Source organism: Sander vitreus, chromosome 2 (genome assembly GCF_031162955.1).
Source record: "Sander vitreus isolate 19-12246 chromosome 2, sanVit1, whole genome shotgun sequence".
Lineage (NCBI taxonomy): Eukaryota > Metazoa > Chordata > Actinopteri > Perciformes > Percidae > Sander > Sander vitreus.
Window position 1 is genome coordinate 8255300 of NC_135856.1, and position 262500 is coordinate 8517799.

The 262500-nt window shown below is 40.2% G+C and overlaps 15 protein-coding genes across 26 annotated transcripts in view; 5 read left to right on the forward strand and 10 right to left on the reverse strand.

Moving 5' to 3' along the window:
* Window positions 1–9957, forward strand: part of txndc11 (thioredoxin domain containing 11) — a 12366-nt gene extending 2409 nt beyond the window's left edge. Inside the window, exons 4-14 of one of the 2 annotated variants that reach the window (XM_078275654.1) lie at window positions 211–308; window positions 1274–1403; window positions 1644–1737; window positions 2526–2638; window positions 2769–2972; window positions 3566–4247; window positions 5712–5899; window positions 6040–6152; window positions 6543–6623; window positions 8277–8337; window positions 8861–8985. In XM_078275654.1, the coding sequence (XP_078131780.1) occupies window positions 211–308; window positions 1274–1403; window positions 1644–1737; window positions 2526–2638; window positions 2769–2972; window positions 3566–4247; window positions 5712–5899; window positions 6040–6152; window positions 6543–6623; window positions 8277–8337; window positions 8861–8887 (1791 nt within the window). In that variant the 3' untranslated portion in view covers window positions 8888–8985. Of the gene's footprint in view, window positions 1–210; window positions 309–1273; window positions 1404–1643; window positions 1738–2525; window positions 2639–2768; window positions 2973–3565; window positions 4248–5711; window positions 5900–6039; window positions 6153–6542; window positions 6624–8276; window positions 8338–8860 lie in introns of both variants that reach the window. The other variant, XM_078275646.1, reaches the window with a different exon arrangement.
* A 2451-nt stretch (window positions 9958–12408) lies between these two features.
* On the forward strand, window positions 12409–14930 carry LOC144534061 (lipopolysaccharide-induced tumor necrosis factor-alpha factor homolog). The gene is made up of 4 exons (XM_078275732.1): window positions 12409–12885; window positions 13569–13598; window positions 13748–13880; window positions 14364–14930. The coding sequence occupies exons 2-4, from the start codon at window positions 13574–13576 to the stop codon at window positions 14470–14472; spliced, it is 267 nt and encodes an 88-aa protein (XP_078131858.1). The 5' UTR covers window positions 12409–12885; window positions 13569–13573; the 3' UTR covers window positions 14473–14930.
* Window positions 14931–16178: 1248 nt separating this feature from the next.
* Window positions 16179–55290, reverse strand: LOC144534036 (uncharacterized). Of its 4 annotated transcripts, none has more exons than XM_078275666.1 (65): window positions 55217–55290; window positions 48845–48942; window positions 48129–48141; window positions 47928–47964; window positions 46264–46386; window positions 45762–45961; window positions 45238–45341; window positions 44484–44596; window positions 44033–44338; window positions 42520–42594; window positions 42167–42408; window positions 41524–41617; window positions 41212–41355; window positions 40637–40839; window positions 40347–40444; window positions 39755–39867; window positions 39491–39667; window positions 39374–39399; window positions 38583–38683; window positions 38333–38355; window positions 38184–38205; window positions 38044–38071; window positions 37862–37940; window positions 37593–37739; window positions 37214–37425; window positions 36521–36621; window positions 36286–36404; window positions 35996–36169; window positions 35883–35914; window positions 35675–35772; window positions 34855–34877; window positions 34734–34755; window positions 34612–34639; window positions 34349–34430; window positions 33563–33709; window positions 33268–33479; window positions 33080–33180; window positions 31562–31680; window positions 31306–31461; window positions 30856–31070; window positions 30567–30652; window positions 29979–30115; window positions 29750–29875; window positions 29481–29671; window positions 29282–29370; window positions 28837–28964; window positions 28627–28754; window positions 28394–28511; window positions 28058–28276; window positions 27753–27923; window positions 26809–26958; window positions 26654–26718; window positions 26390–26519; window positions 26103–26188; window positions 25887–26016; window positions 25021–25211; window positions 24708–24798; window positions 24473–24608; window positions 24201–24391; window positions 20418–20579; window positions 20166–20302; window positions 18625–18764; window positions 18436–18530; window positions 17743–18094; window positions 16179–16694 (listed from the first exon to the last, which is right to left on the reverse strand). In XM_078275666.1, the coding sequence occupies exons 2-65, from the start codon at window positions 48894–48896 to the stop codon at window positions 16615–16617; spliced, it is 7890 nt and encodes a 2629-aa protein (XP_078131792.1). In that variant the 5' UTR covers window positions 48897–48942; window positions 55217–55290; the 3' UTR covers window positions 16179–16614. The 4 variants fall into 4 exon arrangements, with proteins under 4 accessions (XP_078131792.1, XP_078131801.1, XP_078131812.1 ...); XM_078275675.1 differs by lacking the exon at window positions 55217–55290 and adding an exon at window positions 50988–51122; XM_078275686.1 differs by lacking the exon at window positions 48129–48141.
* A 1055-nt stretch (window positions 55291–56345) lies between these two features.
* On the forward strand, window positions 56346–64216 carry ears2 (glutamyl-tRNA synthetase 2, mitochondrial). 2 transcript variants are annotated; one of them, XM_078275708.1, is made up of 10 exons: window positions 56346–56744; window positions 58330–58485; window positions 58638–58827; window positions 58968–59118; window positions 59383–59704; window positions 59884–59992; window positions 61098–61269; window positions 61766–61896; window positions 61983–62118; window positions 63913–64216. In XM_078275708.1, exons 1-10 carry the CDS (start codon window positions 56600–56602, stop codon window positions 64006–64008), a joined length of 1608 nt encoding a protein of 535 aa, XP_078131834.1. In that variant the 5' UTR covers window positions 56346–56599; the 3' UTR covers window positions 64009–64216. The 2 variants fall into 2 exon arrangements, with proteins under 2 accessions (XP_078131834.1, XP_078131843.1); XM_078275717.1 differs by having other exon boundaries at window positions 56347–56744; window positions 61119–61269.
* A 615-nt stretch (window positions 64217–64831) lies between these two features.
* On the forward strand, window positions 64832–77925 carry LOC144534069 (ADP-ribosylation factor-binding protein GGA2-like). Its single transcript, XM_078275743.1, has 16 exons — window positions 64832–64996; window positions 66217–66301; window positions 66818–66893; window positions 67649–67747; window positions 67938–68061; window positions 68754–68854; window positions 69469–69549; window positions 69647–69784; window positions 70423–70627; window positions 70737–70919; window positions 71008–71075; window positions 71157–71272; window positions 72170–72330; window positions 72462–72631; window positions 73519–73629; window positions 76089–77925. Exons 1-16 carry the CDS (start codon window positions 64954–64956, stop codon window positions 76197–76199), a joined length of 1872 nt encoding a protein of 623 aa, XP_078131869.1. The 5' UTR covers window positions 64832–64953; the 3' UTR covers window positions 76200–77925.
* A 4597-nt stretch (window positions 77926–82522) lies between these two features.
* On the reverse strand, window positions 82523–100172 carry LOC144531023 (3',5'-cyclic-AMP phosphodiesterase 4C-like). Its single transcript, XM_078270901.1, has 19 exons — window positions 100131–100172; window positions 99039–99140; window positions 97652–97779; window positions 97357–97539; window positions 97193–97232; window positions 96928–96998; window positions 95562–95724; window positions 94908–95001; window positions 94349–94506; window positions 91555–91653; window positions 91268–91432; window positions 90483–90582; window positions 90214–90368; window positions 89445–89567; window positions 88403–88585; window positions 83819–84040; window positions 83573–83677; window positions 82794–83407; window positions 82523–82526 (listed from the first exon to the last, which is right to left on the reverse strand). The coding sequence occupies exons 1-19, from the start codon at window positions 100170–100172 to the stop codon at window positions 82523–82525; spliced, it is 2751 nt and encodes a 916-aa protein (XP_078127027.1).
* A 4667-nt stretch (window positions 100173–104839) lies between these two features.
* LOC144534076 (hsp90 co-chaperone Cdc37-like) lies at window positions 104840–115662 on the reverse strand. Of its 3 annotated transcripts, none has more exons than XM_078275755.1 (8): window positions 115346–115662; window positions 112102–112398; window positions 110735–110840; window positions 109807–109922; window positions 109585–109707; window positions 109289–109471; window positions 105657–105728; window positions 104840–105140 (listed from the first exon to the last, which is right to left on the reverse strand). In XM_078275755.1, the coding sequence occupies exons 1-8, from the start codon at window positions 115460–115462 to the stop codon at window positions 105039–105041; spliced, it is 1116 nt and encodes a 371-aa protein (XP_078131881.1). In that variant the 5' UTR covers window positions 115463–115662; the 3' UTR covers window positions 104840–105038. The 3 variants fall into 3 exon arrangements, with proteins under 3 accessions (XP_078131881.1, XP_078131901.1, XP_078131891.1); XM_078275775.1 differs by having other exon boundaries at window positions 115297–115439; XM_078275765.1 differs by having other exon boundaries at window positions 115062–115439.
* A 1162-nt stretch (window positions 115663–116824) lies between these two features.
* Window positions 116825–122610, reverse strand: LOC144534088 (cell adhesion molecule 4-like). Its single transcript, XM_078275787.1, has 5 exons — window positions 122300–122610; window positions 121204–121476; window positions 120779–121108; window positions 118198–118446; window positions 116825–118007 (listed from the first exon to the last, which is right to left on the reverse strand). Exons 1-5 carry the CDS (start codon window positions 122370–122372, stop codon window positions 117835–117837), a joined length of 1098 nt encoding a protein of 365 aa, XP_078131913.1. The 5' UTR covers window positions 122373–122610; the 3' UTR covers window positions 116825–117834.
* Window positions 122611–124840: 2230 nt separating this feature from the next.
* LOC144534095 (cell adhesion molecule 4-like) lies at window positions 124841–131617 on the reverse strand. 3 transcript variants are annotated; one of them, XM_078275800.1, is made up of 5 exons: window positions 131261–131612; window positions 130127–130399; window positions 129662–129991; window positions 129132–129380; window positions 124841–127165 (listed from the first exon to the last, which is right to left on the reverse strand). In XM_078275800.1, exons 1-5 carry the CDS (start codon window positions 131331–131333, stop codon window positions 127014–127016), a joined length of 1077 nt encoding a protein of 358 aa, XP_078131926.1. In that variant the 5' UTR covers window positions 131334–131612; the 3' UTR covers window positions 124841–127013. The 3 variants fall into 3 exon arrangements, with proteins under 3 accessions (XP_078131926.1, XP_078131944.1, XP_078131936.1); XM_078275810.1 differs by lacking the exon at window positions 124841–127165 and adding an exon at window positions 127799–128369 and having other exon boundaries at window positions 131261–131617; XM_078275818.1 differs by lacking the exon at window positions 130127–130399.
* A 5808-nt stretch (window positions 131618–137425) lies between these two features.
* gtf3c1 (general transcription factor IIIC subunit 1) lies at window positions 137426–161529 on the reverse strand. Its single transcript, XM_078275831.1, has 41 exons — window positions 161085–161529; window positions 160419–160622; window positions 160036–160212; window positions 159763–159918; window positions 158841–158937; window positions 158641–158764; window positions 158298–158477; window positions 158052–158167; window positions 156867–156919; window positions 156393–156772; window positions 156176–156247; window positions 153990–154123; window positions 152775–152893; window positions 152522–152675; window positions 151887–151990; window positions 151298–151419; window positions 150672–150992; window positions 150336–150481; window positions 149399–149496; window positions 149210–149306; window positions 148523–148706; window positions 148306–148402; window positions 147583–147715; window positions 147408–147495; window positions 147211–147287; window positions 146769–146877; window positions 146533–146675; window positions 145277–145419; window positions 144956–145040; window positions 144730–144845; window positions 144570–144629; window positions 144385–144478; window positions 143955–144127; window positions 142342–143004; window positions 141647–141789; window positions 140651–140755; window positions 140269–140558; window positions 139296–139710; window positions 139070–139214; window positions 138765–138951; window positions 137426–137952 (listed from the first exon to the last, which is right to left on the reverse strand). Exons 1-41 carry the CDS (start codon window positions 161303–161305, stop codon window positions 137740–137742), a joined length of 6738 nt encoding a protein of 2245 aa, XP_078131957.1. The 5' UTR covers window positions 161306–161529; the 3' UTR covers window positions 137426–137739.
* Window positions 161530–163190: 1661 nt separating this feature from the next.
* Window positions 163191–181777, reverse strand: LOC144534117 (axin-1-like). 2 transcript variants are annotated; one of them, XM_078275854.1, is made up of 13 exons: window positions 181591–181777; window positions 180049–180739; window positions 176607–176800; window positions 172191–172343; window positions 171420–171554; window positions 171207–171303; window positions 170719–170856; window positions 169222–169612; window positions 167935–168112; window positions 167647–167820; window positions 166848–167147; window positions 166566–166715; window positions 163191–166442 (listed from the first exon to the last, which is right to left on the reverse strand). In XM_078275854.1, exons 2-13 carry the CDS (start codon window positions 180667–180669, stop codon window positions 166316–166318), a joined length of 2658 nt encoding a protein of 885 aa, XP_078131980.1. In that variant the 5' UTR covers window positions 180670–180739; window positions 181591–181777; the 3' UTR covers window positions 163191–166315. The 2 variants fall into 2 exon arrangements, with proteins under 2 accessions (XP_078131980.1, XP_078131970.1); XM_078275844.1 differs by having other exon boundaries at window positions 167647–167823; window positions 181591–181776.
* Window positions 181778–199592: 17815 nt separating this feature from the next.
* On the reverse strand, window positions 199593–202148 carry thumpd1 (THUMP domain containing 1). Its single transcript, XM_078275867.1, has 5 exons — window positions 201743–202148; window positions 201080–201254; window positions 200894–200979; window positions 200502–200664; window positions 199593–200377 (listed from the first exon to the last, which is right to left on the reverse strand). The coding sequence occupies exons 1-5, from the start codon at window positions 201947–201949 to the stop codon at window positions 200043–200045; spliced, it is 966 nt and encodes a 321-aa protein (XP_078131993.1). The 5' UTR covers window positions 201950–202148; the 3' UTR covers window positions 199593–200042.
* Window positions 202149–202965: 817 nt separating this feature from the next.
* eri2 (ERI1 exoribonuclease family member 2) lies at window positions 202966–207582 on the reverse strand. The gene is made up of 9 exons (XM_078268254.1): window positions 207460–207582; window positions 207098–207162; window positions 206859–206939; window positions 206632–206759; window positions 206362–206524; window positions 205979–206079; window positions 205508–205589; window positions 205321–205409; window positions 202966–204921 (listed from the first exon to the last, which is right to left on the reverse strand). The coding sequence occupies exons 1-9, from the start codon at window positions 207480–207482 to the stop codon at window positions 203461–203463; spliced, it is 2193 nt and encodes a 730-aa protein (XP_078124380.1). The 5' UTR covers window positions 207483–207582; the 3' UTR covers window positions 202966–203460.
* Window positions 207583–207894: 312 nt separating this feature from the next.
* On the forward strand, window positions 207895–220196 carry rexo5 (RNA exonuclease 5). 2 transcript variants are annotated; one of them, XM_078275876.1, is made up of 19 exons: window positions 207895–208030; window positions 210326–210598; window positions 211641–211767; window positions 211863–211983; window positions 212442–212549; window positions 213304–213392; window positions 213499–213614; window positions 213705–213843; window positions 214835–214929; window positions 215017–215119; window positions 215285–215376; window positions 215942–216050; window positions 217420–217536; window positions 217615–217752; window positions 217952–218044; window positions 218172–218526; window positions 218922–219121; window positions 219381–219490; window positions 219571–220196. In XM_078275876.1, the coding sequence occupies exons 2-19, from the start codon at window positions 210345–210347 to the stop codon at window positions 219623–219625; spliced, it is 2421 nt and encodes an 806-aa protein (XP_078132002.1). In that variant the 5' UTR covers window positions 207895–208030; window positions 210326–210344; the 3' UTR covers window positions 219626–220196. The 2 variants fall into 2 exon arrangements, with proteins under 2 accessions (XP_078132002.1, XP_078132011.1); XM_078275885.1 differs by having other exon boundaries at window positions 210329–210598.
* Window positions 220197–220887: 691 nt separating this feature from the next.
* On the reverse strand, window positions 220888–230600 carry parn (poly(A)-specific ribonuclease (deadenylation nuclease)). The gene is made up of 26 exons (XM_078275898.1): window positions 230515–230600; window positions 230174–230251; window positions 229987–230066; window positions 229820–229887; window positions 229106–229187; window positions 228875–228935; window positions 227582–227747; window positions 227300–227362; window positions 227155–227193; window positions 227039–227081; window positions 226872–226952; window positions 226656–226712; window positions 226360–226437; window positions 226210–226253; window positions 226076–226118; window positions 225697–225772; window positions 225496–225606; window positions 225329–225398; window positions 225179–225234; window positions 224572–224658; window positions 224406–224480; window positions 224141–224315; window positions 223897–224024; window positions 222442–222496; window positions 222209–222357; window positions 220888–221816 (listed from the first exon to the last, which is right to left on the reverse strand). Exons 1-26 carry the CDS (start codon window positions 230531–230533, stop codon window positions 221770–221772), a joined length of 2031 nt encoding a protein of 676 aa, XP_078132024.1. The 5' UTR covers window positions 230534–230600; the 3' UTR covers window positions 220888–221769.
* Between the last annotated feature and the right edge of the window lie 31900 nt (window positions 230601–262500).

Sequence of the window (262500 nt, forward strand, 5' to 3'; positions counted from 1 at the left end):
AGACTAATACTTAAAATGGAACCAAACAGCTACACAGTTAATCTGGAGTTTAAAGAAATGTGTTGGGGCTCACTTGTAATGCAAATGAGACAGAATAAAGTCTGATCTCTTCGTATGACTGACAATGATTACTCACCATACCGTGTCTGTGGTCTGGAAATAGATTTGCTTGTTCAACTGTTTCTTTCTCTCTTATACACACAAACACAGGTGCAGTTTGTGGCTGTTAACTGCTGGTGGAGTCATGGGAAATGCAGGAAGCAACACCGCTTCTATCAGTACCCCATCATCCATCTGTTTTATAGAAGGTAAGACGTTCACCCTTTCAAAGTCATTTGTATTGAACTGACATCACAGAACAGAACAAATGTGACTTTTACATTGTTGCTTCAGATGTTAGAATTGCTGTGGTTCAACGAACTGTAGTTGGCTGCAAAGTGTTGTAACGTAAGTCATTCACTTCTTTAAAATAAGCCAGCTGGACCGTAGAAGTGTTTGTATAAATGCTGCAGGGTTGCAACTAACTATTATTTTCATTATTAATTCGTCTTCTGATTGATTTCTTGATTAATCATTTGATTCTTCTATATCACTTCTATCCATTTCCCAGAGCCTTACCCAACATCTTCATATTACTTGTTGTGTCCGACCACCAGTCCAAAACCCAAAGATGTTAAATGTACAATGATAGAAAAGATAGAAAAGCAGAACATGCTCACATTGATGAAGCTGGAACCAGTAAATGTTTAGCATTTCTTTCTTGAGAAGAAACGTAAGCAATTAACCCTTGTGTTGACTTTAGGTCACATTGACCCGTTTTAAATTTTTGTTTTATATCAGAAAATATGGGACATAAAAATAAGCACTGAAAATGTGTAGAAGAAATATTTAAAAACTGTGAAAAAAAGGCGTCAAAAACGTCGACATTTTTTTTCTTCTTTTTTTTATTATTTTATTTTTATTTTATGTTGTTGTGACTGTGGTTTGTAGTATTTCAGTTTATGATGTCTCCATGGTTTTCCCAGGACATTGTTTAGTAGAGATTGTAAGGCATTCAAATTCTGATGCACCTCGTTGTCTCGTGATCAGATTACCTAGTAGTAAATGGCCTAAACATGGCAACACTCGTACCTCTCCTCCCTTCACCTGAGTGTTCATGTTTTATTTCATGCGTATATTTATTTTATGATTTAACTTACAACCACTGTTAGTGGGAGATCATCTACAGTAATTGATCCATTATATTGTTTGTCTTTGTGTTTCTGTGCTGCAGGTTTGGGCCTATAGAGTACAAGGGTCCATTTGTGGCTCCATATATGGAAAGTTTTATCCTCAGAGTCATCACACCGCTCACTTACCTCCCATCAAGAGCCACACTCGAAGAGTTCCTCTCTTATCATGAGGTATTGTTCTGCTTCAGGTCATCTGATGGAGAGTTGGCAGAAAAGCAGTTTATTCCTTACTGTATGTGCTGGTCGAAAGAGTTACAGTTATGCAAGTTGCTAATGTTAGCTCTCTTTAAGGAACGACCTGAAAGTTTAACAGTTGTCGAAAGATCTGTGTCTGTACATAGATCTCTTCTTGAAATAAGGCTATATTTCCATATGATGGATTCTAATTAGCTGTCTCTTGTGTATTTGCAGCCTCGAGTGGTGGGCTTCTTCCAGTTTAACTCCTCTCCTCAGCCGCCGGGGTACATAACATATTTGTCCTCTGCTCTGCAGGCCCTGAAAAGGGGTAAGAAGTGATTCAGCAGCCATACAGTAGTGAAACCTGTTCTTTTGACTTTGTCAAAGTTTTTAATCATGTCAATTATGTAAAATGAGATTAGAAATGGCCAAGTTTTTGGGAAACGTGGTCATGGTAAAGATAGCATTGAGTCGGCTAAAATTTAAGAAATGTTACAATGATGGGTGAAATATTCAATTTCAATTCTATTTATAGTATCAAATCATAACAAGAGTTATCTCAAGACACTTTACAGATAGAGTAGGTCTAGACCACACTCAATTCAACATAATTTACAAAGACCCAACAATTCCAGTGATTCCCCAAGAGCATGCATAAGTGCGTAAATGCGACAGTGGCAAGGAAAAACTCCCTTTTAGGAAGAAACCTCGGACAGACCCAGGCTCTTGGTAGGCTGTGTCTGACGATGCCGGTTGGGGGTGTGATGTACAATGGCAATAATAGTCACAATAAAGATAATGACTAGAGGGGCGGCCTCTAGCTCACCTAGTAAGGTGTTCGCCCCATGTTGGCTGAGTCCTGCAGCAGCACGGGTTCGAGTCCGACCTGCTGCCCTGTCAACCCCCATCTCTCTCCCCCTTTCACGTCTATCCACTGTCACTTGTAATAAAGGGAAAAAGCCCCCAAAAAAAAAATCTTTTAAAAAAAGATAATGATTATAAATAGTAGTTGTAGTAGTTCATGGTGTTGCAGGGCACTGCAGGGTGCTACAGGGCGTAGAAACATGTGGTTAATGTCTATGTCTCCAGCCCTAAGTCTCTGTTTTTCTGGTGCAGATTTCCGTGGTGTTGTACGTTTCGGGGTTGTGACCAACAAACAGGTGGCAGAGGCCATCTCACTAAAAGAAGATGAAACAGTTTACCTTTACAGAAGATTTAACTCCTCTTTGGTAAGCAGTGTCACTGGGCCATGATAGATAAAACACTGGTTTAAAAAATGTAATTAAATGCTGAATACATCATCTTGGATGTATACTAAGGCATTGCACCGGCATTGTGCTGTATGTTTTCTTCTGTCAGATTTTCCCTCGAAGGGAACACAACTTTACATCAGAGGCCATCTGTAGCTGGGTGTTTGAACACCACGAGACCATCCTCCATTGGCTGCAGCCTCCAGGAACAAAGTCCCGTCTCCTGGAACATGAGCTGACTAAAGGTCCAGCACTACTGCTGTTCCTGCCGCACAATCCACTCGGGTCCAAACTCAGCCCCATACTACAGCAGGTGAGCAGGGATGGAAAACCTCACATAGGGGGTGAAGTTGAACTTAGTGCTGTATTTTATACAATGGAATATCTTTCTTAATTGTGTCGAGATAGGTAGGCCTCTCTGATACTGATCTATTCCGGTTCCAATCAGTTATATTGCTTTTAATAGTGCTTCATCCTCTACTGCCTATCCCACTTGTGGTGTGCCACAGGGCTCCGTTTTAGGTCATTTAATGTTTTCTGTGTACATACGTTTTCCTTGGGATATTATTCACAAATATAATATTCATTTTATATCCTACTAATTTGAGTTTTTATGCACTACATATCTGGAAAAAACTCCCAGAACAGTTTAATCTTCTCCAGCTCTTAGTTCTTTTAAAACAGGGCTTAAACTTTTCTTTTTGCCACTGACTTTTATTAAGTTAAATTTGGGACTATTTATTCATTTCTTGCACTGCACTGTAAGGTGCACTACACTGTTTATAGAACAAACGCAACTATGTCACGTTCTGCATCACATGTGTATCCAGAAGTAAAGTAATGTGTATTTTTTTATTATTATTATTATTATTATTATTATTATAACTTCCTTCTTTTGTCTCTCAGGTTGCAGACATTGCTGTGCGTTATCATTCTTGTGACAACAACCACTCCAGCTTGGACAAAAGTTTCACCTCCCACTCGCTGTGCTGCCAGTCAGTTCTTCTCCCAGAGTCTGAAAGTGTGTGTGAGGTGTGCCTCAGTTTGTCACAATCGGGCCTAACCAGCTCCTCTGTACGCTGTTCGTTCCCGTCCACGGCTCAAGGAGGAGACGAGTTGCAGTCTTATCTCAGATACTGCTGCCTACACCAACTACCTGCCGTGTCCTTAAAAACAGCAACCTCAGTGGGCTGTAGCAACTTTCTGAACAGCTACAGCCCATTCAGTCAATACAGTGCCTGCTGCAGAAAAGAATCTCAACTCAATGAATCACAAGCGAAAGAGGAGCTAGACATGCAAATATCTCCTCCTTCTTTCATCCCTCCATCCTCTGCCCCTCAGCAGGGAGGAGACAGCATCACAGGGCTCCGGTGTCGGACTAACAGGACACTCAGGTTTTATCTGCTTGATGTCGCTCTGAACTGGCCTCTGGCGGTGAGGCTCGGGGCAAATAGCAACAGAAATGCTTCTCTTCACCAAGAGGCTGGTGCACAAGACGATGGATCGTTTGCAACTATTGTGAACCTGAAGGATGAGGTTCATTATGTTCTCCACCGCAGTCCAGCAGCCACGCTGACGGAGTCTCTGGGTAAGACTAGGACAGTATCTTATTCATATTTCATGGTTTTATTTGGTTTGTAAATCTTAAGGCCGAGATAGGCTTGAAACAAACTAGTTTGTATAAAGTGTCGTCAGATCACGTCTAAAAGCAAAAGACTTTACAGCTGTTCCAAATTGCCACACTTCGGGTGAAAAGCCTGCCTTCATTGAGAGGGGTAGAGACGCAATAATAATTTTAATGGGGTCTGTTCGCTCACGCTTTCATAATCTCTCTCCTTTAAGTTAGTCATAGTGTTACACTCAGCTGTACTCAAGAAAAAGTGACGAAAAAAAGAATGAAAAAGAAAGCTTCAAAGAAAGGCTAACATCTTGCCTACTTTCTCACCTCCACACACCTGTGGGGAGGGGCACTCAGATGCTGTTTGATGATCCAAAAAGCACTTTGTTTGAAGCACACTGCCCCCGCCCCTCCCCCAAATACTCCTCTTGAGTCAATGATATTTGGCAATAACCATTTACTCGTCACAATTTCTGATTAAGGTTTAGTTTTGCTGATCCATCAAATTTAGATTCAGGCGTATAGGATAAGGGCCTGTCTGTACTATATGTATAGTTTGATGCAGGCATAGTTTAGAAACGCATAGCTTAGCTGTCCTGTTGATGGAGGAGTCAGATTAGTGTGTAGTTAACATGTCTGTGTAGATTCACCTGTTCTGTGTACAAACTGGTTAGAATTCAACACATCATCAAACAAAAAACGCAAACAACAGGTTTGCATATTAGCTCATGTCTCAGTTTCATGGTCTTTTGCATACTGTACATGTACAGATGTTTCCAGGGAATAGTCACCACAAAGAAGTTTGCAGTTGAACATAGGGTGTTCTTTTACATTTCTATGTGATGACTTTTCCACAGTAAAAATGTAAGCGTTTAACAATGTCATATTGGGCTCTTACTGGACGTGTAATGATGATGATACATTTGGAATTTTAACCATTCTGCATGTGCTTCTTGATCCACTATCAGTTGGTTAAAATTCGTTTTGAATATGATCCTAATAGTAATTATTAGGGGTGCCCGATTTGACGGAAATGTGCGATTTGCGATAATGTTGAATATCGCGACAACGATATTACTTGTGATAAATAAACAGATATTAAAGTGTACTCAGTTCTGCTGCTTTCCGTATTTGGCTAAAATACAACAAACTGCTGGTTGAATTTAAAACGAATGAAGGGAAATCATTTCCAACATTCTTTTATTGAACAAATGAAACATTGAATTGGATTTCAAAGGCACTACTAAATAAAATGAGTTACATTTTAAAGTGCAATTATCTACAGATTTTCTTTCAACTAACATACAAAATCTTGCGTCTGTCGCGATGTGTTTATTGCGCAAGTTGATATCGCGATGACAATAAAAAAATGGTTATATTGTGCAGCACTGGTAATTCTCTGTTTTCATTGTGTGTCTCTGTATCTTCTTAAAGAGGCCTTCATCAGGAACTTCAGTGCTCCATACAGCCTTTTGCAGAGGCACTTGGTGGGAGAAGAAGACAGGAAAGGAGGGGAGGAGGAAACCAGGCATCCAGACAAACACCAGCGCTCGCCTCCACGCCTCCTCATCACAGAACTGACCACTTCCTCCTACCTGCCGTCCGTCATGGACCTTCAAAAGGTGAGAAAAGACTCTGGTTCAATACCTTTTCACTCTCCCCTTATCAACTCTACATCCATTTGTGTGAAGGATTCAGCATCAAGTATTCAAATCATGGACTTGAGCTGTGGAGAAAAAATCATAATTGTGTGTCTGTGTAGGATGTGCTGGTCATCTACTACACTCAGTGGTGTGGATTTTGCTCTGTTCTCAACCACATCATCATCCAGCTGGCCAGATTATTACAGGGGAACAGCACCATCACTGTGGCCAGGTACAGTTTGTGTATGTTTTTATTGTTGACTGTTGACACAGTTATTGTGGCAGTACTGTGTGTTGGAATATGATTTCTTTTTGTTCAGAGTTTCAGTTTAAGTTCATTTATATAACACTTTAAAAAACAAACGTTTTGCACCAAAGACAGAAACATATGTATACAAGCATAAAACATGAATAGAAACATGTTGAAACACAAATTAAAACCCATGAAATCAGATAAAAACAGAAACAAAGAAAAGAAAAGCAGGTAAACACATTTAAAAGCCAGGGAATAAAAGTGGAAAAGAAACTTTCATAAACAGTTCAACATAAGTTTTCTGATGTGTGTGTGTGTGTGTGTGTATGTATATATATATATATAAAAAACCACTTTTTCTCTGTGTAGGGTGAATGTTGCACGTAATGATCTTCCATGGGAGTTCATGGTGGATCATGTTCCCTCTATTCTTCTCTTTCCCAAATACAGGTAAGAAACACACACACACACACACACACACACACACACGTATGTGTGTGTGTATCTATATATATCTATCTATCTATCTATCTATCTATCTATCTATATATATATATATATATATATATATATATATATATATATATATATATATATATATATATATATATATATATATATATATACACATACACAGTGGGGAGAACAAGTATTTGATACACTGCCGATTTTGCAGGTTTTCCTACTTACAAAGCATGTAGAGGTCTGTAATTTTTATCATAGGTACACGTCAACTGTGAGAGACGGAATCTAAAACAAAAATCCAGAAAATCACATTGTATGATTTTTTAATAATTATTTTGCATTTTATTGCATGACATAAGTTTTTGATCACCTACCAACTAGTAAGAATTCTGGCTCTCACAGACCTGTTAGGTTTTCTTTAAGAAGCCCTCCTGTTCTCCACTCATTACCTGTATTAACTGCACCTGTTTGAACTCGTTACCTGTATAAAAGACACCTGTCCACACACTCAATCAAACAAACTCCAACCTCTCCACAATGGCCAAGACCAGAGAGCTGTGTAAGGACATCAGGGATAAAATTGTAGACCTGCACAAGGCTGGGATGGGCTACAGGACAATAGGCATGCAGCTTGGTGAGAAGGCAACAACTGTTCAATTATTAGAAAATGGAAGAAGTTCAAGATGACGGTCAAGCTCCCTCGGTCTGGGGCTCCATGCAAGATCTCACCTGGTGGGGCATCAATGATCATGAGGAAGGTGAGGGATCAGCCCAGAACTACATGGCAGGACCTGGTCAATGACCTGAAGAGAGCTGGGACCACAGTCTCAAAGAAAACCATTAGTAACACACTACGCCTTCATGGATTAAAATCCTGCAGCGCATGCAAGGTCCCCCTGCTCAAGCCAGCGCATGTCCAGGCCCGTCTGAAGTTTGCCAATGACCATCTGGATAATCCAGAGGAGGAATGGGAGAAGGTCATGTGGTGTGATGAGACAAAAAATAGAGCTTTTTGGTCTAAACTCCACTCGCTGTCTTTGGAGGAAGAAGAAGGATGAGTACAACCCCAAGAACACCATCCCAACCGTGAAGCATGGAGGTGGAAACATCATTCTTTGGGGGTGCTTTTCTGCAAAGGGGACAGGACGACTGCACCGTATTAGGATGGATGGGGCCATGTATCGCAAGATCTTGGCCGACAACCTCCTTCCCTCAGTAAGAGCATTGAAGATGGGTCGTGGCTGGGTCTTCCAGCATGACAACGACCCGAAACACACAGCCAGGGCAACTAAGGAGTGACTCCGTAAGAAGCATCTCAAGGTCCTGGAGTGGCCTAGCCAGTCTCCAGACCTGAACCCAATAGAAAATCTTTGGAGGGAGCTGAAAGTCCGTATTGCCCAGCGACAGCCCCGAAACCTGAAGGATGGAAGGAGGAGTGGGCCAAAATCCCTGCTGCAGTGTGTGCAAACCTGGTCAAGAACTACAGGAAACGTATGATCTCTGTAAATGCTAACAAAGGTTTCTGTACCAAATATTAAGTTCTGCTTTTCTGATGTATCAAATACTTATGTCATGCAATAAAATGCAAATGAATTACTTAAAAATCATACAATGTGATTTTCTGGATTTTTGTTTTAGATTCCATCACTCACAGTTGAAGAGTACCTATGATAAAAAATTACAGACTTCTACATGCTTTGTAAGTGGGAAAACCTGCAAAATCTGCAGTGTATCAAATACTTGTTCTCCCCACTGTATATGGAGATTGTATTTTCCAGTAATACCTCGATTAGTAGATGAATCAAACAGAAAAATTGTTAACTATTTTGATAACCGATTTGTATCTATAGCTTTCCACACATTAGGATTTGCAGATTTTCTTCGTATGTGAAAATAAACGCAATATCTTCAGGTTTTCGGAATATCAGACAAAACATTTTATAGACCAAACAAGTAATCAGTTAATCAAGAAAATAATTGGCAGATTAATTGATAATAAAAGAATCATTAGTTGCAGTAGTACACTTTGCAACAGAACACAACTCACAGTAGCCTCCAAAATGGGTACGGTAATAATCTCAATGCTGTGTACTTAATGAATTTATTATTATCCCCGAACTGTTTTGTCACACAAAAACAAAATATACACATTTAAAAAAAAGAAGTATTTCACCACTATTTTATTTGCACTCTTCTTTTCCCTGTTTCTGCTTCTCCTGAAGAAAACATTTCAGTGTGAAGTTTCCTGACGACCTGCCCATCACGTTACCCAACCTCCTTCACTTCATCCTGCAGCACTCCGGCTCTATACAATATGCAGTGCCAGCTTTGAGCGAGGCGGAGGCTGCGGGGCCCAGTACCTTCCTCCGCGCAGAGTTTCTAGCACTCCAGCAAGAGGTCCAAGCGCTGCGTCACGCCCGCGAACGTCTCTCCCAACAGCTGGCGCAGCTGTGGCGCGACAACCGGCGGCTGACATTCAACGCTCTCAGCTTAGAAGCCCAGAATGAAGAGTTGCAGAGAGAGAGGCAAAGCTTGGAGGAACAGCACCGGGAGAAGAGCCGGCAGCTCGGGGAGGCGGTGAGGCGGCTGCAGGAGCTGGCAGACGCCTCTGAAAACCTGCTGAATGAGAACACACTGCTCTGGGTTCTGCTGAAGGCGCTGAAGGACAGGACAGAGGCTACAGAGCAGGCAGAGGCCTCATGGCCTCCTGACCACAAGTCTGCAGGGAATCCTGAGAGCGACGCAGAGAAGAGGAGGAGAGAGGAAAGAGGGCCAGGAAACGGAGGTAGGACAGAAATGGATGAGAAAAAAAAGAAGAAGATGTGATTAGACCTGAGATGTGGTGAAACAGGAGGGATTTCTAAGCAAAATGAAGCCTGAATGAGGTCATGGAAAAACCCTAGGGGCAACATGACCTGATAATTTCTGTCATGGAAACAGAGCGAATGAGGGTGAAATGACAGCTATGATCTGTCAGAGGAAAATCTAAGATAACTGCTACGTCAAGAAAGAAATAAGGAAACACTTAAAGAAAAAGAAAAAAGATGGATAGGTGGTAATGGGGAAATAGCAGTGTTTGTTTGAGACGGAATACTCCAAGCTGCTGTCATGATAGTGGGCTCATCCACTCTTAGGAACACACACTAGTAAGGGAATTCAGTGCCAACTGTGCTTGCAAAAAATGTCATTTCTGTTGAGGAGTGAAGACGTAACCCTGAGTTATGTTCAATGTACTACACAGACCCTGCAGCCAAATTCTATACCTTCCCTGTATTACTGTTGAATTCTCATACAAAAGCGGTTATTCAAAAAATAATAATATTCCCACCAAAAAAAACAACATGTAGCTTACTACAACAGCTCACATGGTAAAGTATAACGTACATTTACACAGAACTACAAGAACCTGATGTGATGCTAAAACACTTCCTGATGTTTTTTCACAATAAAAGCCTACATATGAAAGGAAGGATGCTGAGGGAAGTTTCATTCATGCTAGCTTTTAGGGCTGCACGATATGAGGAAGAAATCTAATTGCGATTATTTTTGACTGATATTGCGATCGCGATATGATTCACGATATTAGAGGGAATGATCCTTTTTGTATCGTTATTCTTATTTTCATTGAAAAATGTTAAAATAAAAAAAAATTCAGTGATTATAGTGTGATTTTTGCGAGGATCTGTACCAAACAAAGATGTTTTCTTTAGTTTGTAGGATAGGATTTGTAGGCCGGGACGTCTCTGCACCACCACAATACTTAGTTCAGAATGGTTTAACACACATTTTGCCTTTAACAAAGAACAGCGCCCCCCTGCAATTTGGATATTGCACTAGTCCATGTTGCGATTCTGCTTAAATTACGATTAATTGTGCAGCCCTAGTAGCTTTGCATCGTTCAGGGGTGAAAAGGGCAAACTGGAACGCCTGATATGACTCTAGCTGTACTGAGGGAATTAAAACTGTGTAGGGCTGGGTGATATGGCCAAAATCTTCTATCCCGACATACTGTAGGTTATTTCATATTTTGAAAGCGATTTATATATCACGATATAGCAGGTTTTCTGATAATTCAATAAATAAATAGGAAATATAAAATAACCATGTGGTAAAGCCTATTTTTGCATACTCGTGTGAATAAAATACTTGACAAATAAAATAAAAAAATACTGAGTATTTTTTTTCATTTTATCAAGAAGTTTAGTGTAGAATGAACATAACGTGCAAGGATCAGAACGTAAAGCGTCGTCCAAGTGACGTAAATATTGCCCTATTGATGCAGTTCGGCTGCTGGTTTTTCGAACATCCCGATAGAAACGATTTAGATCAGAGAACAGTTTATCAGGACAAAAAGGTAAACGTGGAGGAAGTTAACTGGAGAACAGGGAATATTAGAAATAAAGGCCTTGTTCTCTGAGGTCAATATGAATGCCACTATCATGCTGCTACAAGCCGAGAGACGATGTTTTCCCAACAGCCCTTTGCTTATAAATCGATGACGACTCCGGGTTAGTGATGTAGAATTTGGCTGCAGGGAGAGAGGGCTACTAATGAAGCTGAGACTTATTTAATACTGGAGAAGTGACACCTGCTCACCGACCTAAAGGAGAGCCGGAGAGCACTTGAAATAATTAGCTAAAACTTTTTTTTGAAGGTGATATTGTTCTTTTGTTAAACTGATCTATTTTTACAGGAATCCTAGAGTCTCAATTATTTCTATGTAACTATTCAGGTATTAAGAATGAGATGCTGCAATTGTTTACATGTGAGATATTGCACCTGTTTTTACTGATTAAAAACCTTTCATTTTATTTGTCCTCCTGTGTTTTACTATGGTTGGTATCTAAGATAGTGAATTGGAGCCAACCATTTGTTTCACGTAAATAAAAAGTACAAAATTAGTGCAATTAATACAAATTTGACCTCTGATCACATCACTGGTGTTCAATTCCTGCTGTTTTTCTTTTGGACAAGTACTTCTTAGTGAATACATAGCAGCTAAGAGGCACTCTCAAGTGAAGATTGCGAATCACATGCTAGCCTTGGCGTGTGTGTGTGTGTGTGTGTGTGTGTGTGTGTGTTAGAAGTACTCATAGTGGGATTCATTTTATATTTTACACTTTTGCTATACCGTTCCTTTACTATTGTGTCCCATTCCAAAACACACGTTTCTTATTGTTAACCAATCGAGAACAAAACCAACCATGGATGTATTCTATTAACAAGTACTGCTGGCATAGTAGTTTCTTATGTGTTGAAATCACATAAATAAGCCACACTGTTATACTGGGTCACATGTTGCTCCGTTAACATGAACATACTGTAGTAGTTTATTTTGAATTCCACAGAAACTGTCCAGCAGTCGTTCAAAGTCACCAGCACATATTAATCCATATCGGAAAATAATCTCCCAATAAATGCACTATTTATTCCTGTTTGATAAAAACTACAATGCCTAACTGTTTCAGGAAATCACAAGCCTTTTTATAACGAAGCTTTATATTTGTGGCCTATTTTAAAAGATTACTTTTTTTTTTTGTAGGAACCGGTGCTTGGTACTGAAGAGAAATACTGTAGCGCTATGTTCAGCAAAGAGCTAAATGCCAGATTTAATTTGGAGCAGTAGGAGTCTTGTGCTGTTAATTTCAGTCTGAATAGAAGGTCATTTGTGTTAAGTTAGTTTCATTCACTGCAATACTCTCAGCCACAGACATTTTTTGTTTTCCAATATACCAGATGTTTTTACATCTTTGCTGCACTTCTTTAAAACTGCATACACTTCCTTCGGTTTTCAGTTATATTCAAATTGATTTTTATGTTTTTTTTTTTGTGGAAGCATGTTCTGTCATTTCATTTATGTAAATGTCTGTGTGTTCATTGAAAACCAAAATACAGTCAGACAATAGAGCATTTTTCCTACAGGCCATGTTGCACACAGAGACGAAATATAGTTATGATAAAAACATTTTAAAGCTGACGTTTGATGTATTTAGGAGACAATCCCGCTGAGACTTCCTCTCATGCATACCTGGGAAATAAGAAATCTATGATTGTAAAAGGTTGTTGTTATAAAGTATTTTCCTCACTCATTGGGTTTTTTTTTTTAACATGGGTTGGGTCAGGGAAGTTTGCACAGACAATATTAGCAACCTTATGACTTCTGGGGGAGTAAACAAGTTTGACGGGAGGGTTAGCCTGCACTGGGAAAACTGTCTTCTATGCAGTCAGACTTTCCTCTACATATACTGTAAGTACTTTACTCAAAGTTCATTGTTAATAATGTAATCTTGTGTTGTCTTCCCGTCGTTTAAATTAAAAAAAAGTTTTTTTTGTCGATTTTCTACCTCCAATTGTCACTTTTTCTGACATTTTTGTCACTTTTTTCATTGTTCTTTTGTCTTCTTTTTTTCAAATGCTATAAAATAGAATAAAACACCCAAATTCAATGAAGAGTGTACTTACATGTGAAGAGCGTTGTAGAGGGTTAACCTGATCACGTGTGCTAATATTCACAGGATCTAAGTGGGTATCTGTTAAATAGTTGTCCTTGTTGCGTTGTGAACTTGATTGCACTAGCCATACAGATACATGCATGTTTAATAATGCACACAAGATAAACAAGATTTACATATGTGGATTACATATTTTCCTGTACACAAAAAAAACTAATTTAAAATACGGATAACCGAATTAATATGATTTATTCCTCATGTTTAGATTTTTTTTTTTTTTTAGTTCAAATGACATGTAAGATAATTCCTTTATGTTTTGAATAGTGGCTGAGAAGATACATTTGCGATCATCATTTATAAACAAAGCATCATACACATTTAAATCTTGATTTTACTTGCATATCATGACTTTGTCTCTGTTATGCACATGTTGCAGCCTGTAGTATTTACAGACATCTTTGATATGAATTGTTTTCAGGAACTATGGCAAATACACAAGTGTCAGTCGGTGAGTGTATACTGTCTGTACAACACAACGCTTGGGTTGCTTCTCATAATAACCTAGTTCTAATTTCCTGTAACTTTATTGAGATTGTCCTTATTTTTATCACTCTATCCTCACTTTTCTTTGGCCTTCTCCATCCTCATTTGGTCCAGTGACAGTCGCCCCGTTGGGAGACAGTCCAGTTCAGGTTGTCTGTCCCGAGTGTCATCAGACAGTACTCTCCAAGGTGGACTACTCCTCTGGTTTGCTCACTTACCTTTTCTGTGGAGGACTCTTCTTCTGTGGGTAAGGAGTGAAGCGCCATTTGCACTATTATAATATTCATGGGGGCAAAAAGTCTACAGCCATGCTGGCGGCCCAGTGAGGCTATAAAACCACAAAATGTTTGTGTGGCTGAAAAAAAAGAGACAAAACTTGCAGTTCTTAGAGTGTTACCATGAGGTGGCACATGCAGGTTATACAGGATGTGCTAGAGGTACATAAGAAAGTCCCTTGTGAAATGCATGAAAACATCCTGTATTTAACAAAAAAATGACGAGATACTGATAAATGATAAAATACTTTGTTTAAAAAAACTCTGCAAAGGCCCATATGAGTACTATTTGCAATGCCTTTTTTATGTTTTTTATTTTTTTTATTTATTGCTGCTGCACTGATTGCCACCAACGTTATTCCGTTGTTCATACAATGACAATAAAGTATCTTGAATCTTGAAAACCATATATTGTATGGATAGATGATCCTGACATCAGCTGCTGTCCTCTCCAGCTTTGTTTTAGGTTGCTGTCTCATTCCGTTCTGTGTGGACCGGCTGAAAGATGCAAAGCACACCTGTCCTACCTGCAAGACTGCACTTGGCGTGTATAAACGCCTATAACCGATATTAGTGCTACACCATATAGTCGATTCATTGGCAACTATTTTGATCACCAAATATTTGTTTTAGTAAACTTTTTCTAAGCAAAAAAACTCATACATTTGCTGACTACATGCTTCTTAAATGTGAATTTGATGCTTTTCTTAGCCATACACGATAGTACACTGAATTTGAAGATGTCACCCTGCGTTGTGGGAAATTACACAGGGCTTTATTTGGACTATTTCCTGACATTTTATAGACAAAATGAATCGATCAATCGAGGAAATAATGGGCAGATTATGTGATACTGAAAATAATTGTTTGTTACAGCCTCAACTGACGTGGTGTCCTTCTTAGGGTTAAACTTCCAACACATCCATCCGTACATCAGACTGCAGTTTCCTCCTGAATGAACCACTGTTGCATTCAGAAAATGTAATTATACTGAATCTTCCAGTAATAAAGCTTGCCACTAACACTGTTGTATGCCTTGTTATTTGCTGCCTTTAGAGTGTTAGACTGGAGAAACACACGGTGTTCACTTACTTGTAGCTAAGACGTACTTTTATTGGCTGTTCATGATAATTTAGTAACTAAATTTGTTGTTGGTGTTAGTTTTACTGCACAGATAAAATGATGCCTGTGACCCTAAAAGTGGTGCGTTTCACAGTTTTTCTCAATTGCTAAAACACAATTTCTGAAACCTTGCTCCGTTTTCTGAAAACATTAAACACAAAACCTCATCTTCATGCACTATTTACAAAACCTCGGACTCCTCTCGCAAAATGAAACTTTCGCCTCAAAACTGTTTTACCTGCGTTCAAAATCAAGAGAAGTACATTTTTTATCTAAAAACTAATTCCATATTTTTCTGTTATTGTCTTTAGATGAACGAAAACATGTTCTATCATAGTAGCTTTTTACAGTACTGTACCCTGCATCTCACAAACGTGTCCTTTGTCTCTGTGATCCTGTAATTCTTGTTCTTTGTTGATATGAACCTGCAACCAGTCAAAATCTATTGAGCAGTCAGTACTGTTACAGTAACAAATGGAAAGCACAATGTTCAGGGCCATACGATTTGATCATTGTACAGTATACAGCCTACAATGCACTGTACTACAGTACACAATACTAAAAATGACAAAAATCAAAGGAGTAAACATGTGATCAATGTGCTTCTTCTTGTCTTTGGGCTGGGTCAGGCCAGAGCACTTCGTCGATATCACAAGCAATATTGTCCCTCCTGAGGCAACGGGGTGTGCCGTATCCAGCCCTGACACCTCGCATACGCACTCGTCCTCGTCCTCTCACATTGTTTCTTCTATCCATTCTCAGATTTTCTCCTTCCCACCTTCAACAACCTGTTTACTCTCTGAACTGGCTTATATTGGTTGTGTCACATCATTTGAAACAAGTGAAATCAATTTTGAGTGGTTGTGTTCAATCAATGACATGTGTTCTCTAGTTGTATTTGATTGTTGCCACTTGTGTTTACCAGTATGGATGACATGTGCATTAGAGTGCAGAATGTGTTTTGAGAATGTGAATGTGTTTAGAGTTTTGCCGAAAAGTCTAAGTGAGATCTGCAAATTGTGTTTTACCACGTGAAATGGTTTAAGGTATTAACAGACTGCACAATTAGCTAAATGAGTTCAGGCAACTGAGAACTTTGTTCAGCCAATGGGTTTTAGTGTTTTAGCAATTGAGAAAAACTTTAATGATTGTGCAATGATATAAAATATGCATTTATTGATAATCTCATAAAGCTCCAGGCACGATGTTCATTTTCAAGGTAAGCCTGAAGAAAGTGCTATCTAAAAGTTACACAGGATTACACAGCAACACAAACTGTCACCTTCATTTTCTGTTAAACCTTCATTTTAATAATTAAAACAACTGAACCACAAGGGGAGAAAAAAAAACACAAAATAAAGTAAAAATATGAGCCTAAAAGTAAAGTGTGAAAAGGTTTCAGAGCATACTTGCTGCTGAAGGATCCACTAATCAATAATACATTATTTACATCTAATATATTGTTATTACACATTTCATATTTTCTTTATAGTAAGCAATGCAGCACGAGACCACACCATGTCCTTCTGTTAGCAGATATATATGCCTATATGTATCAACTACAATAATCAGCCATGTGTTTCTTCATACAAGAGAAGCGATGAGGAACGCGAGAACAAGGAAGGAGAAGCCGCCATCTGCTCGGATGCGGGCACCATTGTTACCTGAAACACATACACACACAAACTCACTTTAGCGATAACACTGTAATAATATATCCAATTTCTGATATATTAATCAAATGTTTGACTAAGATCACAAATTACTGTCATTGTCGTTTCATGATGATATAAAAAGGTGTTCTTCTGAAGCTTCTGCATAAAAGAAATTTCCCATTTTATCAAGAAAACTTTTAAAAGCGCCTCCCCTGAATCAGCCATGGTTGCATAAAGAGAGCAATTAACGCCTGTTAAACATAGAAAAATTTGTTGTGTGGTACAGATCCTTGCAAAAATCCCACCATGATCATTGAAATATATTTTTCAGTGAAAATAATGATGCAAAAATGATCATTCTCTCCAACATCGTTAATGATATCCAGTGGTGGAAGAAGTATTCAGGTCCTTTACTTAAGTATAAGTACTAATATCACACCGTAAAAATCCTTACTATGTTACAAGTAAAAGTACTGCATTCAAATTGTTACTTAAGTAAAAGTATGTAAGTATTGTCAGGGAAATGAACTGAAACTATTAAAAGTAAAAGTAGTCAATACAGAAACATCCTCACATTTTAGGATCTAGAAACAATCAAAACAGTTCTTTCAATCAACTACAGTAAGTGATTAATCGGCTGTGATTTCAGCTGTACTTGTAGGCCGGTATATTGTTGGGGAATTTAATTTATAATAAAACCATTGTATTTAATAAACGTGTGTTTTGTGCGCAAAAATCTTAATTTGTATAGTAACTAGTAACTAAAGCTGTCAGAATAATGTAGTGGAGTAGAAAGTACAACATTATGGCATGAAAAGAAAAGACTAAAGTAAAGTACAAGTACCTTAAAATTTGTACTTAAGTACAGTACTTGAGTAAATGTTGCCTACTTAGTTACATTCCACCATTGATCATATCGCAATTGATATATCTGTCAGAATAATCGCAATTAGATATTTAAAGCTAACTGGTCCCAGGCAATGAGTCAGCATTTCTTTCAGCTGATGATCCATGTAGAAGACATGAAAATAAATCAAACTACTTTTTCAATGCTCACCTGTGGTGGTGCTGCTACTAGTGGTTTTAGTAGTGGAGCTGATGGTTGGGGAGCCAGTGGTCGGAGAGTTGGTGATGGTTGGGGAGCCGGTGGTGGTTGTCTGAGAGTTAGTGGCGGTTGGGGAGCCGGTGGTGGTTGTCTGAGAGTTGGTGATGGTTGGGGAACCGGTGGTTGAAGAGTTGGTGGTGGCTGTAGAGTCAACTCTGCCTCCCACAAGCCCCACTCCCAGTGTGTTGAGCTCTGTTTGGGACTGCCTGGTGATCCAGTTCTGTACCAGCGTTTGGTTTTCATAGGACTTTAAATCGGCTACGTTGGAGCCAAGCAGACCTTGGACGTCACTAACAGTCAGGTTCTAGGTACAACAGAGCAGAGAAATTATTTGTTTGTTTTTGGAATCCAGCGGAACATAAAAACAAATAAATACCAGCTATATTGGACACAGCCACAACTAAGAGTCCAGGTAACAGCATTTGTCCAAGTGCAGTCAACCTTCTACGATAACTTTGAAAGGTGAGTAATAAACACATGAATAAATGCAAAGAACTCACAACACTGCTAAAATGGAAAAAAGTACAATTATGGATGCCAAACACACACACACATACACACACACACACACACACACACACACACACACACACACACACACACACACACACACACACACACACAAAAACACTCAAAGTAACTGACCAGTACAATGTTGGGATCCAGACTGGTGAAGGTAGCCATGTCCATGTTGATGTTGGAGGGCACCAAACTTCGGACGTAGTCTAGAGATGCACCCCCTGCAGGCCAGGAAAGAAATAAACAGTGTCAACTGTGTTCAAATGTAGTTTTTCTGCATGCAGTATAGATGTGTGTGTGGGTCTGTTTGCCTACCAATGAAAGGTTGTGTGAGCTGGTAGGAGGAAACGGGGACAGTTGAGCGGGTCATTGTGGCAAATGCTTGTGTGGCGATGGTGAACAGTACTTCCTTTTTCTCCGTGGTGCAGTTGGACACTGTCAGGGCGTCGGCCTCTCTGCAACGAGACACAAACACAGAGTAAAAAATGAGTAGGCATTCATCATAATTTGATATTTGCTGGATTGATATAAAGGCAGGATTTAGCATTAACAAAGTTGCGATTACCGTAACCTCCACTATCAAACCAAAACTTTTTATCAATGCTCAAAATCAAACTGGGAATTCATGGTAAACACTGTCATGTCACACACACACACACACACACACACACACACACACACACACACCCAGGGCTCTCAAGTGTCACGCATTGAGCATGACAGTCACTCATTTTGGTCTTTTGTCACGCACTCCCGCCACACATTCTATTTCTCACGCAGAAAAAATATTTATAATATATTTAATATGCCGCAGCGCCCAACATTTCTCTGGAGCGCCGCTCTCACTATGGAACTGGCACAGCAGGGATCAAGCGCGTCTCCCCTGGAGTTCTTAGTTGAACCTGCCACTTATCAGCCAATCAAAAAAAGGAAAGGGGCTACACAATAGCCAATCAGAAAATAGCACTACTGTATCTGGGTAAGATTTAACGCAACAACCAATGAAAAAAAAAAGCATAGAGCAGCGTACAGACACTTCCCTAAACGTTCGCTCATTCAGAGACCCAAACGGGGCTCTGTGTCTGTCAGACGGTCAGAGATCTACCGCATCAGCAGAGCGATCACGTAACGCACAGCAGACTATGGTGCAGGTAGATTATTTTCTGAAATATAGTGACTATTATAACTTTATTTTTCTCAAAATATCACGACTCCTCAAAATCTCAGAGAACACAGATATATTTTGAATGTGCACAACGTTTTGAACATGAGCAGAAATCTTGCTCAAACTTAACAATATTACAGTCCAGGGGTTTATTAATACATTAAAATGAATTAATGTATCATTGAGGTGAATAATTGTCATATGCACATTTAAGGAGGTTACTTCCTCAACAAAAGATGCAAAAGAGAAGGGAAGAGTAAATTATGCTAGGCTACATGTGTGCTGACTCAGATATAATTAGAAAAGTTGATCTACAGGAGAATACATAGTTGAAAGCAATACAGAATGCCTGACAACCTTGTTGCAATATATTCCATTATGTTTTTATATTTGGATTGTAATCTATGTTTCCCTTTACATAAATATATTTCCAGCATAAATTGATTCAGAAAAAGGTAGAAATAGGTGCATACAAATTCACCAGAATGCAGGAAATGAAGTGTTTAATGCAGTGTTAATGGGAGGGGGGGGAGAATGTCACTATTGCCTGTCTTCAAAACTTGAGAGCCCTGCACACACACACACACACACACACACACACACACACACACACACACACACACACACACACACACACACACCCACACCCACCCACACCCACACCCACACACACACACCCCTGATTTCTTACTTAAGGCTTTGTTGGGAAATGTTCTTCAAAACTTCGACGTCCAGGGAGCAAAGGTTGGCTCCTCCGATGGCGTTGAGCTCAGCACTGCCCAGTGTGTTCCCTTTGTTACTCAGATACTTGGAGATGATGGCCTGAGCCTGGACGATGAGAAGAAACATTCATTCATGAAAACACACAAGCACATTGGCGTACACACACACACACACACACACACACACACACACAACACACTTGTTTACTTGGTTTGCTCACCAGGCTCGGGTCCCACTGCCCGTTGGACGGGTCCATCAAAGCAGAGAGTGTGTCGATCTGAGTGATAGTCCACAGGTTGATGTCACTAATGGTGGCCACACGGGACGCTGGGCCTAAGACCTGAACCTGATCTTCTGGGATAGTGGAGTTGGCAGCGTAAGCCTAAAAATATGTGAGAATCATTATCATGCAGCAGAGAATCAGTCAGTTATTTGTTTAAAGTTCTCTGTGGAGTTTATCTGTAAATAGACCCAATGACTTGCTGAGTTTAATGTATATTCTTTTTGGGGGGAACTACTCCTTTAATAAAATTGACTTAACCATCAACACTTCTCCGGGAACCATCACCTTATCGTGGTGGAGAGGTTTGTGTGTCCCTATGAACCTGAGGGCTGTGTTGTCTGGAGCTTTGTGCTCCTGGTAGGGTCTCCCAAGGCAAAGTGGTCTCAGGTGAGGGGCCAGACAAAGAATGGTTCAAAAATCCTATGAAAAATCGAGGAAGGGATGAAGTGACCCTGCCCGGAGGAAGCCCGGGGCCCCCGTCTGGAGCCAGGCCCAGATGGAGGGCTCGTCAGTGAGCGTCTGGTGGCCGGGTTTGCCACGGAGCCCGGTCGGGCACAGCCCGAAAAAGCTACGTGGCGGACATCCCTCCATCCCATGGGCCCACCACCTGTGGGAGGAACCGCTGGGGTCGGGTGCGCTGCCACATGGGTGGCAGTGAAGGTCAGGGGCCTCGACGGACCAGACCCGGGCAGCAGAGGCTGGCTCTGGGGACGTGGAATGTCACCTCTCTGTGGGGGAAGGAGCCGGAACTTGTGCGGGAGGTGGAGCGCTACCGGTTAGATCTGGTGGGGCTTACCTCTACGCACAGTCTTGGTTCTGGAACCATACTCCTGGATAGGGGTTGGACTCTTTTCTTCTCCGGAGTTGCCCAGGGTGTGAGGCGCCGGGCGGGTGTGGGGATACTCACAAGCCCCCGGCTGAGCGCCGCTACGTTGGAGTTTAACCCGGTGGACGAGAGGGTCGCCTCCCTACGCCTGCGGGTTGTGGGGGGAAAACTCTGACTGTTGTTTGTGCATATGCACCAAACAAGAGTTCAGAGTATTCGGCCTTCTTGGAGACCTTGAGTGGAGTCCTGCATGGGGCTCCAGTCGGGGACTCCATAGTTCTGCTGGGGGGACTTCAACGCGCACGTGGGTAATGATGGAGACACATGGAGAGGCGTGATTGGGAGGAACGGCCTCCCTGATCTAAACCAGAGTGGTTGTTTGTTGTTGGACTTCTGTGCTAGTCATGGATTGTCTATAATCGAACACCATGTTCGAACATAGGGATGCTCATAAGTGTACTTGGTACCAGAGCACCCTAGGCCAAAGGTCAATGATCGATTTTATAATCGTTTCATCTGATCTGAGGCCATATGTTTTGGACACTCGGGTGAAGAGAGGGGCGGAGCTGTCAACCGATCACCATCTGGTGGTGAGTTGGGTCAGGGGGTGGGGGAAGACTCTGGACAGACCTGGTAAGCCCAAACGGGTAGTGCGGGTAAATTGGGAACGTCTGGAGGAGGCCCCTGTCCGACAGACTTTCAACTCACACCTCCGGCGGAGCTTTTCGTGCATCCCTGTGGAGGCTGGGGGGCATTGAACCTGAGTGGACAATGTTCAAAGTTTCCATTGCTGAAGCTGCGGTGAGGAGCTGTGGTCTTAGGGTCTTAGGTGCCTCAAGGGGCGGTAACCCACGAACACCGTGGTGGACACCGGTGGTCAGGGAAGCCGTCCGATTGAAGAAGGAGTCTTTCCGGGATATGTTATCCCAGACGACTCCGGAGGCAGTTGCAAGGTACCGAAGGGGCCCGAAGGGCTGCAGCCTCTGCCGTGAAAGAGGCAAAGCAGCGTGTGTGGGAGAAGTTCGGAGAAGACATGGAGAAGGACTTTCGGTCGGCACCAAGGTACTTCTGGAAAACCGTTCGCCACCTCAGGAGGGGGGAGCGGGGAACCATCCAAGCTGTGTACAGTAAGGATGGGGACGCTGTTGACCTCAACTGAGGAGGTAATAGGGCGGTGGAAGGAGCACTTTGAGGAACTCCTAAATCCGACTAATACGCCCTCTATGGTAGAGGCAGAGCTGGAGGATGAGGGGGGATTGGCATCAATTTCCCTGGTGGAGGTTGCTGAGGTAGTTAAACAACTCCACAGTGGCAAAGCCCCAGGAATTGATGAGATCCGTCCAGAAATGCTTAAAGCTCTGGGTGTGGAGGGGTTGTCTTGGTTGACACGCCTCTTCAACATTGCGTGGAAGTCTGGGGACGGTGCCTAAGGAGTGGCAGACCGGGGTGGTGGTTCCCCTTTTTAAAAAGGGGGACCAGAGGGTGTGTGCCAATTACAGGGGTATCACACTTCTCAGCCTCCCGGTAAAGTCTACTCCAAGGTGCTGGAAAGGAGGGTTCGGTCGATAGTCGAATCTCAGGTTGAAGAGGAACAATGCGGATTCCGTCCTGGTCGTGGAACAACGGACCAGATCTTTACTCTGCAAGGATCCTGGAGGGAGCCTGGGAGTATGCCCAACCAGTCTACATGTGTTTTGTGGATCTGGAGAAGGCGTATGACCGGGTGCCCCGGGAGATACTGTGGGAGGTGCTGCGGGAGTACAGGGTGAGGGGGTCCCTTCTCAGGGCCATCCAATCTCTGTACGACCAAAGCGAGAGCTGTGTCGGGTTCTCGGCAGTAAGTCGGACTCGTTTCAGGTGAGAGTTGGCCTCCGCCAGGGCTGCGCTTTGTCACCAATCCTGTTTGTAGTATTTATGGACAGGATATCGAGGCGTAGTCGGGGTGGAGAGGGGTTGCAGTTCGGTGGGCTGGGGGATCTCATCGCTGCTTTTTGCAGATGATGTGGTCCTGATGGCATCATCGGCCTGTGACCTTCAGCACTCACTGGATCGGTTCGCAGCCGAGTGTGAAGCGGCTGGGATGAGGATCAGCACCTCTAAATCGGAGGCCATGGTTCTCAGCAGGAAACCGATGGAGTGCCTTCTCCAGGTAGGGAATGAGTCCTTACCCCCAAGTGAAGGAGTTCAAGTACCTTGGGGTCTTGTTCGCGAGTGAGGGGACAATGGAGCGGGAGATTGGTCGGAGAATCGGCACAGCAGGTGCGGTATTACATTCAATTTATCGCACCGTTATGACGTAAAAGAGAGCTGAGCCAGAAGGCAAAGCTCTCAATCTACCGGTCAGTTTTTGTTCCTACCCTCACCTATGGTCATGAAGGCTGGGTCATGACCGAAAGAACAAGATCCAGGGTACAAGCGGCCGAAATGGGTTTCCTCAGGAGGGTAGCTGGCGTCTCCCTTAGAGATAGGGTGAGAAGCTCAGTTATCCGTGAGGAGCTCGGAGTAGAGCCGCTGCTCCTTTGCGTCGAAAGGAGCCAGTTGAGGTGGTTCGGGCATCTGGTAAGGATGCCCCCTGGGCGCCTCCCTAGGGAGGTGTTCCAGGCACGTCCAGCTGGGAGGAGGCCTCGGGGGAGACCCAGGACTAGGTGGAGGGATTATATCTCTAACCTGGCCTGGGAACGCCTCGGGATCCCCCAGTCGGAGCTGGTTAATGTGGCCCGGGAAAGGGAAGTTTGGGGTCCCCTGCTGGAGCTGCTACCCCCGCGACCCGACCCCGGATAAGCGGATGAAGATGGATGGATGGATGGATGGATAACCATCAACAACAAGCCTCAACTTGTTTTGCTCTGTTTAAAAAGCCATTTACAAACCAATCACAACTTCCCATCACCTACCTCTCGCAACTTGCTGAGAACAATCTGGAGGTATTCCACCTGGTCCACCTTCATAGTGATGGCTGCCAAGTTGTCCTTAACGGTCGAGGCGCTGAGGCAGCAGTTGAACTGAGTGATGTCGTCATAGTTGAAGGGGAACGTCTCATCGCTGATGGTCACCTGGGTGATCGTTCCAACAGTGCACCCATTTACTAAAAACATGGGAGGAAAAAAAGTTGTTAAAATAATCAATTCATGAAGACAAAAATAGCAGCTCATGGAAGGAGACTCACCGATAGATCGCTTTGACTTGACTTGGTTTCTATTGGACTTTCTTATTTCTTTCATCATTCTCCTCTTCTTCTGTTTGTCCACTCTGTTGCTCGCGATAACTTTGAGGAAGTACTCCAAGAACCTCTGCTTTGTTTTCTGCTCGCGGAACACAAAAACAAACATCACTGACCTCATTCCAACACCAAACAGGTGACGTAATGCTGCTAAATGCATTTATTCATGTTTGTTACTCACTTTGTCAAAGTTACTGTAGAAGGTTGAGGTCAAATACAGCGGTAACATCCCGAGGTCCTTCAGAGTCTGGTAGTCCCATGTTGATGGAGCTCTGGTTATTGAAAAATAAAGACGGTCAAAAGAGTGAATCAAACTGAAATTCACATTTATTTATTTTAGTTTGAATTGTTTTCTGTTTTGATCGATTTTGGATAGAAACAAAGGAAATAGGGTGATATTTGAAGAAATCTGCTGATACTACAAGGAAATACAATAAAGAGGTTTTATGATGATAAGAAAACTGATAACAGACGTATTGCTGCTGTTGACGTACCCGTACTGTGTTTTCCCGCTCTGCAGTAGAGCTTCAACAGCAGCCGCCTGAGCACCGGTGAGGTCCGGGCAGTTCTTGAGTTTTTCCAAGATGGACGGGTCAGACTTCTCGATGTAGGTACCATCCAGAGTGCAGCACATGTTTCCCAACACTGATATATTATCCGCAGTCAATGTCGTGTTTGTTATACCCTTAGAGAATGAAACGAGTAAGAACAGAAATTAAGTACTGCACATCTGGATTTGGTTACCTGTAGATTGACATTTAGACTTTTGCTTTTACACTGTGATGTACACTCTGACATTAATTTTTAAGAATTTATAATGCTCAGGGTACAATTTAAATCAGGAGTTTAGTCAAGCATATTGATAGAATAATAATGTCTTCAAAAGTGGCTTTCTGAAGCACATCTTGAATTCTGATTCTTAACTAGTCCTAGACTGATTTAAGAGTAATGGTAGTCCCCGTACGTTGAATTAAAGATCCGATTGGAGCACAAAAAGAAAAAGAAAAAGTTGAGATGGTAAAAGTCATTGGAAAAATGTCCTTGCCATTTTATCAAAAATGATTAGTTGCTCTTTGGTGGCGCTCTTGTTGCTGCTCTTTAGTCTTCATTCTCATTCTTCAAATAATTCATGTGTTTCCACGGACAGACAGCAACAATCCAAAGTAAATCAGCCTCCCAGGAGATTTAATTTAAACCTTTATTTAGTCCCAAGCTTCCTTCCTTCAGAAAATTGGTTCAGTTTATTCAACACTAGGCGATTTCTGATAAAGCCAGCTTAAATTGAGCTCAATGGGCTCTTTTAGTACAGAACTTGGGAACATTTGAGATGTATGTGTTCTTCTGTTGTTTGGGGACTCACCAGGCAGCTCCTGGCATTAGCAAACAGAGCGGTCAGTTTGTATCTGAGGGCGGAGGAGAAGACGGAGAAGTCTGCTTCTGCCAGCTGTTGAAAATAGAACCTGCAGCTGGCCTGTGGCACCAGGGAGTACCTGTAGAGAGACAGAGAGACATTAAAACTGTTCTGACAGCCATGCTTTTATAACAAACCTGTTTTTAACTTTGAGTCTAAACTCACTCATAGTACAGCAGCACGTCAGGAGGATAGAGGTCGAAGCTGGTGGCATCAGAGTCATTTTTAATGTAGTTATACATGCAGGTCAACTGTTGGTGAGACAAGCAGAAACTCTGAATCGTTTAGTATATATCTCCTTTATTTTTACACTAAGCTGTGATTTGTAGGTGAAAGGATGCTGAGGTGAAAAACCAGTATATTTGGTTAAAAAGTGAAAAAAACATCATGTCTACACCACATACAGTATAGTGATATAAACGTGTTTTTAACACACTGTCCCACCCTCTCACCTGAGTCTCGACCATTGGGACCTTGTTCCTGCCTTTCCTCCGGCAGGCTTTAATCAGCTTCTTGATCTGCACCTTGTCAACATTCCTCACTCCGGTGCACGTGAACCCTTGCAGCACAGAGGATGACAAACTACACACACACACACACACACACACACACACACACACACACACACACACACACACACACACACACAGTATGTTAGTTCCATACTGACATTTTGTGTAAACTCTTGCTTTATTGAAAGCATCTGAAGCGCTCACTTGTTTGGACTTCCCAGCACTGCGGTCGCAGATTCCACAGCGATTATTTCAAAGAACAACTCAACCTAAAAAAAAATAAAAATACATAGTTTGTAACAATAGCAGGAGTGCTCAGTACAAACGTGTGTTTCAGTGTTGCGTCCCCCCCCCCCTACCTGCTGCCGTTTCCATGTCTTCTGGTTGAGTGTGGTGATAACGCTGCCGTTATTTGAGAAGCCCAGCAGCTGAGCACGAGGGATCTGAGTGGCCATTTCATCTGGAACGTTCTGTATGATCGTGTCACTGTTGCTGTTCACTGATATGATCTGGGTGAGGATGTGGGATGTAAGTTAAATGTTTTTTTGTTTTTTTTTATCTCAACCAGTTGTAATCTTTACCCACTGACATTGATTTGTAACCGATTCACGATGCATTCTTACACCCCTGCTTAATAAGGTACGTTAGCATGTGTCTTTGTCTTCGTTTATCTACAGCTAGCCTTTTCCTTATTTTACTGTATTGTTTTTTAGGCTACATGGGAAAGGTGAACACAATTTCAAAAAATTGTAATGCTCCTTACATATTAACTTAGTTCATTTGATATTTGAATATTTTATTTTTGCCCTAATGTAACAAAAGTGGGGGACTGAAGTGATCCAAGTGCCCTGATAGTGAGTCTTTTGGACTTAAATTAACCATAACTCTTTTTCATTTTACAGAGTCTGTGAGTCTTTAATCCATATTCTTTGTTTATGTTTGCAGTTGTATTACCACATATTGTCATTCTGTTTATCCATGTTGTATTTTTGCAATTGTTAGTTTAGTCTACTCAGTATCTATGACATATACTGCATGTCTGTCTGTTTTGGAAGAGGGATTCCTCCTCTGTTGCTTTCTTTCTCCCTGTTATTCTCAATTGACATTTGTTTTTATTTTTATTTTGTTTTTCCCTTATCTGAATCAACGGTCTAAGGATAGAGGATGTCATATGTTGTACAAATTGGAATATAATATGGGGCAAATTTGTGATCTTGGACTATATCAATAAAATTGACTTGACTTGAAAGGCATTTAATTACTTAATCATACAAATCCTGTCACAGAAGTGAAGCCGTCCTACCTTAGTAACAAAGATCTGCTGGACGATCTGTGGAGCGGACAGCATGTATCCCAGGAATGAAGGATTTTTGGATGAAGTAAGCAGCTGGGAGCCGCTGATGCTGCCGAAAGTTTCCGCAGGAACACCGACCACAAGAGAGCCCAGCATGAACAACGTCGACGAGCTGTTGATCTGGTGGGATGAAAAAAGGAAGAAAGACACAGATGAGACAGACTTATTCTGACTGGTGTTCCCACAGACACAACCTAACTCTAATCTGGAATCAATATAACATACAGTGACAGACAGAGACAGACAGCAGCTACCTTCATAAGCCCTGAAGACATCAGAGACAGGATGATGGCCCTGGCCTGGCCTTCATTCCAGCCTGTAACACTGCTGAGAGTGAAGAGGGCGGCATATAGATCCTCAGGCTTTATCATCTTGATCTGACTGGTGGACAGGCCGCTGCTTTGGCTGCCGAGGGCAGTAATGGCCGCAGCATTGATGTTGTCACCGAAGTTACCTGCCAAAGCTGCAGCAACCTACAGAGAAAAAAAATCAAAAACGTTGTCAGTGGCAATCTGTGAAAAATGTATGTCTCGGCAGAAAACTAAACTGCTAATGTACTGTATGTGTGTTTTTGTGTGTGTGTTTATCACCTGTGGGTTCAGGGCTGTACAGAGAGTGGTCAGGTTATGTAGAACTATTACACTTTCTTCTGATGTTAGCTGGCTGAATGCTGGACCAGGAGCGACACACCGCCACAACAGAGGAAGTCTGGATGGGGGGGGAGAGAGAGAGAGAGAGAGAAAATGTTTGGTTTACACACAGATAGTATAGTTTATCACATATGTATTTGATGTGTGAGGGGTTTGTGGCTGTGTAGGCTCACAGTAAGGGGTTGAAGTTGCTGTCCTGTTGATAAATGAGCTGGGTGTAGTAGTTGGTAAGGTTGAGAGGTAAACCGGAGTAGTTGAGGAGAGCGATGTTCAGAGGGTTCACTGTGAACACCTGGATAACCTGCAGAGGAGAAAGAGGGGGTATAAACACTAAAAACAAAAGCTGAGCTGTAGTTTAAGATTTAACAAATTAGGTTCAGTACCTGTGCAGATCCAAACGTCTGAAGATCCTCCAGAGTGAGGAAAGGCATGAAAGGGCCGATGTACTCAGCAAACCAGGCTGTGGAGTTCAGTTCCGGGTCGCTGGGGTCGTAACACCTTGGCACCGTCGCTACAAGGACAAATTACAAATAATTACTTGTTGGATTTTACTGAGGGAAGACAGGGAGATAAATAAAGAATAAAGAAAAATGAAGAAATAAAATGAGGCTAATTGAGACTCCTTTTCAGCGTGAAACATTTTGTTCTCCTTCTGAAACTAGCAACTTGGCATCAATAAAACATTACCACATTCATTTTGAGATACAGATCTTGGCGCTTTTTTGTAAAACAAGTCCCTAAGGGGGTCTTTTAAGTCGCCAAATCTAGCAAGAAAGATGAGTTGGCAACACTGTCGAAGACAAGCTCTGTTTTATTCTGGAGACTAACCTGAGGTGAGGTATGCTCTGATGGTGTTGAACACATCTTGCCTCGTAAAGTCTGCAACAGTGTAGTTGTATTCCCCAAGGACTGAAACGCTGAAACCAAAACACAAGGTTTTAAAACATCCGAATTGAAAAGATATTAAAAAAAAAATAAAAAAAACATTTGCAAAATGAGCATAAAGTCTTGTGAAAACCACACATACAGCTTTTGGAAGGCCAGGCAGGAGGAGTTGTGTGTGATATTGGGGCTGATCAGACTCTTTGTGAGGAAGCCCAAATAGCTGGGGAGGCGTCGGTCAAACCAGGCGTTGACCTCTGACCACCCGGAGCTGCTGAGTGCCATGGGCCAGACGCAAGGCAGGGTGGGCCGCCGCACCACCTCCGGGAGAGACTCCTGTAGCAAATGTATACAGTAATGTTATATCATCAATCTGTGTTTTCATTTCTTTGTGTTTGTGTGTGTGGTACATACGGTCTCTAGGAACATCGGTGTCTGGACGTAGTTGCTGTAGATCACACAGAGCTCTGCATCGTTGTCGACAACGTCAGGGCGACTGAGAAAATCTGCAAGAGCTGACGGAGGTATGGAGTTCACCAGCTAGAGGAGCAGCAGACAATAAATAAGTCCTCCTCACATCGTTCAACGCAACCACTGAAACTATCCTTCTTTTAATCCTCTGTATTATTGTTCGGACACATACCTGATGCACCCTGTCGTAGGGCATGAGGGACAGGAAGGTGGTGACGTTGGGAAACTGGAATCCCATGAATGAGCTCTCCAGATAACTGTAGAAACTGCGGTTGTAGTTGTCACCGTAGCACTGCAGAGGTATCGGTTCTAGAATGAGGGAGAGTGAAAGAGTTTGGCTGTCAAACTATTTGAAAGAACGTGTTGAAAATAAAATAATACAAAGCACTATTGTATCTCAGAGGGCTAAAACTGTTAATGTTAAGATGAGTTACACCCTTCTCTGACATAACAGAGGAGATTGTAATCAAATAAGTAATAAAACTATGGACATAACCAGTCACCACTAGTATGTATAGAGAAATAATCGTTACAATGATTAACAGGTACATTATTCTCACATTATTCAGTCTACAAAGTAATAAACTCCTTAATAGTTCATGAGTGAAATGATTAGCTGTACTGCGACCTAAAACGATTGCACTACTTGGAACTTCAAATCTTAGAAGAGCTGCAATTTAAATTACATTTTACAATTGTAAATTGTAGTAAGTGATTACAGTAGGCCTATTGCGTGTTACTTTCAGTGTGCTTTCTTCACCTGTGAGAATCTGAACGATGTTGTTGTAGATTTCTTTCTGTGTAACATCACTGAGAAAGGAGATTGTTGAATTCAGGTCTTCAACTCTGAAATAAAAGAAATAAAATAAAAAATAATGCAATGAATAACTTTTATTTAAGCTGTTAGGCTACAATCATTGACATTGTATGGAATCCCATAGAGATGAGGTCTTAAAATGTTTTTCTAAACCAAGAAGGAGCCGATTTAAAAATAAACTTGATTCCAGTCATATAAATAATCAGTTCGGTCCTCGTTGCTCTAGACTTACCCCTGCTGCTCGATACTGCAGTTTCTTCCCGCCAGTATTCGGAAGAACGGCGCGACATTATCCGGTGACAGGTCGACCAGCAGGGGGGGCAGTCGTTTTTGGAGCCACAGCGACACAACTGAATCACCCACCGCGGGATCTGAGAGGTTTGCCCGATCAAACACAACTTGTAACATGGCTGACCTCACCACAATGGGCAACATGTCTTCATGACCCTGCAGGAAAAAAGAAACGATAAAATATGTCAACCCCAGAGAGAAAGTTTTAAGAGTAAAAATCTGTTTTTTGAATTTATTTTCACTGTAAGAAGTGTAATTTTGCTGAAGGTGTGGAGCTTCTCCCATGTCAAGTCAACATTCAAACGTATGAGTTGTGATATCTTCTACCTAAGATAGGTAGATATTAACAATAGTAACATTAGCATATTTCACTTCATTTATGCACGCTCACCAGGATAGCAGGTGAGAAGTCATCAAAGAAGTCAGCGAGGAATTGGCTGGGTATATATTGCATCACCATGGCAACCTGGTCAGGAGAGGTGAGCTGGTTGGGTGTGGCGGACACGTCAGCCAGCTGTCTGATGGTCAGCTGCGGTAAGGCTTCCATCTGTTACACACACACACACACACACAGATAAAAAACTAATATATAATCACATATAATGACATAATGACAGCAAGACACAATGTAACCATAAGTAGCCTACCGCTCTAAAGTTGGGATAAATCATCTGCAGGTCCTGGAAGGACGGGAAGACAGAGAAACCTCCGAAGTTCTTCTGCAGCCACTCTCCACTGTTGCTAGTGTTTGAGCTGCAGCTGGAGTCTGAACAACAAAAAAACACACACACACACACACACACACACACACACACACACACACACACAACAAATTCAGCTTCACTGTATGCTTTGGATTATGGGTCATCCATAGCATCAGGTATTTATTTTTGTCTTGCCAAATATTTTATAGATTGCCATGAAATTTGGTACATTGAGGGTGCACACGCACACACACACACACACACACACACACACACACACACACACACACACACACACACACACACACACACACACACACACACACACACACACACACACACACACACACACACACGAATCCTGCTGACTTTGAAGACACCCTGAGCTTTCCTCTGGTGCCACCTACAGATCAAATCAACCTTTCCACTTTGTCAACACTTGAGCGCATGATAGAGACCTAGATGCCCAGACATAATTATGCCAACATGATAAAAAAAAATTTAGCTAGATGTTAGTATGCTACATTTAGCATGGTAATGTTACATTTTTGTTTATTTATTTGCATTTTGCCTTTATTTTTAAAGCAGAGGCGGTCTGCAACAAAGGTTTCCAGCATGTATCAAACTGTGGATATTGTGATAACATGATAGGCGTCTTAGACCACTAGGCCACCGGGGTGCCTGTATTAATGCCATGCATTACACAGAAAAAGTCGTTCAAGTAAGAGTCCTAGTAGTAATTACGAGTGGGAGATACATTTCTGACAGCTACAATGTCTCCCACTTGATGGAAGGAATTGTGGTGTCAACAAACCAAAATGCAATTACAGTAAATGTTCCTAAATATTAACAAATACTTATGGTTCAGCTAATTATAAAGAAACTATACAGCCTACACAGTTTGTTTGCTTCTTCATTCTTAACAGCCAATTTATTTTAGGCAACAACAGGGCTTTTAATGCAGTGTCACTCTCAGGTTAAACATACTACATTTTTTGTGTCACTCAATAATAATCTAAAATTTTATGAAAAGAATAAAGCCTTCACATTGGCCCAAAACACCACCTTTATTGAAATACACAGTGTTTTGCTCCAATGAAGAATGAAAAAGTGTTTTATTAGAAATCTTTTCCTGCTAATACATTTATGGTGTGGTTCCTTTTTCATCAATACTGACACATGTGCTGTGGCTATTATGCTCCTTCTGTGAGGATCTAATAATGGCAAAGTTGTCTCTCCATTTCTTCCTCCAGCAGTATTTGTTTACAGGTGTACAATGAGTTTTACAACCTGACTATCCACTGTTAACTTTTAATGTTCAACTTCTACTGTAACAGAAAACACTTGAAAAGAAAAGTGTACTATACACTTTTACACTACATACACTACGTATTTTTACAATCATAATAAACGTATATACTGACTTTGACACTACATCTTTATGGAAATGTGAGAACATACTTGTGTTATTTGAGGTCAGGTAAGCCTTGATGAAGTGTGTATAGACATAAATCTGCCTGGTGAGTGTCATGCGCGGCTGGACACTGCTCAAAATCTGAACTCTGAAATTAAATGAGGGTTCATTTGGTTAATGACAATATCTTAAAAAACGACACTGATTCATGTTTTAGAGGCTTTCTGCTGCTCACATGTGCTGATAGGTGCTGCAGTCCAACCCCTTCATGCTGAGACATGAGAGGAAATCGGGGGAAACGGCGGGCAGGAATGGCCCAAGCCGCTGATTGAACCACAGCTGGATGAGGGCGGGATCGTTGAGGCTGGCCGTGCTGAATGTGTCCAATCGGATTTCTCGAATAGAGTCTAAAATCACTGAAACTGCAGGATTACTGGGGTCCAGAGTCTAAAAGACAAAACAAACCAACATCCAGTGTCTCGATCTTATGAGGAAAAAGATAAAAAGTGAGGAGTACTGCTGATTCATACCGTGTTGGTTAGAAGATCCAGAGCTGCATCCAGCACATTTGAGTTTTTGGAGAGGAGAAGCTTCCAGGCGGGCCTTGAGCCGCTGGAGTTGGAGGAGCGATTACACGCCAACACCGCCGCTAGATCTGCTGCTTGCAGCGTTGACAGCTGTGTGATGTTGAAGCAGAATGACAACAGGTGAACAGAAGTTTCAGGAAAGTTGTCGTCTGAGATCTTTTACTTGAGTACAAGTAGAAATACCACAATCTAAAAATACTCCAAAAGTAAAAGTCCTCAATTCTAAATGTTACTAAAGTAAAAGTACAGAAGTAATACTGAAAAAATGTACTATAAGTACATGTAAGTATAAAAGTGTAAAAATGTAAGTATTAAAAGTACTTATTATGCAGAACATCTCCATTAAAAGTGTAATATTATTATAGAATATTATATTATTCTGTTTTATCATTAACAAATACATATAAGGGCATTTAAATTAAATAAAAATGTTTGTCAACATGGAGCAAATTTTAGATATGTTGTATACTACTGGTTAGATTAGGAGTATGTTACTACATATCGTATGAACATATATGTTTTCAACTAGTAATATTAAGTTTTAAATAAATGTAGTGGGGTAAAAAGTATATTTCCTTCTGAAATGTAGTGGAGTTGAAGTATGAAGTATCATAAAATGTAAATACTCAAGTAAAGTACGAGTACCTTTCAAACTAGTGTACTTAAGTACAGTACTTGAATAAATGTACTTAGTTACATTACACCCCTGGAGATGTTTAGGTGACTTACTGAGGCACAGGCAAATTCCTCAACAGCAAAGTCACAGACATGTTTGGTCATCCCTCCGCTGAGGTCGAGCTGCAGCATTGTGCTATAGTTTCAAAATAACAGGACATTAGAGAGAGAGAGAGAGAGAGAGAGAGAGAGAGAGAGAGAGAGAGAGAGAGAGAGAGAGAGAGAGAGCGAGAGCGAGAGTGTTTGGTTTACACAAAGATAGTATAGTATATCACATATGTATTTGAGAGAGAGAGAGAGGGGTTTATAAATCACACCTGTTCACTCCAACACAAATGTCTGCTTCTGTGAAAAATAGCAATAAATGGTTTCATGGTGATTATTAACATTAAAATATTGAATCATGTTGTAGATTTTTTAAAGCTGTGAGACAACTTACTGTTTGTCATGGTAACATTGCACTTGAAGAAGAAACAGATTAAGATGGTTATGAGTCTTTTTAATATTAAACAAATAGGAGACTAACAATGTAAAAAAAAGAGAAAATCCCATTTAATTACCTGTGAAGTGTATATGAGGCAACCTATAAAAGCAAATGCAAATTAGTTTACGATATAGTTTGGAATTTGCATATTGAAATGCTCATTTCAATGATAAGAATACATATTGACGTAATAACATGGAAATAAAGACAGATCATGTTGAGGTACCGTATGATAATAAACCTGGATACAAAAATATTGATTGTAGCTGCTTCAAGGAATTGCTGCCTCTTCTATGTGTCTCGAGTCATTTTACCACTACCACTTTTCATGTAGTTATTTTCAATCTCCATATGGGATTCCTGATCCTCACTACTTGTTAGGAATCCAGAGGAATCAGCTGGCTTTTCACCTGGTGATTTTAATTTGCAGTGCTTTTCCAAAAAATAAAAATAAAATAGGTGCTCGTTATGCAGCTGCAGACAGGTGATCTATAGAAAATCATAATGTATACTGTACAGTAAGTTACTTTTAATGTACCGACTGTCACAGACAGCTCCAACATTTAATAAAACCAACATGGAGATTATTTTTTTTTTCCAACATCAACATAATGTTTTCATTTTACTCTGTCAGTAAAGCCACTAGGATACTTTTTTTTCCAACCCTCGCCAGTGAGGGACTGCAAAGAACCAAGTAAACAATGCTAAATATATCAAGGTGAAATGTCTCTAAAATGATCCTGAATGTTTTCATTTGATTGAATAGTGTAGCCACATCAAATCTTGGGTATTTATTTTCAGATGATTTTTCCAGCCTTAAAGCTAGTCAATGTAAATTTCTCAAATTATTGTTATAATATCACATCATAAATATTTCTACAGACACTGCTTCTCACTTGGTGGTTTGAGCAAGGATAACTGCATCTTGGTGAGCGCGATGGCTGAAGCTGTAGCAAGAGAAACTGTAGGAATGGCCAAGTCCATTCTGGCAAACCTAAAACAGAAACATGTGGAAATAACATCACAATTTTAATGTTTTGCTATAATTATGTATAAATAATCAATATACAATTTATAAAACAACATAAATAAATATGAACTCACAGTAGTTTGTATGATGAACAGGTTAGTTTTCCCTTCAAATACAGAAAACAAAGATTATTACCTTCATAAAGCAGTGGAAAGTTTACATTTTCAATAAAGGGATATCTTTTTACCTGGTAATGGTAATAGACAAGGTAGCCAAGGAACAAGCGAAAGTTTGTCTCATCAGGAGACTTAGTCAGGTAATCAAAAACCATATTTATGATGACGCCTTTCTCTACAGAAGTAGGAAAAGTCAACACCAGCTCTGCATCCTGTACCGGAGTAAGCAGTTGTAGGGCCTCTAGCTAGAAGGGAGGAGACAAAAAAAAGTTCACCTGACACTGAAAATAACAAGGTAATAACGACAATGCTGGCCATCTTTTTTTATAAATCCTTGATCTTTTCAGAAACTAAATCTTACAGGGTTGAAGTATGGGTTGAGATCAAGCAGCTGTTTAAGGGACAAAAACTCAGAAAATGGACCCAGATTCTTCATTAGCCACTCTGCACTGCTGTTGGAAACAGACCCACAGCCTGAACCTGGAGAAAGGTCATGAGGATAAAGGGATATCTGTAAATGCGAACATATTTTTCAACTTATTACTTTTGAAAATAGTCACAGTGTTATGTTCAAGTTTAGATCATGCAGCAAGTACCTGAGTTTGGCTGCGACAGGAAACGGAGGACGAAATCTTTGAAGACCCCAAGCCGTTGATTTCCGGTGAAGGTATTAAAATTGCGGATCAGTTCCTGCAGTCTGACAGAACAAATCAGGGACATAATGAGAACTATTTCTATCTCTCTGAGGGCAATTTAATAATAATAAATGTTCTAACAATCATGAGGTTGTAACTCTGACTAAAAAATAAATAATTGTTTGATGGATGAAAATTAGAAAAAACATCTTTGCTCCTTTTCCCCAATTGGGCAAAAATAAAAATAACTGTTGGCCTGAAAGTGACACCGGAAGAGAGGCAATGTTGCAAATCTCAGACTCAGCTTGTCATGCTCAGATTTACATGACTTAATATTCTGTTTCACTTTAATCAGCCTAAACTGAACACCGGTTACTGTAATGCTAACATTAGCCTGTTAGCATATGAACTTTAAAAGTCCCATGAAATTATATCATTACTCCCTTAAACATGCAATAATTTGTTTTTGCCACTTTGGGACAGCAGCTCAAGCTGTAAACAACACCATTTTTAAGTTGATATGACGAACATGTTAGCAAACAGTTGCACACATTTAGACATCCAGCAGATACAAAGCAGGTATGGAGATAAAGATGGTTTCAAATGCAGTAACATGCATGTTGTGGATCTGTAAGTCTGTGGAAAATCTCGTACATTTGCTGGTATGAAGCACAGCTGAGGTTTCTGCTGCTCATACAGTGCAGGAAGCTTCCTGATTCAGGTGGCAGGAACTTGCTCAGACGGCCAGAGAACCACTTTGCGATGACACTGCTGTTCATCAGCTGCTCATCAGTCAGCACTGACACTCTCATCTCCCCAATCACATCCAAAATCTGAGACGCCGATGGACCAACCGTGGCCATGGGCTGTAGGAGAGATCAATTGATTGAATCAATATAGATAATATTATATATGAAAATATATCCATCTTCTTTAAACTGATTTACACTTTTTAGTCTATTACATTTCACTTTAACAATCCTAAAAAGGAGGATGTTCTTTAAAGATTTAAAAAGTTAAAAAAGATACTGACCATGTTAGCCAGCATGTCCAGAGCTGGGTCCAAGACAAATGATAGCTTTGTCAGCAGCATCTTCCACAGCACTTCGGAGTACTTGCTGTTTCCAGGCAGGTTACACTCTATAAGAGACACCAACTGATTGGCTGTGAAGTTCTTCAGCTGTATGTGTGAAAGAAAGTGGTAATTCAGCAATTAAGCCTGCATAATGCATAGAAGTTATTATCAGAAATAAAACTTTGTATTTCCAATCTGACTTTGACTCTTTTAAATTAGACAGTCACCTGTGCACATGCATATGTCTCCAAGGCAAAATTGCAGGGAACTTCCATATATGTGTTTAGGTAAGAGTTCAGGTCAGAGCTGTGAATACATGTCAAAAGGTAAATACATGTCAGCGCAGAGACTATTAACACTATTAGCACTTAACTGCAATTTTGGTTACAAATCATAGCAAATAGGATACCTGTTAACTCCTCTGCAGACTTTAGAACCTGTCACACAGCAAAGAAAAGATCATCTCCAATGATTTCAGCTCTAACAGCACTAACAGTAATGTAATGAGTAATAAAATGAAACTTTCAAGTGAGGTATCAAAGCTCTTACCATTGTACTGGGTTATTGGGCACTGTGAATGACAGATTTAATACATTGAAAATGACCGGTAAAATCATGTTTCAGTAAAATTGAGCTACAAAATCAAATCAAATAGATTAATTGGAAATATAAGTTGAGCAAATTTAAAGAAATCTCACCATGACGTTCTCTGGCACACACGCTGTCCAAATCAAAAACGTAAAAAAAACAATTAAATTCAGTCAACTATTGTCTGCACATAATAACGCTTGTAATACACATAAAATACAATCTAATAAATAAGAACTCCTAGGCAGGAGGTAAAAGGGAAGTAATAGTTACGTTGTGTTTAGGGTCATGCTTTATCTTTTTCTGTGTGTGTGTGTGTGTGTGTGTGTGTGTGTGTGTGTGTGTGTGTGTGTAACTGACCTGGATCTGGTGCCTTGTTTATCAGCATATTTATATTATCCCAGATGACTGGTTCCAAATCTGTTGGCAGAAGTGGTATGGCTCCGTACAATCTCTCAAAGCTGACAAATGGAAAAAAAAACATTAAACATTAACTACCTCAAATGTGTACTTAAATGGATAGTTTGGATATTTTGAAGTGGGGTTGTATGAGGTACTAATCCATAGTGAGTGTGTTAGCTACAGTAGATGCCTAAAACCGATACCTAAAAAAGGTTTCGGTTTAAGTGTACGCTATATTTCGAATATTTTCATCACTGGCATCAGACAGCCATTTCCGACAAGGAACTGGAGCCGTTACATCCATCTATGCTCGCTTCAAAGCCACCAGACTTCTTTGACAAAAACAGTAATTTTACATCGCAGAACCTGGAAGTTGCTGGTCTACCACTGCCTCGATCGTTTAGTTCGTTTGCGGTTTTGTGTGACTTTGGGGTTTTAAAACGGTTAGTTACACAATTAAGTTACACTAAGTCACACAACAAAAATAAATCATCGCTGACTATGAATAAGTACCTCATACAACCCCACTTTAAAATGTATCTACCAGCCCTTTAGGTACATTACTTGAGTAAATGTACTAAGTGTAGTTACGTTCCCCCTCTGGTTATAACTGTGTTTGACATATCAAAATGTCTGCTGTTAAAAAGGTCTTCTGGGCTAATGTAAAGAAAATAAAAAACAAAATAACATTTGGCTGGAATTAATCCCCAACGCAGTGGTTAGTTATAAATGCATCTGAAAGTACTCACATGTGTTTGAAGACATCACAGGGTATCTGACAAATTGAATATTTTACAATTAATGATCCAGGACAGTTAAAAATTTACCAAAAGCATTAAACTTACGTATGATTAAAAAGCTGGTACCTTATAGGCGTATTGGCGGAGGCTGCTCAGGACCTCTGGAAGTTTCATGTATTCAGAAGACCCCAATAGGAAGTCAAATACTCGGTCAATAACAACGTCTTTCTCAGGCGGAGTAGGAAAAGGCAAAATCAGCAAGTCTGCTATCTGACTTGGAGACAAGAGTGGAAGAACCTCCAACTGGACAGGAGACAAAAGCAAAGAAACAATTAACCATTATCAAAGTGAGTTACAGCATTTCAGCCTGTCAGTGTTATCCAGACTTACTCCAGAGAAGTTAGAGTTGAGCTTGTAGAAGTCAGCGATGGAGATGATACTTGAGTAGACACCAAAGTTGTTTAGCAGCCATTCACTTTGATTGGAGGAGATACACCGGGGTACTGAAACATACATCAATTAATGAACTAATGTAAATTTATTCAAATTAACCGCATGTATTATAACATTATCTAGACACTATTTTTTATTCAAGCAAAAACTCAGAAACAGTGGTGGAAAGTAACAAAGTATTGTACCGAGGTACTTTACATGAGTATTTCCATTTCATGCTACTGTACTTTGACTTTTACTCCACTACATTTTTTCACAGTTAGTTACTTTTAAAAAAAATGTATACATAATGTATATATTATCAGCTTTTAAAATACAATGCGTTGTTACAGAAAATATCACATAAAATAGTTAAAATTGGCTTTAGCTCGAACTAAAACAGTAAAATGTTGCTTATCCATCACTGATAATCTAATAATATAAAAGACTTACCCAAAGGAGCCATTTTCCAAAATTCAAAACTTTTTACATTTGTTTCTTTAAGTACATTTTGCGGCTAATATTTCCTTTCTGCTAAGGGTTTACTTACCCGGGGTTCGGTCATGCAGCAGGAAGGGATAGATGAACAGCTGATAGATTTGATAATTAGGATACACTGAAGGCTCATGTTTGCCGAATTCTGCCACACTGCGCATATTGAAAAAGAACAGAAAGAAATGACAATTAATACAGTCATTAATACTCCATACAGCTCTGTGTGTGTGTGTGTGTGTGTGTGTGTGTGTGTGTGTGTGTGTGTGTGTGTGTGTGTGTGTGTGTGTGTGTGTGTGTGTGCGTGCCTGTGCGCATGTGTGTGTGCGCATGTGTGTCTGAACTCACAGGGTGTGGAAAACTGGGCAGGAGAAGTTCTTGGTGCTGAGGCAGGACATAAGGCTTAAGGGGACGTTAGGCAGAAGAGGCACCAGTTTGATCTGAAACCAGAGCTTGATGAAGTCTGGGTCATCCAGATGTTCTTGGGTCAGAGACGGAGACTCCGCCTCGCCAAAGATCTGCTGAAAGTCGGACACCACCTCTTTGAAGTTCTACAGGAGGAAAAGGAAGCACTAATTTTAGTTTTTCTTTTCAAAAGCATAGAAGAATGAGAAGGTAAGAATTCATGAAAGGTTTTGTATACAATGATCTATGAATGCTAATTGTGTGTGTGTGTGTGTGTGTGTGTGTGTGTGTGTGTGTGGTTTGGCTTGGTTTGTAACATCTCTCTCATCAACATTCATATTTTGATTGACAGGTTATTTTCACGTTACTAGCCTGTTTAAAAGATAGATCATGATATACATTTAAAAAAAGAATTACCCCACCACCAAAATATCTTGAGCACCAGATTGGAATTTGGCATCATGCCCAATTTACAGTAATACAGCCACTTAACAAACTTTCAAGGTTGATATACTCACTGCTGTTGACAACTCTTTGATCAGTGAGTTCAGACGTTCTGTCAGCTCTTCCATCAATCTCATGACCGTCTCCTCGGATATTGTCAGGTTGCTACGAGCAGCGCAGTGCAAAACATGGGCCACATTTTCCACCGCATCAGTCAGCTGGTAGGATGAAAAGAAAAAATGGGAAGACAAGTAGCTATTTAAGATAACCTTTTAGGCAAAGTTTTGACAGCAAGGAACTGTTAATCAAAGTTTAAATAAAGAGTTGAAGACAAACTTGGTTAACTATTTAAAAAAAATAATTAAAAAAATAGAATGAAGCCTCACCCCGCAAGGCTTCTTATCCAGAGTGATGCTACAGACATCCTGGACTTCACTGACAGTTTCAGAGGTGTCATTGTCCATACTATTATTCAGATGGCTGCACACAAACAAGACATAAACGTACATTTAAAAGTCGTTATAACAAACCATCTTAAAACACAGAAAGATATCGACTAACCTGGGGTGGATTGGGATAGGTTTTGGAAACTAGTGGGCAGAGGAACTTTACATAACACGTTATTTTCAACAACTTCCAATAAGTGCATTTGTCCATGAAGTTACCACCCAAACATTCACCCATCAAAACAAGCTGATTCACCTGGATTGGATTTCTTCACTAGCTAGTCGCTAACTTGCTTGCCAAGTAGCATATAGTGGGTTTATCGGAGCTTTTTTGCTCCTTGCTGCTGCTAAAAGAGCTAAATGAGCTAAAAGAGGCTAAAGAAAACTACATAAAGCTACAGTTAGATGATAGGCAAATTTTGCTGCATTACTGCGTTACTCCTGGGACTGAGCATTATTTAGATTATAGGAGCTTTGACTCATCTAATGCTGCAGTTTCCTACTTAGTCCATTCTTTACTGACGCACATGAAAAAAATAAACTCAGGGAATGAATACTAATTTAAAATGTTAGTTTGACATACAACACTTGGTGGAAGGCGAGTATGATGTTTTGATGCATGAGGGCTCCGTCATTCGGCAGGAATCTTCGTAACACCGGCATCACGACATACTGGTACCAATCCTCCACATTTGTCACGTCAAACGTTGGCGTTTCTGGAACTACAGATGGTTCTTGTTGCTTGTACGTGTCTGCCAGCTCAGCCAGAGTCCAGTTAAGCAGGAACTGGGTCAGAGTGGTGCTTCTTATTTCTGACACGTTCCTCTGGACAAACAAAAACCAGCTAGTCAGGAGTCATTTCACTTGGCAGGTGTACCGTGTGTGCATTTTTCTGCATGTCGATTTATGTTTGTGTGCATGTGTGAGAGCTTGTACCTCTTGTGTGAAGGACACAAAGTTATGAACGAAGCTCCCAATGGGTTTAAAAGCCATCATGAACCCATTCACAACCTGTTAGCGTGACAAAAGAGCAGAGGTGTTCTAAAATGAGATGCAAGACTGGGAATTATAACATCTGTAATGTTTCTGTCCATCTGGTGAATATAATTCCAATATTCAGTCTCCTTTAAGCTTGTCTTTGTTTTCCACCAACTAAATGCTCCACTATGTTCACAATATAGTCACCAACTTTGTCAGCTGTTTGGTGCTGAGCAGTTAGAGTGCATTCATCAGAGGTATCAATGTTTTTGTCTAACGCTCAGCAAGGCAGCCAATACGCGTATTTCTCAAAATGTCAAACTATTCCTTTAAGGAGAACTGTGCGAGTGAACCAAACAGTAATGTTGCCAGGCAGAAACCCATGAATAAAAACACGTTAAAACGCTCGGTAGAGCTGAGAAGAACTGCCGACTTGGCATTAGCGATTTTAGACCCTTTTTAGGGGGGCTCAATTTCATCTCAGCCCCCCTAAAAATTATAATAATAATAATAAAAAAATAAAAAATAAAAATGTAGTGCTTCAAGTTAGAGATTGCGAACATGTCTGTTAGTGACAGAGGACAAACAATTACAGGTTCAAAGGGCTTGAAACAGGTTTAATATCCTGTGTCGCTGTAGCAGATGTTATGCACCTGTAGCCCAGTCACGGAAAGGGTTAACAGAAACGTAGTTTTGGCCGTTCGGAGGTTATGGTGCCAGACTTTGGCTGAGTCTCCATCTAATCTGTCAGAGGAAGAGCAGGTTGTTAGTCCCCAGAGAAGGAGTTGGTAATTTCATAGTGCAGATTAGAACCCAAATTGAAACGTAAGCAACTAAAATTGCTGAATGTTGGAACATTGTGTCAAATTGGTCATTATTACTGTGACTTATAAAGTGTCAGCTTTAGTTCCATCATAGTGTTAATAGTGTCAAAAAACATTAGCTGACGTTGTTTAGTAGCTAGCTCAGAGATTATCGGCTAATGAAATTACTGATTTAGCAGGGAGGGGTTAACTCTTTTGCAAGGTGCTGTATCCATTCTCATTAGGGGCTGAGCCCCCCATAAGGTCTGATCCTAGAATCACCCCTGGGACTTGGTGATAATACTCTGTGGGTTCATCACTATGAGCACCCACTTTGGCATTACACACAGAAGTTTGATGCATTGTGATATATAAAAATATTGGTTAAAGCAGATTTATATAAAAAAAATTGTTCTAAAAATGTATTAAAGCTGCAATGGTTTAGAATACAATAATTTGAAATTTTCAAACCCCAAATATTATGTTTTTTATGGCTGTACCATTACCTGTACATTATATGCTAATTTGATATATCCCAAAATGCCTGACATATCTGGAAACTTTTGGAAGTTTGAAAAAATTGGTTTGCAGCTATATTATTCTGAATATCGAGTACAGCCCTGTTAAAGACCTGCCAGGATCCATACATCCATGCTACATTACAGTACCTGTCTGAGGCTGTTCTTTGGGGACGGTGGTGGGTATGGGTCATATGTGGGATATGGAGGATAGGTAGAAGGGTATCCAGGGCTTGTCAAGTTTTGGTCACCACCAGGAAAGGTCCAGTTTTGGTCAGCTCCAGGGCTCGTCCAGTAGGAGGCACCTCCAGGGCTGGCGGTGGGTGGAGGGCCAGAGCCCCCTGTCAACAAACTGTGGAAGACCAGACTTAGGGTGCCGTTGTCTAAACCTGCAACCTCAGGCATCAGCAGCAGCTCGGCTTTCTGCGCTGGAGAGAGCAGGTTCAGAACCTCCAACTGTAGGGGAGAAAAAAATAAAGGGAGGAGAGAGGCAGAGGATAAGATGTAGAAGTAGAACTTAATGAAAACTTTGTCTCTATGAGGGTTAAGTGCTGCTGTTGTAAATCCGATTAAATCTTGAAGAAAACACAAATGGACTCACTCCGCTGAAGACCATGTTAAGTGTTGAAAAATCCTTCATTCGGGCCATGGCTCTGAAGGCACCAAAATTCTTCAGCAACCACTCCTCACTGCTCTCTTGTAGACTCACACAACCTATACAGAGATTACACACACTGGGTCAACACATACAGTGTATGTACTGTACACAAATACAGAAGAGGTAAGAAATATTGTATGTTAACAAATCTAAAAATATGATTGTGTCAGTTAAAGATTGTGTATATTGTACTGAACATAGGCTTCTGGCAGTCAACTAAGGAGGTTTTTGGTTTTTATGGAAACCAAATATTAGGGGTGTCATGATTTCAATTTGTAATCTAAAATCGACAGAAATTACCTGTCAATTTCCTTATCAAATTCAAAAGCAGTATCGGGATTCTCCTAGTAGTTATTTTCTCTCCATCTCTGCCTATTTTCGTGTGTGTGAAGAAAACAACAACACACTGACCTGACCAGAGCTAGCATGCAGCTAAAGACACAGGGTAACATTAGCTTACTTGTAGCCTGCAGCTGCACTTTTTGAGACAGCATAGCCACTGCCAGAGTCAGAGATGATAGAGAAACAACAGAACTGGAAAATCCTCCTCCTCACAACAAAGTTGTTTATACTACAAGTGTTGCTGGAACTATTGCAAAATAAATTAAGTGAAATGTGCAGCTTTAGTGGCAATATGTGCTATAGTAAGTCATTTCTAATTAATCATAAAGTAAAAGTTAACACACAAAAGCTTTACCAGCTACTCTGTCTCCAGACAGAAAGGGGTACATAAAGAATGTGTAGATCCACTTTTGTCTGACTGGATTCATCTCAGAATAATGGTGGCTGAGCTCCCTCACCCTGCAAGAAGAGATTGGAAGGTGAGATAAGCTGTTGTAACAAAGCAGTGGTGTAGTCTAATGTATTGTAGTGGGTATACTGTACTGTATATTGGCCACAATCTGCCTTTGGGGGGGGGGGGGTGGGATATCATAGTGGGGGGGTCTGGGTGTCGACTTCATTTCCTGTATTCTTTTACACTTTTATGCACCAATTTACAGTGGAAATACCTTTATTTAGCCTATGTGAAGAAGATAAACACAGAAGGCAATTCAAAATATAATGGAAGTTGTTGTGGGTCATTGGGCATTTCTAAGTGGGTATATGGAAATCCTGGAGCTTTTTTTAGTGGGTATACTGCATATACCTGCGTATCACATAGACTACACCAGTGTAACAAAGGTAACAGAAACGTGCATTCAGACAGAGACTCAGACGTACACAGTCTGGTAGGTGGAGCAGCTGAAGGTCTTCGTGCTGAGGCAGGACAGGAAGTGTTTGTTGATAGATTTCAGCAGCGGTTTTATCGTGACCTCCATCCACATCTGGACCAGGGCTTCGTTCTGAAGGGGGTCTGCTCCGGGGTTTAATTCCAGGGCCCCCTGCAGGCTGAGAAGTGGCACTCCTGTCATGCTGGACCTCTGTGGTTGTGGGTTAGGGTTAGGGGGAAAAAGGGGTGCGATAAAGGAAGGGGTAGGAAGATAGGCAGTTGAAATGGGCTTATGTTGTGTTTTACCGCAAAAGCTAGCTACTAATGTGTAAGTACACATACACGTGATATTAAACATTCAGCAACAGTCACCACACTGCTAATCTGTCACAGTCTGCAAAGTATGAATGCTGTCCATGAGAGAAAGACAAAGCACCAGATTGGTGGTAATTGGACGGCATTCCTTCCATTGCACAACTAAGAAACATTCCTGTCCAGGTTTGAACTCCATACCATGAAGGTGTACACATCCATCGTCGCTTCAAGCATTCCTTTCAGCCTCCGCATGTGATCTCTCCCTGTGTCATTCGAAGGCAATCCCACACACTGGAGGAAGTGAGAGGTTGGATCTGGCACCTTGGAATGAAGGACAAAAAAGCTAAACTTGAGCAATGAGGAAACAATTTGATATAATATCAAATAGTGGAAAAAGTATTCACATCTTCTACTTACTGTAAGGTAATGTCACAATACCACAGTGTAGAAATACTCTGTTACAAGTACAAATCCTGCATTCGAAGTCTAACTACTGTTTAACATTCAGATTCACTGGCATGACTTAGACTTAAATGGAACAGAGCCGTCATTTGTGGTATTACTTACAAGCTTGCTCTGACAAGTAAAAGTATCTGCTGTGAAAATTACCTATATATAATTTCAGTGTCTAGCCTCTTTGTTCCTCTATACTGTAAGTCCACCCATAGTGTTCAGAATGTTGGCTTGAAGACATTTCTTTATAATAATAATAATAATAATACATTTTATATATATATATAGCGCTTTACATGGTATTCAAAGACACTTTACAGATAAGCAATAAAACCAACACATAAAACAAGCATATTATAAGCAATTGATAACAATAAAACCAGTAACTATCAGGTGAGAATTGTAAGACTATTGTATGTGGAAAGCTTACTCTCAAGAGGTGTGTTTTGATTAGTGTTTTGAATGTGTCCAAGTTAGTACAGTCACGGATGTGTATGGAGTTCCAGAGGGAGGGGGCTGTAATGGTGAAAGCTCTGTCACCCCAGGTATGGGGTGTGTATGCTAACACACCTCTAATTGCCTGATTGCATTGCATGATAATGGTATTTACTGCAGGCCAATCTATTGTTTGGTGTTTCTGTTATGCAGTCCATGACAAGATGTTCTGATAGACTTTGTTCAGAAGTACGTTTATCAAGCTCAGTCAGACAATTGTGGATGTTTTGATCCTGTTGGAATGTGATTTGGGTGGTTTTTCATGTCATTCCAAGAATCCTGTGACAGTAAAGTCACAAGCAAACCGTGAGTTTAAAGGTGTCATCGGAGCTTAGTAGTTATACAGCTGACTCACAGTGAGAAGGTCCTGTGGCCAAATATCCTTCCTAGTCCTCTCTGTCTTGATTTTGAAATTTTTCCTCACATGACTTGGTCTAATATTGCTAATCATTTCCCTCGACCACAGACTTTATAGTTGCTGCCTAATATTTTTGTGAATTTCCCCACGAGAACAATATATTATAACTTTAAATATTCTGCTGTGAAATAATAACACGTCCTGAAGCTGGTCTGCCGACACTGAAAGAGAACTTTAATAGCTCATACCATATCCACATTGAATCACCCCGCTACTTTTAACTTGTTCAGTTTTCTTATCATTTGTTGTTTAGAAAACAATCTGAGAAATAGATTTCAAAGAACATAAAAATCAAAACATAACGATTGTACCTGCAGCTTTGAGAGGGATTTGGTTATGATCATAATCCAAATGTATCAATATAATCAGAAAAAATAAATGCAGAACTTTTGATTTTGAGCAGTTTTTGGGTTGAATTTATATGTAGCCTTTAGGTTTTGTGTACAATTAGGTAAAAATGTTTTGTATAAGTACAGCATGAGACAGCTTCACTCACCTGGCCACACGTTTCGACAGTAGTGCAGGTTGCATTGCTGTAGATTTCCACGAGTGAAGAACACAATGCCAGAGTTTAGAGACAAGAGATGACATAGTTCATTACAACTAGAACAATGAGAACTCTTTACAAGTGAAAAAGAACATGTTATGCTCCACTGGCTTTGTAGTAAAAATGCTGTTTGTCTTTTTCTGATCTTACCTTTGTGCACTTGCTTGCCCCTGTTGGGAGAAGACAAAGTTCATTGTTAGAGCAGACACTAGAATTTAAAGGACTGAAGCTAGATTTGGACACATTTAGGACATTTTAATGTATAAATCTAAATATATACCGTAGTTTTACTTTAAAAAGAAATAATAATTTCACAGCTGGACACTGTAGTTTTTTAGCAAACTGGAAAAGTGCATTTGTTGGACTAATCTCAGACACAGATTAGTACACATTTGGTGCTTTAGTGAGTATTTATGGTAGAAGGATGCTGTATGTGAGATCATCAATTCATCTTGTTGTATAAACTCTTTCAAATGTAACTAAAGCATTTACAACTAAAATGCAGTTGCAGTTATTAAAAAGCTATAAAATATATGCTTTATTTGCCACATACGCCCAGGGTCAATCCTTGTGCCAAGGTAATTTAGTTTATGTCAGTTAATTCGAAAGTAAAGATTTCAGAGAAAGATGAGTTATGGGCCTTTTTTTTCATTCATTTTATCTGATAAATATTTTAATGTTTGTTTATTAACTGCCCCCCTGTTCTGTCATTTTGCAAAAGTGGCCACCGGGCAAAGCAAGTTAAGTTTCCCTGCATTAGTAGCATCAATGCATTGTTGGTGTATAATATCACCAGCTTTGTTGTTGATCTGTCCTTTGTTGGTAACCTGACACTTTCTTGATTAGAGAAAAGAGAAATCTCTTACCAAAGCAGCTCCCCAGTAGGTAAACCAGTAGGAATCGGCTGCATGATCTCATGATGTGACAAGTCTCATGGGATGAGACGGCTTTGTGGTGAAATTCCCTGGGGAGGGAATCAGACAAAGCAGGTAACATAGTGGGCCACTACACCAACAAGCAGAAAAAGACCAAACGCTGGATCTTCTGGAAGTCTGAATTATAAATGTTTATTGCAAATTAGAAATCACAGAGTTCTATTTCTTTTAAAGTAAACTCAAAGATATAGCAAAAACAAAAAACATATCATCTTAGTATGAGAACAGCATTCAAGCGTTAAATAATGTTATGTAATCAGTATCAAAGAGGCAGCCCACTTTTTGCTACTTTGAAATTGTCAAAGCTTAATATATCACATATAAATAGGCCTATATTTGACATATTTTTAGCCAGAACATTGTTGTCCAATTGCTGTCATCGCTTTATGTGTTTAACAGAAATGGAATTTGTGGAAATTCAGCTTGGTGGGTTTGGTTGCAGACAGGAATCAGGGAGTGGCTGTCAGATAGTTTGTGCTGAATAGCATAGTAATCTTTAACTTTGCAGTACAAAGTGGAAAGAATTCTGAAACTCTACACCATTCACACCCATCATTGAAAGTAAAAACAACAAGGGCATGATCCTTCTCTAAAAATATATTCTGTAAAATGTTACAAGAACAAACAATATACCTTGTTACAGTACTCATTGCCACACTATTACCCTTATGGTATTATAATATGGCGGATTTTCTATTGATCGGTCAATAGTATCTAAAAGCAGTGTGTGTTTTTTTGACAAATTATGTCAGACGAAAAAGTTTTTGGTTCAAAAGTAAGGAACATATTTCATGTAGGTAGACTGCACGGCAACGGACCGTAATGGAAGTAACACAGGTAAAGCCTGATACATTTTCCTACAATCCTGGTTAAAATAGCAGCAAGCCTAAATTGTGTTTTTTACACTGGCTGCAGAATGGGACAGCAACGTGACTTCTCTTTTCCCTTTTGCTGCATCTTTTCACTCCACAACCAGCTGGAAGGAAGCGGCCACAGAAGATCAGAGTGGGAGAGGCAACAGATCATTTTTGGTGAAATTTCACAAGATTTGTCCAGACAATATAATTAAATTTCAAATATTGTGTTCCACGCTGTATTTTTTTAAACTAATGGCTCATATGGAGACGTTTTTATTTGTTTGTCAGTCTTGCCACAGCCTTGAAGATCACCTCTTGACCACTGAAGGAAACCCCCAGCCATATCTGCTGGCCACAGGGACTTCACTTCGTTTTCAGTGTGAAATATGACCATGCTCTGTCCATCTTGTACACATTTTTAGCACACTACTCTGTACAATATTGATATAGGCACAGGTGTGATTTACATTTTTATGTTTGTTTACATGCGTCAGAGAGTTGTATTGTTTAATTTGTAACATTGTTGGCTTAATATAATCCATTTAAATTCATCGGTTATTTAGCTTCCCTTGCAGCAGTATGTTGATATTAGAGTAACAATGACATTTTTTGCAGAGGTTACCATGTTTAATATTTTCACACACACACACACACACACACAGTGCGTGGCACTATCTTTTTGGGGACCTGTCATTGACATAATGCATTCCCTAGCCCCTTACCCTAACCATCACAACTAAATGCCTAACCTTAACCCTTACTCTCACCCAAACCATAACCTAATTCTAATCCTAACCCTCAAACAGCCCTTTAAAGTTGTGGGGCCCAAAGCTGTCCGGACCCCACAAGTATACTGTATTCCCGTGACCCCACAAATATAGTTAAACAAGAACACACACACACACACACACACACACACAAATATAGCCTAATGTAAATAAATTAATGAAAAAAGTAATTCTGTTGAAAGACTTTTGAATATCAACCTTTTTCTTGTGTTAATAGTTAAGTACATTATAAAAGTCATCCTAGTGACCACAGTGATCAGTTGCCCAGAAATTTAGTTTTGAACAGTTACCTTAGAAATCTTTAGAGATTAGAGAAATCTCCATAAAGATTATGTCACAAGTTACAGGGAATGGAGGACCCAAATGCAGAGAGCAGGCGGAAGTTTGTTGCTTGAGGATTTATTTCACAAACAAAAATAAAGTGCGTACCAAAAGAGTCGAGAATGCAACAGGCAAAAACTAATTCCAGAACAACAGAACAGGATCTCAAAAACTGGAACTCAGAGACAAAAGGTAGACTCCATGCATGAACACACAAACAGAAATGCAACGATCTGACAAAAGACAAGGGGAACACAGAGACTAAATACACAGGGTAAATGAGAAAACAAGGAACAGGTACCAACAGGCTGGGGAACAGGTGAAACACATTAGGGCTGGGCTGGCAGAATGATCAAAAAAGGAGGGAAAACACAAGGCAGGAAGTAAAACAAAACCAGACAAGAAAAACCAGACTACCAAAACAAAACAGGAAACAAACATACAACAGAAACATACAACCATGACAGATTAAGGTTATCTAGAGGTAAAGGACTATGTTGACATTATGATGTTGCTACTTTTACTTTGTAAAAAGGTCTGAATGTTACTCCACTTTTTTTTCCTCACTGAGAACTTCATTTATTTCATCAATTGCAGTTACAAGCCAAGTCATCAGAATTGATTATTCTTAGGTTATTAAGAAAGTCACATTTTTATGAGACGCATGTGAGAAATAAATATTTTAGATTATAGATTGTAGTTTATGACATTAGTCTGAGGGATTTCAGCTGAGACAGAAGATCAAACTGCCCTATCTTGAGTCACTCATCAGAGTCATGCTTTCCATACAAATGGACAGGAGACAGCGTCAGGGGGGGCAGTTTCAGTTGGCTCAAAGGTTTCAAGACTGTATATGAGACAGATACTCCAGAGGGACGGGAGAGAAACTGGCGTTCCTCCCATGCGCACATAATAAAGTACACTACACTTTTTAAGAGACCAAGAAGGAGAATTACTACTACACGCATACAGGTTTTAGCACACCCTAACCCAGTTTAATGAGGCAGAACTTATTATTCCCTCTGCTCAAATCCCCAAACGGTATGTTATTGTTGCCAGCACACACGTACACAACAAAAAGGACCAGATTCTGGTACTTTAAGTGATTAGGTCACTGATTTTAAACCCTGTCTGCATTTTTCTATCATTGTATGACATGCTAGTATACACAATGACTATAGCAAGGACCTATGGATCTCTAGTTTCTCTTAGAAAACAAATTAGTCAATAGGAACAGATCCATTTACACTGTAAAAAGGAAAACATGGCTATTGTTCATTTGATTTTGATTTTCTCATTACAGTAGCCTGAAAATATTAGATTGTTTACTTGAATTAAACTTTCTAATTTATGTGTATAATGAACCTATTTAGGCTAAACAGCACCATATGTACACACTCAAGGTGTTTTATTGCCCTTCCCACTTGTATAATAAAATCACATTCGCAGCATTTAGAGGCATGACCAATGCAGTGATTTTTTTGGGTCAGACCTAATTTGACTGAGTCGGTCAGGTTATGTTTACGGTAAACAAAAATATGGCCTAATGTTTCAATTTGTGAATGAGGAAATTGGTTTGTGTTGTGATGACAATTTCATATTGGACTGGGAAGAACTAGGCCTAATTGATTATGTGCTGGTGAATTGGGCCATTTACTACCACATCCTAACAGATTTGAAATTTGAGTTGTGCTCTAATCCGCAAACTAAAGATACCTCTCATTTCTGTATCATGTTTCCTCATTTATCCATTTATGTGGAAATGCAAAGACTGTGCGGACTGTTTTTAAGAGAGAAATGAAGTACTGAAGCACATCAGCACATGGTACATCAGCTGAGCTCTCCCTGAATTCTATTTTCCACTCTTACCAAGTGATGAGACTCCACTGCCACTGCTGAAGTGTTATGGATGCCCAGGTTGCTTTAATAGCAGTTTTTAGCTCATCTGCATTGTTGTATCTCATGCCTCTCATCTTCCTCTTGACAATACCACATAGATTCCCTCTGGGTTTCAGTTCAGGCAAGTCTGCTAGCCAGTCAAGCACAGTAATTCCATGGTCATGAAACCAGCTATTGGTACTTTTGGGAGTATGGGCAGGTGCCAAGCCCTGCTGGATGAATGATGTCAGTATCGCCATAAAGTTTGTTATTAGAGGGAAGCATGCAGATTGCCTTCATGCCACGCCACACTGATGCAGCAATTCATGCAAAAGGAAGCCCAACCATGTAGTTAGTGTATATACCTTTTCTTAAGGCATACATTTCTGTATTACAAATCCTTGTTTTTTATTGGTTCTATGTGATATTCTAATTTTCTGAGATACTGAATTTTTTACACTTTACGTGTAATGAATCTATGTAATATACAAGTTTTCACTTTTTACCTTGAATTATTGAAATTAACTTTTTGACGATATTCAAATTTTTTAGCCCATACACACACACAAACACACACACACACACACACACACACACACGCATCAGCATGTCAAAGTTGATTCATGACAATTAAGTCTGAGGTTTTAGGGAGGACATTGGTATTCGGTTACATGCTTGGTTCAGGACAAGTTTCTCACACACAAGCAGGCACGCACACAGCTGGGGTCTCACACATACACATGCAATGAGCAGGGGTGTCATATACAGTTGAAACCAGATATTTACATACACTTCAGAAAAAGACAAAAACTTATTTTCTTTACTGCTTTGACTAACTCTTCTTCGTCTAGTCTGAAATTATAGCTGGCTAGCATCAGAACTTGTTGAAGCTCAATCCTGCTTTTCAATTACGTATACATACCCCCCTCCCCCCTCCTCTCTCTCTCTCTCGCTCTCTCTCAAGCAGGGAGGTTATAAACACCCAAACACACACATAACAGGGTCTCTCTCATACACATGCAGCTTACAAAATGCAAAACAAGCAGTGGTGTACTCATGTATGCTCACACAACAGGGGTTACACACTCACTCAGTTCAGGAAATGCAGAATAAGCAGGGGTGTCTCTCACACACTCAACTGAGTCTGGTCAGCACTCGTATTCATTACTATGTATTGTCTCACCAGGATATGCCAGGTGATGGACTGGAGCAGCCAATGGCTATCTTAATCAGTGAGACAGACACCAGGGCTCTCAATGAGGGCACAGAGGTCCTCAATAACATGCCTTAAACTGCAGCTACTGTAGTGATGCTATTTGGACTGACATATGTGCTGATCCTCAAATATCCTAAAGAACTGAAATTCACCTTTGAGTTTTTTCAGAAAGTCTTAATGGAACTTCATACAAGAACGATGACCCCCAAAGTAAGTCGCCTCTGCACTCTGCTGCACAGTCAATGACTGACTGACAGAGCCTCCATTAATTGTTTCAGTGCTTTGCAGAACACACACACTCAGGATGGCAGAAAGAGGGCCCAGCACTCCCATTTCATCTCACATGAGAAATTCCTTCACCCCAGTCTCCACTACATCTTATTATGTAATAGTTCAGTAGTTGTTTGTTGTTCACTGGATGTGGCGATGTTGCAACGGATGTTTCAGTCAGCCTATTGGTTTTAATTGTCATTGCAAACAATATATGTACTTAAACTGTCTGAACAGATTTTACTCGAGACCTATTTAAATACTTGTTGGTAGGTCCTTTTTGAAGAGGACTGAACATGTTTTAAATTTCATGTTGAACTCATGTTTCAATGAGCTTATCGGTTTTTATGGTCATTGTGCAAACAATACATGTACTTGAACTGTCTTAACAGAATTTACAGTGTCTTATTTTACACTAAAATGTATTTGTCTTGCCAAAAAAAAGTTAATGTCTGTAATCTTTAAAACAGTGCTTTTCATACAGCTTTAAAAAAAATTTAAAAAACATTTGGTCTGACTCATTAAAAAAAACATTATATATATATATATATATATATATATATGTATTGAGAGAATTTAAAATTGTTAGATTATGCCAATTGTGAAGCCTTTAATATTACTTGCAAAGAATACATTGATTACAGATTGAAGAAAACTGTTAATTTAGATAAAGTCAGTTAAAAAGCATTTTTTTTATTTTAGCCAGTTTAAAATATTGATTTACACCAAATTAAGAAAAGATTTTGCATGAAATAGAGAAAATTCATTTGAACTGAATGGTTTCTGAACAATAGCTGGTCAATGTAAAATTGTGAATGATTACTTCAATTTTGATTAATCCAATGTTTCACTTATTACAGTGTTAAGTACACATAGAGATAAGATTGATAATGGGATCCTTTAGGTTGCAGCGACAGACTTGGCAAGGGAAAAAAATAACATAATGACATGAAATCAAAGCCAAAGCTCTTACCAAATCTTTTCTGTAGCTGGAGTCCTTCAGGTGCTGTAAAGTGCCTGTGTTTAACTCTCAGGTGCACCGGTAAACTGTGTGGTAAAATGTGGACTGTAAACATCAGATTCTAGACACAAGCTACTCTGAGAACTGTTTTGTATATACAGTACACACACACACACACACACACACACACGTCAAAGTTAATTCATGACAATTAACACGCAATATCATGCACACACAAAAAGATCAAGTGGTGCACTTAAGTGTCAAATGGTGTGTTTACAGATTGAAGCTAGAAAAAAAATTAACAGCAGTATCTAGTTGTATACCAAAAATCTTTGTTTTTTGTGTCGAAAGAGCAGTGATGATACTACCATTTGACAGTAAATCGACCATTTCAATAAATGAAGCCTAAAAATAAAATCTCACTAGAATGGTAATGTTTAGGCTATAGAATAATAACTATTTAGGTTGAACATGACTTGGTTAAGCATGTTCATGCATAAGCATGTTTTTTGCAGTTGCAGTGTTTTCCTCAGTGGCTCCTCAGGTCTCTGCATCATATGACAGTTCCCTCTGCCTCCACTCTGTATCCCCATGATTATTCCCTGGCTGCTTGTCATTGCTCCAGAGTCAAAAAACTAACTGTAAGTATTAAACTACTTAAAGTGGTGTCTCCTACCACCTATTGTCAGATTATGTTTTACTTACCCTGTGGTCAGCCAGTTTTGCTCTTTAATTGCCAGTCCTTTCAGCATGTATATATGCTCCTTTAGGTTTCCTCTTCATCCTTTACTCACTGCCAAACGTGACCTGCTTCACTTCTTCAATTAAATCTCCAAAAAAACATAACCATTCGTCCCCTTGATTTGTTGTACTACTACTACTCTGGTTGCTCGTTTCATTTCGTCATCGGCTAACACTCTGCAGGATCGGTCATTATTGATTCTCCTTTTTCCAAAGACATACCCTAATGGTTGCAGAATGAGTATTTGTTATTGTACCCTGAGATGTAGTGGAGTAGAAGTATAAAGTAGCATTCAATGGGAATACTAAAGTAAAGTACAAGTAGCCTACCTAAATTGTACCAAGTAGTGGAACAAAACCTCGCCTCCGCTGGGTGGCAGTATGCGCTTTGAAGATGCCCAAGTCGTCTTCCGGTACTGTTTCGAGGAAGAACAAAATTGACTATAGTATGAATTGACCCAAATAAACGCTTTCTAACCATAGACTGTAAAGTAATGTGAGGGACACCTTTTAACGTTTTTTGTAATTGTCTTACTTGTCTGTTTTTCGAAAATGGACTTTCAGTAACTGTCGTAGACATTTATGAAGCTAGACTGCTAACGTTAAGTTACCCAGCTAACTAACGTTAGCTAAGCGAATGTAAAACTTAATATGATGCCGTTGACTCAGAGATGTTTTCAGTGTCTGACAGCGGTCAGAAACAGACGGGTTAAACTCCTGCTGAACCCCGCCGTTACAAGATGCTGCTCCACAGTTCAGGGTGACGTGAGGGTCAGGTTTGCACCCAGTCCGACAGGTAAGGTCCTCAACCTAAATGCCTATAGTGTTAAAATGTCCTGTAAGGTTATCTAGAGGTAAAGCTAGCAACTGTGGACTCTAACGTTCTATATCCCCCTTGCAGTGTCCTCTGTTTACACTGCAACAGCACCATTTTCCATCAGACATCAATAAAACACACACACACACACACACACACACACACACACACACACACACACACGATGATTAGATAGATAGATAGATAGATAGATAGATAGATACTTACTTACTTACTTCTTTCTTTCTTTCTTTCTTTCTTTCTTTCTTTCTTTCTTTATCCATCCATCCATCCATCCCGAAGGAAATTTTAGATTATGTCTAAGTCTAGCCACTGTAACGTTACACAGGATTTAGGAACAGTCTATTTCAGCATTCAGACGAAAATCTATGTACAATAACTGTAACTGCATTTACTATGTTTATTATCAACGTAACGTTAGATGTAATAAACGTCTGTGTTTGTCCACTTGGTGGCGCTGTGTGTTTATTTTCAGTTCAGAGCTAAAAGGAAACATGGGAGGATTTTTAGGCTGATATATTACTTCTGTTATATATCCCCTGCAGTGTCCTTTATTAACACGGCACCATTTTTCCATCCGAGATCAACAAATCAAACACACTTTATTTTAATTTTTTTGTTATTTTCTGACGAATAATTATAGGTTTATGTTTGAAAATATAGGTTTGGGAGCTTCTCTGATACAGTGCAGCATACAGTGATCCAGTTTATATTTTACTAAGTCATATTTCAAGCAAGATTAGACCAATTGACCATTACCTACATGCTGAATTTATTTGTTGCCAACTTTCTTTTGAAGCGCAGTCCGCTGTCTAAAGTCTGTCTTTGGTTATAAAGCTTGAGTTTGCTCAGCCAACTTCCAGTCAAATTGCTGTGTCCCTCCCTGATTGCTCAAGTTTGTCCTCAATAGCACACACCAGTCCATGTCCATTTAAAAAAAAAAAAAAACTTTTATTGCAGCAGTTTTCTTCAGATTTAATTTAATTTCACACCTTTGTTTCAAACGCCTTGTGTACAACATGGACTTTATATATTGCCACTATGAATGTACAGGAGGATTAAAAAAAGTTTAGTCCACACAATTCAGAGACCCTCCTTCAACATGCAGCCTTAAAGTCAGTGCCTGGATTGTAAAGCACATTGAGTGGATGTGGCTGCAGGATTTATAAAACATAGCTTTTTCATGAAAGGCATTTTGACTCGTCACAGGAGGAAAAGCACAGGTATAAACAATTAAGTACAGGATGGCTGAATTCCATTTAGCTGCTTCAGTTTCAGAGTCCTGGTATTGTTCATGCTGGCTCACTGTCACACAGTCATGAATTACTGTGGTACTTAAATACTACAGAGCCATCATTAATGATATTAGTAACACCTGTTGCTTTTCCTAAGGTGACAAGTCAATATGTCTGTTGTGAAAAGGGGCCTTTTCAGTTCATGTTAAAGTGTTTTTCTATATTGATATGCTCTGTCCTGCATCTCAACTGTCTTTAGATTTTTTCGTCAGTCTGATGTTCAAACGATATATTATTCTGTGCTGCAGGATTCTTACACCTCGGAGGCCTCCGAACCGCTCTCTACAATTACATCTTTGCCAAGAAGTATGGAGGCTCGTTCGTCCTGCGACTGGAGGACACTGATCAGAGCAGGCTGGTACCAGGAGCTGCAGAGTCCATAGAAGACATGCTGGAGTGGGCCGGTAGGATACACTGTTAATGTTAAACTCATGTCATCCATCACGGTTATTTGGTTCATGGATCAATCTTGTCAGCACAAAGTTGCTGAATAAAATCTTATGTCACCATTTACATACATTATTGGCATTGTACCTGTGCGCACTTTCACCCCCAGGTGTACCCCCAGATGAGAGTCCTCGTCGAGGGGGCTTGATGGGTCCATACTTGCAGTCTCAGAGACTGGACCTCTACAATCAGACAGCCCAGCAGCTTCTCGAAAGTAATCATGCCTACTACTGTTTCTGCAGCTCTCAGAGACTCGGCCTGCTCAAAAAAGAGGCCTTAAGGACCGGACAGACACCAAGGTGACAAGATAACATGAATGCACACACAATTTACGGTTTCCCCTAATCACGTTCTCGCAGACTTAGCTGGCATACAACCAGACTTCAGGATGTTTTTGGTGGATTCAAGACATAGGCTGTCCTTCTCTCTCTTCGCCCAGGTATGATAACAGGTGTCGTCACCTTCGGGCTGAGCAGGTCCAGGAGAAACTGGCTCAGGGAGTGCCACATGTGATCAGGTTTCGTCTGGAAGCAGGTGTCGAGCCTTTTCAGGATCTGATCTTTGGACGGAATTATCACGAGGTGGCCCAGGTCAGATTTGTGGCGCTTCAGTGGGGTTTACACTAAGTGATGTAGATGATGATGATGATGATAGAGTCACACATAGTTTTAGTTGTGAGGACCATCAATTCTCCCGTTTCTCAGCGAGCCAAAGGTTGTTCTTATGCATTTCTGCTTTAAATGTACTCATTTGATTTGAATTTGATTCAGTCAGATATCTGTGGGAATTGACAGAGTAACTTTTGCATTTTAATTTCATACCCTCTGTCCTCCTTTTTTTTTTTTTTTTTTTAGGTGGAGGGGGACCCTGTAGTGATAAAAGCGGATGGTTTTCCCACCTATCACCTTGCTAACATAGTAGATGATCATTACATGAGGATCAGCCATGTGCTGCGCGGGTCTGAGTGGCTCATCTCCACCTCCAAACATCTCCTCATGTACCGTGCTCTCGGATGGCAGCCGCCCACCTTCGGACATCTGCCGCTCCTGATGAACAAAGATGGCAGTAAACTGTCCAAGAGGCAGGGGGATATATTCATTCAGAGCTACAAGAGAGACGGAGTTCTACCGGAGGCTCTGCTGGATATCACAACCCACTGTGGGTCTGGATTCAACAGTAAGTAATGGAGGCGTTATGAGAGAGGGAAGAAAGGGGGGAAAAAATGAGGAACTGCATTTAATTGCACGCATTAGTTAGGAAACTTTTTTTTTTAAAACATTAAAATCATGTGCTGCTGTTCAGAAAGGATTCATGTAATGATTACCTGCTTCTAGTTTACTTGTGTTGCTTTACAGCCAATCGAATTGGGCGGAGGATAGATGAACTGATCTCTGAGTTTAATCCCTCAAAGATCACAACACATTCTGCTCTGTTAGACCTGGACAAACTACCAGAGTTCAACAGGTAAGTCAGAGCTGTCCGTGTCTTTGTCTATCTTGTTCTATATTGCCATGCTTCTCATAATAACAGGACACACTGCTCCCCTATTTCTGAGCATTTCAGTGGCTTTGAAAGGATAAATTGGACTTTTTCGGCCACCCTAGCTGTGTTGCTCTGGGGGTATGGTGGTGTCTGTCAGTCTGTTGGGCCAGCAGTGAAATATCCTGACAGTTATGTTCAATGAATCCCCATTAAATATAGACATTCTTCTCATAGGATGAGTTGTAATGATTATTGATCCCCCCCCCCCCCGGACGTTTCCCATAAATCTCAGCTCTACATTGAACTCAAAGGAGCAGTTTGACATTGTGGGAAATAGGCTTATTCACTTTCTTGCTGAAAGTTAGATATAAGGTAAATATGATGCTACAGTCTAGCTTGGCTCTGTCCAAAAGGGACAACATCTGCCTACCAGCAGCTTTTAGAGCTCTCTAACTAACATTTTACGTGTTGTTTGTTTAATCAGTAAAACTTGTAAAAACAACACATTTTGGATGTACAGGGTGAACCTTTTTGGCCAGCAGAGAGACTTCCTGGAGTCTTGTAATCCTCTTGAGGTTGTCTCCAACAGACTTCAGGAAGTTATTGCGCCAGCCAAGAAATACTCCAGACCAGCACAAAACCCCCCAAAACCACAAATTGTATTTCTTCTCCTTTTTGCTATGGACCCTTTTGTGAATCTGAAATAAAGTTGAATTAATTGGCTGCTGGCTGTAGCTTTATATTTGCCAAACAAATAGAAGAGTGGTATCAATTTTCTTATCTAACTCTGCAAAAAAGCAAATAAGTGAATTTCCCAAGATGTTTCCTTTTAAATAATATATCCTTAAATTATCCTTTTGTACAGACGATAAACCCTTCAGTATCATTATGGCCTTCCTCTGCTTCCACTCTTGGGCCAAACTTTACATTTCTTACTTGATTGTGGCAACAAACTAAAACAGCAATGTTGTCTCTTCTTTTTTTCATCCTTCTTACAGTGGTTTATTCTGGTATGGAATGTACAGCCTTCATAGGGCTGCTACCATGGCTATTATTTTTTGACTTTTCTTCATAGTTGATATATCAGTAATCTCTCTGGTTGTGGCAGAATTCACCTGCAACACCGTATTGAAGATGAGGAGCAGTGTCATTTGCTTATAAAAGATCTTCAGGCCCAGATCCAGCAGGCCTGTACAGCAGAGATCCAGGAAGAAGTACTACATGAGGATTATATCAGGCGGGTGCTACATCTTCGTAAGGTAACCATACCAGCATACTTACGAACGTGTATTATGTTACCCATGTTACCATGCGTTTGTTCATATTTTCAACATGCTAAATGTTTAGATGCTTAAAGTTTGTTGGCATGCATTATCTGTGTTTATATACTGTCTGTTTATGTAAGGGTGTTTATTGTGTAAATATTTGTATTATTATTATTATTTTAACTAATTCTATTTTTTCTATTTCTTATACTTTATGTATATTTTTTCTGCTATGTCTACTTAATGTGTATTTGTGTTATTCTGATGTGTGTACCTTTTTTTCTTTTGAACTGCTGTAGCACAGGAATTTCCCCAGTGTGGGATTAATAAAGTCTATCTTATCTTATTTGGTAACTGTAAGCATTGTGAGCCTAAACTGAAAAGTTGAGCAAAGTCTGTTGCAGAGCCTGTGGCTTCTAGTCTTTATTTGTCAATACTGCTCCTGTGTCTCTCCAGCAATACTGACACTATTCTCTTCCCCTCTCTACAGGGTCACATATCCTCCCTTACGGAGCTTGTGAGTCCTGCTTACTCCTATCTGTGGGTTCGTCCTTCCGTCTCCAGCCAGCAGGTGGCAGCACTCACTGCAGAGGCCCAGCACATTGCTTCATTGATGCTCAAGTATGTCGTTTTGATGACTCCCCAACTGCATGTTTCACTATTCCTTACAATACAGGAATATGAACATTTTTATCTGTGCATTGCAGATTAATAGCTGAGCGAGGTGAGGAGCTGGCTGTGGATCGACTCAGTAAAGATCTGAAGACTCTTGCTAAGCAAACTAAAGCCACCAAACACAGAGAAGTGATGAAGCTGCTACGTCTGGCTCTCAGTGGTCTGCAGGTACCTGAAGACATACTGGTTCATTGTATTTACTGATAGTAATACATATCATTTAGCGTGTTCTGTCTGTAATTGGTTTAGCAGAGGTAGTAACTGTTGAACTTAACTTCAAACTAACTTTAACCCAGTGCACATCACCAGCTATGTGCGACCGACTGAGCCATTTGCCTTCAACATTTCCTGGTAAAAACACTCCAAAGGCTTTTTTCTACATGCTTCGATAACTTTCAAAATAAACAAATGTATGATGTGTAAACCTGCTAAGCTACGTCTGACAAATGTTGTTGGCATCTGAGCTTTTGTGAATATTTTAGATGGTCCTAGCAATGGCCTCACTCAAACATAAAATAGCACTTTTGCCTTTTTTCTTTTCCAGGTTTTTATTTTAAGGGGAACTCCAGCATATGTGGAGAAAACAAAAGTTGTGCAGAACTTTTTGTGGCTTCAGAGGGAGCTGCACCAAATCTAATAATTGACCAAGTGATGTCACTTGAGTCATGTCTGTTGCTGAAGACTACAAGCAAGCTTGAGTGCGGATTCTGTGCCGGAATAGGGAATTATGCCTAAAAAATGTGTTTGGTACAGACATTTCATATAAAAAGTCATGTAATCGGCTCTGCAATGAAAAGCTGCAAGAAACTCTACCTCAACTGTATTTCTATAAAATGCATCCAGTCCCATTAATCACAAGAGCTGAAAGTTATGTCCGCATTATCTTCATATGAATGTCAGGATTAAAGAACGCATATGAAATAAGTCACTCATACTTTTCCAGCATCAGATAGATGGACACTTCAATCCAGAACTACTGTAAGGACCCAAATCAAATCACACTATAAAAAAATCCAAGACATGTTTGTTTTTCTGAGCCTTATGTTTGCATATACACTAACCTGCCACTTTATTAGGTACACATCTACAGGTGATGCAATCCAGTACAACAGCTCTGCCATGAATTCTACTTTTACAAAGCTTATCATTTTTCAGTTTTTGTCGACTGTCAGAAAGGTAATTCTACTTTATTTGTATTATTGAGGTCGTAGTGGGCGGTGGTGTTGAACTGGAGTGTCTAGTGTAATATTCTGCCCCTCTCATGTATGTAAATGGAGTCGCCAAAACATAAGAACCACCTCTCAATGTAGGGCAGCCTAGCTCAACACTGTTGCAAACTACAACCTCAATAACAAACGTTTAGTTTGATTAATACCTCTCTGACAGCCTCAATCAAAACTGAACTTTATAAAGGCAGAATTTATAGCAGAGCTGTTGTTTTGGATCCCAATAGATTGTACAAGTGTACTTAATGAATTGGCCAGTGAGTGTATATTGTTTTGTCTACCATCAAGAACACCACCTGCATTGTAATATTTTAAGATCATTTTAAATCTCAGAGGAACTGATAACACCCTTAAATCATTTTTTATAGCTTATTTACCATTTTCATTTCTGCAATTGTTTTTTCAAACTCAACCTCAGCAAATCCAATCATTTTGGCTGTAATAATAATAAGACTCAGTAATCATTTGCTGGACTGTAACAGTTGCATGAGTCCCTTTTTTCTGTCCATGGCATGACTAAGCAAAGCTTTAAAATGGCACATTTAAGATGATCGTAATGACTTAAGCTTCAGCTATCCTACAGTGACTCACTGACCACAGTAGCCCTGCAGATATTTAGAGGGAATATGGAAAGAGGAAGTAGATTCTGATTGCGTTCCCCAGAGGTTACAGTCTGTCTTCATACTGTGTGATGTGATTGCATTACTTCACTGACCCCTGATCTGTTGTTCTGCAGCAAGGGCCCAGTGTAGCTGAGATGATGGTGTCTTTGGGGCCCGCAGAGATCAGCCATCGATTCCAGAAACTTCTGCTGCTTTCAGAGACTAGTTAAAGACTGGACAGCCTGTAACCTCACAGACACCTGATGATGTGCTGCTGTTAAAGACATGGCCTGTATGTTAAGAGTTACGTGCAACCACCCAGTGATTCTGCCAAAGCTAACTGGGACACATTTAAAATGAACTGCAACTCACTGATATAAGTTATCTTGAATACTACTTGAATTATTATAAATATTTTATAAAATAATGAAAACTGAATTTTCTCATGTGGTCTGTTTTATTTAGTTTTGTTAGACTTTCATAACCAGGTGATGCACTCAGCCAAGGATGGGAAGTACCGTGGTATTTTTTTATGCAAATGTTGTGCTTTCTCCTGAAAATCGTTTTTATAATGAACTACAACAGACAGATGTGTTGCACATTCAGAAGAAGTAGTTATTACTGGTTGAGAGAAGAAATTCACTGTAGTTAGATTTGTATCTTTTAAGATTGTTTCTTGTCAAAGACAGCATGTAAACAAATTACCAAAATGTATTATTATTTATATATGTCTGCTATTTTTTACTTTGTTTGATTTCTTACCCATTCCACAAAATCACCCCACAAATTGATTATAAATTAATCTCGTTTTTTTTGTAAAATCTTAATCTGTAAACTATATCCAGCTGTCAGATAAATGTAGTAGAGTAAAAGTAGAAAGTAGCATAAAATTGAAATACTTAAGGAAAGTAAAAGTACCTACAACATTGCACATACATTACTTGAGTAAATGCACTTAGTTACTTTCCACCACTGTTACCTAGTGTAGTGCTGATATATGGAGTGAGGGGAGGGGGTGTGTAGTATAATTTGGCTGGTGTGTCAGGAGTGTGACTGACTGGGCGTGAGTGTCACATGCCGCCACAGACAGCAGTTTGACAACTCCGCGCTTCCCCAGGAAAGACACACAAAAATCAGCTATTAAACATCTCTGGACCTGCAGGAGACGGACGGCAATGGCGACCAGTGACAGGCAGGCAACTCTAGACTCGTGGCTTAGTAAGTAAACGGAGATAGAAACGTGCGTTGTGTTGTTTTAGCTGCATACTTTTAGATCCGACATAACGCTAACGGAGCTAGGTAGGTATCTCATCACATGAACCGTAGATCTGAGCTATAACTGGCGCTGCGTTGTTTGCTAACGTCGCATTAACGGTCGGCTCGTACCGTCAGTTGGACTTCATTACAGTAATAAAACGTTATATTTGCGTTTAATTTCTGAATGTGTCAATTTATTTTAACTTTAATGAAACATGTTTGGTATTGTGCAGAAAGTATCACTTGGTTGGAACAGGAAGTTAATCAGGCCGTGCGCGTGCCTGGCGAACGGTGTGTTGTGTCTGCGCTCCTGCTGTGCACGCGCACCGTGGCAGAACATTTTGTATATTTTCTTTAGTTGCTGGATAAAGTTTTCAGATGTTAAAGTGGCAATATTACGATGGAAATGCACTGCTAAGTTGAAGACCTGCATTTGAACATATACTGAAAAGTAAACAAGCAGCAAAATGTACCTAAATATGAAAAGTATTATGAATATTGGTCTGTTTAGTTTAAACTACCAGTGCTACAGTTATTGACTTCCTTGTGAAAGCCTCATATCCAAATGTCCCTTCAGAAAATTCAAGTTTCATAGTTGTTGGAAGGATGAAAAATCGTCAGGCTCTTGGCCTCGGTAAATTATGTCAAAATGCTTGTTTTCAAAGTGGCACACCGTTGGAAATGCATGTATTTGTTTATCCTAAACAGCAATATTAAATGAGTTTATCATGTTCAATGCAACATCTAAATCTTCAGTAATTAACATAGTAGTAAAAGTATACTGCTTCACTGCTAAAGTGATTGGTTGATTAATCAATTAGGAGATTGACAGAACATGAATCAACAACAATTTTCATAATCGACTATCATTTAAGTCGTTAATTAAGCAAAAATGCAAACATTTCTGGTGTTTGGACCATTGGCTGAACAAAACAAGTTAGGATAGGCATTTCCCACATTTTCTTGATTAATCAATTACTCAAAATACTCCACATATTCCACATCTTACAAGTATACTCAGTACAACATAGGAAGTGTTTACCTGTTTTTCTGTGTGGGTCTATCTTTTATTTCCACTTCAATAAGTTGTTTAGTTTCTTGCATGTATTTTATCTAATTGTGGCACATTATGAAAATATTTTTCGGATGTTTAACGCGTTTCTCTGGTGAACTTGTTTCAGACCAGGCCACAGACCCAAACAATCAGGAGGACAGATGGGACTGCATCCAGAGCTTCTACCAGCTTGTCAACCAAGAGACTGATGGGTAAACTAAACAGAGCACCTCATCAAAATGTTTCCTTTTTTTTCAATCTACTTTATGTGCCTGCACACAACCCTGCATGGGGTCTCAGTCAGATCATACTCATGCTTTAAACCTGAGCTGAAGTTTTTAGGGGAGGCTGCATGCTTCTAGAAGTTATTTTAACACAGTTGTGGTGTTTCAGAGAGAGAGTTGCTTCACATCCATGTTGTGGTCAGAGCTTCTCAGTTATACTATCATGCAAGACGGAAGAAGAACTCTGCAGCCCCCTTTCCCTTTTGACCCTTTTTTTCTTTTCAATATTAACAAGTGTTTTAATGTCTAAATGTAATGTAAATTCAAAGCGAGTATGGATGGGAACGTAAAAGTGTTACGTTTTCATCCATTTCTGTCAGCTTTACTCGAGCATGGCAATGTGTGTGTGAATAGTACTTCTTTAAATGTTGGCATAACATGTCCTTTGCTCACGGTCTACTCAGGCATTTTAATGTGAGTTAAATCTTAATTTTCTGCTTTCAGCCCACAGGTAGCCATTCGCCTTCTTGCCCATAAAATCCAGTCGCCACAGGAGAAACAGGCTCTGCAGGCTCTCACTGTAAGTCTTGTTAGGGTTTTTCATCTCTACATATAATACAAAGATGATGCACAGTTTATTTTTTATCTGCTGTGAAATCATATTCATCTGTGAAGTTCCCAGAAGCAACAAGCAACTTATTTTTTAATTTTAGATGTTATTTTTTTCTTCCTTTTTAACAAGTCAGTTGTGAGAAGAAGCAATATCTCCCTATCTCGGTGTGTGTGCATGTGTGTGCCTGTTTATGTTTTATATTTAATGCCTTTTCTCATGCGTTATACTCCGCATTTATCATAGCATGATAACGGTACAGACCATTCATTAAAAAAACGAAAGTCTCAATTCTTTAACCCCAGGGGGAGGGCGGCCCTGTGAAAAATATCTGGGACTAACTTTCATCACATGGCACAAGTTACATGAGGAGTTTCATCTACATTTGACTTACTGTCTGCTGTGACAGCACACGGTTTGTCATCCATACATTAAGGGTTAAGTTTGGGTTAAAACGCAACGCCCGGGATGGGTGCTGTGAGGGCCACAGGCACAAGGGGACCACTGGTGTGAATAAAACACTTAAAAAGGTGATAGGGTATTTAAAGGGATCTTCTAGAAGGGTCACGTGCCTCATGGCGTGACATTTAAAGGTGGTTAACCACGAAACATGCAGTGACAAATCTGTTCTCTCTCTCTTTTGTGTTGTGAAAGAACAAAATACTTTTTTCTTGTTGAACATTTTTTTTGTTGATAATCATTTATACTGATTTGGTGCTTTCCAGGTTCTCGAGGCATGTATGAACAACTGTGGAAAGAGTTTCCACAGCGAGGTGGCCAAGTTTCGCTTTCTCAATGAGCTCATCAAACTTTTAACACCAAAGGTAATCATAGAGACCGGTGTCCTTAGTTCCCTATTTTTGCATGTACCAATCCCGTTTTATTGCTGTCATTATAAAATCTTAACTCGAATGTAACGAATTGTGTCTTTTCTGAGTAAATTGGCAAATCAAATCTAGGAGTGTCTGAGGATTGACACTGATATGACTGACCTGATTGATCTTTTCTGAACAGTACTTTGGCGCGTGGACTCCACAGAAAGTTAAGGACCGAGTGACGGAGGTCCTCTACGGCTGGACTCTTTGGCTTAAAGAAGAACCTAAGATTCAGGAAGCTTACTGCATGCTCAAGAAACAAGGTCTGGATGCAGCATACACTCTTAGTCTTGAGACACGCCTGAGCAACACTGTAATTATTCACGATATATTAGGAGTTTACAGATATATAAAATAGGGGTGTCACGATTCAGTTACTAAACTTTTTTTTTCCAATAGTAATAGCAATGCCACAATAAGAGCCACTAAATGAAAGAAGGGTACTTTGCAACAAGTGCAGTTGAATGCACCATGTTTAACGAGGTGCACATGAATGCACCATGTAGTCCCGTGGGAGCCCACATGCTTTCCCTTGGTTGTTTGTTTACATAACTCACTCTGGGAAGGGAACATGTTGCCACACCAGTGTTTTCAGGGAAGCAGGAGGGTTTTCCAGTGCTGTTGTTTCTCCATCATCTCCGACTCCGGCAGTGGTCATGGTGTCGGGGAAAGTCAATCTGCAGGTTTCCGCTAATCTAATGTTACCCTGTGTCTTTAGCTCCATTCTACCACCCGGTGAACTAAGCTGTATCTGTTGTTATTTTTGTCTGACGTGCGCAGGTAGGCGTGGATGGAGAGAGAAAAAAACACTGGTGGATTCACTGATCCTGCATTTGTTTTAAAAATCAACTGCTCATTACGATACATTTTTCAATTTAAAATAGTGACACCCCTAATATAAAAGTGTGATTATATATTGTAATTTGTCCCCTTCCCTTTCTTTTTGTTAATTTAGGTATTGTGAAAAAGGATCCCATACTACCAGACACTGTTATAATGGCACCTCCAACGCAAAGAACCACAGAATCTGTTTTTGACCAGGAGGACAAGGCCAAGGTGTGTGTGTGTGTGTGTGTGTGTGTGTGTGTGTGTGTGTGTGTGTGTGTGTGTAATTAATATCTGCTAACATTTAAACAATACTGCTTGAGGCAATAGTTTCATGGGGTTTTACTGGGGGTGTGTGGGAAATATGTGTTACTACAATATGTTTTTACCACAGCATGTGTGCAATAGGCCTACTTGCAATTTCTTGTTGTAAATGCTACTGGTGCTGTATTGTTTTGTGTATAACAGTTAAAGGTGCACAATGCGTTCCTGCATGGTCACTTCTGTTGACGTTCCAAGTAAATGTCAAACAGAGCAAGCTCGCCCCTCCCCCCATGTTTCGGTAACTGTCATGACTAACTGACTAACTGTCACTAACCCCCACCCCCTCCCCCAACCATCTTGTCTGTGATTGGCTGGAGTGGTTTGTTTTATTTTGGTGCACAGCCTGTGCCTCTAATGTTTGTTTGACGTTTACGACCCCTGTGTTGTCTCCTGAGACTGTGTACCTTTTTAAGGCATTATTTATGTGTGCAGTTGGAGTCTAAAGCAAATTTCCCTAAGGAGACAATAATGTATAATGTGACATATTTCATCCCGCTAAAGATGCATTTCTGTATCATCAGCTTTTAGCCAGATTATTAAAAAGTGCTCTCCCTGAAGACCTGGAAGCTGCCAACAGACTCATTAAAAGCACCATCAAAGAGGTGAGCAGTGCTGCTGGTGGTGGTGGTGGTCATGTTTTCGATGCATGCATTTGTAATTGAGTTTAATATTCATTTGTTTATGTTTTTTTGGTTTTAGGAGCAGGAGAAGGCAGAGAAAGTTTCAAAGCGTGAATCTACTCTGGAGGAAGTAGAGAGCAGCACCAAACGGCTCAGAGAGCTACTGCGCCAGCACACCATCACTGGAAACTCGTTACAGCCCAGTGATGACGTAAAAGTACGTTTGACATTATAAAAACAATCAAGGACCTTTTCTGGGCTAGTCTATATCAACAATGTTTCATACATGGGGTTGTTCCGGTGCCGCGGAGGTTCCGCCGGATGTCATTCAAAACTCCGTTCGATTCGGGAAACATCCTCCAAGCTAGAACCAACAATCAAATTATATTTATCTTCCTTTTTTTGAGTAAAATTCTCATCACACACACACAACAGCCATTTTAATTCCAGAGCTCGCCTCCCTATGTGAAAATGTTCCCCCAAAACAAGTTACTTCCCGAAGCTATTTTGCAGAGACACCGTTGCTGCGTTTGGCGCTTAGCGCCGCCCGAGACGATTGTGATTGGTTTAAAGAAATGTCTTCCTCCGCAGCGCTGTGGAGATAGGTCTGGCAATGCGAGACTAGTTCAGGGCTGATGAAGGCCAGGCCAGTGGAAGTCCTGGGATTGTTGTCCCTCTATTGCCTCTACTGGCTAATTTGTCAGCAAACACCAATTTGTTGACTTTCAGGTCAAAAAGTGCAGTTAGGACCTGCTTCACATTTAAATATTGTAAATGCAGTCATATGTAACCTACATGTTTAATAAAAAATATAGTGTAACTCAACATTTGGTCTTTCTCTCTTCCCTGCTGCAGGCCCTGTATGAGCGCTGTGATCGGCTGAGGCCCAGCTTGTTCCGCCTGGCCAGCGACACGATGGACGACGACGTAGCTCTGACACAGATCCTGGCAGCTAACGACGAGCTTACGCTTGTAGTAAATGCCTACAAAGACCAAGTGGGGAAGAGAGAGTGTAACGGGGAAAGGGAAAGAAGTAGAAGCGAGGAGAATAAAAATAATGGTAGGCCTAATTTTTCCTTAAAGTAGCCCCTGTGGAAAACACCTTGACTTTGTGTTTGGCTCTACTCTGTTCTGCTTGTATTTGATCCTGTTTCTTCTTGTTCCTCCAGCTCCAGAGAGTCCCAGAGAGATTAAAAGCTACCACCTCATCGACCTGTCGGCACTGGACTCTCCACAGACGTGCAGAAAAAATGCTGATTCTCCACCATCCTTTGAATCCTTTTCACCCATGTTCTCCTCTCTTCTGGAAAGTACCTTCCACTCAGTGGCTGAACAGGACTTAAATGAACTAGGTAGGCCCTGCATTTGTGCCTATTTCTAGTTTGTTCTTTCAGAGAGTGATGAGTCATAATGTGATGATGTTGTTTCCTGTGATTGCAGAGTTAGATAATCTGGTCTCAAAACAGACTCAAGAGACTTCAAGGTCCTATTATGAAGAACTGCTGCAGGTGGGGCTCGGATGTAATGGTAAAGATTTGAATGGGATTTTTTTTAATCAATAATTTAACACAGTTTATCCTTTCCGTCAGCTTAATGGAGAGGTTCAGACGAAGAAGAATGCTGAGCAGAATGGAGGGAGAGGTGTTGTGTTGAGAGCCCGTGGATGTGGAGGGAGCAGTACCACATCAAATGGGACGAACATCTGGTAAGGACGGAGAAAAGAAAGAAACCACTGTAGACAATGTTTTGGATGTGGTGCATGTATATATTTAGTAATAACAGAAACCACTGGTTTAAAAAGGGTTTTTATATCGGTTATAATATGCCAGGGAATAATCACTATTTTTAATATTTCTAATGATTTTGTTAGAAGGAAGATAGATAGTGATCATCCTCTGGGTGTAAATGCTTACACATACAACATTTAACATAACATAAATCCTTGACATAAATAAATATGAAAGGAGAAGAACTCACACCAATATTATCGGCCCGCTGATGTGTGTTAGCAGATGTACAATTTAGTTTTTTGCAGAGCCGTGAACTGTAACAAAACAAAATCGCTACCTTTTTATTCATAAATCATACCCACAATTCACTTTTCATTTAGTTTTGTTTTGTGTTTATATTGATAGTTATTTTTTACTGTTCAAAAAGTACTTGTATTGACATGGACTGTTATCTTAGATAGTAACGTTTATTGTAGATACTCAGATATGTGTGTGCCTCTAGTGTTTGTTTGACGTTTTCGACCCCTGTGTTTGACTCTGTGTCTCCAGAGACCGGGCTTTTTCACAGTGTGTTCAGGGGGCCGGCAGCTAGCAGATCAAGGAGAGATGCCTACGATTTGAGACAAAAATGAAATTGCGCTGAAACCATGCAGCAACTCATAGTGCAGCTTTAATGTTAAAAAAATATACTGTATATATATATTTTTTTTTTATCAAGTTAGTGAAGCTCTAGTCCAGGATGTGTTGTGGCATTCTGGGTACATGCAAAATCATTTTTAAGTAGATTATCACTGTGTGGAGATGTTCGTTGGCTTCATTTACTGTCCTCATTACTTCTAGAAATGACTGTTTGATTGATTTCTTTCTATCAGGTCGCTTCCTTACCATCAACAGTTTACAGAGTCAGAATCAACGTCCCAGTCGCAGAAACAACTCACTGAAGTGTCGGGATCGCCAGTGAAATTAGAGGAGAGCTCGTTTACCCCACAACTCCTGAAAAACATCTTTGTTCCAATGGAGACCATCAAACCCGGTATGTTTGTATGCTGGGTTATCTTTGGTTTTCCTAGTACTGTTTTGCTACAGTCATTCCTCTGTTATGTGTTTATAATCCATCCACTCGATATCCTGTCTAAATGTCTGTTGTTTGCGTGTTCTTGGTAGGTAATCTTGATCCGATCACTTTGTACGATCAGGGCGGCGTCCGCGTAGCCCTCCATTTTGCCAAAGACTCCCCGCCGGGTTATCCAGGTGTCGCTGTGGTCGTCATCTCCACAGTGAACACATCTGCCCTCGATGTGAAAGACTTCCTGTTTCAAACTGCTGTTCCAAAGGTAAAAAAAAGATGTATTCAAAAAGCTCGTATCAAAATAAAAAAGAAATGTTTTAAGTGTGAATGAGTGTAGATTTAAACACACACAAGTGTGAACTTGTACACTGATGTTCCCAATTCAAAGCCTTGTCAAAATAAGAGACATGGATGGAAACCTAAACTCGTACTGCACTTTGTGATGTGTGATTAACATGTTTGAAATGTTGGTGATTTATCAGAAACAGGTTTATTATTTATCTATATAATATACAAGGAATTTGCATAATGAAAAAAAATACTGCAGAAGTCAAGAATGATAAATAGAAAATAGAAATGTACTAAAACGTGAAATACTACAGAAAAACACTAATTGCACCAACTGACCAAGGCAGCCATCAGCAGCACCATCTTGGGCCACTGATTAATGTTTAAGTTGAACAACCAAAAATGTCAAACATCTTCTGGTTCCTGCTTCTTAAATGTGATAATGTGCTGCTTTTCTGCGTTTTATATCCTTATGAATTCAATACATTTTGGGTTTTAAGCTGTTGGTCGGACAAAACAAGCAATTTAACATGTATCAGAATCACAATATCAGTTTTCACATGCAAGTACAATGTTTGGCTCTAAACAGCAGAAGTGTCTCTGTGTTAAAGCTTATCACGTAGACATCAGTGTTTCAAGCAGCTGCTCAGATGGGTCGACGTTCCTTTTATACAGAGTATGTGAATGAGTTCATTGTGTTACTGGCGCCCCCTCCTGGAGCCACTTCAGATTTGTCAGACAATATATTACAATAAAACATACACACTATGTTTTGACATTTTATGCTCATTCCTTTTCATCATTCAGCAATTTGACCTGTGCCGACCTACTTTCCATTAATGTGTTTTTTTACCTCTCCTGCAGACCATGTTGGTCAAACTTCAGCCTGCCTCAGTGACACACCTACCTCCTTACAACCCTCTCCTGCCTCCGCCCGCCGTCTCCCAGGTCCTCCTATTGGTTAATCCTCACAAGGTGAGTTTGAGGAGCGCTGTTGATTTACATTGATCAGTCACGAACACATTCCCAACCACCCATTACATATAGTACATCAAACTGAAGAACTTTAGTAGTTCTATATATAATGATTAGTGCTGTCAGTTAAACACGTTAGTAATGGCGTTAACGCAAACCCATTTTAATGGCGTCAATTTTTTTATCGCAAGATTAACGTTCTTTTTGGCCTAGCAAACTTTGTAGTTTTTTCACATGCTGTTGCAACAACTAGTAACGTTAGAAAAAGACAACACCACACCAGATCTAACTAGACCGGAAACAAAACAGGCACGCCACACACACTTGTTTGGGCTTACGAGCCGGCCAAAGAGTCGAAGGCTAACGTTACGTTTTGAGTGGATGGAATAAGATTCTGAATGGAAAGTTTACTTTTAAAAAGTTGCCAAATGGTTCCGTTGACAAGACCAAAGTGATCTGTGTGTTTTGTCGTTGTGAACTGAGCTATCATCGCAGCACGTCCAGTCTGAAATACCACTTGATGGCCAAGCACACAGCTGATGCCAATTCTCCGCCCCCTCGTCAAAGCCAGGCGACAAAAGCACAAAGCAAGCCCATCCACTTGTTCCACCATGTTGATAAGAGCATTAAAATGAGAAAAAATAATGGGACAAAAAGAAATCAAGGGACATTTAGAATAGATAAAAATGTGTAATTAATTGCGAGTTAACTATGACATTAATGTGATTAATCTCGATTTAAATATTTGAATCGTTTGACAGCACTAATAATGATAATATAAATATAATAAGAATCATTACATTTCGGTGTGTTTGGGTTTATAATTATTATTTCAGTTTGATTTAGTGTGTTGCAGTGTTGTTTTACTCTGCTGCTTTGTATCATTGGTGGGAAAAGTACTCCGATCTTTGACTTGTAATAGAGTTTTACGGCGTTTTTCCATTACATGTTACCTGCTCGACTCTACTCGGCTCGGCTCGGCTCGACTCAACCGCGGTACCCCGTCCTCCTTTTTCCATTGCAGATTTGCCTCATGCCTGAGGCGAGCGTAGCTGGTTGTCATAGCGACGCCGCAGGAAACTGCCGTGACCTAACGCGACACACACACAGAACGTCAAAGGTGTGTTGTTTTTGTGTCTCGGCGGCTGTTGCCACAGCCAGAAGAAACATTGTGTTTCAAAAGAAGCTGGAGGCAGCAAAAAAAAAACACCGCTGGCTAAACTATTTAAAAATGGCGGGTTTGTTCAGGACACCCCCCGTCTGTCGCTAGCAATGATGAGGCAGTGATTAGTGACGATTCTCTCTGACCAATCAGTAGTCTGCAGGTTTTCACGTCACCTTTTGGTATCGCCTCAGCTCGCTTGGAACCTCGATGGAGGGGATACTAAAAAAAAGTACCCGTTAGCAGGTACCAGGGACTTTTTTTTCATAGTGGAAAACCAAAAAAGGCGAGTAGAGTAGAGTCGAGGCGAGTCGAGCAGGTACCATGTAATGGAAAAACGCCATTGGTGTGGTACAGTGTGGTATTGCTGCTTTTACCATTACAATTTTGATGCATTATTGTGTTCATCACTTTAATGTTGCAGCTGATACAGGTGGGGCTAATTTTATTACTTTATATACGGCTGAGTAGCTTGTGAATTTACCTCTGAGGATCAAAAGTCTTATTTTAAAGCAACACTATGTAACTTTTCCCGCTTCAGTCCCCCTACAGGTTGGAAGAGGAATTGTCCATTACATTACATTGTGCAAGTTTGCCAGATTGGGTCGCCTCGGCTCTGTAGTTCGAATGAACTGGACAATGTAATGTAATGGACAATTCCGCTTCCAACCTGTAGGGGGACCGAAGCGGGAAAAGTTACATAGTGTTGCTTCAACTGGTACTAAGACATAGTAATGTGTTTTCTAGAACTTAAATCTAAATCTGTAATGTTATTAAATAGATGTAGTGGAAGAAAAAACAATATTTTCCTCTGAAATGTAGCAGAGCGGACAGTAAAGTACCTCAAAATTGTACTTAGTTACTTTCCACTACTGCTTAGTGCTACCACTTACTGCTTAGTATACAGTCGCCTGTGTAAACAGTCTTATCCTGATGTAAAACCTGAATATATGACGCTGTAACTTGGGTTTTGTTTTTGTTTTGACACATTGATTCCAATAATTCCTGATTATTTATTGGGTATTAAAATGTAACGGAAATGTTTCCTATGAAAATTCCTATGAATGACATGAAAAATGCAGATTAACAGCTTATTAAATACTGTCCAAAATAAAGTTAATGGATGTCAACCTTTGCATAAAATACAAAGACAGTTGAGATGAATTACCTGGGTAAAACCAGAGTCATTGATAAATTGGATAACCCAAAGCACTGAAGTATTCATTTGCATTGCCATTATTCATTCATTTGCTTTCTCCATCTTGGTACATCTGACATGTTTCCTTCGTTTCTTTAGCGAAAGGTGCGTCTACGCTACAAGTTGACACTGACGCATGGAGACCAAAAGCTGAACCAGACCGGAGAGATTGACAACTTTCCTGACTGGACCGCTTTGATCTGCCACTAAAAAAAAAATTCTGAAACTTGGAATAAAAAACAAAAACAAACTCTGGACCTAAGATATAGAGAGAGTAAAATAAAACCCAGTGAGAAGGGAAAAACTCAACAAAAAGGTGGTAAACTTGTGACAAGGCCTCATGAGGTAAACAAGGAAACATAAATATCAAAAAGTCTGTATTTTCAGAAATAGAAGATTTTGAGTTTCCCGTTCCTGTTTTATAACATCGCAGCAACTGTGATACAATAATGATGAAACAAAGAAAGATTTATATTACTCTAGAAAAGGTGAGTAAACTCTATTTCACTCATGAAAGTGTTAACAGTTCAGGTGGGTTCGGTACATCCCCGATTTGTACCTGATTCAGGTTTTTTAATATTCTGCTGTTTCTGCGACTGCGGCCTCCTGCCTGTTGTTAAAGCGCAGTTTGATAATACAGTTCATCACAGTACCCATATATGCTGACACGTAGCTGGTTACATGTCTGGACATGAAAATTGGTATTTATTTGATTTTGTGCATTTGTGACATTCAAAATACCAAAAGTGCTTTAAGATGGGTTTTAAAATGTATTTATTTTAAGAAATGAGGTTGTCTTAAGGAATGAAAGTGTTAGAAACCTTCAAAGATTTGTATTTGCAGGTAACTTTCTGTACTTGACTGCAACGTTCATTAAAAACATAATGATACGATAGTTTAGACGTGGCATTTTATGCAAGTTGTGTTTTTAAGAACTGTAACTTAAAACAAGCAAATGAAGGAAAGATCTTCACTGAGACAAAACATTTAGAAAAAACAAAAACATTCAGCCAATATACTGTATTAAGCACAAGATAATCAAGCAACACTTTTCCTAACCTGACCACACGTGGCACAAAGAAACAACCGACAAATACAGAAATAAAACAAACAATTTACGTAAATTTTAGTGGCATTTCTTCAAACCAATCAGAATTGTCATGGGCGGTGCTAAGCTCCGCACAGAGCCGCTGCAAAATAGTCGTGCGAGAGAAAACTCAGATTGAACAGATAGTCTAGCTAGCAGTCTGGATTTACCCTGCAGAGATCTGAGGAGCAGTTAACAATAGTCCTCATTAATCCACCAAATTTAAAATTCCAACACAAGGAAAGCGGAAGCAAACGGAAAATACATGCATCTGGCGGAATTTCCTGCAGCACCGGAGCAATCCCGGAAGTGGAACGCGAAGGATATAGACCATCTTGTTGAATAACATTTTCTTTTCACAATAAAAGTCCTCACTTCCTCTCATACAGGTTATTTGACCAACTGAATATAATGCAACCAGAAAGAAAACATAAGCATATTAACATTAATTTGCTTGTGTTTTTTTTAATAGGATTTCTGTTTTGTCAAAGTGGTGAAGATCATTTCTTAATCTGTTTTCTGAAGTTTCAGTGTGTTTAGCTCTTTTAGCCACTGGAGATTGGAGACTGATACCGTTTACTCTTTCTAAGTCACTGTTAATGTAATAAGATCTGTGTTACCTGATATACTGTGAAGCTTTAAACTGTTGAGCCCAGAGCAACACCTTCAGTGCCACTGAACCTGCTTAATCATCTATTACTGTCAGATTTACAAAAGTTCAAAACCGGCTGCACGTAAGCCAATGTGAATGTTTCTTTGAATTCTTGTCCGTCTGTTGTCTGTCAGTCCAACAGTGTGTTGCTCTACCATGTGGTATCAATAAATACAATGTAAACAGTTCACAACAAAGCTCAAATTCTCTGTCTCACCAAATCGTCCCAATCCAAACAAATTCTTATAGTACTATAATTACCCTTAAGTCATATTATAGTTCATTATATCAAGTTCAATCTGAAGGAACTCTGTTTCAGTCTCTGACAGAGGGGGTCAGCCCAATGATCCCACAGCCCTATGTTCCCACATTTCTAAGATTTTTCTTAAAATTAGGCCCTAGGTTAGGGTTACATTTATCTGTAGTCTGCTACTGAATAATAGGTTGGGTGTAATTGGCTACCAAATTGGGAGAAAGGGGGATAAAATCTGATACAAATTTATGAAAACGGAAATGTGGGAACATAGGGCCTAATTTTGAAAAAAAATCGTAGAAATGTGGGGACATAGGGCCTAATTGTCAGTGAAAAAAAAGTCTTAGAAATGTGGGGACATAGGTGCGCTCCCCTGACAGAGAGAAACCCTTCAGATTACAACACAAATCTTGAGATCTACATCTTATTTATTTTATATACATGTTTTAGATGCTGGCATTCAAAGCAATTTGCTGACAAAATACTTTATGATTAAGACAACTATGGCTTTACGGTTTTATCAATTGATTTTCTCAATCAATTAACCTTGTTGTCCATAAAATAGTTAAAATGGTCATCAAAATATCCCAACACCTGTAAATGTAAATAGACTGTTCTTATATAGCGCTTTTCTAGTCTTAACGACTACTCAAAGCGCTTTAACATAGTACAGGAACCATTCACTCGCTCAGCGCACATATGTAGAGGTTTACTACTCTATATGTAGAGGTTTACTACTCTATATGTAGAGGTTTACTCCTCGATGCAGCGGCCGCGGGTTCAACTCTGACCTGCGGCTCTTTGTTGCATGTCATTCCCCCTCTCTCCCCTTTCATGTCTTCATCTGTCCTGCAAAACAAAGGCCTAAAAAAATGCCATCTTTAAAAAAAAGAATATATATATATATATATATATATATATACACTACCGGTCAAAAGTTTTAGAACACCCCAATTTTTCCAGGTTTTTATTGAAATTCATGCAGTTTAATGTCTTATTGTACTTTGAAATGAAAGAATAAAACAAATGAACAATTTAAGTTAAAAAAGAAATCATGGAATCAATTTATAAACCAAAATGTATTCTAAATTTTTGACTCATCAAAGTAGCCCCCTTTGGCAGATATAACAGCTGAACACACTCGTGGCATTCTTTCTACAATGGAAATCAAATATTCTTCAGAAAGTTCTTCCCAACTCTGTTGCAGAAGTTCCCATAAATGTGTGGCACTTGTAGGTTGCTTTCAGCAACCAGCTCAATGGGGTTTAAGTCTGGTGACTGTGCTGGCCACTCCATGTTTTTAAACTTACCATCTTGTTCTTTTTCCCTAAGGTAGTTCTGGCATAGCTTGGACTTATGTTTTGGGTCATTATCTTGCTGTAGGATGAACCCCTGACCAAATAGGCACATACCAGAGGGTACTGCATGGCGCTGCAAAATGCTGTGGTAGCCGTTTTGGTTCAGGGTGCCTTTCACTCTGTACAAATCACCGACCCTGGATCCAGCAAAACAGCCCCAGACCATCATGCTTCCTCCTCCATGTTTGACAGTTGATGTCACACACTGAGGAACCATCCTTTCGCCTACTCGACGGCGTACAGAAATCCTGTGCGATGAACCGAAAATTTCAAATTTTGATTCATCAGTCCATAGCACCTTCTTCCTTTCTTCAGTAGTCCATTGACAATGTTTCTTGGCCCAGGCAAGCCTCTTTTTATTATTCTGACATCTTAGCAATGGCTTTCTTGCTGCAACTCGACCTATCAAACCTGCAGTTCGAAGTCTTCTCTTTACAGTTGAAACTGAGACTTGCTTATTACGACCACTATTAAGCTGTTCTTGAAGCTGTTGTCCTGTGAGCCGCCTATCACGCAAGCTGTTGACTCTCAGAAACTTGTCTTCTGATTCTGTTGTGGCTTTGGGTCTGCCAGACCTCTTCCTGTCAGAGTTTCCCCCAGTTTCTAAGTGCCTTTTGATGGTGAAGAATACTGTACTCACTGACACCTTGACTTTCTTCGCAATTTATCTGTAGGAAAGACCAACATTCTTAAGTGTTAAGATGGTCTGTCTCTCTTCCATTGTTAATTGCCTTTTTCCCGCCATTTTTATAACAACACACTACTTTCTGCAGTACAGTACTGTTCAAATAATGCTCACGAGGGTACGGTACCACAGTGTGTTCCAACAAAACTTTTATACAAACAGAGGGGGTTGTAAGTAATCCAGACAAGTTGGAACACCTGTGGGAATTGGTAGCACCAACTTTCAAAGCTTGATCAACCTCCATTGCTGCAGGTGAGCTTTACATTGTTTACCCATTTCTTGTTCCCTGAAAAAGGCCTTTTTGTCAAATACTGAAATGTACATTGTTTTTCAGTTTTGGGTAACCTAGACATTTTTTTTTAACCTCAGGCAGTTCACAACTTACCTCTGTACCATTTCAAGCTATTCATTGGACTTGACCTGCTAAAATTTCAATAAAAAACAAAAAAAACTGGGGTGTTCTAAAACTTTTGACCAGTAAAATATATATATATATATATATCCTAAAGCCCAAGTTGACTTATTTAAATAGTTTGTTTAATCAATCCGTTTTACTATCAAGAAAAACAGCAGATGGCCACATGAACTGTTGCTAATTCATTTTCTGATAATCTGCAACATTTTTATTGTATTGCATTTCTATTTATTGATGTGTGTATGTTACGTGTTAGATAAATAGTGCTGTAGATGTCTGGTTCCATGCTTGTGTTGTGGATTATGTGTCAATATGCCTGTACTGTACAACAAATTGCCTCTCTGGGACTAAGTCTAATCAATTAATTGACTCATCGTTTCAGCTCTGAAGAAAACACATTTGGTAACAATGAACTCACCCCGGTGATCAGCTGACTAAGTGAATGAGGGAGTAAAACAAGCTTCAGCTAGTTTTCTAGTCAGCCCACGGACTTCTATTTAAAAAGTAGATGACCGTTAGTCATACTTCTACGACAAAAAGTGAAGCACTATATTGAGTACGAAGTTACAAATTTATATTCAGTAGCGCATGAAACGATTACTTTTTGAATCTTACTTTTTGGTTGGAAGCGGAATTTTGAATGAATATAGATTTTTTTTAATACTGTAAATCCATCCAGTCTATAAAACGAAAATAGTACAAAAATTCCGGTCACAGTTTCCCAGACCGTCTTTAAATTGCAACTTAAAATGATTTAAGACTTCACCAGTCAGAAGTCACCAACGTCTGTTTGCTACCTGGGTATGAAAATGAAAATTGAAAATTCTCAGTTTGAGAAGCTGGCACTTTTGCTCAAACGACAAAATTGCTGCCAGTCTTCCGTCGTTAGATTAGTCAACTAATTATTTCTGCTCTACTTAAAAAACAAACACAAAATGATTCAGAAATTAGAGACGCATTATCAAATGTTCTACTTATCTCTGTGGATAAATCCTTTTCCAGTATTTTTTTCAAGGGAGAAAGATGTCAGAGACCTGCAACTAAAAGACAACAATCAATCAACTTTATTGATCATATTTATTATGACATCAGCAGATTAAAATACATGTTTATTATGTACATATATGTAACAGGGGTGTTAGATAAAGTGCCAAATACCATTTTTACAAAAACAAAACAAAGAAAAAAGGGATTTGTGGAAGACCATCACACCCGTTACCCTGATCCCACAGTTCATTGCTTCACGGACAAGTAGCCACCTTGTTTGAAGGAAGGCTTAATTGCTCAGTGCTGGTCGTGGGTCAGTTTGGCACGATTCACCCGGGAATCAAACACACAGTCTGGGAGTGGTGAAGGGATGAATACTGGGTGTTTTTTTTTTAAAACATGAACTGACATCGACACGTACAACAGGTCAGCCTTTTGAGCTGGACTGCGAAAGTTTCTACTTTGACAAAACGGTCCAGATATTATTCAGAAATCCAGCATTGTTGCTTTAAGGTTAGTATGTGAGGAGGTTAAACTGTTCCTAGACCAGAGCCCAAATCTGTTCTCAGCATCCTGTTCACAAGTGGAAAGATGTTGTAGTAAATATAAGATGATGGACACTTTCCAGACTTATTTTTTTTCTCTTTTCTGACAAAAGAAGAGGAAGTTGACATTCTTTTAACAGTTGTTGGTCTGTGTGTGTGTGGGACCTTCTTCATAAACGAGACAGTGACAGAGAGATGATGGGTAGTAAGTAGTCCATGAGATCGGGAGAACAGGCACGCACTTATTTGCATGTGCGCATTTCATTTTTTCATTTTAATTTTAAATTCAGGAGCTACAAAATGGTAGGTAAAACAGGTTTCACCCCCGTTTTGATGTCCCCCATTTTATTCCCTACGGCAGTGATGGATGTACAGATACTGGGCGATGAAGACGTGAAGTCTTTCTAGCACTACCAGTTGATCAAGATGCCGCAACAATCTGGCTGTTCAGGAAGGCTTGTGCTCCGGCGGAGGTTTTGTTATTTGTGTCCGGTGCTTTGCTGTCTGCCTGTGAGCTGGGACGTTTGTTGAAGACGTCTGTAGTTGAGCCTTCAGCTGAGAGCGTCACATGATAAAGTGGTCAGAGCACGTTATCTGGAAAGAAGTGCATCGTCAGCTCTTCGTCGTCCTCAACAGTCTTACTGCCATGTGTCGAAGCCTTTTCCCGCTCCATTTACGTTCTTTTTTTAATCTTTTGTTACCCTTTCTTCGCTGAGCCTGTTAATTTATGTTTTTACGCCAAACTAACTTTCGTCTTCATCTTCTTCCTCCTTTCCAGCTCCATCCTCAACTGGTGCCTCCTCCTCTTCTGCTTCTTCCAACTCTCCTTTCTCCTCTTCCTCTTCGACATCTGCTGTTTCTCCGACCTCAACTTTGTCCTCCATTTCTGCCTCCTCCTCCTCCACGTTCTCCTCTGTCTCGCCCCCCTCTTCTACATTTCCCTCCAGCTCTGCTGCCTCCTCTTCTTTCTCCTCCATTTCTCCCTCCTCTTCTTCTACATTTCCCTCCAGCTCTGCTGCCTCCTCTTCTTTCTCCTCTGTCTCGCCTTCCTCTTCTTCTACATTTCCCTCCAGCTCTGCTGCCTCCTCTTCTTTCTCCTCTGTCTCTCCCTCCTCTTCTTCTACATTTCCCTCCAGCTCTGCTGCCTCCTCTTCTTTCTCCTCTGTCTCGCCCTCCTCTTCTTCTACATTTCCCTCCAACTCTGCTGCCTCCTCTTCTTTCTCCTCTGTCTCACCCTCCTCTTTTTCCTCCACTTCACCCTCCTCATTTTCCATTTCCTCTTCCCCCTCACTTTCTTTTTCCCTCTCTTCATTTTCTTCCTTTAACTCCCCTTCTATGTCTTCATTTTCTGCACCATCCTCACCTTCCCCTTCCTCTTCCTCCTCTTCTCCTGCCTGATGTTGCTCATTCTCTTCCTCCTCTTCTTTAGTCTCCTCCTCCTCCACCACCGCATCACTCCCTTCATCTGTCTGCCCTCCGTCTTCTTCTACTTGGTCCTCTCCATGCTCCCCCTCTTCCTCTCCGTTCTCCCTCGCCTCCTCCTCTTCTTCTCCCTCTCTTTCTCCAGTGTCCTCCCCCTCTTCCTCTCCGTTCTCCTTCGCCGCCTCCTCTTCTTCTCCCTCTCTTTCTCCAGTCTCCTCCCCCTCTTCCTCTCCGTTCTCCTTCGCCTCCTCCTCTTCTTCTCCCTGTCTTTCTCCATTCTCCTCCTCATCTTCACCCTGGACTCCGTTGTGCTTGCTGTTGTGGTTCTGCTCGTCTTCTTTCTCCGTTTCTACGCCGTCATGCGTTCGGTCTGAGTCGCCGATGTCATTGCAGATGTCTCTCCCGCCGTTGCTCCTCAGGTGTACGTGGTTGTGGTTGTTGTGCTCCAGGTCCTCCAGGGTGAGTTCGAACTGGAAGCGGTCGTGCTGTAGGTGTCTGTCCGGGGGAGGCGAGGGAGACTGGGGCATGGTGCTCACATACCACTCCCTGTTCTCCTCCAGCGTGTCCAGCAGCTCCTGGGCGTCCGGGTGCACCAGGTCAGCCCACGTCTCCCACAGCGGGTGGACGATGTAGTCGATGAAACCCACCTGGAAAAGAAAAAAGAATCACACCTGAGACCATGATAGAAAGTGGTGTTAAAGAAATAACTAGACATTTTGGTCAATATGCATATTTGCTTTCTTGCCGAGAGTTAGATTAAATGTGCCGTAGGTAGGATTGCGAAGATCCAGGAGAAAATTTTAACATTGACTGCTAAAGCCCAAAACGGTCTCCTAAGCCGCTCCCCCCACAAGGGAGAATGAATGCGTGTGCATGAACAGTGATTTCCCCCGGCCCTGATTGGTGCATCTGAACAGGGAGCTGTGGATTTTTGCAAATCACACTACAGGCTGTAGGTGGTGCCAGAGGAGCTGGAATTTTTTTTAAATTACCTGATTCATGTAGTTCTACTCAAACACAGGGTCAGTTTCAGCAAATATGACAGAAAGTTAGTTTTATATGGCTTACCAACTGCACCTTTAAAAGACAGATATCACTCTCAGTCATGGGAATGGTGTCAATCTTTTCATCTCGGCGAGAAAGCGAATAAGCATCTTTCCTGAATAAACTCTTTACTAAGTATAGAGAAATCTCTAGGGTGAATGGATGGCAATGTCGGATTTTGTCACCTTTTTGGAACAGACTAAAATATCTCAACAATTATTCCATTGATTGTCATAAAATGTAGTACGGATATTCCCATCCTCCTCGGATTGATGTTAACTTATTTTGGTGATCCTTTGATCTATATTCTAGCCATCATCAGGTCAAAAAATGTGTCCAATCTTTTGGTTCATGACCATCAGCCTCAGCTGTACTTGTAAATGTAAAAGCATGCTGACATGCTAAACTATGATGGTGAGCATGGTAAACATTATACCTGCTAAACATCAGCATTGTCAGTGTGAGCATGATAGCATGCCAATGTTAGCATTTAGCTTCACAGAGCTGTAAGCATTGCTGTCCACTCTGTGTTGTTAACTTACAAATTGCTTTGTTAAGGGCCCAATCAATCAATGACCATATAAAATAAAAGTACAATTAAGAGTGTTACTAGTGTGTTTACAAAGATTAGTTATGTAAAGCTTAAGAAACGATTTGGGAAGAAACATATATAATAGTTTCTACAGTCTACAGTCTTGAGATCAATTTGTGAGTGATAAAAACAATTTTAGTGATATTCAACATGTTTTTTATTAGCTGCTAGGGGTGTTGATTAAACTTAAATTATCATTTTTATAGATGAAGTTCATGTCATCTCCAGCAAATATCTCAGTGTGTATCTCTTAGTTACTGTTGGAGAGGATCTATATGTGACCACTGTTCCTCTTTGCCAATGCAGTCTTTCTATGTGGTGTAATTTTATCACTATAAAATCAGCTTTCCCCCCACGCGTAACTACTGTACATTACGAAACTTTGTTTGTGAATGACACCAACAATGGCCTCAAAAATGACCCTTTGCATTTCTGATAGTCTCACCATAAACTATATAATAATAATAATAATAATAATAATAATAATAAGTTTATTTGATATAGCACCTTTTACAGACAAAGTCACAAAGTGCTTCACATGATAAACATTTGGAAAAATACAGTACAATCCAAACAGAAAATAAACAAGGGAAAAAAGAAAATAATTATTGAATGACCAATGAAAATCATTTCAACGATTAAAACCTAAAACCCAAAGTTTACAAACAAGAGTCAAAAGCGAATTTAAACAAGTGTGTCTTCAGCTGCTTTTTAAAAGCTTCAACAGAGACTGCAGAACGTAAGACAGTAGGAAGGTCGTTCCACAGGTTTGGAGCCACTGCTTCAAAGGAACAGTCACCTTTAGTTTTTAAACGAGTGCGTGGGACCACCAGTAATCCTTGGTTAGAAGACCTGAGGGACCTGTTAGTAGTGTAGTGTACGGATGGAGCAGGTCTGAGATATAAACAGGTGCCTGACCATGCAAAGCTTTATAAGTCAGAACAATAAATTTAAATTGGATCCTGAACTTGATCAGAAGCCAATGTAATGGGTATAAAATTGGAGTGATGTGCGACATCCTGCTGGACCTGGTCAACAGCCTTGCAGCAGAGTTCTGGACTAGTTGTAGACGGTCCTGGGACGACTTGCTAAGACAAGTGAAAATGGAGTTAAATCCATGAATGATCATCTCAAGCTCAGAATGCGAAACAACAACAACGTTTGGCAATGTTTCTTAAATGAAAGAAACATGTGCGGGTCAGTGATTTGATATGTTGATCAAAATACATGTTATTATCAAATATAACACCAAGACTTCTCAGTTTGGACTGTACCGCTGAAGAAAGGGACCCCAAGAGCTGAGTAACCTTGGAAGCTGTAGTGTCCAGAGCAACAATAAGGACTACGGTCTTCCTTGAGCTGTAGGAAGTTGTTTGCCAGCCAATCCTTCATGGAAGTCAAACATGTGAGCAGTTCCAACACTTTGTCAGTCTCTTCCTGGTTAAAAGAGACATATAGCTGGATGTCATCTGCATAGAAGTGATAGCGGATATCTCCAAATTGGCTAATTATATGTCCTAGGGGAAGCATATACAATGCAAATAAAATCGGACCTAACACAGAACCCTGAGGCACCCCACAGGAAAGGGCAGCAGTTTCTGAACAATAGGGACCAAGTGAAACAGAAAAACTTCTATCTGAAAGATAAGAGGTGAACCAATCCAGGGCGCTCCCTGAGATACCAATCCAGTGCTTAAGTCTATCACTAAACTAAAGAGTTTAAGCTGCAAACAGAGTTTTCAATTCATCAATTTGGATGAATTGTATTAACAATGACACATTTAACCCTTATGTTATCCTTGGGTCACATTTGACCCGTTTTCAAAGTTTCTGAATCAGAAATTTGGGTTTCTTTCAAGCAAATTGCCCAAAAATAACATGGATGGTCCCATGCAATGCTCTTCGCAAATACAATTAAGGATCAGATCACTACCATTATTGAATTTTGGATGTTTGAGCATTTGAAAAAACAATTAAATGGTTCCTTAAACAGTATCCTGACTAAACTTTGACAGTCTGTGGTTATTCACTCAATCGTAACTATTTGTGGAAATAATTCATAATTTCAGCTTTTTTTTAAAGTGACTATATGTAACTTTTTAATGTTTCTGAAGCTCTGTCATTTTTTATACAATGGTCTTAATGACATATAACAGCAAACGAGACTAACAGTGAAAAGAACGCTATTTTGATATAGTTTTTTTGTAAGGCATCTGCCCGTTTTTTTTTTTTTTTTTCCCCGCAAAGTCACAGAATGATTTGCGGCAGGTAGACGGCGCTACAGTAACACATTCTGATGGATCACATATTTCTTTGTAACACCGGAAAAGCCTGTGTTAGCGTATGCCAGCGGAGCCAGGTAAAAGGAAGCAGGAGATTTCTTTATATAGGCATAATGTTATTTTAGAAGTTATCTGTTGTAGTTATGGCTGATACTGGGGCAGGACCATCACAGAAAAGAAGGAAATTAAACAAAGAACAACTAAAAGATTAAAGGGAAAGTGAAAAACAACGGGCAATAACGTGAGTCAACTTCGGTCGGGCTTTTAACAGATGGAGACAATAACGGGATTGTAAATGATTCAAAACCCACCCTGAATTGGCCCTTCAGGTATGTAATATGTCTATTTCATTCATAAAATAACTTTACAATGCACGATGTGGTTGTATGTCAGTTGCCGACATTAAATGACGTCCTCCTTCCATTTAGCGCAGACGTTTCATTCCTTTTAGTCAATGTTTGTGTTGGCTTACTATTTTCTTTTCCCTTGTCCCCCTGTAACGTTACTTGTGTAAAGCGTCCGTGGGTTTCATGAAATGCCCTATATGAATCTAAGTTATTATTACATTAGTTGCTACAACAATCTCTTATGGCTTTGGCTCCTGATACATTGACAGTGATACCCTGTTCATCTAAAGTAGGCTAAGTTACCATATGCAACACTTGAAATGCAAAGATGCATCTGTAACTTATTATCTTATTGTAAATTAATGATTTTCTGGTTGAGCAAAACATTCATCGAGACTATATGACCTCCTGGTAACGCTAACTCAGTAATCTATAGTGGGCAATACAGCACCGTAAAGAAAAGACCTTTACAACAGCAGGTGTGGTAAAAACACTACCGCTTTTGTCCAAAGCGGCCGCTAGAATCAACACAAACTGAAAGTTACATATAGCCACTTTAACTAAAAAATTAGGTAGGCTATAATTTCATATAAGTAAGGTCTGTTAGTGGTGAATCCGGTGGTAGTGGAAAAAAAGCACAGAAAAAAGCTTTTGAATTTTCACCCAGGAGAACAACAAGTTGCATGGTGGATGGGAAGACAACACAAGGGTTAAAATGGATGGGAGAGAGAGATCGAGCTTAACCTGACTCTTCTCCACGATGGCGGTGTGTTTGTCACACATGGCGCTGATCTCCATTCCTCTCTCTCGCTCCTTGTCACCCTGTCGGAAGAACTCCTCCATGATCCTCTCCGTCCACTGTCTGTATAACGGCAACGCCTTGGTGGGGTTGCTCAGGTCTGCACAGTGCACCATGTTCCTCAGCACCTAAACACATACACACACATCGTACAGTATATTGTTACGAGAGGTCTTTTGAGTGGTTAGCTGTGGCAAGTGCTGACGTGATATAAGGAGGCGTGTTTGTGTGACACTGATTATTCCATTCCGAAGCGGCACGGAAACGACGGCTGCAACCCACACGTTTTTCTACACAGAGAACACTATTGACAAAGACGCTGAAAGACTATTCTTGTTTTCCAACAACACAACTTTTGTAAATACACCTTTTAAAACCTGAACTACAACAACAAGGAAGAGCGGGGCTGGCCCAGCAAAGACGCTGACAGAGCACGCGGGGCAGCGTTGGCATGGTCACCGAAGCAAGCAGCCATCTTCAGACACAAAACCATGCAGTGTCTGGGTGAGTCAGTTTAACACAGCACAACCCCTCTGGAAGTAGGAAAGACTCATCCAAGCAAGTTTAGTCTCACTCTCACATTAAACGCAACACGCAGGGAAAACCAGACAGGGGGATTAAGGTCATGAACTAAGTTAGCTTAGCTTTGTAAGCATAGCAGAACTCTACAACAGACCTCTCAGCTGCATCATGTACACCATTTTCCAGGTAAACAAAAGGAGTGTGAACGTTTGTTTTTCTGTAGGATCGCTTTTACCTGAAGTGTCTGTTGGGTTTGTGTGTGTGTGTGTGTGTGTGTGTGTGTGTGTGTGTGTGTGTGTGTGTGTGTGTGTGTGTGTGTGTTGTGACTCCTGTCCTCCCTCCTCAGGAGCGAGAGCTGTTAAAAACGTTTCGTATCCCACTAAATTCACACAGTACAGTAGACCTGCAGATTTCCTACAACATTATTGCACTAGTGACCATGGTCTGTGTGAGCAGACAAGTTACCTGCGTCCGTTCTGTGTAGTGGTCCAGGAGCAGCACACCAGAGCTGGTCACCTTCTTGGTCTCCACCATGGTCTTCAGATCAGCCAGTAGGGTCATGTGTTTGGACATGTCTGTGGCCAACACCTGCAGACAATGACAGGAAGACAAAACCAGAAAAGAAGCACACAGATTCAACCTAATCTCTGTACTTTATTTGCCAAATAAAAAACTAAAACCAAAGATGAGGACAGTTAACGTTTAGTTTTAAAACAGGTACTGCCTGACAAAGATCTCTTTTTAAAAGACTGGATATTGCAAACAAAGTATTTCTATACTGCCCTTTTGGAAGAAATCCAGTTCTTAAACTGACTAGGAATCCTGAGGAAGCCAGAAGCTGGGAGTTTGGGCTGTTAAATTGAAAAAGCTGCTAACCAGTTTAGATTAGATTGATTGGATTAAAAAAAATCTTTTTATAAGAGTGCACTGGTCAAGTTAGGCAGAAACAACGAGTTATAGACAGACAGCATAAAAAAGATGACAAAATATCCCAAAGGATCAGAACTAAACAAAATTAATGTGTATTGTCTTAAATAAATAAAATTGCCAATAACAGGCATATACACAGTGAGAGCTGTCTATAATCACCAATAGGAAATAAATAAGACAAATCCAAAACTATCAAATGATAAATAATGAGATTATATCTATAAAAAAAATAAAAAAAATAAGTTATTAAGTTGTTTATAATTTAATTGGTACGGTGTGAGGTGCGGTAAACAAATGTCCGGACCATATCAATAACGAGCTTGCGGAGGCTCTGGCGCTGTCGCTTGGTGAGGTTCTGGAAGATGTCACAGTTTTCCTGGTGCAGAAGCTTGAAGCCCACAGCGAGGTGGTGGTTCTCCAAAACGGACTCATCGTTATACATGAGGGCCAGCTCCGAGTCTGAGAAAAGGGGAAGACATATTTTACTATATATCTCTGTGTGTGTGTGTGTGTGTGTGTGTGTGTGTGTGTGTGTGTGTGTGTGTGTGTGTGTGTGTGTGTGTTTGTGTTTACTGGTGTTGATGAGGAACTGATTAGAAACTCCGGGGTGGTCTACATCATGGATAGCTGCAGCGAACAGAGCGGCGAGGATCTCCAGGTCAGTGAAGACGGCCTGAAAGAAACAAGAAGGGCAGAGAAAATTACATTTTTCCATCCATTATGGCTTATGGATGGATATTTTTATGCAAAAAAAGAATATTAGGAATATGGTTAAAACGTGATTTTATAATAAAATAATATATCATGAATAAATATAATTTGCAATACAATCACTCTGTAGTTGAATCATGTTTTTACTTTCTTAAAGGGACTTTGATGAAGAATTAGCAGCTCGTGTTTCTTTTCACTTTTTATTATTACAAGCTGTCTTTATGTCTTTTTGTTTGTCTTCGTTTTGTTACAAGAGGACTGAAATTATGGCGGACAGTTTTACTTTTCACTTTAAACAACAACTTTTGGGTCCATGTTGACCTTGAATCCAGGTGAAAAACGTGATCAAACAACCAATCTCATTTTTTTGGAAAACATTGTAAAAATGAAGAGCCCTAAAAAAAAAAAAAAAGAAAAAAAAAAAGGCATAAGGCATAAGAAAGAGGTAGAACTGCAATTGAAGGTGTGTGCAAAGGCTGGCCTAACACTTATGTCTCATGAGCATGGACTAAAATGTCAGTGTTTATGAATGTTATTGTTTAATGTCATTCAGTTAATTATCACACTTTGAATGCAAGCCAATACTGCTCTAAAGGGGCAAAGGGGACATAACATAATGAAATGGAAAGTTTTATATAATAACATACATCAAGAGCAGGTGTGGACAGGAGGACATGTGTGGACTGGGTGACATCTGCAGCATGGAGGCTGTTGTGGTACGCTACGTTTCCATGGTAATGGTCCTCTAGGGTCATCACATAAGTGACAAAGGTGTCGACTGGGATACGAAACGTCTTCAACAGCTCTCGCTCCTGAGGAGGGAGGACAGGAGCCACAACTTCACACACACATGGTGTACATCAGCAAACCCAACAGACACTTCAGGTGAGAACGATCCAACAGAAAAACACACGTTCACACTCCTTTTGTTTACCTGAAAGATGGTGTACATGATGCAGCTGAGAGGTCTGTTGTTGGAGAATTCAGCTACTCTGAATATGTTAAAACCCCACTTGTCCATATCCTCCAACTCCTGGTTACATACACACACACACACACACACACACACACACACACACACACACACACACACACACACACACACACGTGTGAATTTTTTAATCAGAAATGTATCAACATTTTAAAACATCACAAGCAGAGATGATCACCATTTAAATGTGCAGCAGAATTTAACATAGGGACAATTCACCAAAGTTATCAGGTTTCCAACACTATGGATCACTCACTGCAAATTTCATAAATTGTCCAAATCCCATATGATTAACCTGAGAAAAGCAACAACAATCAATCACATCTATCCAGAAATGGAATCAGACAATCAGTAATTACTTAAGAGATATCTATTTGACAGAAAAGAAATATTAAAATAAACGCACAAAAAGTATACAAAAAGTAAGGAAATCTGTGTTTGGTAGATTATTTATGTGTTGTAACAATGATTCTTGGCAATACATCTCATATCATTGGAAAGCCTGATTATTTCCATTTTAAATGGTGCCACATTTGTAAGGAACATGCATTTGTGGGATGAGCCACAAAGCTGGATATGTGGGTTGCGCACATGAAAAATTGGCCAAATCTTCTCTGACCAGTGCCAAACAGCTTTTCTTTGCTGACTCTTGTTTGGTGTTGTTTGGTAGATTGGGTGACCGAAGTCTGATGTAACAAGACATATTGGCAATTTCACAATTTATTCATTTAACAAACAGGAACGTCAGTAGTGTGTGGAAGAACCACACAGCCACAACAGCCTGGCACCTCCTCCTCATGCTGGTCACCAGCCTGGTCACACACTGCTGCAGGATGGCATCGCATTCTTCAACCAGCATTTGTCGCAAGTCAGCCAACGTAGTTGTATTGGTCAATCTGGCACGAAAAGCCCGCCCAAGCTGATCCCACAAGTGTTCAATGGGGTTGAGGTCAGGACTGCTGGCAGGCCATTCCATCCTCTCCACTCCCACATTCTGGAGGTAGTCTCTGATAAACCCCGCCCTGTGGGGGCGAGCGTTGTCATCTTGGAGGATAGAGTTCGGTCCCAGACTGTGGAGATATGGGATTGCCACTGGTTGCAGAATTTGATCTCGATAAACCAATATGTCCTGTTACTTCAGACTTCAATCGCCCAATCCACCAAACAAGAGTCAACAAAGAAAAGCTGTATGGCATTACAGAGAAGATTTGGCAAATTTTTCATGGGCGCAACCACATACTCAGCTCTGCTGCTCATCTCAAATGAGTGTCCCAAATGTGGCACCATTTAAAAGGGAAATAATCAGGTTTTCCAATGGTATAAGATTTGTTGGCAAGAATAATTGTTACAACAAAGAAATAATCTACCACACACAAATTTCCTTACTTTTTCTGCGTAGTTTAAAATCGCTGGTTCCAGCTTTTGCGATCATGAATATTTACTAGGCTTCTTAATCTTCTGTGATAGTAAACTGAATGCCTTTGGGATTCGGACAAAGCAATCAGTTTGAATATCTCACCTTGGGATTAAGTAAATTGTTATGGGCATTTTTCAATATTTTGTTGACATGTTATACACCAAACGATTAATCAATTAATCAGAAAATAATCAGAGAATTCAATAATGAACATAATTGTGAGTCGCAGCTCCAAATTACCGATAAAGTTAAACTTTACGGTTATAAAAAATGTAGGTCATATGGTCCAGTCCTAGTTTAACAGACACTTGAACAATGATCACACAGCAGACATCCCTCTCATGTCACTCAGAATAACCCTGATCCTTCAGTGTATGTGTCCAGAGTTGTATACTGGGAATATCTACGACCTCTTTGACAGACTGACTGACTGGTACAGCTCTTATTAATGATGACAGGCCACAACACAGTGTAAGCCTTGCTAAAGGAGTGGCTGTATGGAGGGAGATGTCAGTGGATTTGCAATGGAATTTGGTACAGACATTCATGTTCCCCTCAGGATCAATTATCACTGTGGTGATTCCTTAACTGTTCATTTAGCCCCATAATGAGGTCATTTAATTTGCCTGTGGATGTTATGTAGAATTAAGCCTGGTACTGGTAGTGTGGCTGCAAACTCTTAGTCTTGTTTTTTGTATGTAGCATAGTTACATCTGATTTATGTTCTTCTAAATAAAGATGCAAAACCAGGGACAGTTTCCATCCTACTGTGGGGTTTTCCAAACATTTGGTGCTACGGATTGGATGGAATTAAACAATGAGGCGCCAAGCACAAAAAAGCAAACAAAAGGAATAACAAGAGATTCCATCTTTATGTGACGCAGACATGGAGCGACAACGTTGCACAGCGATTCAATACTATGAGTACATCAGCCTGGAAGCGGCTTGGTGTTCGGTAGAAAAGACTTGAAGTCTTAAAAAAAAAACGTAATTCTTTTCTTGTAATGATCTAGTATAATATTATATTTCATTATGTTTTTTTTATCAAATGCATATCCCACAGGAAACCTCCCACTTCAGTCTTAATCCTGAAAGAGTCTCAGCAGTAAATCACTAAAAGAAGAAAAGTGTAGGGATCACACTCTTTCTCCGTACTACTACTAGAAGGGTCAGGCCCCAAGTCCTGAATGATGATATTTTTTTTTTTTTTTGTGCGCACAAGATAAAGAAATATTATCAGTGTTCACAGTCCAAGTCTGAACAGGGATTGATTCGTGCAGCTTGTTTTGAAGTGAGTTAGAGAAAAAAAGACAACGAGACCTTGGCAAGCTCATCCTCATGGTCTGTGTTGACACCGAAGCGAGGCATTGAAGAACTGGAGAGGCTGGAGCTGTGAGACAGCTTCCTCACTCCGCTGATGTGACTCATAGGTTTGTCTTTCAGAGTAGGAGACGGGGGTTCCACTTCATTCTGCTTGTCTGCAGATTGATGGACAAACACAAAAAAACACACATATTTAGATAGATGTATTGTCTTTATTTGACAAAGGTCATAAATGTGATGGGGACAGAAATCAGATTCTGGTCTCACAGCTGTGGCTCCGGTGGTGGAGCGATCGCCCACCAATCGGAAGGTTGGTAGTTCGATCCCTGGCCCTGCAATCCCATGTCGAAGTGTCCTTGGGCAAGACATTGAACCCCGAATTGCTACCTATGCTGCGCCATCGGTGTTTGTGAATGTTTATTTGATGAGCAAGTGACACCTTGTATGGCAATGTAAATGTGTGGGAATGGTTCCTGTACTATGTGAAAGTACTTTGAGTAGTCAATAAGACTAGAAAAGCAGTATATAAATACAGTCCATTTACATTCTCACTCACCCATGAAGGTGCTGGAGATGTATTCAGACACCTGGTTACCAGAGCGACTCATCTCTGACAGGTGGGACAGCTCTCTGTTCAGCATCCTCTTGAACTGTGGCAGAATGAGAGCAAAACAGAGATATGAGTCAATGATGTGCTGGTTCTCTAAGTTTTGGGGATGACTAAGAGGTACATTCAGTACAGTACTCTTTTTGGATTTGGGGTTGTAATTAAGTCCCAAGTGTTAAGGTTGCAGTGAAGGCAAAGGTGTTACATTTCCCTGTTCAACATGCATTAGTTTTTATTTCCAGTATTTGAGCATAAAATATCTGACAACTGAAGATCAGCCAATCATTACAAAACAGACATTCTTGGCAATGACACCTTAGATGTTGTTGTGACAAAGATATGTTCTGTGGCAGGATATTTTACAGTTAAACTATTTTACTATTGTAAATTACATTAACAATAAACATAAGGTGACAGTAAATCATTATAAATAATAACTATGAATAAATACAAGAATACAGCAACAGATTTTAAATTTATTTAAAGAGAAAAAGGGGCAAAATCGTCTATTTGCAACATAAACTGTACGCTAATAGTGATATATTTATTAGCCTGCTGATATGTTGGTTGGACTGGTTGGTTCAGTGATAGTTCAGTGCATACCTTGTTGGAGGCCATTTCGCTGACAGAGCGGTGTGTCTGGATGGTCTCCAGCTGGTCCAAGCACCAGTCCAGCTCCTCCAGTGTGTCCATGGCGAGCTGCTGGTACTGCTGGTCGGATAGTAACGCCCTGGGACTGACACACACTCCGCCCAGAGGAGACCTTCTGAGGACACAACAGTTAGTTCGACCTACTAGAGACTGCAACAACTTTTTTTAAAGATATTCATAGTTATTTATTAAGCTAATTCCCTTTGATTGTTTTTGGTGTTGTGATTTACTGTGTTGTTCTTTCTTTTCCTTTCTACTGTGTGTGTATCTGTTGGTCCGACTCACAAGCTGCTGCATACAATTGCTCTTAAAGGGATAAATACAGCTGTAATTAATTAAACATTAGGAGTATAGAATATACAACATACAAGTGTGTCTCTCTCTCTTTCTATTAAGAAATATAATTTATTTTTGCTTCATCCGATATGACATGTAACAAAGTTTGAAAAGGGAAAATAATCTGCGTTTCAGTTCAAAGTCTGACATTCTGTAGCAGCAGGGAACTGCCGATTGCAGGCATTGCTTTGGGTTTGGTGCTAAAAACGTTAAGAAACAGTACTCAAGTACTGTATGACTACTGTACCAGATCATACGAGTTACCAAATGTGTGTATGAGTAGGATGTGAGCTAGTGGCTGTATTTCAAGGTCTTATACACTGTAGAAAAGTTAGTTTGAATTGTAAAGTCTGAACTAAGTCTTTGAATGATTACACAATTGTGCTGAATCGCAAATTTAGTATGTGTTCATTGTCTGTGAAGACCACACTTTTTAAAGCTTTTTGCACCCCAATGTATACTGCCCACTTGTGGCGTCGCTATAAAAAAAGCAGTATGCAGAAACTCAATGTGGCATATAATGATGGCATGAGGCTGCTGCTTAAAATGCCTCGATGGAGCAGTGCAAGCCAAATGTTTGTAAGTGTTGAGGTATCCACCTGTCCTGCTCTACTCAGGAATCTCATGTACAGATGTATGTGTAGACTGAGTCATTGAATAGCATAATTGCAACGCTAGTGAACCCTGCAATGAGTGCGGTCAGGTTTACTTCGAGATTGTGGAACCATTAACGTTTTAGTCTATATGCTAATATCTGAACACTCTTTCTGTGTATTGTGGAACTTGACTGTTTCGTGTATTGTGGAACTGTCATTTCTTATTGTTTGTGTTTTATCTTGTATTTGTCTGTCTTTTGCTATGTTTTGTATTGTGCTATGGACCGTTTTTTTGTGTGTCCTGAATAAAGAATATGATGATGATGATGATGACAGATCATAATGTGCACAAGTGGTACATTTCAGGAAAATGAGTTGGTACTAACTTGACTGGTGGTGTGGAGAGGTTGGCAAGAATGGTGAAGTTGCTCCGTACTGATCGCAGACTGGCCAATACCTACATAATCACACAGTATCAGAGGATGTATACAGAATAACCTTAGAGAAATATACATTTATGAGTTTTAGAAAGGGGATAAAGTGTAGGGGAAGAATGCACACACTGCAATATTATGTAAAATGGCTGATAAAAACAATTTTGGAGGCATTATGACTCATTTTACACAATTCATCTCTTAAGTTGAGACTCACTTGAGCAAAAGGTGTGACAATGAAATCCTCTCCTGTGTGCCTGAGAGAGGTTGGGACAGAGGGAGTTGACAATTAGAGAGCAAGCAGAGATAATTTCTCCTTAAAAAAAAAATACACACATACATGCTCTCCCCCCCTCTCACTCATTTCCTCCTGAGTCTCACCCTTCACTGGCGAGGGAGGAGTTACGTGAGACCGTCTTGGGCGACATGTCGTAGTCCGAGTCTGAACGGTAGAGGAAGGACTCTCTTCTCTGGCCGTGGGGAAAGGGGGTGTGCAGGGTGAGGCCTGGACTCTGCGAACCCAGAGGGGTGTGACCTGGTGACACACCATTTTCTGCTTCGTAACTGCAGCACGAGGAAGAGGGAAAGTTTGATGATTAGAGAGGACAGAAATACAAACATCTGGAAAAGCTTCCTGCAAGGTGAAGATAAGAAATTGTTTAAATTGTGTATAAACCCGTCAGCGTCTGCTTGTGTGATGGAGATGCGTGGCGGGATGCGGAGGGGAAGAGTTGTTGGACGTGTCACGTTGCTCAGGACCTCAGGTGAACGAGTGCGGTCTCGAGGACGGAGCCAGCAGGGTACCTGCAGAGTTAGAAGGAAGGGTTGGTAGATGATACTAGTCACCAGTTGCTTTGCAGGTGTACAGCACAATTTATACATTGAATCTTTCTTATGTTAAAAGCTGGGGAAACAGGTAGCTGCCTCATGGTCCCAGACACACAGGAGCCCCAAAATCCCCAGATTCACCATCAGCTGGTCTGAGGTCATTTGATTAATAGCAAATTTGTGCATGAAGGTTTTCTACAAATCATTCAATACTTTTCAGGGCAGTCAATACTTTATATTTACTATACTATAATATTGTGCTGACCATTTTCAAATGTATGCAATGGAGTATTTTATTGGTATGTATGTTTCCTGTCATCCCAGGCAGCCGTAGGGTTTCCATTCATTTAAGTGCAGTATGAAATTCAGTTACCTTAGTTATTTAGATGTTTTGGTCATTTGGGGTAGCAGAAACAAACTGTAAACACCTCACTGACATAATATCACATTTTAAGTTGATGTGGCAAACTTGTTAGCAAATAGCTGCCCATTTACATATCCAGCAGACACAGAGGAACATTTATTTGGAGTTATGTTGTGTCCACCTGGTGAATGCAAGTCCAACAATTACTTGTTTAGCTCTGTTTTGCTCTTCAACAACTCCTGAGAAAAAATAAATGACTATTTAGGTGCTAAATGCTCCACTATGACCAACAGCTAGTTGCTAACTTTCTCCGTTTGCCATTTGGTACTTGGCAGTCAGTTTACAGTGCGTTTATTATCAGTATTTCTCTTAAAACAGCTGCCTGCTGCTGCTTAAACAAAGCAAAACAGTGTAATTGCAGTCCGTAAAACCAAAACAATGAGCTGAAGAATTGGGACATAATTTCTCTGTGGCTTGTGACTACAAGAGACCCCTTTCACATTACGTGTAGTCATACAATCTATTGTTCATGTAAAAACATTGATTATTGCAGCTTTAATCTATCACAGTGAACAAGTCTGCTTAAAATGTTGTCTTGTATGATTGATGGATGGTAATGCATTTTAAGCACAGATTGATTTGGAAAGTGTGCATTACATTCCAGCAAGTCTTCATATTGTATAGCAATTAATGGAAGCCAGAAAAACGCAGTATTGTGGTTTGTAAAATGGCTAGCTTGTATATATAATTTGTCGTAAAACGATCCTTTAATGTTATGTTCACATGATGGAGGGGGGTTAATGGGGGCCCATAGCTCCTTTTTACCCAAAGACCCCATGCAGGTTAATGTACCCATGCTTCCTTTCAATACCTGGAGACTAGACGAGAGTCTTCTGCTCCTCCCTCTGCGTAGCTCAGCCCCCAATGTGGCCCCAGACGTATAAGATCGGCTGTATCGAGATGACTCCGCCTTCTCCCCAGAACCTGTTATATCTGTGTCATTACCCTGTGGACAGGCAGGTGAGGGAAACAGTTACATGGGGCAAGAAAGACATTTTTTCTTTGTACAGTAAATAAAAATCATGCAGTTGTCATTTTGGCACATTTACTAAGCCATGTTGATTTGCCATAAGAAACATAGACTTCAAAAAAAAAAAAAAAAAATGAAGACTTAAATTATTATTGTGTGTGTGTGTGTGTGTGTGTATGTGTGTGCGCGCGTTTTCAGCTACATATATGTTTGTTTGTGTGTGTGTGTGTGTGTGTGTGTGTGTGTGTGTGTGTGTGTGTGTGTGTGTGTCTGGGATAAGGCCTCTACAGACTGAGCTCTTAGAGGCTGATCTGCACTGCAGTACCGTAGCAACAAAACACTGGGGGAATGGTAGCAGTTGCTAGGCAACAGTGCCGTGTTGCTTCCATGCTGCGTTTGATGTTGTCCAGACCCAGATGTGGAAAGATGCCCAAATACACACACACACATACAGTACACACAAACATACAACAAATGTATGAGCACCCACTCCTCAGCAAAATCAATAAAAGAGCGCTTGAATAACGCATGGTACTGTATTATGTCCTTCAGCCAAGACGTTGCCTGTAATGAAAATCGCTCATTTACATAGAGCACTCATTTAGCTGGGGCTCATTTACATTTTGGACTATGACTGAGTCAGAGTGAGTGAGTGGCTGGAGAGGACAAACTGTCCACTCTGACTTCTGAGTGCGTCCACAGACCTTAACAACAAGAACAAAGGGAGCCTTAGATGTGTGAAAGTCACAAGGTTTGTGTATCATGGTAAGCATTCAAAACACACACACACACACACACACACACACACACACACACACACACACCCACACCCCACAGTCCAGTGTCTGCTCTGCCTTATATCTACTCTCATGGAAACAAGTGACAAAGTGAGTTGATTTTCTCGAGAATAATCCTGGTTGTTTATATTCTCACCTCTTCTCCAGTCACAGACAGCACGCTGCGGCTCTTCTTCATCCTGATTGGCTCGTTCTGGGCCCCAGGGCGGAGCGTTCCGGAACCCAGGCAGCAGAGCAGGTGGAGAGCCAGGACCGGAGAGGTCAAAGGTCACTGCAAGGTCAAACCGGGGTCAGACCGGGTCACAACCGGCCCCCATCAGAGCTGACTCAGCCAGCCAACCGCCTCGCTCGCCCTCTGTCCACACCACAGTCTTCAGATAGCTGACACAGGGCGACCAACCTGTCGTTAAATGCTAAAGGTGCATTTAAGTGCCCTTTTAAGGCTCCAGGTTCAGTCTGAGTTGGATGCCTTTGTTTTGATCTGTTTTTTGTTTTTTTTAAACAAGCCAAAGGTGGAACAAAAGAAAATGATCACTCCATTTTAGTGTAAGCTATGACTTTTTCAGAAAAAATAAGTCCACCTATATGTTGTCTTGCTTTGGACAGATGAGCCAATGGTATATCCCGGTCAGAGTTCATGATGTCACTGCTGAAGAAAACATTTTCCCAAGTTTTCTAAAATGTTTATCCAACTTGAAGTATTGTTCGCATGACATTTCCCAGTTGTAAACCTGATCCCACATGAATGCAACAACCACGAATCCAGATCCAACTCGTGGGAGACTTTATACCAAGTCTCAGATCAGTTTTCCGTTGTCTGATTGGTTAGTTGGATCCAAATTCTGCATAGGGAGAAGTGTTAAATATGATTGGCTCATCTAAGAAGTCCAGATGTCAAAATTCCAGGTTTAATATGGCAGGATCCATCCACGAATCTGAGTCAGTGTGTCCTCTTCGGTGTAGATTCCCCTGTGAGAAAACAGAAATGAAGAGTTAGTACGACCAAACTAATTTTCTCTTGAGTCATTGTTTCTTCTTTCAGAACTCTCTGTCCTGCTTTCATTTAATGAATTAATCTGATGCATCATCAAATATGACAAAATCCTTTTCCTATATATAACATACTCTTTTAGGAAGCTTGGAGATATATTGGGGAACTTATGCCTATTGTTTTCCACAATACAAGGCTCACACATGAAAACACTATGTAATGCTAATAAAAATCCCAATTTGTTGACTAATATCCAAACAAACAGTTGGTCAACTAGAAATATTTTGGCTATTGTGGCATTGCAGGACCTGTACCTACAGTGTGGCTAATTGTGAGCAGATACTGCAACACCAAAGCTCTCTGACGTTATATAATTACTCTGAGCAGTCCGAGATGACCTAATTCCATTGGATAGGACAGATTCAGCATATCGGAGTCTGAGTTTCTAATCGAGCTGGTACACAGACAGAAAGTGGTGGAGACGACTTTTACCAGGGGTCATCAAGAAAACACCCACTCAAATGAAAGCACTCTCACAACAGAGTCTGCACAGATTCAGAGTGAAAAAGAAGGCTCTGTGTGGAGAAATCAACAAATGCATAGTGACACAGTGACATATATATGAAAAGACAAAGAGAAATCTGAGCACATACACTCACACACCATGCCTGCCAGCAGTACCACCTTCAATACAGATAAAGCAGCTTATAAAACCAAGCACCAATGCATCAATATGCAGCTCAACTACCAGCCAGCTCTTCTGTAACAAAAGACCCAAATATTTATATATATATATATATATATATATATATATATATATATATATATATATATATATTTAAAAACACATTGAAACCATGCTTGCATGAGGACAGCCCTGTCATCATGCACACTGCAAGAGATATGTGTCAGACAGACACACATGCACCCTCACATTCTCTCTCTCTCTCTCTCTCTCTCTCACACACACACACACACACACACACACACACACAGTCAGGCCATAGCATGTAAGAATAAAAACACACTCACCTTGATCGCCTCAAGATCAATGGCAAGATGGGCTGGGCCTCGTCTTGCTTTCACTCGTCTCCTTCCCCTTGTCTCGTCCCCGCTCCCTCCGTCTCTCTGCAGACTAGCAGTGTGTCACCACGGCGAGAGAAAAAAAAACACTTGGCGTCTTCATGAATATCCGTGGCTTCACCAGCCTCCCTCCCTCCCTGCCTCTCCTCTCCCTCTCCCCTGCCACAGTGGTCTCCCCCAGCCCCTCACCACCACCACCACCACCACAGCCTCCGTGGAGAAGCCCATCTCCCCTCCCCTCCCCTCCTCCAGCACAGTGTGTCCATTAATCCCATACAACAGCCTCCGCTCCTCCTCTCTTCATTGGTACCCATGCCTTTTTTTGTATCCTGGCAATGCCTTTTCTTCTCTCTAAATAGCAGCCACACGCCGATTCTCTGCTTCAATAGTCAGGCGTCATTTCTCTCCATTATACACACACACAGCAGATTTTTATTGGAACACACAGCTCAAATCACAATAAAGGATTCATGCATCCTGTTACTCACTCTCCCTTTTTCCTCCCATGTCATTTTACAGTCATTGTAAGACATGCAGTACATGTATTCATTGTAAACCCTAAAACAGGAATCATGCTTCTCTTTTTTGTTTTATCTTAAACCATTTGGAATAAATGTGTACATTGACACTGAGCCTACCAAAGCTAGAAAGCAACAAGCGTTTTGTGTTTAGACAACACTTGAATGAATTTACTTACTATTTATTAGAAACAAGACAGCAAGGCCAGAACTAATGGTTATTTGCATTATTGTTTATCAGCTGATTATTTTCTCATTTAAGTGATTCCTTGTTTGGTCTATAACGTGTCAGAAAGTAGGGAAGAATGCCCACTATAGGTTCCCACGGTCCAAGAATGCCTTGTATTGTCGGACACACAGCCCCAACCCCAAATATACTCAGTTTACTGTAATGTAAGCCAACCAAAGGTAGCACATTCTCACATTTGAGAAGCTGGAACCAGAGAAGATTTCACATTTTTGCTTGAAAGGGAACTAAAGCGATAAACCAATCATTATAGTGATAATAACAGTTGCAGATTACTTTTCAGTCCATCGACTGAGCTTGTAATTGTTTCTCTACAGACGCTGTGATAACACAAAATGTCACTAAAACAGCCTCTGATGATCCCAGTTAACATGCAGAAACTAAACCTGTGCTCACTTTTACCTGTTCAATGCTTTTTCAAAATTATTAGAACAGTCACACATCAAGAGAGGACCAGACTGTGACAATAACCACACATTTATATAAACCTACAAAGAAACACACCCAAACAGTTCTGCAGGAAGCTGCAATTATGTTTCTCTCCCATCAGCTTTTATTTAGATTTACTTAGATTTGATTTATGCCCCAGGCCTGCACTGATTGTTTTCTATTTACAAAAGTGACTGCATAAAGAAGCTTTGCTTCAAAAAATCCTGTACAGACCACTAAATCAAACCCACCAATTAATTATGAAGGAAAGATAGGGGGAGAGAGAGAGAGAGAGAGAGAGAGAGAGAGAGAGAGAAAGGGAGAACGACACAGCAATTAATTATGCAAGTGAGAGAGATGGAGAGAGAAGTATAGCAGAAAATGAGTCAGGATTCACGGCAATAAGTGGAAAAGTTGATAAATAAACACAAACTGTTTGTGAACGACAACAAAATGCCTGGTTTATTGTACAAGTTCTAGAACAACTTAAACTTCACAACTCCAAACATAAATATTAAAAACATATTGCTTGTAAAAAACCTTGACAAGTACACACAAAAGCTACGACATATTGTAACAACTCTTACATTACAAAGCAGCAACCATAACGTAGATACAAACTAAACTACTCGGACTTGCGCTCGGTTGGACGGGCTCATCAATTTTAGAGTTGAGACGATTCCTCCACCAACTGATTGTACTGATTGAACAATTGTACTATGATATTCGATTAAATTGTTTTGTCATTTTTCATGCAGAAATGTCAAACATTCTCTATTTCAAACAATTTGCTCTTTTTCTCTGTTTTATATCACAAAATTCCCAAGACTAGTAGCCTAAGCAATTAATCAAGAAAATAAGCGACGGATTAATCAATGATGAAAATGATCATTAGTTGCAAGTTGAAATGCAAATTTGCAAAGCTAGGTTGTGCTTTGTAATTCTAATTAAATCTAAGAAACTTGACAGGTTTACTCTGAGATGTCTGGAGTTCCTACAACAGCCGGATCAATACTGGATTTTTGAGGTTGATACCAATATAGGTATTTGAGTTACAAAAACCTGATAACATATATCGGCTGATATTTACATGAACATAAAAGGTTTTCTTAAAGATCTTAAACATTTATTAACTACAAGTTCTCGTTACTTATTGGCTGACATACAGGAAGCTATCTCTCTATCTACAATAAGCAAATATTGGCTGATATATCTGCCCTGTCAGTTTATCAGCCTACCAGTAGTTCCTACCATCACAAGGATAGACACTCAAAACAACAACAAGAAATACCATAGGTCACTTTCTAGTTGAATCAACCCCTTTGAATGTCTCAATAAAAAAACAAACTTGGAAACATCGAAGTTCCCAAATGGTAGTCACAACTGTAATTTTCAGAATTCATTGGACTGGACACAAACTAGAGCCTAACAATTTGAATGTTGAGGACACTTTGTTTTGGAGTTCTCTATTCAATTTAATTCAGGTGGTCTTAAAATTTACCAATCACAAAAAATGATAAGGTGTTCACCATATATACAGGCTTCTGATGTAGTTTACAGGCTGTCTGTCCCCAAACAGACTTGAGATGGCACTGTTGACTGCAGTAGGGCAACAGATGCAGGCAGATTGTTTAGTCTGTAAATGGCAGGTGCCTGTAATGGCATGCTAAACATTTTCTTCAAGAAGAATGTTGGATATATACAGTATAACATTACTTGCACACTGTTGCACAAAAATTCATTGTTAAACATTGGAATGTTCTCCGTTCTCTTATTCTAATCTTCTTCCTCATCCTCTTCGTTTTCATCGTCACTCTCTCCTGATTCAGGGACCCACAGTCCAGAGGCAATACACCTCCTGAGGTGGTATTTTCCTTCCTGTAGAGAGAAAACACAGTGACACCAGTTCAAGACACAGAATCAATAATATGAACAAACTTATGTTGTGCCGATCAAAAACACCCTCTGGCCTGTTGTCCTCGGGTCAAATTTGACCCCTTTTTCGAAGTTTTTATATCAGATATATATGGGTTTCTTTCAACCAAATTTCCCCAAAAATAACATGCAACACTAAAATTGATGATCACTACTTTCATAGTCTACCCGGGTCAAAATCTGTGATAATACATAAACATATGTTCCTTTGATCTTAACTTTTAGTCAAAATAAAAATAATAAGTGTAAGTGTAAAACGAGTGGTATTAAGTTGGAATCAAGTTGGCTAAGAAGATGTAAGACAGACCTGGGGGAGACTTTACAGGCTACTTTATAATTTATAAACAGGCAAACCAAACCAGGTCAATTTTGGTCGATGGGAAGACAATACAAGGTTTATGTTTTTTATTGACTGGAAGTTAGCATTTTGGGCCGAGGCTCAGTTACAAACACACTCACCTCCAGGTCCAGTTTGCGGATAGCTTCCTGCAGCATCTGAATGTTCTTCTCATCAAAGCTCTTCTGCATGTCCTATAATACAAAAGAAAAAATGTCTAGCATGGCCCAAGAAACATACTGTACTGAACTGACCACTGCCAATTGATGTCTCAGCACTAAAATTGAGTGAGTTTAGTAGAGAAAATACTTTCATAGTCAAGTTTAAAAATGATTACTCTTGCGTACACCCTGCATTCATAACTTTTCGTCAATTTTCTTTTTACAATTGTATTGACTTTGGAACTAATTTAACTTTATTAAACTCCTAATGTCACAAGGAAGGAGCTGAAAAATGATGTTATGTTTAATCTCAAGGGAAGTAGATAATGCTATTTACCTTGCACACAGAGAGCTCATGCCTGACTGCTGGAGTCCATTCTGCTCAGCTGTGTATTGACTTCTCTGATTATCCAAATGGCAACACGGTTCATATCAATGGACTGCGCAAACACTACAAACAGGTTTTAAAATCTGTGGAAAAAAATGCAGTCTCTCGCAATGACTACACTGCTGTCAAAGTAAAAAGATCTTTATAAATAGCTCATGTCAGAAGCCATTAACAGGATGTGAACTCTATGTGGAGGGAAAGCAAATGTTACAACAGAATATAAAACAAAAATTAAAGCAAATGTAGAAAAAATAAATATGACATGAATGTCAATATCTTCCTTCTCAAAGAACCACATACTTTTTCATTATGCACACTATTAAACAATACTGTAAACAAAGTCAACTTTATAAACTCAGCAAAAAAAGAAACGTCCCTTTTTCAGGACAGGTATTTTAAAGATACTTTTGTAAAAATCTAAATAACTTTAGAGACCTTCATTGTAAAGGGTTTAAACAATGTTTTCCCTGCTTGTTCAATGAACCATAAACAATTAATGAACATGCACCTATTGAACGGTCGAAAAGGCAATAACAGCTTGCAGGCGGTAGGCAATTAAGGTCACAGTTATAAGAAAATGAGGAAAGTAAAGAGACCTTTCTAGTGACTCTGAAAAACACCAAAAGAAAGACCAGGGTCCCTGCTAATCTGCGTGATTGTGCCTTAGGCATGGTGCAAGGAGGCATGAGGACAGCAGATGTGGCCAGGGCAATGCATTGCAATGTCTCTACTGTGCGACGCCTAAGACAGAGCTACAGGGAGACAGGAAGGACAGCGGATCGTCCTGGCACAGGCAGACCACATGTAACAACACCTGCATAGGATCGGTACATCCGAATATCACACCTGCGGGACAGGTACAGGATGGCAAAAACAACCGCAAGAACTGGCCAGTCTGGTGCAGTACATGAGGAGGAGATGCACTGCAGTACTTGATGCAGCTGGTGGCCACACCAGATACTGAGGGCTACTTTTAATTTTGACCCCCCCCCCCTTTGTTCAGGGACACATTATTCCATTTATGTTAGTCACATTTCTGTGAAAATTGTTCAGTTTATGTCTTAGTTGGTAAATCTTTTAATGTTCATACAAATATTTGCATATGTTAAGTTTGCTTAAAATATAAAAGCAGTTGAAAGTGACAGGACGTTTCTTTTTTTTTTCCTGGAGTATATGTTTCTCCCTTATACTCAAGAATTTAAAAAACTAAGGATCCTTACTATAAGTGTACGAGGCCCAAAAGCCAAAAATGGCGTACGCCAAAAAAAAGTCAGATTTATAAAACCGTGTGTATGCACACTTGTAAGCAATGTTCCCTTTATAAATCACAGATTACCCACAAGTGTGTGTACGTGAATCAGCCTCTTATCCCGCCCTGTACACGCCCATTTTTAACCATAACAAGTCAATGCAAAGCACCTCGTGAATGCTGATCAGTATGTTAATGACCCTGGCAGTTGTTCTTTACGCCGAATCATGACGACTGGCGGGGAAAAAGCAAAAAACTTCTCGGACGTTCAGGAATTGCTGCAAATTGAATTATAATTTCGGCCTGTTCTCGCAGTGTAGGGAAACCTGATCTATAGATGAATGGGTGGATGGATGGGGTGGACCGGTTCCGGCGCGTTGCCCTCTCTACTGGACCCAATTCAGTACATAGATCCAAGAGCTCAGCTTTAGGGAATTTAAATCGGCAGTTCCAGTCATCGTCATGGTCCCTGAAGTCTCTCTTTCTCCTGATTCTTCCATTAGCGTAGTCCTCCTGCAGGGCCAGCAGTGCCATCATGCAGCATTACGCCGCAGTCACCGCAGTATTTATATGTTTACAACAATTAGAGTGATTGATAACACCTTGTCAAAATCACAGGATTAACTAGTGGTACCCCCCCCCCCCCCACCCCGAGATACAATTAGCAGACGAAAGAAAGTCTAACGCACTTTTCTTCATGCAGGGTTTGTCATGAACAGTATTAAAATCCGGACCGATAACGAGGACATTAAGGGTAACAATTGCGCGAGAGCTTAACGGCTGTATTTCCAGACTTTGACATTTGATGATATATGCACAGTATTAAAGACAGATACTTAGTTATTTACACTGTGTTCTGCCGTTATCTAATGGTAGGGTATTTGATGCTATCCTGTACTCCATGCAGTCGGGCCATCTCCTCCTCCTGCGCTCCTAGCAGACAATGTGACGGTGAGACAGCGCCGATTAAACATTAAGAACAAATTTTTATTTAACATTTGAGTTGGAGGTGTTTATGGAACAATTATCACTCAGTACAAAATAACACTGCTGGATTTAATCTTCATGGTAACGTGGATGATATGGAGTGAAAGAATGTGCGTGAGCCATCAATACTTGAAAATATTACGAGAAATCATTATTCTGCAGTCTGACTTCAGTTCTGCAGTCTGACTTCAGTTCTGCAGTCTGACTTCAGTTCACCACCTCACCATCTGCGTCGCCAATTCCTATTTTGTCTCCAAAATGTGCGTACGCATGGGTCAGAGTTTGCGTGGAGGACCGCACATTCTCCCATCAAGTTTGTTTTATAAATCAAAACCTTTGCGTGGGAAGTGGCGTACGCACATTTTCAGTCCTGTTTTGTGCGTACGCCACGTTTATAAATGAGACCCCTGATGTTTTCCAATGTAGCCCCAGGAGATGTAGAGCAGGCCAAACAACCACTTTTTAGTTGCAGTGTAAGGTTATATCAAATATCGCTGACGTATATTTATAGTGAACATGAGTGTGGAAACCTCCTGTTTTCTAAACAGACTTATTTGGAACTTACCAACCAGGATTTATTGTTTGTCCCACCATGTTACCTACTTTTTCAATTATTTATTTTACATTTCACTCCATAGTTCCACATGTAAACAGTGCTGACCACTGTGGCTAACTTCTCAGCACTTCCTGTATGAATGTGTGTGTGAAGCATTATTATGGAACCCACGCAACTTCTAAGCAAGACCCGCCCTTCAGTAGCATTCACACGCATTCTATTGGCCAGGCGTCCATGCTTACGCAAGGTAAAGGAACCCGATTTGTTCAGGTCCTATCCCCTGACTAGTCGGCTATCCTAACCATAATCAGGCAAGGTCAATGACTAACCCCAACCAATCGGGCTGCTTCGTAGGGCGGGACTTGCCGAGAAGTTGCGTGGGATCCATAATAACGCTTTTGTGAATGGTTTACCTTTGGCAGTGATTCATAGACCTCTACAGGGTCTAAACCACCTGGGCCCAGTCTCTTCTGCCTCTCTTCTTCCTCTAGCTCCTTCACAGCGCTCGCCATACGCATCTGCGCACAGCTGCGGATCCTCTCCTTCAGCAGCTCCAGCTCACGGTCAAACTCGTCTAGGTACGGCTTGTCCGCAGTCTGAAATGGACACAAACACACTTAAATGGCCAACTTCCCACACATACTACAACAAAGTGGAAAGTGACCACACAGACAAAAACGCAGGAGAGCACGTTTTGGTAACTACAGACCTGGATCTTTGAAAAGAATTGTCTGAAGCAGCCTCTTGCGTCGACCTTAAGCGTCCGAGCCAAATCCAAGATGAACTGCATGACGATGGCCTGGTGGGCCACCTGCTCCATCAGTGCATGTTTCTACAAGTACATGGAGAATTAACAAGGCTCTACCTGGCTGATTTAGGTGTTGCCTTTATTACCCAGAACATGCATACATACTTTTCTCACAGCACTCACCTCATCTATCTCAAAGTCAATACAAATGACAACAAGGCAATTAGCCGTCTCTTCACAGACCAGATGTGGGTTGTCTGACAGATACTTCTGACTGTCACCCCAGCGCCGCAACATACCTGGTGCAAACACAAACACGTCCATCATAATTCAAATCGAGCTCCAGAGGTTGTGTTTTCGACACAGGAAGTCAAATGTGTTCTGCGTTGTTTGGTGACTAATAGTAAAGTGAACATGCCGTGTACCCTGTTCAACAATGGCAATTTTTTGGTGATAATTGACAATTCATGCCCATACTAGGAATTAAAAGTCAGGATATGAGTTCTGCTGCTTTGATTTTGACCTTTTCCAATCTCTTTTGAGCCCCCCCAACATTATGGAAATGCCTTACTGAATCGTTTAAAAACATCAGCATTCGTCACAATTTATCAAGTCGTAGCCATCAGACTTACAAAGTTATAAATTCCCCATCATACAGTAACACAACCCCGACTTGAAGGCACTATATGCCACAAAAATAGACAACAAATGTGTAACCACTCGAACCCTAAAGTTCCCGCCAATTTATACATTTATCCTTGTACGCAAAATTCTAACTATTGTCTCCCTTATCTAGTATATAGTGCAGCTTTAGTATCCCACAATGCAAAGTACAAAGCAGTTTACAATCTATGCACACTAACCAGGAGCTAACTACCATTATTTATTAAAAACAGGAAAACTTGAATGGTACATCTAACTCTCTATAAAGTAATGTATGAACAGTGAGTGAGTGAAATATTTTGCACACAGCCCATAAGCGGTTTGGTGTCTTTGAAAATCTTGTAACTAGAGATCAAAATAGACAGGTTTATACAACAACATCAAGGATACATTTTAAAGAAAGAGAGACGCTGTGAGGGATCAGGAAGGAAAACACAACAAAGCATACCAAAGTGTTTGATTTCTTTTTTATACTTCTCAGCAAAGGTCTTGTGCTTCTCCACCTTTTCCTCCTCTGTTTCCTCCTTAGTTACAGGCTTGACGTTGAGTACACTCTGGAAAACGAGAGAAAGAAAACCGATGAGCCCCAAGGGGATGATAGACCCTTATAAGAGGAGATGAGCCTCTGTGTTTTACAGTCTGATACATAACATAAAAAACAGATTACCTGGACCAGCGGCATGGAAAGGGATTTAGGTGTGGAACTCTCTGAGGATAAGTGGCAGGACACTTTGGAATGTCTACATGCCTCCTCACTGTGTATGAGACACGGTTTGACGACAAATATTTGATGTCTTAGTTTTCTTATTTGTCATAGTTCCTTGTGTACGTACTTACATACATACAGAACATGAAGACTGTTCTCACCAGCCACTTGCAGCGCAACAGGAAAAAACACCAATCATACAGACATACGTAAGAATTCTCCTCCCCAAGAAACCTCCCCAAGTTCTCTCACACTACACCGCTCCTCCGCTCTCTTCACTGGTTACCAGTTTCTGCCCGCATCCGCTTCAAGACACTAGTACTTGCATACGGGGCCACGAACGGATCAGCCCCAGCATACATCCAGGACATGGTCAAACCCTGTACCCCAACCCGCCCACTTCGCTCTGCATCAGCCAACCTGCTTGCTGCCCCCTCACAGCAAGGGATCCTCGACTGTCCCGACTGTTTGCAGCCTGGCTCCTAAATGGTGGAATGAGCTCCCTATTGACATCAGGATGGCCGAAAACCCGTGCATCTTCCGCCAAAGGCTAAAAACACATCTCTTCTGACTACACCTCGGATACAGAAAATTTTTTTAAAAAAATGGAGTTTGCACCTTCAAGGTTGAACACACTTAATTCGCTTTGGATAAAAGTGTCAGCTAAATGACATGTAATGTAATGCAATGTAATTCATACATAGACTTAAATATATAAGGAGGTTGTATCATTCCTGCCCCTTGAAAAAATAAAATACAAAATGTATAAAGCTCAACTTTGTCTTGGAGTCCTTTTATTGATTTAATTGAAACATTTTCATTTCAATGATAGCACTGTATTGATATTATTTGCCTTTGTTATTATATTCAAGATTATCTGCTATGATAGTGAAGTTTTTTGTCCCCGTCCAATCCTGTTTTTATTTTCATATTCTGTGCTTATGGTTGTTTTTTTTCCTCTTATATAGCGATCTCTGTATTGTATTGTTATTTTTTCATAACCTAAAAAATGCAAAATTAAGTTTGAAAAAAATAAAAACGGAGGAACCCGGAAACAGACAAGTCACACTAAATCTCACAAATCTTGTACCCTTGTTGCCATGCCCTACCTTGCTGAAACCTTCTTTGCTGATAGTGTCAACATCCCAGGGCCGCTTCTTTTCTTCTCGCCGGTATTCTTCGATCATTTTCTCAAAAGACTTTTCATCCTTCTTCAGTTTTCTGACCTCGCCCTTGACATTCTTGATCTCAGCCTCTCTCTCCTCATCCTCCTCTCCTTCGTTCCTTCCTTCTTCCACTTCTTTAAGTCGTCCCTGGGCTTCCTCCAACAGCTTCTTGCATTCTAATAAGTTATTCTCCAGATCTTCCCCTCTCTGCTGAAACTCAGCCATTCTCTCCAGCCGGGTCTGTTGTGGCAGGCCACAGTGGATGCGAGTAAAGAGATAAGTGGAGAAAAATCATACTGGTCATATAATTAGAATATCATGAAAAAGTTGATTTATTTCAGTAATTCCATTCAAAAAGTGAAACTTGTATAATGTATACATTCATTCCACACAGACTGACATATTTCAAGTGTTTCTTTCTTTTAATTTTGATGATTATAACTGACAACTAATAAAAAACCCAAATTCAGTATCTCAGAAAATTTGAATATTGTGACAAGGTTGAATATTGAAGACACCTGGTGCCACACTCTAATCAGCTGATTAACTCAAAACACCTGCAAAGGCCTTTAAATGGTCTCTCAGTCTAGTTCTGTAGGCTACACAATCATGGGGAAGACTGCTGACTTGACAGCTGTCCAAAAGACGACCATTGACACCTTGCACAAGGAGGGCAAGACACAAAAGGTCATTGCTAAAGAGGCTGGCTGTTCACAGAGCTCTGTGTCCAAGCACATTGATAGAGAGGCGAAGGGAAGGAAAAGATGTGGTAGAAAAAAGTGTACAAGCAATAGGGATAACCGCACCCTGGAGAGGATTGTGAAACAAAACCCATTCAAAAATGTGGGGGAGATTCACAAAGAGTGGACTGCAGCTGGAGTCAGTGCTTCAAGAACCACCACACACAGACATAAGCAAGACATGGGTTTCAGCTGTCGCATTCCTTGTGTCAAGCCACTCCTGAACAAGACACAGCGTCAGAAGCGTCTCGCCTGGGCTAAAGACAAAAAGGACTGGACTGCTGCTGAGTGGTCCAAAGTTATGTTCGCTGATGAAAGTACATTTTGCATTTCCTTTGGAAATCAAGGTCCCAGAGTCTGGAGGAAGAGAGGAGAGGCACAGAATCCACGTTGCTTGAAGTCCAGTGTAAAGTTTCCACAGTCAGTGATGGTTTGGGGTGCCATGTCATCTGCTGGTGTTGGTCCGCTGTGTTTTCTGAGGTCCAGGGACAACGCAGCCGTCTACCAGGAAGTTTTAGAGCACTTCATGATTCCTGCTGCTGACCAACTTTATGGAGATACAGATTTCATTTTCCAACAGGACTTGGCACCTGCACAAAGTGCCAAAGCTACCAGTACCTGGTTTAAGGACCATGGTATCCCTGTTCTTAATTTGCCAGCAAACTCGCCTGACCTTAACCCTATAGAAAATCTATGGGGTATTGTGAAGAGGATGATGGGATGCGCCAGACCCAACAATGCAGAAGAGCTGAAGGCCACTATCAGAGCAACCTGGGCTCTCATAACACCTGAGCAGTGCCACAGACTGATCGACTCCATGCCACGACGCATTGCTGCAGTAATTCAGGCAAAAGGAGCCCCAACTAAGTATTGAGTGCTGTACATGCTCATACTTTTCATGTTCATACTTTTCAGTTGGCCAACATTTCTAAAAATCCTTTTTTGTATTGGTCTTAAGTAATATTCTAATTTTCGGAGATACTGAATTTGGGATTTTCATTAGTTGTCAGTTATAATCATCACAATTAAAAGAAATGAACATTTGAAATATATCACTCTGTGTGTGATGAATGAATATAATATAAATTTCACTTTTTGAATGGAATTACTGAAATAAATCAACTTTTTCATGATATTCTAATTATATGACCAGCACCTGTAAAGACACAGATGGTGGGAGTTGAGGAGAGGGTGAAGAGGATTGGTTAGGGAGAAGATGCTAAAAAGTGAAATTAGAAGAAAACTAGAAGACACACATTCAAAACAAACGTGTGCATGACCGAAAGAAAGGAAAAAGTCTGCACATGACAGAGAACTAATTACCTAGAGAAGCCATCTTTTATTTAAAACAAATGAATCAGTGCCTGATGTGGGAAAGAGATCTCAAATATCTCAAAGAGGGTGCTGGAGACTACAAGCCGCTCTAGACCTTTCACTTAACTAGTCACGTGACAGCTTTGCACCAGCTAAGCCTATTATCGACACAGAACCAGAGCCATACAAACTGAGCTTGACCAATGCAGTTAGCAACCATACTACGCTAGTTCCACAATTCATTTTTTAAATTTCGAGCATCTTTCTAACTGATTTTACACAGATAATGACGTCCGTGAGATGCAGTGGAAAGCTCCGGAAAATGCTTCACTTATTTCATAAAATTATTATTTCCGAGATATTTGCTTTACACTGTACCTCAAAACATAACTTTGGACTTTCTGCGCTGCATTTTCTGTTACTGATCAGCCGACATAAATGCCATAACAAAATAGCTGTGATCATTTAAATGTTGTGTTACCATAGACTGTAAAAATAAAAGGTGTTACACAAACTATGTCACCCATCACTGCTACCAATGAGGATTTTGAGCTGTTTACATTACACATACATTTGTCATGGTCACATACTATTTTGTTAGCTGCTGCCAAAAAGGGAGCTTACATAATGTTTAGATTGGGTCACAACTGTTAATAGCTATTACCACAAACATTGTAATGATAGTTAGATATGGTAACAATTTTTGTATAGCTGTGACAGCAACAATAGTGGTAGTCACTATTTGAGCACTTAGCTGTCAATACTGTCAACCCTTCAGTCTTATCTAGTGTTTTCTTTGGCTTTCTCTTAATTTTACACCTTTTAAGTTGTGGGTGGCACATTTAATACCTATTTTCAGATTATGTTTTCTTTGCCTCTTCCATCTCCCTCTTTTTCCATTTCTTATTCCTGTAAAGTTCTTTGCAAATGTGTTTGCTTGCCAATTATTTAGCTGACAGATCCTTTAGCGTCAGAGAATCTGACGGGTCACAGATTTTTGTGTAACACCTGTTGGTCATTCTCTGTGTAAAGACTCCTCTGGTTGTCGGTTACTAGTTAAGTCACTTCTACTGGTAAAACTAACCAGGTATGATAATCCAAACGTCACAGCTACTACAAGTTTCACTGCTGACCCGGTGTCTCATTCTGAACAAGCTCGGCGTGTCGACATACGGATTGGTCACATCTTCATCGTCGGACACGTAGATGTGATCCCAGACGCTGTAGTCGATGCCCGCTCCGGTGCTCATCTTTATGGCTCTTTCTGCCCTCTCCTCTGCGGGTTTTCAGTGTCAGTTACAGAACAGGGAAGCTGCAGCGATGTACAGCTGGGACAAAACACCGATAAGGCGGCAGCAAACAGGACAGAAATTGATAGTTTCCCAATCCTCTTAGCGAGGCAGGCAGCCACACAAGCCGTTGCAGATTTCTAACTGCAGCTCCGCGCAAGCCTGTAATCCAATCAATACACGTCATCAAGAGGCGCGGTTCGGGTCGATAATTTATCATGGATGTATAGGCTATAATAAAAAGTAATTTTGTTTGTTTGTTATGTTTTTAACATTAATCATATGATTTTGCTGACTTGTTACAATAAAATGTAGCTTATCATTTTGTTCCAATGCCTTTATGATTTTAGTAAAGGAAATGATTAGATAGCCTGTGAACCTGAACGGATACTGGGCAGGATGTTTTATTGAGACAACAAGGAACATTCAAATGTTTCCGGACTTCTGCAATTTGCAAGCATGGACTTTTGCCACCACACACATGGATGCACTGGGTAAAGGTTACAGGCCAGGATTTTAAAGGTGTTTCTTTAGGAAGTGTTTATTTTTTGGGCAAGTTATCACACTGTAAATGTAGTGAAAGCTTGCAAAAATGTAAGCTTCAATGTTAAACACATGTCTGTCAGGGACTAGGACATGAAGGATGGACCTGCCATAATTCCACTCTGTCAGAATCAAATGAATGAATGCCTAGCAGGTTTAGATAGAGATGTAGCCTAGATCAACACTGGTTGGATAACCATACTGAGGGAGGGGTTTCATCAGTTATGACAGGGCTACTTTATCAGTACTTTTTTCATGTACGTTTTTTCATTTCCTCATCATTCCTCTCCTGATCTACTCCAAGTTTCTTAGGAAAGGAGAGGTGGGAGGGGAAGAAAAGAGTAGGAGTGAAACATTTCTGGGATGCATTTACTCACTCCACCCTGAAAAGAACCTCTGCAGTGGAATTTCCTGGAAAAGCCTCAGAGATCCAAAAAGCCTTAAGAGGTTGGAGTCAACTAGTTTAGTGTAATAATTTAAGTCTTCTAATTCCATCAGTACTTTGGGGGTTTACTGTACTTGCCATCTTTCACATAGTATGAGGCAACTGTAACTGTAACTGATAACTGTAAATAAACTAAGGCCAGTCTGTGACTTAAATGCTTTAACACAATTATGAAATAAAAAGCCGATAATGTCGTATTTTTTTCAACATACATTGATATTGTGGTGTTTAGACACTGTCTCCATTAAATTACTGTTAATTGACAGTACCTTATTCCATGTATTTGCAAGTACTTTAAATGCCATAAAATATCAATGAAACTTGTATGCATCTCATTGAGCATGAAGAAAGTGTCATTTATTTAAAAAAACAAAATAATAAACATGATAAAACCTTATATTTCCTTATTAAAGTTCCAGTGAGCAGTTCATTATTATACAGTTGCTTGTATACATTCCTCTTTTTCAGTGTCACTAACATCAATACAGCGCACATACACACAAATGTACAAAACAAATACATGCACATTCACAATGCAACTGGAAACAGGAAACTGCTCGGTCTGTGGGTTGAAATGAAGTCAGGCACACACTTTCAGTGAGTTAACACACAACTGTGAAGTTCAATGTGAGCCATTTCACGTACTACTCTTAAGCTTTATACAATATATACAACACATTTCTAAATAAAGTTATGAAGTTCTTTACAGTAACACAACTGAAATACAACAGAGAGAAACAGTAAAACAGCCACACTGGAGGTTTCAGCTAAAATTGGCCAAATAAGCACCACATAATATTATATGATATACCCAGACATTTTCGGGCTTTGGGTCTGCTTTCTGTCCCCAGAGTCAGAAATAAACATGGAGAAGCAGCGTTCAGTTTTTACATATCTGGAACAAACACCCAGAAAAGTACAGTGCGCTGCAATCCTCAGTTCTTTAAATTAAAGGCTGAAGACTTTTTGGTTTGACGCTGCCTTTTATTAAACAAAGTAATTGTTCATTTCTTACACTGCACTGTATCTTTTATTTTATTGTGTTCTATTTTAACTTTTTTATTTTCTATTCTCTTTAATACTTGTTTTAACTGTTCTGAGCTGTATACGTATCTCCTTAATAAGTGTAACACTGTGCTTTACAGTAAATTAAACCTCTGTAAAGCCAGAGAGTTAGTGACTTGTTCCATTCAGTTTAGGTTACACAAGTTGAAACTTGACTTAAACTCCTTTTTTATGATTTGGGGCATTTTATGTCATTAGATAGCTTCAGTAGTGACATGACAGGACATGAGGGAGAGCAAGATGCAAACAGACTATACACATTTCATGCCGTACCGCAGACTTACTCTACAGAGGACACGGCAGAGTGTTTTGTGTGCAAACGGAAAACGTCCTTCAGGTTGTATTGTCCCATCCGACTATGTTTGTAGATAAGTGAGTATCCAACTCCTACACAGATGACAACCAGAACAGCAACTGCTGCAATCACACCTATAATGAGTCCAATGTAGCTTACTGCAGAGAGTGGGGTGAGGGGGATGGGTTAAGAAAAAAAAGGAACAGAGAATATAATACGTCAGACAAATACCAAAACAGTCACAATGAACTTCCTTCCTCACATGTCAGAATCAATCCTCAACTGCTATGAGAATGTAATTGCACACACTTTCCAGTATCTGAAGACCTGACAACACTTCAAACTCACCTTTGACATCCACATTAAACGTCACAGTGGCAGTCCCCACATGGTTGCTGACAGAACAGGTGTACTGCCCTTTATCCGCAGACGTTACAGAGTCGATAGTGAGAACGCTGCCATTGGAGTAGGAATGGATAGGTGATTTCCACGTGTACAAGGGGCTGGGGTTTCCCACAGCCGAGCAGTTCAGTTGTAGAGAGTTTCCTTTTGCGACAGTGATTAGATCTGAATGTGATGACTTTAGTTGAGGCTTATCTGTGTGTGGATTAAGTGAGGAAGAGACACAACATGTCATTACAGTAACATGGGCACGATTTTGAAATTTAAACAGATTTTTCATTGATGTAGATATACAACACAATGTATAAGAGAAGTGGTGGAAAGCACCTAACAGGCTGTTGTACTTCACTTTTTAGGTTCTGTTACAGTGCACTCCAAAACATAGAGGAAAAGATTTCACATTTCCATCCGCTACCTTTATTTACAGGAACGGCTGTTAATAGTTTCTTTGCAGACTGATATTTTATATACAAAACATATGATCATCTTAGGCTACATTCACACTCATATGTTTTTGGTTTGTCACTGTATTAGTAGTGTCGCATTGCCAGACCTTCCTCCACAGTGCGGAGGAGGAGGGTCCGGCTAGTCCACACAGCATTCCGGGCTGTCTCGATTTAACCATGCAGAGATCTAAGAAGCAGTTAACCATAGTCCCCATAAATTGACCGGAGTTTAAAATTCCAACACAAAGAAAGCGGTAGGTGATGGACACCCGGCCAAAAAGATTGACAACTGGCGGAATTTCCAGCGGCACCGGAGCAATCCCGAAAGTGGAACGTCCAACGATATAGACTACTAGAGTTATTGTTACGTTACAAGTCTCACTGGAAGTTAAGGATAACAAGACTAAAAGAGTCTAAGAGTCAGAGAGGCTGTACTGGTAATGGTGCTTTGAGCTAAATGTTATCACCAGTATGCTAACATGCATGTTCGCCATGTTAGTTTAACATGCTAACATTTGCTATAGCCACTAAACACAATGGTCATTAGTTCTGCAAGTAATTAGTCATCACCAAAGTTGTAACATTTCATTCTAAGGGTGAGACAAATGCCAAATTTTAAGGCAATCCATCCAATAGTTTTCACAACAGATTTCACTCAAAACCATAAATATCAACCTCACAGTGGCGTGGGCATGACAGGGCATATCAAAGTCAGGATTCATTTTATGAAATGTTTGTACAAAATTTCAAAGCAATTCATCCAATATTTGTTGAGGTATTTCATTCTGAACCAAAGTAGGGGAGCACATAATTTTTGACACACGTAATATCTGTTTGTTTTTTGCAGCGGAAAAACAAGCTGCTGAACAAGGTGACATCACCTTTAAGTTGATAACGTGTCGGCAATAGCTGTCTATTTATACATCCAACTGATACATAGCAACATTATCCTTTATTTTGAATTGTGTTCGTGTCCAGCTGATGAATGGAAGTCCAATATTCACTCTCCTTTAAGTTCTGTTTTGGTCTCCACAAACTCCTGAGGGAAATATCTGGTACTTTACTAAAAGCTCCATCATGTTCACCAGCTAGGTGCTAACGTTATCTGTCTGCAGTTTGGTGCAGGACAGGTAGCCTAGTGCAGTGGTTCTTAACTTTACTTTTAGTTTTAGCAGCTAGCACCTGGCCTTGTCCAATGTGCTCCAGGCTCTGTGGATTTTTGATGCGTTTGGGACTTGTTCTCTCCCCCTGACCCACCGGAACAGCACCCTTTCTGTATTCCAGGACCTCCTGATTTACAAATGAAGCTCTGAATATAACACATTAAATGTACCAAACTTCGCACAATAATGTAAAAAGCATTCCCCAGTCTAAAATATGTCTTTTTTCTCCCCAACCATCTGATGACCCCCAGAAATTATCTTGCGACCCCCTTGGGTGTCCCGACCACCAGGTTGAGAACCACTGGCCCTGTGTACAGTGGGTTTTTTTTGTTTGTTTTTTGCTTTTTCCTTGAAAACATGCTAATGAAAGCGATGAGACTAAATCCAAACAGAAATGTTGCGGGCACTAAAACAATGAGATCAAAGACACTATAAAGTTCAATAAAGATAAAAGGACCTGCAGAGTCAAGAAGGTTCATACAAGCTAACCCTTTGACATACCAGCAGTCATGCCCATTGCTAATGTAGCCTAAAAATATTGATTAGAGCGGCTTTACATAGCAGATCAAAATGCTTGTAGAGAGTTTCCTTCTGCGACGGTGATTAGATCTGAATGTGATGACTTTAGTTGAGGCTTATCTGTGTGTGGATTAAGTGAGGAAGAGACACAACATGTCATTACAGTAACATGGGCACAATTTTGAAATTTAAACAGATTTTTCATTGATGTAGATATACAATACATTGTACTAGCTAACCCTTTCACACCAGCAGTCATGCCCATTGCTAATATAGCCTAAAAATATTGATTAGAGCGGCTTTACATAGCAGATCAAAATGCTTCTTCCATCACTGTAAAAGTTGCCAACATGACAATGAAGGGTGTCAAAGTGTGTTTATTTTTCTTGTCAGACTCACAGTGCACAGTGGCAGTGATGTTTTCTGACGTCACCACTGGAGGGAGCTGTGGTCCATCAGGTCCCAGTTCTAGCTTTGCTTCACACCAGAACCGGCCTCCATCATCTTCTTTACTGGGTGTGATGTTTAAAGAGAAGATCTCAGTCACTGGTTTCTTCTCTGTGTTGTTGGACTGCAGTTGACCCAGCGCTGTCTGTCCTTTGTAGAACGTCACAATGAGGTGGTCAACAGGAGCAACGTTCTGTACTGTACACTGCAGAGTGTACTGATGCCCCTCCAACATCGGCCCAGTGTGATTAACAAAGCTGATGGACACACTGTCTGGAGGCTCTGTGGAGGCAAACAGAGAGACATGCAGGCACACATTCAATAACCACATGATCTCATCACATCATCACTTACATTGTTTTTTGGGGTTTACTTACGGTACACAGTTACATTCAGGGTGCTACAACACTGGTAAGCAGCATTGCTGTAATAGCAAATGGGAGATGGCTGCCATTCAGTCAGTCTTTTAACCGTCCATAAAATTGTGGTTCCGTTTATTGATGTGTCTCCAACATTTTTCTCCAGATCAGATTTGGTGCCGTTAACGAGGCAAGCATGCTGACATACAGAGCAGCTGGCAGAGGTTGGGTCACCATGCTTCACTACCAGTCTGGTTGGAGTGAACACAGGTTTATCTACACAGGTTTGATCTGTAACACAAAAAAGGTTGTGATTTTAAACAGCTTATTGTAAAACTAGCAATCAGATACATACATTATTTATTTAATGTATTTAAATTGTTCTTATATAGAATGCCTATCTCTACTTTATTACTGGTATGGTATGTTGCCAGGCAACCTAAAATGGTCTGAAAACACAACATCAGCCATTGTCCAGCTTTAATGTTATTTGGCATATACTCACAATTTTGTAAGTAGCCTAGTTATGCTTTTCTAATCATTAGATTTGCATTTCTACATTTATAGTCAATCACAGAATATATCTAGTAGCCTTGTCCGTGGTCTGCCGGTTATTCTCCTGTGATTACAATAGTCCAAACCGTTTTTTAAGATACTGTCCCAGTTTGACTTTGTGAACTGACTGTAGTCTAGCAGTGGATGGGTAAATATAGCCTAGTAATTTGGCATGGCCATACAGTAATTATGACAGTAGCCTGTTGTCACAGCAGGCAAGTTGTACAACGTTTGTTAGTATACTATTCAGAATGTGAGAAACGAGAGATAAATGGTTTGTACATGTCTAGCTACGTGAACTAACACCATACGACCATATGGCTACTGCCTAAACAATAGGGAAAGAAAACCAACAAGTTATTGAAAACACGAATAACGGCTAACCTATATCTAGGCATACATGATAAAGACGATTTATTCATTGAAGCAATAATACGATAACGTTTTTCAACACTAAGCTGTATTTGATGGCACGTCGATGTTTAATCGCCCCATAATGATAAAAACGTAGGGAGGCAGATAAACCGCTATCAGACCGCAACGGATACGGAGAGCTTACCACAACTGGTCACATGGAAGTCCCGCAGAAAGGTCATCAAAGAAACAACCAAAAATATGTCAGAGAAAAACATTATTTTCAGTATCCTGGGTCTTGTAAGCAAACGAGATGTGATAAAGCTACGGCTGAGCCCAAAGTCAAAAGAGTGCGAATGATATTGAAAGTAAAAGTCCACTCCCTTATTAGTTCCCCCCAAGAGAGCGTCATGAAAATACAAATGAAATTGAAACTATCAGGCAGGATTTCCGAAGCATTTTGGGGAAATTCTGGTAGACGTAATGACTGATGGCCTACTCATCATGACCCTGATAAACTCAAACTGATTCAGCCTGAAAGCCAGCCCCCTGACCAAATGAACTAAAGATACCAATGTATGGCTAGACTACACATAAACAGACATATCTATAGTATAGGTATAGGCCACACAGTTTAGGTAGGCCCTCTTTTTTTGGTTAAGGAATTTTAATGGGACGGAAGCAGACTTCTCTTATCTCCTTCCTGAAAGCCCTCTCCTTTAAAAGTCATGCTCAGAAATCTCACACACACACACACACACACACACACACACACACACACACACACACACACACACACACATATGGTTATTTCTAGTTTCTTCTGCCCCCCTCCCCCACTACTTGTAGCCAGAGGAAGTCAGGACTCCATATCAGAGAGGCAGGTGTTAGAATAAAAACAGAGCCACACAACTTGAACAGAAGACAATCATGGAACTGGGGTAGGCCTATGCTGCATGTCAGTGACAAACCCTTACCAGAACCACTTTCTAACTAACCACTCTTTATAAAGGGTCAATAGGCTACATCATTTACTTAGGCTTTTTTAGGTCAGTTATAAGCTAATAACAGCTAATGACGTTACTTCCCAAAATGTTGAACTGTTCCTCCACAGTCGGAGCACTAATTTCTAACAGTCCTACGGTGTTAAAAAATAATAATAAAAAAAACACATTAGTGCACGAACACATAAATACGACAGAAACAGAGCAATAGCTCCAACGATAAAAAAAAAATAATAAAAATAACGTGACTTTACTTCATATTGTAAATGATCTCTGATCTGAATAAAGTGGCAGACTGTACCTCAGCTGTTTACCAGGTTCAACAGGCAGTTGCTATACAAAACTCAATGACTAACCTCAAAGTCTGTTGTTTTTCACAACTCTTTGACCTTATAAGCTTGTCTCTGCATGTTCTTTAAGAACATGTTCTTTAGATAAAGGGTGTATTCCAGTTAACAGTAATGACATAGTTGGAGCAGCAGGAGACGGTGTGCAATAAACAGTTTGACACTTAATATAAACAGAGACAGGTTATAAGGGAGTTAAGCATATACACAGGTCCTGGCTCACGTGAGCCAGGACCTGTGTATATGCTTAACTCCGTTATCTCCTCTGGATTCATGTGAATTACCACTCTCTGTTTAATGCCAGTGCTAAATTTACCTAATGAACCATTTGTTCTTATCTTTACATATTTTCTACATTGGCAGAGTAGCCTTTCCGTTTAATCTTTATTGAAATTAAAGTAACAGCTTCGATGTAATTGATTTTCAATTTAGGACTCAGGTCAAAATAAGTGTTTATAGATGTCTTTAGATATAAATTACACTCAGAAATGAGCAATGCAGGAGAAACGCAGCAGCACAGGTATCGATCCACAAGAATTAGAAGAGAGCGACTAGGCAAGGTGTGATTTTTGTTTTCTTGTATTTTGGTTTGTTTTGTTTTCCTCAAGATCGCAGAGGGTGGGGGGGTGGGTGAGGATTTTGGTTCCTGTTCGATTGTATTTGTTTGTTCTGTATGTTGTGTGTTCAAAAATATAAAAATAATACAAAAAATGATGAAAAAAGAATGAGTAATGCACTTGAGCTTTATGTCCACATCACGCCATTCCCCTATTGTGAAATATATACTCTTTTTATTCTACGTATTTTTAGAATAGGTTTTCCAGTTCTGTAAAGTGAAGTGAAACACAGAAGTAAATGTAGTGCAGCTGAAGTTTATTAAAAGGAAGTTGACCTTCGTTGACATTTAAGTCCTAAAGGGGGGGATTTCATGGTAAGGGTTACAAAACTTCACTTGTTGATTTAAAGAAGGCCTGAGGGCAGAAACGTCATCAGAATAAATAGAGCTATGCATATGGAGCCAGAGTGTGTTATACATTTTTCTTCATTTCAAGTCCACCTCACTACAACCCTTGGTGTGCGTTATTTTTCTGTATTACTAAACTTCCCCATCTGAACTGGACAGAGAAGCAGCCCGATCTTCAGACGAACCAACCTCAGAAGCCTACTGTCATCCACTGAGGTCATGTTTAGTCAGAAGTGTTGCATCTTCTAAAACTCTTACACAAAATCCGAATGATGACATTATGGGAATATACGACTGTTTTTTACTGTCTCAGCGTCACTAGGGGCTGTTTCTGCAACCAAAACTTCTCTCCCTGACAGCATTTTACGTGGCAATGTACATCTTTACATGATGTTTATAAGGAAACAAACAATGAATGACAGCTTACCATAGCTATTTATAGTTATTTATTAATGTATTTATTACCAGTTGCACATCTAGTTTGTAAAGGTTAGAGCCGTTGAATGTTACATATAGCCTTAAACAAACAAGCAAATCCAAGAGGGGCATTAAAGGTGAGCAGGTCAAGAAACAAGCAACAGATCCAACTAGGAACCAGCAAAAAAGAAAAGCAGATGAGATACAGGTTTGATTTCAGATGAAGGGGCCTGGGGGGAAGTGGGGATGTGTTAAAGGAGGGCAGAGAGGCAGACATTGTGATATTACAGGGATAAATAAACAAGTATTGAAATGAGTTGAATTGTGAGGTATCATACTCTTCACTTGTCCATGGCACATTGTTCTTTTCAATCCTTTGCATTGTCTACATTGTGGATTTGCACTCAGGTTTACATTTGATCATACATTTTGTCTATACGTATGACATGTGTACATTTTTTACATAATATATTATTTTAATCTTTGAATTCACCTTTTATTTATCTTTCCTAATTCTCATTTTTCACACAAAAAGTATTCCACACTGTATTTTACTCCATGTATTGCTTGTATATGTAATAAAGAAAACCTTTGAACTCTTGAATTACGACATATCATATTAATCCCTGACTTTCTTTTGGTGTCAGTGCAGACAGCTGGAACACACAGGCCATTCATAAAGTCACAAAGTGAACCATGAAACTGAAAGTGTTATATTTTGAATGTGTTTTATTTTTGTAAAGCATCCGGCTGCACTGTGTTCTTCCTGTATGTGATTACCTGCCTAGCTTGACACATACGCTGTCGATTCCCACTGAGATACATCAACCAGTGTGTCCCTGAGCAACACACTTAACCCCTAGTTGCTCCAGAGGCGTGCGACCTCTGACATATATAGCAAATGTAAGTCGCTTTGGATAAAAGCGTCAGCTAAATGACATATAATGTAATGTAAAATAAAAATAGCTGCGCTACGCTGCTATGCGCGACGCACGCGCCCGGTGTGTTTTGGCTTGTAACAGTTCTAGAGAACTGGACAGGTAAGAGGGGTGAGGTCTGTGCTAGCTTATTCTTTCTTATTCTTTGATCAGATATTCCCTGACTTAAATTAGGAGACCTGTCTAAGTTTAAACTGTATTTATTGAAGCACAGTTATTCATTTTCAACACATTTAGCAGTGTGAGAAAAGGTTCGAAACATGTTCATATACCCCTAAGTCCAATTAAAGTAAAGTAAACACAACTACTACTAGTTAGTATCAGCCTGTAAACTACTCACTATGTTTGAGTCTTTAAACAATATAAAGAGGTTGCTAAAAACCTTAAATTCCCAGGGAAATATATAAGGACATGACTTTAGTGTCCTAGGCGGAAGTTACAGCTTTGGTTCGGATTTGACAAAGATAGAAGGGCAGAAATGTTCATTTTTAAAATTGCTTACTTTGCTTGCTAACATCATCTAGTGGTAAAATAACAGTATTACATTGTGAAAAGTGCTTTGCATCACAACAGGCTGCCTTCTTACAGTCTATTTTGAAAACTGATGTCAATTTATCACATTTTAAAATATCAAAACAATAGGAAAAAAGAGGGAACATTGCAGTATAGGAATTATAAAGCAGCAAGAAAGTAATTTTGAGAACAGTATAGTTGCGTTTCAGTGATTCACTAAATGATCATAACCCTGGGGGGCAGGTATGCTATAACTATGAACTCACCCTAGACATTCATGTTGAATGATACGGGTAACTGCTTTCTTGCAGAGAGTAAGATGAAAAGATCGATAACACATCGATACATTTTCACTTGGACTGTCTTTTTTTATTTCAATGGAACTGTGCCAGTAGGGGTTGCTCCAGAAACTAAACGCTGGCGGCAGAATTCTAAGAAAAACAAGTTGTGAAACTAAATGGAAAAGTTGTGCTGCCATCAGCACATTAATATTTGCCCCTTTGGTCAGAACTGTTTGAGTTTATTTATTTCAATGAAACCACTGGGAAATGCCGACACTCTGGTTAACAATGAGTATTACAGTACATTGTAAGCGTTCTCACACAACAGGCATCAAATGTGAGCTATGTAGGACATGGATAAAATACCTTTTATTATGCTATTGTATTGTTCAGTGGCAACAATATGAACTGCTATTGCTCTAGAAACAAACCGCTTATGTTCTCTAGGAATGAACTCAAACCAGAGCAGAGAATAAAAGCACAAAACACATGGACCTGTGAAGCAGTATGCTACTGGTGCTGCAGTTCGGTACGGTTGTTTTCTGTGTGGTTGTTGTGGTTGAAGTGGTAGTTGTTGGCGGCAGTCTGGTTGAGGTTGACTTCAAACCTATGGACAAATAGAAAGTTGACTTGTGAGTCTATCAATCAACATTTTTGAATGAAGGACTGACATTAACTATGGTTTCTTCTTGTGTAAATCTTTCGTACCTTTTCATTGGTCAGGTGCATTGTTATTGTATCACCTACCAGTGCCTGGTAAATTCAGTCTTATTTGATTTTCATAAATGGTAACACTTTACAATAAGGTACACAAAAATGTAGGTAGTTACTGAGGAACAAATGAGTAACGAATGGTTAGTTAATGATTAGTTACTGATTGACTGTGATTCAAACACTAATGATTCGTTTTTGGTTTTCCAATATGTCTAATAGAATTTTCTCAATATTTTGCATGACATCGAACAGAATACAATAACAATACAGCCATTTGAGACCAAACATTACCTAGACATACATCTCTACCCACATACACAAACACACACACGCATACACATTTAATTTGCACAAAAATCAAACAGTCCTATATAGCAAGATAAAAATAAAACTTTTGTTGCCCACAACTTCCTTTTAAGTAATGCTTACATTTCCATCTCTGATGATCCACATATATGGTTCCCAGAGCTGAAAAAAATCTTTACTCTTGCCCTTAGCAATGTATGTCAGTCTTTCCAGACCAGAATCAGAATCAGAAATACTTTAATAATCCCAGGGGGAAATTATTTTTGTTACCACTCCAGGTATACAAACAACATATACAAACAACATATATTATCCAGACTTTTAACATATATAATAAAAACAAATATACAGTAATAATATATAAAATATGAAATGTACAATGTTAATGTGCAAATAGTGCAATAAAAAAGAGAAGTGACTGTCTATGTTAAGATGATTATAGTGCAATAAAAAAGAGAAGTGGTTGTCTATGTTTGAGATGAGATGATTACAGAGAGGGGGGGTGTGACTCTCTGAGGGAGGCGTTGTAAAGTTTAATGACCACAGGCAGGAAAGATTTCCTGTGGCACTCTGTGGTGCATCTGGGTGAGAGGAGTCTTCTGCTGAAGGTGCTCCTCTGCTGGGCCAGTGTGTCGTAAAGAGGGTGTGAGACATTATCCAAGATGGACTGAAGCCTGGACAGCATCCTCCTCTCAGCCACGGTCGTCAATGTGTCCAGCTCCTCCCCCACGACATCACCAGCCCTCCTGATCAGTTTGTTCAGTCTGTTGGTGTCTGCAACCTTCGTCCCACTGCCCCAGCATGTGACAGCGATCACATCATCAATATCCTCGTGTATATCAATTTTCCAAGCATTAACTTTATCTATTGTTGATTCTGTACAGTGTGCCACCAACATATTGCAGTATTTAGATACGTGGCCCTTCTCTCCCAAATTCCCAACAGTTATTTCCTCAAGTATTGATAAGGGCGGTATACACATTATCTGTTTAAATTTGGAAATAACTTCTTAATTGTAAATATTTAAAGAAATGTTTCACTAATGATTAGTTACTGGTAAACAGACTGGTAGCTACTGTAAAATGAATGAGTAACGAATGGTTAGCTAATCATTAGCTAACCATTCGTTACTCATTAAGCTAATCAATAGGGCTTGAATCCCAGTCAGTCAGTAACTAATCATTAATTAACCATTCGTTCCTCAGTAATTACTTACATTTTTGTGTACCTTATTGTTATTGTAAAGTGTTACCTCCCAAATAATTGGACGTTAAAGGGAATTAAATCAGTGTTATTTATTGGTATCAAATATTTTTGAGTCGTGCAATCATTTTTTACTGCCTTTTGTCAGATTTGGGGCTCTATGGCTGCTCCATAACGCTAACAAGATAGATTATAGGACTATGCAAATACCAAGTGTCGCATATAGGCCAACACACAACTCCTGCTGTCAGGGCGTTTTTAAAAACGCACTCAATTGTAGATGAGTGCAAACAGAGCCGAATCAGAGCTTTAGGTTAAAAAAAAAAGGACAAGTTTAAGTTTGAACTCACCTTCGACATCCACATTAAACGTCACAGTGGCAGTCCCCACATGGTTGCTGACAGAACAGGTGTACTGCCCTTTATCCGCAGACGTTACAGAGTCGATAGTGAGAACGCTGCCATTGGAGTAGGAATGGATAGGTGATTTCCACGTGTACAAGGGGCTGGGGTTTCCCACAGCCGAGCAGTTCAGTTGTAGAGAGTTTCCTTCTGCGACAGTGATTAGATCTGAATGTGATGACTTTAGTTGAGGCTTATCTGTGTGTGGATTAAGTGAGGAAGAGACACAACATGTCATTACAGTAACATGGGCACAATTTTGAAATTTAAACAGATTTTTCATTGATGTAGATATACAATACATTGTACTAGCTAACCCTTTCACATACCAGCAGTCATGCCCATTGCTAATGTAGCCTAAAAATATTGATTAGAGCGGCTTTACATAGCAGATCAAAATGCTTCTTCCATCATTGTAAAAGTTGCCAACATGACAATGAAGGGTGTCAAAGTGTGTTTATTTTTCTTGTCAGACTCACAGTGCACAGTGGCAGTGATGTTTTCTGACGTCACCACTGGAGGGAGCTGTGGTCCATCAGGTCCCAGTTTTAGCTTTGCTTCACACCAGAACCGGCCTCCATCATCTTCTTTACTGGGTGTGATGTTCAAAGAGAAGATCTCAGTCACTGGTTTCTTCTCTGTGTTGTTGGACTGCAGTTGACCCAGCGCTGTCTGTCCTCTGTAGAATGTCACAATGAGGTGGTCAACAGGAGCAACGTCCTGTACTGTACACTGCAGAGTGTACTGATGCCCCTCCAACATCGGCCCAGTGTGATTAACAAAGCTGATGGACACACTGTCTGGAGGCTCTGTGGAGGCAAACAGAGAGACATGCAGGCAAACATTAAGTAACAACAGGAAAGAATATAAACTACCTATATGTACCCATTTGCTTTATTACTCATTAAATCATCACTAACAACAGTTCTTTTGTGTTTACTTACGGTACACAGTTACATTCAGGGTGCTACAACACTGGTAAGCAGAATTGCTGTAATAGCAAATGGGAGATGGCTGCCATTCAGTCAGTCTTTTAACCGTCCATAAAATTGTGGTTCCGTTTATTGATGTGTCTCCAATATTTTTCTCCAGATCAGATTTGGTGCCGTTAACGAGGCAAGCATGCTGACATACAGAGCAGCTGGCAGAGGTTGGGTCACCATGCTTCACTACCAGTCTGGTTGGAGTGAACACAGGTTTATCTACACAGGTTTGACCTGTAACACAGACATTCAATTAGACAATATTGCTTTTAAACAGCTCGTTGTGGAATGAACAATCAGATGCACTTTGAAAGCACTTACAAATCTGTCCTTCCGTACAAAAACATTTCGAACATTCTAATATGATAAATATCAGCTGGTTAACATGGTTATATTGAGTTTAATTGTAATGATAAAATGTTTATCATTTTGAACATGTATACACCCTGAGAGCTACCAAAATGAGGATGAATACCTTTATACATTGGCATGTGTCGTGTCATGTCTTTAATGAGGAAAATGCTTCCGCCTGCATCTGTGTTATTGAATATATGAATGTTGAGGTATCTGATGTTAACTCTTAACTCAGTTTTGCTCTGATGGCGATGTGATCCTTTCTAGCAAGGTGCTTATGCCAGACGATAGCTATACAAATATCAATGAAGCTTGGTACACAACTTCATGGCTTGATCACTGCATATGCACATGACTCAGAGCTACTGTTGTATAGTATTTCTTGATATGTGCTTGTTTCTGATCAAATATTAATATAACTTCATTTGTTCAGCACAACAAAATACTAAGAATACAAATACAAAAGCATGAATGCCCTAAGGAATCACAAAAAAAGAAAAGTCAAACATGACCTAAAAATAAAGGCGCTGGACAGAAAATACAAAAACGTAATACAACACTTAGACAATTCTTTCATATTAAAGCATGTTGTGAATTGTAAATGTACATCTGAGTTTGTAAGACACGATTCAGTGTAGTTCAACCAGAACAGATAATTTTAGGAAATCATAATCCCATTTACAGGAAATAGTCTGCTAGGAATAATGGCATTTTTTTTAGGGGAAATACAGATTCACTTACCACAGATGGACATATGGAAGCTGTGCAGGAAACCCATCAAAGAAACAACCAGAAGAATGAAACGGAAAAACATTATTCCCAGTTATTTCTTTGTACAACAACTAACAAAAAACGTCGCCCAAAGATGGTCAGGAATTAAATGAGTCCACTCCGTTTTCTATTGTAGTCAAAGGATGTTGGCAGCGCAGCTTGTTTTCACACCACACATCCTCTCGAAGTTTTTTCATAGACATCCTTTCAGTCTTAAAAGTGAAAGTGTGGTAGTTTTTACATCACCTTCTAGATTCATTTCAAAGAGACTTTACATAATCAGAGTGCTAACTCTATTATCTTTACTCTACAGGTCTGTCACATCCACACACTAGAAAAATCTTGGTAACACTTTACAATAAGGTACACAAAAAATAGGTAGTTAATGATTAGTTAGTTTTTGAAAGAGTAACGAATGATTAGTTAATGTTTTTCAGAAGGGTAGTTACTGTTTTTGAAAGAGTAACGAATGATTAGTTACTGTTTTTTGAAAGAGTAACTAATCATTCATTACTCTTTCAAAAAACAGTAACTACCCTTCTGAAAAACAGTAACTAATCATTCGTTACTCTTTCAAAAACAGTAACTAATCATTCATTACTCTTTCAAAAACAGTAAGTAATCATTAACTACCTATTTTTTTGTGTACCTTATTGTAAAGTGTTACCGTTATGATCAAATAAAGAAAGCTACATTGTTTAAATTTTGTTCAATGTTTTCAGGACCACAAGCATATCCAAGCAATCTAAAAACAAATGTAGGTAGGCCTATTTAAATTTGGGTAACAGACCCTTAAAGCCAAAGGTTTTACTGTGTATATGTGTATTTGGCATGCCTATAGATTGACTTGCCATTCCGGGTAATTGCCCTAGTTTAGGACTATCACAGAACTACCAAGTTATCACATACAGATATATTAATCTATGCGCATAATATCGATAGGCCTATAGGTGCTCTACACACAAGGAACAAAAGTTTGGTACTTCAAAGTAGAGGAAGTATTTTGTGCATATATCATGTGGAAACAGTTTGGAGTGCAGAGCTTTAAGCCGACATTCCTCAACTTCCCGGTGATCTTTATCGCTCAGTTTCATGAGAGCCCTCCCATGAATACTGGGCACGGCACTCTACAATTCTCTTCTTATTTATCATTCACCAGGATGCTCATACCTATATATATTTAGATTTATTCATTTTAGGCCTTTATTTTGACAGGACAGCTGAAGACATGAAAGAGGGAGAGAGGGGAACAACACGCAGCAAAGGGCCGCAGGTTGAAGTCGACGAGGGTTCGACGCCAACATTCCTCAACTTCCCGGTGATCTTTATCGCTCAGTTTCATGAGAGCCCTCCCATGAATACTGGGCACGGCACTCTACAATTCTCTTATCCTTCACCAGTGCTCATACCCTAACAACTGCATAATATATGTGTGTTTTTATATATATATATATATATATACACATACATACATACACACACATACAACCGGTCAAAAGTTTGGGGTCACTTAGAAATTTCCATTCCACTCCATTATAGACAGAATACCAGCTGAAAAGAAACGCTTGAAATCCATGCTTTTTGGTCTAAACGTCATACCCAAATGAAAAGTGGTACAGCTCCCATATACTCTGACACTCTGGGGTGAGGCTGATATCACTGGAAAGGAAACACTCAAGTTTTTGTTACAAGTGTCAGGGTGATTCTCAGCCTTACTGACAGAGTTACAGAGGCTAGAATGGAGGTTTTTTATTTCCATCCAAGTCATACATCTGTAAAATGATTAAAATACACTCCTGTAAACACATCTGGTGAGATACAGACAGCACAAGGCCATAGCCACATGTCTCAGCTTACTACAGAAAGAATCCAGAAGCCAAAAGACTCAAACATGGATTTTCTATGATTTTGTTTCTACAGATATGTCTGTTTTTTTATTTCCATTTGAAAAGTGCAAAGAAAAAAGCCAAAAAAAAACTACAAAATACAACACTTCTCAAATACACAAACACCCACATCAATCACCTTTCCGATGATGTCAGGCTCACTCCAGAGTGTCAGAGTATATGGGAGCTGTACCACTTTTAATTTGGGTATGACATTTAGACCAAAAAGCATGGATTTCAGCCACTTCTGTCTACAACATTGGAGAATCCTTTTGCAATTATGTAAACACATAATGTAATCTGCTGCCCTGTTTAAAAAAAAAAAACAATGCAACTGATCTCAGCTGGTATTCTGTCTGGAATGGAAATTTCTAAGTGACCCCAAACTTTTGACCGGTAGTGTATGTATGTACACAGACATACATACATACACGTGCTGGTCATATAATTAGAATATCATTAAAAAGTTGATTTATTTCAGTAATTCCATTCAAAAAGTGAAATTGGTATATTATCTTCATTCATCACACACAGAGTGATATATTTCCAAATGTTAATTTCTTTTAATTGTGATGATTATAACTGACAATGAAAATCCCAAATTCAGTATCTCAGAAAATTAGAACATTACTTATGACCAATACAAAAAAGGATTTTTAGAGATGTTGGCCAACTGAAAAGTATGAACATGAAAAGTATGAGCATGTACAGCACTCAATACTTAGTTGGGGCTCCTTTTGCCTGAATTACTGCAGCAATGCGGCGTGGCATGGAGTCGATCAGTCTGTGGCACTGCTCAGGTGTTATGAGAGCCCAGGTCGCTCTGATAGTGGCCTTCAGCTCTTCTGCATTGTTGGGTCTGGCGCATCGCATCGTCCTCTTCACAATACCCCATAGACTTTCTATGGGGTTAAGGTCAGGCGAGTTTGCTGGCCAATTAAGAACAGGGATACCATGGTCCTTAAACCAGGTACTGGTAGCTTTGGCACTTTGTGCAGGTGCCAAATCCTGTTGGAAAATGAAATCTGCAGCTCCATAAAGTTGGTCAGCAGCAGGAATCATGAAGTGCTCTAAAACTTCCTGGTAGACGGCTGCGTTGTCCCTGGACCTCAGAAAACACAGCGGACCAACACCAGCAGATGACATGGCACCCCAAACCATCACTGACTGTGGAAACTTTACACTGGACTTCAAGCAACGTGGATTCTGTGCCTCTCCTCTCTTCCTCCAGACTCTGGGACCTTGATTTCCAAAGGAAATGCAAAATGTACTTTCATCAGCGAACATAACTTTGGACCACTCAGCAGCAGTCCAGTCCTTTTTGTCTTTAGCCCAGGCGAGACGCTTCTGACGCTGTGTCTTGTTCAGGAGTGGCTTGACACAAGGAATGCGACAGCTGAAACCCATGTCTTGCTTACGTCTGTGCGTGGTGGTTCTTGAAGCACTGACTCCAGCTGCAGTCCACTCCTTGTGAATCTCCCCCCACATTTTTTAATGGGTTTTGTTTCACAATCCTCTCCGGTGCAGTTATCCCTATTGCTTGTACACTTTTTTCTACCACATCTTTTCCTTCCCTTCGCCTCTCTATCAATGTGCTTGGACACAGAGCTCTGTGAACAGCCAGCCTCTTTAGCAATGAGCTTTTTGTGTCTTGCCCTCCTTGTCCAAGGTGTCAATGGTCGTCTTTTGGACAGCTGTCAAGTCAGCAGTCTTCCCCATGATTGTGTAGCCTACAGAACTAGACTGAGAGACCATTTAAAGGCCTTTGCAGGTGTTTTGAGTTAATCAGCTGATTAGAGTGTGGCACCAGGTGTCTTCAATATTCAACCTTGTCACAATATTCTAATTTTCTGAGATACTGAATTTGGGGTTTTCATTAGTTGTCAGTTCTAATCATCAAAAGTAAAAGAAATAAACACTTGAAATATATCAGTCTGTGTGGAATGAATGTATACATTATACAAGTTTCACTTTTTGAATGGAATTACTGAAATAAATCAACTTTTTTCATGATATTCTAATTATATGACCAGCACCTGTGTGTATATATATATATATATATATACATACATACACACACACACACAGTTGTGTTCAAAATAATAGCAGTCCAACATCACTAACCTCATAAATCAAATCTTTTGGTAGAAGTGATATTTCTACATGGCAAATAATTGACTAGTAAGTGTTGTAGAGTCATAGAAAACCAACAGTCATGACATGCATGCTGCTCATTCTGTGTAATTGAATCTGTAATTGAAAGGGGCATGTTCAAAATAATAGCAGCGTTGTGTTCAATTAGTGAGGTTATTGATTCTGTGAAGAAACAGGTGTCAATTATGGCCCATATTTAAGGAAGGAAGGAAGCAAATGTTGTGCATGCTGGTTACAATGCATTTCACACTGAAATACTAAGCAAAATGGGGCGTTCCAGACATTGCGCTGAGGAACAGCGGACTTGATTAAAAAGTTGATTGGAGAGGGGAAAATTATAGGCTGCTCAGCCAAAATGATTTCAAATGCCTTGAAATGGCATCCAAAGCCTGAACGACGTGGGAAAAAAACAGTCAACTACCATACGAATGGATCGAAGAATAGCCAAAATGGCAAATGCTCAACCAATGATCAGCGCCAGGAAAATCAAAAAAGACTTAAAGTTACCTGTGAGTACGGTTACGATCAGAAGAAGGCTACGTGAAGCAAAGCTATCAGCTAGAAGCCCCCGCAAAGTCCCATTGCTGAAAAAAAGACATACTGAATAGATTGAAATTTGCCAAAGGACACATTGACTGGCCAAAGGAGAAGTGGGGCAACATTCTGGGGACTGATGAGAGCAAAATTGGAGCAAACAGGAGACATTTGAAGCTGTGGTGGAGAGGAGGTCACTGAACAAACTGTTATCTATCATGGATAACCCCGACCACCCTCTCCACCCCACGCTGGTCCAACAGAGGAGCACATTCTCTAAGAGGCTCTGACAGCTTCGATGTCACACGGACCGCTACAGGAAATCATTCCAATCCACAGGCAATTACACTTTTTAACACTTCATCACTGAGTGTGAGATAAGACTCGTATACATCACAACTGCACTGAATGCACCTTGCACAATAGGTTTATCTACATCCTATCATTACTAGTGAAACAGTTGTACATGTTTACTCCCCAACTTGCACATTATGTTTATCTGTATCTATTGAAACAGTTGTACATTTTATTTCCAAATTGTATATATTTTAAATATTGCTTGTGTAGTATTCTATTATTTCATGTATATTGTTTCCTATTATTTAATGTTTACTCTGTATGTGTGCTGTGTGTCTGAACACCGTTATTTCCCATTTTTTGGGATCAATAAAAAAAAAAAATCTATCTATATACATATATATGTATACATATATTTTTTTTGTGGGGGGAGGGGGGCATTTTAGGCCTTTAGTTTGACAGGACTGCTGAAGACATGAAAGGGGGGAGAGAGAGGGGGAAACAACATGCAGCAAAGGTTGGAGTCGAACTGACGGCTGCTGCGTCAAGGAGTGAACCTCTATATATGGGTGCGCGCTCTACCAACTGAGCTACCCGGGCGCGCCAACCGCGTTGTATCATTCAAACTTGTTGCTTGGAAAAGAATAGCAGAGCAACACAACCAGAATAGAACTAGGTGTCATACAGAGTCTGACTTCAACTAACTTTCTAAGCGTTCAGAGAATTGGAGGATACTGTATGTCAGTGAATACAAAACAATCAGAATCAATAAATTAGGCTACCTGACTATAAAAACAAGCTCTGCAGAAACTAGCTACCAAACGGCTTCAATTGCCATTTTACATGCAAGATGCACGAGGCCCAAACACATAGGTGATTAGATACCATACCCCTTAAGCAAGGCTGGAGGGGTTCTCATCCATGTACAGCCCCCTCACTCTGACATTTCTCCATTAGTGCAGTATTATGTGCATGTGTGTGTATTTCAGGGCTGTTAGTAATGTGTGTAACTACAACTATACCAACAGAGGAAAAAAATGTGAATTTCCCCTTGCGGGATAAATAAAGGCATGCCTTCTTCTTAACTTGTAAAGACCCTAAGACTTTCTTCACCAGGTTCAGCTATAGGTTTCCATCCTGAAGAAAGTTCACTATTTTTTTTTTTTACTATGGCCTCAGACGTTGAGGAGTTAAATCTGAAGTTCAATAATTGGCCAGAGACTCCTTTCTGGCACACTGGCCACACAAATATAAGTCAAGAATGTAATGTAACGCATTTTTATTTATTAATAGTTTAAGTTAACTAGCACACAAAAAAGGAACACAAAACTTAATTGAATTCTAAGACAAACAGTAAGAAGAAAAAAAAAAATCCATTAAGAAAATGTACAAAGAAATCCCTGTTCTGTAAAACCAGAAATGAAATCTGTCAGAGAACCTGATGACGTGACACTGTTTCTAGAATTAAATTATTTAGGTGTCTGATCGTTGACACAACTTTTTAGGCATGAACTTCAAAAGCCTTATTATGTACATAATATGTTATCAGGTCAGGCCAGGTAAGGCTCATGATTGCTTTCATGGTAGGCAATTGTTCCAGTGACGTTCGTTGGGTAACATCTGACTGAGCCGCAGGCAGCAGCTGATGGTGGGCTCATAAAACGTCGTGTCTGGTTCCTCAATCTTCACGTCTGTCTCACTGCTTCTCTGGGGCACCGAGCGGGCGAACAGCGAGGGTTTAGGAGCTTTAACCAGAGTTTTCTTTGTCACACAGCCAATGTCGATGAGTGCCTGTGGAGGAGACTGGTAGGGTTATATATATATATATATATATTCTATAGGACATTAAAAAAGATCATATTTACTAGGGCTGCACAGTATACCATTTTTTTTAAATCGTCCTCGCAATATCAACTAGCGCAATATACATTTCGTGAAAGGTTGCAACATATCGCGATAGACGCTATTTTTCGTGTTAGTTGAAAGAAAATATCAGTAGAAAACTGCAAATTAAAATGCAACTCATTCTTTTTTAAGTGGTGCCTTTTATGTTCAATTTGTTCAATAAAAGAATGTTAGAAATGATTTCCTTTTATTTGTTTTACATTTTAACAAGCAATTTGTTGTGTTTTAGAAGAATACTGAAAGCAACAGCAAGGCAGAACTGAGTCCACTTTAATATCTGTTCATTTATCGCAAGTAGTATCGTTACAACGTTATCGCATATTTTCCTCATATCGTGCAGCCCTAATATTTACTTTTACTATTCAATGTTTTGATACTTACTTCATACAACACTTAATACTGTGAACTTTGCACAATCCCTGGTCAATAATTTGCACAATTCTGCACAAAACTGTACAGCTCTTTCTTTTTAAAACAGATTTATCTTACATATTTTATATAGTATTTTTTTTCTTCTATTATGTGTAAACCTACTGGCCAATAAACCCAATTCTGTTTGTGTGTTGTTAAAAAAAATTACTAATTACTAATAATTACTTGAGGCATGAATGAGCCATGAATGAGTTCTCTTTTACTGGAGACGAGTTTATCAGCTGATAGCCATGTGAGCTAGTGTAGGTGAGAGTATTTGCGTTTACCTGCACCAGGTCCAGCACCGCCATTGGCTGCAACACATCTTTGTAATGCTCCACCAGTGACTGTTGCGTGAGTCCGGGTCGGAACATGATGTTGTACAAAATGGCCTCCAGCATGCCTTTACACACCTGTCGGTTCAGATTGCCGTCAACCATGCGCCACGGCCGGCTGATGAAACTCACATTCTCACTGTGAGGAGAAAAGGTTGGAAACAGGGAGAAGGAAGAGGTGACGCACATCAAAGACAAATGCAAAATTAACTGCACTAAGATAATTAGTCAATCAATCCCTCTAAGTCTGCACTTACCCATTATCAACGTTAGCTGGCCTTGTCGGTGGACAGCGTGCTTCTCCCTCTCTTTCATCAGGTCTTCTGTTCGCTCTGACTCTACGATCTCTCTTTTCCTGTCTTTTCTCAGTTTCCACCTTCTCCTTGCCTGCCTCCTGCTCTCTGTCCTCTTCAGGCAGCATCTGCTTTCCTCCCTCCTCCTCCTCCTCCTCCTCCTCAGGCTGCATCTGCTTTCCTCCCTCCTCCTCCTCCTCAGGCGGCATCTCCTTTCCTCTCTCCTCCTCCATGTTCAACAATGTGTCTCCACTTCCATCATCTGTCCGTTCTTTCTGCTTTTCCAGCGGATCTTCCTCACTAGGTTTCTCTCTTGTTACGTCACTCGACAACCCCTCTGCGTCCCGCCTGTCCTCGCCCTTTTGTCCGTCCACGGCCAATTTTTTTGCCGGCGGCTCCTCCGAGTCCTGTCGGCCTCGCCTGCCTTTGCGCATGAAGGGGATGTTGTGCGGTTTCTCCAAAAAGGGGAGACGGTCAGATGTGAAGCGTGACTGGGACCACTGCTTGGAGTTTACGGTCAGCAGCCATGGATCAGCGTGCTGCATCAGCACCCAACGTTTACCCAAACCCCCGACTTGTAACACCTGGCCTTCTTCTTGTAACTCCTGAGGCAAAAAGGGAAAAATTTAAAATCAGGCAAAACCACAGAAAAAGAAGAAAATAGGAAACTGATCGTTCTGTATTTGGAATTTGCCTTTCCAAAACCAAAACTGTGAGCAAAGCTGTAAGGAATAGAGTCAACAGTGCATCTACTCATAAGCTGCATAAACTTTAGCATGTGCGGCTAACCAGCTTGGCACCGAGAGTAGCAAGCTAGCGCTACCTCCATAGCCAAAGCCAGGACCGTTCCTGGGGGCTTGGTGGGGACACACAGCTTGACATGCTAACTAAGGGGGGGCTACTGCCTCATTTGCAGGAGAACAAACTGAATAACCAAGATGCCGGTTCATCAAATTTGATTTTTTTTTTCTAATTACAAGGTGTGTGCAGTAATCATGGATTGATTTTCAGCTTTATTTTGTAGTTACTGTATATTTTACATGCAGTTTTTTACTGAATTCATATATTTCTATGGTATAATATTGTAATATAAATACATGTTTTTTATATGGTAAAACATGTCAAACAGTCAGATTCCGGTCTTAACACATAAATGTGCTTACCTTCATGTACTGCTGCAGGCTCCTGGTGCGTCCAGACTGTGGCTCCTCCAGGTGTAAGTGAGTCTTATAGAGGTTATGTATTTCCAAACCACTCTCACCAGCTGCTTTTAAACTCCTCCGGAGCTGAGCACATGCGTCAATGTCCTGAGGAGTGTATCCTCTTTGCTGAATCAAACGCCTTTCGCACTCCTTCACACTGTTGGGAGAAGAGGAGGAGGAACGGATGGAGTGGGTGAGGATGGAGGGCAGCAGGGATGGACCACATTTAGTCAAGTCCAGTGGTGGAGAGTCTAAAAATGAAGGGTGAAAAAACAAAACAAATAGAGTTATTTTCTGCAGATGAAACAGTGTTTGTAAATGTCTTACATGCGTTGGTACTTACTCTCATTACTGAACACGTTGTGAGCAGGTATGTCGCGCAGCTGCAACCTCATAATACACGACTCCACCACGATGTTATCAGTGGTGTTGAGGTTACGTATTTTTACTAGAAACAAAAACAACATTTTAGAGATTTTTTATTTTTTACAAATCTGAATAGGGCTGCAAATGACTATACTGTTCATTACAAATGAATCTCTTTTTTATTTATTTTTTTAATTATTTTTTGGGCATTTTAGGCCTTATTTGGACAGCTTAGACTTGAAAGGAAAGAGAAGGGGAATGACATCCAGCAAAGGGCCGCAGGTCGGAGTTGAACCCATGGCCGCTTTTATTAATCTTTATTAAAATTTATCTTTTTTAATTTGATTAAATAATCAATGAATTGTGTCTGAACGACACTAAACACTAAGATGTTAAATTTGCAATGATATAAAACAGAAAAAGGAGCTAAAACCAGAGATTGTGTAGCATGTTTTGTTTGATGGACAGTTGACTAATCAATTAATTGACTTTGTCTGAGTTTTAAATGTAAATATACAAAAGAGCACTTTTTATAGTAAATCAAAGGCTTATTTTTTTCTCCATATTCAAGTCAAATTTAAATAAGCTATAAAGCTTGCTTGTTTTAATATGACTTGGTATATAATATGATTTACATTTGCTATTGTCTTTTGATATAAATGTAAAATGTATTGAGACACCTCCGTGTTTGTGCACTTTAAATGACCTTGTTTATATATAGTTCAATATGTTTTATCATTTCATTAGCTTCTAAAACTAGTCAGTGTTACCAAATTGTTTTTTTACGCTTTAAATATTGCTTCACATTAGATTAAATAAAAGATAATGATTCAATTTAATCAGTGCAAAGATGATTTTTTTAGATTCAAATGAGGTTAAAAACTCCACCAGAGACAAGCGAGACAAATGCACACATTACGTAAGCAGAAAAAACATTTATCTAAGAAAAGTAAGTAAAACATTTGAACTCTACCTATGCCAGGAAAGCAGTATCCGCGCATTATCAGGTAGTTGGTGTGAGACGCTTGATGTGACTTCACCTCCAGTCTTTTTTTCCCCTCACAGTCGTCACCGTCGTCATCGTCGTCGTCCTCCTCTTCCAGAGCGGCGGCCATACTGAAAAGCCACAGTTTACCTCAACATTATATTTCAACACGGACTTGAAATTGTTCCATTGGCTAGTTAATCAAAAGCAGCAAACGATCACAGCGAACGCATCGTTGAGCACAAGTTGCTAGGGATTTGCTTCGGTGTGCTCATGACAGGACATCAACAAAGACACAAAAAAGACATAGAACATATATACACACACATACGGTATCTCCTCCTATGCTTAACTGTTACGTCATTTATCTGAGTGAAGTGATTTGACACCAGCGTTTTCATTATGTTGTTCTCTGATGACTGTGAAACCCCTAACAGCCACTTGAAGTTTACTTACATATATGTGTGTGTGCGTGCGCTATCTGACCAGGTTTTGAAATATCTCAGCTTATACACACAGGTTATAAATATCCTGTGTGAGATGTGTGCCTCCTCCCCAAGACAATGCAGGTAAATTCAATTTGAGGTGCTCTTTAGCAACATCTCTTTAGAGTCCCTGTTACTCCGGACAATCTCCTCTAGATTATAAATAAATTGACATGCAGTACACATATTATACCTCACCTCTTGACTACATCATTGTCCACCATGTTGCTGTCCACCACCACCATCTGTTTAGGAATGGACAGGTACACACTCAGCAGTCCCAGAGACATCAGGCTGAGGGCGACCACACAGGCTCCACCGGGAGAGTCCATAGAGAAGCGCAGCATGTCCGACACATCTGGAGGCTCCTCCGATGCCGCGTTCGTGGCAGCAGCCACTCCTGGCGGCTCATCTTTGGGCTGATGATCATCGGTCTGCTCTCTGCTGGACGGATCTTCACCAGAACCAGCTATGAGGCAATCTTCTGGGTCTTTCTGTTCATCTGGTTTGTTTGTCGCCTCAGGTTTCTCGTTGCTCACCTCCATCAACATCTCTTCTCCTTCAACTTTACTTTGGTCTCTCTCTCCTTCCTTTGTGGAGTCACTGTCAGCCTTCTCTGGTTGTGCCTCTGGTTCGCTCGCTGCCAGTCTTTTTCCTCCATCTTCTTTCCTTTCGCTCCGTTTTCTTTCCCTCTCTGACCCTGCTCTTCTCGCCAATTCCTCACCGTTCTCTGACCTGTTCTCGGGTTCATGGTAGAACGCAATGAAGGGTAGGTCTTCTCCCGTCCCGTTGTTAATTAGAGTCCTCAAGAAGCGGAAGGAATCAGTGCACAGTGAGTGCGGAAAACGCCACGAAAAACACCTGTCAGGACGGAGTGGGAGAGGCGCGGTCAAAAAGCGTTGCAATCAAACAGTACACAGTGTGCGAGGATTCAAATATTACTGCTAACAAAAGACCAAATGTTTTGACCAAATATTCCCAGGAACTCAACTCAGGCAGAACACAAGAAGCAGGCTGTAAGGTCTGAATCAATATTAGAAAAGAGACGTGAAGAGTTGTAAGAAGAGTTTGAAATGAACAGAAAAGGCATTAAGCACACTATTAAAGTAACAAAGATCTGCAAAGTGTTTTTGGTTTTCTTGGTTGTTTTGCTTTATACATTTATCTGAAGAGTTGGCTACATAAACTACCACTCTAAAAATCAATAAAATTCATATAAATTCCCATGTCCTAATATTGCTAGTCTGAATGAACGTTGTATAGAAGATGTTCCAGTTTTGAGGCTTTTGATTGGAAATGACTCCCCATGAAGCAGTGACTTATAGAAGGCAGGAACTACAGCACAGTGCTCAAAGCTGGAGTATTAAATGTAGGTAGAGTTCCTAAAAAGGTTCCTGGGTTCCTAGATGAGCTCTTGCACAAAAAGGCCTAAATTGCTCTTTACATCCTGCTAATGGCTGCCATGAAGTGTATTACAATTAGGTGGTATTAATTTGCAGGTTGCATTATATTCAGTTGTTGTATAAGATTGTACATGTTATCCTGTATTCGAAAAAGTGGGAGCTCTAATTGTGAAGAAACAGCAAATGTTGCAAATAAAAAGTAGCGCTCATCTACAGTAACATCAATATAAAATGTAATACTGCACGTGGTCTTTTGCAGATGCTACAATGATACATTTTGGCCAGGTATGTTTAGTAAACTAGATAATGTCTGTCAAGAGACATCCTAGTAAATATAAAATAAATAAATAAATAAATATATATATATATATATATGTGTGATTTGAGTATTCGCAGTAATGTGTGTACCTGTAGTAGGACTGGGACAGCTGGTAGGACATGGGCAGGATGGGCAGTGCTCGGTTCTTCTTCGGCCCAAACGGCTGATTGACCCGACGGCGGTTGACCAGACCCCTCTTCCTGCATTGTACAAACACTTGGCACAGCAGCTCCTGGTTATACTTACTGTACATGTGGAAGGTCTAAGAAAGAAGACGGATGGATAATCAGATCAAATGGACACTGTGGACAGCTAAAAAAAAAAACTCCTGTTCAGACTTCATGTAATTTCTTATTAATTTCCATTTTATGGCGTTTCTACGCCTGTTTTTTTTTTTTTTTTTTATGTCTGCTGCCCTATTTAGTTTTTATCGTAAAGCACTTTGTTAAGTTCTGCTCATGAAAGGTGCTACTCAGATAAGTTGGAGAACAAGGAGAAGTAAATTAAAGATGGCCGTACCTGAAAGGATCTTGACGACTTCATCTGAATGTTGGTCATGGCCAGAGTGCTCTGGATCAAGTTATGTAACACTATGGCATGAATGTCATCTGTGCTGCAATGGACACACACAAGCAAACAATTAACTGCGACCATGACATTAAATAAAATGTATTCAGTAGAAGAAACTCTAACTGAATCCTCACCAGCTGAGAACGTCTTTCCATCCCACCCGCCTTCCATCTTCTATTGCCGAGACCTTAAACCTGTAATGCACACAAACAGCCGTTACATCACAAACTGCACCCAGCCATCACTGCTGGTCTAAAATCAGCACGTCAAACCGCCTCCTCTTCTTCTTCTTACCGCGAGAAGAGCTGATGTTTCGTGTCAGGCATGATCATATCGCGAGCGCCCAGAAAGACAGCGCTGAACTTCTGTCTGAGCAGCCTGGCATACTCAGAGAACGCTTTCCCACAATCCTAAAAACAACACAGGCAGAGATATTTATATAAGAAATAATAAGTCAAACGTCAAGCTTTCGGAACCAAAAAAATAGAGCAACAATAACATCAACGAAACAAAAAGACACCTCTGGATTGTCTGGATCTGCAGGTTGCTTTGCTTCCAACAGTCTCATCAGAGGTTTGTCCTGGTACACCTCAGCCAGACAGATCCTGCAACACACAGTTGATGAATAACACAGTTTTAGATTATGTTTGGGGCATTTTAGGCCTTTATTTGACAGGACAGCTGAAGACATGAAAGGGGTGAGAGAGGGGCGAATGACATGCAGGTCAGAGTCGAACCCGGGCCCGCTGCGTCGAAGAGTAAACCTCTACATATGGGCGCCCGCTCTACCAACTGAGCTATCTGGGCGCCCTAAATGTGTGTTTTTATTATATCTACCTACCTGTAGTTCAGAAGCGTCTGAGGGTTTTTGAGGATGTATCGTGTGCGACGCCCGACAGCGAGAGATGTTTTATCCATTGATATCTCAAACTCTGCTTGGAGCAGGTCTCTTACCAGACAGTAAGGTACGAATGCCCTTTTCAGCTGCAACACATTAACAACACGCAGTGATGTTTTGATCCAAACAAGCACACACAAGTGCTCATAACTTAATGTTCATCAAAATGTTGTGCAATCTTTGTACGTTCAAAACATCTATAATAATGTAACTGTTCATGTCACAATTTAAAACATATTTCTGGGGCGTTTTGGGAAGCTGCAGAGTCAGTTGATAACTGAAAGTTGTGGCTTCATCACTACGAGCAACCCCTTTCACATTGTTTACTCAATATCATATAATACATATAAGAATACATATATCCGGCATTGCCATTTTAGGCTACATAAACCATTTTAAAACACATTGTATTAGCTTAAATATGCAGTTTCACAAAGCCGAAAAGAAAGGACATGAAAAGATGATTTTTCGGAGATACATGGTTTTCACCGGACAGCTTTGCTACATTTCAGACAAAAGCCTCAAGTGATGACGGATGTAAATTAGTTTGTCGTTACAAACACTAAACATAGTACGTCTGGTTCTTGTGCATACATGTGTTACAATTCTAATGCTACTGTGATGTCCATATCAAATAAACCAAAATCAAATAAACTAAACTGGATCAGTGGTTCCTGACCTTTTTGGCATGTGACCCCTTAAAACAAATCAATGTCTTCTACTGATCCCTTGTTTCGGGTTATGCCTTTGTGTACACTTGGCGTTAGAGAGAAGCTACAAAGAGATAACGTTAGCCAGTATTTCAACAAAAAAGCTGCAATATAAATAAACATAAGTTTGTGTAGCAGAAATCTGTTTTAATTTCTTTCCAATTATTTAATCATCTTGTGACTAATCACATTTATCTTGGGGCCACTATGCTAGATGATTAAAAGTTTAGAAAGCAAAATAATATTAATGTTGCACCAAATATAGTTTTTAAGACATTACTTTGATCCATGTTATTTTATCTTTTTCCCCACAATTTTTTAATTACCTCTAAAAATGATTCAAATAAAACAAGAAAAAAAAAAAATCATGAGATCATTAAAATCAATCTGGTTCAATTGGCCATAACTGGTAGACATGGGTCCATGCAAAGGTTGGGAATGACAACACATTTAGACAACACACTTCTCCATGTATTTGTGTGTGCGTACCTTGCTGTTGAGCAGTTGTGAGGCCACACTGCAGAGCATCATCAGGGAGTCTTCCTGTACAGACCAGTAGACTCTCTGTCTGGTCATCCTCTTCAAAGCTCGGTGGTCGGCCTCGTCGTGGGCAGGCAGGCGCTTCTTGGGCTCTTTACGGCAAAAAAACAAACACAATCTGTCAGTGGTCTTCAGTCTTTAGTCCATCAGTCAAATGCGTGATTTTTTTTAAGCTCACGCTGTACCTTTCTTCTTCTTGCGTGGGGCCTTGACGACCTCCTTTTTGCTTCTCTTCCTTTTCTGTCTCTTTCCTCCGACCACCTGCTGGTTTCTGGAAGCAGGCTCAATACCCACCTGATTATAAACATATGAGAACAAGAAACACTGTCTGTAGCCTCATTTTCTATTATTTTGTGCAGCCCATTTATATCAAAGAGGGTTTGCTAAATAAAAGAAAAACCTCTGCATAACAGTACAATCTAACAGCATCACAAACTACATCTTCCGAAACTATCGCAGTTGAATCAACACCTCTCCAAAACAGTTTCCACTAAAACTGAACAATATAACCTTTATTGCAGGACTGTTATATTAGACTACATTAGTTTTAGCTAGGTGCACCTAAAAACGTAATGTATATAAATATATAATGAAGCAATAAAGAAATGAAAATGACAGAACTCATACCTCAACAGTTTCTATCAGTGGTTGCTTGGCAGTCAGTGGTCGCTTGGCAGTCACATAACGAGGTGTAGTACTTCCCCCTGTTGCACACACATTTATTTAAATAAATGTCTGTTAAGTCACTATCTATTGTCGAATGAGGTAACACAATGAATTAAAAAAGAAAGAATTTCATTATGTTCTATGCAGGAGCAACTCACCAGCTTTAAGCGCAATCCTGAGAGCATTTTTACTCAGCAGACTCTTGAGTCGGATTTTATTCTCCTTCGCCTCTATACCACTTGGGGTCTAAAAAAACAACAGATACATGTGCACAAACATTAGGCCATATTTAATATTGTCCCTGTGTACATGCACATACATACTGTTACATACCGTTTTGACAGCAAGGAGGTGATTGGTCCACAACCAGTTGCGTTTAAGATGAGCAAAAAATTCAGAGTCCAGACCTCCTGCTCCTTTACCGTCTCCTGGGATCGACCCGTCGTCACACGCTTCACGACTGCCCCTGTGTGTGTGTGTGTGTGTGTGTGTGTGTGTGTGTGTGTACAGATACACAGATACATCAGTGCTACTATAACACACTGGTGATGAACTGTATTTGTACTTCTCTAACCTGTTTTCTTTGGTAAAAGCTTTGAGTTGGTTATCTTATAAGACATGAAAAAGAGAACTGGTAGAGTAAGTTAAATGACTTCATGTTGTTTACAGCTGATTCGTTATCTCATAGTGACTGTATTATTTAATGACAAGCTACAACTTAGTCAATATTGGAGCTAGGGTGACACAAATGTCATAAAATGTACAGTCATTTAGACCCTTTATCATAGGGTTGCCCAAACTACGGCCAGGGACACCTTCATTTATGGTCATTATGCTAATTGGATAAACTGGCCTTTACATCTTGTACTGTCATTTTTATACTACTGCTAGATTTGTCTCATTTTATTTTACTCTGTTGTTATCCTTTCAATTCTATGTATGTCTTTTGATATTGGCTTGTGTTTCTTTTATATCATACATTGAATTGCTTTGTTATTATGAGGCGGCATACAAATAAACTTGCTTTGCCTTACAGAGGAATCACACTCCACTTACTTGAGCAGGTATGCCAATCCTACGAACACGTTGCGTTCATGCACAAAGGAAGGATCATTTACTTCGTCGGTGACATTTCTCTTATTGCGGATTACCCCTAAAGAAATACAAACAAAGACAGACAGGCATATTTTCAAAAAGTGAAATATATACATTTCCATATGATTGCCAGTGCTGTGAGTGATTCTGCTTTGTGTGTGTGTGTGCGCGCATGTACCCAGTGGTGTATTGAGGCAGACACACATCAGGTCAAACCAGTAGTTTTCTACATCTTCAGCAGTGTTAAATGCGTACTGGCGCCTCTCAAATGGTTTGTCCTGTGACTCTGTGACCAGCCAGTAGTGAGGCTCAGCGCTGGTGGTGTCAACAATGGCGGCATTGCGCCTCAGGTACAAAAACACCTGGATTAGTGCAGATATGGAGACAAAAATATGAGACAAATAAAAAGGGAATTTACTTAATTTTGATCTCCTTTGACCAAATAAAGAGCTTCCGTTTCTTGATTTAAGACAGAATCAACTACAGATACCGATTGCTCCCCTACTTCTACTACTACATCTGGTTTCTTTTGTAAAGTCAACTTCTCATACTCTATTAGCCTGATTAGCCTTTTTGGACTAAGAATTTTATTTGATTGATTTTACTAGAAAACAAAAAAATGAAAACAAATGTCTTTTTTTAAACCCGCACAAACATCTGATGTATAACTAAGCCCCTTTTAGGTTTATCAATTGATATCGTTTGTAATTCTTGCTTTAAGATGAATTTGTCTTGTTTTATTTTATTTGAAACTTTGCTGAACTATATGTTACTTGTATGTTTGTATAGCTCTACATAGGTTTTGTAATAAAATAAAGGGGGGGTGGGTGGTGGTGATGTAACTTGATGTGGTTACTGTGTATACCTGGTCTTTCTCCTTGAACTTCTCCACAGGACCAAACTGCAGCAGACCCATGTAGACCAACTTTTGCAGGTTCTCATGAAATGAGAATATGTATTTCCTTATATATATACAAAAAAAACATAAACACTCCATTTAGAATTACAGGAATACTGTGATTTAGAGAGATAAAAAAGGAAGAAAGAAAGTCACCGTCTAAAGAGCAGCTGTCTTCTCATTCTGGCGGGCAGCGCTCTAATTAGATGGTGTTGTTTTACAGGGTCGTTGAGATAATCCTCCAGTCCTTCCACCTGTGGACACAAGTCAGCAAATATGGTTATATGTACCCAATGTATCTTTCTTCATGTGTTGCAAGCTGTGCAATAAGAAATAGGCCATCAACAAGAACTCATGACTGTCTAATGAGGCATAATGGAATTTATATTCAGTTTATTGGGTCCACCTATTTGTATATGTTATAATTTGTCCACCCCCATTTATTTATCAATGAGAACAGGCTAAATAATAATAGAATAATATCTTATTATTAGTATAACTCAATACAGTTCAACAGTACCAAAAATAGTAAAGTTGAATCAACAACTCTCTAAAACAGTTTTTAACAAACAACAACAACATTAAAACCTTTATCAAGGGAGGATGAATTGCCTTACTATGGTAGACTGAATTACCTAATATTACTGGACATTGAGTGTATATCACCTGCAGGTAACCTTTAACAATTAAAGTCCACTTGGCTGGTGAAAGATGACGTCTTCAGATGTCTTGTTTATTCCAACAATCAGTCTAAAGCAGACTGAGACTGCATTGTGATTAAATTCATCAGTTAAATTTAAAATCTGCAGGTGAAGTACATTTTAATCCCACAAAGAAATGAATTGGCCTGAATGTTGAGTTTTAGTTGACTTATAATTTCTTTGGTTGAAGACCAATTTCAGTGATTTGAGGCCTCAAACTTTAGTTACAGTGGATTTATTGAACACTATAAGGAAACAGGCGGTGTGTATCTTATATTTATGAATACATTTTAACAGTACATCTGACACTGACTGCTGTCCGTGAGAAGTAAGGTAAGTGGGATGAACTGCAGAACATCCTTTTTAAAACCAAACAAAATGGATTTCCTCACCTTATAATTGATCTGTATGACCTGAATGAAGATGGAGAGAGGCAGGCAGAGGAGCAGGTCGCCGACCCTCGCCCAGCCGCTGCCGAACTCCTTGTGCACACGGACAGGAGGTATGAATTTCTTCCATGACTCTTCATCAGCATACACTGATCAGAGACAGGCAGAAGATTGCAGGAAAAAAAATCAAGATGGTTAGTTGGGAAACTGTTTATAAAACCTACTCTGAAAGAGCAACCTTATCCCAATAGATAAAACAACAATATGCGTATTGCATCCCTTTATTCCCTATATCTAACAGTATGCAGGACAGAAATGGTCGGCTCATTGCCCTCTCACCTTTCAGGTGAGACTGAGAGCGACCAGGTGTTGATACATCCTTCAGCTCCTCCTCTTCATCGCCGGATGATGCCACATCCAAGTTACAATCTGCAGCTTGGGGGTCCACAGAGTCTTTCAGATCCTGTTTCTCGTGGCTGTCTGGGTGTTTGGCATCAGGATCTAATCTGTTCATGTCTGCTGGTGTTATGCCGGTCGAGTGGGAGTCAGTGGAGTTGTGTCTGAGCGGGTGCCCGTATATCAGATACCAGAGGAAGTTATGAACAAGACGCAGGCGATGCATCTTAGGCTGGAAGCCAAAGGTCTTTCCCAATCCCCGAACTATAAAAATAGAGACGAAGAACAAAAAACATGAATGGGGGCGAAAGATTTAGAGGAGAATGAAATCTGATCTTGTGGATATCAATACAGTCAAAAAAAAAACTTAAATAGAGTAGCAAAGTGGGCAAAGCGGCAAGATCTGAAATCCAAATTTTTATCCAAAACTCCTCTTTTTCTTTGGGACCTGAATTCGTGGCAACAGTTTGGTATTTTTGTGACCCTGACAAACAGCCCCCCAGACTTCCATGCTGACCAACGTATCTCCTCCCATTTTGCTGCTCTTCTAATATGCAGTGGAACAGAACCTGTCGTGGGCTTGAACTGGTCTTTCTTCTTCTTCTCTCCTTTTTGGGCTTTAGAAAGGCTGCTGTTCGTCTCGTCAGACCCTGATCCTTGTTCTTTGGCATTCTCTTCGGCGAGCTGCAGACTAAAGGACAGAAAGGAAAGACAAAGCTGAACAGAAGGCCTGGTCAAGAAGCAAGATACAAGACATCACAGCGAGGGACAACTAATCACTTGACAACGAAATCCCGACTGTTTGCAGCCCTGGCTCCTAAATGGTGGAATGAGCTCCCTATTGACATCAGGATGGCTGAAAGCCTACTCATCTTCCGCCGAAGGCTAAAAACACATCTCTTCTGACTACACCTCAGATAAACATAAAAAAATAAAATAAAAAAAAATAATTCAATTTCTTGAAGCTGCACTTTCATATGGCTCTTTGTAGTTTTGCTTATTTAAAGCTAATGTACTTGCACTTACTACTTGTTGTCTGGAGTTTGAACCTTCAGGGTTGAAAGCACTTAATTGGAAGTCGCTTTGGATAAAAGTGTCAGCTAAATGACATGTAATGTAATGTAAAAGACACGTTCCTGCTCTATACTTCGTACTCACCGCACAGCTGCGGAAGAGCTGGAGATTCTGAAGCGGACCTGTTCAATGACTCGGCTCACTGCGTCATCTTTGGGCTGAATGGAAGGATGAACGACCATCTCAACCTGCATGAGGAAGAATGTCAAAAATTAACAAAGGGCAGGATCTCTTTTCTTCTCACCATGACTGTGTATGATACACTGATTAAAAGGTATTACAATATAATGTTTACAATACATTCAATTATGCATCATTTTTAACAGATACATTTCCTCACATAGTAGCAGTAGTCATTTAACCTCTTAAATTTGCGTAACAAATGGCATCGACCAAAAAATTGGGAGACAACTTAGGAGACATAAGTGAGTGTGATAATGGCCATCATATACTTCCATCATATCGTTCTAAGCCCTTGTACACTTTCACAATTTATATTCATTTATTATTTTGATTTATGACTAGAACAACTTGACAGTTGCATCTCAAATGTATCTTCCAAGTTTCTAGCAAGAAAGCAAACAAGCGTATTTCTTAAAATGTCACACTATTCCTTTTAACTACTATTAAAAAAATAATTTCAGTGGAAGCAATGAACGACTTCCAAATGACTACAGGCTTGAAAATATAACCATCAAGGTGTGATGCGTGTCATTTACGTTCTTGGTGATTCCATCCTGTATGACGGTGGTCTTGTAAACCTTAAGTAAGCCTTCTCTGGACAGATTGTCGACGAGACGTAAAATAGTCTTCCTGCAGCACTTTGAGCTGGATCCGTCCTGCTTCTCGTCGTCATTGATTATCTTCTGTAGCCTGGAGAAAAGATAGTTGATGTTGACATTTTGGGTTCCCTCTCTTATTGTGAGATTAAAATGCTTTGAAATGAACCGATCACATTGAAGACAAACTGACGGGAAAAGACCCTCGATGACTTTGAAGCTTCGGACAGCCTCGACGATCAGGTTCTTCCTCCTCAGCAGGCGGTACGTCTCATGAGATCTCTCATAAGCCCTTTTGTATTTTCTTTTCACCTAAAGGGGGTGAACTCAACTGTTACTTGGTGGGAAGAAGAATTCAGATCATTTACTTAAGTAAAAGTACTATTACCACATTGCAAAAAGTAAAAAGTCCTGCATTGCAAATGCTACATAAAGCTACATTGTGTAAGAATTTCTCCCATCTAGCGGTGAAATTGTATATGACAACCACCTGAATATTACTTTCTAGCCCCTCCCATTCCGATCGCATTTTAACTCCTACGGTGGCCGAACCCGAAATTAGCTCTTAGTATCTCCATCGTTTACACGCAGCGGTTCTAGCCACTCCAATATTAACTTTGGTCTTGTTGCTTTGCCGTTTTAATTCTCTTTTTCACTTCCCTGGCGGGTAATCTCCCCCTTGCATTCGTCACGGTGCCACTGAGTGTAAGAGGACAAAAGGCGGAGGTATGTCCCTCTTTGGTTAATTATTTGAAAGATGGAGGCGCTACATGGCTGCCGTCATTCGAGCGACACGCTCGAATGTATTCTGAATGGCAGATTCTACGCTTACGAGAATACTTTGATTAGTTGGTAGAAGTAATTACGCATGAATGAGCACATATTTGTGAAAATAACAAAGTGGTTTTTGCTAAGAATCAACTCAAAAAATTACACAATGTAGGTTTAAGTAAACGTATGTATGTATCATCAGGAAAATGTACTTAAAGTATTAAAAGTACTCAATGCAGAAAAACCCTCACATTTTAGAAACTGGAAACGATCCAAACTGTTCTGTGTTTAATCGTCTAATCATTTCAGCTGTACTTAGTTTAATTTATAGTAAAACATATTTTATAAAGTATGTTGGTTTTGTCTGCAAACATCTTAATCTATAAAAGTAACTAGTAACTGAAGCTGCCAGATTAATGTTGTGGAGTAAAAAGTACAATATTTCTCTCTGAAATGTAGCGGAGTAGAAGTAGGAAGTGGCTGGAAAAGAAAAGACTGAACCTCAAATGTGTACTCAAGTACAGTACTTGAGTAAATGTACTTCGTTACAGTGCACCACTGCTTTTAACACTCATCTCAAACAGCTGGAACCAAACAGTGAAACGAGAAACACTGAAAGCAACTTGTTCAGACTGACCCGCGGCTTGCAAACATCTTTAACAAGCACAATGTTGTTCTCCCCCGGGTTATCCTCTGCGTTCAACGGCTCACTCGGAGGCAAAGTGCTGGCAGTACTTGAGTTGGAATCTTCGTCCTCAACTCGAACTTGTTCTGATAGAAGAGACAGTCTGGATTAAATATGATTGAACAGACCAAAGGAAAAACACACATATAATATATATCGTGGAAAAAGACGGTAGAAATCCTAATATCACACAATGATACAAAGGTTTGTCACATTTTTGTTGACTGTAAATTAGGTCTGGCAACACTTTGATATGTCAGACAAAGGTGAGACAAGTAGGAGTGACGATATGCATTAATATTAACACAAATAAACAAATAAAGTATTATCTTATTGTCAATGTGAACCTGCATTTAATGACGTCTTCAATCTAAAAAAAAGTTAAAACAATGCTTGTCCCGTTGATTGAAACGGTTTGTTGTTTTAATGGCAGAATTCAAGCTTAAAAATTAGGGCTGTCAATCGATTAAAAAATTTAATCTAATTAATTACATACTCTGTGATTAATTAATCGAAATGAATCGCATACATAATTAACGGTGCCTGAACCGATACTTTTTAAGAAAGTAAAAAAAGAAAAGAAAAGAAAAAGGGTACTAAACAACAGTTGGTGACATTAAAGAACGGCTTGTTTATTGCTAAGGCCATATGGTCAAAATTAAATGATTTAATAATAATGTATAACAATACCTTATTTCACTAGTAAATTGCTGTTGAACGACAAAAACAATAACCAGATAGGAAAAGGACATTTACAATAACTACAAATGCACCACAAAGCTGTAGTTTACCAGTTTCATTGAACGCACCGTCTGTGTTGTTTCTCCGACTGCAGCTGCAAATTGTTACATCCCGGTGTTGAATCCTCTACAGTAAAAGACAGTCAAACTTTACACCGTTTAGCGTTAACTGTCAGCATTTTAACCGTGTTTAATCCAGCTACTAGCTAGCAGTAGGCTAACGTTAGCTGCTGTTGAGTATAGTGTTAACTAGCTAGCGGTAGGCTAACGTTAGCTGCTGTTGAGTATAGTGTTAACTAGCTAGCGGTAGGCTAACGTTAGCTGCTGTTGAGTATAGTGTTAACCAGCGTCACATGCAGCGGTGTTTGTGTTTCCTGTAACGTCTGTTTCAGAGCAACAGAGAGAAGCGCTGACATATCAGTGGCACCAGATTTTCGTCTGTATGCAAACGTCCATGTGGAATGGATTAATCTGCATTAATTTTTTTAACATTAATTAATAGAAATTAACGCGTTATTTTGACAGCCCTATTAAAAATATATATTCTCAAGTATTTCTTATCTCATACTGTGGCAGATTTTTGTGGCAACAAGCCATGTGAACTTTGAACCAGGACATCAACATATGTCATAGTTCAATAAGATAACTTTGTCATGATATGATTAGATGATAGAAACATTAAATGATGGTACAGTCAGAGCTCAAAATAGGTCCAAATCATGTCTGCCCAAACTTCAGTTACATATATATATGAGATATCTTCTCAACATAGTTCATTAAAATCATCAAAGAGGAGCCACAGTTGATGGCATATGGATCTCCTAGTTACATTCTTTAATGAACACATTCTGCACATGCCCCATTCACTTCATTTGCAGCACAGTGGGTGACTGTATGGTTAATAAGAGAGAGACTTCATTCTCTGTTAAAGTTAAAATTAGATTAGATTTGGTTGTAGTAACATTATAAAGTAATGTTCATGACTAATGACTGGTCTATCCGAGTAAATAAGAATAACATATTTCCGGGCTTATGTCTTAAACATACTTTTTTATTATATTTTTTTTTTTATTAACCTTTATTTATCCAGGTAAGTCGATTGAGAACAATTTCCCATTTGCAATGACCACCTGTCACATTCACACAGTTCTACAGTCATACGTGGAAGCTGCCCAGTAGTTTTTTTTTAGCTTTTTTTGAGCGAATATGCGGCGGGGGAGGAAACCAACATTTCCGACCGCACCTGAAATCAGCGTTGTTTCACGGAAAAAGACAGAAGGAAAAGAGAGGAAGCGAGAGATGAAGCGACTGCTTTACCCACAGATGATTATCTCCCGTTTGACTGTTGCCGCAGTTTGGATGAAGTGTAGTGTGTTTAGGCCCATTTCTGCAAATTACCTGCTGTGGGAGTGGGGGACACCGAGTCCGGTGTCGCACTGGTGGAGGAGTTGCTGCAGGCAGGAGTTTCACCTGAGTGAAGAGGTTGGACAACATAAAGAGTTATTAAACCAACACGATTATCACAGGTCACAGTTATGAAGTTGAATTTTAGCTCACAAAGTCCTTTTAAAGTAACTTCTGTTATGAAATTTGCAAAGGTTTAATGGGTACTCACTTTCAGCTGGTGTGAGTTGTACAATGGGGATCTCAGGTTGTGTCTGATTAGTTTCCACGCTACTGTTCTCCCCTGCCGTCGTTCCGTTTCCTCCTACTTCCCCTCCCTTTCCAACCAAGCCTTCATCTGGTGTACCCTCTTCTCCATCGCCACACGTCTGCTTAGCCTCCTTTGTATCTTTGTTTCCTCCGCTACCTTCTTTCTTTCTGCTTTTCTTCTTTGCTGCAGGAGTTTTGGAGTTGTCTTTTGCTGCAGACATTGATGGTGTTTTAGGGGTGGGCGGCGCAGCATCTGATGTCTGTGGTGCAGAAGAGTAAAGAAGCTTCTTCCGTTCCTGCTCCTTAGCGAACTGTTGGAGTTTATCACTCACACCAAAGCATCTGTCATGAGAAGTGAGCAATACAACAGGGTTTGATATGATGTGGTGGTAAAGTAAGAATTTAGAAAGCTACACTAGTTTATAGCAATACACACTGATGGCTGATAAATTTTGTAGTCCTCTGCCGACCCTCGTCCTCCATGAATCCCTGCAGGGTAAAACACATTACACACAAACAATGAGTGACCAGAAAAATGGAAACCCTTTACAATGTAACTAAATAGCCCTGAATTAAAAAAATTTATACAAAATTCTGCAGGTAACAAATCTAAATTTTAAATGTAATGGTATATAATGCTGTAAGGGAAGGGGGCTTTCACATCTGACAACAAAGTCCAGTTCATTTGATTAGTATGTACAGGGCATAACCGGATCTTTTTCCCAAGGGGCATGTTTTGCTCCTCAGTTGAAAAATGAGAAAAAAGAGTGACCTACATAAGGTAACTGCTATATTAGCATTAGCAGCCTTATCCAAGATTAAAATGTTACTGCTGCATGTGTATTGCCCATTGTTCACCAGAAAAAAACAAACTATTTTCCACTCAAACAAACAGATCCACAAGCTTCCCAACTGACACCAAACAAACTTTCATGGATTCAATCAGACCAGAGGCCTGTACTACGAAGCAAGATTTAGGGTTACCGAGGTCACTTCAGGTTCAACCCAGGGTTTTGTGTATCGGGAGCAGGTTATGTTGGAGATTAGAGATCAACCGGTGGGGGGGGGAAGAGAGAGAGGGAGATTAGAGATCAACCGGTGGGGGAGAGAGAGAGACTGACTCATACAAGTTAAAACATTTAAAGACCGAAAACCCCCTTGGCATTCCCTGATGGGAATGTTTATTAAAGATAATATGGACGGGAGTTAGGACTGCGGTTGTTAGGTTTGGAGTCGGGTAATGGAAATAAATCCAGGGCATGTTGATCTTGCTTTGTAGTACAGGCCTCTGGTGTTTATCACAGCATTGTACTCAGCAGGTGTTTTCTTTGTGGTGCTTGACCTCTGGTGGAAGTGGTGTGGGTGGGAAACCCAAACATATCCGACAATTGAGAACCTGCTGCCGACGTGACTGCATTTACAAACTAACATCCTATTATGTTGAATATTATCCAATCTCTCTAAGTGCAAATAAATGAGTCTAACAGACTTCACTGGTTTAGACTTCACTGCAGTTTTAAGCAGTTTTTGAAAGGAAGAAATAGTACATGCAGAAAAAGTATTTTTGGTAGGGAGCAAATGTATGTTGTTGGCAAGAGAAACGTAACAGCATAGGTCTTACCTTTATCACTCCATCCCTCTCAAGCCTGCGGCAGATCATACGAGATTCCAGCTTACCGACGTTCATCCTTGACCCGATACCCGTCTGGGGGATTCCCTTTGGGCCACAGGATATTACTGCATTACAGCCAAAAAGGACACAGAAAAGAATTAATAATGAAGCCTTGCCAAATGAATCCATTTTATTTAACTGACGCACAGTATCCCTGCAATCTGTTTTGTAAACATGGACAGTAAGATAACCTACCAATGTGATAGGCCTGTGACAGGATATCGTTCTCCATGATTCGCCCCTCTGAAGGGAGAGCTCTTCTTCTCGCTCCACCATCATCTTCTTCGTCCTCGTCCTCATCGTCGTCATCCTCAGCGACGCCTTTTCCTGCATACGGCTTTAACAGTCTCAAACAGCGCACCAGCACTTTATTCCCTGGAGAACAAAGTGAAATGATTATGGGAAAATGCACATTTCAAATTGGGCTGTTAAATAAGAAACTGCCTACCATAACAATTACTAATATCGATAATAAAAATCAACAAATGTCATTAATGATTGTATTGTATTTTTATTTTTACCATATCAAATGGATTACCTTTTTTGTTGGTGCAGGGCCCGGCGCTGGGATCTAAGTCCTCCAGAGGGAACTGGCAATACTCAACCAACTTGGCAGATCGCATGTATTGAAATACACGTTTAAAAGTACTGTCATCTACATTCTGCAAGAAAGCACACAGTTACCGTAAAGAGAAGACAAACACACACACCAACAGACACTCACCGAGAGATACTCACAAGTAGTTCTTTGAGTGTCAGCATAGTGGAAAACTGACCAGGCGACTGCTGGAGAAAGTTGGACACGTACTCCATCAGTATGTCATACTTAGTCCTCCTGAAAGAGCAGAGGGGGTTAAGAGAAGTTTCTTCGAGGGGTGCTCCGAAATCTTAATACTAGATTTGTAAACAAGCATTGGCTTTGTTCCTTATGAACATTTTCAGTATTGCAAAGAGTATGCCTTAAAGTAGCATCTCAATGGTTGAGAAAAGACACATTCAACTGAAAACTTTAAATGCAACCGTTGGCATGCTCACAATAACAATGCTAACATGCTAATGTTTACTATGTTCACCATCTCAGTATAGCATATTAGCATGCTGGCATTTTCTAATTAGTACCGAACACAAAATACAGCTGAAGCTGACGGGTAGATCATTAGATTTGCAGCCATTTGGTCTAGAACCAAAGTATTGACACATTCTTGACCAAATGGTGGCACTAGATGAAGAGTTAAGAGATCCCCAAAATGATTTACAATTCATCATCAGGACACAATTACACTGAACCAAAATTCACAGCAATCCATCCAATAGTTTTTGAGATATTTCACACAAAGCCACATCATGGTGGCGCTAGAGGAAAAGACAAAGGATCATCATTAGGCTTCATCCTCTGGGGATCATGGATGTCTGTACAACATGTCACTGCAATCCATTGAATAATTGTTGAGATATTTCAGCACCAAAGTGGGTGACTGGCAGACCATCAGGTCGACATTGCCATCCTTAAAGCTACACCTAGCATGACTAAAAAGTACTGAGGTTTGACTTCACTTAACAAATTGGAGACTAAAGAAGGGAAAGCAAGCTATCCCCCCCACTGACTTCTCTATATGTGCACAATAGCAGAACAGTGTTGAGACACAGACCATGAACAGACCTGTTTACATGGAAGCGTTTGAGCAGCAGAAGAATGGAGTGTTGCTGTTGTCCTGACTGTGATCCTGCCTTTAGTCGTGTGACATAAGACTGCATGCTGAGGAGTCCATGTCTGACAAGAGCCTTCCTCATGTAGTGCAACTTTCGAGCATCGATCCTTTTGAAAGACAACACTGACTGTTAGACAGTGAACACCTAAACCGCTGCGTGTAACACAGGGTAAACAAAGAGCAGAGAGGACACTGTGCTTTATGATTTTGCAGGTGTCTCCTACTTGAAAGAGCATCCGTGCAGATCTCTCTGTAGCTCTCCTTGCCATCGAGCTCGGCCTACTCGTTCCAACACACAGTAAGAGTCGTCATTCAGCTTCAAATCAGGATCGCTCTCGTTTCCAATGAGGGTCCTGAATCGCAGCACCTGAGACGCCACGACAACAAGCTTTCGGCCATATCTGAGGAGTTACGGGTAAGAGAGAAGGATGAAAATATGAAATATGAAACACAGGACAAAACTACAGTTGCACCAAACTCTTAAATTAAATAAAGACATTTTAAATTAACCGAATAACTTTTTTGTGGTCTTTGATATTGTATGTCTTAGTTTTGAAGTGAAAAAAGTGAATAGGTGTTGAATAAATTTACATTCTATCAAACAAACCTTTCCAAAGCCTCCTGCAAGTTGAGTAATGGGGTCTTGGAGCGGACATGCTCAGTGATGTCCATCCTCTCTTTGAAGAGGGCACATGAGCCCTGTATCCCATCCTTGTTTTCTAGAATAATATGGACTGGGTAGATGTCTTGACGTGTGTCAGAAAACGTCTGTGTCGTTTCAATGCCTGTTTCTGGGTCAATGTCTTTATACCTGAAAACCCATAAAACATAACACAAAGGCACCGGAAACATTAATGTCTTTCTTAATACACCCTATATCAAACATTTTTCGCAAACCCATAATGTACCCAGTTCGCACAAGTTTTGGCCACATACTTTTGGAAAAATAGTGTATCTTTCTGATAGTGTGGATTTTATACTGTACATATTTACAAGAACAGCACAACCTGCAGTCTCCAACATGACCATAACGTTGTATCAACATATCTTTGAAACAGACTAAGACATTGATTGACATTATAACTTTTATTACTGCATTAATTAAAGATGGGTGGGCCTGTGAAACTGCTAATTGAGTGTTTCTCTGGAAGAAAATAGTCCCACTAAAAATGTTTACAGTGTGGATTACCTTGAATAACCTGGAGATTGTTCTGGGTTAGGTTATTAAAAAATTGGGTTGAGCCTCTCATGATAAGCAGAACGATAAACTGACCTGTCAAACAGCTCAATATCTTGTCTCTCCTTCGGGAGTTGATAGAATTTCAGGTCGGTGTTGCTGATAAGTGACTTCCAGATGAGCTCCTTGGTGCAGTCGTCGAGCTTGAGGGGGAACTTGGGCTTTCTATCTTCTAGTCGTATCCAAAGAGAGGGAATAGTTATTCCATCCAGTCCCTCCAAAGCCACTTCATCCGCAACTATACTAAACGCATCCATAGCATGCCACCGAATGGGCTAACGCTGTCAGCTAGCTAACATGCTAAATTATCAACAACTAGCTAGCTAGTTTCACCGGTTATTAAAAAAGTAATTCGCGTACTGAAATTCTTTCGCATCAGATAATTGCATTAATTCATTAATTAAACGAATTAAGACAAACTCGTTTACAAAATGCTCCCTCCAACTAGCTACGTTAAGCCCAACTAGTTGTGTGTCTGTAGTTTGCGTACGTGCTTGCGTCATATTTTAACTTTGACCTCACGTTGTAGTTACAAAAACAAAATCCACAAGGTGGAGTTGAAGCACAGCTTCTGAATTGTCTGAATTGTCTTCATTGATGCATTAAAATGGGTTGTTTTATTGTTATGAACAATATACTTTTTCGCCACACAAATGTTGTTGTTGTTGTTGTTTGTAAATGGCTTTACAGTACAAATACTGCTAAAAATGTTTTCTTAGCTTCTCCAGTGTTTACTTTATATCCTGCACACAGTGGTGGGAAGTAACAAGTATTCAAGTACTGTACTTAAGTACAAATTTGAAGTACTTGTACTTTACTTGAGTATATCCATTTTCAGCTTATTCTACTCCACTACCTTTCATTGCAAAATGTTGTACTATTTGCTCTACTACATTCATTTTACAGCTGTTGTTTATACTTTTCAGATTTAGATTTTACATGATTTGTCATACATTATTAGAAATTAAACTCACCAACAATATATGAAGAAGTTCAAATTAGATAAAACATGTAAGTACAACTTACCCATTAATTCATTATGATCAATAATATAATATCATACTGATATTTTAAACAAATGTTGTTGCTAAACATCCTGTACTTTTACTTAAGTAAACTTTTGAATGCAGGACCGTTACTTGTAATAGAGTATTTATATAGTGTGGTATTGCTACTTTTACTTTTAAGTTATTTGAATACTTCTTCCATCACTGCCTGTACATGATTTCAGCAATTACTCTGAAATGGTTGAGTAATTACACTCGTACAATATCCAGCTACACCAATATTACTTGGTAATTGTTTTTAGGGTTACTACTTGAGCAGTTCAATCTAAAATTTTGACAAACAAGTTTGTTTTAGGTCATCTTTATCTGCAACGTAACTATAGCTGTCAATTAAATGTAGTAGACAAGTATCAACTCAAGTCACCAACTTTTATTTCTGAATTGTAATGAAGTAAAGCAGAATGTAGCACACAATGGAAATACTTTAGTACAATAATTATAGATTGGTGGAAATTACTTTAGCTGCTTCAGTTTAAGGTACGTGGTGTTGTACATGCTGGTTCACTGGCAAACTTAAAGGTGCAGTAGGTAAGACTAACTTTCTGTCATATTTGCTGAAACTGACCCTATGTTCCAGTAGAACTACATGAAGCAGGTAATAAAAAAAAAGTCCAGCTGCTCTGGCACCACCTACAGCCTGTAGTGTGATTTGCAAAAACCCACTTCTCCCTATACAGATGCACCAATGAGGGCCGGGTGTCTAACTGTGTGTCAGTCCCTGTTCATGCATGCACACGCATTCATTCTCCCTTGTGGGGGGAGGGGCTTAGGAAACCAGTTTGGGCTTTAGCGGAAAGGGGGGGAGGGACTGAGAAGTTGTCGATGTTCAAATTCTTTGGCTAAGTCCTGGATCTTCGCAATCCTACCTACAGCACCTTTAACTAGACCAGAGCCTTCATTAATGTTAGTAACTACTGTGCTTTCCCTACTATGACAAGTCAAAATATCTCTGTGAAAAAGACATATGGTGTTTAAAATGCCAGGGGGCAATCGCCTTAATTTATGGTCAGAGTAGCCTAAGTAAAGTATGTGAACGAGCACAATGAGGTAAACACAAAGAATGATGGCGGAACAATTAAAGAGAGGAAGGATTTATTCAACATCTTTATTATGAAGTACCTTTTTAAAAGAAATGTACAAGTGGAACCAGCACAGTGACATCTTGGCGTTTACCTTTGAAAAACAGAAACACCATGGACATGTGGTGCAGGTCTGAAGACAAATATGAAATGATAATGTACATATTTACAGCAGAGGATCTATCAGAACAGAAGTGAGCAAGCAGGATCGCAGCTAAAGTACAACAGGACTGACTGAAAAATAAAAACTTACATTAAAAGAATGGATTGGTTCAATAAAGATATTTCGAAAGATAACATGAAAAAGGCACTGTGTTTCACACAAATTGACTACACAACAGACGCGGTTGTTGTTTTGTCCATCGAATCATAATCACAAGAAATAACTCTTAACAAATGTTGTCATTCAACTGTCCCTGGGCGTTCTAACAAAACAGATTAAATATATCAGAGGGCCATAGCAGTTCGCACATAAACATTAAAACAAAATAGATAATTCAACTCATCAGGAAAAGATTCCTTATAAAGAGCATGCTTGGTGATTATTAAAATTACATTTTTTTTTATAAACAAATACATATCTAAATTTAAAATTTTATATTGAAGGCATAATGGGTTGAAGTGAGGACAAATATGTTTTCTCATCCTATGTTTCCCTTACTGGGCAGAAACCCAGGACAAGTTGTATTTGACATTCCTGCAAGACGTATGATAGGACCTCTTTGTTTGATGAAAACATTCAATTAACTACCAGCATAGATAACACAAAACACTCAAGTCAGGCCAACAGTTTGAGATCATTACTGAAGACCGGCATGATGACAGGACCAATGAAGAGATTTCCTTTGAGGGCATAAAAAGGGAAAAGTTAAAAACGTCAAATTGCATTCAGCTTACATAGCTGGTGTGTGATCAGTGCATTGTCTGCACAGTGATTTATGATATTCTGGCCTCAAGGCCTTGCTGCAGTGCTGTACTGATGTGAGAAGTTTGACCGAATAGTTTGACATTAGGGAAAACACACTTATTTCTCATTTATTTCCTGCTGAGGGTTAGACATACCATTTTCATGTTTGGGTGCTAAATATGAAGCCAGAGCCTGCAGCCAGTCAGCTTAGCTTAGCAATAGGACAGGAAACAGCAGGCCTGGCTCTCTCCAATGGGAACAAAACACACCTACCAGCACCTTTACAGCTCAACTAGTTAACATGTTACCTCTAGTAGGTTTTAGAGCTGAAAACTAAATTAATTGCGTAGAAAAAATAAAACATTTTGGAAATCGATTAAAATCATTTTTCAAGCAGAAATGCCAAACATTCTCTAGTTTGTTTCTAAATCCCGCAGATTTTGCTGCTTTTTTGTAATAGTAAACCGAATATCTGTACGATTTAAACTGTGGGTCAGCCAAAACAATACGTTTTTAGACATCTGTGATTGGCATATTAATCAATTATAAAAATATTCACTAGTTGCAGTGCTCTTTTGTTTAATCCATATAAAAGCCAAGCTAACTGCTTCCCCATTCCAGTCTTTATGCTAAGCTAACCAACTGCTAGTTGCAGCTTTGTATTTGCCGTACAGACAGAGTTTTATCAATTTTCTCGCGCAAATCGGCAAAAAAGGAAACAAATCCCCAAATGTCCAACTGTTCCAAGATAAGATGCAGACTGTAAACTCTGCTGCAATGTCTGAAGATTGTGAATCTGCACAAGGAAGAAGATTCCCTTCTGCTCATGATGAAAAAATACATTTGATGCTCGTGGACTGATGACGGGACACATGATATGCTCTTTGGTTGAGTTCAGGCGTACATGACACAGGCTTTCCCACTCACCAACACGCTTCAGAATAAGCATTCTAGATAGTAATGGCACTGGCCAGGCAGGCAGGCAGGCAGGCACCTACTCAGTTCGGAGTACACAGTATAGCAGAAAAAAATGACGCATATGAGGTGACAGTGTGACCTGTTAAAAACAACAGATACTGTGGTCTGAGATGGCACACCATTGGTGTGCGTTGCTCTTTTTCATGACAATTTGTGAGTGGAAGAAAAGCCTATAATTAAAATCCATTGTGCAGAAGAACAGAACTACCCACTCACAGGTAAACAGTACAGAAGTGAGGTGTAGGGATGTATTATGGGGGGGGGAACAAACAAAATGGCTGCCCTGAAATGACTAATGAACAAGCTTCAAAACATACACAATAATACACCATTAAGTTGAGATATAACGAAATTAGGCTGCATTAATAAGTAATAGTACCTGCCTTGTACATACACAATTCAAATAAAATGAAACAAGTAGCTAGGATACTTGTCTTATCAAAAATATGTAGCTTTGGTAAACAAGTTATGTAGAGAACTGTTGTCTGAACATGTTGATGTGAGAGATCACTACATGACATCTAGGAATCAAGGGTGACAAAGTTTCTGTTTTGAGGCTATGAATTCAACGAGAGGAGAAGCAGGCCAAAGTTCCACTCCCCAAAATCCTCTGTCTTCTCCCCTGGTCACCAGCTGATGAGACAGAGACAGCAAAAGGCAGTGAGAGTCCCGAATGGAACAAAACTGCTTTCTTTACTGTCCTGAGCACCGATTGAAGAGTTTCCGTGGTAATGTAGCAGCATCGTAATGGTCTGCGGAGGACAGACTCCTCCAGAGCAGAAGTGGAAGACTACTTTCTCCTCTCTCCTTCCAGCAGCCCCTGCACCCTTTTCCATCCATCACAGTGAAAGTGGAAGACTGGTCAAACGTCAGATTTGAACAGCGCTCCTCGAATATCCACAGTGGAGACAAGACAGGTGAAATAATTTATGCTCCTCTTCTGCGCTACTGTGTCATCTGGCCAAGCTTCTTCACTTTATGTGGGTTTGATCCAGGCGTGACGCCGAACATCCAGATAGTCCATACAAATAACCACCTCCTTAATACTCGAGCTTCTACCATGCAGCGCCATCTCCCTTCTGTCACACAATGCTCCTTCCACCTTTCTACTTTCTTTCATTCGTTTCCTCACAGCTGAATTTCTATCCAACCCCAATGTTCTCTTCCTATCTCCTTTTCTCAAAATGATGGGTTTTTTTTTTTCCCAATTCTGTGTCATCTTCCTGTTTCCAAATTTCAGTCAACCTTCTCCACCTTCCCGATGATCTTTTCCTCAAAGATAGGCAAGATGGCGTCGTCGTCACGAACCTCTTCGAACACTACACCACAGTCAAACTCGTCGCTCACTTTCTTAAAATAGAACCTGCACGCAAAAACAAAAGACACGCTCGATTACTTCGAAGTCAAACAGTGACAAAAATGGTTCCTTTAAAAATGTGAAATCCTCACCCAAACTATAAATATTAAACTATATGCATGAGCTCACCTGTAATGGCCCTTTTTGGTAAGCAGCTCCTTGAACTGGCCCAAAGTCACCACACGGCCTTTGACTGATGTTCTGTATGGGATTGGCTCTCCACAAAAGTAGTAAGCCACAGTCATGTTTTCACACACTTGGCGCTTACCAGACTTATGCCTGGGAGAGGGAAAGATCCATGTCAAAACACTAAAACAAGAATACATTTAAAACACAGACACCGTTTAAAGCCCTCTGAGGCAAATATGAGATATTTTGGGAAAAGCAAATAAAATTGGGTTCGACGCCTACCTCTGCTTGGCCTGCTGTAGTGCGTTCCTCCTCCTCTCCTCCTCCAGTCTCCTCCTAGCCTCCTCTAGCTGGGTGAGGGGGTTGGGAGCCGGGTTGGGGGGCATAGCTGGGTCCTGGATGAACGGGTGCGAGGGCTTGACCTGGGTGGACGATGAGCCGGGGATGGCGGGGGACACTGAAGAGGGGTTGTTACGCAGCTGGGCAGAGACCCAGGGGTGCACGGCTCCAGGTCGCTCCACAGAAGTTGGACGCGGCGACTCGCAGCTTGTTCCCGTCCTCCTAGAGCTACTGGTGCTGCCACTTAAAAAAAAACAACGGGGAGGGAGAGAGGATGAATGTCAAAGGACTAAAAATAGGCCAATAAAAGTGTTACCCCCCCTACTGAGATTGATGCCAATGTATAGCTCTAGAAACAGTCCAAAAAAACATTATCTAGAACAATTCTCTATGCAGCTGGATTAATGGGATTCCACTCAATCCCCCTTTTGGCCCCATTAACTGTTATTGTTTTCACCGGTTGCACTCTCATAGTATAATGTACTATGACCCACTGTACACTACCTGTCCTGTACCAAACGGCAAACAGAGAAAGTTAGCGTCTAGCTGGTGAACATAGTGAATCATTTAGCAGGTAAAGAGCCAGATATTTCCTTTAGGAGTTGGGGGACCAAAACGGGGCTAAAAGGAGAGTAAATACTTGGCGTATATACTTCAGGTGGACACATGATGATCTTAACATTTTAATGAGAAATTACATTTTTGTATAATAATCATGAGTAATACACGTAATATTGCTCACCCATGCGAGGTCTTCCTCTGTCGGTCTCCTTCCATCATCCACTGCAGGATCTTCTGGTTTCTCTCCAGATCCTCCAGTGGTACCTGGCCCTCCATGCCACGCCCACTCTCATCACCTTTGCCTGACGTCTCTGGTGTCTTCTTACAACTTCGTCGTGACAACGTGCTGCCTTTACTACTGCAGAACGAACAGTTAACACAAACAGTTGACGCTATCTGAATTTCAAACAGCACATTCAGTTTGCTGTACACCTAGCGAATGTCAGCCCATTTAACCACGCCAGCCTACCTGTAACCCATGCCGTCAAGCATGCTGGCTCCAGCCCCGTCGGCGTAGTTACGACTTCTCCCTGCGTACTGGCTGGCCGGGTCTCCGTTCCACACGAGGTTGGCCTGAGGCCTAGAACCCGCCTCCTCCTGCCCTTCTCTTCCTCTGTGGTGATACAGCGGCTTGTGGTGATGCATACCTGAGACAGACATCACAGAGACTTATTGGTGACATACTAGCCTCTCTTCAATACATCGCACACCAAAACAACCCACTGCTGCAGCTTAATTTGACCCCTGCGATGGCATGTAAAAATGCATTTTGCACACTGCATTTGAAGCATAATATAAAGAACACCAACTAAATATATAAGATGCAGGACTCTTTTTTTGTGTTATTGCACATGATTCTACACCTGAAGAGCCAATCTCTCGAGCGACGGCTCACCAGGAAGTGGTAAAGTTTGTAAAGCCAGGACTGTGGCTTGTCCAGGTCTTTTACTATACTTTGGGCAACAAATCATCTCCACCATCAAGCAATGAATTGATACTACTATTAAGGCTGTCCTGCTGTTGTAAACATTCACCAGAGCAACAAATGTGTATTCATCCGCTGCTGAAAATAGTCCCCAACAAGCACCATTGTCCAACTACGAGGCATGAAAGTTGGAAAATAAAAATGGAATAATACATTGTTGGTTTGAGTCTTTTCATGGGATTTGTTCACAAAAGAAACCTATAGATTTTACTGTGGCAGCTGTAGGACTACAGAAGATAATGTCTGACATGAGAAGGAGTTACGTTACAATAGGAAAGATGTGCCAATCATGGGAACAAGTCTTTTAAAAAAAAACATTGTTTTAGCATCAATGCAGAGAACAGAGGTCTGTTCACCAGCACCGATATGCCTGGTTGGTTTACATAAAGGGCTGCACGATATGTGGAAAATATCGACTGATATTGCGATTGCGATATGATTCATGATATTGGAGGGAATTATAATTTTTGTATCATTATTCTCAATTAAAAGAAATTTTAATTATCGTGTGATTTTTGCGAGGATCTGTCCCAAAACCAAGATTTTAGATAGGATTTGTAGGCCAGGACGTCTCTGCACCACCACAATACTTAGTTGAGAATGGATTGACACACATTTTGCCATTAAAAAATATTTTGCCCCCCTGCGATTAATTGTGCAGCCCTATTTACATAGAAAATAACAGGTGGATAATCATATGCTGCAAGTGTGTTTCGGAGTTAAGTCTCTCCGATCTCTCACCCCCTCTCCTTTCCCTCCACAGCTTCTTACCTTTGACCCCAGCAGGAGGCTGACTGTGGCCACCCACTCGGTGTGGCGGGCAGTGAGGCGGGCCGATCCCCCCGTCAGGTGAACGCGAAGATTTGGGAGGAGTGTGCCGACCGCCTCCGCCTAAGGTGCTGTTGGTTGCCCCTGGTGACTGGCAGCCCGGCGTTTTCATCACGCGCTGTACATGCTCATCCAAAATAGATTCCGGGTCGTCGTCATGGGAATCCTCCATGGCAACCAGGCCGCCGTAAGTGGCGACTGTTGCTGTGTTAGCAGTGGTCTCTGAATAACGGGCGCCGTAGTGAGGTGGAAACAACGAGGGGAGGGGGAGTGGTATACTATGAGAAGACATGGAGGTTGTCACGGAGATGTCAGCATCGTCACCCTCTTCTTCCTGTTGGGAGAAGGAGAAAAATATTTTACATCTAACTGGACATGCACATTGTATAAACCAGTATGTACACACAAAGACAGAAAAAAATGAATAAATGCCCTTACCAAACTTAACATGTACAGGTACATTTCAGACAAAAAAATGATTTGGCAATTTCTTATTAAAAATAAAGAGACTTCAAAAAGCATATAGTTAAACCTGTTAGATTTAAAAAAAAATAAATAAAAAAAATCGGTAGAGCTTGAATCACAATACGAATGGGAATCGATTTTTTTGCACACCCCTAGTTATTTTGACAGAATTCATTATTAAGATGTTTGCACAAATGACTATAAGCATATAACATTTAGAGTTGACGAATATTTCGGAGAAGCCAAAGACAAATTTCCACTAAGGCGGACAATAAAGTCCAATCTAAAACATAACCACATTTAGCTTTTGTTCTCAGCGTATACAGCTTGATGGAAGGTGACACCATATGCAAATGTGAACATCTGTACCCAAATCAGAATTTTCCAAGTCGACGCTGCATCGCTACTTTCCGACGCATATTGGACTTTAAGGAGGGAGTGATATGTTGAATATGACGAATGTTTTTTTTGGTCATCTGCTAGTGGTTCCTGCTTTTTTTTTTTAAACACACCTGTCTTAATGATGTGAAAACATCAGATTTCCACACCATCGAAGAAATAAAAGTGTGCATCCTGGCCATAGTTCAGTTCTAAAAATCCTAGCGCCCCATTGGTACCGCTCCTTTGAGCCAATTTGCCGACAGAACCACACAGTTTTTCATTAATAAAAAAAGATAAACGGTAAATGTTCTCAATTTACTATGATTTTCACTCATAAGTCAAGTACTTTTATTTTTTTTGAAGATTATTTTTTGGCCATTTTAGGCCTTTATTTATATAGGACAGCTGAAGACATGAAAGGGGAGCGAACCTGCGGCTGCTGCGTCAAACCTCTACATATGGGCGCCTGCTCTACCAGGTGAGCTACCCAGGCGCCCATAATTCAAGTATTCTTGAGGAAACAACATCAGCAATGGGTACAGCTCCACTCACAGTGTCCGAATCACATCACGAGGAACACACAGACACACTTACCAGTCTTACTCTCTTCAGCCTCTCTTCGAGTCTTTCCTGGGCCTCTCTCTCTCTAAGAACTGTCTCCAGCCTGCTGATGAGCTCCGCTGCAAACCTCTCAGGCTCTACGTGGATGTCCTTTGGCATGCGGTACGTGCGCTGTATATAGACACAAACACAAACAATTACATGCCACAAATTCCTATACACATCTGCAGCTCAAATTTAGATGTCATTTTACAAAATGAACGTGCAAATTATTAACAAATTAAGGGTAAGAAAAACAGTAATAACCATTTCATAGCACAAATAGGAGTAGGATACTGTGAAGAGAAATACATGAAACATGTACTGCTACAGTAATAATTAAAGCTGCAATAGCCATGCTGATAAACAATTCCCCACTAATATCTGAATTAGGTCACCAGGGTTCATGCTACCGTTACGCTACATGAATACAACTATGAATGCGGACATGAGGCTAAGGGAGTAGTGTCTGTATAACTCACAGGTATATGAGGTAGGGGAACACGTCCATTGGCTTTGGCACTTTCATGCATCTCTTTGCGATGCTGCTTCCGATATCTGTATGGAGGAATACCATCTCTGCACACAAATACACAGATAAACCACAATTAAAACACAGATCTGAACAGCTAATTCGGTCCAAAAAGTGTTGTCACAGGTATGCAGTAATTCTGGGTGCATCTGTGTATACTTACACACTGCTGTCGGTCAGTGACAGTGTGTCTGCATCGCTCGACATGCTCTGTTGCTCACTGTCATTGGCACTGGTTGCTGGAGCGCGAGCGTAGCCCATGTTTGCGTAGTATGGGTTTACCGGCTCCCTCCACGGCCTGAGGACGAGCGGAGAGATTACAATGTAGTGAACTCACATTCAAATGTTGGTTCATGCACACGCAGGCAAGGGTCAGCATGAATTCTCAGGGTTTTCTTTCCAGAACATTAAACACAATTTCTCTGACCGGGACACGTCTCAAGACTTATGTTTGGAGTCTTCTAACTCAGCAGGTTTGGTTCGTTATGTTACTTCAATATTCAGATAACATCGGTCATTTTAAACACAATTTAAAGAACAAGTGAGTCTATACAGAAAACCATACATTTAATTATTAATTTCAAAATAGGTGTAACAACCTAACCACTGTTTAAGTTGATTAAAAAAAACGGTTTAAGTAAAGAATTTCCTATTGTTCTACATAGTATGAATAGGAAACAGTGTTTTAAGACTGTTACCTTTGCATCAAAATTCACTATTACAGTAAAATGGGTAAACTATTTACAGTAGACACGGTGGTATTAAAAATGAAAATATTCATCATTATCAACGTTGGCTAAATTACATTGTAAATGATCAATACTGATTTAAAAAAAAAAAAAAAAGTTTTACACATTGTGAAAGGAAATTATACTATCAATCAGATTCTTCTGTATAAACTTAAGAACCTTGAGACCCACACCCACACACACACCTGTACTCCCTGCTGTCCGGCCTCCTCCTGTTGGTCGAGGCTCTCTGCGGTGCCGTCTGCATCAGCAGGCTTTGAGTCAGCCTACCAGCTGGTGTGTCTCCGCAATCCTCATCTTTCTCTTCCTCCTCCTCCCGCGCTACTCCTCCTCCACACCTGAGATCAAATTAAATTAGATCTGTTAGTCAAACATAAGAAACATTCATTATTTCACACGTGATTTCACACATTTTAACTGTATTACTGATAAATGCTTTGGTAATAAATACAGAAACTACAATCTGCTGTCTTATTTTAGTTCATAGTCACATTTTAATTGAACGGTGTTTAAACAACAGCCTGTAACATAGCTTTCATTGACAATTTTAACCTCTTCTGGAAATGCCCAGCCTTCTTCCGTGGTGATGGCATACACCCCAATGGCCTTGGCTCACGTATTTTAACTGACAACCTTTTCTACGTAGTTAGGAATTCATATCCAGTCTGACTGTCTACCGGGTGTGCTCACTCACCCCTGGTCACTTCCGGTCTCTACCTGTCAAACTCTCCTTCCCCTACGAGCCCCCCTAACTCCCGCTTGCGATTGAAAATATTAACTACTACCACCAGTTTTTTTCAGGACATTGTAAACAGTGTTAACCCCCCCCCTACTGCCAGTCATTGGCAATAACACGTCCTCTGCTCTATTCTCCTATTCAGCCTATTTTTAACAGTGAGGCCTTTGCTCCCTGGGAAGCGTTCCAGCAGATCAGTGTCCAGGTATCTGCGCCCGCTGGCCCGGGCCTCTCAGGATGCCGCTGATAAATGATCACCAGCAAGTCTTTTATCCTGAATGATTTATTTATTGACAAATGCCTTGATTTCTTGTTCCTGGAATTCATGGAATCCGGATCTCTAATTGAACTTTGTCCACCAGACACCAGTTGTTTTATCAGTACTCCCAGGACCGCGGGCCGGGGTGGAGGGCTCGCGGTTGTGTATAAAAACTGCTTTCAAAGTCAAGACAGTAACCATTGTTTTGTTTTTTTTCCTCATTTGAACTACAGGTGTCCAAAGTTGGTAGTTCAAATCCGTTTTATTGTGTTTTAATTTACCGGCCCCCTGGTTCAAACAGTTCTTTTATGTCTGAATTCAGTGATCTTTTTGTCCTCTATTACTGGGTTGGAAAAAGTGGTTATGGTTGGTGATATTCACGCCGATGACATTTCTTGCACCTTTGCTGCGGATTTTCTTAAATGTCACGGAGTCTTTTAATTTTATCCAACATGTGTCTGGTCCTACACACGTTAGGGGTCATACTTTGGACCTTGTTTTTACACTTGGCCTTAATCTTGACTATTTTCTCTGAGGAGCTGCATGTTACTGACCATGACTGCATTTTATTCAGCCTGTCTTTTAATTTAGATTTACGGCCCAGTAAACGTATAAGCCGTTTTCGCATCTTAATTCGCTTCTCAGCTGAAAGGTTTTCTGCAGCTTTGGACCAAAGTGCAGTGTTGTCTTCTAATGCCGACATTAATTGTCTGGTCCACTCCTTCAACACATATTGCTCATCAGTTTTGGATAAAGTGGCTCCAAGTAAAATGCGACTTGTTCCCTCTGTCAACTCATCCCCACGGTTAAATGACTCCACTCGCTGTTTTCGGCGTGAATGTCAGAGGGCTGAACGACAGTGGACCACCAAGCTTCATGTTCACCGGCTCCATCACGAACAACTATTATCTGAATATAATAATATGGTTAAGGAGGCAAGGACATCTTACTTTTCTAACCTTATTTCTTTCAGCAAGTGTAACCCCAAAATTCTTTTTGACACCATCAACAACGTTGTCAATCCTGCTCCTCCTGAAGTGCCAGTGTTTTCAAATAAGGACAGTAGTGACTTTCCATTTTTCTTTGAAAATAGGATCAGAGATGTCAGGAATAGCATCATCTCTTCTGCTGCTGCATGTTCTGTTCATTTCAATCGGCCATCAATTTTGAATTGTTTTGCTCCTATTTCACTGCAAGAACTCACTGACTTGGTGAGCAGTATGAAATCTTCCTCGAGCCTGGTAGATGTTATACCAACTTTCTTATTTAAAAATGTCCTTGGGTCTGTAAGTACTTGTGTGCTCTCTATAATCAACAGCTCTCCGCAAACTGGTTGTGTCCCATCGTATTTTAAACATACAGTTGTTCAGCCACTATTGAAGAAAACCAATCTGGATCCATCAACTCCCGCAAACTATAGGCCTATTTCCAAGATGCCTTTTATTTCCAAAATTTTTGAAAAAGTTGTTGCCAAACAAGCTCTCTGCTGTCTTGGCCACATACAACATTCTAGACAAATTTCAACCTGGCTTCTGTCAGAAACACTTTACAGAAACCACTCTTCTTAGAGTTTCCAATGATTTAATGAGGTCTTCTGATGCGGGTAAATGTTCTGTTTTGGTGCTGCTGGACCTTAGCGCAGCTTTCGATACTGTGGATCACGCCATCTTGCTTGAAAAACTTAAGCACTGGGTTGGTATCTCAGGGAGCGCCCTGGACTGGTTCTCTGCTTATCTTTCAGATAGAAGTTTTTCTGTGTCACTTGGTCCTTATTTCTCTGAAACTGTTGCCCATTCTTGTGGGATCCCTCAGGGCTCTGTGTTAGGTCCGATTTTATTTACGTTGCATATGCTTCCCCTAGGCTACATAATTAGGCAATTTGGAGATATCAGTTATCATTTCTATGCTGATGACATCCAGCTGTATGTTTCTTTTAACCTGGAAGAGACTTACAAAGTGTCAGTACTGCTCAAATGTTTGTCTTCCATTAAGGACTGGATGGCGAACAATTTCTTGCAGCTTAATGAAGATAAGACCGAAGTAACATGTAACAGGTTTGTTGTTGACCAGGTCCAGCAGGATGTCACACATTACTCCCGTTTTATCCTTGTTACATTGGCTTTTGATCAAGTTCAGAATCCAATTTAAAGTTCTTGTTCTTACAAATACATAAAGCATTGCATGGTCAGGCGCCTGTTTATATCTCTGACCTGCTCCATCTGTACACCACTAACAGGTCACTCAGGTCTTCTAACCAGGGACTACTGGTGGGCCCACGCACTCATTTGAAAACTAAAGGTGACCGTTCCTTGAAGTAGTAGCTCCAACTCTGTTGAACGCCCTTCCTATTAACTTACGTTCTGCAGTCTCGGTTGACGCTTTTAGAAAGCAGCTGAAGACACTTGTTTCAACTCGCTTTTGTCTCATGTTTGTAATTTTGGGTCTTTTTAGTCTTTTAATCTTTTACCTTCATTGGTATTTTATTTGTTTTTGCTCGTTTATTTTCTGTTTTGGATCCTACTGTATTTTAACAACTGTTTATTGTATGAAGCACTTTGTGACTGTCTGTAAAAGGTGCTCTATCAAATAAAACAAATTATTATAATTGCATATTCAGAAATGTAAAGAAAGTATTATTATTGTCAATGTACTATATTATTGGCTCTCCCTCCCTCCTCTATCTTTTTTTGTTAACACTGAAACAGCAATCATATCGAAGGTGATTAAACTTCCATGGAAAGGGGAGTACTGTATCTAACCATCTACCACCAAGTGTGGGAAATATTGAGTGATGAGGGAGCCAGAGAGAGGAGCTCACGACACTCAAAACACACAAGCACCATTTGTTTTATGAGGATAATAGTTATATATTTAGCAGCCTATATGCATTTTTTTTCTCAAAGAAGTGGTCTCAGCTCCAATCTCTCTCATCCTCTCACACCGTATCTCCCATTACTTTCTCCCTCTCTCCAGCAGCGTAGTGAATATCAGAAACTTTTATCGAAAATTGCTGCAAATTCACCACGCTGCCGGTATGAATAGTTTGGATGAGAAATATTCGCATGTGATTATTTCGCATTTTCATGTCTTTATTCGTCACGCCCCCAGTGTGTAAAGGCCTTAACTCCTTATCAGCTATTACTACGCAGCATTTTCCTCGCCAATGTACAGTCTTTAACAAAATGGATGAACTTAGGCTGCGGATCACCACTCGTGAACGTATTATGATTTTCATGGAAACACGGTAACAACAGCGCTGTGCAACGCATGTGCGTTGTGTGACGCCACAAAAGTGAGACTTGAGAGTGTAGATCCCATCCATGCGTTACCCACGCAGTTGACTAATCACCCATGGACCCTCCCCCTCTCACACACATTGGCCAACTCTGGCAGACTCGCTCTCTCCTCGTTTTTCAACATGAAATAAAACAAATTTAAGTCGTCAAATTTGCAGGTTGCACATGTGCGAGAAGTGGTAAAAAAAAAAACTTGCACTGTCTCAAAAAATGGTCGCAAAATGTCTGGAGCCCTACATTTATTGTTGAGTTGATCCATGACAGGCATGGATCCTGTGCAATACAAGACATTAGTGGTGCATCTTCTCACCTCCACTCCTCATCTTCAGCGAGTGTGGGTAAGTACCCAGGCACAGGCTTGGCTGGCCCCGATGAAGGGCTCTGATCACTGGGGTTAGGCTTGGGGCTCTCTCCTCCTGTCCGCGTGTACTCCAGGTACAGATCCGACTTAAGAAACAAAGGGTAGGTGTTCTCCTCCATCATGCCCTGGATCTCTGTCTGGGCCTGGAACAAACAAACACAGTGGTCAGATATCGGGACTCAGAGCTTGTACAGAACTTAATGATGCCTAAAGAAGTTACCTTCATGTATCACTTCATTAAGTCCACCAACTCATCGATGACACATACTCTTTTCAGACTGAAGCCAATGGTTATGGTAGGGCTGCACGATTATGGCCAAAATGATAATCACGATTATTTTTGATCAATATATTGATCACGATTATCACGATTATTTGTTGATTTTAACCAAAACAAATTTTATTGTCACATAGGCTAATTATAACTTTGATACAGAGCATTCTATGAACGGAAAGAAGCATTTTTAATATCGCTCGATCACGTGAATTTGATCGTGGGAAGCCAAAATCGTGATTAAAATTTGATTAATTGTGCAGCCCTAGGTTATGGTCTGAAAGGTTTTGACCTAGCTCTTGGCTCGCAACTTTTCTCTCGATTTAGGCTTAAACACAATTTTAACACTGCTTAGCTTTTGAAAATAAATGTGAACACAGGTGACTATTATCTCTTGAGGTGCAAAGATTAATCGATTAGTTGTTAACTATTAAATGAATCGGCAATTACTTTGATAATTGATTAATCGGTTTGAGTAATAATTTAAAAAAGTCAAAATGATTTGATTCCAGCTTCAAAATGTGAATATTTTCTGGTTTCTTTGCTCCTCTATGTAAGTAAACCGATTATCATTTAAGTTAAGGACAAAACAAGACACTTGAGGTACATGTTCTACCTCAGTTTATATTGCTTAAGTACTTTAGTTTTGTATTCTGCTTTATCATCTGCTAAGTCCCGCCTACTGTTTACCTCTGTTAGCCTGTGGATCAATCTCCATAGTAGACGGCAGTTGTACTACTTTCAGTTGCTTCGGAGCGGTGGGGACTATAAGCGAAGTGTTGTTGTAGTTGAGTTAAAAATCACACTGCATAGTTCGGGAGTAAGAGCCAGTGTGCGTCCATTGGAAAGCAAATGTCCCTTCTGTTTGCAGACATGAGTCTAAGTTGCTACCTGTTGCAATGTTAGCAGTACATATTTTGTTTTCATGTTAGTCAGCGGTTTTAGCTCTGCATGTAATGGGTAAGCTATAAGCTAATGTGTATATGGCGATGGTAATTAAGCTGTGACAACTAGCCTACATTACATGCAATGTGTAGTAATGCTGTGCATGTGCACAATATGTTATTACGGTGTGAAATGGTGAATGTTTCTAGACAGCTAAAGGGCGTTTGTAACAAGCTACTGCAGTAGTGTGCCACCCATTGCATATGCTTACTCAATAAGCAGGTGTACAAGCTGAGAGGGTGCTGCCCAGTAAAGCCATGTGTTCTGTTCATGCACATAAATACATAAGCTACAATGAACGTTAGTCTTATTAGTTCTGATGTTGTTTACCGTGTTATTTGCCAGCACTGTGTAAATGTACTTCTTGTCTGAGTGTATATGGTGCATAGCGCGTGAAGTGGCAATAAAACTCACTGAAGACAAATATTCATCTCAAGAGCATTTATACCGATGCCCTACGGCGATTACACTAAACTGACCAGCAAACAGAGTTCGTAGTCAATCACACATCACCTTGTCTAATTTAACAATTACATTTTCTGACATTTTATAGACCAAAAAAACTAATTGATTTAAACAAACACATTGTTAGTTACAGGCCCAATGATCACTATAGGGGTTTTAAAGCAAACTATTATCCACTCCAGATCAACACAGTGACACAGGGTAAACCCACATTTATGCAACTGAGGGACTACCTAGCTATTCACACTTAATCCAGACTGATACAGAGAGGTGTGTTAATCCCTTTGATAGTCCTCCTAACCAGGTTTGAAATGTAATTTATGGGTGCTTAAACAACATTTAACTGACTCACAGAATATATATATAAAAAGCAATAGAAAAGCAAGAGAGTGTGCTGGAAAAGGTTGGCTGCAGAGAAAAGTGAAACTGGCCTCATTTGGTTCATGGTAATTATATAATCTTATTCCGTGTAATTTTGTTGTTTAGTGGTGATGTGTAAGGAACTACAGTACGAGACTCAAGTCTCTGTTAACAAGACCTGTGATAGCAGTCTGTTATGTGTGTGGTCTGGTAACACACATAGTAGAGCAATATTGCATTAAAAAAAAAGAGCAATGAAGACAGAAAGAATGAAAGAGATCAAGGGGCACAGGTGGGCGAGTGAGCGAAATACTAACCGGAAACTAAACCTCAACTTGATTTGGTCTTTTGTTGCGGTTTACTTACTAAAGCAGAAAAAAAACAAGTTAACAGTCTGTGCTTTGGCAGTACAAGTGTGGAACTATAGTTGCATCCTCTCTTCGTCACATATTTTTAAAATATTATTTCAATTTTGCTGCAAGGCTGCAACAGCCCTTTACGGCCACAAAAACATATACGGGAACCCACAAACCTTTTGAGGTACTCGAGTACTATAACTGCATTTTAACTGCAGGAACCCAGACCCAGTTATAGTTCCTCGGCCACAGGTCCTGCCCACTAAAAAGTCTCTTCAGTGGAGCAGTACTAAACGTTGCTGACAGTTCCATCAAAAGCCTTGAGCCAGTAACTGTTGTGCAGCATTCATTCTGACTGCAAATGTGATGAATCTTCCCATCAATGTGAATAATCTTCCATAGAAAATTAATACAAACACAAACATACTCTCTATACTAAAAATGAAATGCAATTTGGCATGTTCATAGACAAATATATTCTCTACAATTTCTGGCCTGTTCAAAGGCCCGCTACACCAGTAGTGACGGAGGCAGACGTGGCTGTCAAGTTCGTCAATCTAGAAGTAAACACTGACATACAACTGAACTAGGATGGCTTCATAGACGTAGGCCAAAAACACTTGTCCCTCAATCGTGTACTGAAGAGAAGTGAGAAAAGTTGTGAGAGGGAAAAAAAAAAAAAAGATAAGGTTCTCAGCCTCAGTCTGCGGACAGCGCTGCCATCAAAGCCAACTGCGGTTTCTTTTTGGTGTCATACATTTCCTTGCTGTATCCTGCCAGACTGCAAAGCAATTCTGTTTTGCATTAGTTTTGCATACAATACCCCAACAGCCTAACATTTCTGGCTGAACCTGACCATTTGAAAGTGCTGAGATGGACAAAATACAGCCTGTGAGAAATCCATAACAATTTCCGCTTGCCTGTGTAATCCAACATGCATTGCTGTTATTGGGAATATTTACATTAAACTTTAAATCAGTGTTTTAATTACCTGTTCAAACATGGCAGGGTCTGGATGCGGCCTTCCCACACAGTCTCTGATGAAGCTCTTGGTGGCTGCTTTGATTTGCCTGGAGACAATCCCACTTCCGTCTACAATGTACTTCCTGTAGATGGCCTTCGCCAGCTTTGCCCTCTTCTCCTGGCTGGTTTTCCTGAACCCCGAGCAAGCAAACCAGAAGTCGAGAAGGTCTGCACACCCTTCCTGGCACAGGAAGTTTCGGAACAGCTGGATGCCTTCCTGGTCGTCTAGGAGAGAATGAAGCGACTCTGCCCACTTCAGGTAAGGTGGCGTTGGTGAAGCCGAGCCCTCAGGTTCATACCCCAAGTCCAGATCCGGGCGCCGCGGCGTCGCAGACGATGAGGAGGGTGTGTAACTTGATGGATCCCCCATTTTTGATGATGAGGATGACGTGGGATAGCCAAGGGTTTGGGAAAGGGTGTTTGGACGGGTGTTGGCTGACTGGACTGGGGGGACCACATCAGATCCCTCCTCACCAGGAACTGGGGGTCGCGGAGCATCCTCGGTAAAGTGGGTAGGGCCGCTCAGAGAGGCCACAACCCCACCACCGCCCCTGTACCCAATTCCATGTAATTCTCTGACAACACTCATGTCTCTGATTGCACAAGGCAGAGGTCAGATCTTCCCCTCTAGCAATGATTTTGCTGGCAAACAATTCACCCTACGATGGAAACAAGAAAAGTGGTTAGTTGTAGCAGTGGGAGTTGATACAAAAGGAAAAAAAAAACATCATCACTAAGAAGCTGTCAGATGACTGACTCATCTCTCACTCCCTTCATTCTGTGTGTGTGTGTGTGTGTGTGTGTGTGTATACACACACACACACACACACACACACACACACAGCACTACTAGCAAACAGCAAAATGAGATGATGAGCAGAACAGATACATGAAAATAGAATAGAGAAGGATATAAGATTCCAGTCTGACCACAAACAATTTGAATGTTGCGTGCGTAAATTTCCAAGCTTTAAGTTGACCATTAAGTTTTTGTCGTTAGTTTAACAGCTAGCTTAAAAGCTGGCGCTAACAGTTGTCAAAACAAAGCTCACACTTAGCTAGCGTAGCTAGACATCATTTTCTAAATAACCAACTTATGTTAACAAGCTAAGACAGCTAGCTAGCATTGTAGCAATGCCACCACCAATGCCAGTGCTTTGAAGTGGGAATCTCATTCATCTTGGCCTGCAAAGACGGTGGGGGATGGGTACAGAAACAAACTCTACAACCACACAAGACGGGCCTGCATGCAAAAACACTCCAACACCAGCGTACTTTGTAAATGTATTCCGTGTCAACCCAACTTGTACAGAAGCAATGCCAACTTTCCTACTGATTAACGCCAACAAATCAGCCGATCTATGATCAAACAAAACAAGAAAGCGAGGGCACGTTTTCCACTCTATTGGCTGCAGCGCCAGCTAGCTTGGTGTTAGCTAGTTTTGGTTAGCTTGTTAGCCTAGCTAGGTACGTTAACGTCCCGTGTTTTCCACAAAAGTATCCGTCCTACCGTCTCTGAAAGCCCGATCCCCGTAATCCGATGCATTGGGGATACTGGCGCGAACTGTGTGCTCCAAAACGCAGCATATGGAAAGCTTTCTGATATTAAATATTAACAAAAATGACCCGTCGACTGCCCCCTTAACTCCCCATGGTGGCTGGTTTCTGAGCAATAATACAGAGCGAGAGAATACGTGCGTGCACGCCGACGCCGTGCGGTGTGTGTGTAGTACGTTTATAGAAATATAACGAATAGAAGCGACATCAACTTCCCAGTTTAGCAGCGGTGAAAAGTATTTACATTCTTTACTTTAGTTAAATTAGTATTTCCACAATGTGCAAAGACTCCATTAAGAGCAACAATCATGTATTCAACTTAAGTTAAAGTACAGTAGTTTAATCAGCAAAATAAAAATTTTCCTTTTTTTCAGTGTTACATTATTATATATTACATTATTACTGCTGCGTAAGCAGCGTTTTAATGTTGTAGCTGTTTGCAGTGGAGCTAATTTTACCAAATGTATTTACTGTGAGGTGGTTTAATTTACTGTAATATAGCATTTTATTTTGGATACTTATATATGTTTTTAAAATGTCAACCTGCCAAGTAACTTTAGCTGTTAAATAAATGTACTGTAGTACAAAGTACTTACACGCATTAAAGCATATAATTAAAATACTCAAGTAAAGTACAAGAACTTTAGAACTGTACATAGGTACAGTAGTTGAGTAAATGCATTTAGTTACTTCCCCACTGCAGCTTACTGGTCATAAGTAACATAGACTTAGTCGGCATTACTGAGAACGCCCACTAAAACGTCATTTCCGTTTATGCCGTGGGGGGGAAACAAACCATTAGAATTAATTAGGGTAGACCTTGTTCTTGCTTAATCTTTACTCTTTGTCATATTTGCGATTTTTTTTGTTGTTGCTTGGTACAATGCCAAAAAGTTGCTGTGTGGCATTCTGCGCCTCTAATAAAAAAATTAAAAAAATCCTGATCTTAAGTTTTATATACTGCAGAATAGACAGACGGAGCTGGTGTTAATACCACTAACGTCGCTGCTACAGTCGAAACTGTAACAGTTACATGGAATTTATTCATTTAACATGCTAAGACATACTAGATAGCTTTAATGGACATGGAATAACAATAGACAGTTTTATGACCCTGGGATAACGTTACTGATAATACAGTCAGATTGAATCATGTAAGATTAGCTAACGGTTAACGTTAGCTGTCTCCTACCTGGCGATTCAATCAGATAGCAAAAAGTTAACAAAAAATGTGGGGAAAAAACGACACCTCTGGCCGTTCTGTTGGGTCGTTTGTCCAGTCACTTATAATGTCAGGACAATCTGACCCAATCCGGCTCAGTTTTTTTTTTTTTATGTATCTTGCTCTGCCAAGTGGCAAAAGTGCTTTTGAGTAGTCCATACTGGGTTAACGCTATGTTATCCGGTCAGGGGGAAAGGATTGTTCCCCCCCCACGGCGACTCTGCCACAAGCCATACCCCCAGCTATGACTAGTCACGACCAAGTGTATAGTGTATATCCACGACGTTTCACTTCCGGAATGCTCCGTTGCTGCCGAAAATTAGGCCGGATATCACTCTTTTCGGCTGGATGTCTGTTACCTTACGTTTTCTTTGTGTTGGAATTTTAAACTCCGGTCAATTTCTGAGGACTGTGGTCAACTGCTCCTCAGATCTCTGCACGGTAAACCCAGACAGCTAGCTAGACTATATGTTGAAACTGAACAACTTTTGACCGTACACATGGTCTTTGCCCGGTGCTTAGCGCCGCCCATGACGATTGTGATTGCAGTGATAAAAAATGTATCTCTAACACCGCCATCATTTGTTCTGATGCCTATTTCTAAAACAAGCCCCTACTCCACTGGTATTGAGTTCTTTGAGTGACCGTAGTTATGCAGTGCATTGTTGTGGAAGAAGTATTTAGATAATTTACATAGGTAAAAGTAGTCATACCACAATGTAAAACTACTCCATTATAAGTAAAAGCCCTGTGTAGGAGCCACATATTGGATGGTTGTTTATGGTCTCATTTATGTTGTTTGTTGATTATTGTGTTGTGCACTTATATGGCAGGTGGTAGGCGTTTTCATCGCGGTTTGAGCGGAAGTGATAATCTATTTGTTTGCTTCACCTGTGCACCTGGGTTTTTTGGGCATTGACAGAGAGGGGGTGAGCCTGGGAGCGAACACTTTCTGTTGACCGCATCATGCATTACGGTTACGCTGCATTAACGCAATTATTCTACTCACCAGGTAACAATTACATTTGGTAACTGCAGTGCTAAGTGTATTTTACGTGTGGAAGAAGAAGAAGAATAAAAATCATTGCAATACAATCTCGAGCGCGTCACAGTGTGTATCTCTCAGTGTTTAGCCCCTCGCGGCAGCACTATTTTAGACTGCTTACAGCCGCAATACCCTGCATTTAAATTTGACTTAAGTACAGAAGTATCAACAGCAAAAATGTAGGCCTACAGGCTACATCGAACGTGAAAGCACACATTAGGCAGGAACACACACGCACACACACGCACACACACACACACACACACACACACACACACACACACACACACACAGTAACTCAGAATTGTAACTGACATTGCATTAAATAAGTTGCTATCAGTTTATAGTTCATTACGGTTCTATCTGTGGTGTTCTATGTCCGGGTAGCGAAATTGCGCACAACAGCGCCCCTTATGGCCATTACACAATTTCACAACATAAAGTGAATTGCAATACAAACGCTAGCGTCCCTTCTAATTAGTAGTTATTACAGGATTAATGGCAAGTTGTTTGTACCACAAATGGCTATTAAAATGAACAAAAAGGCCGAATGCATTGAAACTGAAGAAAAAAAAAAATGACAGAGCCAGACACAGGAACAGCCATAGGCAACATGACCAGGGAGGCTGCAGTTGACTTTGCTCCGGCTCTGAATGCGAGACAAATCTGAGACCACCCACATGTCACCGAGAAACACTGACAAAAAGAACAAGGCGACTCACGGATTTTCTTTCCTCTGGACAGTTGTTCAGTTAACGGAGCCAACCTCCACTGGAAGACTGACTGACAGGATAGAGAGAGCACACCACCGCCGCCACCACCTGAGCATCCTGCTTGTCACTCGCCTCCGCCGGGCTGTCAGTCAGGAGCACCGTGCTGCCACCGGTTTGTGTGTGTGTGGGAGAGAGAGAGAGAGAGAGAGAGAGAGAGAGAGAGAGAGAGAGAGAGAGAGAGAGAGAGCGAGAGAGAGAGAGAGAGAGACACAGAGATTATAGTTAATAGTCTTCATTTCCTCTTAATATTACAAATAGCTTAAAACCCTTTACCAAAAATGATTCATTCAAAAATTCATATTTTGAATATTTGAGTGAGAAGTTATCACATGCTATTCCACACATGTTTTAACTGTAAAATTGATGCTTTCACATGTGATACTTTACATTTCACACAAGGAACATCTTAAAATCACCTGTGCTCATTCGTGATTTAATCAGCAGTGGAATGTAACTGAATGTAAGTAAATACAACGTAAGTACAATTTTGACATACATGTATTTTGTTCTAGAGTATTTCCATTCTGTGCTACTTTCTACTTCACTATATTTCAGCGGGAAATATTGTACTTTTTACTCCACTACAATTATCTGACACTTATACTTAGCTAGCCTACTTTTGTTTTTGTTTTTTTTACATAAAAACACCTATATCTGAGTACTTCCTCCACCACTGGATGTTATTATAAGGTCTCTTCCACATGTGATGAACTGTAAAATGTGGTTACCATGTAATAAGCTTTAATAATAACAATAAAGCAACAAAAACAATAAAAGCAGGCAATCAGGAAGTGTAGAAATAAAAAATCTCACTCAATGTAGTAGCTATTGTGGAGCTTTTGATTCTATCATATGATGTTCATCCGCAGTTGGAATCAGTTGTCTTGGCTGTTCACTATCTCAGATTTGCTGTTCCTAAGGTCAAGAAGGAGCTTTAAACCTCTGCTAATGACAAGGTTAAAATAAAATGAATGTGGCTCTTTGGCTTTAATAATAATAAACTAATAAATCACTGATTTATATTTCTAAAAATGAATAATAGCAGCACTAATTAGTAGAGCACAAGGTAAAATCAAGCCAAAGCTTCTTTAATTTCACAAATTCAAATTGAGCTGTACATTATTATAGAAAAAACTACAAGAAAACAATTTTAGAGGTCATTTTCTCTTTCTAATGAGTTAAGAAGACCTCTAAATCCATCTATGATGTGCAGTGATTAACAAAGTAGTTTACCATGCCTCCTGTAAGCCTCTCAGGCTAGCTGTCCCATGTGGAAAAGGCAGGGTCAGGTGGCTCAGATGAGGTCCAGACACTCGTCCTCATCTCCGCCCACTCCTGTATGGACAGTTCTTCCATAGTAATCTGAACCTGTGGAACAGAAAAACCAGCAAACTGAGCAAAAGACATATTTTCACATCTGTGCTGTAGCTCTCATCTATATCCGATTGCTGTAACATTTCTGTCACATCAGAAATCTGTGTCAGAGATATGTACAATTAGAGAACAATAGTGAGTGTGACATTGTTCAAAGATCTAGAGAAGCCTTTCAGCACCAATGAAGACAGGCAGGGTTGTTTGCAGCGGTGGTTTGAGAAAATGATAATGAAATGTTTTGCAGTGTGTTTGATTGGCAGACTGTAGATACCAAGCTAAACACGCTTCATTATGGAAATGTATTCATATCCCTTTGGCTTATATGCTCAACAGTCACACACACACACACACACACACACACACACACACACACACACACACACACACAGGTCCCTGCTGCAACAGGCTGGTGCTGTTATGGTTGCTGCAGTGCCCCCAGAGACAATGAGGAGAGAGGGAAGGGAGGCGAACAGAGAATACTGAGGAAGATGAACTTGACCTTTATGATGTCTTGGTGAGGAGGGGTTGGGGGCATGTTGGTACTTATGAATCTGTAATGAATGTCGACTATGTATGTGTGTGTGTATGTGTGTGTGTGTGTGTGTGTGTGTGTGTGTGTTTGTGAGAGTATTGTAGAGGTCTAAACTCTTAGCTGAAGAAAGGTCATCACACCTGGGGGGCACTAATACACCTGGCTGCATGCTCCCTCTTTCTTTATCTATCTATCTATCTATCTATCTATCTATCTACCATTCTATCTATCTATCTATCTATCTATCTACCATTCTATCTATCTATCTATCTATCTATCTACCATTCTATCTATCTATCTATCTATCTATCTATCTATCTATCTATCTATCTATCTATCTACCATTCTTTCTATCTATCTATCATTCTATCGATCCATCCATCCATCCATCCATTCATCCATCCATCTATAAACCTCTTAAAGCTGGCCGATGTTTTGAAATACGCTTAACGTTATATCTCTCATTTCATCCGTACAAAAACTGTAAAAATGACACGTTATGTCTTGGTTATGTGTCAGACTAGTTCTTGTCCATTGGTTGCTTGGCAACCTCACAGTGATGAAAAGACTATTCCTATTTTTATTTTAGGTGTAAACACTTAATGCATGGCTAAATAGCTTCCTTTATAGTTATAGCTGAAGTTAAACATTAACTGCAGTTACATTTAAAACATTTATAAGTGTTCAGTTGGATTAAAATGAATCCAATATAAATTTTCCCTGTATGCAGCATTACTCAGACTGTAAAGGCCTGTGATATTCTGTTTGTTTATTTTAGGTTTACAGCTGACATTTGGGCTTGTCATAGTAGGGAAAGGCACAGGTGTTACTACTAACATTAACAACGGCTCTGTTCTGTTCAAGTGTCCCAGTAAACCATGAGTGACTGTGAGCCAGCATGCACAATACCAGGACCCTGAACAGAATATAGCATTTATTCATATTATTATTTCTACCTGTGCTTTTCCTTCTGTGACATGTCAAAATATCTTTTGTGAAAATGTGCCTATTGCTGCTTCATGCCAATATTGGACGTGTAAATAATTTGTACATCAATGTACTTAATGAAAACCCAAGGATTATTCAGTTTCTCAACTGAATATCCAGAGATATAATATAAAAAGGTATAATATCACAACAAATGTATTTATATCGCCATATTAAATGACGTGGTGGAAGATTGTATCCATATGACCAATTCTTCACTGATTCAAGGTTTCGTCATTGTCATTATTATACAATACAGGATTGCACAATGAAATGTAATTCTTAGTATTTCTTTCCACTTTCTGTGTCTTGTGAAGCATTCAAGGACAGTGATTCTCAAGGTGGGGTCTGTGGCACTCTGCCATGGGGTCCGAGAAAAGTATTTAGATCCATTTATTTAAATGATCATGATATACAAAAATAATATATTTTTTCAAAAAGCTTCATTTAACAAATAATATTTGAATTTTTAAATTCATAATAGTTCATAGATTAGGTTCTAATCTAACAGATCTATAACTCTTAGAATCTGCATTATGTTAATACATGTCTAATATTTTTCTTTTAGTTGTGTTGTTCTTTCACATAACTAAGACTAATGAAGTGTAAAAAATGGGCTACGTCAAATTATTCCAAGGTACATGTACACGAGGGGGTCCCTGGTATATTCTCTATCTTGTAAGGGGTCCTTGGCTGGTAAACGATTGATTGTTCCAGGAGACTGTTTTGGCTAATATGAATGTGTGGCAGGAAATGATGATTAACCCTTGTGTTGTCTTTGGGTCAAATTTAACCCGTTTTCAAAATTTCTATATCAGAAATATGGGTTTCTTTTTAACTATGCCTAATTTTGATTGCCCAAAAATAACACGGATGATTCCACACAACGCGCTAAGCAAGTACAACAAAAGACCGGATCTCTACTTCATCGAATTTTGAGTGTTTTATTACATTTTTTAGCATTTGAAAGAAAAAACTGAAATGTTTCGAAACAGTATCCCGACTGAATGTTGACCACTCTGTGATTATCCTTCCTTTAATATTATTCTAAATAATTCATAATTTCTGCTTTTTTAACTCAAGAATTAGGTATAATTTCCTATAAATGAGGTATATTGACCATGAATTCCAAAAATAATTGTAAAACTGGTAATAAGTCGGTGTATACATGGTAGTAAAAAGAAGCGTTAAACGTAAAAAATAAAATAAAAAAAAGCACATTCAGAACATTGAAAAAAGTACAAAAAATGTTGATTTTTCGAGTTTTGACTCGGGAGGATGATGCATGGTTGACAACACAAAGGTTAAGCAATGCAATTGGTACTGATTGATTATAATGTCAATGTTACGTGAACAATCTATATCCATCAACTGATGACCCTTGCTAGCTAGTTTGAACTATTTGCACAGTCTTAATAAAAACACAAAGAGCCTCATTATTACTAATGAGTAGTATATCTAAATATTGTCAAGTATGTGATGAAAACAACCATTCCCAGTGACGATAAAAGTGGATTATTAAATCTTAAATTGAGGCAGCCCCCTTAGACTACTGAGATGGAGCTTTTTGTCAGTGTGTTGGTCCAGCTCAGGGGTCCCTTTGTTCCAGCTGCCACAGCAGATTTGGGCGTCTGTACGGAGGCCTGTCAGAAACAGGCTTATCTCTTGGGGGCCTCCCAGCACAAAGACCCATTTAGATGCTCACAGAGAGTGAAATCTTCATTATATACCTCTTGAAAGAGAAATAGACCTCTGCTCTTTAAGAAAATTAATTGGAGACACATATTTTGCTTGGCTGCAATGCATGCTCTAAAACAAAGGAACAGGAGACTCTAGTTCAGTGAATCCTTTAATTATGTTAGACTTAGAGTGAGTTGGGAGATATCGATGTTTCAGGTCTGTTTGTGTTCATGTTTACTTTAAATTTAGACACTGTCACAGAGCTATTAAGGACATTGAGAGTTGAGAACCTTATGTCTATTTTTTCTTTTTCTTAAAATAAGAATTAAGTTACACTAGAGAATAAGACAAATGTGAAATAAGATACCACAGTGTCCATATCAAGGGTTTCTATCCATGCATGCAATTGCCTATTCATGTACCTCTATATCATCCATCCATACATCCTTCCATCCACCTATCCATCCATCTGCTGGCCTTTCCCAGCCATGCCTGTAGTAAGAGTGTCAGTATATCTGCCATGGCGTCCTGCTGATGTGTATTGTGATGGGGTTGAATACTCCAGCTACCAATATGGCCTGCACCAATACTGGATTAGCCACAGTGGATTAGCTGCCTGCCCTCCTGCTGCTTATTCAAATATTGTTTCACGTATTGTCATCATTGGGGCAGAGCTCTGGCCCAGTAGCCTGTAAGCTAAAGAATATTCTCAAAGAAAACCAGAAAAAAATGTCTTCCATTTCCCCACAAAAGCGCCTAATTTCATTTTTCAGTGAACGTGGAATTTGGACCACTGAGGGTTTGGGAGAGAAGTGATGGTTTCGGAGAGAGCGGCGGCAGCCCTAGAACAGGGAGAAAAAGGACGATGGAAAGATGATGGAAAGCAAAACCCAACCAGGGCCAAAATCAGGCATGAAAGCGTGCCTTGATCTTTGATACATGGTGTTCTTCTTTTTTTCTCCACTCTCCCTTTCTCTCTCTCACTCTCACACATACACTTGGGAGTCAAGGCAATTGATGTGCTGCCTTTGATGGCAAAGAGAGGCCTATATTAACAGCCAAAAGACCATGATGAAAGGGCTGAGAAAAAGAAAGAAAATGGGTATAAAATGTGTTATTAAAAAGAATGGCAACTCATGATAAATACTTGAGATGGAGTGATGGTAACCAGACATCGGGCGCTAAGGGTTTGATGGTTTAACGGCAGCGGAGGAGAGGCTAAGGTAGACGGAAAGCTTACCGTGCTAGCCCGGCGGTAGTGGTGGCTGACGTTGGCTTGGTCTTTCCAGTATGTCATGCTGGTGGTCATCCTGTTAGAATAAGGGAAGTGAATACACTTGCTGCACGGCCAGGGTTCCTCCTGGTGATTCGGAGGTCTGGACGCCAGTGGACGTCCCACAGCAGAAGCAGTCGCCATCTTTGTCCCGTTGTTGTCTTGGATATCCTCTCCTGCGTCTTCATCCCTCCCTCTGTCCTTTGATCATGCCTCCCTCCCTTGCTCTCTGCCGTATGACATCATCACGCAGCGGTATCGACAAGCATCAAAGAACCTCTGGGCAGGACTGTGTATCTGTCGGTCTGTGCGTTTGAAAGGGGTGTAAATATGGAGCATAAAGAGTCCTGTAAGCCCCCCGCTCACCCCCATCCACTGTTCTCCTCTCCCTGCAGATGGATGGTTTGTTTGGCCAATACAAAACTATACACACACATGCACACACCCACACCACCCATCTCTCAGTCGGTTGTATCCCGAGGCCCCCTGCTGTGCCTGTAGCGTTGATGATGTGTTTAACGGCTTCATTCATCCCAAAGCTCGTTTCTTTTGTCCCCCATTTGTTTCACCCTCCTTATCCATCTTTTCAAGCTGTTGCAACAAACACAGATGTGTCTTTTAGTCAACTTTGTGGCTTAATGACAGTTAATTTCTTCTCAAACTGATCTAGTAACACTCCTCCTTGAGTCACCACCCCTCCTTCCTCCCACTTTGACTCTCATCCCCTGCTCTTTCTCTCTTACCTCTTACAGCTGGTCAGTACCATTTCCAATCCTGTTAAATTTGTATGTCCTCTTGAGGAGCCTTCTGTCTGTCTGTCATTTGCCTGAAAATCACATATACATGTTTCACTGTCACACTCTCAATCCTCTGCGGCAGCTGTTATCCAATCCAATGAGATCTTCCCCGCCCAAAAAACACACATAATTTGCAACAGAATGAGTAGCATTTGACCAAACATTCATGTACGAGCAAACGGAATAGAGCCAATCAACTCTTTACCACTATCAGCATATCTTTAACAAACATTTACTTTAAATAACAGTTAACAATCGGTATCTGACCTACAAAGACAGAGAGAAGTAACTACAAAAATAGTGAAGTTGAGAAGAAATGGGTTTTAAGGAATCAGGCTGGCCAGCAAACTGTGCAACAGAGAGAAAGGTTGTAATGCATTATTTTATGTATTTTAGGGCTGATTATTTTACCTCAACTCAACCACATCGCGCAAATTCACTTACTGCTAGCTGTTAAGCTAGGCTAGTTATCTTATAGCCAAACTAATTTAGGTTTCTTTTTCTTCGTGATGACTATACTACATTTAGTTATGTAGAATGAAAAAGCAGAATTACCAAGATGTCAGTTCATCAAATTTGATATTTTTAATTACAAAGAGAGCTTTGGAACAACATTAATTTAGATTCAGCTAAGGTTAGCAGTGGCTATGTTTTCACTAGAGTTAGCTATCTGGTTTTAGTTGTCTAGTTAGCTAACTCCCTCTGTGGCTTTGTTTTTAGCTTTATTTTGTAATTATTGTAAATTCTACATTCTGTTTTCGAGTATAATCCAATTCATATATAGTAAAACCAATGTCAAAAGGTCAGGTCCTTCTCAATTTTGATCAAATATGTAGTTACTGCGCAGTTCAAACTTAACATTTAGGGCAAATATATTTGTTATGTAACAAAAGTGTAGTCAAACACATGTCCTCTCTCTACCTATTTATTACCATTACACTATCTCCCTAACTGCATTGTTGTTGCTGGAATCCAATAATATATCATACTGTATTTGACTAATAAGCTAACATAAGCTAGCAAACTAGTTAAATCCAATGGAACACAAACCAAAAATAGCCTGATGTACTGCAGCTGAATTAATTATGTTATACTGTGTAATTACATCTCCACATGCTTGAGAAGTTTTACACATTGTTTTACATGGTAGTTTCTGATGCATTTATGTGATAGAAGATGTACTAGCAAAGTAGCCCACAGTGTTTACCTGAGAATAGATGTTTGTAAGATTATACTCAGACTAGTGGCCACTTTATTAGGTACACCTGTACAATCGAATGCAGTCCAATACAAGCCCTGCTATTAGTTCTACATTAAAGATGTCTATACTGTTTAGTTTTTGGCAACATTGTCGTAAATGTGTAAATTCAATGATATGTTTTAGCATTAAGATCATGCGAAATTTAGTGGTGGTGGTGTGCTGGACTTAATCATTTGAGAAGTGTTTCTTACATTCTACTTCCTCATGTATGTAAATAAGGACATCTTACTAACATCTCTCAATATAACGCAGTCAAGTGCAACACCACCTATTTCACCACAACCTCAATAATAAACAAATGATTGAATTTACACAATTTCATCAATGTCACCAAATATTAAACATTATACATTTCATAAAGGTAGAATTTATGACAGCGCTTTTGTATTGGACTGCATTATTTCATTTTCATTTCTGTAAATGTGCCAGTGTTAGTAGCCAGCTGGCTAATTTTCAACTGTAGTCCTTTGGCCAGATAATTTGAGACCAGAGCAACAGGAAACAGCTAGACATTAACGGGCTACAATTTACAGACAGAAGACAATACGCCATAACGGCAACAAAATAAGCATTCTCAAGAAGCTATGCAGAGCAACAGGAAGCTGCAAGACATTAGTACAGTAATACATCAACAATCCACATTCAGCATGTAGCCATGCATGCAAGCAAGCAAGCAACAAAACAGCCAAGCAACACTGATTATAGCCATTTTCTTGATACATGCAAACATGCACAGCAGCAATAAACAATGAGACAACAAAATATATAATCATGATGGAGATAGAATATTGATAGAATATTAAAAGTCGCAGTACAAGTTAATAAAAGGGTGAAATAGTAAAGTACAAGTGAATATGTTATACATACACAGGCCATGCAGAGCTGACTATTAGATTGTACCTAATAAAGTGGTCACTGAGTGTATGTTGCCTGTAGAAATTTCTAAACAACTATTGGCTTCAATTTCATCTTAAGAGTCTTGGTGCCATTCATATGATGAGTTCTTTCTCTCATTAGTGAAATAGGGCTTTGATCCAGTTCCTCTCAGCACTGATCATTGGTTCAAGAAAGAAAAGTAATTAAAGCTTTTTAGAGTCACACAGCTGATGCCCCAGTTCCACCTCCTCTCCTTAGTCTCCTGTTCTTCTATTTTGCCAGCTTTTTATTCACATCTTTGCTCTGCACACTGCCCGGCCGCCTCTCTGCCCCCACGTCCCCAATCCTGTCTAACTAATTGTCAAGGTTCTTGTTCGCATTATGCTAAAATGCATCTCTCTGCAGCAAAAGCCACCCAGTGATATAGTAAGCCCTCTCAGCGAGGATTAAACAGCTGATGATAATGAGTGAGTAGATGTGAGTGTGTGTGGTGAAGGGAATAACTGCTCCTGAATTTGTTGTTCACGTATGCTCTCTCCTCTCTCCACCGCCTTCTCTTCAGCTCAGCAAACTGTTTCTCAGCTTTCCTACAAACCAGCCCTCTTCCTCGTGTCCACGTTCCAATCCCATAAACAGCGATTTACATTCAAACAGCAACCTTATCCCAGGTATTAAGAAAACTAATTTCACAACATTAATAGACCCCTTAAAAATGCCCACTTATTTCCTCCACAAATTACTTCCCATGATCCTAATCAACTAAATCCGTCTGCTGATTGGTCCTTTTTCTGCGGGGACAAATAGGAATGTTTGGAATCAATTTGAGCACTCTTGGCCTACCTGTAGGATTGTTGGGGTAACAGCTAACAGCAGCGAGCTGACAGGCTGTAGAGGGTTGATAAGCATTTCTAATTATTGAACCCCATTCAGAAAGCTGGCAGCCACACACATATAACACAGACACACACACACACACACACACACACACACACACACACACACACACACACACACACACACACACACACACACACAATCTCTCAGAGAAATAGATGTCCTCCACACCCATATTCCCATTGCCACAATAGATAAAAATAAATAAAGAATTCATTGGTGTGTGCATCTATTGACTGCCATGTGTGTGTGACAAAGAAGAAGGCATCTGGAGAGCTACAAACTGACGCCTGGACAAAATAACAGAAAAGCCTCTCCATACAATAGCTCTGCGGTAAACACCAGTTTGACAAAGCTCATAATTGCTTTTTGTTGTTGCTGTCGACGTTTGGGTTCAACTCAGTGGTCATTTTTTGTAATTTCTTATCGAACAAACACTACATTCAGTGTCCCTCAGTCATTGTTGGTCTGCTTGTGACAACTTTATGAGTTGCCAGAAGCGAATACAGCCATGCTATGTATATCTTCATGATTTTTTGAGACTTTACCCATCGCCATATATTTGCTGTTCTTGTGTCTGATGCACATGATGATGAACATGAAACAAAATGGCAATTCAAACTGCTAGGTGTTTTGTCATAGGAGGAAATACAGGTGTTACTAAAAACATTAACAATGGCATATGTTCTATTCAAGTGTCGCAGTAAGCTATGACTGTGTGACTGTGAGCCAACATGCCTGAAACTGAAGCAGCTACATGGAATTCAGCCATCATTCATTTCCTTTTTACACCTATGCTTTGCCTACTGTGACATGTCAAAATGCCTATATTTATTAGGGTTTTTTTTTTAAATAAAATAAGCAAGCGATAGAGTGGACCTTGAGCCGAGACTGTCAAGTGCTTTCTTCAAGGTAAAAAATGAATGTGGCTAGGTCACATCCAGATATTGGATATGATTACTGATTCACAAAATCTCAAAAAATGTATGGTAAATGTAGTTTTATTGCAGGATTTTGAATAGAGCGCCCTTATGTTCTTGTATCTGCCCGGATGTCACGTACCTGCCGTGCACCAATCACAATTTAGCAACATTCAAATCAATATGTGATGACAGTTGTGGGGTTTTCTATGGAGCTAAATCAGGGCCAAATGTTTTGTTAATTTGAAAAGAATATATATAGTTGAAAAACTAAAGCTTGAAATTGAAAATTTAAGTTTTGATGTAAAACTTCAAAAATAAAACCATGTATTCAAACTAAAAATAAGTGTACCAATTTTTCTTTCAGTTTGAATAAAATTTAGATTAAGTTCTGGAATTATTTTGAATAAATTATTAATTTTCATTTTTCACTTTTATATTTGTTTTCTGTTCCACATTTCATGTTTTCAGATTCAAAACTTATTTTTTTATGGCTTCAAATCTTTTTTTTCAGTTTCAGATCAGTTTTTTTCAGTTTCAGACTTTGGCCCTGATTTTGCGTAGGGGGCGTGGCTTCAACTCAGAGGGGCGTGGAATTATGAGTGACAGCCTAACAAAGAAGGCAGAAAACTCATGTTGCCTTCAAGAAATTGTGTTACTGTGAGAACTATGATTGAATGCTTTCTATCCACCATATACATGTGATTTTTACTAAACAAACTGATGCCAGTGACAAAGTTCCATTTAAAAAAAACTGTTTTGGACAACACGTGGTACCAATTACACTATAAGAGCAATAAACTGTGCCAGATTGTGCAGTTCAGCAGGAACAATGACTTCACCCACTTCCACGTACGACTTTGAATGTATGCACCACAGTATTCACTCAGCAGTCAGCATGGCGTCCGCTCCGCCAAGGCAACCCTGGCGCCAGCGCACAGGTAAGACATGTGAAAGATATTAGCATTTCTGAATAGATACTTTGGGACATTATCCCCGCAGTGGCATTTTTTTGTCATTAACACAAAAGGTAAAATAGGTGGACAGCTGGACAAAGCTGGAAATGAAGCATGGCTAGCACTAAAGTTAGCATTAACTAATGTTAGCTTCACACTAGCTGGTGTTTTTACACTAATTTCAGTGTCCAGTTTTTTTTACTTTAACGTGTAGTGTCTTTGTTAACCTCTGTTTGTCAGAATGACCATAACTCGACAGTGGCTGTGATGCTTCATTTCCAGCTTTGTCCCTTTGTGTTAATGACAAAAAAATGCCACTGCAGGGATAATGTCCCAAAGTATCAATTAAAAAATGCTAATATCTTTCATATGTCTTACCTGTGCGCTGGCGCCAGGGTTGCCTTGGCGGAGCGGACGCCATGCTGACTGCCGAGTGAATACTGTGGTGCATACATTCAAAGTCGAACATGGAAGTGGGTGAGGTTCCTTTCCGAGGTTATTTTGCACTAAGCACCATAGCTCTGTCCGGTGCTTAGTGCTGCCCATGACGATTATGATTGGTTTAAAGAAATGCCAATAAACCAGAGCCCATTTTCAGTCTTTCAGTGATAGACTCTAAATAATAATATATAATCATTTCAAACTTTATTATTATTATTAGCTTATTTAGTAATAAATATGGAAGGTTATAATGCAATGTTTAAACCAAATTTTCAGGGGCTCTAATGGTTATTTTAACCATATGTAAGTAGGTGAAAGTAGACCTGGAGTCCTTAAAAATCCCTGAAGCTCAACAATTTGAGCCTCGACTTGTTCATTCTGCACTGTGAGAGAGAAGGCTACAGTTGTGAGGGGGCTGAGACCATTGTTCGGGTAAAGTGAGACAAATGAGACCCTGGAGAGCACTACTTAGCCATTAATAAAGGTCAGATATGGAGCCACACCAATGGATGCTAATCCTGACCCCGGGGACTGTGTGCTCATGCGCCTGTGGATGCAATTGTTTCACAGGCCTGTGACATTTAAACCTGAATGAGCGTACAATCCTGGGTGGCAGAACAGTGTGTACGTGTTTGTATGACTATTTTGTTTTAAAGTGGCGGGCTTTAGTGCCAACTGAGGTTTAATTAGAAACGGCCTTGGGGCCAATTAAAACATCAGAGGGTATTTTCTCATGTAGACAACACACAGTGGTTACTACAGTAAATATTCTCTTGATTTTAATTATGCTGTTAAACATTTAAAACTGTCAGATTCCACGGAATGTTTTTTTGAATTGAATACAATTTAAATAACCTACATTTGTTAAAATATAATAATATTATATAAGTTCCTTGGCCATATGTTTTTAATCTATACTAAGATTTCACCTGACAGCAGCAATATCATTAAGATGCCACCACTGTGATATCATTATGAGGCATCACTGTATGTTAGCCATTATGTAGTCTCGTCACACAGTCTAATTGGTATTGTACTAATAACACGATGGCAGGCTGAAAACATCCAATCCTTTCCCCTTGTGTTGGAGCTATAAGCTTGTCAGCAGGTCACACTGATTGGGGCACCTGAGAGCCAGCGAGAATGCAATTTGTGAGTTTAAGCTGAATGTGGTGGAGATAATGACTGACGGGTCACAACAACAGTTCAGCCCAAGTGTAATGAGCAGAGAAATTCACAATTCTGTTAATGCATGTGTGTTATGTGTACATGACAGAGAACTATGGAAGTCCACACTATGATTAATGCCTTCACTGAATGCTAGCGCAGGTTATACTGCACCATATTTGCTTTAGGGAACATTTTTAAGTTTCTCTTATATTTAGATATTTAGTTTAGATTGTTCTACCCGCAGCTAACAACAAAGCCAAGTTCTCCTGATAATATCTTCAAAAGACAGACCATTACACTGTTCATGACCTTTGCAGAAAGGCTCGGTGGATGCAGAGGAGATACCCTGGACAATTCTACAGAAATATGAGCACATTCTGACTTAAACCTGTAAATGGAAAATATATATATATATATATATATATATATATATATATATATATATATATATATATATATATATATATATATAATAACTCATGCAAGAGTCACAGATGCAAGACCTGTCCAAACACAGCAAACAAAAACCAGAAAGTAGCTCTCATATTTGATCATGTGTCACCCTGGTGTTGCTCTATAGGTATAGCAATGCTGGCTGACTGGTCTGCCAGTTTTATCCAGACTGAAATAGCTCAGTAACTATTAGATTAATTGCCATGAAATGTATTGTTTGTACAGACATTTATGCCCCCCAGACGATAAATCCTACTGACTGGTGATCCCCTTACTTTTCCTCTAGCGCCACCATGAGGCCGACATTTGTGGCTTTGAGATAAATGTCTACACAACTGCTGGATGGGTTGCCATGCAATTTGTTACAGACATGCATTTTCCTTCCAGGATGAATTGTTATAACTTAGGTGATCCACTGAATGTTAATCTAGCGCCACCATCATTTAATTTGTCCAATCATCTGGTTTATGACCAAAAAAAACCTGCAAAACTAAAGACACTCCCATCATCCTCGGCTGTCCTTTGTGTTAAGTGCTGAATAGCATGTTAGGATGCTAACAGGCTCAAACTAAAATGGTGAACCTGGTAAACTTATTATACTTGCAGCTGCACTGTGCAGTCCTATTAGGCTACATCATTGATTGATACTTTTTGCATTTATTTCTGATGGAAAGACTGTCCTGGACTTTTTTCATGTTCACAAAGATCTGATAAACAATAAATCATGACAAAATATGACAAATTGTGAGCCATATTATCACTATAGAAACTCACCCAAGAACAATGCAGTTTGTTGTCATCACATTGTATTGGTTACTGTTCCAGTTATCACCTTTCGGCTGTCAAATACATCCGTCATGAGACGTTATATTTCACGTCAATATGAAAGCCTACATTGTTAATATTTACAAAAAGCAGCCATTTATACCAGAAGGTGATGTAGAAAAGAACATTTGTAGATTGTTTAGGAGATTTTGATACATTATTCATCCAGGAACAACAACCACAGCACACTCGTCACACAATGACCATGTCGCTAAATGAGGGATTAACTCCATCTTGTGGTGCAGAGAAGAACTACCAGTTCAATGACACTGGTGGTTAATAATGTAAACAGGACATTTGACAACATGTGTGAAATGCAAGACTGCAGAACCCCTGCAGGTTTTTAGTAGCAAAGTAGCCTACTTATTTTATGCTTACATAGTTTTGACACTCCTGTCTTCTCATCTACTTTCCCCCCAGTGGTGTCAATCACTGAAGCATAATGTACCATAAAATGAGTATATGTGGCAAAAACATTCAAACACACGGGTAACTTTAATTTAGGGACTGCTTTAGGAAATAACAGTTAAAAAAAACAGAGTTACTAAATGTGACACACAAGTTGATTTGAACAAAACCTCTTTGCTTTGAGTAAAAATGGCAAAATACATAAAATGACATTGAAATTATAAATCTAATTCAGCATTTTAAAATAACTGATCACCTTAATTTGAAAATGGACATCCCAATAAAGTTGGTACTAACATATTATAGATATCTTTATGAATATAAAAAAAAGACATTCAATTATATCAGGATTCTGATAAAGGAGGACTTGAGTTGTGGATTAAGTTGTGAAAAAAATAAATTGGCTAATCTTTGCTTTGAACCTTTCATTCAAAACAAAATCACTACAATATAATGCAAACTTTTTTTTTAGAAATTTTAAAATCTGACTGACAATCAGCTTCTCTAAATGTGAGCTCTTACTCCCCGTCAACTTCTTCCTCATCAGCCTCCTTGTCGTCCTGTGGCCCATTGTTGTCATTGTCGTCATCGCCTTTCTTCTCCTCTTCTTTGTTTGTCTCCTCTGTATCGTGTTTATCCTTCTGCTCAGCTGTATTCGTATCCGTTTTTGCTGTGGTCACGTCAGGCTTTGGTGTGTCCTCTTTCATTACTTCCTGGACATTGTACTTTCTGTACAGTGTATAGTCTTTTACCACACTGATGCAACACACAGCCTTGATGACCTCCACAATGATTGTCAGTTCTGGGTTGGTCAAATCAACCTTGTTCTTAGGGTTCAGCTTCCCCACGAGACCTGCAACGGTCAAAAACCAAAGAGACAAGTCAGTTGTGTTCACTGAGGATCAAAAAGGGGAAATTCACTTCTCATTTACTTCTTTATTCTCATCTGACACCATTCACCTAGAGTCCAACACTACCTGCAATTGCTTTGATGATTTCGTCTCTCTTGTTGTGGCTGCTGTTGCGGGCCTTGAAGGCGATCTGGTAGGTACCACAGTTTGGGGTTTTGAACCAGGGCTCCAGGAAAGTAGTCAGGTACTTCACCATGTCATCCTGAAAGGCCTTGCACGTTCCAGTTACCTGGATGAGAAGAAAACGAGAACAAGACACGGCGGCAGCATGGAGCTTAAATTATTCTTGATATACTTTTAACCATACTTTTGATTGTTATGAAAGGGTTAAAAAAAACAAAAAAAAAAAAAAACTGGCTGCATCTCATTTCAATACACTCAAAACATCTTTCTATACTGCATCTGTTAAATCACATGTATCATGGTTAGGTTGACAGTTGTAAATTTGAGCTTCTCACTGGTAGCATCCGAAGGATCACACGTGACTTTTTCTTCTTGGTGGTGTGGAGATCAGAGAGGATGTGATGAACCAGCTTGTCAGATTCTAGGAGAGGGGAAAAACTAATTGTGGCCACAATAACACTAAAAGGCAAACAAATCATGTCAATGATCCGTCCAAAAAAAAAAAAAAAAACTTGACTTACCCAGGTTTTTAGTTTTGATGAAGATGACATTGTTTGCTCCACTGTCCAAAGCCTGGAAGCGCCTCTCCTGTTTAGCTCCAGATGCTTTCAGCTGTGCCACTTCCTTTTTCAGTGCTACATCAACATCTTCTTCATCAGCCTCCTCTTCACTACTGCTCCCATTATTATCTTGCAACTGTGATCATGAGAGAGGCATGTTTATAATAACATATTACTTCTGCATACTCTTATTACTTGTTTAGTCTAGAAAATGTTAAAGAAGTACTGAAAAGTGCCCCCTTTCTAATGACTTTTTTTTTTGTCCAATCAACAGTCCAAAAGCCAAATATATTCAATTTACAATGATATAAGGACTGAAAAAGTCAGATTGGTGCATGGTTAAATTTGTAATTCCTGGCTAGCTAAAGTCTATTGACATGGATATGTGCACAATAACAAGCTTTTGCTCTGGCTACCCCTATGCATTACACAAAACCAATGTGCAACTAAAACTAAAATAACTTATGGTAAAATATGCAATTAAGTCGTCACTTTCCCACTACTGTAGGGTGCCGTGCACTTGCTCGAACATGCAATAATTAGTAAAGGACTAACGTGAAACAGTCCAGGCAAAGAAAGGTATCTGATCACGTTATAACAAGGAATAGTAATGTCTGGACTCACCTTCTCGGGCCCATAGAGCGTGTCGGCGTACTCATTGAGCAGATTGAAGGCCTCCGCGGTGCACTTCCTCTCGTTCATGTTGCATGTGATGAGGATCCCCTGCATGCCTATCTCCAGCTCCCTGGAGCCCTTCCACCGCTTGTTGTGGTGACCGCCCGCATACCGCTTCTTGCTCCGTTTCCTCGAGTCGTTTGACACGGCCGACATATTAGCAGACAAGCTTAGGTACGAATCAAAACCTTATATTTAAGCTCAACAACAGCGGGCTAACTTGTTGTTTTGGTTACTCCCCCTCGGCTTTATTAGCCGTTAGCTTAACAGTTGAGGCTAAACATTTCCGGTATTTTAAAGCTGTAGCGACTACAATGTAAAAGTCATGTGAAGGTTACAAAATGATACAGACTGTCCGCTGTGTTCAAATCAATGAACTTTAGCTGTTTCAAAGGACCGATATCTCATTCAGTCACAACACAGCACGTTTTTTGGTTTTTGGTACGGCGCGTGAGGAGGGACAAAAGACTTCAACGTTCTCGCGATTAATTGTTCGCCTTTGGATTTTTGGCAGTGCTTATACAGTACATGTTGTATACTTACTATATAAAACTGGTAGTGGAATGTAACTAAGTACATTTACCCAAGTACTGTACATATTTTGAGGTAGTATTTCTATTTTATGCTACTTTTTACTTACTCCACAACTACATTTCTACTTTTTACTTCACATAGCTTTAATCACTAGTTGCGTTACAGATTAAGACTATCAACACGAAATATAAATCAACTAATAAATATGATATATTACTAAATGTTAAGGCAGTATATAAAGTAGTTAAAATGAGCGCTATTAAAGCAGCTGCAACTACAACTGCATTAAAGGGATGCTTATACATTAATGCATCACTAATTATAATCCAGTACTGCATTGAGTTCTTTTCATACTTCAAATGTATTTTTATGCTAATATGCTTTTTCTGTGTGCCAATCTTACAGCCACATTCTCCTTTATGATGATACGATCCAGAGAGCTGATGGAATAACATTTCACGGGAATTGTACCTCGTACGATTTCATGTGACAAATTAAAATGATTGATATCGAATGCAGGACTTTTACTGAAGTCTAATAAAATATTTTTTACAGTACTTCTTCCACCACTGATAAAAACAACTGTCAAAACCAAGAGCAAAACTAAAACATGAAACAAAGTCAAGTCATGATTAAAACAGCCACTTTATCATTTTATTTGATCTCCAAAGCACATTTTCCAAAAAGTATTTTTACTGTACAACACATAGAATATTAAGTATATTATCATTATTGGTTGATAGATTGTTTTTTATAGTAAAAAAACCACATTAATAACATTGTGCCAAATATTATAATATATATTAAATAATACATCAGAAAAGCAACAAGTCAGTATTTTGATTAAAAGCTAATTCATTCTCCAAACTGGAATCAGTAAAGTTAATTGAGCATTCACTATGTCAATAAAATCACAACTTTGATTTTTACTGCTGTATGTAGTTTATAAAAAGAGATCTCCCCTTTATTTCAAGCGTATCTATTCAGATTCAACTTTATGACAAAACATAAAAAGCAAAATACAATTCATGTGGAACCGTCTTTGTGGCTATTGGTTACCAATATAATAACATAACAGTCTTATGTGACTGAGGTAGAACACACACTCTGCTTCCCCCCCCTCTCCCAACTAGTTAATAGCTCTTTCTCAGTGTTGACCTCTGGGGTGGACGACAGCTCAGAGTCGAGTTGATCTGACAAAGTGAGACAGAAGACCCGACAGCAGGAGCGTCCGCTGAACTGCTTTCCATCAGAGCCGACTCCCACTTAAAGAACTCGCAGCCCTTCTGGATCGTGCCTCCGCTGCCTGACCGGCGGACTGGACAGCAGTAAAACCCTCGCCCGTGGTTCGGACCGCCGTTGGATACGGACTGACGCTTTGCACGACGCCCACACGCACACAGCGGGGATGTGATCCTCTGCCCTCCTTTCATTGTCGCGGAAATGGAGGTGCGATTGGTACGTGAGGAGAGTGTGTTGGTTGACAGGGAGGAGAGGCCATTCTTGGAGGCGCAAAAAGAACCGCGCGAGGGGGGACGTGAGGGTTTTGCTGGGCCAGTGTAGATGGTGAAGGAAGACTGTGGAGTCTCTTTGTGCGTTTTGTGTTGTGTGACGACTGCTTCGGGCCTGGCAAATGAGGTATAAGGGGTGGAGGTATTTTCTGGGATGAAGGGTTTGTGTCTGAATACAGAGGGTGTGTTTGTTTTAGAGTTTTTATGAGGCTCATCTGACTTTTCTTGTACTTGAAGAAAGGTTCCAAGTCCTATTTTGTGCCGATTTGATTTGGAGTCCCGAGTCACAGTTTTAGGCACAGCAAAAAAAGTATTGGGCTCTGAGATCGTTGAATGCCGCCTGATGTCATTCTTTGTAGGTAAAGATGTGGTTGATGATTCACTGGTCATCTTTTGAGCTGTTAAGTTGTTTTCAACGCTCACGGTTTCTCCGATTCGGTCCCTTAATGTAACCTGACCGCCTAGTGAATGTTTACTATCAGGCTCTTCCCACACATGACATCCGCTGTCAAAACCGGACACGTAATCAACGTTAAACTCTCTCTCCGTTTCACTGATAAAGCCATCATCCTCCTCCAACACCACATCATCATATGAACCACACCTATCCTCGCTTTCCACTAAAAGTTCTGCACCTTCCCCTTCTTCCACACGTCCTGTTGTTGCTCCTGTTTTGGAGGGCTGGTTCGGCTGAGGCAGACTTGAAAGGCCGCCCAGAGTAGTAGAACACAGAACAAGGCTGCCGTTGTTGTTAATTTGGGGTGAAGGACAATTTGTCATAACGGAAGAGGAAATATTCGTGACAGCCACTGCTGTAACTGACCTCCTGCTGCATCCCCATAGTGGCATAGTTGTACCATTCAGCAGTGTCTTTGGTGCGATCAGGCTTTGACAGATCTCATTTGTGTCCAAATCCCTCGCAATGTTCTCTGAACGTGATTTCATCTGACATAAGTTGGGAGGAATCTTGGAAGACGAGGGTTTGTTTGTTGTACGTGCGTTTTCCTTTTTGTCAGTGTTGGATTTTTCTTTCTTGTTGTCTGCAGCTGTGTTTCCAAACATGGTTTTGACCACTGATGGCTTCTATAAGAAGATACAATGAGAGATAAAAATCAGTAATTCATTCCTGATTTGTTTTCTTGAAACTGTGTAGTCAAATAAGTTACGTCAGTAGTTATTGGTGCTACTCTGTATAGTCCTCGTAAGCTGCACGTTTACTTATCTTGCTCTTCCTTTTGTCTTTGGTGTCTGGAAAGAGTTATTTCAAATTTTACGAGGCATCGTAGTTCAAAAAGTCTAAACACTGGACCACAGTCCAGTTATATATTTGTTTATTTATATAAAAAGAGCATCACAATAAAGCCAAACAAGCTTTATCCACAAAGACTTCGTCATCAGCCATAAGCGGTTTTGCTTGGGGAGGCAAAGGGGGGGCCGGGGGATTTAGGAGTTGGGATGCATCGTTGGACGACGGCCACTCACCCTCTCCAGGCTCCTAGTGATCTTCATCATACAGCCATCCCTCATCATCCTCGCTGCCAACTGAGCTGTATTTCGGGAGTCATCCAAACCTGAGGAAAGAGAGAGAAAAAAACCAGACACAGGATTAGATTGTGTCTATTTTCTATGTGGACTTATTTGGACAAAAGGACTTTTGCTTTGTTTATACCAGAATGTTCTCTCCCTGAAAACTGTATCCCCAGATCTTGTAGTGCCCCGTTCAGGCCTTTGGGTTTCCTGTCGTAAAACAGCTGAAAAATACAAAAAAAGGGGGTTGATCACAAAATGAGTAGTGCTGAAACGATTAGGTCTAATCCAAGTGATTAGTTAATTGATAGACAGTTTTATCAGTGAATACTTGGTTAATCAAAGTATTTTTGCTTTTTCTGGTTACGTTAATAATTGAATACCTTTTGGTCTGCTGGTCAGACAAAATAATCAAACTGAATACTTGAATGTGGACTGGATAAGAAATTGCCATAACTTTAACATATAATTCATATTATATATAGACTAAATAGTTTTAAAAAATAAATACCTGGTACATTAAACAATCACAAAATTAATTGTGAGGTACAGCCATAAAACTGAGGAAGCATTAAAGAGAACAGAGGTTTAAAGACAAAGAGAGTGAACTTACCCTGTAGGTGCTTCTCAGGTCTATCCAGCTGTTGAGCACATCAGGTTTATGGAGCTGCTTGCGTTTACACTCGTACTGCAAACAAACTCCGAGATCCCAGTCTGATACGCAACGCAAATGGAGGCACATTAAAATGAATTATGTGTTTTCAATTTTCTTTTTCCAACAAGGTGAAAACAAACCATGTTATCGTGATAAGGCAGCCTAGAACTACGGAGCCAGATAATTCTCTTTTCTTGTACTAAATTTGCTATGTTTTGAATATAAAAATGGCATTCTAGTCGATATTTAGTGTGCTCTGGTCTCCAGTGCAGGAAATAGCCTTACTAACTGAGGCAGAGACCGACCATAAAGAGGTGTAGAACAAAGCAATTGAATTGTACCTGACCATGTGAGGAAAGTACACAGTTTTTGAGAAGGTGAAGGTGCAGAAGATCTCTGTTGTCTGTTGGGAAAGACCACACCCATCTCGAGCTGCAACTTTTGCAGCCAGCGGCTGAACCGAGAAAGACAGATCTGAAGAGGTATCCCTGCCTCAACTTGCATCTGTGAGACAGAGAAACAAAGATCTCAGATGTAATGTAAAACTATATACGACACACGGCACCAGAAAGTGCACTCGTATGTTTGTAGCTGTGTATTTAAACCGTCACCTGTGTAATCCCGGTCAGCTCAGTGCAGAACTCGGACAGAATGGGGTGCTCTTGGGGTTGAACATAATTATGAAACTCAGACTCGACCTCCCCTGTGGATGTGTTCAACAGAACAGCAGGAAACTCAACTGCATTGAAGGAAGAAAGGAAAGAGGCACGTATGTTATCAGCAACAAGGGTGAAAAATAAGAATAGTCCACAAGTGACATTTAAAGGGCTATACTTACTAATTTCCTGGGTGGAGTTGTTTTTCTCTCTCCAGCAAGTGGACTCAAAATCTATCACAATCAGGTATGAAAATTCTTGATCTGAAAGAAAACAGACAGTATTATACAGTTGCAAGTGCAACAGTGTAATCTAGTGTAAACATGTAATGACTAAGGGGATTAAGACTCAACATCTCTGTTGGTCTGTATGCACACTATCAATAAAAATAATAAATAAATAATAAAACAATCATACTTACTTGATAACAATGATTTCTTTGACCCATTAGAGGACTGACTCCGCTGTCTCAATAATCCAAGTTCTCTGTAGAGGCAGAGAGAGAAACAAGAAATGCAGTAACGTTAAAGTTAATATTAACTGCAACGTCAGCCAGACATGTTTTTTTGCCAAATATTAGCGGTAATAACACTACTTACGTTACTACTACTACTAAATACAATGTATAGGGTAAGAAAGTGTTGACCATTTTAAACACAAATAGTTATAATATTTAAAATATTCAAGAACTCAACGCCTCACGACCGTAGAACCTGAAACAATATATTTGTTTTCTTCATCTTCGCGGTAACGTTAAAGGCTCATGGTTATTCAGTTACTTACTTGGCAAGTTTCTTTGTCGACATAACGTTAGCTATTTCTTGAATTAATGGTAACTAACTGTACAAAGCACGAAGGTATAAAGGGGTCTTAACTAGAAAATGCAGCCAATATCGCGCTGCTTTTTCAAATGTCAGTCTGAGCTTGATTAACAGGGGCTGCTAGTCATTAAAATCAACTGTAGAAAGAAATAGTCGATCACAGAAACATCGACGAAACTGAACGAACTGCATTTCCGGTTATACCATGTTGTCACAAAAACAAAAGCATAAATTACTGCAGCCCATAGACATTATGAATCAAAAACATTTATATGCCGATGTCAGTCTGATCTTCAATATGTGATTTTGTTAAAACTACGCAATTTTAGCTACCTTTACTGACTAAAACACGTTACAACGGTCTCTACATGAGTTTATTTTTAACGTTACAACCCGGAAGTAGTGCTAGTATTTATAAACTTTATGTCACAAAGTATAACGTGGAGCAGCGCCTGTGCTTTCACCATGTGTTTTTAGCTTCTATCAATAGTGTGAAAATATGAGTTTGGAATCGGCAGGACCAATTATATCTGGTATTTACATCATATTTATTTCTCGTTACTATTCTCACGCTTATACCCAACATATAAATACATCTCTAATTATAATTGTATAAGTGTAAATAGTTTTTTTTAAGTGTTAGCCAGCTAACGTTAAGTGTGTAGTGTTCCTAGTTTAACTGTTACTCTTAGTTCTCCTTTTAGTTTGGCACGTTAAGTATCTTTGTACGCCTGTAAAAGTTCAGATTCCCTGCCAAAGGCACTGGAATCAATTCACCTGGACCTAACGTTACAGACACATCTTACACTTCATGTATTTACCTTAAAGTTGCAGCACAAATAAAGCAATACACATAATGGGATAAAGTACCCCAAATACAACACATCCCAATAATCATTGTGTTGCTTTACAGATAACGTAATCGGTATACGTGCAGTTTAGTGTCCCAAATTATTTCCCAAAAACTCAGTGTCCCAAATTAGAGATGGTCCGATACCATTTTTTGCTACCGATTCCGATACCTGAACTTGCGTATCGGCCGATACCGAGTACCGATCCGATACTAGTGTGTCATATATTTTATTATGTTTTAAGAACTGTATACTATCCCTGTATGGATGTGATATTATTTCTATCTTTGTTGTCAGTATGGCTCAGGTTAAACTCTTTGTGAAACATGAATGCCACAGAACGTTCTTCTATTATCCAGTTTGACAGTCAGTTATAACGGAAAAAGAACATAAATAAACTACTTTAACGTATTTTTTCTTTAGGGCTTTATTACGTGGTATCGGATTGGTGCATAAACTCCAGTACTTCCCGATACCGATACCAGCGTTTTAGGCAGTATCGGAGCCGTATCGGAACATCTCTATCCCAAATGATGAGGGTCTTATTTGAGACAGGTTGCCCTAACCCTAATCCTAACCATAACCACAACCCAAACACCTGTTAAACAGGTGGTAATAGCAGGTTCATTATTAAGGACATTGTATGGGGAATTTTGGACACTAAACTGCACGTATACCAACGTAATCAACATTAACCTAGCATTTATTAAAAAATAAAATGTCAGTGCAATCCCACGTAAAGGGTGGGATTGGGCTATGGATGTAACAATTACCGGTGTAACAGTAAACCGTGATAAAAATGTTGACGATAACGATTACCGTTTTAATACCGAAAACTGTGATCATTTAATTTTACTTTAAAGTGTTCATGTTTACAGTTTTATATTTAAATTTTGATTATGAAGAAAAACAAGTATATAATTAGTGTTGTTTCTTTGATTCGTTTACATCTTTTTCTCTATGTCTTAGCTTGAATGTTTGGATTTGTATAATTTAAACCTGCACTGCTGGAAATGTTCCTGACAAATAAGCTGTTTACATGCTGAACCCTTCTTCCTTTGATGTTAAAAGTTGCACTTTAGATAAGGTTTTGCCTATATTTTTGTAATATAATAAACACTGTTACACTTTTTAAAACTATTTCAGCTTGTGTAGGCCTATCAGTGCTTTCTGAAAATATTGAACACACTTTTAAAAATACCGCGATAATACCGAAAACGTGATCATTTTGGTCACTATAACCGTGAGGTTACATTTTCATACCGTTACATCCTAGATTGGGCTGGGTATTGTTTGAAATGTGTCAGTACCTGTGCCAATATGATACCTAGGCTATACGTAAAGCACTTCTTTCAGTGCCTCACATTGAGGGGTGTTGTACTGTAAAATGTAAAAAAAAGTCTACAAACCTTTCTCTCTGTTTTGTCTCACACGGATGGAGTTTACCTGCAGAATTACTTCAACTATATTAAAACTGTAACATTTAAAAGTAATTTCCTGAATTTTCTCGGGTGCTGGGTGGATAGGGCTAAGGGAATGTACTATATTTTATCATTATTGAACGTATAAAAAACCTTTACCTACATAACTCATTTTCTTTATCGTTTTCTATGTTTATTTCTCGAGTCTTAGCACAAAGCAACCACAGTCTGCAATACAGTTGAAAATGATGATTTAAAACGAGGAAATATCTGCTCAAAGAATAAGTAAACAACACTTAAAGCATAACAATTTTTGATATTCAAAGTTACAAACACGTTGTGGTCAGTACTTACAACATTGAGCTTTGTTACACAGCCCCAGTTGGCTAAACGCAGTGATCCCCTGTTCTACCTTCAAAAATAAAACAATACTAATTTCAAGAGGAACATGTGTAAATCTTAGACATACATACACTTCTCCTTAAATGATACAGTTTGACATTAGACAGCCAGGAGACAATGTCATTTCAAATATCTTTTTTTTTTTACCTCCCAGTAGAAACATAAGCTTGAACATGGAACCTTCCTCAGCAGCAGCAACATGCAACAGAAGGAAAAGAAAAAACATCGCCCCCACAGCACATGAGGAGGCCAAGAAATTAAAAACTGTGCAGGAGGGCGAGGAGCTGCTGGAGTGTGGACATTCCTCACGCTCTCAGAGGATCTCTGTGTTGCCCGATCGCCTTCATCAACCAATTACACCGGATGAGCTGACAGAGCTGCTGCATTATGCCGCTCTGGGGAAAACAGGTGGCATTAAACAGCCCAGGTAATGACTGTAATATGTTATCTACTTCATCAGCTTTCATCAAATTACTCTCCGTAATGCACTTTTACTGTGCCTAATCTCAATGATCCTTTTAAAGTCTTCACTAAGGATCGACCGACACTGGTTTTTCGAGGCCGATACCGATTATAAGTAGTTAATTAAACCGATAACCAATATTTGGAACCGATATGCATTTACAGTGAAAATGAAAATCTTTAAAGTGCTCATATTATGCTTTATGGCTTTTTTCCCTTACCTTTATTGTGTTATATATCTTTTTTGTGCATGTTATAGGTTTACAAAGTGAAAAAGCCCAAAGTCCACCCCAAAGGGACTTACCATCTCCAACAGAAAACACCGTTCACAAACTGCTCCAAACAGCTCTACTGTAGTCCAGCCTTTACTTCAGAGATGAACGTGCGTCACTTTGTGACACACTCTGCAACTATTTAGCTAGCAGTCCTCACCTAGCTACTGAGCATGTGCGACTCCCAACAAAGATGGTACATAAGTGAGATGTCTCACTCTGTAGCTAAAACAGAGAGCTCAACACACAGGGTGAAAAGAGGAGCTGCAGCAATGTGCAGTACAACAAAAATATGGTGTTTTTTGAAAATTAAACCATGTAAACCTATTCTGGGACAACCTCTAAATACAATTATGAACCTGAAGATGAGCATAATATGAGCACTTTAAGTCAAAATTAAGATTTTGGAATGTTACAAAATCCAACACAGAACCTTGTTTAAATGCTTTAAGCAATTATTTAATAAATTAGAAACTTTCAACATAATACACAGTAAAAGATAGACAGTCAGAGAGACAGACACAGAGTTGTAGCAGAGCAAAAGTAGCACACTTTTTAATGAATTAACTTTATCGGTTATCAGGCAAATAAAACGCAGATACAGATAATCTGCAAACTGCCAAAAAAAACGGCCCAATAATCGGCCAGGGCCGATAATCGGTCTATCCCTAGTCTACTCCGCTTATACTTATCTAGTCTCAATTTTCTGTCTTCATCCCCCTGTGTCTCTTCCAGTTGGTGTCGTCTCCAGCATCAGAAGAGGGTCAAAGCTGTGAATGTGGTGATCGTGGAGGGCCTGACCCAGAGTCACTTTTACAAACACTACCTCACCCTGCGACACCTCAGGACCAACTACACAACTGTAAGTAACCAGAGGTGACGTCCATTTATAGATTCGCAGTGTTTGTGTTTTGGGTTAACACTGGTCCTTGTTGTTTTTTTATCTGGCTGGATCAGAGACTCACCTTTACTCCATCATCTGCCGACCTGGCGTCAGGAATCTTCAGCAGTGAAGTTCCTAAATCGGCTTGTCCATTTCTTTTCCGAAGACACAATGGATCCAGTGAACTGCACAAAGGTGAGAATCTTATGTGGACATGTTCTGAGTGTGTGTAGGTGTGTGTACTTGGGGCGATATATGTATACATTTTTTATTTTGGTTGTCAAAAAAATAATGCTGTAGCCCACACAATTCGCCCTTTCCTTATTATTTAAGGCTACTATAGAGTTAACTGTTTGAATATTTTCTAAACGTATTAAGATGTTAAAATAAAATAAAAAGTAAAAAAAAATAAAAAAAAAAAAGTATTAAGATGTTATAGGTGATTAAATGTACAAATAATGTTTCATTGTTTCAGTGGTCCATTTGACTGTATAGCAAAAAAATCTTCTGTGTATTTATCTGTTTAATGCCATTATATTTATCGCCAGAATATCATCACATTATTATTAGCTTTAGTTGTGTGTTTTTTCTCAGTGTTTTTGCTCTTGTTCTTAAATGTGTGTGTGTTTTATTGCTATCACACACTGCTGCAGCACTTAGGAGTCACCCAGTAATCACCAAGTTTGGGACACAGAGGAGAGGACTGACGGCGTATGTGCTCACCCAGGAGGAGATGATCAAGAAACACTTCCCTGTCAAAGGTGAGTGGCTTTTTACTGCCACTCTGCACATGACTGTCTTAGCAGGCATTCTCCATGTCATTGTTTATCAAAAGCTCTATTTTTTACCCGCACTAATTAAAATGCGAGGCCAGCATTTTTACATTTATCTACTATGAAGAAACACTGCTACATAGCCTCTGCAAAATAGCCTTCCTCCACAGCTCTGCGGAGGAGGGTCTGGCTAGTCCACACAGCATTCCGGGATGGGAGAAAAACGTGCTCTGGTTTATTGGCATTTCTTTAAACCAATCACAATCGTCAGCTACGTTGCCGCTGCGAAATAGCCTCTGGAAGGAACTTGTTTGGGTGGAATGTGTACGTTCTAAAGTTGTTTTGTCGTGCAACGGAAAACTCAGATTGGACAGATAGTCCTCATAAATCCACCGGAGTTTAAAATTACAACACAAAGAAAGCGTAAGGTTTATCTGTCCAAGACTATCTGTGCAATCTGAGTTTTCTGTTGCACGACTAAAACAACTTTTGAACGTACACAAGTTCCTTCCCGAGGCTATTGCGCTAGGTGCTTAGCCCCGCCCAAGACGATTGTGATTGGTTTAAAGAAATGCCAATACACCAGAGCACGTTTTTCTCCCATCCCGGTATACTGTGTGGACTAGCCAGACCCTCCTCCGCAGTGCTGTGGACGAAGGTCTGGCAAAGCGAGACTAGTGTGGACATAATCTCCCTCTCTCTTGGCTGTGTCTCCATCTCGACCGTCTCTGTTTTGACGCAGGAATGCCAGGTTTTGAGGAATATGTGTGCACAGACAGTGTTGAAAGCGTGACTGACAACAGCCCTCTGTATGGAATTGACTGTGAAATGGTGAGATGCTCTCAATAATATAATGTACATATAATTTCCGCTTTCCATTGTAGAATCCAGTTATGCACTTTTCAAACAATTGACATTTAATAATGTTGCGCCTCAGGTTCAAACAGAAAAGGGATATGAGCTGGCTCGTGTCTCTCTGGTGGACAGTGATGGGAATTGTGTGCTGGATGATCTGGTTAAACCTCTGAACCGAATCTTCAACTACCTCACCAGGTGCACACACACACACACACACACACACACACACACACACACACCATTGATTTCTAATACACATTATTGTTGCTGGGTGCCTCCTGATAGGTTCTCTGGTATAACCGCAGAGATGTTGCGGCCAATCACAACCACCCTGCGGGACGTTCAAGTGAAGCTCAGGAAGTTGTTGCCGAGGGACGCAGTTCTGGTGGGACATTCCATAAACAACGACCTCGTGGCTCTGAAAGTGAGATCCCACCGATATTTTAATGTCTGCTTGTAACAATATCATTATCAGGACAAGGTTCTGAGTTGACGTTGTTGTGTGTGTGGTAGTTTAAATGGGTCAGGAATCTGAGGGCAGATGAGGCTTTTGTAAATGTTCGTAGATAGAAGTGTGTGTTGAGCAAAAACATCCCTAGACCATCTGTGGTCTCCAAAGCTTTAAAACCCTTCTCATGAACGCGATATCTCAGGAATGCCTTGAGGGAATTTCTTCACATTTGGCCCAAACGTCGACTTGAACTGATTAGATTTCTTTCTTCACGCCATAACTCAGGACCAGAAGGGGACGTTTTCGCACATATTATTTCACATTTGGTCGGATACTGAATTTTTTTTTTTTAAGATTATTTTTTGGGCTTTTCCGCCTTTAATTGACAGGACAGCTAGGTGAGAAAGGGGAGAGCGAGGGGGAAGACATGCAGGAAATCGTCACAGGTTGGACTCGAAACCTGGACCTCTGCGTCGAGGCATAAACCTCTAAGTATATGTGCGCCTGCTCTACCCACTGAGCCAACCCGGCCACTGGTGACACAAATATTTAAACTGGGGTGATTGTATAGATTTTCTGTGCTGCCGGGTTGAAGATTTGTGTGAAGCATTCATCCATCCATCCATCCATCCATCTTCATCCGCTTATCCGGGGTCGGGTCGCGGGGGTAGCAGCTCCAACAGGGGACCCCAAACTTCCCTTTCCCCGGGCCACATTAACCAGCTCCGACTGGGGGATCCCGAGGCAATGAAGCATTCATGTTTTGCCAAAAAAAACAAACACAATACTTGTTTTATTTAATTGCTTCAAAGTCTTCACTACATATATCATATGAGTCTGGACAGACATGAACTGCAACGTGACTGGTTGGCAGAGGCATACAACTGTGGGGTAGAAATTCCAATTTTCTTTTCTATAAAAGTTGGAAGTTTTGACCTGCATTATGTTTGTGTCCTCCCTGCAGCTGATCCACCAGCATGTGATCGACACCTCACTGCTGTACAGGAAAGAGTTTGGACAGAGATTTAAACTGAAGGTCCTGGCTGAGACCGTGCTGAAGTAAGTTCCCGCTCTCTCTCCTTGTGTCTCTCTCTGTCTCTCTCACCCACCACGGCTAATAATTTAATTTTTCCACTTGTGTCCCAGGAGGCAAATACAAACTGAAGAAAAGAAGGGTCATAATCCCATTGAGGATGCTCTGGCAGCCCTGGAGCTGGCTCAGTACTTTATTAAAACAGGACCTCGTCAGGTAACACATCGCTTTCTTACACACACGCACGCGCACACACACACACACGCACGCGCACACACACACACACACACACACACACGCACGCACATAGACACACACGCATGCACGCACACACACACACACACAATTTATCTAATATTTTCTGTGTATGCTCACTGTCAGGTTGTAGAACTTCATATGGAGGAGCTGTGGGGATATACGGTAGTGGAGGAGGAGTCCACTGACTCTGAACCTGCACCCACACCAAGTCCCAGGTACAATACGTTATACGATCTGAATACCTCTTTGTATTCTTTACATCCTACCACATTTACTCAGACCATGTCCACACTAAGTCGGTTAACCATATCTTTCCTCTGGGTTTTTGACCTCCGTACTACTGTATGGTAGCATTTTTTTTCACACCCCAAAATTGAGCTTTTCAGAAACATTCCCCATGGTGGATCAATACAAAAATGAAGCCGTCACGTTTGAGTTTGGACTTTTAAAATGTAGCTTTTGAAAAAGTGGTGTAAACCTCCTCAAACACGGAAAACGGAAAAGTTTGAGTCAGTCTACCGATTTCTCTAACTTAGTATGGAATTTTCTACTCAAATGTCTCTGATTTAATTGTCCTACAGAATCATTTCCACAACGACAAAAGGGTTTATGAGATTTAACATCATCCACGAAATCCAAAAGGATAGACTTATGGGGAAAATATATCTTGAATCACTTTAATAGAAGGATTCTGCTCTTCATTCACAATGTGAACCAATCTCATCGCACGTTCTGCTACAGTTGTATTTGACAGATTCTCCGTCTTTATTACTCGTGCAGGTTTGCTGACATACTACAGACACTTGGCCGGTCGGTAGCCTTTTTAGGAAAGCGTTGTGACATCGCCTTGGATCTGTCCCATCAACAGTGGCACAACTCTGACAAAGAGGTGAGACATGAGAAGTTTTGACTCCGGAGCCGTCTCCTGTATGTCCTAATCGTGCACTGCCAGACCTTCCTCCACAGCTCTGCGGAGGAGGGTCTGGCTAGTCCACACAGTATTCCGGGATTGGAGAAAAACGTGCTCCGGTTTATTGGTATTTCTTTAAACCAATCACAATCGCCTTTGGCGGCGCTAAGCGCTGTACGGCGCAACGGCGCCTCTGCAAAATAGCCTCGGGAAGGAACTTGTTTTGGTGGAACGTGTACGTTCAAAAGTTGTTTTAGTCGTGCAACAGAAAACTCAGATTGGACAGATAGTCTAGCTAGCTGTCTGGATTTACCCTGCAGAGATCTGAGGAGCAGTTAACCATTTAAAATGCCAACACAAAGACAGCCCAAGGTAAGGGATATCCGGCCTAAATGAGTGAAATCTGGCGGAATTTCCGTCGGCATCCCGGAAGAGGAACGACTTGGATATAGACTGACAGTCTCCTGACCTTTACCTGATCAAACACTCTAAGTTAGCTTGGTTTCCTACCCAAACTATGCATCGATCTGTTTTGGTTTGTGCTAAAATATACAGCAATCCTCATAGAGGGTTTGCTGGTTTACCTATTTGTTAGATATTTAGATGTTAGGTTTCAGTGGTGAATGTCTTCAGGTTAGAGCTGTAATCGGGCCTTAAAAGTTCGGCCCGACAGAATTCGGCCCGAGCCCGACAAGTACATTTTGATTGACAGCTTTTTGAAAGCCCGAACCCGTTTACAGCCCGACATTATTCAAATTGTGCGCACGCACACAGCTCTTTTGCCTTTTGTCAAGAATGAGTCTGAACTCAGACTTTGCTTTCTTAGCCGATGCAACCAAAATGTACTCACCAGAGGCTCAGGGCAGCCTCCGTTTCACCCTTCTCAGCATCCATTTTCGCGCTAATCGTAACACATCACTTGACCGCTCATTTACCGCGCAATCCGGAGCGGAAGCCCGAGCCAGGCCCGAGCCAGGCCCGAGCCCGTGTAAAATGATAGAAATTAAGACTGAACCCAACGGGTTCGGGCAAAGATCTTCAGCTCTTCTTCAGGTATGTGGTTTTGATGAAAAATCTAAGTGTATTATTGCCACTAATTAGCATTAGTGGCATTTTGGCCTAATTTGACAACGAACTATAAAGTGACAGAGAGAGGAAAGATGAATGAAGTTGCTCTTTTTGTTCAAAAGATGACTTAAATTATCATCATTATATTATAGGTGAATATATAACACATATGGTTTTATTGCACTCACTATATATCCTCTGTCTTTCTTCTCTTTCCTCACCATCCTCTCCCCTTAACTCTTCTCATTCTCCACCCGTTGCTTTATCTCGTCTCCTTCAGGTGTTGGCCTCTTTCCGGAGACGGACCAAGTGTCCGTTCCTCTCAGTGCTCCAGTTTTCTTCCCTCTCGGACCATCTGAAGAGGAGCTACCCTCATCAGGAGCACCAGCACCAGAGGGTGAGGCATTTATTCACAACATGATACATTTTAAGTGTTGTTTTGATGCACTGCTTAATGTGTTTGTTTGCCCTGCAGGTGTGTGCAAACCTTCGAGATATGTGTGTAGTGTTTGCCGGGCCGTTCCCTGCGGCTTTCTCTGAGAGGGAAGTGAGGCGGCTGTTTTGTTGCTGTGGTCCGGTTCGAAATATCAAAATGTTGAACACAACTGTCAGGGTATATCTCATCTAAATCCTTTAGTTTACATTTAATAAGCTGTATTTCTGTCACAGATGAACATGTCGACAACTAAATACGTCTTAGATATGCTGCTAATTACTGCTTTAGTTTCTCTTAAACTTGGGCTGTTTTTCTCCCCTTTTTGGATGTGCTTTATTAATCGTACCTTTATTTTCTGACGATGTTTGGTCTCCAGGTTCATGCAGAGGTAGAGTTTGAGCTGCTCGAGGGAGCTATGCTGGCTTTAAAAACGTTGAATGGACTTGATATGCAGGGACAGTCCATAAAGGTAACTCTTTTCCTGTTTTTCTTTTGCTTTCTGTCACTTGTTCTCTTAACATGACAGTTAAAGTTAGTCCAAAACATTTGTAGACTGCTGCATCCCCAACATGTATGCCCGTGTGTGCCTTTTCTAGGTCCAGAGGCCTGTTTACGAGTCAATGCTCGACTTGGATCTGACTCTTGATACTTTGATGTGTGACAGTCTCAACACCAGTCACCTCTACGCTGTTAAATTAAACCCCAGTGTCGCTGAGAGCATACCATTTTCTGCAGGGGTCAATGGACACACGTCAGATGCCAAACGTTCTGTTAAAACAGCAAACAGGTTGCCCTCAGTGAAAGTTAATGGTCAACGGTCGCATCCCACGACCACCGCAAAGTCTAAACTGTCCGAGGAGACGGTCAGAGAGACATTTGGTCACTTTGGTGCGGTGGAGAGAGTCGTCCTGCTTGCCAAACCTGGAAAACGTGCAAGACATGCATACATAAGTGAGTAAAAAGCTTTATTATTCATTAAGCCGCCTAGAGATGATCCGCGGTAAAACCACTTTGGCGCTGGCCGTTCCATTGTTTTCCTATGGGGACAGCGGTGCCTGCCCACTAGGCGCAGCGCTATCCTTGGCGTCGCGCACCGCTCGGATTTGCACGGGGCGCTGCACTCAACGTTCAAATGATTTCAACTTTGACCTAGTTGCCGATGACCTTTCAAGGCGCGAGCGACCACTGGCGCAACCAATTCCAGAACGTTCCTGCGCTGCGCTTTGCCTCTTTGCTCTGCGCCCTACCTCGCGGTTTCCGGATCATGTGTAGGCGGCTTTATTCCTTGTTTTACCGTTCAAACACAGTTTCTGTGTGTCTGTAACACGAGCGTCTCTGGTCGACAGAGTTTGAGAGCTCCGAGGGCAAACAGGTAGCCCTCAGCTCCTCTGAGGATCTCTGGAAGGAAAAATACCTTGTCTGTCCATCCCTCACTCCACCCCACTTACCCTCATGGGTTGCCATGACAACAGCAATCACCACAGCGGATCCTGCCAATGAAGCAGCAGAAGACAAGGAGAGGACTCACATGCACACCAGTTCTCAGGTAAAGACAAGGGTGTGTTGACTCCAATTGGTTGGCACAGATTCCTAAAGTCACTGTTTAGAATATAAATAAATAAAATAGGTCAGTCCCAGTGAAAATGGGTGCCCTGCCTCTCTGTCTGCCAGTGCATTTTTTTCTTCAGCATGCTGACACACAAGGCTACAGCAGAGCCGAGTCTGATTTTGATGAAGGCTTTGTCTCTGGTGCCATCCATTTTTTGACCACATGTGATGAAGACTCCAATATGTAATCTATGTAGGACCAGGAAATGGATCTCATGATGGGGAAGTTGGACTGCCGCCTACGGAAGCTCTTCAGATCTCTCCCAGAAGGCACCTTGTCTGTAGTCGTGCTGTTCGGACACACCAGGTGAGGACTCTGACAGTCTGAGGAAAATCTGCTGCCAAGTTAAATATTTCTAAACCTCTTCTTCTCCTCCTCCTTCTCAGTGCTCATGGCTACCTTCCGGGTTTGTGCCTTATAGAGGTCAAGCAAGGGTCTTGAGAACAGAGACCTGGTCCTCTGTTGGAATGAATACTAACCTGCACTATCAAAACATCTTTCAGTCCATTGATGCCTCCTGTTGTATGAATCAAGTAAAATCAATGAAGATAAAAAGACTTACGATAAGACTCCCTTTACCTCAGACTTGTTTTAGATGTTTCTATTTGGTAAAATATATATAAAGGAAAGTTTAAGTCAAATACTGTACTGTAAAATATTTTTCATGGCCTTGATCAAAGTTACAAATTAACATCTGCCTTTGATCTGATCTGCCTTCTCAGACGGTAATCACTATGGATTTTGGCTCTTGGTTTTAACTAAATCAGTTTGTTATAGACTTGTTATAACACATGCTGAGGTGGAGTTTGAAAGTCTTCTAGATACAATTTGTTCTCCTGGAAGAAAATCAGACGGCAGTTTCATGAGGTGACTGTCGGTAAATGAATGTTAAAAATGATTAATTGTATTAAGTAAAATGTAATTTTACTTGTACTACTTTTAACTAGCAGTATTTACTATACAGGATCTATGGATTTTGATACTGCATCATTAAATTTGTTTTGATGTCAAACTGTCTTTTCATTACTTTCAGTAACCATGATTAATATCTAGTGTTTCACTTTGGTTCCAAAAACAATCTAAATAGGTCTTTTTCACAGCTGACTTTGACTGGTCATGGTAGGAAAAGCACAGGTGTTACCAATAACATTAACGATGGCTCTGTTATTCACATTTTTATTTTTTTGTCCACCTGTGCTTTTCCTACCGATACAAAATGTCTGAAAAAAGGCCTATGGCCTTACTTAAACATGACTGTACGGAGACCAATTTCAGACGGTAGACCTAATGAGTTGTAGATCATTACAAAGTTTAAATGTAATGGCTTTTGTTTGTGGCCCACCAGGTTCAGTTCTGTCATTGTTCTAGCAGGGGACAAAATATTGTGATTCAACATTAACATTTTTAAGTAACAGCTGAAAACCTATTTAATGTGGCTTTTGATTAATGTCACATTTTTCCTTTAACCAATTATCTAGTTTTTAATTAATGGTCTGTTTTTACTTACGTTACTGTTTAATTGTATTGTCCATTTGCCCTGGTTTTATGGGGTTGCGTATTTATCCCGTCAGAAAATTGCTCTACAAAAGTTTGAGTGTACATAACTGAGGTGTATGTAACATTATATTGACCGTAACAGTTGTGCTCTAAAGTGACATGTACAGTGCTGTGATTGAGTTAGTTTGGAACAGAAAAGACAGAAATACTAAGAAACATTCTTTAATTTTTTTCCCTTTAAGGAAATAAGTGTTTAAACTTTGTTATACAAAAATGTATACGTCTTCTTAACGTTTACACCTTTTGCATTAGAACATACTTTTACATTGTTGCAGGATGACAGTTACAAAACATTAAACAGGTAAAGAAAAACAATTCTGTACAAAAACACAAACACCTCTCATGAAGGATCAAAATGCCACCAATAATAAACATCACATCATTGATAAGCTTATATATGTTTTGATAAAACTGGGGAAGTTGACAGAACTTACATTTTAAAAAAAAAAAAATGGATAAAATACTAAATAACCCAGACATTGTAAACTACAGGACCTGTCTGGTGGCATTTTATCTCACAAGTTATGAAAGGGCTTCACAGGGATACAGAGACTGGAGAAAATTAACATCTCCCTCACATGCACAAACTCGCACACAACTCACTCACAAAATATACGACTGATTGGAGGTGATGGCGTCATTAAAAAAAGAGAATGATTTCAAAGTGACAGCATGGCTGTGGTGGCAGATTCCAGTCTGAAAACAGAATAAATGAACATTTCTTTGAGTTTAGATTTTAAGATTCTAGTAAAGAATGTGCATTTACCCAGAAGAGTTGCCCGCCCCTTTGCTAAAAGATCAAAATATGGCAGCTGTCGTTATGGCTTGTGTTCTCTCTTTAAATAGTCCAGTCAAGTAAGCTTGGCTGGTAGCTTTGGACACGGCCTCCAAAGCTGTTGAGTGAACGAATTAATTCAGGGCGTGCACCACTCCTAGTGATGTGCAACCTTACAGAAGAGCACCTTAAGTGCTTAGGAAGAGACTCCGAGCAGGAGCTCATTGTGACAGTGGCTTCTCCGCTCCTCTCGCTACCAGACTTCCGGGACCTCAAACAGCGATGTTGTAGATTTAGCCCCTGTACAAGAGAAGGGACAGACATGTAAAGATGAGAACACCACCACCCACAGGACCTTGATTTTGCAAGTTATCATTCTGAAATCTCAACAATTGGTACATTTAAGCTATTTAACCCTTTAAAAAGTCCTTTTACTCAGGTTTTTATTCCCCTTGTTTACAGGTTTTGGTACAGTCTACATGTATTAGCTTATTTTCAGGATAGGTTGCGCTACTTAGAAATGCCTTGGGCACATGTTCTTGGACATCATAAATTGAAGAAAAAAAAAAAAAGTTTGAAAGTGTGTTCACACCAAATTCAGCATCTTTTATTTAGGATTTCTTGGACATCAACCTATTATTAACCGTTTGAACTGTGTCAAGCTGATTCAAAGTGTTCACTGACAAACACACCTTTGGACTTCTTTTTCTTGTTCTTTTGACCTCTCTTCCCATGGACTTGTTGCCAGGTGACCGTCCCCTCAGCATCATTGCCTTCAGGACCTCGCTCTTCCTCCTCCTCCTCCGGGACTGGACTGGACCCCGCTGAATCTGATGCATCTCTGCAGGGAACAGCAACAGTTAAGAGACTTGAATCACAGCAGAATAACCGTGGCAGCACAAATGATCACCTCCATTTTACTCACGCAGTCTTTAGCCATCCTTCTGAGGTCTTGCTCTCGATAGCTTGTCCACTTTTGTCTAGGAAACAATGACAAGTAGTGCATTAGATCTTCAATTAGACCCATTCATGCAGCATATACACTCACCTAAAGGATTATTATGAACACCTGTTAAATTGCACGTTAATGAAATTATTTAATCAACCAATCGCATGGCAGTTGCTTCAATGCATTTAGGGGTGTCGTCCAGGTCTAGACAATCTCCTGAACTCCAAACTGAATGTCAGAATGGGACAGAAAGGTGATCTAAGCCACTTTGAGCGTGGCATGGTTGTTGGTGCCAGACGGGCTGGTTTGAGTATTTCACAATCTGCTCAGTTACTGGGATTTTCACGCACAACCATTTCTAGGGTTTACAAAGAATGGTCTGAAAAAGGAAAAAACATCCAGTATGCTGCAGTCCTGGGGGGGAAAATGCCTTGTTGATGCTAGAGTTCAGAGGAGAATGGGCTGACTGATTCAAGCGGATAGAAAATCAACTTTGACTCAAATCACTCGTTACAACCGAGGTATGCAGCAAAGCATTTGAGAATCCACAACACGCGCAACCTTGAGGCGGATGGGCTACACCAGCAGAAGACCCCACCGGGTACCACTCATCTCCAATAAAAATAGGAAAATTAGGCTACAATTTGCACGAGCGCACCAAAATTGGACAGTTGAAGACTGTAAAAATGTTGCCTGGTCTGATGAGTCTCGATTTCTGTTGAGACATTCAGATGTTAGAGTCAGAATTTGGCGTAATGACAACATGGATCCGTCATGCCTTGTTACCACTGTGCAGGCTGGTGGTGGTGGAATGGTGTGGGGGATGTTTTCTTGGCACACTTTAGGCCCCTTAGTAGCAATTGGGCATCGTTTAAATGCCACAGCCTACCTGAGCATCGTTTCTGACCATGTCCATCCCTTTATGACCACCATGTACGGTAGTATGGTGTTCCCAATAATCCTTTAGGCGAGTGTATACACTTTTACTTAAGTAAAGTTAGAGGGGTGGGGGGGGGGGGGGGGGGACTGAATGTGTAACACCAAGCAGCCCAAGGCTTGTGCTGTCCAGGCAACATTAAAACCAAGACAGGAAAATTACACAGGCCCAATGGCTACTATTTGACGAAGAAATCATAATAGAAAGTTGACATATCTTGAGACTACAAAAAGTCTTAGTGGAAGAATAATTGTGATAATTTAAGACTCAATGACGACAGAGGAGCTACAAATGAATCTACCAAAATGTACTGCATAAATGATGCAAATATTGTAAATCTTATTTTGTAAGAAATTGTTAGTTCTTCAATATTGCAAAATTCTTGCCAAAAAGAAAAATATGCATTTATTTTTAATAATTTAAATTTTAGGGAAACCTGCTGCATGTTACCACAGCAGGAAAGTACTTCTGCACGCATGCGTTCACACACCCACCATCAGTTTTCATCTTCTTGCTGCCTGTGCTATCCGGGTATGAGCAGTGACTCCAGCCGTCTGTAATTGGAGAGTCTCCGGTCCCCTGCTCTCTCTGAGCGGGACTGATGCTGCGTTTCCTCAAACCCCTACACCAAAAAGATACATGCGTCAATAGGAATAGAAGTTGTGCATACCGGCAGAAACTCCCAAGGCGAGCGGTAAATACACTGAACGTTAGGTTAAAAATGCAGTGCAGGTGTACCTGGGATATCCAAAACCAGCACAAGTAGAGGAGGTGTAGTGAGGTTTCATCCAGCCGTCCTCTCCCCAAGATTTGGGCGTCTGGTTGAGCTTCTCCTTGTCCTGCTGCTTACTGTGGATGTACTCCGCATACGTCTGGATCCTGTAACTCTCTGCGTAGCGGCTGGTGTTCATGGCTACGTGATGAGACGAAGATGTTAACAGACTGCATCAACCTTGTTTTGTCCCTTCTGTTGTGTGTTGTTCATCTGGGGCGTCAAACTCACCTATCTGTACCTGGTCCGTCTGACTTAGGGACACAAATGCTGACATGTCGTCTATCCAGGAAACCTGGATGTTTCCTGAGTGGATAATGGAAGTAGAAAGTGAGTGATAAAACAATGGGTCACACCCGTGTGAAAGCAGAATTATCAGGCAAAAATCACGTCTTACCGAAGGCACTAAAGAGCTGGTAGAGGTCACTAGTCTTCCATTCTTTTGGGAAGGTGACGTACAGGACGTGGTCTCTTTTAGGTTGCACTGTAGGAACAGAAGAGGTGAGGTGGAGAAGCGGTGAGAGTTGTAATTTAAAGCTGAATTATAAGAAAATCAAAAGTTTAACAAGTGGCTGGTTTAAAGCTGTGGCAGGCTAAAATAGTTACACAGCTAAATTAATAGTATGACCTGGGATTTTATTTGGGGTTTTCCTGCCCCCTCTTAGTCAGAAATCAGCTAATGTCCTGTCGTTTTTGTAAAGAATTGTTTACACATTTTGTGTCCCATCATCACGTCTATCTGCGTCCTTTGGGGCCCAAAAAAACACGTTGAATGCATTTCCTTCCTCATTTAGAACCTTTCAAAGCAGGTTTTCAAAACTACTTTAAAAATTGTGCAGTTTACATCCATGTTTACTGCTCTTCTTAAACACACACAACTTTGCTCTAAGGTGCTAGCAGTGTTTTCCACAGGGTACCTTTAAATTTGGCAACATTTCCAGGCATGTAATCAATGCAACAATCCTGACATATATACCCCTGCTGTGCTACATGATCATACTCACAATCTGGGCCTGTGATGTTGAGGTAGGGAATATCTATTATTCTCATCAAGAAAAGCCTTGAGAACAGAAAAATAAGTATTTCATTAATTATTTTTTTTTAGCAGATAATGAAAGAAAGCCACAAAGAGTACATTTAAGTGCATCTCTTACTTGTTGAAGAAAGGCTCAATTAGTTTGGAGTGAGCAGAGATGTACGCTTTGGGTGGAGTCAAGAAAGAGCCTGTAAAGAGAGCGTTGGGCAGACCAAGTCAAACAACATGCATTTAGATGAATTTCATTTTATTTGCAAACGGGATCAGTGTGCTCGTGTGCGTTACCCAGGTAGTTGGCCATTGAGATAAAACAGAGGCCAGTGATGTAGGCATCGTACCCGGCCTCGTGGAGCTGTCCCTGGGCTGTGTCATAACCGGGGAACCCCTCTGCCGTTTCTGACAAGAACAGTGCAAATTAGAAAGAAGGTGTCAGCAGGATTTTGCAGGTTGAGAGTGGTTCAGACAAATGTTAGTGTATTTACTCACCAACTTGTGGTGACTTGAAGGGGCTCTCCTTCAGCTGTTTCTCCAACTCTGCCAGAGACGTGTTCGTGATCAGCTCCTGAAACACAAAAGTCTAATGAAAAATCTTAAATAAAACTTTGGAGATTCTAGAGCCACTTGTTTGCTTGGTGCTCTGACCAGTGATGCCACTTGAGCAAAGATTCTGTTGCTTTTGGAGTTCTCTTCTCAAAAAGGTCCAACCAGTTTCAACCTCGAAAAAAGGCTGAGTATATACTGTATATAATTGACTATAATAACTCCCAGTCAGATAACTTGGCAAGTGATCACCTTCCTAAAATATCTCTAACACCGAAACGCATGATGCCACTGGTATTCTACAGCACTGAAGTAGATCATTTACCTTAAAGGGCTGAGTGGAAGCCATCAACTTTGTGTCCAGAATTCTGCAAGCGAATAGATAACCAATATATTAAATGTTAAATAGCACTGTTGTGAAGACAAGTAAGCAACTTTAGCAAAGCAGAGGAGTATTACCTTGGGAAGACACACATTGTGATCTCTTTGAAGTCTTGAAGATCCTGAAGGAAAGAGCATTGGCACAAATAATTGATGAGTCACATTACTTAGCAATAAACTGCCATTTCATGAAGCCAAAAAAAGGCTCCATATTTAACAAGTGTTTACCTCTGGCAGAGGGCAGTAGAACTGGTGGATGGTGTGCATCACATCCAACAGCATGTTGTGACCAACCACAAGTTTAGCCTGTGTGTCAGATGAAATGGGTTAAGGGTACAAGTCAGATTTTCACCAAACTATTTAAAGAAAATAGTGAATTAACAGACCAGTGATAATATGATGAAACAAGAGTTATTTATTCTAACGGCTAATTTCCAATTCAAAATACAATTATTAGGATTATAGTGCAATTCAAAATTTGGAGCAGATTTACAGTTTGAACAGAGAAAAGTTTGTTAACGCACAGATTTAGAGATGGCGTGGATGACCCTGGAGAAGCCAACAGCATCATTTAGCTCCTCCTGTTGGAGATAAAGAAGTGTGGGTGGGTAGGAATATTAGATGGAATTAAAAACTAGTGCATCCCAATGTTTTCCTACATTCAATAAACTCCTCACAATTAGGACAAGAACGTGACCAACACACTAATTCAAAATGTCCATCCTGAACCCCAAACTCACCTGCTCTCTCTCTTGTTTCTGTTGTTCCCGCCTCTTCCTCTCCTCATCGTCTACTTTGCTGACCTGGATGTATCGCTCCTTCTGCGCACATACAGAAATTACAGTCAATATCTTACATGTTCCACACAAAAACTGGCAAAATTGGTTGACATAAAACATGTTCTTACCTTTTCTGTTTCCACAGTTTCCACATGAAGCCCCTTGGGAAACCTGTGAAAACAAGACCAATCTTAATCTTCAATTCAACACAAAAATAAATGCAAAAGTGTTGAGTGACACTCACTTCCAGTTCAGTGTCTGATATATCAGCTTTCTCTGAAACCTGGTAAGGCAATATAAATATAAGTAGAGTCAATTTAAAAAAATAAAGTACATGATCGATACAAATTGAGTATAGGTGTGGTATTCTGATAGAAGAGCTAGATTACCCAGTACATGGGTCCAAGTCCAAAGTCTTCTCTGAGTTAGTGAAGAGGGCCTCAACCTTCTCTCTGTGGGGAAAACAGGTGAGATGATCAAAACACATAAGGAGCAGACTAACATGATTGTGTAAAAGCTGTGTCTTGCCCTTAGATCCCTCAGATTAGTCCAGTTATTCCAAAGACAGCTAAATGAGAACAGCGGATCCACCTTAAGGTCAGACCACCAGTGAGCGGCCGCTAACCCCCTTCACCTTAACACACGCACGCCATATGTACTGCAACACTTACATCACCCTGTTGATGTAGTCTTTATGCTCCTCAGGTACGTGTGCAGGGCCTTTGGAGGAGGGGGAGATGTAGGATGGTGTCCCTACACCGTTAGCATGTTGATTTCTCCTCTCCTCTGTCTGCTCCCTCAGCTGGGCTTCCTCTTCTTGATTTAGATATGGGATTCCTTGGAAAACCAGACAAATCACAATTTTACGTTGGCGGTTCTACACATTCACTGTCCTAGACAACCGCAAAGACTACAAGACGAGAAAGCAATTTGTTGAGCATTAGTTATAAGATGTTTTCTTGCATTATTGGGAAAATAAAACATTACATCTTCCGCAGACTCCGCTAAAACTGCATTCTTTTATGTGTGGTTATATTTTTGGGAGGGGTGAAAGTAAACAGCATAACCCTCTATCTACAGCAGACACCACATCATTCAAAACAAAGACTGACCGCCAGAATATTAAAGTCACCAAAACTAGCCTAATAATTCAGACCGAATTGTCATTTTGTGCACACTGCAAAGCGACTCAGAGGTCTGGACCGAGGCTAACAAAAAGGAACAGCATCACAAGTCTGAGTGAAGTGCAAGTGGCCCAGAGCCAGCTGTTCCAGTATGACAGATGATTACAGCTTTTCCAACCAAACACTGAAGCTAGATAATGTTCATAACTTTTAGATACTGGTGCCAATATGATTCGGAACTCAAAATGTTTTTTTACAGTTAGTAAAAACTTCTCAGGCGTTTAGTGTTGTCTTAACATCTTAAAAGAACTATGTGTTTTAATACTGTAGTTAAATTAGGCAAAGAATTAACTAGTGATAGACCAATTTTAAAATCGGCCGGCCGATATTTGCGTTTTTACGTGCACCGACACTGGCCGATCCGTGGCTGCTGCCGATAGTTTTTCCCCGGCATCATTTACAGACAGGCGTCCACAGGCAGCTCTGTGACGCTGCACCCATCCATACGATGCACATTGCACCCATAATTTGGGCGATATGAATGCAAGATGATTGCAGAAGTGACACGGATCTGCGTTTATTTTTTTTTTAAGAAATGGCCGAGCAGATTCCGAAAACACATCCAGTGTGGCAGGGTTTACATTTTTATGATGTAAATTGAGGGCGCAAAAGCAGTATCGGCGCAAGAAAATTGGCAGCCCTTATCAGCACTAAAAAAAATAAATAAAAAATATAATCCATATCGGTCGATTCCTAGAATGAACTAAGAAATTGACCAAGCATTCCCTACCAACTTTTCACAAATAAGACGTTTCATATGTGGTGCTGCAGTGTACTCACCATGACAGAACACCTTGTTGAAGTCAAATCCCTGACTGGCCAGGAAGTCAATACTGGAACTCTGAAAGGACAAAAGATGATCTACCATTTTAACTACTTTCAAGCAAAAAGCCAACAGGTGCGTCATCTTTTTACAGCTGACCGGTTATTTTCAGGAACAATCATTTTTAAACCATCCAAGTCACTATTAAAGCTCATTTATCTCAGTTCACAGGAGCAACACTGACTTACTTGACAGATGAACTTTAAGTCAGGGGATGTCCTGTTGAACGGTTTCGGGAATACATAAAAATTAAAAGACTTTGTGATATACCTGCAGAGATGGGAATACAGGAAACAGAACAATGAGGATTAGTGAAATAATTCCAGCTGCTGGGAGTTTTACAATAACCTGGGTGCAAGTCACATGTCATATGCTAGCATCCTAGCCTGGCAAACACTTTTTCAAAGTTAGTGCTAAGCTCTTTTTATTAATATTAGTTAAACTAGCTTTTGGGGCCCCAGTGCTGTTGCTCATCTTGTAATCCAGTTTTGCGTTAATTCAAGAGATGGTACGGAGTACTTGTGATTTGTATGTGTGAAATCACACATCTTAAAATGTTATACTTTCTTGATGTAATAAAGAAGCCATTATAATAAAAGCAGATGACCAGGAAAAGAAACCATACAGCCTTCTTTTTGTATTGTTTAAGCGTACATATTTCTTAATAGGTTATCGTGTCTTTTACATGTATAGTTTATTTCCCTTTAATACATTTGTGTGCGCACTAACCACCACTGCAATTTTTTTTGTAAGTGTTAAATCCTATGCAGATGTTGTATATAGATGGATGACAATTAAGTATCTTATGACAGTGTTGGTGGTCCTTTGGGAAATAGTGCTTAAAATGTGTCACCAAATATCAATGCCAGAAGTTCTCCATTTGTGAAGCAGATATCACTCACTTTGACTTTGTCTGGTCGTACGTGAACGTACATAATCCAAACTGGAACAGCAGAAAGTCCATTGAGTGCTGGTGGACAGAAAGAGTTTAAATGAGATACACAGTACACTACTGGACTACGGAGGAAAAGCAGGATGCATTGGAGGTGTGCATTTAATCAACTCTAACCTTTTTAAGCTTCGTGTATCGCTCCTCCGGTGTGTCCAGTCCGTTGGTGAGTGCACTGACATTAGGACCGTCGCTTATCCCTAAAAAAACACAACACATAACACATGTCATACTTCTTCAACGCAGCGTTGGCTATTTCAATCTCAATTTCTGCTAAAACTCTTTACACGGTTAACGTTAACGTTACCTGAAAATTCTCCATCGATGGCAAGGAAGTCAGCCTCCTCTATCGCGCTGTACACCGTGTTTAAACTGTCTTTATAATCTGCAAAAAAGGGAAAGTGCATCCGTAGCTATGTTAGCGTGATGAGGAAAGCGTGCTAGCCTGCAGCGAGGAGCACAGAAACCCGCAGCCTTGCAGCTACATAGCTAACTGGCTAGCAGCACAAAAAGCTGAGGAATTTAAGAGTTTTGTCCGTTTTATATATATATATATATATATAGATTAGGTCACTACTCGGTTGTGCATTATCACATTGTACATAGCGAGATAAAACTCAAGTGAGCAAAATGTGCCTGGCTACTTACTTTGGCGTGTCACCTCCATCCCTGCACAATGACTGAACCCGGCTGACAGCTAACGTTAGCTAGCTTACGTCAACTGGCTTTTTAACCGTTTTACAAACACTTCCGGGGCCAGAAGACGGTGTTTTTGTACACGCCTATTTAGTGTTTTAATAGAGAGAGATTAGAATTTAATATTTTAAATGGCATCCCTTCTATTAAATATATGAGGAGGTCATTTATTATATTATGTGTTGGCTACGAAGTTACAGAGATATAAGAGGGGGAATTGAGTACTCATCATGTAGAATGTCTCCCTTAAAAGTGTTATATTATTATAGAATATTATATTATTCTGTTCACTAACGAATACATTTAAGAGCATTTTGATGTTGCAGTTCGTCAATGTGGAGTCAATTGTACATACTGTAGCTATACTATCGGGTAGATTCATTTAGTAGTATAGTAGGCCTACCGCATCATATAAATCATATCATGTGTTTTATGTTAAACGGTAACTATAAGCGTCAAATGTAGCCTATAATAAATAATAATAAAGTATAGAATAGAAGAATAAAAATACTCACATAAAGTACAAGTATATCAAAATTGTACTTTCTAATCTAAATCTAATCTAATCTAAACTGTCTCTCCCTTCTTCTGTGTTACATCTTATGCCATGCTTTATTAGTTAAGTCAAGGCTACATCCAATTAGGGAAGCAAGATGCTCTTAAAATGCACTATACTGTGACCTTATGCATAGATTTTAACTTTAACTTTTGATGACAGGGGGTAATCTAGAGTAGACTAAGTGTGCACAAAATAACGCATTCATTTAGGGTCTCTGCTTTCATGTTCTTCAGGATCAGAGGGGGCTGGAAACATCAGACGTGACATGAAAGTAAGGAAACAAGGACCGGATGTTGCACAGTCTATCACTATCATAATGTAGGCTAGGAAAGTACAGTAGCCTATGTGCCACAAAATCTGCCTTGCCTGTGAGCAGGATTTGCGGCTCTAACCGGATCATGGTTGCATAAGTTTACAATCCTGATGCGATTTAAGGTGGTGTCTTTGAAGTCAGGCTGGTGATACAGCTCCCACGAGTTTCTAAGAGGCAGAGCAGTTTGTGTGATTCTTTTTATATAAATATACATTTTGTATTCTAAGATGAACATAAAAAAGTATTTCTAATAAGAAAGTGTGTTTACGGTGAAAGCAGGGATGAGATATTCCCTTCATTAAAATGCAAAGATGACATTTCGAAAAGTCAAACAGAAGGTTTTTCTTTTCTTTAATGAAGGGAAACAGGAGAAGGCTTCAGCTTTTATGCCTAATGTTTTCTCCAGGGTGTAATTTTGTAGTATTATATTGTTTTAACAGTATTTTACAAATATGTGATAGACTATGAAGTCTTAGCCTACAGATTAAAAGCATTTAAACACACAACAGAAATCTATTATCTTACTGCATGTTAAATATGTTGTCTATGCATGCAACAAGCTGCATTTGATATGCCTTTGTTTTTGTTTTTATTACTATTATATTAGTTTTACTAGCTTGTAGGCTTGGATGTAGACAGGCTATACACTCCCTCTTATTTTTTTTAAGATGACAACAAGTAGAGGAGAATGTAATTACAAAATCTGCAACTGAGATCAAAATCATCTTTAAAAAGCGTCACATTTAAGAACAAGAAGAAAAAAAACATCAGGATGACAAAGATATGAGTGACATAGAAAGAATAGATTACAGCAGAGCACAACATGGTGACAAATGCTTACATAAGTGGTAAATGACAGGGCTAAATAAATAGATTGAATTAAAGGTTGATGAGTGGAAGTGAGACTGGGAGGAAGCATGTGAGTGAGTGTGTGTGTGTGTGTGTGTGTGTGTGTGTGTGTGTGTGTGTGTGTGTGTGTGTGTGTGTGTGTGTGTGTGTGTGTGTTGAACTTCAACAGAGGGCACTTGAATCACAATTGATTTGTAGGAAGCCTTTATTTTTGAATGACCTTTAAGGTGTCATTTCAGATTTACTGCTATTGTGGTTTTTCAACCCACACACTGCAGCAGAATCTGTGACGTGTTGCTGAGAAACTGCAGACATATTCACTCAACTTTATCTAGCTTGTGGTTTTAAGCTCTGTAACACATGTGAACAGAAATGCCCTCTCAAACAGCTGAGCTAAATGAATGAGTTTATAATTTCTGTGAAAACATATCCCTTAAAAGGTTTTCCCACTCTTTTCACCATCAGACATCTGTGCACTGTTCTGGCGAGTAAGTCCGAGATGAGACACTAACTCTTGCTCGACTCCACGTATCCACTAATCTCAGGAAATCCAGTTCTCTAAATGACTTTTGCTCCTTTGTTGAGCAGTGCAATTTGTTATATTGCGACAACTTTGAATCTTTTTTAAAAACTATTTGGGGGCATTTTATGATAGGTTAATATGTTTTGATGTTAAAACTGACAAGCTCATATGTGCATTGAAATGGGTGTTGGCAGTGGTGGAACATAACTAAGTATTAAGTACAATTTTTAGATACTTGCACTTAACTTGGGTATTTTTATTTCATGCTACTTTATACTTCTAATCCACTACATTTCGGAGGCATATTGTACGTTTTACTCCATTACATTGATTTTAAAGCTTTACTAATTACTTAACAGAATCAGAAAAACATTATTAACTATGTGTCACAACTTAGATATTATGATATATCATTTTAGGGTAAAAATAGGGTTCAAAAATCCTATGAAAAATCGAGGAAGGGATGAAGTGACCCTGCCCGGAGGAAGCCCGGGGCCCCCGTCTGGAGCCAGGCCCAGATGGAGGGCTCGTCAGCGAGCGTCTGGTGGCCGGGTTTGCCACGGAGCCCGGTCGGGCACAGCCCGAAAAAGCTACGTGGCGGACATCCCTCCATCCCATGGGCCCACCACCTGTGGGAGGAACCGCTGGGGTCGGGTGCGCTGCCACATGGGTGGCAGTGAAGGTCAGGGGCCTCGACGGACCAGACCCGGGCAGCAGAGGCTGGCTCTGGGGACGTGGAATGTCACCTCTCTGTGGGGGAAGGAGCCGGAACTTGTGCGGGAGGTGGAGCGCTACCGGTTAGATCTGGTGGGGCTTACCTCTACGCACAGTCTTGGTTCTGGAACCATACTCCTGGATAGGGGTTGGACTCTTTTCTTCTCCGGAGTTGCCCAGGGTGTGAGGCGCCGGGCGGGTGTGGGGATACTCACAAGCCCCGGCTGAGCGCCGCTACGTTGGAGTTTAACCCGGTGGACGAGAGGGTCGCCTCCCTACGCCTGCGGGTTGTGGGGGGGAAAACTCTGACTGTTGTTTGTGCATATGCACCAAACAAGAGTTCAGAGTATTCGGCCTTCTTGGAGACCTTGAGTGGAGTCCTGCATGGGGCTCCAGTTGGGGACTCCATAGTTCTGCTGGGGGACTTCAACGCGCACGTGGGTAATGATGGAGACACATGGAGAGGCGTGATTGGGAGGAACGGCCTCCTGATCTAAACCAGAGTGGTTGTTTGTTGTTGGACTTCTGTGCTAGTCATGGATTGTCTATAACGAACACCATGTTCGAACATAGGGATGCTCATAAGTGTACTTGGTACCAGAGCACCCTAGGCCAAAGGTCAATGATCGATTTTATAATCGTTTCATCTGATCTGAGGCCATATGTTTTGGACACTCGGGTGAAGAGAGGGGCGGAGCTGTCAACCGATCACCATCTGGTGGTGAGTTGGGTCAGGGGGTGGGGGAAGACTCTGGACAGACCTGGTAAGCCCAAACGGGTAGTGCGGGTAAATTGGGAACGTCTGGAGGAGGCCCCTGTCCGACAGACTTTCAACTCACACCTCCGGCGGAGCTTTTCGTGCATCCCTGTGGAGGCTGGGGGCATTGAACCCGAGTGGACAATGTTCAAAGTTTCCATTGCTGAAGCTGCGGTGAGGAGCTGTGGTCTTAGGGTCTTAGGTGCCTCAAGGGGCAGTAACCCACGAACACCGTGGTGGACACCGGTGGTCAGGGAAGCCGTCCGACTGAAGAAGGAGTCTTTCCGGGATATGTTATCCCAGACGACTCCGGAGGCAGTTGCAAGGTACCGAAGGGCCCGAAGGGCTGCAGCCTCTGCCGTGAAAGAGGCAAAGCAGCGTGTGTGGGAAAAGTTCGGAGAAGACATGGAGAAGGACTTTCGGTCGGCACCAAGGTACTTCTGAAAACCGTTCGCCACCTCAGGCGGGGGGAGCGAGGGAACCATCCAAGCTGTGTACAGTAAGGATGGGACGCTGTTGACCTCAACTGAGGAGGTAATAGGGCGGTGGAAGGAGCACTTTGAGGAACTCCTAAATCCGACTAATACGCCCTCTATGGTAGAGGCAGAGCTGGAGGATGAGGGGGGATTGGCATCAATTTCCCTGGTGGAGGTTGCTGAGGTAGTTAAACAACTCCACAGTGGCAAAGCCCCAGGAATTGATGAGATCCGTCCAGAAATGCTTAAAGCTCTGGGTGTGGAGGGGTTGTCTTGGTTGACACGCCTCTTCAACATTGCGTGGAAGTCTGGGACGGTGCCTAAGGAGTGGCAGACCGGGGTGGTGGTTCCCCTTTTTAAAAAGGGGGACCAGAGGGTGTGTGCCACTACAGGGGTATCACACTTCTCAGCCTCCCGGTAAAGTCTACTCCAAGGTGCTGGAAAGGAGGGTTCGGTCGATAGTCGAATCTCAGGTTGAAGAGGAACAATGCGGATTCCGTCCTGGTCGTGGAACAACGGACCAGATCTTTACAGTTTTTGTTCCTACCCTCACCTATGGTCATGAAGGCTGGGTCATGACCGAAAGAACAAGATCCAGGGTACAAGCGGCCGAAATGGGTTTCCTCAGGAGGGTAGCTGGCGTCTCCCTTAGAGATAGGGTGAGAAGCTCAGTTATCCGTGAGGAGCTCGGAGTAGAGCCGCTGCTCCTTTGCGTCGAAAGGAGCCAGTTGAGGTGGTTCGGGCATCTGGTAAGGATGCCCCCTGGGCGCCTCCCTAGGGAGGTGTTCCAGGCACGTCCAGCTGGGAGGAGGCCTCGGGGGAGACCCAGGACTAGGTGGAGGGATTATATCTCTAACCTGGCCTGGGAACGCCTCGGGATCCCCCAGTCGGAGCTGGTTAATGTGGCCCGGGAAAGGGAAGTTTTGGGTCCCCTGCTGGAGCTGCTACCCCCGCGACCCGACCCCGGATAAGTGGATGAAGATGGATGGATGGATGGATGGATTTTAGGGTAAGCTATCTAGCAGTATGTCATGATGTCATGGCAGCAACTGGATCGAAAGGCACAAGACTGGAGAGGATGGATGACTTTCATTGATATCCTATGTTCCTTAGGGAATACAAAGGCCTAAGTAAGTAAGTACATAAATAAGTAAGTAAGTACCCAGCAGTATATAAAGTAATTAAAATTAGCTCCACATTTACCAGCTGCAACATTAAAGTAATGAACACATGACTGCGTCAATTATTATAATCCAATAATATAATAAATGTTATTCTGAAATGAGCCACAGTACATAATCTGTATTTTTAGTTTTGGCACTTTAAATAGTCTATATATTAATGCTAATACTATTGTAGAATTTGAATGCATGACTTTTACTTGTAACAGAGTATTTCTACACTTGCTTATCGTGCTGTAGGTAGGATTGTGAAGATCCAGGACTTTGGACATCAACAACTTCTCAGTCCCTTCCCCCTTTCCGCTAAAGCCCAAAATGGTCTCCTAAGCCCCTCCCCCCACAAGGGAGAATGAATGTGTGCATGAGCAGTGATTGACACTCAGTTATACACCCCCCCCCTGGCCGTGATTGGTGCATCTGAACAGGGAGCGGTGGATTTTTGCAAATCACACTATAGACTGTAGGTGGTGCCAGAGGAGCCAGATTCTTTTTTTTAATTACCTGCTTCATGTAGTTCTACTGGAACATAGGGTCAGTTTCAGCAAATATGACAGAAAGTTAGTTTTATACGTTTTACCTACTGCATTTATAAGTGAAAGATCTGAAAACTTCTTGCACAGATTTTTGGTTGCTGTAATCATGCCGTTCTTGATGGCTGCAAAACGATTTCAATGTAAGTAATGGGAGACAGAATCCACAGTCCTCAGTTTGTGTAAAAGTGACTGAAAATTTACCTAAAGCTATGGTGACATTTCAGCAGTCTGAGTCTGATAAATGTTGTGGGTATTATTTTCAGCGCAACATTTCCTATTTGTGTTACTATCTGTCTGCTGCAGCTCTGCAAGGAAACACTGTCTGTGGAAACATCATTTTTTACACAGAACGAGGACTGTGGATTTTTTGCTTCATCACTTATACTTTGTATTAAATTCGCTTTAGGAAGGGATCTCTTTGCAGTCAGAATGGTCAGCAGGAATGATTACAGCAAACACTGTACATATGGGCACATCAGTATTGTTTTCAATGGACAGTGACAGTGGAGCGATGACAGGAAATGAGAGGAGAGAGAGAGAGTGATGAGGAATGATGTGAACAAAGGTCCCCCACCCGGATGCCAACTGCTACCACACACACAAATTAAGCTAGGTAATATGGTGTGTGTTTAACAGCTGCCAAGATTCACTAACCTAACTCACAGCCAAATTAACCCACTATGGCCTTGGGGCAAAGATGAGCTGTGTGCAGTGTGTATGTAGTGATTTACCTGTCACAAGGGTCAATCAAGTTCAGTGTACTCACCAGGCTACACATGACATTGTCATAATATTTTGCCTGGAGTCCCATATCCAACCTGTCCTGCTATGCTGGGATATTACTTATTGGCCACAGGTTTGTGGTGTTTGTCAAATTAGTGTGTGGTCATTTTTATTAAACTCAAATACACTTTTAGGAATGTGTACCATGTTTGCAGACTGATCAAAACTATATTGCCATTTTATTTCACTTTATTATTCAGTCTGACATTGTGTTCGTGTTAGCCATTTTCTATCTACCCTAACCTAATCAGTAGTACAATACAATACATAACAAATATGCCAAAATTAGTTATTTCTGTAAATTTAACTCCGCCAGGCTGTATAGCTGAGTCAATCTCATCCACACTTTGGAGAAACATCAAATAATACTGTTATATGTCGTTCAACTGAGTACAGATTTAAAATACCTACCATTATCAAGCCTGGATCCCTCTGATGTCTGGTTTGATTTGCTGTAACACAATTGAACAATGGCAAAAACACACCTTTTAGTAGAAAAGAGATATCTTTTGATTTTGATGTCCTATTGCATCTTTTTTTAAACATTTTTAAATGTTAAACATATAACAAAAAAGAATCCTTGGTTTGAGTCTAAACTAGACAGCCACCACAGGAGGGCACTATACTCTTGCTTTTAGACAGTCCCTCCCCTCTTCCCTTTTACACACACACACACACACACACACACACACACACACACACACACACACACACACACACACACACACACACACACACACACACACACATGCATGTGGATGCTGGAGTGCACTACAAAAGCTCTCTTCTCCCTCAATTTCTTTCTTTTTCCTCAAAGTACATCATAGCCTTTTACATTCAAAAGGAGCACAATGGGGAAGTTAGACTGGGCAGAGTCAGGAAGTGATTAAAAGAATGGAATTTAGTCAGGGTGAGGGATGAGTGGTGGAAGAAGAGGAGCTGCAATTTAAGGTAATAGCAGGCTGACCATTAACATCTGTCAAGTAAGCGTGTTTGTGTGTTTACTGATCCAACTTGTGTGCATCTTCGCAATCAACCTGTTTTAGAGCAGACAAAGAAATTGAAGAGAGGCCACAGGGGATTGACGTGTTAAAGAAGGAATCCGAAATCAGGAAGGTTGGATGAAGGCCACACTTAAAAAAGAGCACAGGTGAAAAAAAGAAAGAAAGAGTCTGGTTGTAATGTTAGTGGTTCAATAAACATTTTCAAGGCTGTCACACACATATAAAACCGTACATACACACATAGAAAGGGGAGCTCACATGTTTGTAACCTGCTCAGACAGTCGTGTTATTGCTCTCCTAATCATGCGTGAGATTAGGTGGCAGCATACAAGCCTCCTGTTGACACGTCCTATTCCATTTTATCACACACACACACACGCACGTGCACACGCACACGCACATGCACACTCTGTTTTACCTGGTTCTCAAGTGAATAGAAACTGCTTTCAGGCCAAATGGAGAAATGAATAAGTGTGGTTTATCACTCCATAATTGTAGGGTGGGGATGCAAGAGGAACAGAGACATGGCTGTGAAAGGGATAAAAGTTTTTCAGAGTTGTGGAAGTGTAACAGATAAGTAAGAAGAAAGAATAAATTGATGGCAATTTAGTGAGAGGAGCTTTGCTGGCTGCCTCTCTCTGGTCTGGTTCTTTGTTTAAAAATAACTTGTGGGAGGATGAGGGGTTTGACTGGGATGAAAGGAAGAGCTGGAGTGAATCTCAGCTGTGGAGACAAGGAGGAGGAAGTCTCACTCTCAGAGGTGACACTCATAGAATTTGTGCCAACCATTTTACATCACTAGGGTACGGAAATGGCTTCACTTATTACATTTGGGACTCTAAGTTGATCAGGTAAGGATGCTCCCTGGGCACCTGGAGGTGTTCCAGGCACGTCCAGCTGGGAGGAGGCCTCTGGGAAGACCCAGGACCAGGTGGAGGGATTATATCTCCATCCTGGCCTGGGAACGCTTCGGGATCCCCCAGTCGGAGCTAGTTAATGTGGCTTGGGAAAGGGAAGTTTGGGGTCCCCTGCTGGAGCTGCTGCCTCCGTGACCCGACCCTGGATAAGCGGACGAAGATGGATGGATGGAGTTTATCTCACATGATCAGAGAAGTGCTGCAAATTAGGAAAATGACTCAGATTTTCAGATCTCAAACCAAACACATATGTACAGAACCAGAATCCAAATTCTGATTGACTGACTGATTTTGGCGCAGGCAAATTCAACAGGCACACTTGGATAGCAGAGACTCAACACTTTGTACAAAGACAGAGAACAGGGCACATAAGAGATAGCAGACAATACATTTCACTGCATATACACAAGATTAAAAAAAACATAAAATTTACAAGAATATACATTTTAAATTCGCACTAAATATTTTTACATTAACCAAGGGCAAAATGACCACATGTAACCTAAGAGGTGTGGCTCATAGAGATGAACCTACAGATAATTGCTTGACTTTTTAGTTTCTCTTAGCTCTACAAAACATTTTAGTGTCTTTAAGCTATTTTGGTTTTACTGCCCACATTATACTGTTTTGGTTCAGTCTTACTGCTCTTATCAGCGTTGTTTCCAGATGCAGCATGCAGCTGTTTACAGTGACTAAGCTCAGGTAAAGCCACAACCTGGTCAGTACCAAAGAGCTAACAAACAAAGTTAACAACTAGCTGGTGAACATAGTGGAGCGTGTAGCCGTTAACGAGCCAGCTATCTCCCTCAGGAATTGGAGGAGACCAAAACAGAGCTAAAATGAAGGATAATACTGGACTTACATTATTTAGGTTGACACAAACACAACTCCAAATTATGTGTTGCTTCTTATCTGCTGGGTGTATTAAATAAACCACTGTTTGCTAACACGTTCACCATGTCAGCTTTATGAGGTGTGAGGTACAACCTTAAAATTATTCAGACTCTGGCTTCATTGCTAGCAAACACAAAGTGTCATAACATCATAATGTGTCTGCAATGACAATGCCAACATAAAATCTAAAGCTAAGGATGTGGCTGGATGACATTTTATACTGAGCTGTTTTATGCAACAAATTGTGATATGAACCACTGAAGCTGTGTTATGATGCCATGCAAGCATAAGGATACCTCTTTGGTACCGTTTTCCCCCACTTACAGGTCAGCATAGAGGGGTAAAGCACATGTGAATATTCTGGCAAATATGTTGTTAACTCACAGCCAACAGCCATATGTTGTTGTTCTGCTCTGTTACATATGAAACACAGTCGTCAACATGGACATTTTATCGACTATAACTATGTATAACTTCTGATAGAACACACACAGAGACACACACACACACACACACACACACACACACACACACACACACACACACACACACACACACACACACACACACACACAAAACACAGAGCTGAGCATTGGATGATGATAATCGCAGCCTGTGATGGCACTCACTGCCACAGTCATTTTATGAATCACTTCCAGTTTCCCAGGCCTCTGACTCCTCTGTTTCCCATCTCTTGTCCAAAATTGTCTCTAGCTGCAAGATACTATACTTACTATAGATAGATAGATAGATAGATAGATAGATAGAAAGAAGGAAAACTGAGCCTATACAATCCAATCCAATATACCTTTGAAACAGCTCTGTATTGTTTCACTGTCTTTCATCATTCAACTGAGTGAAAAAGCATACACACACACACACACACACACACACACACACACACACACACACACACACACACACACACACACACACACACACACACACACATGCAGGTGTACACAACCACAACCAACCAGGATTGCAATAATTCTATTTTTTTGACCACTTGGGGGCAGCAGATCAAGATGTAAACACAACATGCATATACACACTATAATCACCTTATAAAGTTGTTTTGGTGGACGTGTTAGCAACATGTTGTTCATGTTCATTCAAATTCATTCAAATGGATGCAACATTAGCATCCATTTGGAGTCTCTGGTGTTTTTAGCCACCTAGCAATTTATGTCCAATTCTTACTCTTGTTTTTGCTCTCACATTTATTGTTGGTATATAAATATTGAGTGCAGCTTCAAATGTGTTTACTGTATATAACTGTCCACCACAACAGGTGTGACACAGTGGTATATTTTTTTTTATAAATCAGTTCAGTGGTTTTCAAAAGAGTCGGTTGTTTAAAATTGTTTGTATAGAAAATGATTACAGTTGAACAGCTGGTTCTGCAGCCAGGACTCAAAGTTTAAATGGAGAGCATTTTTATGACTATTCCACAGAGATCATGAGAAAGAAAAAAAAAGTTTCTGTGTTGCCACTTCATTTAACTGAAAAATGGCTTTCAGGCACCACTGGATCTAGATTTCTTGCTTGTTCTGACTGGATGGACCTGATGAATTAATCAATTTTTCATCCAAACACAACATTTGAGACAAACAGCTGTTTTTCACAAGTCCAGTTAACTGAATCTTTTGGTAAACACCAGTAATCTATATTGGTTTAAACAAACCTTAAATCTAGAATTCCCACTTCCTATTCTGAATGAACTTAAAACATATGTTGCACATGATGCAAATTAACTTATTTGTATGAATAGTCCTGTGATGGTCCTGCCCCAGTATCAGCCATAACTACATAACAGATAACTTCTAAAATAACATTAATATACAATTAGGCCTTTATAAAGAAATATCCTGCTTCTTTGTATCTGTATATATGAAATTATGTAAATTTTCTTGATAACCCAGAGAAGGTCATAGGCCTATACAAAATAAATCTTCACAAAAAATGTCATTTTACAGTATCATCTTAGTGTATGCAATAATATTTACAATACAATCCAATACAGCAATTCCATGAACTACAGCCTCAAAAATGACCACAGAGATTAATCAACATCTTTCTGACAGAGCGTCAGTAAAAACCTTCATGAGCCACGACATCCTCAAGAAGGTAGTTTTAGAAACTTGGTATACTATACTTGCAGGGCTTGTTGACAAACTACTGTAGCTAGTGTGCTATCGCTAACATGCTAGCCAGTTACAAAAGCTCTTGACTCTAGCTAGCTAGGATAGTTAGCTAGCTCAGTCAGTCGATAATGGGACAATAGTTAATTCAGGACTCATGTTTCATAACTATCTGCAAACCATGCCTCTGTGGAGCAGTTTATAGGTCTACACCATCAGAGCAACACAGCTACACAGCCAGAGGCGGTGCCAGGGAGGGGCTAGGGGGTGCTGTAGCTACCCATAGGATTGCCATAGCACCCCCTTAGCACCCCCAAGAAATTGCTGTGGTTGATTTATAAATAAATAAAAAATCGTTAATGTGTAAATAGTATAATTTATATTTGAAAAATGAATAAATACATTAATAAAACAAACCGATTCTTTTTAGGCTAAAAAACACAGGTGATCGTATTCGGCCAAAGGGTGCAGCACACATTGAACTTTTGACCTTACTTCCGCAGTAACGTATTCCCACAAGAAGAAGAGCTCAATATTTGGGCCGTTAGGATTAGAGAAGTGAGTCTAACGCTAGCAATGGATCGTTTTTTACTCCCTAAACGTCAAGGTGTGGAGACTTTATCAAAATCTGTAAATGAGACTGAAAGATATGGTGAACTTGTCACCAACCGGGATGAAGAAAAGCGGCCGGAGGAAGGTGATCTGACCACGGCTGTGATTGCTGCTGAGGATGCTTAACGTCACCCTGCTGTGGGTGAGTCAGCTGATAGGGGTCCATGCAAGAACTTTACTCTTATCTCTGTTTCGTAGAAGAGCATTACAGTGAACATGTGTTTTATAGAAATGTGAATAAATGGATCACTGAATCTAAAGTTATACAGAGCACTGGACATCGGTTTATTTTTAGCCCAGAAAACGTGTTTGCCCTCAGTGGCTTATTTAGATATATTAAGTCACTACAGATATGACTACATTATTTTGACCATACGTGCAAGTGTGAAAACTGTGTGAGGATACATGCGTGTGTGTTTATGTGGCCTGCTGCATTAATCTTCTGAGCCATTGTATGAGAGCTGCAGGAATGATTGTTTGAACCTGGCTTGTTGGCTGGTATTTGAAATATGTTTGGTGGGCTAATCAGAGTTTTATGGTGCTGTTGTATCGGCAACTTTAAATCAATCTCTCTCATTCGCTCGCTTAGTAAACCGCGGCGGAGGCATTCTCTTAATACATACATGGGTGGAGGTGGGTGGACATCTGCGCGAATGTGTGTAACGTTAGCCTATTTATGTCAAGGGAAACTCAAAATTTCAGAGCACCCTCACTGAAACGTCCAGCAACCCCAAAGCACCAGCAAAAGAACATCTCTGGTGCCGCCACTGTACACAGCTAATAGGTTATGATAGCTTTCTCTGTTTTGAACTCATTCTGACTCTGTGTTCCCTCAAAGGGCAACCCTGTCAAGACAATTTGCTATCAGTCCATCCTGATAACTGACTAGAAACTTGTAGGATTTTTGAACAAGTATGGTATGTGTTGCATTAGATTGCACAGGTGTACTTAATTAAATTTACTGTACAGCATAACATTAAATACATAACATGTGAGCTTGGGCAAATCCCACTGGAAACTCACAGTCACTGACTACATGGGCTGTGACAGTCTTTCCATCCTTTTTGCACATTTCACTTTGATCTGTCCTTTCGATGGCTATATGAGAGTTGAGTAATAGCTCATGTATCATCAAGCAGCTGGATTGCCGTATGTGATGCAAAATGCCATAAAAACTCTATGAGTCATAGTTTGATTACAGTAAGGCATATATATCTAAAGTGCCCTTTAATAATGAGCTTGAATCCTCTTTAATTAAAAGCCATGACCGTATTTGGGTTGAGCTAATTTGAACCTGATGTTTACATGTCAGAGTGAATCGTTTTAATTGGATTCATGTCAGAATATTGCTTTAAACATTGTCACTTTGTCCATTATACCTTCACATTATGGGGGAGGAGGGTAACCAACTTATCAAGGTGGGTGGGTTTGTGTATTTGTGTCAAAGAGACAGAGAATAATTAAGACAGAAGCGGTGGTTTAATGAACAGAAGCTCATAATTGTCGACGTGTAGTATAGGCTTGTGTATGCGGATGTAGCACAGTTATCTTCAGCTGGTGCGTGGGTGCTATGCCCACGCAAAGACACGTTAGTGTCGCTTTTTTTTACTACTGAAAGTGACACAAACATTAAATCACTGTGCATTATTTATAAAGAACCAGTTGTTGCAAGTAGAAGTGTATAAATGCACACACAAGTATGGATGAGTACCTTCCCACTCAGTACATTAGTTGGCCATTCATTCTGATGTCAGTGCATCAGTCAGTTACTTGTTTAGTTAAAGAGTCACATTGATGTCAGTCACTTCATCTGTTAGCCAATCACCCTTACTCAAATGCTCACTTTTTAGCTATGCTAGTGGCATTGCTTTACAAATGGTAATGTTGGTTGGTTGGTCTGTTGGTTGGTTGGTCCACACTAAAATATCTCAACAAATTGCAATTCTCTGACTTTGCCAAAGGAGAAACTCAAACTTGCAGTATTTAACATGCGGTTTGAGTGCTAAGTCATTTGTAAAAAGTGCAGTAAAGAAATACCCAAACAATGACTGCTTGTAATCACTGCGGTGATATAATGCACTGAGATAGGAATTAAATAATTGCAACATTACTAGATCACATATGTCAAGCACTATGTGAGAAAGAATTTCTCAGGTCTTATTACATCATCACTTGTATCTGTGTTTGGTTTCCTTCTTCACCTCCTCTGCCTCTCTCTCTTGATATGTCTCATTCTGTGTTATCAATCTCTCCTTTAGCATTTACATATTATGATCCTGCTTTACACTTTTCTCTTTTAACTCCAAATCTGTCAACGTCCCCAAGTATAACTGCCAAACTAGCTTCTCAGTTAAAGCCTGAATTATATGTCTGAATCATGATGTGTGATGGTCCCACAGTGGACATGCAGTATTTAATAGCTGAAGTATTTGTGTTTAAATTCTTTCATTCACTTTATGAATGATGGACTGTGATATAGAGCAGCAATCAGTGTGAGCAGAAGGCTTGCTGTAGCAATGGTCTTGGCCTTCAACTTGTTTGATGAAATGTAATGTTTTTCATTTTAATCAAAGGAATATACTGATTTAAGAGTTATTATTTCTGTAAATCCGCTTACAACAACAACCTGTGTGGATCTCACCCACGCTTGTCTCCATTTATGTGTTGCTATTTTTCAGAAATGTAGCTAGGTAGCTGACTAGCAACAGTATGTATGAAGATGACATCCCTATTTATAATCCCAACCGTTAAAATGAGTACAAGAGGTCTGGAACCAGGTAAGCAGTCTATTACACTATTGATGAACTTAAAAAATAATCAGCAAGCGGTAAGCAGTATGCTGCTTCATGCCTTTTGACAACAGTGTTTTTTTTTGTCATTCCTGTTTATTGTCTATTAAGCAAAATCCTGTCTAGTGCTATGGATTTGTGATGCATTATCCAGTACACTATGTCAGGCATCTTTGAAGTTTCCATTGCCATTCCATATACTAAAGTATGATCAAGGCTTTACATGCTGTTAGATAGATACAAGCCCTTTTATAGTATAGCTTACATTCAAATCGGATCATCTATCTGTGTGAGGAAAATAGAGAGAGAACAGAGAGGTGAGAATTCATGGTAAAACGCTCTCTCTCTCTCTCTCTCTCACACACACACACACACACACACACACACACACACACACACACACACACACACACACACACACACACACACACACACACACACACACAGTTAATCGCATATGGCCTTGTGGAGGATTCACATGTAGCTTGAGTTTAGCCTTGAAGGGAAAGAGAAGAGATGAGAGAAGAAAAAAAGGGAGGGAGAAATTGGAAATAATGAGATATGTGAGGGTTTGGGGCTGTCGCTATGGTACTATTATCAATAGTATGGTGCAGTATTTCAAAACTCTAAGTACAAGACTCCCAACTGATCATACTTGTAAATCATCAATTCTTGCATTCAAAGAAACTGATTCTCCTTTTATTTGGCATGTAAACACAACACACACACACACACACACACACAACACACACACACACACACACACACACACACACACACACACACACACACACACACACACACACACACACACACATACTTATGTCTTCTTTGTCATATGCACAAACTGCACAAACAAGACATAACTCTTTAATTTCTTCCTGGTAGTTGGTTTTCATTTTGTTGTACAGCTCTATGAGTGTGTTTCTACATGTGTTTGTGTATTTTAATTATTGGTGTGCAAATGTGTGATCATTCACGCAAAGAGTTTACACACATGCTCAAAGGAAGGATTGATTATGTGCTGTAAACTGACATCCAACACATTTGGGGCCTTGACATGCACCCCGGGGACAAGCAGGAAATGAGATTGTGTTTTACTGGCATGTCACGCAGGTGCACACAAATACACACGCACGCACGCACGCACGCACGCACGCACGCACGCACGCACGCACACATATAGGGGAGGAAAAACCCTCATTTGTATCTGAGAGCTGAAATTCAACATTTGGTCATTAAAGCACTGTCAGAAATGTAATGCGATATTTAGTGCAAAATTTGTCATCTCATGCACCGTGTAAAAGGGAGAAAATTATCTGGTGCTGACAAATGTGTGTGTGTGTGTGTTGTGTGTGGGCTTGGATTGCAACTTCCATTACAGGAGATCGTCTTATTTTTCTGCTCTCTGTCACATTGTTTTCAAATTTTAGTAATTGCAAAGTAAATTTTAATTTAATTTGAGCTCGCTATTGCTTCAAAGCTATTTCCCAGTAAATGTAATACATTTTGTCCCCTGCTGCTTGAAACAATGTTTTACACCCATTTTGTTCATGTGAAGGTAAAATGAATCTTTTCACACCATTTTAGAAGAAATTGAAATAAAACCTAATTAAAAAGTACAGCTTTAGTGGGGATTTTTTCTTGTCTTGAGATTTTCCCACTAATTCAAGGCCAATCAAGATGATGTTTAGTGGATGAATAAAATGAGAGCAGAAGGAAATAAACCATTTGTATTTGTCAAACTAACTCTTTTTCAAACTAAAGATGATTCACCTATTGATTATCTTGCGTTTAATTCAATACTTGGCAGTGAGATCCAGGTAAGTCCAGTTTAAATATAAATGTCTGCTAGGTGACGCAAACTAGTTGATAGCTTACATTTGCACATGGTGTTACGAGTATCTAAATAATATAATTATAAGTTTTCTGATACAGATTAATGAATCAACAACTGCCAGCCCATTAATCAAATCGGGTCCCATTGTATAGTGTTTATCCCAATCAGCTGTAATTGGATGATTCATAATAACAACATAAACTTTGTTTGTTTGTGTAGCACTTAAAAAAGAGGTTTACAATGTGATTAATAAATAGAGGTGGTAAGACAAAGAATGCGGATAGAAAACTTAAAAGACAGCAATAAAAGGTTACAAAGCTCAGTAGGACGCGGAGGCAATAAACACAAATTCACATAAAAACAAAGGCCAAGTACAAGTAAGGTTTTAAACAAGACTTAATGGCCATGCACACCCATGGTAATGGTGGATGATTTCACTTTTTTGGCTGATTAGATCTCTCCTAGTCTACTTCTACTTCACAGTCAGACTGGATTTCACTTCCCATTCATTTCTATATTGTACGGTGCAAGACATATTCGCTTCCTGCCTCCTGCCGCTCTCTCTTCGCACAGAAGAGACTTAATCTGACTCAAATCTGGTTAATCTTTGAAACGCAAAATCACAGGGCTATCCAATGTCTAGCCAGTTTTAAAGAGGTGGTGGGACTGACCTCTCATTCAGCAAATATTGATTTGTTATATTTTAGTTTTCCAACTGCACAGCACAGACTAATACAAAACAGCAGAGAACAAAAGATGCTACTTGGCTGCAGTGATTAATCACTGTAAATGATTTGCTAAAACACTGTGTGATTTAGAACTTTATTTACAACCTTCACCACAAGAGTAAATTTCACAATGCAAATTTTGGTCTGACTGCAACTCAAGGGCTGTGTGAACATATGCAGAATGATGACTGTGTCCAAAATCACTCCCTATTTACTATACACTGGAATATATTTACTACCCACCATTTTATTTGAATGTCAGAAAGTGCCCTCAAAAATCCCCACAATGAAATAGTGATATGAAAAAAGAAGTGTCCATGGCATGTACCTAAGAATCCCAAAATCCCTCCAACCACCAATCTGCTTTGAGTCGTGATATTATTCTTATTTAGATCCACCTAACTTCAAGCAGTCTAGTTAGGGGTTTGGCTGAGACTGTTGGCTATTCATACTTTTACACTATTACATATATTATGACGGGAGCAAAGCAGATAATAAGATGATGAAGTATAAGAGCGCCAAATTCCATGTAAGGAGGAAGGTTGGGACAGTGGATGGGTCAAACAAACACAGAACTTTCACCCAGGAGACCAGGATGTGTGTCCTGTACGTAGTTTTGATGCTTAAACACAAACCAAAAGTTAACAATATGTTTTAAAACCGCTTCATTCTCTGGTTTAGCTGTGAGGACAGAAAATGCTCCCGTTAGTCGTATTAGAGGGCAGGAATAAATTACCTATATCGTTGTATGGCTTGGAAGACTTCAGAATCAGAAGATTTATTGTCATAGCATGTAGTTAATTTTAGCTAGATGAAATAATTAAAAAATTCAGCATTTAGGTATATTAGTTTGACAAAAAAGGGATGAAGATGGGCAACAACACTTTCTTAAATCCTAATATTGCAAACACCCATGCATCACAAAAAAGTGAAATAATGAATTGTCTGCCAGCCATTTAAATCAGTGCTTATTCTAGTCCACTGGGCACAGACATAACACAGCTTGAGCCAATAATAGACACACTGACCGCGGCTGGAAGCCTAGGCCTCTCTTAATTATTACACTACTCATGCCTGCGTAGAGCAGGCTGAACTGTAGCCTGTGAGAACGCACAAACGCACACTCAGAGAGCAATTTTTAATTCCCCACACACTGCAATCCTTGTTTCGTAAGAGTGGAAGGTGAGCTACGCTGAGGGTTGACGAGTCCCAGAGCGAGCTGTTTTTCATCAGCTGTTCAATCCTGGGCATCCATTCTTCCAGCAGCCCCTCCTCCCATTACCCTCACAAATCTAGTCCATATATCCTCCCCTCAACATTTATAGCATTAACTGTCGTCGTACTGTTGTGTACTATCTGCACGAACAGGCTCTTCCTGTTTTTCTCTCCCACATATGCACATACTCCATACATGCACAGACTCACATTAGGATAATAAAGAGAGTTATACTGTAAATGATTTCATGTCAGCAGTAGGTCAGAAGTACGATAAAATCCTGTCTGTGGTGCTTTTCTTTTTTTAGATTATTCCTTGCAAATATATTCATGACTTCCCCACATAGTATTATTGGTATTATCATGTTATCTTTTAGGACCTCCTAGTATCTGCTGATGTAGCTTTGGCAGTGATCCATCATATGAATGAGATCAGACAATTCTCTTTAACAACAGTCTACACAACTACAACAGTCTATAAATTGAAAAGAAGGCTTTTAATATCAGTAATATTTCATTGCAATCACCTGGGAAAATAAAGGTAATAATGAATATTAGACTATTTGTGGGTTTTGCTCACGTTTGGTAAAATACAATACTCTTTCCATCACAAATGCTATTTGGATTTTCTTTTGCCCACAGACTAGCCACAGTTGCTTCTGCCCACCCTCAGAGCAGCAGTCGTAGCAGTTTGTGAACTAGAGCGTGTGCAGTACCACATGTGAGGCTGAATAGCAGGGTATGAATCTCTAAAAAAACACTGAATTTATGTAAATTGTCATGCACATAAAAGGATGAGAGTGCTACCTCATGAGCAGAAATGCAAATGTGGTGCTTTTTAGTGTCAAATGTGTCACAGGAAGTCCCAGTCAGTATAGAAAAATCGAATAGGAATTAAATTGTTGGAGGTCTTTAAAGCCGGCGGGCTGCAGTAACTCACTGTGCAGCTGCTTAACACACCAAAAAGAGCTACACAAGAAAATGATGTTCTGATGATGTCTACAGGTAATGACATGTATTCCTGCATTAATGAAACCAATTTCATTGATAGCTGCTAATGTAAAATCATTATGGCACAATGCAAATAGGAGGAACATTGCCACATAATGCACATGCAAAAAGCTTCAATTTAACCAAACCACAAAACTTTTTCTCATTGACCCCATGTGGTATGTAGTCCAGCCAAGTTGGCTGTTCACACATCCAGGAGATACGGAACAGAATTAACGTATGTCATGATTCCGGCCACCTCATGAATGTACAATCAGGACAATATCCATTCTTCGTCTTGCTCTATTTTTGGTCTCCACCAACTCCTGAGAAAAATATCTGTCTCTTTAGCTGTTAAATGCTCCACTTTATTCACCAGGTAGTCTTTAACTGTGTCTGCTTGCTATGTGGTGCTGATGTACAACGCTGATGAGAGCGATGAGAGTGAACTGAAATAATTCATCTTCAGCGATAAAACCAAAACAGTGAGCTAAAACGCTCCCTAGATAGATGGAAAAATGAGGGTAACTGTAGAGCTACATTCTCTTTAATTGAGAATATGAGAATATCAGTGTCCTGTCTGGCAAAACGTTTGAGTCATGCAGATAGGTTTAGTTTTACTTGTTGAACTTTGGAAATATCCGCCAACTTAATGGAGGTGAGTGGATTTTTGTTTGTGCTCTTCAAAACACTGAAAACAAATTCAATTTAAAAAAGTCACTTTCTCTGGTAGAAAGTAATTACAATGAAAATTGTACACAGTGAGGTCTGTGGTTTAAGACATTGTTTCTGGAAAAATGGTTTGGTTGAGTTTTCTTTCAACACTTTGAAAGTCACAAATGAAAATCTATGTATCTCAATTGTACTGGGGTGTACGCAGACATCTCAGAGATTTATATTTTAAAGGCTGAGCAAATCAAAACAAAGCTATTTGTATGTAGTGGTGTGATTTGGTTGAACCAAATAGTGAAGATATAATTTTTTTTAACTTAATACTACTATTTACTGCTGCTCTGGAAAGAGCTGAAATTGTCAGAGGGATCATTTTGTAAATTGTAGGCTTTTGGGATTCCTTCAGCATGGCAGCGAGGCAAAGATCACAGATTTCTCTGACAGATTCTTGGATATTACAATCACAGGACATCTGCTGCTACTAATGCTCTCCCCGAGGACTTACAAGGACTGAATGAGTGGCCATGGTGTAGATTATAAAAACACTGAGTTTATATTAAATTATATTCATGTCTGCACTAATATTCTTAAACCTAACGTTTGGCTTTGCTGAGGCATGTGTGTTGATAGGAGAGAAAACAAAAAATCTCTGCACCAAAAACACACTAACACATTCATAAACAAAGTCATAACACACTGACCTTCAACCAAACACATTCTTGGGATCATACAGTTAATACGATTTTATGGTTGATCTTTCACCCATGGACCCTGCAATCTAGGAAAGAGCCTCTCAGCAGCAATAATACTGACATAAATTCCTGTATATTTTTGTTTCTTTTCTGTTAAAATGGTAAAACAACAGCCTGTAGCTGAGTCTTTCATAACTTCTGCCAGTTCATTGTATCCACAATAACTCAATCCATCTTCATATTCATTTTGTGAAGGTTTATTGCAATTAGACGAGAAAATTAGGTTATTCTGTGGGCTCCAAGCTAAATTTCATGCAGCTAACAGTTTTATATTCTTACAACTCCTGTTAGACAAAGATACCTCAGTTGTTATTTTGTTTGTGTGTGTGTGTGTGTGTGTGTGTGTGTGTGTGTGTGTGTATTTGTAAATGCAATTGAGTATGGGTGTATGCATTGTAAAGTACCAATGAATAAACTGAAATTAAGCAATGAGTCTTTTGAAGTCAAATATGCTTACAATGAGTACACAGAGGCTGTGACGTCATACATCAGCTTCTGTGAGGACTGCTGTGTTCCATCAAGCACCAGGGTGAGTTACAACAATGACAAACCCTGGTTCACAGCCAAACTCAGAAGGTTAAGGCTAACTAAGGAAGACGCGTTCAGGAGTTACATTTGTAACACCTCACTGGAGACATGTCACATGTTAGCCTGTTTCAAGACCTCAACCATTATCCCTGTCCCCAAGAAGCCAAGGACCACAGGACTTAACGACTACAGACCCGTCGCCCTGACCTCTGTGGTTATGAAGTCCTTTGAGCGCCTTGTGCTTTCTCACCTCATAGCCATCACTGACCCCCTCCTGGACCCCCTGCAGTTTGCCTACAGAGCCAATAGGTCTGTAGACGATGCAGTCAATTTGGCCCTCCACTACATCCTCCGGCACCTGGACTCCGCAGGAACCTACGCCAGGATCCTGTTTGTGGACTTCAGCTCTGCCTTTAACACCATCATCCCGGCTTTGCTCCAGGAGAAACTCTCCCAGCTTGGTGTGCCTGACTCCACTTGCAGGTGGATCACTGACTTCCTGTCTGACAGGAAGCAGCATGTGAAGCTGGGGAAACACGTCTCCGACTCACAGACCATCAGCACTGGATCGCCCCAGGGCTGCGTTCTTTCTCCCTTGCTCTGTACACCAACAGCTGCACCTCCAGTCACCAGTCCGTCAAGCTTCTGAAGTTTGCAGACAACACCTCCCTCATCGGACTCATCTCTGATGGTGACGAGTCCGCCTACAGGTGGGAGGCTGACCACCTGGTGAAGTGGTGCAACCAAAACAATCTAGAGCTCAACGCTCTAAAGACAGTGGAGATGGTTGTGGACTTCAGGAAGAACCCAGCCCCACCTGCCCCCATCACCCTCTGCGGCTCCACAATTGACACTGTGGAGTCTTTCCGCTTCCTGGGAACTACCATCTCCCAAGACCTCAAGTGGGAGCTGAACATCAGCTCCCTCGTCAAGAAAGCACAACAGAGGATGTATTTCCTGCGGCAGCTGAAGAAATTCAACCTACCAAAGACAATGAAGGTGCACTTCTTCACAGCCATCATTGAGTCCATCCTCACATCCTCCATCACTATCTGGTACGCTGCTGCCACTGCCAAGGACAAGGGCAGACTGCAGCGTGTCATTCGGTAGGCAGAGAAGGTGATTGGCTGCAATCTGCCACCGCTCCAGGACCTTTACGCCACCAGGACTCTGAAGCGTGCTGGTAAGATTGTGGCCGATCCCTCCCACCCCGGACACAAACTCTTTGAGACACTCCCCTCTGGCAGGAGGCTGAGGTCAACAGCTTTTTCCCCTCCGCCACTAGCCTTATTAACAAGGCCCGGAAACCACCCTGACTTTATTTCTATCTTTAGTTTTAATTTCATTTAATACATACTGTGTACATATACTTATCTTTATATTGTTTATACCTATACTTATATTGTTTAATATTCCATCTAGAGAATGTGTGACATGCACAACAACCCCAAAACAAATTCCTTGTATGTGTTAAAAAACGTACATGGCAAAAAAAACCTTTCTGATTCTGATTCTGATTCAATGCATCATCCAAGAGACACAAACAATGCTCAGTGGAGACACACACTACAGAACAGAATCATTGATTATTGTCTATAGATTTGTACTTTAAAATGCACGGATACATTCAATGTTTGCACACACACACACACACACACACACACACACACACACACACACACACACACACACACACACACACACACACACATAAGCACACACATAAGCACACACAGAGTGTGGGCTGGCGCTCTACATCCCTGTGAGTGCATGTCATTTGAGTAAAAATACACACAGCCCCATACAGTATAAGCCTCTTACAATATAACTAACTAACAGACAGCACTCGAGAATAGAATTAGATGATACGGTACATTTCTCGAATGTTGCCCCAAAACTACAAAACAACCGTGTACCATTTGATAACTAAGCCTAATAAAATGAATAAACACAGAGCGCTGATAAACAGAAGCGGTGTGATTTTGCAACAGAATGTGAAACAATTTTTGTGATTACTGAACTGTGCTGTAAAGAAAAAAAGTGTAATCTGAAAAGAAGCTTTTCTTGTGTAGCTTCAGGCTATTATGTGTCTACTCTGTGTTCATAGTGCAAGCACTAATACAACATGACTCCCACACTGAAGGTGTTTCATACGACTTTCTGCCTAAAGTCACAAAGACTTTTCTCTTATTATGTTTCTCCTCTTTTTATTGTACAGCGTATAGGCCTATTGTCGTGATCACTCTGCTCTTGGACTGAAATGTGTTTTCGTCAGGTTTTTTTTCTTCTTTAGTATGGATAAACGTCAGCCTTAGCTTTACGAAGGGACAATACGAAGCCCGAACTCTGCTCCAATCGAGCAAGAGGTTCCTAAGGTCCCCTCTCAGGGCATTCGGAAAAAAATTCAATGCCACAATAAGTGTGGCTCCAATCAGTAGGGGTCATGTGTGATACCTTCAATAGTGCTATTCCTGCAGTGTTACCTGGCACGGTAAGTTCAGGGAAAATGGAGAGATCTTTTTTCCTGTTAATGCAATGTAGCCCGGTCCTATCACAGCTGATAGCAAAGTCAAATTTATTTATAAGGCACACTGCATAGTTTGAGGGACTTTACAAAAGAGAATTTATTTAATTCAAACTTTAAAAAACTTTTTAACTTGACATGTTCATACTCTCAGGCAAGGTTAGAGTAAAAATGCATTTTTATAATAGAATAACATTACACGGAGACACAGAGAGTACAACGTTAGAGAATACAAAACTAGGGGATAAAAGACGAATCATACCATACCATGACATACATCTGAAATACTAATTTAATCTACATGAAGCATATTATTTTAAGATACAAGTAAAGCCTCTGATGACTTCTCATTTTCTAAGAGAGCCTTGTATAGAAACCATGTTATCAGGATACTGTGAGTCATGAACCTTTCTGCATCTCACAAATACAAAGTTCCTGCCACTGAAACTCACTGACAAAACTAAATTAAATAATGTCTTTTTCTATAAATGTCTTTTAATGGACAGTTAGAATCACAGTGGCTTTTTATTTAAGCAAGACATTTGAACATTATCCTTTTGTAAGCAACTGCAAAATTACGGTAAGCTGCATCTTAGAATTACTGCACATTTACGTGCACAACCTTAATATATTCTGGTAGTTGGTATAAAAACATGAATTAATTAATATTTTACCATTTTGTACTAACAGAAAATTATGCAAGATGTGCACAGACAGGCTGCTATACTGCTGGTTTCAAACTTGGACAGTTTTTGATGTCTCACTGGTGTCCACAATTTATTGCGATGTTTTCCAGCTGTGAGCTCAGCAGCTTTGTCATCAACTTCAACTTCAACTTCAACTTTAGTATTATCCCCAAGGAAATTTGGTCACAGGAATACACCGATGACAGCTACAGTCAATAGTCAAGCACATAAAAGCAATACAAAATACACAGTATATATGTAAAAACAATAATAAATAAGAAACAAACGATAAAACAGTAAAAAAAAAAGAAGGAAAGATTAAGACCAACTATAAATATAGTAATAAATAAAAAAGTGCAGGTGTGAAAGTCTCTATTACATTAAGAGATTCAGTCTTCATAGTGGCGTCTTTCTTCTGAGCATGCTGTTGGTGGCCTGAAGGAAGGAGATCAAACTCCTTATGAAGTGGGTGATCAGGGCAGTTATGATGATATATGAATCAGTTGAGCTTTACTGATTTTAGAATAAATCTCTTGCTGCACCCAGATAACCTCGCTGGCCACCTTGAACAGCCTGTTTTTATTCAGTAGACTGAGGCAACCAAACCGAGCAGTATAATACATCAACGCCACATTCAAAAATCAAACCAATTTCGTATGCATACTTACGTGCATATATATGACGATATTTTGATTTTTGTCACTGTTGCAGTGTGAACACGCATTTTATTAGAATTAATATGCAGTATGGAATTAGGACACGGCTTTTCTTAAAAAAAATCTTTTGTCCATGTTTGCCTTTATTAGATTTGACAGACAGCTGACAGGAAATGTGGAGAGAGGGTCTCCAGCTGGTGTCCTAAAACTGCAAGGCCTATAGGACATCCCAGACTGGGACATAGTTTTGGTAAAACTAAACCTATAAGTGCATTATTGAGCTCCTTATTGAGACACCTGTGCAGGATATGGGATCGGACACACCGAACGGCTAGATTCAAATGAACAACCTAACTTGCTAGGAAAACAAATATTGACTGTATTTCTGTGGAGAAGTTGAAGGATAGCGGGGCTGCATGCGTTAACAATCATTAGAAGATATTAGGAACATTAACACTTAGCTCTGCTGGTTCCCGACTTGACTAAATATTTTGTAACTCTTAGGTATAACTGCTCTCTGGAGAGATGTGTGTGGTTTTTAATTTCCAGTATTTAAATCCACAGAAAGAAAGGTAGGAGCCAAGTCTTTCCTAATATTCCTTTATGAGATTCTGTGTATTTCTCTGTGTGTGTGGGTGTATGAGGGTATAGCCGCAGGTAAACCTCAGGGGGGTTGTTATGCATAACTGAAAAGCCACTGTAAGCTGAAAGAAAACTTTCCCTAAATGCTAGTAAAATGCTTAGCCAGGAGTTTGACTGGAGACGATTATTCACAAAGTAGCAAGTAAGTAAAACTACACTGGGACAGAACAATTAAAATAACATGAATCAACATATACGTGTAATTTCAAACACAGAACAGCTGACAAAGCTTTACACATTCAGTATCATGGCAACATATACACATTTCCTTGTAAGCTCAGGTTCAAAGTATATTTTTAATTTTGGAACAAGCAGTTGAACAAACAATCTCACCCGTGACGCTTGGCCAGTGGCTCTCAGCATCAGCCAACGCAAGAATTCCCCCTTAGCGTCTGCTAAAGCTAACTGTCCCGTTCTTGTGCTGCAGTGAAACGTTAGTCTGGCTAGTCCACACAGCATTCCGGGATGGGAGAAAAACATGCTCTGGTTTATTGGCATTTCTTTAAACCAATCACAGTCGTCTTTGGCGGTGCTAAGCTCTGCACGGAGCCGCTGCCAAATACCCTCGGGAAGGAACTTCGTACAAAAGTTGTTTTAGTTGTGCGAGGGAAAACTCAGATTGGACAGACAGTCTAGCTAGCTGTCTGGATTTACCCTGCAGAGATCTGAGGAGCAGTTAACAATAGTCCTCATAAATCCACCAGAGTTTAAAATTCCAACACAAAGAATGCGGAACGAAATGGACATTGGCGAAAAGACATGCGTCTGGAAGAATTTCCTGCAGCACCGGAGCAATCCCGGAAGTGGAACGTCGTGGATAGACTAGGTAAACGTACATCTGACTGAGAAGCTGAAGGAGACTTTTTGTCTTCTTGGGCGGTGCTAAGCTCTGGACGTAGCGACAGTGGCTCTGCAAAAATGGTCTCGGGAAGGATCTTGTTTTGGTGGAACATTTGCACCCCGCAAAAGAAAACGCCACATAAAATATTAAATGAAGTTAACTGTTCACACAATACAGTAACATAAGATATTTAAATTAGCTGGCTACATGGTTAAAGGTAATTTGCTCTTACCAGTGTATCGCCATAGCAAACCCCACCAATCGGCCCCAGTTAGATAGTACAGTTTGTAAATGCCATGAATCTTTGCAATCATTCCCTGAAAGAACACAACAGGTCTGCCTTATTGCACGATCCAAATTTTCTTCAAAACCCATATTCAGTGTGTGGCTTGCTAGCTCGAAGTTAGTTGTTGTTTCCCGAAGCGACGGGATTTTGAGAACAGCAACACATACAGAGTGAAAGCCTTTGTCAGGCAGTTATCCTGGAAATGTACTTGCGTTGATCCAGACTATCCATTTAGTAGCTGTTCTGGAGCTCTTTAAATGCTGAGTATTGCTCACACACTGCTTTACCATGCAGAGAAATCCATGCCTTGTTACAGTTGTTAAAACTGGAAAATCACCGCTCAGAGATGCGGTTTAGTGAACAGTCAATTGAATGACTTTCAATTTGAGTATAAAGCAATATTATTCGCTTAAATTAATTGAAATACAACTGCTGACTCCTGCCACACCCAGTTTGGGCTCTACATTACATTACATTACATTACCTTTAATTTAGCTGACGCTTTTATCCAAAGCGACTTCCAATAAAAGCATTCAACCTTGAAGGTACAAACTCAGAACCACGACTCATCAAGAATCACATAGAAGTACATTAGCTTCAAATAAGCCAAACTACAAAGAGCTGCATGTAAGTGCAACATGTAAATGCAATTTCTTTCTTCCTTGTTTTATAACCATCATCTTCGCAGCCAAGGTGCAGTCGGAAGAGATGTGACAGGGCTTTTTGTTTTATGGTTGTATTAAAAAAGTTATTATTTATTGTGATGATAATTGGTAATGCTTAGCATACACATATACAGACAGTGATGTTTGAGAGATTCAGGGAGAAACTATATATTATATTCAGCACTTCCATCAGACGTCCTGGACTACCAGCACTGAAATTAAACTAACAGACATTTTAAGCGACGGAGGTTTCAAATTGTGTTGATTGCCGATGGGAAGGACTTTTCAATTGCGGAGAACGATGACTGTCTATCGCTGTCCCCACAAGAAAGGAGCGTTTGGGCAGGCTGGATGGGGATTTGCCTGAGGCCCTACTAAGAAACAGAAGGAACAGCTGTCCTTGACACATACGCTGCACACAAATACCCGTGCAGGCACGCAGACAAAGGCATTCTGCTTTATGATAAATCAAGTTTAAAGAGCTGATGGGATTACATTTCACTGGAATTGTACATCGTACGATTTCATGTGACAGAAAAAATTATGATTGATTGACTGATTGACATGGACACCTACGTACATGCACATGCGCATGCACACATACACTCAAACTGATCCTGTCTATTGTTGCCTGAAGGCACATTTTTCCACAGGACAGGCATAGGAAAAGCCCACAAGGCCGACACACTCATATCACAACCTCATATCTCCTGCACTGCATGACTGGTGATAAAGACCTCACATGTGAGCTTCAAATTAGGTATGCTTTTTATGAACACAACCACTTCAATCCTGTAACATTTTGAAAAGAGAACCTTTTTTGTTGTTATTCTACATATATATATATATATATATATATATATATACACAGGGTTTTCTCTGCCACTGTAAGATTTAGCTGCAGCACCCAAGTCGTTTTGGGCAGCGCAGCCGAATGAATGTAACTAAAAGACCTTTCTTAGATCTAATGATTGTAGATAGACTTCTTTAGCAAGTTTTATCTTTAAGCTTTTCCGAGGGTTATTTGTTTATTATCTGCTCTAGCTTTTCCAGCATTTCAGACACAGATATGGTTCATAAAACTGTCCAAAATGATGTGGAAAAAAGAGATGCAAAACTACCACAAAAGGCACACAAACTGACTACAAAGAGACGCCAAATGACTACAAAGACCCAAAAAAACCCCAAAGAAAACAGAAATGAACAAAAAGAGACACAACACGACTACAAAGCGATACAAAATCCCACAAGAGACAAAATCCCACAATGACAAACAAAATGCATTGGGGGAAATTGCATTTTTTGAAATTGAAATATGAAACATTTTCTTGAGGAAGGATGCCTAAAACCCTGGCTAAGTCTTACACAAAGCTAGGGAAAACATTGAAATATATATTCTTTTATTACCTCTTTCTCTATTTGTTTTATTTCTATATTTAAATAATTCCCTAGCTGAAGAATCCTGCAGGACTTGTTAACATAGCAGTGCATTAAATGGACTCATTTAAAACAGACACTGCTTAAATCGTCTAAGAACAGATAAATCAATGTGTGTCTCTGTCTCTCTCTCTCTCTCACACACACACACACACACACACACACACACACACACACACACACACACACACACACACACACACACACACACGCACACATTTGAATTCTTTTATTTGGATCTAAAAGGCATCACAAGAAAACACACAAGATCCAAATACTATGAGAAGCGTTATTGACAAGGTGACAGATTTACATAGGCACATACTTTACGTAAGTCTTTCGTTTGTAATAATCCACACATTAAGGGTAAACAAAACATCTCTGTCTCCATATCTGCATGCTCCCTATGATGGCTGAAACAGAGCAACATTTTGCAAGTCTTTTAGCCTCCTTTTTAGTTGTACAGTGCTGTGCTTGTAAATCTTGCTATCATGTCCACAGTTTATCTTTTGCAAGTCTTTTGCAACCAGATCAACCAGACGGTCATGTTTGGCCACATACAGTTGTTTATAGTTGAAACATCCGTTTAGTATGTGTGCAACAGTTTCATTCTCCTGTTGAGTTGGATGTAATATGCAGTAGGGTTTGTACTTTGATGGGTATAATCTTGCCAGATTATACCTGGTTGGAAAACACTGTAATCTTGCTTTAATCATGAATATTAGGATGTCATCTGAGATTGAGGGGTTTGTCAGAACAGAATGAGATACAGAGTGGTTGGCAAACTGGAATAATGAGAGTTTTCTTTGCAGTCTGAGACCCATCCAGTGCTGTCCGGTTTTGGGTCTATCTGGTGGGATGTATTATCTTTATTGAGGATCGCCAGGGTGGAAACCAGCGGATCAATGATTATATTGTCGTTGAGAGCGACTGCTACTCCGTCGGGTCCCAGCCAGGACAGCTGGAGTCCTGTACGGTGGCAAAGATCAAATCACACTCCGAATCTGGCTGCTCTGCTGTCTAGCTTTCCGTTTTGCTTTAATTTTAATCCAATAAACTGGGGCTCGTTTGTGGAAGCAGCAGGTATTTTGCGACGGTGTTAAGGGAAGTGTTAAGGTGCTGTGAGTTATGGCAGCCATTAGGTTTTCACATGGAGCGTTTTTGCATATTGGTTCCTGTTGCTTCCACTGAAACAGTTCATTATTCTCCTCAAGCAGATTCACTTTTGGTAGCTGGGTGGCTTGTAATATGACAGTGTTGTGCTGGAAAGTTAAAGACAATATAAAGATGATATAATAGAGCAAATCTTCTATCTAACTAGAAGAGTACGACAGGATTTGGCATCCTGGAAGATAAAGTATACTATAAAAAAGCATAACCATCTCCATTACAGATGTTACCTCCCATACAGTTGGATTCAACCAGCTATCATCCAAACCATTTACTGTAAGAGGGGGAGCTGAAATCTTCAGAGTGCTTAAAAGGCTTAATGAAGTTGTGCAATAGCTTGGGCAGATGTAAGAAATACCTTTATCAGGCATTGCAATATTTGTCAGCATCTGAAAGCAGATAATTAGAAGCTAGCTGGAAAGATTCCAGTCTAAAAGCATATACATAATGGTGCCCAGAAAGCAATTTCTGTTAACTGTGGAATATTTCTGTGGAATATTTCACCCGATGGGTCCTAATACAAACACAGACAGTTGCTTCTTTCTGGAAATTCTTCATGGAGTATTTTCAAGATATGACCCCAAAGCACACCACACCTAAACATCCACAGACTAATATGACTAAAAGAGGGAAGTGTGCCTTACTGTAAAGTGTATTCCTAAATGCATATGAAGATGATCAGTAATCCAGTAGGATATCTAGAAGTAACAAGTTTTTTCATCTAGACACACCTGCAGACATCCCGCTGCCTTTGACTCAGTACTATTAGAAAATAATTTCCCAATCAGGGGGGTCATGACCTACACAAGGGGTCGTGAGATGATGATCACAATTGTAGAAAATAAGAAAAGACTAACCAAGTAAAACAGTTTGTGATCGGAAAAGTCGCTCTTTGAATGTGCTCCACAGGTCTGGCAATGCGAGACTAGCCACTGAAGCAACATCTGGTAATTAAAAACTGGCAGGAAGAATCTAGAAATATTGTCCTGTCTACACTGTTTAAAAAACAAACAAATAAAGCCAAATAAAAATGAAAAACAACAACAATTAAAGCTCTGTCAAGAGCGTACCTAACCCTAAAGCCATGTTGGCCAATCAGAAGCCTGAAAAAAAGCTATTGCCTGAAGGCTACAGCACTATTTTGGTCACATGCTTTTGCACGGAATGTCGCCTCATTTGTGATGCCTCACAAAGGAATTAAAGCCGCACACTCTATGGTTACAAGCCCAAAACTCAGTTTCCCTTGTCTTTACAGGAG

What these genes read in the sequence shown, in the direction of transcription:
- ears2 (XM_078275708.1), top strand. Translation starts at nt 56,600, where the DNA reads ATGATGCCGTTGACTCAGAGATGTTTTCAGTGTCTGACAGCGGTCAGA. An exon ending in GTTTGCACCCAGTCCGACAG is followed by an intron (nt 56,745 to 58,329) that starts GTAAGGTCCTCA and finishes TCTGTGCTGCAG; the next exon opens with GATTCTTACACCTCGGAGGC. An exon ending in ATTGCTTCATTGATGCTCAA is followed by an intron (nt 61,897 to 61,982) that starts GTATGTCGTTTT and finishes TGTGCATTGCAG; the next exon opens with ATTAATAGCTGAGCGAGGTG.
- thumpd1 (XM_078275867.1), bottom strand. Translation starts at nt 201,949, where the DNA reads ATGTCGGCCGTGTCAAACGACTCGAGGAAACGGAGCAAGAAGCGGTAT. An exon ending in TGATCCTTCGGATGCTACCA is followed by an intron (nt 200,665 to 200,893) that starts GTGAGAAGCTCA and finishes CTTCTCATCCAG; the next exon opens with GTAACTGGAACGTGCAAGGC. An exon ending in AATCATCAAAGCAATTGCAG is followed by an intron (nt 200,378 to 200,501) that starts GTAGTGTTGGAC and finishes TGACCGTTGCAG; the next exon opens with GTCTCGTGGGGAAGCTGAAC.
- LOC144534088 (XM_078275787.1), bottom strand. Translation starts at nt 122,372, where the DNA reads ATGTTTTTCTCTGACATATTTTTGGTTGTTTCTTTGATGACCTTTCTG. An exon ending in CCTGAATGTAACTGTGTACC is followed by an intron (nt 121,109 to 121,203) that starts GTAAGTAAACCC and finishes TTGCCTCCACAG; the next exon opens with AGCCTCCAGACAGTGTGTCC. An exon ending in GTTTAATGTGGATGTCAAAG is followed by an intron (nt 118,008 to 118,197) that starts GTGAGTTTGAAG and finishes CACTCTCTGCAG; the next exon opens with TAAGCTACATTGGACTCATT.
- eri2 (XM_078268254.1), bottom strand. Translation starts at nt 207,482, where the DNA reads ATGTCGACAAAGAAACTTGCCAA. An exon ending in CAACTCCACCCAGGAAATTA is followed by an intron (nt 206,760 to 206,858) that starts GTAAGTATAGCC and finishes CCTTCAATGCAG; the next exon opens with TTGAGTTTCCTGCTGTTCTG. An exon ending in ACCTGAGAAGCACCTACAGG is followed by an intron (nt 205,590 to 205,978) that starts GTAAGTTCACTC and finishes TGTATTTTTCAG; the next exon opens with CTGTTTTACGACAGGAAACC.
- LOC144534076 (XM_078275755.1), bottom strand. Translation starts at nt 115,462, where the DNA reads ATGAGCACCGGAGCGGGCATCGACTACAGCGTCTGGGATCACATCTAC. An exon ending in GCAAAGAAGGTTTCAGCAAG is followed by an intron (nt 110,841 to 112,101) that starts GTAGGGCATGGC and finishes CTCGTTTTCCAG; the next exon opens with AGTGTACTCAACGTCAAGCC. An exon ending in TTGACTTTGAGATAGATGAG is followed by an intron (nt 109,708 to 109,806) that starts GTGAGTGCTGTG and finishes ATGTACTTGTAG; the next exon opens with AAACATGCACTGATGGAGCA.
- gtf3c1 (XM_078275831.1), bottom strand. Translation starts at nt 161,305, where the DNA reads ATGGATGCGTTTAGTATAGTTGCGGATGAAGTGGCTTTGGAGGGACTG. An exon ending in TGACACTCAAAGAACTACTT is followed by an intron (nt 158,765 to 158,840) that starts GTGAGTATCTCT and finishes GCTTTCTTGCAG; the next exon opens with AATGTAGATGACAGTACTTT. An exon ending in AGTCGTCAAGATCCTTTCAG is followed by an intron (nt 144,128 to 144,384) that starts GTACGGCCATCT and finishes CTTCTTTCTTAG; the next exon opens with ACCTTCCACATGTACAGTAA.
- rexo5 (XM_078275876.1), top strand. Translation starts at nt 210,345, where the DNA reads ATGGAACCTTCCTCAGCAGCAGCAACATGCAACAGAAGGAAAAGAAAA. An exon ending in GGTGGCATTAAACAGCCCAG is followed by an intron (nt 210,599 to 211,640) that starts GTAATGACTGTA and finishes TGTCTCTTCCAG; the next exon opens with TTGGTGTCGTCTCCAGCATC. An exon ending in TTAAAACAGGACCTCGTCAG is followed by an intron (nt 215,120 to 215,284) that starts GTAACACATCGC and finishes GCTCACTGTCAG; the next exon opens with GTTGTAGAACTTCATATGGA.
- LOC144531023 (XM_078270901.1), bottom strand. Translation starts at nt 100,172, where the DNA reads ATGAAGAAGAGCCGCAGCGTGCTGTCTGTGACTGGAGAAGAG. An exon ending in TTGTCACACCTTTTGCTCAA is followed by an intron (nt 96,999 to 97,192) that starts GTGAGTCTCAAC and finishes GTGATTATGTAG; the next exon opens with GTATTGGCCAGTCTGCGATC. An exon ending in AGCACAACAACCACAACCAC is followed by an intron (nt 83,678 to 83,818) that starts GTACACCTGAGG and finishes GGTGAAGATGAG; the next exon opens with GAGGAGAATGGAGAAAGACA.
- LOC144534069 (XM_078275743.1), top strand. Translation starts at nt 64,954, where the DNA reads ATGGCGACCAGTGACAGGCAGGCAACTCTAGACTCGTGGCTTA. An exon ending in TCAAACTTTTAACACCAAAG is followed by an intron (nt 67,748 to 67,937) that starts GTAATCATAGAG and finishes TTTTCTGAACAG; the next exon opens with TACTTTGGCGCGTGGACTCC. An exon ending in TATTGGTTAATCCTCACAAG is followed by an intron (nt 73,630 to 76,088) that starts GTGAGTTTGAGG and finishes TCGTTTCTTTAG; the next exon opens with CGAAAGGTGCGTCTACGCTA.
- LOC144534036 (XM_078275666.1), bottom strand. Translation starts at nt 48,896, where the DNA reads ATGAGATCATGCAGCCGATTCCTACTGGTTTACCTACTGGGGAGCTGC. An exon ending in GTGCTGGGAAGTCCAAACAA is followed by an intron (nt 26,520 to 26,653) that starts GTGAGCGCTTCA and finishes GTGTGTGTGTAG; the next exon opens with TTTGTCATCCTCTGTGCTGC. An exon ending in TCTACAGTAACTTTGACAAA is followed by an intron (nt 24,609 to 24,707) that starts GTGAGTAACAAA and finishes TTCCGCGAGCAG; the next exon opens with AAAACAAAGCAGAGGTTCTT.
- LOC144534117 (XM_078275844.1), bottom strand. Translation starts at nt 180,669, where the DNA reads ATGAGTGTTGTCAGAGAATTACATGGAATTGGGTACAGGGGCGGTGGT. An exon ending in GCTGAAGATGAGGAGTGGAG is followed by an intron (nt 172,344 to 176,606) that starts GTGAGAAGATGC and finishes ATTTGATCTCAG; the next exon opens with GTGTGGAGGAGGAGTAGCGC. An exon ending in GGCTGAAGAGAGTAAGACTG is followed by an intron (nt 169,613 to 170,718) that starts GTAAGTGTGTCT and finishes TTCTCCCAACAG; the next exon opens with GAAGAAGAGGGTGACGATGC.
- LOC144534061 (XM_078275732.1), top strand. Translation starts at nt 13,574, where the DNA reads ATGGCAAATACACAAGTGTCAGTCG. An exon ending in AAATACACAAGTGTCAGTCG is followed by an intron (nt 13,599 to 13,747) that starts GTGAGTGTATAC and finishes CATTTGGTCCAG; the next exon opens with TGACAGTCGCCCCGTTGGGA. An exon ending in GGAGGACTCTTCTTCTGTGG is followed by an intron (nt 13,881 to 14,363) that starts GTAAGGAGTGAA and finishes TGTCCTCTCCAG; the next exon opens with CTTTGTTTTAGGTTGCTGTC.
- parn (XM_078275898.1), bottom strand. An exon ending in CTTCAAGTCACCACAAGTTG is followed by an intron (nt 225,607 to 225,696) that starts GTGAGTAAATAC and finishes TGTTCTTGTCAG; the next exon opens with AAACGGCAGAGGGGTTCCCC. An exon ending in GAAGGATGGCTAAAGACTGC is followed by an intron (nt 222,358 to 222,441) that starts GTGAGTAAAATG and finishes TGTTCCCTGCAG; the next exon opens with AGATGCATCAGATTCAGCGG.
- LOC144534095 (XM_078275800.1), bottom strand. Translation starts at nt 131,333, where the DNA reads ATGTTTTTCCGTTTCATTCTTCTGGTTGTTTCTTTGATGGGTTTCCTG. An exon ending in CCTGAATGTAACTGTGTACC is followed by an intron (nt 129,992 to 130,126) that starts GTAAGTAAACAC and finishes TTGCCTCCACAG; the next exon opens with AGCCTCCAGACAGTGTGTCC. An exon ending in GTTTAATGTGGATGTCGAAG is followed by an intron (nt 127,166 to 129,131) that starts GTGAGTTCAAAC and finishes ATTTGTCCATAG; the next exon opens with GTTTGAAGTCAACCTCAACC.